This window comes from Schistocerca americana, chromosome 6 (genome assembly GCF_021461395.2).
Source record: "Schistocerca americana isolate TAMUIC-IGC-003095 chromosome 6, iqSchAmer2.1, whole genome shotgun sequence".
Taxonomy (NCBI): Eukaryota; Metazoa; Arthropoda; class Insecta; order Orthoptera; family Acrididae; genus Schistocerca; species Schistocerca americana.
Genome location: NC_060124.1, coordinates 195,669,605 through 195,957,962, shown reverse-complemented (window position 1 = coordinate 195,957,962; position 288,358 = coordinate 195,669,605). Strand labels below are relative to the sequence as shown.

Genomic DNA, 288,358 nt, shown 5'->3' with positions numbered 1-288,358 from the left:
ATATTACGTAGAGGAGCTGGCACAGATTCATGATGCGAAATACTTTATATGAAGATAAGTGTTGAAGGTAGATCAAAAATAGTAATCGGATGCTTTTACAGCCCTCCCTCCCCCCCCCCCCCTCCCTTCCGCCCCAGAACCAGGAGTGACAACATGGAGAAGACAATGCGTATTTTACTGAATTCATTATAGTATTCAGTGGAATCTTTTCCTAATCAGCTGTAGAATGGGAGACTCATGTGATTAGGGTTGGTAGTAGTGACAAAGATTCGTGTAATCTTTTGCTAAATGCATTACGATAAAATTACCTTAACTTTGCAGATTACACAAAGGCTCGAAATTTTAACTCAGTCAACGCACAGCAGAGAATCAGACTAGCTACGCGTGTAAATAGGAACGTAAAGGAAAATAGGAAGATATTTCTGCATAGTAAGTGCGACAAGAAACAGATCTCAGATGACTTGAATATTGAATATTACTCATCTCTGACACAGGATATGTTGAGTATAAACGGGCAAAGTTAAAGAGTATTATAAAATCGCCTCAGACAGGTACGTGCCGAGTAAAGTTATGAGAGATTCAAAAGATGGTCGTGGCTCAACGGCGACACTGGAAAGCTGTTCCGAAAGCAAAGAGGGCTTCAGCCGAACCCTTGTAGACAAACAAAAACTGAACGAAGCCAAATGTGAAGCGTTCAACATTTTTGTTGTAAAATTCTATCTACCCAAATGCAAAAAAAGTCTAAGAAATTTTGGTTTAATGTTTAGGTAGTAAACAGATCGAACACATCTGTACAGGCACTCGCAGTTAGTGTCCATACTGATACCGCAACGGAAGATGACAGAAGTCCTAAATACTAAATTCCATTTTACGAATCTGTTTCATTTAGATCGTACTACGGATCCTCCTTTCGGTCGTCGCACGAACGCCTAAATGGCAAATACTGAGATAAGTGACCGCAAGATAGAAAGTAAATTATAATCTCTCAACAGAGGAAAGATGACTGGACCTGATGGCAGGTGTGACCGAGCGGTTCTAGGCGCTTCAGTCTGGAACCGCGCGACCGCTACGGTCGCAGGTTCGAATCCTGCCTCGGGCATGGATGTGTGTGATATCCTTAGGTTAGTTAGGTTTAAGTAGTTCTAAGTTCTAGGGGACTGATGACCTCAGATGTTAAGTCCCATAGTCCTTAGAGCCATTTGAGCCATTTGAACCTGATGGCACCTATATGATTCTACATAAAATAAGGAAAAAAAACTGCTCCCTTACTAGTTGCAGCGTGTGGCAGATTGACAGAAGAACGTTGTGTTCCAAGTGGCCAGGAGAAGTCACAGGTCATTCCCATTTCCTAGAAGGGTCGTCGAACAGATTCACGCTAACTACAGGCCTATAAGGCCGACGACAATCTTCTGCAGAAATATTGAATACATTTTACGCTCACTTATTACATTTCTAGAGACCGAAAATAACCTCTTAGGAGTTAAATTGGATTCCGTGAACAATTGACGTGTGAAACCATGCTCCCTCTGGTCGTCCATGAACCCCAGAAGGCATCAGATACTTGCGTCCACGTTGACGCCGTGTTCCTTGACTTCTGAAAGCTGCTCTATACAGTTCTGAATTTTCGTCTAATGAACAAAATGCGAGAATATGAATATCAGCCTAGCTTTGTGTCCCTAGATATCAAATTCCGCATTTCCTTCTTAACGGAGATAAATCTTCACAACTAAAAGTAATTTCTGGTGTCCTCAGTTGATTGTTACAGGTAAGATCTAGTGGATAGCGCCGAACGATCCATGAGACACTTTTTGGATGATGCTGTTGTTCAAAAGGAAATCGAAAAGCTCTAAAACTGCAATGAAATGAAGGAAAATCTGCAAGGGATTGACACCTGGTGCAGCGATTGGCGGTTGACCATCAAGGCACACAAATGTAACGCACTGCGTATAAATAGGCGGAAAATAGCTTCGACTGTCGAATTGCAGTACGCATTGATAAATGCTGGTGGCAGGCTCCGAGCACATAATAAATTACGTGATCCCAATTTCCACAGTTCATGCAGGTGCTGGAGGTATTCTCATATGTGGGATCCAAAGGGAGTACGAATATTTCGTCCATTCGGATCTCCGGGAGAGGACTGTCAAGCGGTAGATGACCATGAGAAAAAGACGGAATAACCAACGAAGGATAACGTTCTCTAAGGACGTGGAATGGCAGAAGTTTGAACGTGGTAAGGAAGCTAGAAAGATTGAAAAGGGAAATGCTAAAGCTCAATCTAGATGTAGTGGAGGCCAGTGAAATGAAATGGAAAGAAGACAAGGATTTCTGGTCAGATGAGTATAGGGTAATATCAACAGCAGCAGAAAGTAGTACAACGGGAGAAGGATTCGTTATAAATGGAAAGCTAGGGCAGAGAGTGAGTTACTGTGAACAGTTCAGTAATATGGTCGTTACCAGAGCTGACAGCAAGTCAACAACGATAACCATAGTTCAGGTATACATGCCGAAGCCGCAAGCCGAGATGAAGAGACAGAGAAAATATCTGAGGATACTGAACGGGTAATTAAACAAGTAAATGGAGATGAACATCTAATAGTCATGGGGGATTGGAATGTGGCTGTAGGGGAAGGAGTAGAAGAAAGGATTACCGAAGAATATGGGCTTAATAGTGGGAATGAGAGACGTGGAAGACTAATCGAGTTCTGCAATAAATTTCGGCTCGTAATAGCGAATACTCTGTTCAAGAATCTTAAGAGGAGAGGTATTTCTGGAAAAGGCTGAGAGATACGGCAAGATTTCAGTTAGATTACATCACGGTCAGCCAGAGATTCCGAAACCAGATACTGGGTTGTAAGGAGTATTTAGGAGCAGATACGGATCGCAATTTAGTAGTGATGAAGAGTAGGCTGAAGTTTAAGAGATCGATCAGGAAGAAGCAATATTCAAAGAAATGGAATACGTAAATACTAACGGGTGAAGAGATACGCTTGAGGATCTCTGAGGCTATAGGTAATGCGACAGTGAATCCCAGTAGGCAATTCAGTTCAAGAGGAATGGACATGTCTAAAAAGGGCAGTCACAGAAGTTGGAAAGAAAAACCTTGGTACAAGGAAGATAACTGCGAAGAAACCATGGATAACAGAAGAAATACACTATGTGATCAAAAGTATCCGGACACCCCCAAGATGCAAGAAAGATATACCGAAGGTTAAATAATGAACTGCGAAGAGAAACAGAGCAGGCTAGGAAAAAAAGGCTAAAAGAGGAATGTGATGCAATTGAAGAACTGGACAGGAAGGGAAGATACGACTTACTGTACAACAGAGTAAAGACTATGACATGGGAACAAAACAGAGCAGGAAGTGCTACTATGTAAAGAGGAAGAGGTAGTGTACAAAGATGGTGACGATGTCCACCAGAGATGGCAGAAGTATCTAAAGGAGCTTTATGACATAAATCGCAAACCAGAAACTCTGTAACTTAAATCACACAACAGTGTAAGTGATGACGAGAAAGGTCCAACCATCATAATGGAAGAAGTAAAGTCTGCCATAGCTGCAATGAAAAATGGCAAAGCAGTAGGTACAGATACAATACTGGGAGAAATATTAAAATGCTTGAACCAAGATGGAATAAGAGAAATATTGAGGTTATGTAATAAAATATATGACAGTGGTGAATGGCCTGAGGATTTTCTGACAACAGTAATGATTCCATTACCGAAAAAACAAGCAACCAAGAAGTGCAGTGAGCACAGGACAATCAGCCTCATTTCACATGCAGTCAAAGTGATGTTAAGAATACTTAATAAAAGACTTGAAAATGTGATGGAGGAGAATCTTGGCGTGGAGCAGTTTGGCTTTAGACAGAATACGGGCACCAGAGATGCAATAGGGCTCCAACGAATGTTGGGAGAAAGGTTTATTGAAAAAGGAAGAGACCTATATACGTGCTTCATCGATCTAGAAAAGGCATTTGACAATGTGATTTGGGACAAGCTGGTGACTATAATGAGGGGAAAAGAGAGTGGACAGGAAAATCAGAAGACTTGTAAACTCATTATATCTTAATCAAAAAGCCTCAGTTAAAATGAGAGGAGAAAGTACAAACTGGATCGGAGTAGGAAAAGGAGTAAGACAAGGATGCTGTCTATCACCTACTCTTTTCAACCTCTACTTGGAAAATATGATCGACCAATGCTCATTAGATGACAAAGTAGTAGAAATTGGAGGAAGAAGAGTAGGGCGTTTGAGGTGTGCTGATGACATAGTCCTTCTAGCCACAGGGGAAAAAGAATTACAGGATTTGGTGGACACCATTGAAGCTAACGGAAAAAATTATGGAATGAAAATTAATACAAAGAAAACAAAAGTCACTAGGAGGAAATAAAGAAATAAAAATTATGCTGAATGAAGAAATACTAGAACAGGTACAAAATTTTAATTATCTTGGAAGCAGGATAGACACCGACTGGAAGTGCACCACAGAAATTAAAACAAGGATAACAATGGCAAAAGAGGCATTTTATAAGAAAAATTTTCTGCAGCGGTCTGAACAGAGAACTCAGGAAGAGACTCATAAAATGTCTTGTATGGAGTGTTCTTCTATGTGGCGCTGAAACATGGACTTTGAGCAAGAAATACAGAGAAAGGCTGGAAGCTTTAAAAATGAAGAGGTACTGAGAAGAGTGGGAGAGAGAAGGAAGTTACTAGACGTAATAAAAAGAAGAAAAAGAAATTGGTTTGGACATATATTAAGAAAGAATGATGGACTGATAAAACAGTTTTAGAAGATTATGTAGAAGGGAAAAGGAAACGAGGAAGGAAGAGATGTCAGATACTGGATGACGTGATGGACGGTACAACATGTTGTTGTTGTTGTGGTCTTCAGTCCTGAGACTGGTTTGATGCAGCGCTCCATGCTACTCTATCCTGTGCAAGCTTCTTCATCTCCCAGTACCTATTGCAACCTACATCCTTCTGAATCTGTTTAGTTTATTTATCTCTTGTTCTCCCTCTACGATTTTTACCCTCCATGCTGCCCTCCAGTACTAAATTGGTTATCCCTTGATGCCTCAGAACATGTCCTATCAACCGATCCCTTCTTCTAGTACAACATACAGCAGCCTTAAGAAGGAAGCAATGAATCGCAGAAAATGGAGAGGCAAAGGACCTACAAATATAGCAGAAAACTGATGATGATGACCCCTAAAAACGTACGTTTTTCATATTAGGTGCATTGTGCTGACACTTACTGCAGGGTACTTCACATCAGCGAACTCAGTACTCATTAGACATCGCGAAAGTACAGAATGGGGTGCTCCGCAGAACTCACGGACTTCGAACGTGAACAGGTGATTGGGTGTCACTTGTGTCATACATCTGTACGCGAGATTTATACACTCCTAAACATCCCTAGGTCCACTGTTTCCGATGTGAAAGTGAAGTGGAAACGTGAAGGGACACGTACAGCACAAAAGTGTACAGGCTGACCTCGTCTGGTGACTGACAGAGACCGCCGACAGCTGAAGAGGGTCGTAACGTGTAATAGGCAGCCATCTATCCAGACCAGCACACAGGATCTCCAAACTGCATCAGGATCCATTGCAAGTACCATGAGAGTTCGGCGGTAGGTGAGAAAACTTGGATTTCATGGTCGAGTGGCTGCTCGTAAGCCACACATCACGCCAGTAAATGCCAAACGACGCCTTGCTTGGTGTAAAGAGCGTAAACATCGGGCGCTTGAACGTTGTGTGGACTGACGAATGACGGCACACAATGTGGCGATTCGATGGCAGAATGTGAGTATGGCGATTGCCCGGTGAACGTCATCTGTTAGCGTGCGTAGTGCCAGCAATAAAATTCGGAGGCGGTGGTGTTATGGTATGGTCGTTTTTTCATGGAGGGGGCTTGCACCCTTTGTTGTTTTGCGTGGCACTATCACAGCACAGGAATACATTGATGTTTTAAGCAACTTCTTGCTTCCCACTGTTTAGCAATTCGAGGATGGCGATTGCATCTTTCAACACGGTCAAGCACCTGTTCACAATGCACGGACTGTGGCGGAATGGTTACACGACAATAACATCCCTGTAATGGATTGGCCTGGACAGACTCCTGGCCTGAATCCTATAGAACACCTTTGGGAATTTTTGGAACGCCGACTTCATGGCAGGCCTCATCGACCGACATCGATACCTCTCCTCAGTGCAGCACCCCGTGAAGAATGGGCTGCCATTCCCCAAGAAACCTTCCAGCACCTGATTGAACATATGCCTGCGAGAGTGGAGGCTGTCATCAAGGCTAAAGGTGGGCCAACACCATACTAAATTCCAACGTTACCCATGGAGGGCGCCACGAACTTGTAAGTCATTTTCAGCCAGGTGTGCGGATACTTTTTATCGCATAGTGTACTTCAGCTGATCGATGAAATAAGGAAGTACAAAAATGTTCAGGGAAATTCAGGAATACAGAAACACAAGTCACTTAGGAATGAAATAAACAGAAAGTGCAGGGAAGCTAAGGCGAAATGGCTGCATGAAGAATGTGCTGAAATCGGAAAAAATTGACTGTCGGAAGGACTGACTCAGTATACAGAAAAGTCATAACAGCCTTCGGCATAGTTAAAAGCAAGGCTGATAATGTTAAGAGTGCAGTTAAACACAGAGGGGAGCACAGTTAGATGGAAAGAGTACAGTGAAGGCCTCTATGAGGGGAAAGACTTGTGTGATCACGTTGTAGAAGAAGAAACAGGAGTCGATATAGAAGAGGTAGAGGATTAGTAGTAGAATCAGAATTACACTCCTGGAAATTGAAATAAGAACACCGTGAATTCATTGTCCCAGGAAGGGGAAACTTTACTGACACATTCCTGGGGTCAGATACATCACATGATCACACTGACAGACCCACAGGCACATAGACACAGGCAACAGAGCGTGCACAATGTCGGCACTAGTACAGTGTATATCCACCTTTCGCAGCAATGCAGGCTGCTATTCTCCCATGGAGACGATCGTAGAGGTGCTGGACGTAGTCCTGTGGAACGGCTTGCCATGCCATTTCCACCTGGCGCCTCAGTTGGACCAGCGTTCGTGCTGGACGTGCAGACCGCGTGCGACGACGCTTCATCCAGTTCCAAACATGCTCAATGGGGGACAGATCCGGAGATCTTGCTGGCCAGGGTAGTTGACTTACACCTTCTAGAGCACGTTGGGTGGCACGGGATACATGCGGACGTGCATTGTCCTGTTGGAACAGCAAGTTCCCTTGCCGGTCTAGGAATGGTAGAACGATGGGTTCGATGACGGTCTGGATGTACCGTGCACTATTCAGTGTCCCCTCGACGATCACCAGTGGTGTACGGCCAGTGTAGGAGATCGCTCCCCACACCATGATGCCGGGTGTTGGCCCTGTGTGCCTCGGTCGTATGCAGTCCTGATTGTGGCGCTCACCTGCACGGCGCCAAACACGCATACGACCATCATTGGCACCAAGGCAGAAGCGACTCTCATCGCTGAAGACGACACGTCTCCATTCGTCCCTCCATTCACGCCTGTCGCGACACCACTGGAGGCGGGCTGCACGATGTTGGGGCGTGAGCGGAAGACGGCCTAACGGTGAGCGGGACCGTAGCCCAGCTTCATGGAGACGGTTGCGAATGGTCCTCGCCGATACCCCAGGAGCAACAGTGTCCCTAATTTGCTGGGAAGTGGCGGTGCGGTCCCCTACGGCACTGCGTAGGATCCTACGGTCTTGGCGTGCATCCGTGCGTCGCTGCGGTCCGGTCCCAGGTCGAAGGGCACGTGCACCTTCCGCCGACCACTGGCGACAACATCGATGTACTGTGGAGACCTCACGCCCCACGTGTTGAGCAATTCGGCGGTACGTCCACCCGGCCTCCCGCATGCCCACTATACGCCCTCGCTCAAAGTCCGTCAACTGCACATACGGTTCACGTCCACGCTGTCGCGGCATGCTACCAGTGTTAAAGACTGCGATGGAGCTCCGTATGCCACGGCAAACTGGCTGACACTGACGGCGGCTGTGCACAAATGCTGCGCAGCTAGCGCCATTCGACGGCCAACACCGCGGTTCCTGGTGTGTCCGCTGTGCCGTGCGTGTGATCATTGCTTGTACAGCCCTCTCGCAGTGTCCGGAGCAAGTATGATGGGTCTGACTCACCGGTGGCAATGTGTTCTTTTTTCCATTTCCAGGAGTGTATAAAGAGCTTTGGAACACTCAAAATCGAATAAGACAGAAAGAATAAATAACATTCCATTAGGATTTCTAAAATCAGCGGGGGATGTGGCAAGAGTACGACTATTTACTTTAGTGTGTTGAATGTATCAGCCTAGCGATACGTCATCAGACATACGGAAAACATCATCTACACAATTCCCAAGATTGCAAGAGCCGACAAGTGCAAGAGCTATCGCATAGTCTGCATCCAAGCTGCTGACAAGAATAATATACATAAGAATGGAAAAGAAAAGTGAGACTATGTTAGATGACGATCGGTTTGGCTTTAGGATAGGTAAGGGCACCAGAGAGGCAGTTCTGTCGTTGCGGTTCATAATGGAAGCAAGGCTGAAGAAAAATCTTCCACTCGCGAATAGAACGAGGGAGAAACGACTATCTATATGACTCCGTATGAGCCCTAATTTCTCGGTCTTTACTTCGTGGGCGTTACGCGGAATGAATGTTGGCGGCAGTACAATCGTTCTGCAGTCAGCTTCAAATGCCGGTTCTCTAAATTTCCTCAATAGTGTTCCTCGAAAGGAACTTCGCCTTCCTTTCAGGTATTCCCATTTGAGGTCCCAAAGCATCTTCGTAACACTTAAAGGTGTTGTTCGAATCTACCGGTAACAAATATAGTAGCCCGCCTCTGAATCGTTTCGATATCTTCCTTTAATCCGACCTGGCACGGATCTCAAACACCCGAGCAGTACTCGAGAGCAGATCGCACTAGCGCCCTCTATGTGGTCTCCTTTACAGATGAACCAAGCTTTTTCAAAATTCTGCCAATAAAGCGAAGTCGACCATTCGCCTTCCCTACCACAATCCTCACATGCTCGTTCGATTTCATATCGCTTCCAACGTCACGCCCAGATATTTAAACGACGTGAGTGTGTCAAGACACTACTAATTCTGTATCCAAACATTACGGGTTTGTTTCTCCTGTTCATCCACATTAACTTATATTTTTCTACATTTAGAACTAGCTGCCATTCATCACACCATCTACAAATTTTGTTTAGATCATCTTGTATCCTCCTACGGTCACTCAACTTAGATACCTTACCGGTACACCACAGCGTCAGCAAACAACCGCAGATTGCTGCCCACCCTGTCCGTCAGACCATTTATGTATATAAAGAATAATAGCGGTCCTGTCACACTTCGCCGGAAGTACGCCTGACGATATTTTTATCTTTATGAACATTCGCCGTCGACGACAACGTAATGGGTTCTGTTACTTAACATGTCTTCGAGCCACTTACATATCTGGGAACCTATTCCATACGCTCGCGCTTTCGTTGACAGTCTGCAATGGGGCACCGTGTCAAATGCTTTCCACAAATCTAGAAATACGGAATCTGTCTGTTGCACTTCATCCATAATTCGCAATATGTCATGTGAGAAAAGGGCAAGCTGAGTCTCGCACGAGCGTTGCTCTCTAAAATCACTCTGATTCGTGGCCATAAGCTTCGTGGTGTCAAGAAAATTTATTGTATTCGAATTGAGGATATGTTCAAGGATTCTGCAACAAATCGATGTTGGGGATATCGGTCTGTAATTCTGCTGGTCCGTTCGTTTGCACTTCGTATACACAGAAGTCACCTACACTTTTTTCCAATCGCAAGGGACTTTGCGGTGGGCTAGAGATCCACGATAAAAGCAAGCTAGATACGAGGCGTCCGTCCGATGACTGAAAGGAGCAACCGTGTCACAATCTTCGGTAATGAAACAATCTCGGAAGAACGAATTAAGTATATCGACATTCCCTGTCATCGTTCATTTCGGTGCCAGAGTAGTCACTGTGTGACTGTATAGATGGTTTTCTTCTACTTACTGTCCAACGAAGTGCGTCCTTTTTTTTCCGGCTACAGGACCCAGCAGGTGACCCGTACTCTCAATTTCACAATCCACTACCCCACCACCCAAACTATTTCGGAATAGTTTCAGGAACACTCGGAGATCATGGGGTGCCTGTGTGGCCATCAACTAGTGAGCATACATGGGACACCATCGAGCGAAATGTTCAAGCCTTGGACCACGTTTGCTGCCTAAGGTGTGTCGGCGCTTGAACCATTATAGAGCAGGATTAGAGGGCTCATCAAACATAGGATTTCTCGTGGGATCCACGACTCCACACTTCGCCATTATTATCAGGAGAAATTGGCTCAAGATAGTATTACAAAGGAATCTGTCTGAAAAGAAAATTCAAACCCTTTACCAAATTTTGCAATCAGGGAAGAAACACATACAAGGGTTGTCCCGAAAGTAAGTTCCAATCGGTCGCGAAATGGACACCAGAGTGAAAACCCAATGAAGCTTTGCACAGATGTGATAGGTAGTGTCTTCAGTGTGACCGTCGATGGCATCAATACGCTCTTTGAGTTGTGAGCGCACTGTGAGGGAGTAAAGCTGCCTAGAACAACGATGTCTCCCGCCAAGTAGGAGGGCCCGCTGAGAGGCTTCGCCTTAATGAATGCAGCCCACCTAACACAACTGCCACGCACTTCCTTCTTCATGGCAATTCTCAGCCGCACTCTGCAGGGGCAGTGAAGACGCTCCTGCAGCCTTTTAGATGGGAAGTGTTCGATCACCCACAACAAAGCCCCAATTGGCTCGTGCTGAGAATCATCTCTTTTCACATGAAACGGTGGATACGAAGACAACACTTGGGCGCAGGCTACTTGCTATAGACCAGCGCAGAGAATTATCAGAAAGCACAGGCAGCTTCCTTCTATGACGATGGTTTTGGAAATTTGGTATGACGCTCCAACAAATGTCTAAGTTGGAGCGGAGACTATGCAGAGAATTATCTGGAAAGTGTAGCTAACTCTTGTAGATAAAATTTTTCTGATTTTCACTGTGGTTTCCATTTAGCGACCGATCGGAACTTACTTTCTGGGCAACCCTCGTATTAGATATTGGCGGTTTTTAAATCAACACATTTTTAGAACAATCCTAAACCTTTCTCTGAATTTTTAACCTCTTAACATAGAGTATGCAAGTTTCTTTGTTATGACACAATTCATACGCAATCATTTTGGAAGGAGTGGACGCAATCTCATTATCTGCAGCCGGAAAATCAACGCCTGTCATTTCGGTAGATTTGTGAGGAAAATGTGAAGGAGGCTGACCCTGGCACTGATTAGCTCACAACAAGACATGTGTGGAGTTTAACAACTTGTAAATAGTTAATAATGGGCCACTGGTTTAAATAAAGGAAAGTAATGTGGCATTGTTAGTGTGAAGACGCCAAAACGTCATTCGGCTGCCTAAATAAAGTTCTCTTCTCCGCTATAATGACCCTTTTGCACTGTTGTATGAGAGTTGTGTCTTCAGTGTTTCTGTCGAGTATGGGTGACTGTAATAGATGTGTCTAAAGAGTGGTGTCATGTCGGCGTTGCATGATGTCGCTGAAAACAATGGTGAACCGAAATATACACCTGGAGCTGTTCTGTACGCAAATTATTAATAACAGTTACGAATAACTGATGTCTACTATGAAAAAAGTAACAGAAAGAAGTAATAGGAAATTTTAATGACGCATACATGTGGCAGTTGGTGAAGAGGATTTGCACAAATATGAATAACGACTAAACAAAACGTAATGAAATTAAAGAATCTCATGCGACACAAACAGTGACTTAAACGAGGTTTTAATTCAGCCAATATATCTCTAAACCGATGGACATGGTCAGCAGTAACTACTTTGATTTTTGAATCAGTAAATGTTGAGTCCTATCAGAGTAATCTTCTGGGGCACGACATGTTTCGCATCGATTCCTAATGACGAGAGGAGACGTACCTGCAGGCATCGTAGAATCGTTCCATTTTGCTGTCTGAATACCTGACGTTACCCGTTTACATGTTCATTCCATTCGGCAGGCGAAGGAAACAAATGCCTTCCTTTTATAAGCTCTACAGAGTTATACCGGTTTCCAAAGAATTCCAGAAGTTTATGCAAAGTTCTGCTACAAGGTGGCGACTATTTTCATCAATAAAACGAATTTTAATTTGAAACGAAACGTTCCATTCCGATCATTTTTATTGAAAGTTATTGCACTGAGTCAAGTCATCTTTACGGAAAGCGAGCGTCTCACTTAAAATTCACACACTACCGCTGCCAGTGTGTATCGCGAATAAAATAACTTTGACAGATTGCAGTGACAGGGGTAGAGGGGGGGGGGGCGGTGGCAGCGTTGCTGACGTGTAGCCAACCATGCTAGACAGGGCCCTGCGTGTGCCATGAACCTACAAGACAGGCAACACAGGGGGCACGTGACGCTCGAGACAGAACTGTGATCGGCTGGTGGCTGGCCCCTGTCACTGAACTCTCTGAAATGCTGTCACAAAGTTATTTTAATAGAAGAATAGCGACAGGCAGCAGTGGCAGGGTTAACAGCTACCCACGCGGGAATGGGTGTTGAGAGTACCAAGTGCCGATCGCAATGTACGCAGCAGCTTCAGCCTCATTAACGGCATGAATATAAATATATTTATAAACTTTCCCAATGTATAAACTCTAAACTCTGTGAAAGTCTGTCACAGTCATATAGAAATTGATAATAAGCGCAATTTAGTAATGAAAGTGGGCATCATATTGTGGAACCGGTCACCCACGGGAGATTACGAAACAAACAAAGTTCAGTTCAAATTTATAATGATATCGATCTTACTTATTAATGCAGTGGAACAGTGGCCTCCATAAGTATCGGAGGTAGGACATAATGTACTCGAGTTGGGGCTTCCACAGTTGCAAACACATTCGACAGGTCGCCACTCGTACAGTGGCAAACCCAGTGCCCGTGCGAGACTTGGGCGCTATCTCAAAAGATTAACATTATGATAAAACGAATCATTCATAAGAACAGAATCACCTTCGCCGTTATTGTCGGACTCCCCTGAAAATACTTACCTTCCTTTGCACGTTAAATGCTGTCAATGTCACTGGAATTGTCCTCGGAACCATTAACTCATTCATTCACACAGTCATACGCATCTTGATGCTCACTACAAACATCTCACCTCAGAAAGTATTTCAGATTCGTTCATTTCCTTCCTTAAAAGCAGGACGAACCTCAAAACGAAATTGGAAATATCGAAATACAATCGAAATGCTAAATAAACAAAAAGTTCATGAAGGCAATCAAGTTTTATACAGTGAGTAATGGTGTGAACTCTTAAATAGACGAAGTAGTTAAAATATATCATAGCTGATGGCATCTAAAGAGAGAGTGTAGAGAAGACGAGTTATCTCGACACTTGCCAGTAACGGATGGTACCAGAAACACGAGTAACCTCAGGATACGTCTGCATTATGTAAACTGAAATATTCAAATTTAGATACAGTGGAGTTACAGACATTGGCTGCGAACAGGCGCTGGTTGAAATCAATGGAGAAATTTGACAATTTGTGTCAGACAGGGATTCGAACCCGGGTCTCCTGCTTACTAGGCAGATGCTTTGGCCACGAAGTCATCCAGACACAGTAGTCATTGCCACTGCGCGGAGTTCCCCTCGCACGCCTTCCTCCAGACCTCAAATTCTCAACTTATCCACGCACTACTAATGTAGTGTCCCACGCCCATGATTCAAATGAACAGACACGACACAACACACACAAAGGAGAGACGGCCAATGCTCTTTTCAGTGCAGATGCACACTAGACTCGAATTCACAGAAATCGGTAAAATGCCGCGAATAATGAGGATAATGGGAATGGGCACTCTGTTAGTGGTGTGTGGATAAGTTGAGAATTTGCGTCTGGCGGGTGGCGTGCTAGGGTAGTCAATGTAGTGGCGATGACCGCTGTGTCCAGGTGGCTCAGTGGCCAAAGCATCAGCCTAGTTAATAGGAGTCCCGGATTCGAGTCCCAATCCAGCGCAAATTTTAACTTTCCCCATTGATTTAAATCAATGCCCGTTCGCAGCCAATGTCCGTGATTATTTTGTGTCTTAATTCACAATGGTATATGTTCTTCTGGACATGGCCGAAAGAACAGACACAACGTATATAAGGCCAGCGATCTCTTCAATGCAGACGTAGAACAGGCCCGAACTCTTACGGGAATCTGTAAAATGCCGCGAGTAATGATAATGGGTAACGGGCACTACATTAGCAGTGTGTGGATAAGTTGAGGATTTGGATCTGACGGGAAGCGTTCTAGTTGCAATTGCAGCGTGCAGTTGCAATTACCACTGTGTCCATATACCTCAGTGGTAGCCGGTACGGTAGCTCAGCGTGTTCGGTCAGAGGATTGTCTGCCCTCTGTAATAAGAAAGAACTGAGTGAACGGATCAACGATGAACTTGAACGGGCGTCATAGGACGTACGCCTCGAACAAATGTAACGAACAAAAGAAAAGTGGCCAAAGCACCTGCATAGCGAGCAGGAGACCTGGTTCGAATCCCGGTCGGGCACAAATTTTGAACTTTTGCCATTGATTTCAATCAATGCCCGTTTGCAGCCAATGTCTGTAATTCCTTCTTGTCGTAATTCATAATGGCTGCTGGATCAATATGATGTCTGTTCTTTCTGACATGTCCAAAAGAACAGACACCACATATATATGTTAAAATTTAGACCGATCTGTCTTAAATAAATGTGCCAGTAAAGCAAGGCGATGAATTTTGCCTGACATTTTAGTGAATGTAGTAATGTCGATTCCGTGTATCTTGTGATTGAGCATGAATACTGGACTACCTTTGTGGTGTCACCGCCAGACACCACACTTGCTAGGTGGTAGCGTTTAAATCGGCCGCGGTCCATTAGTATACGTCGGACCCGCGTGTCGCCACTGTCAGTGATTGCAGACCGAGCGCCACCACACGGCAGGTCTAGAGAGACTTCCGAGCACTCGCCCCAGTTGTACAGCCGACTTTGCTAGCGATGGTACACTGACAAATACGCTCTCATTTGCCGAGACGATAGTTAGCATAGCCTTCAGCTACGTCATTTGCTACGACCTAGCAAGGCGCCATTACCAATTTATATTGAAATGGAAATTATGTACCGTCAAGAGCGATGTACACCGATTATGGATTAAAGTTAAGTATTCCACCAGTTACCTCCTGTTTTGCTAGTCTTATTTCTCTGAACTGTTCCATACCTCACGCCAGTCTGCGTGTAATTAAACGCGTGCATTTCGGCCTCCTCTAGCAACACGGTGTTGGCTCTTCTGCCAACACTTCAGCCTTCACCAACTGCAAGGCAGAATAAAGGCGTGCTGTATACAAAAGTGTTCTTTACTGCGGCAGAATACCCTCTTACTCGACCAAAGTCATTTTCATGCACAGTTTGAAAGTCGCAACAGGTCGCAGAACCACGAATTAGACACCTCATAGTAGGTGAAAAAAACAGTCGAATGCTGCAGCCCTCAGCGAATAGTGCCGACAGGAACGTGAAATAATATTAGACTTCCCATCGTTCCGTACGCCGTTCGGTGAGGTATCGGTGACATCGATTCGCGGTGTGATAATGAATCTTGTCAACAGGGTATATGACGAGCGTATTCAGTCTATAGATTTAAATAAACGTTCCCTTCACCGATGAAAAACAACGCTAGAGAATGTAAAGATTACTTCTGTATGCCACACTCTAAAGGCCATGCATAAGCTCGTAGTAACGAGGGAAATGTGTGTCATCGAACATTCAGAACTGCCCGAAAATGTTCTTAGAATATAAATTGCTCATCCCAGAAACAGCGTTATCAGCCATAAGCGTGCAAAACTGCTTGTTTTAGCAAGAGAGATATTTGAATGATCACCTATTCAAGGTCTAAGACAGGAACTACGGTAACTCGAAGAAACAAAAAATCGATATAACAGAACCAAAAACACTCCTACTTCGAAGTCTTGACTTGTAGTTATACTTTGCTCTGCTTACATTAATTACGCCACAGAACAGAAAGCTTTTTCTGCAGACCTGATAGTGTTGTGCAGCTATTCAGTGTTCAAAGTGCAGGTTGGTATTTCAATGAAGTCGTCAATGCAAAGTTGAACAGAACCATATGCACATCTATGTAAAGCCTCATTTTCACACTCAGCACGACTTCTCCATTCAAGTAGTCCAGTACCAAACGCCACACTAATTACATTTTCAGATGATGACATTAGTATGTGAATGTTATACCAGCTTTTAGCGAAGCTTATTATAACACAGACTAGTAGTTAGATGCGTATATTGTTATGTGCCACTTTCCTTTGCCACTACATTGAAATCCCACACTTGCACCTTTAAGACTGAACAGTTGCCCGACATTATCAGGTAAGTAGAAAAGTTTGTTATTTAGATACCGTATTTGTGTTAAGCAGAGGGAATTACATCAACAAGTCATGGCACTAAAGTATGCTTGGTTTTTGGTCCTGTTACCAAAGTTCTCTCTTACACCTTGAAAGTAATGGGACTTTGGGAATTCTAGAACAGCCTGCGTTGTTACCAGATCTTATTGTTCCGGCGTAACAGCAAGCGCCGGCACCACGGCCTGGAACCTCACAGTAGAGAAGGCTGTGAGACGACGTCAGCCAATAGTACGCTGACTAGGACCGCACCAAGACAGGAGCGGCGCCTATACGAGGAGAATATAAGCGCTGCTCCAGCTAGCCTCGGGCGCACTAGAAGACTCAATAGAAGAGCCGCACTAGAAGATGGGCACTAGAAGACGAGCTTTGATATAAACACTATGGACATGACTTGTGGACTTGAATTATTTTCTTGCTTGGAAATCGTATATATCGAAGGACATTGATTATTTGCATGACGCCAACTGATTGCGACACCGCTTTGTAAAAAGGCAAAGTTTAGTATTGTCAATTCAATTTACTGTAATAAACTCTATTAATATGATTTGCTTGAATTGTTGTCTAGCTATCCGAGAAAACAGCTTCCTAGGCACCCTGTATTAGACAAGTGGGCAGGACCCACACTTATCCCCTCCCCCTCCTCCCTCCCCCTCCCCCATCCCTCTATGCCAGTTGCCTTACATATAAAGTAGTCTGTTGTCCTATTGGTTGAACCATATTATGGCAGCCGCCATGGTTGCCAGATTTGAAAGATCCTACTGAGTAATTTATTATCTTGATCGTTATAATTTATTACCCAAAATGGCAGTCAGATGTTTTTCCAAGATAGCCTTATCTTCATTAGTATAATTCATGGCCCAGTATAAGCACTCCGTCGTCAGTCCACAAGTGGCCCATCGGGACTATCCGACCGCCGTGTCATCCTCAATTGAGGATGCAGATAGGAGGGGCGTGTGGTCAGCACACCGCTCTCCCGGTCGTTACGATGGTTTTCTTTGGCCGGAGCCGGTACTATTCGGTCGAGTAGCTCCTCAGTTGGCATCACGAGGCTGAGAGCACCACCGAAAAATGGCAATAGGTCATGGCGGCCCGGATGGTCACCCATCCTAGTGCCAGCCACGCCGGACAGCGCTTAACTTCGGTGATCTGACGGGAACCGGTGTATCCACAGCCCAGTGTGGTTGCTACAATCCAAACGTGGCTGCCAAAGATAAGCCTGGCACTATGGTATTACAGCAGATATAACCCAGTCTATAAATAAAGAGAATTTTTTAAATGAAATCAAGTAAGATATCATACATATTGTTTGTTCTACTTATTTAACATATTTAGGAACGTTTATCTGAGTCTCTCCTGCCATGTGCGTAGAGCATAGCACTGATAGGTCCTCTGGTTCTAAGTTTAACAATTACCTTCCATGCTTCTGGACATTCGTATAAAACTAAACTCCTCCAGAACAGGCCATGAAGACCCAATAGTACCGACCGGCCACCGTGTCATCCTCAGCCCAGAGGTGTCACTGGATGCGGATATGGAGGGGCACGTGGTCAGCACACTGCTCTCCTGGCCGTATCTCAGTTTCCGAGACTGGAGCCGCTACTTCTCAACCAAGTAGCTCCACAGTTTGGCTCACAAGGGCTGAGTACATCCTGCTTGCCAACAGCGCTCTGCAGACTGGATGGTCTCCCATCCAAGTGCTAGCCCAGCCCGACAGCGCTAACTTCGGTGAACTGATGGGAACCGGTGTTACCACTGCGGCAAGGCCGTTGGTTGGACATTCATATAGTGATCTTTAATTATCACTAACCACTCAAGGGACGCTAGACTAGATGCGTATCATGTGTTGAGAGAACACTGGAGAGTCACGTGTCCCTATTTCACTGCATGACGTGGGGAATTGGCGGACGCAGTCTGAATAAACACATTAAGAGCCCCACCCTACTCAGCAGATCACACCAGGAACAGTAACTTTTTAAGCAACTGTGTTGCCAACCTGAGGCAGCGTTTGGCTCAGCTACTGCAGGAAGGGAGTGGCTGCTGACATTCACACTGCAGTGTTGCGTTGTCTTGCTATAATGTACGAGCATGCAAGCTGCTTTCTTACATATTATGATGAAACAATGAGCGAGTAATGCTGGAAATGGTAGCTCTGCCAATCACATCGCAGCTGTGCAGTGCATGCAGTCAGATTCTGGCTTTGATCACTGTCATGGGGTATTCTCTTTAAATGCATCTTTTTTTCAACACATCTAATTTGCGACGTTGTTGTTGTTGTTGTGGTCTTCAGTCCTGAGACTGGTTTGATGCAGCTCTCCATGCTACTCTATCCTGTGCAAGCTTCTTCATCTCCCAGTACCTACTGCAATCTACATCCTTCTGAATCTGCTTAGTGTATTCATCTCTTGGTCTCCCTCTACGATTTTTACCCTCCACGCTGCCCTCCAATGCTAAATTTGTGATCCCTTGATGCCTCAAAACATGTCCTACCAAACGATCCCTTCTTCTAGTCAAGTTGTGCCACAAACTTCTCTTCTCCCCAATCCTATTCAATACCTCCTCATTAGTTACGTGATCTACCCACCTTATCTTCAGCATTCTTCTGTAGCACCACATTTCGAAAGCTTCTATTCTCTTCTTGTCCAAACTGGTTATCGTCCATGTTTCACTTCCATACATGGCTACACTCCATACAAATACTTTCAGAAACGACTTCCTGACACTTAAATCTATACTCGATGTTAACAAATTTCTCTTCTTCAGAAACGCCTTGCCATTGCCAGTCTACATTTTATATCCTCTCTACTTCGACCATCATCAGTTATTTTACTCCCTAAATAGCAAAACTCCTTTACTACTTTAAGTGTCTCATTTCCTAATCTAATCCCCTCAGCATCACCCGATTTAATTTGACTACATTCCATTATCCTCGTTTTGCTTTTGTTGATGTTCATATTATATCCTCCTTTCAAGACACTGTCCATTCCGTTCAACTGCTCTTCCAAGTCCTTTGCTGTCTCTGACAGAATTACAATGTCATCGGCGAACCTCAAAGTTTTTACTTCTTCTCCATGAATTTTAATACCTACTCCGAATTTTTCTTTTGTTTCCTTTACTGCTTGCTCAATATACAGATTGAATAACATCGGGGAGAGGCTACAACCCTGTCTCACTCCTTTCCCAACCACTGGTTCCCTTTCATGCCCCTCGACTCTTATAACTGCCATCTGGTTTCTGTACAAATTGTAAATAGCCTTTCGCTCCCTGTATTTTACCCCTGCCACCTTCAGAATTTGAAAGAGAGTATTCCAGTTAACGTTGTCAAAAGCTTTCTCTAAGTCTACAAATGCTAGAAACGTAGGTTTGCCTTTTCTTAATCTTTCTTCTAAGATAAGTCGTAAGGTTAGTATTGCCTCACGTGTTTCAACATTTCTACGGAATCCAAACTGATCTTCCCCGAGGTCTGCTTCTACCAGTTTTTCCATTCGTCTGTAAAGAATTCGCGTTAGTATTTTGCAGCTGTGACTTATTAAACTGATAGTTCGGTAATTTTCACATCTGTCAACACCTGCTTTCTTTGGGATTGGAATTATTATATTCTTCTTGAAGTCTGTGGGTATTTCGCCTGTCTCATACATCTTGCTCACCAGATGGTAGAGTTCTGTCATGACTGGCTCTCCCAAGGCCATCAGTAGTTCTAATGGAATGTTGTCTACTCCCGGGGCCTTATTTCGACTCAGGTCTTTCAGTGCTCTGTCAAACTCTTCACGCAGTATCTTATCTCCCATTTCGTCTTCATCTACATCCTCTTCCATTTCCATAATATTGTCCTCAAGTACATCGCCCTTGTATAAACTCTCTATATACTCGTTCCACCTTTCTGCCTTCCCTTCTTTGCTTAGAACTGGGTTGCCATCTGAGCTCTTGATATTCATACAAGTGGTTCTCTTCTCTCCAAAGGTCTCTTTAATTTTCCTGTAGGCAGTATCTATCTTACCCCTAGTGAGACAAGCCTCTACATCCTTACATTTGTCCTCTAGCCATCCCTGCTTAGCCATTTTGCACTTCCTGTCGATCTCATTTTTGAGACGTTTGTATTCCTTTTTGCCTGCTTCATTTACTGCATTTTTATATTTTCTCCTTTCATCAATTAAATTCAATATTTCTTCTGTTACCCAAGGATTTCTATTAGCCCTTGTCTTTTTACCTACTAGATCCTCTGCTGCCTTCACTACTTCATCCCTCAGAGCTAGCCATTCTTCTTCTACTGTATTTCTTTCCCCCATTCCTGTCAATTGTTCCCTTATGCTCTCCCTGAAACTCTCTACAACCTCTGGTTCTTTCAATTTATCCAGGTCCCATCTCCTTAAATTCGCGCCTTTTTGCAGTTTCTTCAGTTTCAATCTGCAGTTCATAACCAATAGATTGTGGTCAGAATCCACATCTGCCCCTGGAAATGTCTTACAATTTAAAACCTGGTTCCTAAATCTCTGTCTTACCATTATGTAATCTATCTGATACCTTTTAGTATCTCCAGGATTCTTCCAGGTATACAACCTTCTTTCATGATTCTTGAACCAAGTGTTACCTATGATTAAGTTATGCTCTGTGCAAAATTCTACAAGGCGGCTTCCTCTTTCATTTCTTCCCCCCAATCCATATTCACCTACTATGTTTCCTTCTCTCCCTTTTCCTACTGACGAATTCCAGTCACCCATGACTATTAAATTTTCGTCTCCCTTCACTACCTGAATAATTTCTTTTATCTCGTCATACATTTCATCAATTTTTTCATCATCTGCAGAGCTAGTTGGCATATAAACATGTACTACTGTAGTAGGCATGGACTTTGTGTCTATCTTGGCCACAATAATGCGTTCACTATACTGTTTGTAGTAGCTAACCCGCACTCCTATTTTTTTATTCATTATTAAACCTACTCCTGCATTACCCCTATTTGATTTTGTATTTATAACCCTGTAATCACCTGACCAAAAGTCTTGTTCCTCCTGCCACCGAACTTCACTAATTCCCAATATATCTAACTTTAACCTATCCATTTCCCTTTTTAAATTTTCTAACCTACCTGCCCAATTAAGGGATCTGACATTCCACGCTCCGATCCGTAGAATGCCAGGTTTCTTTCTCCTGATAACGACGTCCTCTTGAGTAGTCCTCGCCCGGAGATCCGAATGGGGGACTATTTTACCTCCGGAATATTTTACCCAAGAGGACGCCATCATCATTTAATCATACTGTAATGCTGCATGTCCTCGGGAAAAATTACGGCTGTAGTTTCCCCTTGCTTTCAGCCGTTCGCAGTACCAGCACAGCAAGGCCGTTTTGGTTAATGTTACAACGCCAGATCAGTCAATCATCCAGACTGTTGCCCCTGCAACTACTGAAAAGGCTGCTGCCCCTCTTCAGGAACCACATGTTTGTCTGGCCTCTCAACAGATACCCCTCCGTTGTGGTTGCACCTACGGTACGGCCATCTGTATCGCTGAGGCACGCAAGCCTCCCCACCAACGGCGAGGTCCATGGTTCATGGGGGGATTTGCGACGTGTGTTAAATAATTTTACAGAGTTCCATATAAGTAAGCACTTACGAGCAACAGAACAATTTTACTGCTTCATTTGAGTTCAGCACAGTCAATAGCAGCTTGCTAAAACGTAAACAGCAACCCTTTATTTAAACACAGCATGGTCTGTAGCACTTACCACACACAATTTTGAGCTGCATAGCAAAGCGCAGCACACTCGATAGCGGCTGGGTTCCCATACCACTGCCAGGATCAGAGAGCTCTGATAGAGGTGCTAGGCTTTCGCTCCTTTAAATCACATAATGCTACCACTATTCTGATGATCAGAGATTTATAATTACACATATGTGTAATGACAAACTACCTGTGCGTGTTTCGTTGGATTTTAGATGGGACTCCATGGAAGAAAGACAACATAGTTCTCACTAAACCCGGTTAGATAATGCAGAGCTCTGTATCAGTAAACAATCATTATCTGTAGAGCAATTCCAACACTTTCTAATAGAGCATCAGAGATGGCAGCACATAATGCAGACCCATTTTAAGAGTACGAAAATATATAGGTGTTTTATAAACGCATTGTTCGTTTTTCCCCACATGCTGTTCAGCAATGCCAACGTCGATACGGCTGACTTTGGTATCGGTTTCCAACTGTGGATAGCATATAGCTCATCCCACTTGGGTAGTGCATATGTGTGACCTTGTTCCCCTTTTAGCTGCTCATAGTGCACTGTGTGATTTACATCGCTGACCTTGTGCTGCTGACCAGACACTTCCTTCACAACTGAACTTATGGTTTTAATTTTATCCTGTGAAATAGCTATTCTACTTGCGTACCACATACTCTTTGTCTTCGTAATAGCATTTTAAGCACCTTACAATAGTGTTTGTAATGGACTACTGTAGTTTGATTCTGTCTTCTTCTAGCATTTTGATATAGTTACCACTTTGTTCTACATGATAGCCTTATCCCACTAGTCAGCCACCCAGGCTGCCTTTTATTGTTAGTACCTTGTTTAGAACATTCTAATGGAAAGCAACTTTCAAACTGCGTGAGAAATGTGTTAAGGAAAGCATTTATATTTGCCGTATATGTTATCGGAACTATAAACATCCTGCCACTATTGTTCTTTAACGAGATTTAAAAAACTGTCTATTACCGTTGGATTAGTTTTTCTACATAGTTAGTAGTGACACATAATATTCGTTTGAGTGGAAAAACCTTTTAGTGTAAAAATTTGTGCATCATTGTCTGGAAGGCCATTCACCCTTTTACTAAAAGAATGCTTATCTAGTATTGAAGAATGAATAAAAATACTGTCTATGCCTGTGCTGCTGTGCCCTGGTTGAAAAAATACAGTCTGACCCAGTTCAAATAAGTTTAGGAGATGTTCTAACATCGGTTTTCTTGCACAATCACATACAAAATTATTATTGAAGTCAACACATGTAACTTATTTCTGGTACTTCCTATGAGTGAACCAAGAACTCTCTCTAGCTCGAGCAGAAATGATCTGAAGTCAGAGTTAAGGGACCTATAAACAACAACAATTAGAAGTTTGGTTTCACTAAATTTAACTGCCCCTGTACAACATTCGGATACCTGTTCAGCGCAGTGCCGTGATAAGTCTACAGACTCAAATGGAGTACTGTTTTTTACGTACATGGTCACGCCCTCACTCCGCAAAGAACTCCTAGTAAAACAGGCAGTTAATCTGTATCCTGATAAAGGAAGCCTCTCAATTGTCAAATTATTGAAATGGTGCTCCAATAGACCAACAATCTCAGAGTCAACATCTATAAGCAGTTCACTTACTTTTTCTCTAATACCTCTAATGTTTTGACAAAATATGCTAATTCCTTCTCTACTTGGATACCTGACCTCCTCTGAAGGTGATTCATTTGTTAGAGGGACTTCCTTTAAGCAGGGATACCTATCAGCTGACTTCAATCTAAAATAAGTTGCAGCTCTAACACCAATTACTAAAGGAATTTTTTCATGAGTGATTCCACCACCACCCACTACACTGTCACCTATAAGCATTGCCAGCCTCGCCTTCCTGTACCTATTGAGGCGCATGAGCAGTCGTGTAGACGACTATTACGTTACGGACCCGGATATGACGTAAGACTTTGCTGGGATTTTTAACAAAATGGAGATGTGTGGCTACCGAACATCGAGCCATGACCTCTGTCTGCAAGGAGACTGCCAAGTAAACAGCAATGTTATTGTAAACAAAGATTACTCATTTGGAATAGCCTGCTTAGCGTAGACATCTCCAATTTTAGAGTAAAAATATGTGACAAATTAAGTTTCAAGTCACAAGCCCTGGAGTGAACAAAGTTATCGGTAACCATCCTAAAGATTTTATAAAGCGCCCTGATATGCATCTACGAGAAAATTTTCTCATCTGCCTTGGCTAAAGAACATAGTACTACCAGCCTAGACGCTATGATTTATAATTGTGGAATGGATGATGTGTTTGACCTTGTGGAACAATAAGTGTATTAAACGTCAACAAATCGTATTTACAATACGCTCAGCTATACGCTGTCTCAATCAATTGCATGTGGTGCAAATTATGAGATAGCTTACAAACCATCTGCTGTGTTGTATTTAACAGTGGTCTGCAATTCGCTTACTGGGGCAATAAACACACTCAGAAGTGACTGGTGTACAAGTAAAACTTCTGGACAGTCAATAACGAGAAAAGATTATCCAGCTGCTTACAATCTAAATGATTTGTCTACAAGCTATATATGCCTTGTTAACACTGACTCCAGCAAAGACGATGTAAGTACTAAACACAAGCTTTATATTAAAGCTAGAGAAACATATTTTTCTCAATCCATGACATTATTCTCCACAATACCATCAAATACAGATATTATCAAATTAGGATTGGGTCCCTCAAACAATGCTATTCCACAGGTCCTAAGGAAAAGAAACAATGTGTCAAATAGATTTAAACCATTTCCTGTTAAAGAAATTACTTCTATAAGTACGGTTAATGTGTTTTGTCTACAAAAACGGTAACTGGGAATGGAAGACGTCGAAGTCAAAAAACAAAAGTTGGGATATATGGTGAAAACAACTGCCACGAAGGAAGGATATAAACTGCTACTGAAAAAAGAGCAGATCGTTCCAGACGTGCAAATAAGGCTTATAAATTACTCTAAACACAGTTTATGGAAAAATATGGATACAATAAGGGATTAAAAGATTTCTGAGAGGAAAGTGGGTTTAAGTTGAAGTGCTTGCAGAAAAGCATGGATTAGAGGATGTTTGTTATACTAAATGAGACATGAAAAATTTGTTTACAAATTTTTATTCCTGTTTGGAGCTGCGTAAAAAGGACAATTACAATTTATATATATATGAAGACAGTAACTTGTTCTCGAAAGAACAGTTACTGTTGATGACCGTGCAGCCCTTCCCTGGAATAAATGATGACTAACTGACAACCTCAGCTGCCGACAGGTGTTGTTGATATACCTTGGTGTGGACAGCTGAAAATGTGTGCCCCGACCGGGACTCGAACCCGGGATCTCCTGCTTACATGGCAGACGCTCTATCCATTTGAGTCACCGAGGACACTGTCTATATATATATAGGGTAGCCTCTAACTATATATATATATATATATATATAGTTAAAGGCTACCCAGCCATTGACCTTCGTCTGTGCGAATGCGCATAGGTTGCCCAAACTCTTACGGGAATCGCCAAAGCGTGCGCGAGTAATGAGTGGGTGGGCAAATGTCTATAAGGTACAGTACATATGTAGAATTGTGGACAGTTGGGAATGTAAGTCTCACGGGGAGCGTGCAAGGGATAAGTCCCTGCAGTCGCGCTATTCATCTGTGTCCTCGGTGGCTCAAATGGATAGAGCGTCTGCCATGTAAGCAGGAGATCCCGGGTTCGAGTCCCGGTCGGGGCACACATTTTCAGCTGTCCACACCGAGGTATATCAACAACACCTGTCGGCAGCTGAGGTTGTCAGTTAGTCATCATTTAATTACAATTTATCGAAATTTGATGCACTGAATATTGTGCATCTAGCAACAGACAAGTAGTCTGTAAAGTTTAAAACTGAAATAATAACTACATTTAATGATAGTTCGTTTTCAAAAGTTGTAAATTAAAAGTCTCTATAGAAATTCCACGAGAATGTGCGGGTGGTGAGGCGGGAGGTTGGTGGGGGGGGGGGAGGGGGCTGAGAGGAGGAAGAGTTGCCAACATGCATCCAAAAAGATGTGGAAAGCAGGAGATAAGAAGTAAAACTGAAAACTCCGAATGCTCTCGACTAGATGAATTACAACGAGGACAGAGCTAGGAGGATAAAGTAGATAGTTTACAGGAAAAAATGAGATACATATTAAAATTCAAGAACGTACCTTCTATCCCGTTACTAGCTGCAAAAATAATTAGATGCTTGTGATGTAGATTTAAATTATACGTTTAAAGCTAAGCTGGGTACTATCGAAAAGACACCAAACAAACATAAAGAAAGGACTGTTTTCTGCGTGTGAATGTTTATGAATACAGTTAATAAAGATTCTGTACAAGAATTTTTTTCTTATTCGTTACCCTACCAGGTGTGGGTTGGTTTCTTTAGCTTTCACCTGTGATTCACATTCCCCAATCTAGTCAATCTACAAAGTGTTTGCAGGAACACTTCTTCTTTCTCTTCCAAATGGCTACCGAGAAAAAATTCCGATAGAACAATGACAGCTGTCAAGACCGCCTCTTATATACATTAGTAGTGTATTACGAAGACTTTTAGCGCATCATAGTTGAATGGACTGATTTTAGCTATCTTAAATACATCTTTATATTTACAGATTCTTACAAAAATTTCTCTCCACCAAGAAAGCAATGAGCGCTTCATGCTGAAAGCAGTAGATAAGCACTTTCAGGATCCTACTTAGTTCAAATATGGTGGGTGTAGAGGAATTGTACGCGTAGTTTAAACTGATTGAAAATCTCTGGAGAAGTATCTGCCGAGGAAGTGTGTTAAGGATGGAAAGGATTTGCCTTGATTTACTAAGAAAATTCGGGAAATTCTGAGGAAGCAGAGACTGTTTCACGCTCTGTTCAAAACAGGACGCGAAATGTCTACAATCAAAAGTTTGTTGAAATTCGAGCGTCCGCAAAAAGAGCGATGCGCGAAGCATGTAAGAACTTCCACCATCATACGTCAGCGAAAGATATTGCCGAGAACGTGAGGAAATCCTGGTCCTACGTAAAATCACTAAGTGGGCTGAGGACTTCTATCCAGTCACTCGTCGACCAGTCTGGTGTGGTAACACAGTACAGCAAAAGTAAACCGCAAGTTTCCAATTTTGTGTTTAAAAGGTCATTCACGCAGGAGGATCGAAAACACATAACTTCGTTTGACCATAGCACAGACTGCCGTATGGAGGACATAGACACAGGTGTCCCTAGCGTTGAGAAGCAGCTGAAACAATTGAAAACAAATATGTCGCCACGTCCAGATGGAATGCCAATTCGCTTTTTCATAGAGTACTCTCCAGCATTGCTCGTTACTTAATTTGCATTTATCGCGAATCTCTCGCCCAGCAGCAAAGTCCCAAGTGTCTAAGAAAGAGGAAGTGACTCCTGTTTATAAGTAGGATGAAAGAACGGACCCTTAAAACTGCAGACAATATCCGTAACATCGGCTTACGGAAGAATTCTTGAGCATATTCCAAGTTCGAATATACACTACTGGCCATTAAAATTGCTACACCACGAAGATGACGTGCTACAGACGTGAAATTTAACTGACAGGAAGAAAGTGCTGTGATATGCAAATGATTAGCTTTTCAGAGCATTCACACAAGGTTGGCGCCGGTGGCGACACCTACAACGTGCTGACATGAGGAAAGTTTCCAACCCATTTCTCATACACAAACAGCAGTTGATAGGCGTTGCCTGGTGAAACGTATTTGTGATGCCTCGTGTATGGAGGAGAAATGCATACCATCACGTTTCCGATTTTGATAAAGGTCGGATTGTAGCCTACCGCGATTGCGGTTAATCGTATCACGACATTGCTGCTCGCGTTGGTCGAGGTCCAATGACTGTTAGCAGAATATGGAATCGTTGGGTTCAGGACGGTAATACGGAACGACGTGCTAGATCCCAACGGTCTCGTATCACTAGCAGTCGAGATGACAGGCATCTTATCCGCATGGCTGTAATGGATCGAGCAGCCATGTCTCGATTCGTGAGTCAAGAGATGGAGACGTTTGCAAGACAACCATCTGCATGAACAGTTCGACGACATTTGTAGTAGCATGGACTATCAGCTCGGAAACCATGGCTGCGGTTACCCTTGACGCTGCATCACACACAGGAGCGCCTGCGATGGTGTACTCAACGACGAACCTGGGTGCACGAATGGCAAAACGTCATTTTTTCGGATGAATCCAGGTTCTGTTTACAGCATCATGATTGTCGCATCCGTGTTTGTCGACATCGCGGTGAACGCACATTGGAAGCGTGTATTCGTCATCGCCATACTGGCGTATCACCCGGCATGATGGTATGGGGTGCCATTGGTTACACGTCTCGGTCACCTCTTGTTCGCATTGACGGCACTTTGAACAGTGGACGTTAAATTTCAGATGTGTTACGACCCATGGCTCTACCCTTCATTCGATCCCTGCGAAACCCTACATTTCAGCAGGATAATGCACGACCGCATGTTGCAGGTCCTGTACGGGCCTTTCTGGATACAGAAAATGTTCGACTGCTCCCCTGGCCAGCACATTCTCCAGATCTCTCACCAATTGAAAACGTCTGGTCAATGGTGGCCGAGCAACTGGCTCATCACAATACGCCAGTCACTACTCTTGATGAACTGTGGTATCGTGTTGAAGCTGCATGGGCAGCTGTACCTGTACACGCCATCCAAGCTCTGTTTGACTCAATGCCCAGGCAAATCAAGGCCGTTATTTCGGCCAGAGGTGGTTGTTCTTGGTACTGATTTCTCAGGATTTATGCACCCAAATTGCTTGAAAATGTAATCACAAGTCAGTTCTACTATAATGAATACCCGTTTATCATCTGCATTTCTTCTTGGTGTAGCAATTTTAATGGCCAGTAGTGTAATAAATTTACTTGAAGCAGAAAAGCTATCAAAATCTCCCCTTATATACACTAGTAGTGCGTTGCAATGTTTATTAGCACATCGTAGGTGACTGTGCTGATTTTAGCTATCTTAAATATATCTTTATGCTTACTGATTCTTACAAAAACTCGCTCCGTCAAGAAGGATAGGAGAGTCTTATGGTCGAAGGAGTAGATAAGCAGTTATTAGCATCCTACTTATAAAAAAAAAGATAAATAAAAAATAAAAAAAAAAGAATGGGCCTCATTTAGTTCAAATATGATGGACATAAAGGAACTTCCAGATGGAAGACTGTTTGTGATTAGGCTGCAGTGTACTGGACAGTGTAATTGTTGTGTGACTATAGGGGCATCTGGGACGACTTAGACAGAATTTCTGTTGAGCGTGATGAATGGCAGCTTGCTCTAAAAGCAGAAAAAAAATCAACTAATGCAAATTAGCATGAAAAACACCCATGTGATGTTCGAATTCGGAATTGGTGGCGTGTTGCTTGACACAGCGACGAAGGTTAAATATCTAGACTTAACATTGCAAAGCAATATGAAGTGGAACGAGTGCGCAAGGTCGGTAGTAAGGAAGGCAATGGTAGACTGATTTATTGGGAGAATCATAGGAAAGTGTAGCTCATCTCCAAAGGAGACCGCGTATAGAACACTAATGCGATCCATTCTTGAATATTTCTCGGGAGTCGGATTAAAGGAAGACATGAAAGCTGTTCAGAGGTGTGACGTTAGATTTGTTACCGGTAAGTTCCATCACCTTCTGAGTATCACGGAGATGCTTCGTGAACTCAAATGGGAATCCTTGAAGAGATGGATACTCTTTGCGCGTAACACTACTGCGGCTGATTGCAGAACGATCCTACTGCCGCCAAAATAAATTTCGCCTAAGGACCGTGAACACGTGATGAGAGAAGTTAGGGCTCGTACAGAGGCATAATAAACAGTCGTTTTTCCTTCACTCCACTTGCAAGTGAAACAGGAAAGGGAATACTAGTAGTGGTACAAGTTATCCTCCGCCATGTACGGTACGGCGGCTTGCAGAGTGTCTATGCAGAAGTAGACCCATGCTGATGAATTGTCTCATCATTCGATACCATCGCAAAATTACGGTAGCGTCGCCAGAGTGTAGAATCAACGTTCAGATAAACTATTTCAATTGAGGACTGTTTTCACGAAACTCAACACCTATAAAAAACAAAATTTCCAGGAAACACATTTTACTGAATTACTTGAACACTACACGTTGCTGACATCTAAAAAAGTTATATTTCGCAAGCAAACTCTAGATACATAATACGAGGGTTGTCCAGAAAGTAACTTCCGATCGGTCGCGAAGTGGAAACCACAGTGAAAACCAGAAACGTTTTATTTGCAACAGTTACATAGACCTTCTATCTACTTCTCTTCATAGTCGCCGCTCCAACTTCGAGTTTTGTCGTAGTTTTGTAGCAACTTTCCAATACCCTCGTCATAAAAAGCAGCCGCCTGTGCTTTCGGCCAGTTATATTCACTGGTCTGCAGCTCGTTGTCTGTGGAAAAATTGTGTCTTCATAGCCAGCGCTTCCTGTGAGCTGAGATGAGACTCAGGGGGAGCCAATTACCAACTGTATTGTAGGTGATCAAATACTTATCGGAAACGCTGCAGGAGCGTCTTCAATGCCCCTACAGTGAGCGGCTGAGAATTGGCATGAAGAGTGAACTGCTCGACAGTTGTGTCATGTGGACTGCATGACACAGGCGAAATCTCCAACCAGGCCCTCATACTTGGCGGGAGACGATATTCCCTACGCATCTTTACGTGCTCACTGTTCACTCAAAACTGAAAAGAGCGACGCGACACGATCGACGGGCATACTAGAGACACTGCCCAACACATCTGTGCAAAGCTTTACCGGATTTTCCCAGTGGTTTCCATTTCGCGACCGATCAGAATTTACTTTCTGGACAACCCTCGTACAACAGCGGAGAAACGTCTATATGAACGTTCAGCTGCAATAATCTAGCTTAATTATTTTGTAGCAGTAGCGTTTTAGTTTATTTTAATCTGAACAAATAATAATTTAATACATTGGTTCATTAATGTACTGCGTTATTTTGATTGCCATACTGAAAGTCTCTAGGGCCTTCCCATAGAACTCTGGGGCATCTTCTCATGACGTATCAAAAAATCTCTTTAGTTTCTTTACATCGCCACCTTTATTGAAATTCAAGTGGTTTCTGGGTTTCATTACAACTGATTGATAAATGTCCTTGACACTATGATAGTTTTATTCAATTCATCAACGATTGGAGAGAGAAACAATGTTTTTTTACTTTGAAGATGATACGACCTTGGTGGTTTTTTATACAGATAAGAACTCTAGTTTCAGACATTTCGAAAGGTAGCTTATCTTCTATTAAACTGTTGGCAGTGGTGTTGAAGTCGTACGCACGCCACTCCTTGCTCACAACCATACAGGTACCATTGTTGCTCAGAACCTCACGATAATGTGATGGTAAGGCTACTGCTTCACGTTTCTGCAATTCCTCTTTAATAGCATCAAGTACACTATCAGGAGACACGTAGCTGTAACCACTCATTAGGAAGTTCAGTAGTGAGCTGCTTCGTCGAAAGCTAACAATAAATGTCTAGCACAAGCAGCAGAAGCTCACATTTGGAAAACTTGTTTTGTAGATGTCGAGTTTAGAATAATGTCAGAGGTTTTTGTGAAAGATTAAACAGGCAAATAGTATGTTTTCATAACATCCGTGTACTGCAATGGCTTTGTCTCATTTAGAAGTACACGAATACATACATAACTCATTTTTGCAAATTTTGTAGTCGTTGAGTTTTGTGAAAAAGGTCCTGAAACAAAAATCCCACTGATCTTGTGCTCACGTTGTTTAACAGAGTCATGCGATCAAAGCCGCCGGCAGAGACAGATCTTTCTGAATCTCTTTTCTGAAAATTACTTCGAGCAGATAGGGAACTGTCTTGTGAGGGTAGCGTCTTAGACCACATAGTAACAGAGAAACCAAATTTTTCTACTCATTTCACCTACCAGAGTGTATCAGAGAGCAAAACACTGTGATAGCGGCAATGACTAGTGGTGTTACAAGGAATATTAATAAAAGTATGATAGTATTTTTGCTTAGCAGGAGTGAGAGGATACAAACTGTAGAGTATCTGAGTAGTCAACACCAAACATTCACCTCTGAGCACGAAGACGTGGAGTGTAAATAGATAAAATTCAATAGCATTGTTCAATACATTATAGTTCAGCATGTGCCCAGCAAGGGTTTAATGGAACTTGCGAATGCCGGCCGCGGTGGTCCAGCGGTTCTAGGCGCTCAGTCCGGAACCGCGCGATTGCTACGGTCGCAGGTTCGAATCCTGCCTCGGGCATGGATGTGTGTGATGTCCTTAGATTAGTTAGGTTTAAGTAGTTCTAAGTTCTAGGGGACTGATGACCTCAGATGTTAAGTCCCATAGTGCTCAGAGCCATTTGAACTTGCGAATGGAACGGGGAAGGAGGGAAAATATTGTTACTAGGCTTACATCCGCCACATTTAGGGTGAATTACGAATATGTTTTTCTTTCAAGTAATCATACATTTTCTGTAGGGGAGTATGGTACCGGCAAAAGACGTTACGGCCTGGGAATGGTTTCCGTTGTCGAATTTCCCTTGTGAATGACCGAGAATCGTTAATTTGACAGAAAATATGAAGAAATAATGTCATAATAGTCGTAAATCATTTAATCCAAAGTGAATTTAATTTGAGCCTGGATTTAAATTCCATTTAAACAAAAACCATTAAAGATAAATTCTAAAGCAAATACCTGACACTTTATTTTTAATATATAAGCATACTTTGCTTTTGTACTTCGCTGTTTCCCGCTTGGTGTGAAGTAGTTCAGCGTCGATTCATCATTTTGTGTTGATAATTGTTTTCATTTAATAATCTCAAAAGAGAATTAAAAGTGCTGGTAGGATTTGGAAAGATTGGAAATGTGAAGTTTCAGTGTTTGTTTGTTGCCCTGTCAGTCTTTTATCGTATGCAAGTTTATTACAAAAGTTTAGTAATTATGGAAACTGCCTTAATATTGACTGGTTGTTATTTCGGAAATCACGGTGAAGATCACTCCGGATGAGCGGACAGGGATTTGTACCATATCTCTCTATAACGCGAGCCCTCTGACTCATCCCTTACTGCTAGTCTGGACATGTTTAGCAAAAACTCCGTTGCTTCTTTAACTGCATTGTGTTTGTTTACGTTTTTACACGTCTCACAGTGGCTGAACACACACACACACACACACACGTTATAAGCACATTCTGCAAGGTGTTGCCATCTGCCGCCTGGAACAGAGATCAGAACCTCCGCGCTCCCCTTGTCGGTGCTGCCTCTAGCGGCCCATCGCGAAACTAACAGCTGACGTCAGGCGCCGCGACGCCGAACTGCTCACGTCAGCAGCGTGGTCTAAGTGGGTGCTCTCCCGCGTCAGCAACGCGCTGACAAAAGACGCTCGACACCGTGCGCCCGGCCCCGCCACACTTGGCTCCTTTGCCATAAGCATGTGAGCCTGCAGCTCGATTTTCGGCTGCCAGAGGCTGTGGCTGAAATCGCTTGCTTGTAGTCACGGAAGATGTCACGGCGTTAGATCTATTAGCTGTCTTTCGTTTTCAAGATATGTCCCTCAATGCCGCATAACGTATGTCGTACAGGGGCTGCTGCAAACAAAATTTCCGAGTCATCGATTTTTATTATATTTGATCAGCTGAGAGCTCAGAGGACAGTTTTGCAAAATTTCTTTATCATACTGCAGGTATGGTAACAGGTTTTGCAGTCGCAACACCTGTCATCAAGTTTTTTTTTTTTTTTTTTTTTTTTACATCCTCCATTTGTACCACCATTTGCTTTTAATTTCAGATTCATGCGTCAGTGACGTCTTCTGTGACATATTTTAACTGTAATACAGAGCGTTACAGTTTTCTCGTTTCATTTTCTGTCCAGATGCCCATCCTTCGTCACCGTAAACAACCGAATCTCGCACATCTTTATAACATCTCGTTCGCTTTACGCCTTCAATCGTTTGTAGGATTTATGTGTAAAGTTTTTAAAAAAATTTCAAGTAATAATATAGCGATTAACATCGGCCTGAGATGATGTTAGTCACTGTTAAAATAATGGAGGTATAATAAGGGGAGTTGTCATGGCGTTACAAACTTGAAGACGACGTCCGCCATTCAGCTGTCCCAAACACTAGCTTCTGGTGGAACTGTTTTGATAAAAAATGCCAGCTTGCGTCATTTACGAGTGTACGAATCCTTCTGATTATAGTTTAAAGTAAAAAGGGATCACATTCCATTCATAAGTGGATTTTTTCAACCGTTTGCGCTGTTTAATCTTGCTATAGTGGTTTTATTTCTGTCGTTTGACTTTAGATTTCCTGTCAGTCCATCTCGAAAAGCCCTCTGGATCAACGCAGTTTCATCAGCCCGTATTAAGAAAAACGCTGGATTACGAAAGCACCCTTTTCACACCACATGCTTCTCTTCTAGGCTATTCGAATCGTAGAACAAAAAAGAGATTCTTTAACGATGCCAAAGGCGTCGTATTATTGGATCAAATGTGCATGTAAGTCCAGAAGAACGTCTGTTAATGCGTTCCTGGCTATTGAAAGCATTGTACCATTTACTATTTAAAATAAGTATTGGGTGGACATCGCAGAAATTAAGAACAAGAAGAAATTGTAAACAGCAGTCTGCTAATATTTTGGGGCATCGGCTTCGCAGAACGTAGCGCCACCACTCTTATTATACCTTCGTGGATAAAATAGACTGAACATCGCTGCACATCTTATGTTTCTCCTTTACATAGAGGAAGACGATTATCAATGATTACTTTTGAGTTATCTGTCTTGGTTAACAGAGAGCGAGTGTGTACGGAGAGTGTGTGTAAGGGGGGGGGGGGCAACAGGCGGCGTGGACAGGGGGGGGGGGGGGGAGTACTAGCTAACGTCTAATTGCACTCAGCACTCAGAGATAAGGATCTAAGAAACCTTGGGACCCACTGAAAACGGATACGTGGTGCATTGCTACCCGCCCGAAAGCAGATGTAAATGACCAGAAGACAAAACTATAATAATATATGTAAGGAGCTGTTCCAATAGTTGTTATTAATTTTAAGTGAAAAGTCATGCAGAGTATGTACTCGGGCGTATTTTGTGAGAGTCCACAAATGGAAAATAAAAGTTAAAGTACATTTAATAGTCGCGCGGAGTGGTCGCGCATTTTGAGGCACCATGTCACGGTTTACGCGGCCTCTTCCGCCAGAGGTTCGAGTCCTCTCTCGGACATGGGTGTGTGTGTTGTTCTCAGCGTAAGTTAGTTTAAGTAGCGTGTAAGTCTAGGGACCGGTGACCTCAACAGTTTGGTCCCTTAGGAATCCACACACATTTGAATATTTTACATATAATATTTTATTCTTGTTTAATGAACAATACTAATCATATGTGATCTAGAGCCCATTTCGCAGCCAAATAGTTTCCTTGTAAGACCTTCTCCACATTTAAAGCCTTGTCCATTCAATGGTACAAGCATCCTATTTAAACATAGTTAAATACTAATTGAGGAGGAGGAAGATCTGATATCCTTCAACGTAACTACAGGAATGTTCCATGGCTTCGTAATCCCTCCACTGTCATGTTCCGTAACCCAGTGGTTCCCAAGGTTTCTTAGTTCCTTACCTCTAAGTGCAATTAGACATTAGCTAGTACTCCCCCCCCCTCCTGCCACCGCCGTCTGTTGCCCTCCCCCTCCCCCACACTGTCACCAACTTTAGCACCTAACTAAACCATAAAACGAAAGAATTTTCCTGGAATACTTTTATTTTTAAAATGATAAAAGATGAATGATATTTAGTTTGTGTGTGTGTGTGTTAGAATGAATGATGAAGGAATTCGTGGTGCATCACTACCTACAACTCCCTTCTCAGATAAGAAAGCTAAGTGTCCAAGGCGAGGGTGGCCACTTGTTACAGAACTTACTTTCCCCTGCATTACACCTCTCCACTGCGGCACTTGCTTGACCTGCACACTATCTCCATTTAAAATCAACCAAGTTAAAATGTGTGCACTAACTTACTGTTCGTAAATCACTTGATTGCTGCACTCCTTAATTCTAAACTGGCAGATATTGGAAGACTTCTGTTAATGCTTTGTGTCTGACCACAGCCACTAATAGTGATAATAATAATAATAATAATACCGTACTGTAGTAGCCCTTATGTAGTTACTGCTCTGTAGTACTGCTGAGGTCATCGGTTCCAAGGCTTACACACTACTTAATCTAACTTTAACTTACGCTAAGGACAACACACACACATTCACGCCGGAGGGAGGACTCGAACCTGCGACGGGGGCAGCCACGCGAACCATGGCAAGGCACCTGAGACCATGCGGCTACTTCACTGTCGTGCTGTCCATTAATTCATTTATCTAAGTGAGTAATGAAGCGATTGCTGGACTACTACAGGTACCATCTACAACTTGAAGAAGATATTTTCTTGAGATATTTAGCATTTGTTACGGTCACTTTTATCATGAGGGATGTACGGGACAAAGCGCAATATATGTGTGCAGTGGGTGGAATACGTGAGAAACCTGTAAGTTCCACGGCATTAATGCTACTAATTGAGAAAAAGTAATCATCGATAACTTGTATAATCAATATTATAGTCTTACAAAATTGTGGTAATAGTAATGATCTTCTGAAAATAATTTAGTTTCGTGACTGAAACAGAATCGAATCGTTTAGTTTTTGCCCCTCAGAAAATTTCGATTCCCCCCCCCCCCCCTCCAGGAGGTAATTACCCCCAGGTTGGAAACCACAGCGTCACACTGCTCTGAGCCAACAGCTTCTGTCTGTTTATTGATGACAAACGTCAACAGCGAATGGTAAAATTAAATAGAATCAGTTTGAAATTAGGCTTGAAAATCAGTTACAATGTGACGAAAGTAGCGAAACCAGTGCTGTTTTTTTGGGGGGGGGGGGGGGGGAATGCTAGAAGCTGCGTACCCCTAACTTTTTTGTCTGCAAAGTAACTCTTTTACGGTGTCAGAGAACTTGAAAGTTTGCGAAACTCTTATTTCAGTGTGTGGTGCGAAAACAGATACATTTAACTGTTTCGAACGTATGAAAGCAGCAGGCAACTGTTCTCGACAGTTGACTCGCTGGCAGCCAGCCAGTAAGTCTGCTTTCTTGTTCTGTGAGTGAACCGACGCTCGGGACTGGCATACTTGGTTATTCACATACTGTTCCCCCCTTGTTGGTTTCAGGTGTGATGGTATGGTGTTACACTGCCTTTCGTTGCAAGCTAGCGCAAAAGATAAGGTAAAATGAGCAGCAAAAAACAAACTATTTTATTTGTTCTTCTGGATCTAAAAAGCTAAACCTTGCCAATAATTGTTTTGCGAAGGAAAAGGCAGGAATTTCTACGTTTTCTGCAGATGATAAAAGTTCAAATGTAAACCTGAACGCTGAACCCACGTGAGAAAAAACCGTTAACAGTGTGATGTTCGTTAAACTGGTTGGGCCTCCACTGTAGTTGTTTCAACCTATGGGTTACGTACGCTATTCGTTTATGAAAGGCAGAGGTCTTGCTACTGATACCAAGAGTAAAATGTAAGGAGCAGTCAAATGTAAAAGTGACAGATGGGAAAAAGTAAGTGAAGTGTTCATTATTTCAGAAGTGATCGCCATTGCTGTTGTTACATTTATCCCACTGTGAGTCAAGACAGTCAGTGCCTTCATGAAAAAATGTTTGCTGTTGCCTACGGAATCTTTTTAAGTTAAAGATGTGTTAATGTCTAATGTGTGTATTTTTAGAAAATAATAATTTAATACTTATTACATTTAAGAAATTTGTTTTAAACTCATTACAACTGTGCAAACTGAAGCTGGGGACACTCCACGGACATGGTACATCACATTCCATAGCCAATTTTTAAAATTAAATTATAATAATTCACGTATTTCTTGTCAAAATAGTACCTTACACCATACATTTTAACAACTTTTGTATAGATTTAAGAACCTGTAAAGATTTTTGTACCACATATTGTGCCGGAACAAGACAGATCCGTTTTCGTAAGAGTGACGCAAAGGTAACTTTTATTGCTAGAGCTAACTTTTATTGCTGTAGCCGCACTTAATCCTCCGTTGCTCGCACGAACACTCGTCATCCACATTATTTTCCGCTCTATTTTGTCTGAGTGTGCTGGATTAAGTTTGCGCCATTTCCAGCACCTATCCGTTAACTCTCCATCCGTTAGTTTCAGCCATCATTGGCTTTAAGTTACCCGACTTGCATTGTTTATGAAACGTTAGTGTAGCCTGGAGGACGCTGGTCATCCATGCGAGAGCAAATGCTACAATTTGAAACAAAGTTTTGTATGCTACTTTACTGCTTTCGTAGAGTTAATGCAACTTTCAGTGCGTGATTTTAGTTGTTAAACTAATTAAAAATATTTTGCGTTTTACCTGGAATACTTACCTATGAAAAGTAAATATTGAAACTTCCTGTCAGATTAAAACTGTGTGCCGGACCGAGACTCGAACTCGGGACCTTTGCCTTTCGCGGGCTGTGGCTAAGCCTTGTCTCTGCGATATCCTTTCTTTCAGGAGTGCTAGATCTGCAAGGTTCGCAGGAGAGCTTCTGTAAAGTTTGAAAGGAAGGAGACGAGGTACTGGCAGAAGTATAGCTGTGAGGACGGGACGTGAGTCGTGCTTGGGTAGCTCAGTTGGTAGAGCACTTGCCCGCGAAAGGCAAAGGTCCCGAGTTCGAGTCTCGGTACGGCACACAGTTTTAATCTGCCAAGAAGTTTCATATCAGCGCCTACTCCGCTGCAGAGTGAAAATCTCATTCTGAAAAGTAAATATTGTCTAACTTTTAGTTTGTGGAATAAATGCCAAAGGTAAATAAACCTTGGACAGAGTTTAGCAGAGATCCTCCTGATGTATGAATGGAGTTGTTGCAAGAGCTAAGAGATGAAGATCCTTACAGTGATACTGCTGACTTAGAGAACGACGATGTGTTCATAAAAGCGGTCGTGATTCAGGAACAGGACAAGAACTGTCAGAAAATGATGGTTGGTTGATTTTGGTTACAAAGGGATCAAACTACAACGTCATCGGTCCCTTTTTCCTCAAGCAAACAAGTCTCAAGGTGTTGTTGTTGTGGTCTTGAGTCCTGAGACTGGTTTGATGCAGCTCTCCATGCTATCCTATCCTGTGCAAGTTTCTTCATCTCCCAGTACCTACTGCAACCTACATCGTTCTGAATCTGCTTAGTGTATTCATCTCTTGGTCTCCCTCTACGATTTTTACCCTCCACGCTGCCCTCCAATGCTAAATTTGTGATCCCTTGATGCCTCACAACATGTCCTACCAACCGGTCCCTTCTTCTCGTCAAGTTGTGCCACAAACTCCTCTTCTCCCCAATTCTATTCAATACCTCCTCATTAGTTATGTGATCTACCCATCTAATCTTCAGCATTCTTCTGTAGCACCACATTTCGTAAGCTTCTATTCTCCTCCTGTCCGAACTACTTATCGTCCATGTTTCACTTCCATACATTGCTACACTCCGTACAAATACTTTCAGAAACGACTTCCTGACACTTAAATTTATACTCGATGTTAACAAATTTCTCTTCTTCAGAAACGTTTTCCTTGCCATTGCCAGTCTACATTTTATATCTTCTCTACTTTTACCATCATCAGTTATTTTGCTCCCCAAGTAGCAAAACTCCTTTACTACTTTAAGTGTCTCATTTCCTAATCTAATTCCCTCAGCGTCACCCGACTTAATGCGACTACATTCCATTATCCTCGTTTTGCTTTTGTTGATGTTCATCATATACCCTCCTTTCAAGACACTGTCCATTCCGTTCAACTGCTCTTCCAAGTCCTTTGCTGTCTCTGACAGAATTACAATGTCATCGGCGAACCTCAAAGTTTTTATTTCTTTTCCATGGATTTTAATACCTACTCCGAATTTTTCTTTTGTTTCCTTTACTGCTTGCTCAATATACAGATTGAATAACATCGGGAAGAGGCTACAACCCTGTCTCACTCCCTTCCCAACCACTGCTCCCATTTCATGCCCCTCGACTCTCAAGGTAAAACGATTAAAAACAAAGGAGTTGGGGGAAGTAAAAGGGCGTATAACTAACGGGGAACTCCACCGAAACAGAAAACGAAAGAAGCGAATCAAAAGGGGAAACTTACACTAAAAGGAAAGGTACAGGAAGGAATTAAAATCGTATAGCAGATAGCTTGGGCTGGCTGAGCACAAAAATAAAAAAGGATGAGCCAGCCACTCTGGAACATACTATAATCACGAGTCTGAAAAAGAAGGCGAGAATAACACATATAGGAAAAAGGCAAACAACAAGGCAAACAAAATGCAAAGTAAGAGCGACGAAGACGGAAAAGGGAGAGAGGATGGAGGCCTGGGAGGGAAGGAAAAGCTTATCAACCGGAATCACTGGAAGAAGTAGTTCAGGAGGACGTATTTCTTTTACGAAAATATGGAATACCTAAATGAAGGAAAAGCAAATATCCTACCAATACTACAATAAGAGTTTGTAATGTTATTACGCTTTTATCTGGACCGAAAAATGAAGCTCGTATTACAAAGTTAGAAATAGATATTACAAAGTTATTCTTGAATGAAAATATAATACCCGCTATTGCAGCATAGACTGATATTTACATCATCGAAGTTCATGGCAACTTTTCAAGGGAATTGGATGTTAAGTAAACTGATATTATAGAGATCAGAGCTTTATCGGTTTGTAATCTCTATGTGGATCTCTGAGACGTTCTAGAAAGTGTTTATCAAAGTTGAGGGATAACTCAAAGGACTACTACTTGAATCATGCTACTTGTGCATGAGTAAAAACCAATACATTTTGCACTTGAGGTACCTCAGATTTGATAGTATCCTTGATAGAGCTGTTTGCAGAAAGAATAACAAGTTGGCTGCTATCCAGAGGCACTGGAGCTATTTACGAACAAGTGCCAACAATATTTATCACCTAGTGTATACCTTGCTTTTTTGTGAATTAAATGTATTATATTTAGATTGAAATAAAACGCTTCTAAACTCATTCATATCGACCGTTAGAAGTGTCAAAATACGCCGTTCATGTTGTGAAAGACACCTGCCATATCAGGAATTATCGCGCGAGTAACGGAGGTTTAACATTCTACAGTGCTACTACCTTCATCCAACGGTTGTAAACAAGGATCGCCAGTCTCGCTTTGACCCCTGAGACAGAGTTAAAGTAGTAACTAATCGTATATAACTAATCAGTGCCTTGTAGCAGTCCAACTACTCTAAAACATCTCTCAGATCAGACCACTAAATTGGAAAGCCAGCATCGCAGTCACTATAATGTCTCCAACTGTTTATACAACTCCTCCAACAACAGTCTGAAGTCAGACGAAGGAGCACATACACAAAAAAAAAACACAAGTTTCCATTGGAACAAACGAATTTCATTGTGTTTTAGGAGAAGACTTCAAAAACTGAAGACAGCTTTTACCTTAAACGATGGGCCTCTGTCGGTCATGTCGAGGTTCCCAGTGACTAAGCTGTATCACACCTATTGTAAGCACGTGGTTGCTAGCTCGCACTCATGTGAACTCACAACCTAGCAGCCTTCCAGCCTTCAGGACGCCGAGCAGAGGCATTCAAGTAGGGAGTCATCACTCCAGTACAGGGGAAGTTACAAACAGCAGCCCCGGCCCATCCAAACCCCGCAGTGGTGACAGCTGTTAATGCTATTTTTCATCATGAAAGGCGACTAACCTTCCCCCGTGGGTACACACGAAGGAAGACGAGCACACTTCAGATAGTTTCGTGATACTCTTGGAAATCCATCATAAGGGATCGTCCGCCGGTCCTTATGTCAGAGGAGGAAACCCTACGTTTTTTGTGCAGACATTATATCGTCGGCGTCAGTCGTAGATGTGCCGAACCTGTGACGGCCATTTTCCGACTAGTCTAACCCCTCCGTAGTTAGAACTGGCAGTAGTATTCCACTTGTAGAACATGAATTTTTTGCGCAGTCCCTCTGCACACTCTATGTGCTTCCTGTATAGTTGTTTACGTTCATAGCCTGAAAATGCATATCTACTGAGTTTTAGTGTTCGTTCCTTGATATTCGGTTTCTCCCAAACATTTCCTCAATTAGCCGAGTCCATTGCAGGACTCTCTACAGCAGGAAACATTTTCACCCCAGTTTGCGAAGTTAACCTTACAGCAGGTAGATGCTGACGTACATATCTTCCGGTCACAACATTCTGCCCAATTTTGATTAAATATTTTCAACATAGAGCAGGTTCGCTCTTAAGTTCAGCAGTTCCTTATCCTCTTCAGCTTGTGTCTGGGTAGGTATTCTCCTCACTATACTTGTGAAAATGCGACGAGAGGAAGATTTGCTTTCTTTGAATACTGCTTGTAAGTGTTCTAACTGCTTTGCGACGCTGTCCTTAGTAGACGTAAAATGGACCCGGTGCACCAGCGTTCGAAGGTTCGCCCGCATCTCGTGGTCGTGCGGTAGCGTTCTCGCTTCCCACGCCCGGGTTCCCGGGTTCGATTCCCGGCGGGGTCAGGGATTTTCTCTGCCTCGTGATGGCTGGGTGTTGTGTGCTGTCCTTAGGTTAGTTAGGTTTAAGTAGTTCTAAGTTCTAGGGGACTTATGACCACAGCAGTTGAGTCCCATAGTGCTCAGAGCCATTTGAACCATTTTTTTCGTTCGAAGGTTGCCCTTTGTTTGTGAAGGATGGTGCCGGCTACATTCCTGTGTGCACTGATCTGTAAACTTGGTTTTACGTTAAAATAAATATTCTGAGGACTCGGGCACTTTCCGATTTGCTAGATGGCTAGAAATAGTAAATAGCAACATCTTCCCATTTTCTATGCAAATTAGATACTCACGCACACCGTAAAAGTATCAACTGGAAATTTAGGTTTCCAAGCAAATGCTGAGCTACTTGCGAAATATGCTCGTCAGACTGCGGTCCTCCACGCTGACACGTATGCCAATATCTCGTAAGATGCGCCCGAAGAATGCATCAGGAGAGGAAATAATTATTTTGTTGTAGCTGATCAGCCTTGAAATAAAGACTATTTTTCACAAGTTTGTGGAAGATTATAACAGACGAAGAAATGAAATCCTTGAAGGCCCATAACGAACAAAGAGAGGGCCCGACAAAAGGTCGCCTTTCATCGCAGTTGGGCAGTTCTCACAAAGAAGCGCCGACGTAATCGGAAGTCTTTTGCATCCGCTAACTCAGGTTTCTCTGAAATTACTTCTGCAGGAAGCTTCATAAGAGGCGGAGGTGGATGAAAAGAGAAAGTTTGTGAGTAGTTTTAATGGGTAAGAAAGCACGGGATAGTCTTCTTCATTACTTTTCTGAGAGGGGTGATATCTCCGCTAGAATGATCGTAACGTCCCACCGTGAAACTGTAACTTTTGCTAAACGGAAACTGTCAAAGGAAACGGTAATTAACTCCTGTGACAGAGCTGAAGAAACACGCATTATGGACGAAAATTAGTACCGTGGGCATCTGAACATTATAGTGTTGTGGATATAAGGTATTATCGTGAGAATTTTTAGTTTTGTACGCAATGAAGACAAGTTTAGCTGGTGCACTCGTAGACATTCAATAAAGGTCCGTCGCCACCAGATTGACAAATTGTTCCTCGCTGCACATGTCAGAATTTGCGTTCCTCTCCTCCATGCGCGTCCGTGGACTGCTCAGTCTGTAACGATTATGACTAATTATCCCAATACGTCAAGCTGTTTCGTCGGCACGAGAAATTCGATAAATACTACCCCAATAAGTGATCTGGGATACTATTGTAGAAGCAAAACACCAGTGTGCGCGTTCCATCTGAGGAACCGACGGGCTATCAGGACACGTCGAACGACTTGGAGAGGACTGTAGCTGGAACACAGTTTCTGGACCAAATATTTTGGGGTCACTCTTGACCGTACATTAACTTTCAAGCGACACGTAAAACGCAAAGTAACAACACACTGCACAAAATTACGGAAACTGTGGTGCACCAGTATAAACTACTAAAACTCTAACTTTATCTTTGTGGTACGCAGCAGATGAATATTGTTAGCCTCATTTTGCACAATTCTGTCAGTGCTAAACAAGTGGATATCACTCTTAACGAGTCGACTAGACACATTACTGGATGTCTGAAACCTACAGCGCGCAATACACTCCACCACACCTCCGGACATCAGGCGTAAAGTAGCCTCCTGTAGTGTGAAGTGACCAGGCGATCTCGATGCCAAAAGTACTCGTGTCCCGTCGGCATGGCGCGTGGCTTCTGAGGCAGAATAAAAGCATGTAGAACACAAGCTCTGAGAAATTTCAGAAGAAAAACAGGCTCGGTTGCGAATTGTTTAACGTCAATGATTCATTTCACCCTTTTGGGGCATCATCCGATTTTCTACAAAAAATAAGAAAACCAAACGATTAGATACAAGTGGAGGAAAGGGGCATAGTCCTATCGTGCACGGCTACGCAGGAAATGTGAACTAAAAGTGATGAAAACTTACGTAAAAGTAGCTGGATACGTGACCCATCAGTCATAAAACCACAGGTAATGTAAAATAGACACCAAGATATAACCCATCGGTCACGATACATCGAAACCATGAAATGGACCTAGTGAAAGGAGAGAAACAGGCAGAATAACACCGAAAAAGTATAAATATGTGTCGGAAAAATTTTCCACGGTTATCGTACACTATGTGATCAAAAGTATCCGGACACCCCCAAAAACATACATTTTTCATATTAGGTGCATTGTGCTGCTACCTACTGCCAGGTTCTCCATATCAGCGACCTCAGTAGTCAATAGATATGCTGAGAGAGCAGAATGGGGCGCTCCGCGGAACTCAAGGACTTCGAATGTGGTCATGTGACTGGGTGTCACTTGTGTCATACGTCTGTACGCGAGATTTCTACACTCCCAAACATCCCTAGGTCCATTGTTTACGATGTGATAGTGAAGTGGAAACGGGAAGGGACACGTACAGCACATGAGCGTACAGGCTGGCCTCGTCTGTTGACCGACAGAGACCGCTGACAGTTGAAGAGGGTCGTAATGTGTAACAGACAAACATCTATCCAGACCATCACACAGGGATTCCAAACTGCATCAGGATCCACTGCAAGTACTATGACAGTTTAGGTGGGAGAGAGAAAACTTGGATTTCATGGTCAACCAGGTGCTCATAAGCCATACATCACGCCGGTAAATGCCAAACGACGCCTCGCATGGTATAAGGAGCGTAAACATTGGACGATTGAACAGTGTAAAAACGTTGTGAGGAGTGACGATCACAGTACACAATGTGGCGATCCGATGGAAGGGTGTGGGTATGGCGAATGCCCGGTGAATGTCATCTGCCAGCATGTGCAGCGCCAACAGTAAAATTGGGAGGCGGTGGTGTTACCGAGTGATCGTGTTTTTCATGGAGGGTAATTGCGCCCCTTGTTCTTCTGCGTGGCTCTATCACAGCACAGGCCTACAATGATGTTTTAAGCACCTTCTTCCTTCTCACTGTTGAAGAGCAATTCGGGGATGGCGATTGCACCTTTCAACATGATCGAGCACGGCCTGTGGCGGAGTGGTTACACTACAGTAACATCCCTGTAATACTGGACGGCACAGGGTCCTGAATTGAATCGTATAGAACACCTTTGGGATGTTTTGGAAACCGACTTCGTGCCAGGCTTTACCAACCGACATCGATACCCCTTCTCAGTGCAGCACTCCGTGAATTATGGGCTGCCATTCCCCAAGAAACCTTTCAGCACCTGACTGAACGTATGCCTGAGAGAGTGGAAGCTGTCATCAAGGCTAAGGGTGGGCCAACACCATTGAATTCCAGCATTACCGATGGATGGCGCCACGAACTTTTAAGTCATATTTTCAGCCAGGTGTCCGGATATTTTTGATCACATAGTGTATCTTACCTTGAGCACACCAGCCGGATCGGCAGTGGGAGTACAAGATAGGGCCACGTTTACAAAACTGCGGTAAGAGCCGCCCACGGTACAATGTTTGTATAGGTGCACACACAAACATTACTATGACAAATTGAGATAAACGTGCCGCGTATAGTGCGGCTAGAAGTACGCAGGTGGCGCGCATGACCGGCTTAAGGCACATTTTCAAAAACGAAAGTAATTCAAATGGATACAAGCAAAGCAATGCAGACACATAAAACCCGAAAATTAAATAAAAGTAACCCCATATAAAGAACACGTAGAATGATTACATGAAAAGCAACGAATCAAAATATGTTAATAAAGTTCCGACTTTTTTTAGTCACAGATAACTTTACCTCTTTATAGTTTATATAACGTGTTATTTATTTTAACTACTAAGTATTTTTGTCTCTTTTTTGCAATGGTTAACACTGCCCCGATCCTGGCATCTTGAAGTTTTATCGATTCAGAATGCATGTGCTACGAATGTAGTCCAAAATTTAGGTGTTTTACTCCGTGTGACAGAATTTTAATCACATATTTTGATTCATTGGATGGTACCACCGGAGAACCTAGCTAGTGTTGAGGATCAGTGGACACAGTTCAAAACCATCGTACAATATGCATTAGATGAGTATGTGCCAAGCAAGATCGTAAGAGATGGAAAAGAGCCACCGTGATACAACAACCGAGTTAGAAAACTGCTGCGGAAGCAACGGGAACTTCACAGTAACATAAATATAGCCGAAGCCTTGCAGACAAACAAAAATTACGCGAAGAGAAATGTAGTGTGAGGAGGTCTAAGCGAGAGGCGTTCAATGAATTCGAAAGTAAAGTTCTATGTACTGACTTGGCAGAAAATCCTAAGGAATTTTGGTCAAAGCGGTAGGAGGATCAAAACAAAATGTCCAGACACTCTGTGACCAAAATGGTACTGAAACAAATGATGACAGACTAAAGACCGAAATACTAAATGTCTTTTTCCAAAGTTGTTTCACAGAGGAAGACTGCACTGTAGTAATCGCTCAAAAGAGGAAAGGCCGCTGGACCTGATGGGATACCAATTCGATTTTACACAGAGTACGCAAAGGAACGTGCCCCCCTTCTTGCAGCGGTGTACCGTAGGTCTCTAGAAGAGCGTAGGGTTCCGAAGGATTGAAAAATGGCACAGGTCATCCCCGTTTTCAAGAAGGGACGTAGAACAGATGTGCAGAACTGTAGACCTATATGTCTAACGTCGATCAGTTTTAGAATTTTGGAATCGTATTATGTTCGAGTATAATGACTTTCCTGGAGACTACAAATCTACTCTGTAGGAATCAGCATGGGTTTCGAAAAAGACGGTCGTGTGAAATCCAGCTCGCGCTATTCGCCCACGAGACTCAGAGGGCCATAGACACGGGTTCCCAGGTAGATGCCGTGTTTCTTGACTTCCGCAAGGCGTTCAATACAGTTTCCCACAGTCGTTTAATGAACAAAGTAAGAGCATATGGACTATCAGACCAATTGTGTGATTGGATTGAAGAGTTCCTAGATAATACAACGCAGCATGTCATTCTCAATGGAGAGCAGTCTTCCGAAGTAAGAGTGATTTCAGGTGCGCCGCAGGGGAGTGTCGTAGGACAGTTGCTATTCACAATATACATAAATGACCTTGTGGATAACATCGGAAGTTCACTGAGGGTTTTTGCGGATGATGCTGTGGTATACCGAGAGGTTGTAACAATGGAAAATTGTACTGAAATGCAGGAGGATCTGCAGCGAATTGACGCATGGTGCAGGGAATGGCAATTGAATCTCAATGTAGATAAGTGTAATGTGCTGCGAATACATAGAAAGAAAGATCCCTTATCATTTAGCTACAATATAGCAGGTCAGCAACTGGAAGCTGTTAATTCCATAAATTATCTGGGAGTACGCATTAGGAGTGATTTAAAATGGAATGATCGTATAGAGTTGATCGTCGGTAAAGCAGATGCCAGACTGAGATTCATTGGAAGAATCCTAAGGAAATGCAATCCGAAAACAAAGGAAGTAAGTTACAGTACACATGTTCGCCCACTGCTTGAATACTGGTCACCGGTGTGGGATCCGTACCAGATAGGGGTGATAGAAGAGATAGAGAAGATCCAACGGAGAGCAGCGCGCTTCGTTACAGGATCCTTTAGTAATCGCAAAAGCGTTACGGAGATGATAGATAAACTCCAGTGGAAGACTCTGCAGGAGAGACGCTCAGTAGCTCGGTACGGGCCTTTGTTGAAGTTTCGAGAACATACTTTCACCGAGGAGTCAAGCAGTATATTGCTCCCTCCTATGTATATCTCGCGAAGAGACCATGAGGATAAAATCAGAGAGATTAGATCCCACACAGAGGCATACCGACAATTCTCCTTTCCATGAACAATACGAGACTGGAATAGAAGGGAGAACCGATAGAGGTACTCAAGGTACCCTCCGCCATACATCGTCAGGTGGCTTGCGAAGTATGGATGTAGATGTAGATGTAGATGTAAATGTATTGGTTTCACTGAAGAATGGTCCGTGTGGAAAACTCTGGACAAGTTCAAACAGGAACTGCAACGTCAAGAGACAACTTCAGAAATGAGGTTATTCCGCATGTTCAACGCTTTGTGGCAGTTGGGTTCAGCAAACTACGGAATACTTATATCGTAGACTATCTTTGCAAGATGCACCACTGATAACCTGATGACTGTAAGTTCTGAAGGGGTAGTGATTGCCAAATGCTGCACTAAAGTTTCTTAGAATGCCATCTTTGTTCCTATTTCTTTTGTTTCCACATTCCTTTAATGCATTCTTCAAATTCCAAATAAGCATTAGTTAATAAGTGCCTGTAATGATGAAGTTCAAACCAGTCCAGATAGCCGTGCGTGTTAAGACGCCACTTCTGGGACGGGGAGTTGCACCCGCCGCGGTCGACTCGGCCCGAGGATTAACGACGGGGGTTGGTGTGCCGTTCAGCATGGATATGGTTCGTAGCCGGTTTACCAAACCACACTAGGTCAATATTGGGCTGGTATCCACCTCTTGCCCCAGATGCACGATTCGTAAGCATTTAGAAAACTTTCGCCCACTTACACATGAATCACACTACACGCAAACAGTTGGGGTACACATATTCCGTCCCGGGCGGTAATGTGGTGGCAACAGGAAGGCCATCCGGCCATTCTTTAATTAGGCATGTCAGATCCATTAGTAACACTGCCCAACCTGCGCAGAAAAGGGACAAAGGATCCGTAAAAAGAATAAAGACTGTGGAGTTCAAAAACTATACCACTGTAGATTATGTCCTGCAGCATGTACTATTGTCTTAAAAAAAAAAAGATTACTCACAATTACATGCATTGAGGATGTGAAACTCCCTGGCAGATTAAAACTGTGTACCGGATCGGGACACGAACCCGAAACGTTCCCCATTCGCGGGCAAGTTACCCGAGCACGACTCACGACCCGTCCTCACAGCTTTAGGTGCTGTTGCCTTATAAAGTAACCAGTTCCTTGCCCCCGCCCCCGCCCCCGCCCCCCCCCCCCGCCCCCCCCCCCCCAACCTTCCGATGAACAAAGATGACTTGAGTCCACAGCAATACAAAAATCGCATTACCTTATAAGGAAACGAGGACTTTTTCTGACTGACTAAGTAGGAAACAACAGACACCCCTGCTCCTGCTAACCTGGTGGAACACAAAGCACACAACAGGTTTGCCTGTCATTGGATACAGAGGTGTTCGGCGTGGACCCGCATTTGCGTGCAATATAGATCAGTGTAGAAAGGAGAGGTACTGAGTGGAGTTGGCGGTATAGAAATGTATGTGACAACTTAACTGAAAAAAAAGGGTCGCTTGATAGCACACATAATGAGGCATCGACGAATCGTCAATTTGCTCAAGTAGGAAAATGTGGGGACTAATAATTGTAGAGGGATATTAAGGCTTGACTACAAAACGATAAAGGTTGCAGTAAGCTTGCAGAGATGAGGCTTCCACAGGATAGACTACTGCGAAGAGCTGCATCAAACCATATTTTCTGTAACAATACTGTTGTGTCTAGACAAGACAGCCTAGACACAATGAGAGGAAGCCGAAAGGCACGCGCTAAGCCAAAGCAGGATGGCGTGAGGTCCGAAACAGGATACGTAATGAATGCTATAAAGAAAAGTACGTAGCTTCTGGAATACTTAACTTTAATCCATCCTTTTGGTACATCTGGAGATTGTGGCGATACAAGTGAGACTCTTTAGATACATGCAATGTTACTAATGGCGCCTTGCTAGGTCGTAGCCTTTGACTTAGCTGAAGGCTATTCTAACTATCTGCTCGGCAAAGGAGCGAGGCTTCGTCAGTGTAGTCGCTAGCTACGTCGTCCGTACAACTGGGGCGAGTGCTAGTCCGTATCTCGAGACCTGCCTTGTGGTGGCGCTCGGTCTGCGATCACACAGTGGCGACACGCGGGTCAGACATGTACTAATGGACCGCGGCCGATTTAAAGCTACCACCTAGCAAGTGTGGTGTCTGGCGGTGACACCACAAATACTGTATAACTTTCGGCGAATTTCTCAATTACTCATTTCACATAATACGTACGTCTCGATAACTAGGAACGGATTTATTCATTTCACCAGATGTCTGAGCTGTTGTACATTCAGTATAAAAGAACGCCTTGGCATCCTACATCGTTAGTTAAAAACTGATTGTGAACTGCCATTAACGTACGTCTTCTTAAACGTAATGTAGTGTCATAGGTGGGGTCAACGAACCGGTGACCACGTGCTGCCTGGTGTGAAAAGGGACATCGTATGAAGATTCGAGGTGAGTGCAAATTAGAATTATACAGTGTGTAGCTAACTTGCGCCGCCTCACGTGAACTGTCCAACTCCTACGAACAGTCGCACTCTCACGTCCTTGGCAGTAATGTCACAAGGCGTTATTTTAGAGGAAGTCTTGCAATTACATCAGAACACGAAATAACCTCCTTTAAGTAAATGTACCAAAATACCGCAAAGACGTGAATGAAATACAAGAAAAACTGAACAGCTGTGAAGATTGAAGAATTCTGATAATCCTACTCTCTAATTGTTCACTATACAAAAATTAACCAGAAGGATTGGATATCAGATAGAAAGCGTACATCTGTACCTGTATTTTGCAAATTATTTCAAGATTCTTCGCATGTCTGCCTTTTACTGCGTCCGATGTTTCCACCGTCGTCTCTTTCTGTTTCTGGAAAGAACAGCAAGGTATGATCGTCTGCTAGCGCTCTATGTGAATTGTTACCCAGTTTCATTTACGCAGTTCCAGTCGGGCCAGTATCTACAACGAAAATTATATTCCTTCATTTCATCCTGGAAATTGGTTCTTGATATTTTTAGCAAGGTTTTTACGAGATAATGGCCTCTTGTATAGTTTGTATTAATTCTATTTCTGCGTCAGAAACGTGATACATCTCTGCAACTCAGGATTCAGTTTGAGCGGATAGTACAATCTGATAGATGTCCCCCCCCCCCCCTTGACCTTTATACCAGGGATAAAATAGGTCGTGCATTTTATAAAGAATTTCCATCTAAACCACAGTTCCCTAGTACTTCTTCTACTCTCTCTCCTTTGGTTTCATATTCTCATTCGTTATTTGCCCATTTAACTGTATGACGTGACTAACTCTTGTTGTAACTGACTAAATCTGCAGGTAAAACCAGTAGGAGAGAGTGTTGTACCTAGAGGATAGTGTACCTGGTAACACATGATGTTTCTTGGTCGGTGCTCCCGTCCTGCTGACTGATTTTAGAATCACATGAAGGAATGCGCACTAGAAACCGCCATAATCAGTTACCGCAACTTTCCACGGTTTTTCTTGTTGTTCGACGTGAGGTTGTGTATTGCGCAGCATTTATACATATTTCGATTTCTACACATTTAAGTTCTGTATAATATATAGTAAATCTATTTGGAATACATTATTAATCTTTCAAGTACAGAATTTTATGGTAATTAAAATGCTATATATTTTTAGAACTATTTATACAACATGAAGGCAGTTAAGCCATATTTCGTTGGTCGTGTACCAGCTTTTACCTCGAAACAGGAGGTCTTTTACCATGGAACATGTAATACTTGCATATGATTTGAGTTCCTTTAATGTCTTAATAATTTCGCTGGCCTTAAAAATGGGAATAGATTTTAGTTTCGAATAGCTTCTGTTTCGAAATGTATTTAACTTGTAACTGGTTTCTGATAATACTTCAGCTTGATTTAATTTCACTTACTGGTTGTTGGTGCGTAGTAGAGTAATACTGTAACAGATAGACTATTAAACACAATATTGACAATATTTTCTCGATTGAACCACTGTTAAATTTCTATGGAATATTTGTTCCTGGGAACCTGCCATGTTCTACCTTGCAACATGTTTTCACATTTGAAAAAAACATAATTTTACGCAAGAATTTTTGTAATTCAGAAAAAGACTGCAACCCATAAAAAGTGGAATAAGAAAATTTATTAAACTTATATTACCGGGGCGTCTAGATGAGAAAGTGTGAAAATGTACCAAAATACAACACTCTCTCCTATTATTTCGTATCAGAGTGTCCATTGTGGGAAGGATATCCATATGGGCGTTCTTGTGGCTATTGTTTATTTTGTTCCACTAAAAATTTCAGTTTCTCCATACTACAGGATCACGCAATTTACTCTGACGTTCAATTCATGCATAATTGGTTTTAGGACTATGTAATCTCATGATCAAGTGTCTACAGAACACAAAGCTGACACGTATGGACCCCCGTTGTAGTCCTTGCATTGTAAAATACAATGAACAAGCAAAAATACTGGGTGTAAAGGGTATATAAGTGCAGATATTTATACTAGTGACGGTGTACTGAACAACATTACATCAGCATTTACTTCTTTTGTAGTCTAATAATTATAGCTATTACAAGTCGTCGTATACAGGTCCAAAAATTTTCCTTAGTACTTTTCTTTCGAATATTAACAGTTTTTCTTCATCTTTCTTTCTAAATTTTAATGTATCACATCCATATAACATCACACGTATAATGGTCGATTGATATAAGCGGATTTTGAAGTTACTGATAAGTGATATTTTTCTTAGAATTTTGATGAAACTAAAGTGTCTTGTTTGCTGTTGATAAACGGGCGTCTATTTCTATATCTGTTCTGTTGTTATTACTAAAAAGACTTCCTAGGTACTTAAAGTGGTCAACAGTCTTGAGATTGAATCCATCTACAGTCAGAGGTGCATCTTTTTTGGTTTTCTGACTTATGGGCAGGTATTCGGTCTTTTCTTCATTAACATGTAATCCTGTTTTCTCGGCAATTTTGTAGTAATTTTGCATCATTCTGATTAATCTTCTGTATAGGACGAAAATAACATGGATTGGAGAATAAGAAGAAATGAAGAATCAAGAGGGCTGTACAAACACCGTAACATCGCCGAAGTGCTCAAGAGGAGAAGGTTGAATTGGGCAGGCTATATAGCAAGAATGACAGAGAATAGACTACCTAGAATGGCATTCAGCAGAACAATAGATGGAACGAGAGGAAGAGGGAAACGCAGAATCAGATGGCGGGATAACATTCGGGAGGCCACAACTAGGATGAACAGCAACAGCAACTGGACAAGCAGCGCATTGGACAAGCAGAAGTGGAAGAGGCTCATAGAGTAGGCGTATGGTCGATAAGGCCTTTGCCGCATGTAAAGTAAAGTAAAGAATTACAAGTCGTATTTTTGCAGGTTGGGTAGTGCCTCCGAGTACTGGTGGCAAGACCAAGCCATTAATGTTTATCTTCCCCTGGGCAGTAGGTCAGGTATTGCATGCTACGGTCGCAGGTTCGAATCCTGCCTCGGGCATGGGTGTGTGTGATGTCCTTAGGTTAGTTAGGTTTAAGTAGTTCTAAGTTCTAGGGGACTGATGACCACAGCAGTTGAGTCCCATAGTGCTCAGAGCCACTTGAACCATTTTTTTCAGGTATTACAATATGGATGCGTGGACGCAAAACAGTCTATACTAAGCATAGTCCACAGTGGTGTAGTCACAACCATACGGAAAATATCAGGTCGTGAAGTTTGTGATGTGTTTGTGAGAAGACTGTTGGAGCAAAGAGAAGAACCAGTCAACACACTGATGTGTGTACATATTAAGGTACCACATGTAAAAAATGGTTCAAATGGCTCTGAGCACTATGGGACTTAACTGCTGAGGTCATCAGTCCCCTAGAACTTAGAACTACTTAAACGTAACTAACCTAAGGACATCACACACATCCATGCCCGAGCCAGGATTCGAACCTGCGACCGTAGCGGTCACGCGGTTCCAAACTGAAGCGCTTAGAACCGCACGGCCACACCGGCCGGCTGCCACATGTAAAAATATCTGCTCTTATACCTGCTACACTCTGTATAAATAACATACAATATAAAACGAACTAGTTGTGTGTTCTGCATCTTGATACGTACCTGGTATACTACCGTTGATAAAGCTGTGTGCAGAGATAAAAGTTAGCGACAAGAGATCAAAGCGAGAGTTTTTAGCCACATTTAAAGAAAGCTGTCATTCGTGACACTGAATGTAAATTATGCTCTCGTTATCTTCCCTCCAGCATTGATTTCAGCCTGTTTGCTGTATTCATGCTAGGATTTCCTCTGCAACTTTGACCCCGCCCCCTCCTCATACTTCTCTCCATTACCAAATTGATTATTCACTGATGCATCAAGATGTGTCTCATCAACCAATTCCTTCTTTTAGTAAAGTTGAGCCAGACATTTCTTTTTCTCCAATTGTGGTCAGTTCCTTCTCATTTGTTCGATCTACCAACCCAGTCTTCAGCGTTTTTCTTTTGGCACCACATTTCAGTTCAAAAGTCTCTATTCTGTACTTGTCTGAACTGCTTACCGTCCACGTTTCACGTCCATACAAGGCTTCAGTCCAGACAATTACCCTCAGAAAATATGAGCGCTATTCGGAAAGTAAGGAACGATAGGTCGCGAAATGGAAAACACGGTGAAAATCAAAACTTTTTAATTTGCAATAGTTAGCTACAACTTCCAGCTACTTATCTCCATAGTCGCCGATCCGATTTAGACGTTTGTCGTAGCGTTGTACCAACTTTCCAATACCCTCGTTACAGAAGGCAGCCTTCAGTGCTTTACGCCAATTCTCTACAATGGCCTACAGCCCGTTGTCTGTGCCAAAATGTTGTCTTCATAGCCATCGGTTCATGTGAGCAGAGATGAAACTCAGAGGGAGACAATTACGGGCTAAATTGTGGGTAATCAAACATTACCAATCGAAAACGATACAGGAGCATCTTTATTGGCCCTGCAGAATGTGGCTGAGAATTGCCTTGTAGAAGAAAGCGCACGACAGTTATGTAATGTTGGCTGCATAGCTTCAGGCGAAATTTCTCACCAGGCCCTCTTACTTTGCGGGAGACACTATTATTCTAGATATCTTTATGTGCTCCCTGTGTGCTCAGAACTAAAAAGAACGACTTAATGCGATCGACGGGCATACTAGAGACACTGCCCAACACACCTATGCAAAACTTCGTGGGATTTTCACTGTGATTTCCATTTCGCGACCGATCGTTCCTTACTTTCCGAATAGCCCTCGTACTTCCCAATAATTCCTGTCCGGTCCGAGAATTTTCTCAGCCTGGGACTGGGGATATGTGTTGTCCTTATCATCATCATCAACAACAACACGCATATGTCTACATGGCGTCAAAAAAAAAGGACCCTCACTAGGCGGCTGAACTTTCCCGAAGGAGGCGCCTGACCAAATATGCCATACTAACATTTCATTTTTTGTAATCTAATTCCCTCGGCATCGCCTGATTTAATGTGACTACATTCTATTACTCTCGTTTTTCTGTTCAGCTGTTCTTGCAAGTCCTCTGCCGTCTCTAAGGGAGTGTCATCTGCAAAATCCCAGAGTTTTCATTTCTTCTCCGTGAACTTTAATTTTTTTTTTGGTCATCAGTCTACTAACTGGTTTGATGCGGCCCGCCACGAATTCCTTTCCTGTGCTAACCTCTTCATCTCAGAGTAGCACTTGCAACCTACGTCCTCAGTTATTTGCTTGACGTATTCCAATCTCTGTCTTCCTCTACAGTTTCTGCCCTCTACAGCTCCCTCTAGTACCATGGAAGTCATTCCCTCATGTCTTAGCAGATGTCCTATCATCCTGTCCCTTCTCCTTATCAGTGTTTTCCACATATTCCTTTCCTCTCCGATTCTGCGTAGAACCTCCTCATTCCTTACCTTATCAGTCCACCTAATTTTCAACATTCGTCTATAGCACCACATCTCAAATGCTTCAATTCTCTTCTGTTCCGGTTTTTCCACAGGCCATGTTTCACTACCATACAATGCTGTACTCCAGACGTACATCCTCAGAAATTTCTTCCTCAAATTAAGGCCAGTATTTGATATTAGTAGACTTCTCTTGGCCAGAAATGCCTTTTTTGCCATAGCGAGTCTGCTTTTGATGTCCTCCTTGCTCCGTCCGTCATTGGTTATTTTACTCCCTAGGTAGCAAAATTCCTTAACTTCATTGACTTCGTGACCATCAATCCTGATGTTTTAAGTTTCTCGCTGTTCTCATTTCTACTACTTCTCATTACCTTCGTCTTTCTCCGATTTACTCTCAAACCATACTGTGTACTCATTAGACTGTTCATTCCGTTCAGCAGATCATTTAATTCTCCTTCACTTCCACTCAGGATAGCAATGTCATCAGCGAATCGTATCATTGATATCCTTTCACCTTGTATTTTAATTCCACTCCTGAACCTTTCTTTTATTTCCATCATTGCTTCCTCGATGTACAGATTGAAGAGTAGGGGCGAAAGGCTACAGCCTTGTCTTACACCCTTCTTAATACGAGCACTTCGTTCTTGATCGTCCACTCTTATGATTCCCTCTTGGTTGTTGTACATATTGTATATGACCCGTCTCTCCCTATAGCTTACCCCTACTTTTTTCAGAATCTCGAACAGCTTGCACCATTTTATATCGTCGAACGCTTTTTCCAGGTCGACAAATCCTATGAAAGTGTCTTGATTTTTCTTTAGCCTTGCTTCCATTATTAGCCGTAACGTAAGAATTGCCTCTCTCGTCCCTTTACTTTTCCTAAAACCAAACTGATCTTCACCTAGCGCATTCTCAATTTTCTTTTCCATTCTTCTGTATATTATTCTTGTAAGCAGCTTCGATACATGAGCTGTTAAGCTGATTGTGCGATAATTCTCGGACTTGTCAGCTCTTCCCGTCTTCGGAATTGTGTGGATGATGCTTTTCCGAAAGTCAGATGGTATATCGCCAGACTCACATATTCTACACACCAACGTGAATAGTCGTTTTGTTGCCACTTCCCCCAATGATTTTAGAAATTCTGATGGAATGCTATCTATCCCTTCTGCCTTATTTGACCGTAAGTCCTCCAAAGCTCTTTTAAATTCCGATTCTAATAGTGGATCCCCTATCTCTTCTAAATCGACTCCTGTTTCTTCTTCTATCACATCAGACAAATCTTCACCCTCATAGAGGCTTTCAATGTATTCTTTCCACCTGTCTGCTCTCTCCTCTGCATTTAACAGTGGAATTCCCGTTGCACTCTTAAATTTACCACCGTTGCTTTTAATGTCACCAGAGGTTGTTTTGACTTTCCTGTATGCTGAGTCTGTCCTTCCGACAATCATATCTTTTTCGATGTCTTCACATTTTTCCTGCAGCCATTTCGTCTTAGCTTCCCTGCACTTCCTATTTATTTCATTCCTCAGCGACTTGCATTTCTGTATTCCTGATTTTCCCGGAACATGTTTGTACTTCCTCCTTTCATCAATCAACTGAAGTATTTCTTCTGTTACCCATGGTTTCTTCGCAGCTACCTTCTTTGTACCTATGTTTTCCTTCCCAACTTCTGTGATGGCCCTTTTTAGAGATGTCCATTCCTCTTCAACTGTACTGCCTACTGCGCTATTCCTTATTGCTGTATCTATAGCGTTAGAGAACTTCAAACGTATCTCGTCATTCCTTAGTACTTCCGTATCCCACTTCTTTGTGTATTGATTCTTCCTGACTAATGTCTTGAACTTCAGCCTACTCTTCATCACTACTATATTGTGATCTGAGTCTATATCTGCTCCTGGGTACGCCTTACAATCCAGTATCTGATTTCGGAATCTCTGTCTGACCATGATGTAATCTAATTGAAATCTTCCCGTATCTCCCGACCTTTTACAAGTATACCTCTCCTCCTCTTGTGATTCTTGAACAGGGTCTTCGCTATTACTAGCTGAAACTTGTTACAGAACTCAATTAGTCTTTCTCCTCTTTCATTCCTTGTCCCAAGCCCATATTCTCCTGTAACCTTTTTCTTCTACTCCTTCCCCTACAACTGCATTCCAGTCGCCCATGACTATTAGATTTTCGTCCCCCTTTACATACTGCATTACCCTTTCAATATCCTCATACACTTTCTCTATCTGTTCATCTTCAGCTTGCGAAGTCGGCATGTATACCTGAACTATCGTTGTCGGTGCTGGTCTGCTGTCGATTCTGATTAGAACAACCCGGTCACTGAACTGTTCACAGTAACACATCCTCTGCCCTACCTTCCTATTCATAACGAATCCTACACCTGTTACACCATTTTCTGCTGCTGTTGATATTACCCGATACTCATTTGACCAGAAATCCTTGTCTTCCTTCCACTTCACTTCACTGACCCCTACTATATCTAGATTGAGCCTTTGCATTTCCCTTTTCAGATTTTCTAGTTTCCCTACCACGTTATTCAATCTTTTTCTCATGGTAACCTCCCCCTTGGCAGTCCCCTCCCGGAGAAATGGAAAGATGATCAGTGAAGTAGTGTCTTTCCTGCTATTTCACTGTGTCTTTCCGTGGTTGCGGCAAGTTGCACGCCCCCCGTAAAAACCCTGACAGAATGTTCCTAGTTACGTTGTACGTCTCGCTCCCTGTCCCGTGCGCATCTTGGAAACGTTAATGGCTTCCTTTGAGGCGAGCCGCACGGGCCTGTGTGTGTAATGAGATGAAGCCCGGTGAGGTTTCTTGCTGGAGCGGTGTCAGCTGCTTGATGGAGTGTTCTTAGCGTTCTGAAGCATCGCCACACTGAGGCAACAGCTAACGGCTTCGGCCTCTAGGCTGTATAATTTAATTAAATACACCAAAATTAATTGAATGAATGTGAAATGGTGTGAATGAAATCAGTGAAAACGCAGTTACACGAAAAGATGTCAGTGCTGACCGTTCTCAAGTAGTGAACCTGGAATGTTATGAATGTGTCGCAACAATTTATAATTTGTACCGGATCGAGATTCGAACATCGTATTTCCTGATTTGGTTGAGCAGTTGTTTTAAACATTATGTTATCTGAACAAGTCTCCAGGCCTGATTCAACCTTTTATTGGCACTGATGTTTCCTCCTACCACGTCCGAACCCTACTGCCAGATATCCTCCCAAGAGGCTTCCGGTAATCGGGGCACAGGTTACGCAGAGACCCGGGATTTTCCTGGCATAACGAGTGTGTAAAAAATTGCAACACCAACACTTGACCCTCGCGATACCAACGCGTTTCTCATAACGCGCATTACCAAACCCCAAAAGAAATAAAAAATAAACTAAATTAACTGTTATCGACTGATATTAAGAACATAGTTTTTAAATAGGCACTGATGTGTTAGTAGGGTCCAGAACATGAAAATATCTTTTAGCACACTATTAGCAACCTCAATATATTTTCACTAACATGTACTGCCAAAAAGGGAACACTTTATGCCACCCTTAAAAAAATTTAAAAATGCGAAGTTCATTGTTGTCGACTTTTATTTGCAACACACGTTTTAAAGAGATCCTGGTGTGTAAGTAAGGTCCTGAACCTGACAATGTTGGATACGACGTTCACTGGGGAAAGCGACATTAACTACTGAGATTTACATTTTTGGGTTAAGTTCGACTTCAGATTTTTTTAAAAAGTTATGGAATCCGATAGAAGGATTCACTATAAACATTAAATATTATTTCAAAATTTAAAATATAAAGTAATTCACTAGATTACAATTTTTCAAAAGCTGGGTACAAAGTACCCTTCTCTTTCCTCCTTGGCATTGCGAGCATTAATGCCACTCGTAATATTCAATTGTTTATAAATACTCAAATGGTTTAAATGGATCCAAGCACTACGGGACTTACCATCTGAGGTCGTGAGTTCCCTAGTTGTAGAACTACTTAAACCTAACTAACCGACGGACATCACACACATCTGTGGCCGAGGCAGGATTCGAACCTGCGATCGTAGCAGCAGCGCGGTTCCGGACTGACGCCCCTAGAACCGCTCGGCTTATAAATACTGTTTTACCTGTATTCTGCGCAAACTCTGTTAAAATTTGTGTTAACTTGCAATTCCATATTGAATATGGAGATTTTCAGCAGGTGTAGGTCCACGCTTATGATCTATACATTTGTAACGATAGAATAAGAAAAGCTGGAGGGAAGTGCCTCTGTGTTACGGAGGGTAAAAAAGGCGCCAAAGGGAAATGTGGATGGAGCGAAGAGACCACGTCAAACTACTAGTCGGTCGTTAGCCATCGTACATAACTTGAGGGCGAAAGTAACTTTCTCATTAACTGTCACTGCCAAGTAATATGAAATTTGGACCATCCGTAGAACAACTGTTACTGTATTTTATAGAAAGTAATGAAAGAAATACGAAATGAGACGAAGAAAAAAAAATACTTTTATTCAAAGACAAAAATTATACTGTAGTCACCGAAATTTATGATGGTCCCCTAGACACTATAAAAGGCAGGACATATTTCTCAGAAGGATGTGTGATCACCACGGATGGCAGGACATGCTCTGCACCTATTCTGGCCACGAGGTTGATAAGGAGGTCTTGTGGTAGAACGTTCCATTCCTCAACCAGCGCGGTTTAGAGTTACTACATGACAGTTGAAGCATGTAGACGTGCTCCAATACTCTCCCCAACGCATCTCAGACGCTCTCAACAGGATTTAAGTCAGAGGAACGGGCTGACCAATCCATTCACCAAATATCCTCTCGCTCCAAGAGCTCATCCACCTATTCAGTTAGATGTGGTCGCGCATTGCCGTCCATAAAAATTAAGTCAGGGCCGAACGCACCGCTGAAAAGACGCCTGAGCCGTTTATTACTTGACATCTTGTCCTTGCGGTGCCGCCGTCCCGTTTCTTATTCGATTTACTGGCATCACTAAGTTGCTGGCCTGCCTGCCCGTGAGTGGCAGCAGCAGCACTATCGACAAGAGCACTGTCGTACTATCTTTGGAGCGACCGCAAGTATTTTCCGGGTCGTAATGTGCGGTGATTTCAGTCGGGATGGTCCAGTGAGGTCTGCACAGCCAGAACTTGCCCGACCGCTGGGGACAGACATCCACTGTCCGACGGAAGGAGACTTGAGCGGGGACGACCGTTGGTTGGTCGTTCGGTCGGGCGACGTGTATTTGGTCTTCCGATCGCTTCTGGGCCCCTACAATTGATCATCTTGCGGGACTTTGGTCGGTTCCTGCCTTGTGCAGAGATGTCGGGTGGTCAATGGGCCGGTGTTTCCTCTGCATGGTTGGGTCTGAGCCAGTGTCTGCGGGACGTCGTCCGTCCGAAAGGAGTCAGGAAGGAGTAGCTGTGAGGTCCGGACAGCCATGACTCGCCTGACCGTTGCCGACACACATGAACTGAGTGGGGACGACCTCGGTTGGTCGTTCGGTCGGTCGGTCGGTCGGTCGTCTCAGCGGGCGACGTGTATCTGGTCGCCGACCGCTTCTGGGTTCTCTGTGTGTGTCAATTTGTGATTCTTCCTAGTTGTTCCACCGTGACTGCTTTTAGTATTGTTCGTGTTGTCTGTGGAAATGTTTTCGTGGAACCGTGTGCAGTTTGGGTGGTTTTGACTAAAAAAAAGAAAAAGAAAAAACCGCACACCACGACCCGGAAAATACCAGTGGTCGCTCCAAACATAGTACGACAGTGCTCTTATCGATAGCGCTGCTGCTGCCACTCACAGGCAGGCAGGCCAGAAACCTGGTGACGCCAGTAAATCGCATAAGAAACGGGACGGCGGTATCGCAAGGCCAAGATGTCAAGTAATAAACGGCACGAACACGAGTCGCGCATGGCTCAACGCCCATAGTAATATTGACCGGAGGGTGTACTGTGTACAAAGCTTTGGAGGTCAGTACGCCTTGCAAAGTTATGCCTCCCCACACCATAACGCATGGACCACCACAACGATCATGTTCAACAATATTCCTGGGTGCATTACTTGTTCCCACCTCTCGCCGTGACAATACGTCCAGCATCGTTAAGTAATTATAGTCAAAAATGTGTCATTTTTTTCTAGGCTAACCAGTTTTCACTGCGTAGTAGTTTACGTGGCAGACAATTCATCAGGTATATCAGGGATTGTAGGAAAGAGCAACTAATATTGATACAACTAAGGTGATGTAATATTTAATGCATCACATGCGTGTTTTTGATGGCGGTCTCTAAATTCGAGAAGCTGTTGTAACTATTTAAGCTTGTAGTACTTGAAATAAAGTAAAAAGGTTTGTTAATTACCAGCATTAAGATCGAAACATGATCCAGGCTGTCAGTCGGTTACGCCTGCAGCACACCGAGTGACGCGGGCTGCCTAACTGCAAGGCAACCACTTATCCGCTTCTCACCAAATATCGTGATTTCAGCATTACGGGTCGAGGATTAGCACTTTTCTGCATATATTTAGGATCTTTATATCCCCTACATTGCACGTTAGGGATTCTTTTTTACTCCCGAGTGTGTTGGCTATCCATGGAATGCAACGGTCGGTATTCTTTTGTTTCTGCTGTTTGTAAACAACACGCTTTCAAACACGCTGTTAGTTTTGTTCAAGTGTGATGCCGAGTAGTTGTTATAGAAAACTTGCAGGTATACTACGGGCAGGCAATTAGGAGAAATAAAGAAAATCTTGAGGCAATGAAGAGGGATGTTTGGGCCATATTCTTCCATAAGTCCTCTACTGATGATAAGCCATGTCATGGATTGTGTCCATCAGGAGAAAATTCGTGGTGCAAATACAATAGGGCTCAGGCAACTGGAGAATCTTATTCTCACCAGCATTCTCTTCCGCCTGCTCTTATTACAGCAATTAGACCTATTTTCAGAGACTTGGCTCATCCTGACCTTCTAAGGAAATGTCTGCATGGGCAGACACAGAACCCAAATGAATGTTTCAACAGCATAATTTGGAACCGCCTTCCTAAAACTGTATTCGTAGGCATGCACACAATGAAACTAGATGTTCATGATGCTGTTATTACATTCAATTGTGGTAATATTGGAAAGTGTTGAGTACTGAAAAAGCTGGGAATTAATCCAGGTGAAAATAGGATCACTGGGCTGCAACATTGCGAGAAAATGAGGATAGCCGATGAAGACAGGTTTGCATCTAATATGGCCAAGAAAGCAAGAAAAACATCCAGGAAGGTGAAAAAGAAGCTGGAAGACCTGCTAGAGGCCAAAGAAGAGCTATCATATGCAACAGGACGGTTTTGATTAACTGCAAGTAACAAATTTCAAAAGTATTTTCTTTAAAGTCAATTTCCCGCAAACTAAAATTTTCAGTACGTATGCCCCATTGTATCAGAAACTATCATAGATAAATGAAGGAAATTTTCAGACTCTGCATAACCTAAAAAGCCACCTCTGGTACTACATTCATTAATATTTCCCCATCAGTCAGTTCACAAAAAATATTTTCTGCAAAAAAAAAAATTAATATTTTTTTTTAATAAATTTAAAAAAGTATTTCTTAAAAATTATAAAATGGATAAAGTAGAGTGTAGTACAGTTGACACTATTAGCATCATGTAACATACAGTAAAAATTTTAAGGTCTTGCATCAAATAGTTTTCTCAGAAATGGGTCAAATCCTTGCCTAAATTAACAAGGGTTAGATATGCAGGGTGTGGTCCCCTTAATATGAAGGTTATTTTATATTGCTTTTTACATGAAGGGTCCTAACACATCATCAGTGTCTGAAATAGGCCAGGTTATGCAGTTTTATGCAATTTCAGTGTTTGAAACCCTGTTTAATGCATGGAGGAATACAGTCCCTGTAACGCCGTATTCTGTGGTAAAATGACTTGTGTATATTCGCCTTTATGCCAATTTTCGTTGCTTCACATAAGACATTTTCAAGTTACGTCTCACACATTTCGAATCCGCACTGTTTAGTGTGTATCACTTCCCAAATCGTTCTATAGTCACTACGCTGTAAGCCTCTCTTCCTATTTATTTGTCCCAAGGAATCTGCTCCTAGCGGTTTTGCTTAGAATAATGAAATATCTCGTACACAAAGTGTCGCAGAGGGAATGGTCAATATTCAGGAGTGTGACAGGAACGATCATTAGAAGCTAAAAAGGCAAGCGAATATGGGCTCTGTAACGCATACCTCAAGAGCTACGAGAACATCACCTTATTAATGTGAAACAAACCTCTTCTACCACAGGCTCTTTGCCTTCCATATTTTGAGAAACCAAATGCACCAACATTAGAAAAAAATGCCAAGTAAACATAGGCTCTAAAGCGCACACTTTAGGAGCTATGAACACTTGTTCATCCTCGCTACTGTGCAAGACATCTCATCTACCGCGCAAGTGCCTACAGCCCCTGAGACATATGCACTGTACAACCAATGTTAAATGGACAATTTTTTTCTTGTTTTGATGCATATTACCTCCTCCCAAAATATGGAAAGCAAAGAGCATGCAGTAGAAGAGATATGTTTCACACTATCGAAGACGAAGAAGTGCTCATAGTTATACACTTTTCTGCTTCAAATGATCGTTTCTGTCACATCCCTTAATACTGACCATACCTACTGGGGCACACTGTATACGGGGCGCTTCGGCTGTTATCGTCAATTATTTCCTGAACTGTTTAAGTTTTAGTAATTCTGTTTTCACCCAGAGGAACTGTCAGAAAGTCCTCACTAAAAGACTTGTAGTTTCTTTCCATAGCTGCATTTCTCACAGCAACTTCTATTGCTAGTCTCGGAGTTGTAAAAGAGACGAATTCAAAGGCATTTCACTCTTCAAAATACGGTTAGTAGTTTCAGAAAAATTACAGTATTTAGAACTTCGGAGCTATTTGTTTGAACTGGAAACCAGATGCCGGTTTATGCGGAAGCTCGTGTGACGTCAAGCTGACGTAGTGCTCCATTTTGACGCAGCAAATGGCTCTAAGCACTATGGGACTTAACCTCTAAGGTCATCAGTCCCCTATAACTTAGACATACTTAAACCTAACTAACCTAAGGACATCACACACATCCATGCCCGAGGCAGGATTCGAACCTGCGACCGGACCGGTCGCGCGGTTCCGGACTGTAGCGCCTAGAACCACTCGGCCACCGCGGCCGGCTTGATGCAGCTAACTGAGTCTACTTAAAACAGAAGAACAGTGGAGAAAGTTTAATTTAAAACTGTTACAAATCACACTTCGACCGATATACTAACTGCAAGACAAAGGACGTGACACCTAAGGATGAGTCACCAGTTAACTACAATAATAGTTTGAAAGGCGTTGCTTTGTAGCGATCTTCTTTCATACATCCCTCAACCGCACTCTGTCGAAGACACTCGTTGACTCCCAGACAATCAGTCACACTTCGTCTCTGTCCACGGGAGCGTCTCATCTCTGCTGAAACAGGGAAGCACAGGGATCTGTTACGGCAAGGGTCAAACTTGAACCAGTGCTGCCCTATCACAGCGCTAGGCACTCCTTGTTCGGTTGGTCCCATCATGCTGTTTGAAGCACAAAGGCTTCCTCGACTCGGCACGCCGTAACAGTTTTCACCCATTGAACGACAACTCCAGCTTCATTGGCAAACAGCATTAACCGTCTCTGTCTTAACAATCAAGCGTAACAGGCTTGGAACTCCAACACACAAACTGACGTACATAATGCATGCTGTACAACGCAATGCAAGCACGTTTCCATTCTTGCATTCAACATTCTGGCGGTTACACCGGTTATTAATGTACTGGCATTACACACTTGCTATGGCTTATTTCGCTTACATTAATGCGTGAAACGCTGAAGGTGGCAGGGGTAAAATACAGGGAGCGAAAGGCTATTTACAATTTGTACAGAAACCAGATGGCAGTTATAAGAGTCGAGGGGCATGAAAGGGAAGCAGTGGTTGGGAAGGGACTGAGACAGGGTTGCAGCCTCTCCCCGATGCTATTCAATCTGTATATCGAGCAAGTAGTAAAGGAAACAAAAGAAAAGTTCGGAGTAGGCATTAAAATCCACGGAAAAGAAATAAAAACTTTGAGGTTCGCCGATGACATTGTAATTCTGTCAGAGACAGCAAAGGACCTGGAAGAGCAGTTTAACGGAATGGACAGTGTCTTGAAAGGAGGGTATAAGATGAACATCAACAAAAGCAAAACGAGGATAATGGAATGTCGAATTAAGTCAGGTGATGCTGAGAGAGTTAGATTAGGAAATGAGACACTTAAAATAGTAAAGGAGTTTTGTTATTTGGGGAGCAAAATAACTGATGAAGTAGAGAGGATATAGTCCGCAGCTCGTGGTCGTGCGGTAGCGTTCTCGCTTCCCACGCCCGGGTTCCCGGGTTCGATTCCCGGCGGGGTCAGGGATTTTCTCTGCCTCGTGATGACTGGGTGTTGTGTGCTGTCCTTAGGTTTGTTAGGTTTAAGTAGTTCTAAGTTCTAGGGGACTGATGACCATAGATGTTGAGACCCATAGTGCTCAGAGCCCTTTGAAACATTTTTAGAGAGGATATAAAATGTAGACTGACAATGGCAAGGAAGCGTTTCTGAAGAAAAAGAAGAAGAGTATATACTTAAGCGTCAGGAAGTCATTTCTGAAAGTATTTTTATGGAGTGTAGCCATGTATGGAAGTGAAACATGGACGATAAACAGTTTAGACAAGAAGAGAATAGAAGCTTTCGAAATGTGGTGCTACAGAAGAATGCTGAAGATTAGATGGGTAGATCACATAACCAATGAGGAGGTATTGAATAGAATTGGGGAGAAGAGGAGTTTGTGGCACAACTTGACTAGAAGAAGGGATCGGTTGATAGGACATGTTCTGAGGCATCAAGGGATCACCAATTTAGTACTGGAGGGCAGCGTGCAGGATAAAAATCGTAGAGGGAGACCAAGAGATGAAAACACTAAGCAGATTCAGAAGGATGTAGGGTGTAGTAGGTACTGGGAGATGAAGAAGCTTGCACAGGATAGAGTAGCATGGAGAGCTGCATCGAACCAGTCTCAAGACTGAAGACCACAACAACAAAAATGTGTGATCCTGCAAGTTGATCGCTTAAATATCCTACCTAGACAAACATATTTCTGAAATTTCATTACTCTACGTTAATTATGTTTTGGTATTGTGATTTTTTTTCGTCGTTGTATGATGCCGAGTCCAGCTTTTCTATTTTTGGACTTGGCAACCCTAGTTATGAGGCCTTTGCTAGCGATTCCTTGGAACGCAGAAGAGGGTCCGCTCGTAGCTGCGGAGACGCGGCGGCCGCAACCGGTCCTGACCGGCGCCGACTTCGTGACGCCCGGCGCGGCTCACTCGGCACCGGGCAGCCCGCGAGACGAGAGCCAGCCGCCAGCCGGCAGCCGGCAGCCGGCAGCCGGCAGCTCAAGCCCAACACTCACGGCCCGCCTACAGCGCCGCGGTCATGCTACTGTTACTGGCGACGCTGCCACCCAAGTACCTCCTCCTTTGTTCCCGAGTGGTCTTGCCAGATCCAATACTCAGAAACCTGGGACTTCCAGGGGGAGGGGGGGAGGGGAGGGGGCAGCCCAGTGGGTTACAAAATCGATGGCACAAGGACCTCAAAGTCGGGACACAAAAAGGACCTAAATTTTCGAACATCTGGACTTTACAACTTTAGAATTATTTAAAAATTTATTGATATAGCCTATACATTCGGTAGATATGACATTTTGTAGAAAACAACCTCAAGTTCCACATAAAATTGTCGCCATTTTGGCTCTATGTGTCTACCATTTGTGATGCTGCAAACCTCCCACTTGTAACCAGTTTCTTCCTACAATCGTTGCAGCACATCGGTTGTAAATTGTGCAACGGCAGCATGGATTCGATTTTTCATGTCAGCTACACAGTTTGGTAGGTAAGGGACATACATACGGTTTTTAATGAAACCTCAGAGAAAGATATCGAGAGGTGTCAAGTCCGGGGCTCGAAGTGGCCATGCTATTGGTCCTTCAACGACCAGTTCACCTACCTGGGAAGCGATTATCGAGAAAATGTCGAACCTTCGTGACAAAATGAGGCGGTGCACCGTCTCGCTGATGACAAACCAGCCCATCTTAGTCAACTTCATCGATCTGTGGAATTAAAAAGTTTTCAAGCATATTCAGAAACACAGTACCAGTGACAGAAGAAAGAGGCTGCACACTTTCAGTTTGCTAAGGGTACAAATTTACTCCGAACAGCTATTACAGAGCTCGTTTCATGAGACCAAAACAAAGAGCGAGCACGCTCCGCACCAGTGAAAGTAGCCATTTTAACTCTGCACTACGCTGGTGCTCCTGGTGGCGGAATGGGGTATTGATACACTATATGAATCAAACTTGAGGTTGTTTGCTACGAAATGACACAGCTACCGATTCTTTAAGTTATCTCAATAAGTTCTTATTTCATTCCAAAGTTGCAAAGTCATTTTTGACTCACGCTGTTGTACATTTTCGTTTGTTCAATATCTTAAATCTCCGAAAGTTCTTCGCCGACTGCTTTGAAATTTTGACACAACGTTGCATTCAAATATGCGCGCTTTTATATATCTACCAGGTACATATTTTTAATTCTCCTTTGGGAGGACGTGTGAACATAAGTCAGTCACAGTTTCACTAGCTTTTCTTCTTTTCTTTTCTTCCCAAAACCTCTTCATTAATTCACTGTTTTCTAATCCTTTCGTCTGTCTGTTTTTTCCTATCGTTTCTTTGGTTGAACCTCATTCAAGTTTCTCTTTTTTGATTTCACTGCTGAACTGTTCTCTATTCTCAATTTCTTCTTCTGAAATTTTCAATTGTTACAGCTCTTCTTGTGTTTGTATTATCCAATTTTCCTTTGTTTCGCTGGCATTAATAACGATTTTCTTAGTGAGTCTGTTTTCATACATCCCACATAGGTATCCATAGAATTGCAGGCGTCTTCTCCTAAATTTATCTATGATGATATGTGTGTTCGCAGAGTTTTTGTTGGTCGTATGACCCAAGTTCCGTCTTAAAGTAAAGTACTGTTCATTATTCTAAGAATTTTTCGTTCTTGAATTTTCGTCATCCCTCTAATAACTGTCGTTTACACCGCATAGAAGGCTTCTGGTGAAACAATTATGTAGTAGTGTTGTAGTTTTGCATTATGAGATAATGCTGTTTTGTTATAGTGACTCCATGTCAGTTTGTACGCCTTTTGCAGTCTGAATATTCTTTGTGCGTTGGAGATTGTGTTCAGTCCTGTGGGTTGGCTCGTTTCTACTAAGTAATTGAAGTGATATTTTTCCATACTGTGTTTTCAGTGGAAGTGTTACAGTTGATTTGGTGTCCGTACACTGAGTTTTTTCATAGGAAATTCAGTTTTACAGGAGATTTCGTGTAGTAAAGCGCTAGTATCGCTTCATCTCGGTTGTTTGTTAATATAGCTAGGTCATCAGCAAAGGCCAGGCTTTTCGCGGTGACACTTTTTCTTTTCCAATTTGGATAGTTCTGACATGCTTTTCCCGTTCTCTGGTTACTTTTTTCAATACGATATTGAATAAGAGAGGCGATCGATAAGCCGTCTCCTTGTCGGACTCCTGTGGGAATTTCGAATGGGTTTGGGATTTCTTCCATGAATTTCACTTTCGATGTGGTTTCTGATAAAGTTCCTGGATGATGGCTCTGGTCTTTCCATCGACTCCTAATTCCTCTAGGCTATTAAACAGAATTTGTCTGACAACAGAAACATAAGCTCTTTTGAAATCCTCAGATATGACTGTAGTGTTCCGGCATCGTGTGACGTGTAGTGCAGTTCGAGATTCCAGATCTTCCTTTCCTGAAGCGAGCCTGATAATAGCCAATCAGTGTGTCCGCTTGCGGCTCACGCCAATTCAGCAAAGCTTTAGAGAGGACATTACAAGCTACTGGAAGAAGTGAAATTCCTCTGTAATTGTCTCCTTTCTTATGGAGTGCGTGTATCAAGGCGCTCTTCTGTTCTCTTGGGATTTTCTCTGTTTCCCAAATTTCTGGTACTATTTTGTGAATTTTTATACGTAGGAAACGTAGTTTCCAATAATCACACAAAGTTCTTGACCGATTTAATTCAAATTCTTAAACGTTACTCCAATAAACATTTAGACAGACCGTACAAAGAATTTCAACAATGTAAAGCGCACAGTTCATTGTCGATAGCCGTCTGAATCGGTCAGTATACAGATCATCCGCAAAATTTTCACATAGTTCATAGCTGTCATAATGGCTTCGATTATTACTGTAGGTCCCATGGAATTACAGGTGAATGTCCCACATAGCATAATATTGTCTCGACCCCCACCAACCTGCATCACGGGCGCGACACATGTTTTAACAGTAGTTTGCCTGAATGGCAGTGCATCCAGCCATGTCCATCGACTTGATGTAACATGAAACTTGATTCAACTGACCAGACGACACATTCTTGTCTCTGTGGTCCCAGGTATGATCAGGTCATGTGGCAACACTACTCCCCAGCGAGCCCACTCTGCACTATCACCACCTCACGAAGTCAGTGTCAGTTTCAGGCTCAGTCCATGGGGAGAGATGGGAGGAGCAGATGGACAGAGAGAGGCGTAGGAGGAGATAGAGAGAGAGGTAGGAAGAGTTGGAAACAGAGTGGGGGTACAGGAGGAGGACTGAGACAAGAGGTGGAGGAGGTGAACAGAGAAAGGGGGTGAAATTGTTTTTAACGCTGAAGGTTAGCCGTACCTCTTTCTATCATCATCATCATCATCATCATCATCATTTAAGACTGATTATGCCTTTCAGCGTTCAGTCTGGAGCATAGCCCCCCTTATACAGTTCCTCCATGATCCCCTATTCAGTACTAACATTGGTGCCTCTTCTGATGTTAAACCTATTACTTCAAAATCATTCTTAACCGAATCCAGGTACCTTCTCCTCGGTCTGCCCCGACTCCTCCTACCCTCTACTGCTGAATCCATGAGTCTCTTGGGTAACCTTGCTTCTCCCATGCGTGTAACATGACCCCACCATCTAAGCCTGTTCGCCCTGACTGCTACATCTATAGAGTTCATTCCCAGTTTTTCTTTGATTTCCTCATTGTGGACACCCTCCTGCCATTGTTCCCATCTACTAGTACCTGCAATCATCCTAGCTACTTTCATATCCGTAACCTCAACCTTGTTGATAAGGTAACCTGAATCCACCCAGCTTTCGTTCCCATACAACGAAGTTGGTCGAAAGATTGAACGGTGCACAGATAACTTAGTATTGGTACTGACTTCCTTCTTGCAGAAGAGAGTTGATCGTAGCTGAGCGCTCACTGCATTAGCTTTGCTACACCTCGCTTCCAGTTCTTTCACTATGTTGCCATCCCGTGAGAATATGCATCCTAAGTACTTGAAACCGTCCACCTGTTCTAACTTTGTTCCTCCTATTTGGCACTCAATCCGTTTATATTTCTTTCCCACTGACATTACTTTCGTTTTGGAAATGCTAATCTTCATACCATAGTCCTTACATTTCTGATCTAGCTCTGAAATATTACTTTGCAAACTTTCAATCGAATCTGCCATCACAACTAAGTCATCCGCATATGCAAGACTGCTTATTTTGTGTTCACATATCTTAATTTCACCCAGCCAGTCTATTGTTTTCAACATATGATCCATAAATAATATGAACAACAGTGGAGACAGGTTGCAGCCTTGTCATACCCCTGAAACTACTCTGAACCATGAACTCAATTTACCGTCAACTCTAACTGCTGCCTGACTATCCATGTAAAGACCTTTAATTGCTTGCAAAAGTTTGCCTCCTATTCCATAATCTTGTAGAACAGACAATAACTTCCTCCTAGGAACCCGGTCATATGCCTTTTCTAGATCTATAAACCATAGATACAATTCCCTGTTCCACTCATAACACTTCTCCATTATTTGCCGTAAGCTAAAGATCTGGTCCTGACAACCTCTAGAAGGCCTAAACCCACACTAATTTTCATCCAATTGGTCCTCAACTAATACTCGCACTTTCCTTTCACCAATACCTGAGAAGATTTTACCCACAACGCTGATTAAAGAGATACCTCTGTAGTTGTTACAATCTTTTCACCTCTTTCTAGTCTCGAGTAAATACGTCATATTTGGAAGTTGGCCATAATGAAACTGGCAGCGATGCGTCATACCTGAGGTTGTGTTTTGGTTCTTGTTTTATCACTCCTGTGGGAATTCGAGTATCATATGGATAAGCATTGCGTGGCACGACCTGAAGCGATACAATAAGCAATACGATATGTGATACATTACGTGATGCGACTCGTGATACAATGCAGCAGCAACCCACATTGGTTGAGTGCGTAGATACATAGTGGAAACGACTTAACTGGTTCACACTGGGACGAAAATGACACAACACCAAAACGATTCTCTGTCATATCGCCCAGAGCGACATGGACAGCTGACTGCCCTATGCAACTGTGTCATGTGATACGCCAGGCTCATCTGTTCGTTTGCCAGACATGGGAATATGTAGAGGGCGTCTGCTGCAGAACTCCATGTGCTGAATGATGTGCTCTGAAACACTTGGGTCACTACTAGCATTGTATCCTGTCCTCAGACCTGTCAAACTCACCATCTACCATGCTTTACAGAGTGGGCAAGCCTCTGACTTCCACTTTGTGTGATGAAACAGAGAAGCCCAACATTGTATCCCGGTTGGTGATGTGTCATTGTGGACATACATTTATATTTGACATTTGTATACATGTCAGGTTAATCCATCATGAATATTTGACTTGTGTAGTAGCACAGAGTAGGCCAATGGTCTGTCCACAGTGATAACACTAGTTCCCATCAGATCACCAAAGTTAAGCACTGTCAGGCTTGGCTAGCGCTTGGACCATTCGTGTCTGCCGGGCGCTGTTGCCAACTGGGGTGCCACCAGCCGTTGTGAGGTGAATTGAGGAGCTACTTGACGGAAGTAGAGGCTATGGCCACAAAAACTGACAACAGCCAGGAGAGTGGTGTACTGACCACATGACCGTCCATACAGGGGCATCATTCAGTGATGCCAACGCCAGCGGCTGAGGATGGCACAATGGTCAGTCAGTACCTCTGGGCTTTTCGAGGCCTGATTGGATGGAGTTAGTTAGTAGCAAAGAGTTACGTGAGATGTGTTGCCAATAACCATGGTAAAATATTCGTTTCACGAATAGTTAGGTGTGCTTTTTTTAAGTATGGCCATCATATGGAAAATGATGGGGAGCTGCATGAATGTATCAAAATGCTTTTTCAAACAGAAGCCACTAAACATTTGTTGTAGTTTCTTGCCTCATTCCTGATATAGTATCTGTAGCAGCACAGATGGCAGTGAAGGCAGAACTTTGTAGTTTACTCGTGCACTTGACTAAAAAGAACGCATACTGCAATCTTTCGAAGAAGATTCCGACATAAACTCACGGTACGTCAGTTTGGCATGTAATGCAGCTCAAAGTGCCATATAAAGGGAATTCACAGACAGTTCCTGTATCCATTTTGCCTACAACAGGGTGGAGCCTTGGGCCTCCACATTTTGTGGTGAGGTGTAGACATCCAAGAAACTTTCACCGACTCGTGGTTTCACCATCCTTCAATCACTTTCCACAAATGCTCACACAATAGTATGCAAACAACCCGACCAGTTTCACTGTTTCTGAGAAGCTCATTCCCAAGCGCCAAGCCATAACAGTCTGCCCTTTGTCAAAGTCGCTTTTGTCAGAGGATTCCCCCATTTGCGGCAGATATCATCACTAGAATAATTCCCTAACCGTCTCTGCTGCTACAATACAAGGTGATTCAAGTGCCCCTACCGATGGGATTTAAGCAAACCACAACGTCTTCAGTAACTATGTGAGTGATTTTCATATTCTTTGACTTTCTACATGCGAACTGCCAGTCCTACAGAAAATAAAATGGACAAGATCTTTGCGAAGGTAATTTAAACCGGTTAAATATTGCACTGAGATACATTTCGCTGGAGGCCACAGTTTTCAAGTTAGTCAAGAAAAACACATTTAAAGGTCACTTTTGTACGTTTTTCTTGAGTAATTCGAAAATTATGGCCTCTAGCAAAAATGTAGCCCAGTACAAACTTAAACTAAATTAAATTTTCTACAAAAAGCTCCTGTTCATTTTTTCTATAGGACTAATAGTTTGTGTGTGGTGAGTGAGAGAATATAAAAATCGTTGTGTGGTTTTTGAAGGTGTTGTGGGCTGCATAAAACCAATATTCAGGGGCAGCTGAATCATCCTACATGCTTTCTCAACTGTGTCCTGTGCCCACAATGCCACCAGGCGTATTTCAATCTCACAGTGGGCAAAAGTCATAATGTCTTGGCTCATTAGTGTATTTAACAAGCTTCTCATGTTTTAAAAGAGAAGCCCATACATGACTGTAACCATTTTTGTTTTCTGAGCTACCTTCTTTGTTTTTCAACTTATTGTTTCTTCTGTATCTCTAACTTTTCAGTAGTTTTGTCTTCTGGAAATATTTACCCTGAAAAACGATTGGTGACTATACTGAAAATCACAAGAATTAGACACAACTCTCTCTAAGGCGATTTCACATGCAGTACAATGTGTGATACAATACGCGACGCAACTCACGGTACGATGCAGAAGCAACTCACATTGGTGGAGTGCAGAAAAACGTAATTGAAACGACGTAATTGGCTCATACTGTGACGAAAACGATACAACACCAATATGATTCTCTGTCATATTGCTCCGAGCAACACAGAGTAATGGTTGCTCCACGTAACTGTATTATATGATACGAAGGGATCATCTGACATACCACAAACAAATTGTTTTATTTCGGTAAAACAAACTGTCCCTATAGTTAGCCGCTCAGTAAAACTTTTGCTTTTCATGTAGTCAATCAAAAACCACTGTTTTGGGTTTCGTGTGTGTTCACTTTGCAGTCTTTCACATTCGATTTTGAGAAAAGGAATCACCAAAAAGATAATATTTTTACGTCTTGTAGTCTTATATCATAGCTTGATAATAAACTGGCTGGTTTTGTTTTCGCTGTTGCCCATAATCGTGGAGATACTTAAAAATTCATCAGCATATTTTGGAAAATTTGCAGTAAAAAAAAATGTAGTCGCTCACCAGTTTACGTTTGGTGCACCTTAGATTATGCAATGCTGCATATCAGATATAACCAACATATCGAAGTTGTTTTTAACATTGGAACGTGAGCCACACCTCTTTGCAGCCTCGAGTAAATATGCAACATTTGGAAGCATCCCATGATGAGGCTAGCAGCGACACGTCACACGCGAGGCTATTGCCACCTGTTGTTTCTTGTTGTTTGTTGTGTAGCTTCTGTGGAAACAAGAGTGACACATGGATAACCATCGCATAGCGCGACTTTTATTGCAACATGTCGAATTGCCTACTGCAGTGCTTTTCAACCTTTGTGAAGACGCGACCCCTTTCCTAGTAAAAATATTCTGGCGACCTCCAGAACCATAATATGTCAGCGATTTCAAAGGCAACGTATTTAATTTTCTTTCTATTGAGACTATACTGATCGAGAAATCAAGTGCAATGTGAGAAGAGGTCGCAGTGCTCTGTGGGCAGATATATAATGATATTCTTTGCCGCAGTAGAGGTGTGGGGGTGAGAAGGAGTCAGCGGGGGCATAGTCGCGCGTTTTCGGTCACTACAATCTGTTGTCCCAGTAGCAAGCGCGGACTTGATTATCGTCTTCGCTCTGATACAGCATAAAATGGACATGTTTCTTTGCTTTCTCCTGCGACCGCGACCGCGACCCCTTGAGCAAGGCTTTGCGTTACGGAGATGATAGATAAACCCCAGAGGAAGACTCTGCAGGAGAGACGCTCAGTAGCTCGGTACGGGCTTTTGTTGAAGTTTCGAGAACATACCTTCACCGAGGAGTCAAGCAGTATATTGCTCTCTCCTACGTATATCTCGCGAAGAGACCATGAGGATAAAATCAGAGAGATTAGAGCCTACACAGAGGCATACCGACAATCTTTCTCCCCACGAACAATACGAGACTGGAATAGAAGGGAGAACCGATAGAGGTTCTCAAGGTACCCTCCGCCACACACCGTCAGGTGGCTTGCAGAGTATAGATGTAGATGTAGATGTAGAAAGCTACAAAGCGCAGCTATACTACTGGCCATTAATATTGCTACACCTCGAAGATGACGTACCACAGACGCGAAATTTAACCGACAGGAAGAAGATGCTGTGTTGTAACGTCTCTTAGCAAAAAAACATATTATATGTGGTAAAAAAGAAGAGGAGAAAAGAATAATTGAACTGGATGATTGTAATTGCGTGGACAACGATTGTGTGAACTTTAGGTAATAAAGAGAAAGCATTGTGTGTCATTTTTTGTTCTTGTATGGAATTATGTACTGATTTTTTTTAAGATAATATCTGTGTCGGCGAGTACTCAAACCGCCACAGACGATACTTATTAAATATCAAACAAACATGAGAATATGTGACAAGTATAAATAGTAATACCGAACATTAATTTCTCTGTCGTCTTCTTGTAGTTACGTGAGTAGGAAGAGCCTGTGACGTTATATTGTACGCTTGCGTAGCATTCTTTTGTCAAGATTGAGAGAGGGACGCCATTAGACATTGATTTGGAAAGGTGTGTAATAACGTAATCTGTTTAAATGTTTTGAATAGAGTTACTTAGTGAAAACTTGCATTATGATTTGTAGTAAGCTTGCCTGGCATTTTATCCCATCCCTTTAAGACATTTTCAGCTATTTAAATATTATTCGTGGTGCAGAACTGCGCTACGAACGAACGAGCCGCTGCCGCGGCGCATTCAAACTGCATTAAATGAAACCAATCATACCGCAAAGAAGCGGACGGGTAACAGTGAACTAAAATTATTTCTTTCAGCTTCCGGAATTGCAGAGCAGAGCAGCAGATTTTATGATGTGTTTTACAGGTTGACGCGGGCTGCTGATGATATATTACTAACAGTGCAAAAAGATAATTTACCTTCATAACATAAAAGAAATCTTGCTGTGCGTAGTTCTGGTCTGGCAAACCTTATAGTAAAAACATCTTTCTCTCTGACAATAGTCTCATGTTCTCGTGTTAGTCGTGGTACTTATTGGTGTTTTACTGTTAACAAAAATCCACTGCAAAATTTTGATGTTGAACAAACATTGCGTACTGTGAAATCAGTATTGATAACTAAATAATTTTCAGTAACCTTCTCAATAACTGTAAAGTAAGGAAGATATGTTGAACTTTATGGCAAGTTACAGTAACGAAAAAATGTTCCTTTAATAGAAAGCCAGATCCAGAATAATAAGAACATAATATATTTTGTTTTGTTGAAAATTAATGACCCAAAGAAAGTCACAGCACAGCATCACTAAAAGGTATTTCGGGGCTCTTATCGTAGCAACATATTTTATCTCATATATTAGTTGTTACGCGAGTAATAATAAATCAATGAAAATAGTAGAGCAAGCGAAATGTGATATGCAAATGATTAGCTTTTCAGAGCATTCGCACAAGGCTGGCGCCGGTGGCGACACGTACAACTTGCTGGCATGAGGAAAATTTACAACCGATTTCTAATACACAAACAGCAGTTGACCGGCGTTGCCTGGTGAAACGTTGTTGTGATGCCTCGTGTAACGAGGACAAATGCGTACCATCACGTTTCCGACTTTGATAAAGGTCGGATTGTAGCCTATCGCGATTGCGATTTATCGTAGCGCGACATTGCTGCTCGCGTTGATCGAGATCCAATGACTGTTAGCAGAATATGGAATTGGTGAGTTCAGGGAAGTAATACGGAACACCGTGCTGGATCCCAACGGCCTCGTATCACTAGCAGTCGAGATGACAGGCATCTTATCCGCATGGCTGTAACGGATCGTGCAGCCACGTCTCGATCCCTGAGTCAACAGATGGGGACGTTTGCAAGACAACAACCATCTGCACTAACAGTTCGACGACGTTTGCAGCAGCATGGACTATCAGCTCGGAGACCATGGCTGCGGTTACCCTTGACGCTACATCACAGACAGGAGCGCCTGCGATGGTGTACTCAACGGCGAACCTGGGTGATCGAATGGCAAAACGTAATTTTTTCGGATGAATCCAGGTTCTGTTTACAGCATCATGGTGGTCGCATCCGTGTTTGGCGACATCGCGGTGAACGCACACTGGAAGCGTGTATTCGTCATCGCCATACTTACGTATCTACCGGCGTGATGGTGTGGGGTGCCATTGGTTACACGGTTCAGTCACCTCTTGTTCGCATTGACGGCACTTTGAACAGTGGACGTTACATTTCAGATGTGTTACGACCCGTTGCCCTACCCATCATTCGATCCCTGCGAAACCCTGCATTTCAGCAGGATAATGCACGACCACATGTTGCAGGTCCCGTACGGGCCTTTCTGGATACAGAAAATGTTCGGCTGCTGCCCTGGCCAGCACATTCTCCAGGCAACTGGCTCGTCACAATACGCCAGTCACTACTCTTGATGAACCGTGGTATCGTGTTGAAGCTGCATGGGCAGCTGTACCTGTACACGCCATCCAAACTCTGACTCAATGCCCAGGCGTATCAAGGCCGTTATTATGGCCAGAGGTGGTTGTTCTGGGTACTGATTTCTCAGGATCTATGCACCCAAATTGCGTGAAAATGTAATCACAAGTCAGTTCTAGTATAATATATTTGTCCAATGAATACCCGTTTATCATCTGCATATCTTCTTGATGTAGCAATTTTAATAGCTAGTAGTGTATATCTCTTCCCTGTGAGGTTGCTACACAGAATCCTACATGAAAAAAAAAAGACTAGGCAGTCTTCTTACTGTCGACCAGTTCTCAATACTTTGAGACAGTGTTAAGATTTTACTTTGTGACAATATCTATTTTGCTTGGAGAGATTATTTTTCCATGACAAATCAGAAATTTGAGACTGTGTTTTAAAACAGTTATCTTATGATCTTGTTGTATGAGAGAAACACATGTGCATGATTTATGAATATTACTCATTTAACTAAATATGAAGTAGAACCTACATTTCAATGAAAAACGCTCACTGTATGTGATTAGTAACTGGTACTTTGGCAGAGAATGTCGCTACAGAAATATAAAGGGAACACTACCGTCAAAGTAATAAAGTTCTGTACGTAGTATCATACAGAGTGATTCAGCAGACTGAGTTTTATGCAGCCCGCAACGTCTTCAAATACCACACACAAAGTTTTCATATTCTCTCGCTCACTATGCGCAAACTATTAGTCCTACAGAAAAAATGAACCGGAACTTCCGTAGGATTTAATGTAGTCAAATTTTGTTCTAGGATATGTTTTTGCTGGACGCCACAGTTTTCGAGTTATTCAACTAAAATGCGTTTGAAGGTCACTTTCGAATGTTTTCACTGAATAATTCAAGAACTACGGCCTCTAGCAAAAAATGCATCTCGGTATAAAAATTTACTACAGTAATGGGGGTAGGACGTCAAACGGGCCGACTTGGAGCAGAAGAGGCACCACAGGACATTTTAATTTCCACTGTCTATACTTTTACAAATAAATTCATAAAACTTTGTCAGCATGACCAGGAAGGATTCACAATTCACACGCATAGCAGTAGAAGTTCGAAAACATAACGAAATAATTTTTTTTACATGTGAAATTTCATCATTTTTTTCACTTACTAATGGCTGCATTTGTTACTATAGGTACACTTTTCTTCATAAGTAAGAGAGATTCTTCGATGAATTTTGCACAGCATACAAACCATACTTAAAGGTGTATGAAACTCTAGGATTTTCAAAATCTATTACAAACTGTGGTAAAAATTGAGGTAATTAACTATAAAATTTGTATGTTTTCTAAACATGAAGTTTAAAATATAACAGCTCATTCGTTTTTCATAAATTAAATAAATTCTAGAGTTTTATACACCTGTAAGTATGGTATGAATGCTGTGCAAAATTCATCGAAGAATCTCTCTAACTTATGAAGAAAAGTGTACCTATAGCAACAAATGCTGCCATTAGCAAGTGAAAAAGATGATGAAATTTGACACGTAAACATTTTTATTTCGTTATGTTTTCGAACTTCCATTGCAATGAGTATGAATCCTGAATCCTTCCTGGTAACGCTGACAAAGTTTTATGAATTTATTTGTAAAAGTATAGACACTGGTTATTAAAATGTCCTGTGATGCCTCTCCTGCTCCAACTCGGCCCGTTTGACGTCCTACCCCCCTTAAATTTCCTACAAAAAGGTCCTGTTCATTCTTTTGTAGATATAATAGTTTGCACGTAGCGAGAGGGAGAATGTGAATATTTTGACGTGGTATTTGAAGGTGTTGTCCGCAGCATAAACGCCAGCTGTAGGGGCAGCTGACTCATGCTGTATACGATGGCTGTTCGTAAAGTTAAGTTGCGGTCGGTCGCGAATTTCAAACCACTCTGAAAATCTGATGGATTATTGCACAGATGTGTTGGGCAGTGTCTCTAGCACGCCCGTCGATCGCGTCACGGTGCTCTTTTCAGTTCTGAGCGCACAGTTAACATGTAAAGATGTCTAGAAAATAGTGTCCTCCGCCAAGTTTGAAGGCCCAGTGAGAAATTTCGCCTGCAGCTATGCAGCCCACAGCCTTTCCTTCTTCAAGACAATTCTCAGCCACATTCTATAGGGAGAATGAAGTTGTACCTGCAGTATTTTCCATGGGAAGTGTTTGATCACCCACAATACAGTCCGTAAACGGCTCACTCTAGGTTTCATCCACGCTCACATGAACCGCTGACTATGGAGACGACATTCTGGCACAGACAATGAGCTGCAAATCAGCATGGAGAATTTGCGAAAAGCTCTGGTGGCTGTCTTCTAAGTCGAGGGTATTGGAAAGTTGGTAAAACGCTATGACAAACGTCTAAGTCGGATCGGTGACTACGCAGGTAAGTAGCTGGAAGCTATAGCTAACTGTTGAAAATAAAACATTTTTCATTTTCAAAGTGGTCTCCATTTCGCGGCCGCTCGGGACTTACTTTCCGAATAGCTATCGTATTATCTAGACTGATGAAAAATTTAATAACTGTTTTATGACCTTTTCATTAAATCATCTTGTGAGTACGTTACTCAGCTGTGTGGTCCTAGCAAACGATGTGTATTTATCGCTAACTAACAGTTATTTTTATGCTAACTATTCGGAAGTCACAGAAAAGCTAAACTCTTGACCATCTAATATTTCTGCAACAAATTTTTATCACTAAAATAATAAAATACAGTGGCATTTCGAAATCCTAACGAACTTAACAGCGTCTGTGCTTGTACAAGAAAAATACGCCCACGTTTAAATTAATTCACCACTTTGTACCTGCTGAAAATAGAGGATCACCAATCGTAGTATAAAATCTTCACCAGCTCTAGTTGAATCCTTTCTCACGACACTGTGTTTTAGTTCTGTACGTTTGAAAGGAACATAACATAACCTGATTACGTTAACATCTCATATAAACTAAACTGTTCCACCTATTACAAAGGTCTGGTGCAACACATACGGAAACAGCATTTCATTATAAGCAATGCTGTCACTGTTCACAATGGAGACATTTTTTCTCCTTGCCCTAAAACGACCATGGCAATGAAGGAATGCCGAGACGTACTGAATCGAGTCATCTGCGAGACCACATGAATGCTGATACCAGTAAAATAATATTTTATCGCAAGTCCCTTGTTCACCATAGATAACCCAATTGAAAATTAGAATCTGTTTAATTATATCACATGGCAAGAAATAACAGGATGTAAGTTGTGCTGGTACCTATTTAGTGCTCGAATCCAGGACATCAGAAAAAAGTATACCCTGTTAGGGGCCAAAGAAAATACTAACGACGAAATAGTACATTCTGCAATTGAGAGGGGAAAGAGTATTTTTATCCGAGGCTACCACTCTACCGAACTAAGACCACCTTTCCTCTTCTTTCATTAACTTAATTTACTTCTTTCACTGTCTTATGTAAATCCATATTCAATTTTTCATCCTTGTTAATACGTGTGTGGCAACGGCCTTGCCGCAGTGGATACACCGGTTCCCGTGAGATCACCTAAGTTAAGCGCTGTCGGGCGTGGCCGGCACTTGGATGGGTGACCATCCAGCCGCCATGAGCTGTTGCCATTTTTCGGGGTGCACTCAGCCTCGTGATGCCAATTGAGGAGCTACTCGACCGAATAGTAGCGGCTCCGGTCAAAGAAAACCATCATAACGACCGGGAGAGCGGTGTGCTGACCACACGCCCCTCCTATCCGCATCCTCCATGAGGATGACACGGCGGTCGGATGGTCCCGATGGGCCACTTGTGGCCTGAAGACGGAGTGCTTTTTAATACGTGTGGATATGTCTGAGTGAAATACGTTGTAATTTGCTTCTACATAGATCCAAACCCATCTACATCACACGGAGATTCAACAATTCTAAATACTGTTAACTCAATTTGTAAAACTTGATACATTTTAGAACACTATAATACAAATCTAAAGAAATGTGGCTATGAATAAAAGTAGCCTTGCAGGAGCACAAACTTGACAATTGCTTTCTTTATTTACGTTATACAAATGAGCACAAACAGACGGCTCAGGCGGATTTTTATCTATTTCTTGGAGCAAAACATCAAAGAGGCTCTTGTTTACTGAGATTGAACAAGATCTGCAGTGAAGATATTCAGGATCGTAGCCTTTTCTAGAAAAAACGAGGAACACGCCAGACATTAACTGAAGAAAAAGGAGGAAGCAAGCTCACGGAAAACAAAGCTAAATACTGGGTACAAATTAACTCTCTAGGAAAGACTCGGTAGAAATACTGCGGCACACAGCTGGCCGAAATGATTGAAAAAGAAGAAAAAAAGTAACTTCCTAGTCTCTTGCAACTTCGGCAATATCTCTGTTGCTTCTGTGCATGTAGTCTACATTGTTTTGTTGCTCTGAGAGCAGAGAGTTGGAAAATGTTTGTGTTTTCTACAGTTGTGTACCTTCATTCACTGCCATGGCGAACTATCTGCGGATAAAATTACACACAGCTGGGAAAAGGAGGGTAGCAGCGATGCTGTTCTGGAATACACTACGAACGAAAGTGTAGTCACAATCACGGGATGAGCACATCAGCGTTACAAAGGGGCGGTATCGATGAAGAAAGGGATAGGTCAGGGAAAAGGGCATAGAGAAGGAAGCAGGAAGTGAGAGAGAGTCAGGCTTCTCGAGCGAGTACGACTGTTTTGTTTTATCAAGCGTGTCTGCTGTTCCGCGCGAACCTGGTGTGCCGGCCGAAGTGGCCGTGCGGTTAAAGGCGCTGCAGTCTGGAACCGCAAGACCGCTACGGTCGCAGGTTCGAATCCTGCCTCGGGCATGGATGTTTGTGATGTCCTTAGGTTAGTTAGGTTTAACTAGTTCTAAGTTCTAGGGGACTAATGACCTCAGCAGTTGAGTCCCATAGTGCTCAGAGCCATTTGAACCATTTTTTTGAACCTGGTGTGTTTTTCACAAACATACAAGGATGAGTCGGTACTCGGCCGTGACATTCTCGAAGAAAAAACCAAATCAGGATAGCGGGACAGATTTTTATCCCATTCCATTGTAGCACTTTTCATTCAGTATATTTCCCTTTGAAACGATGATTGTAAAAAATGTATGATGTGCGATAAAGATCTTATAAACAGATATACAGGAATCTCAATGATGCCACTTCATTCCTTTCAATTATTTGCGAACCACTTGCGGAAATACGAGGTGTGATAAAAAAGTAATGGGAATTTTTGTTTTTCTTAAAGAATCTTTATCTCTTCATCAACTTTGCACTCTTCAAAGTAATCCCCCGCAGATATAATGCACTTGTGCCAACTCTTTTCTCAACCTTGGAAGCACTTCTGGCACCCACTTTTCGTTATGGTGTTCAGCTCCTTCAGCGATTCTGTTTTCATCTCATCAACGGTGCCAAAACGGCGTCCTTTCATGGTTCTCTTCACGCTCGGAAATACAAATAAGTCGCAAAGGGACAACGGATATGGTGGCTGAGGCAAGAAGAAAGAAGTCACAGGGGAACAAGTCCGGCGAATTTAGTGGCTGAGGCAACGTACTGGTTTTGTTTTTCGCCAAAAAAAAAATCACAAACAAGCATTGAAGTTTGAGTGGGACCATTATCGTGAAGCAATTTCTACCAGTGATTTTGCCACAATTCTAGTCGTTTTCTTCGGACTTCTTCCTGCAAACACGGTGTAACTTCCAGGTAGTATTCTTCATTGACCGGACGACCATAAGACAGGATCTCATGATGCACTATCCCATTGCAATCGAAGAAAACAATGAGAAGAACCTTCACATGTGATCGACCTTGTCGAATTTTTTTCGGTCTTGGCTTATTCACGCAGTTTCAATTGGAACGATTGGGCCTTGGTTTCGACGTCATACCCATATACCCATGTTTCGTCACCTATCATAGCCTAGGTTAGAAGTTCTGGATCGTTGTCGATTTCATTCAGCAATTCCTGAGCAATGTCTACGCGATGTTGTTTTTGGTTGAAATTCAACATTTTCAGAACAAACTTTGCTGCAATACGTTTCAGGCCAGAAACATCCGAAAAAATTGGTTGGTATGAGCCAAAGGATACGCAGACATCCTCAGCAACGTCCCTGAAGGTGATTCGGCGATTTTCCAGAACCATTTTCTTCACTTCTTCCACATTGTCATCAATTTCCGATGTGCCAGGGCGGTCGTCGTCTTCAACGTCTTCTCCACCCTCTTTGAAGCGTTTATACCACTCGTAAACTCTTGTTTTACTCCTAGCAGACATGGAAAAAGCAACAGTCAACGTTTAGATTGCGGTGCCGCACTTTATTCCATGGTTCAACCAAAATTTAAAGCAAATTCTATGATCCATCTTTTTCGAAAGTAAAACTTCGCTGAGAACTTGAAAACACGTATAAATACAAACATACATCAGGAACATGTGTACCAACAAAATAAAAACAATTTCAAAATCGGATGTATAAGGGCCGAGAAATTAAAAATTTCCCATTACTTTGTGATCACATCTCGTACGTTTCAATTGCTCACGTTGCTGTAAAGTTTTCATTAACGAAAGGGGTCTCTCTCTCTCTCTCTCTCTCTCTCTCTCTCTCTCTCTCTCTCTGTGTGTGTGTGTGTGTGTGTGTGTGTGTGTGTGTGTGTGTGTGATACACTTGGATACTTTTTGTAGCAGGTATAATAAGCGGCACGATCTCAAATTTTATTCCAATATTTTTTTTCTGTGACCTGATATTGTTTGAAAAAGATTCTTTAAAACAAAATTTACGCACAGAACACCTTCTGTATCAGAATTCATCGTTAGTCTTCTGTTGAGGATGAGTATAATACACTTTACTGAAGAGCACGATTTCTGTATTTCTCGGGATAGCTTGGTAGCGAAATTTGCACTAATAGAAGAAGTACATTTATGGTATGACCCTAGTTGTATGTCGTTTTAAGCAGGAATTGATCCAAGTGACAACATGAAATTAACCACATTTATAAAACAGTACTCAGTCCAAAATTAGTATGAACTTGAAAGTCGTAATGCTATAATCCATAACGCTGTTTACAATATATACGAGGGACATTCAATAATTAAAGAAACAAACTAGTCTGGGGAAAAAATTGTTAGTAGGGCAAGTTTGATACTTTTATGGCTTTAAGTTGGCATCACTGGGATGAGCCCTGATCAGCTGATGTATTAACATTGTTTTGTTTATAACCTCAAAAATACGTTCCAAGAAGACGAGTCCGCTTGAAACGTCCACGTTTGTTGAACAACGTTCTGTTATTCGTTTTTTACTTGCTGAAGGCGAGAATCCAGTGAATATGTACTGTAGAATGCCTTTAAGTTTATGGTGAAGGTTTTATGAATTGTGCAAATTTTTACAAGTGGGTAGAGCAGTTCAAAAATGGTCGCGACTCAGTGACTGACGAACACCGTTCTGGCCAACCAGTTGCAGTTTCAACTCCCTCACTTGAAAGTCGAATTGATGACATTATTCGTGCCGCCCGCAGTGTGACTGTGGAAATGATAGTTGATAAGGTTCAGGTTAGTACTAGTACAGTTCATAACATTATCTGCAACAAGCTGAAGTACCGCAAAACATGTGCAAGATGGATCCCAAAGGAGTTGACGCGGCTACACAAGTAAACAAGGTTGAGAGTGTGCACAGAGCTAAAGGAATGTTATGAAAGAGAAGGTGAGCACTTCCTCAACAAAATTTTAACTTGTGATGAAACTTTGGTTCACCATTATGAGCCAGAATCAAAAACACAAAGCATGCAGTGGACGCACACCAACTCACCTGTCAAGAAAAAATTCAAAACCGAAACATCTGCTGGAAAAGTCATGATGACGATGTTTTGGTATGTTGAAGCTCCAGTTTTTTTTTTTTTTAATTATCTCGAAGAGCAGCGAACAATGAACGGCCAGCACTACACGGATTTTGTTTTAAACAAGGTGAAGATAGCCATGAGAGAGAGACGTCGTGGATCTCAGAGGAGAGGTGTGATTCTCCAGCAAGACAACGCACGTCCTCATATTGCTCAACTAACCCGTGAAACCATCGACAAAATGGTCTGGGAAGTACTGCCTCATCCCCCTTACAGTCCCGATTCAGCACCTAGTGATTTCCTTTTGTTTGGTGCACTGAGGGAGGCATTGCGTGGGAAGAGGGTCCAGGACAACGAGGACGTGAAAACGTTGTGGGAAATTGGTTGAAACATCAAGATAAAGAGTTCTTTGCAGCCAGAATAAAAAAGTTTGTAGCCCGTTGGAACAAGCGCATAAATGTTCAAGGGGAGTAGAAAAAGTATTGGTTGGTTGGTTTGGGGGATTAAAGGGACCAGACTAGAGAAAGTATTGTTTTGTAAAAATAAACGCATTTTTTTCCAGACAATTTGTCTCTTCAATTTTATATAATCCTTTTTCCCGAATAGAATGCTTTATTATAACTTCATCTAAGTACGTTTCTACATTTCTGCACTATGCCTGCAACGTGTTATTGGCGTGTGCAGATGGTTTAGTGAGAATGCCTACTAACAACAGTGAACAAAAATTTGATAGATTAGTATTGCTTCCGTAAAATCATAATGTTAAGTTTGTTTTGTTGTAATGGGAAACCAGTTCATGATAATGTGACAACAATAACAATTTTTCCTAAGTACAACCAGTGCAATCCGCAAAGATTGGTCTGACAGTTGATGACTGGGGATTAGTGACATCCAATTGATACTGATTATGAATTGACAGTTATGCTAAATATCATCACCATTTTCATTTGCCGGCCGGTGTGGCCGAGTGGTTCTCGGTGCTTCAGTCTAGAACCGCGCGACCGCTACGGTCGCAGGTTCGAGTCCTGCCTCAGGCATGGCTGTGTGTGATGTCCTTAGGTTAGTTAGGTTTAAGTATTTCTAAGTTCTAGGGGACTGATGACCTCAGATTTTAAGTCCCATAGTGCTCAGAGCCATTTGAACCATTTTTTCATCTTCATTTGCATCTTCATTTCCAGATACTGGGCAAACTGCCTGCTCTATTGTCAACGATTATTATTGAGGGCATTTTATTTTGGGCCTACCAGGATTCCTCCTTCCTCTCGGTCTGTGTCTCAACAGTTGTTTCGTCATTCTTCCTTCTGGCATTCTGCTCGCATGGTCGTCCAGTAAGTCTCTATATTTCTCTGCTGCGTTGTTTATCGCTTCAACATTCAGTTCCCTAATTTGTTCATTCCTAATCCGGTAGTGGCGTGTACAAGCTTTCGCTGTTGTTGGAGATCTCATTTCAGCTGCACGTCCTTTACTGTTATTCCTCCTTGAGAGGACCCAGATTTCACTCCCCTACTTTATTTTTGTTTTCCAGCTCTACTTCTAAGGTTCTATTAATAGTGCCACATACACACTGGTGTGCAAAACTTAAGAACGAAAGCAACTTTAGCATGACGTGTCGCTGTGAACTACATGGCTGGATGAAGCTTCCACCACACACAGAAAGAAATGCTGCAGTACCGTACCGGTTTGCGACAGAAGGTAACTGAAAAAATAGACAATGAGACGAACAGAAATTGCGCTTTTACTCAGAGACAAAAATTATTTGAAGTCACCACGATTCGTGATGATCCCCTAGACATTGTAAAGGCGGGGCGTGGTTCTTAATACAGTCTGTGATCACCTTGAACGGCAATGCGTGCGTGCTCTGCAACGTGCTGCCATAACTTTGGTAAGAAGTTGTTGTAATAGGGTGTTCCATTCTTGCACCAGCGTTATGGAAAGCTGGTGGACGGTCGTTGGTGCATTTGGGCATTCTGCATTACATCTCCCACTGCAACCCACACGTGCTAGATGGGATTTATGTCGGGGGAACGGGGAAGCAGTCCATTCACCGAATATCCTCTCGTTTCAAACAGTCTGCACTATCCGATGCGGGCGCGATTGTCGTTCATGAAAATGAATTCAGGACCGAATGCACCTCTGAAGAAACGCATATGCGTAAGGAGTCAGGTGTCACAATGGCGTTGACCAGAGAGTGTGCCGTGTTCATAGATTTGGTCAGTACACCCAAGTAACATTATGCCTGGACCCCCAAAAAGAGATTACTGGAATCTGTGTGTGCACATTTCTTATTCATTATAGAATTATCATAAGCTTCTAGAAAAAGACTGCCTAAATTGCAGATTTGGCATTTCCAAATGCAACGGGTAAAACACTGTTGCTTTCGCTTGTTGGCTGTCACGCTACAGGCGGTGATCTTGCCCTATTTCCTGGGCCCCACTGTGATCGGCAGAAGTCGACGTAACAGTATCGTGCGCCGTAGCCATTGTAAATCTACTGTTGATTGGTGTGCGGTGTTGTTCGTTGCGATTAACACTGTTATTTACGAATGTGAGTGACGAGGCTATACCTGGTCGGTCAACTCCACGTGCTCCGACGCAAAAAAAAAAGGACTGTGATTCAAAGTGCTACTAGAGCAGCAATGCTGAATGTCATTCAGTGCTGTGGCAGGAAAGAAAGGCAACCTGTAATTCCCACTTAATAAGTCTCTTAAAAGAGCAGCGGCATAAATAGGAAAAAGCGAGTGAAACCTGAAAAGGCTGAGGCATTTTATAAGAATTGATCCAGGCGAATCACATGCTACCCATAGCAAGAAGAGGTAAGTAGGCCTAAATGTACGTGTTTGCTGCTTAATGTCTTTAAAGTACAAAAATAAATCCCTGAGATAACCATATTTCTATCTTCGGATGAACACAGTAAATGGAAATATCAAACCAATATAATCCATTAATAAAATTAATACTTCCATTTATCCATTACAGTTTTACATAGTACCATGTTGTTCACTTGAGTTTTATTCCAGTTTTTTTCAGTCTTCTGACTCGTCTGATGTGGCCCGCCACGAATTCACGAATTCCTCTCCTGTGCCAACCACTTCATCTCAGAGAAGCACTTGCAACCTACGTCCTCAATTATTTGCTGGATGTATTCCAATCTCTGTCTTCCTCTACAGTTTTTGCGCTCTAAAGCTCCCTCTAGTACCATGAAAGTCTTTCCCTGATGTTTTAACACGTATCCTATCATCCTGTTCCTTCTACTTGTCAGTGTTTCCCACATATTCGGTCGGTGTTTCTCACATATTCCTTTCCTCTCTGATTCTGTCCAGGGCCTCCTCATTCCTTACCTTATCAATCCACGTAATTTTCAACATTCGCTTGTAGCACCACATCTCAGATGCTTCGATTCTCTTCTGTTCCGATTATCCCACAGTCCACGTTTAACTGCCATACAATGCTGCAATCCAGATGTACATTCTCAGAAATTTCTTTCTCAAACTAAGGCCTATGTTTTATACTAGTATCCTTCTCTTGGCCGGAACTTCCTTGCTCCATCCGCAATTTGTTATTTTGTACCTAGGTAGCAGAGTTCCTTAACTTTATCTACTACGTGACTGTCAATCCTGATGTTAAGTTTCTCGCTGTTCTCATTTCTGATACTTCTCATTACTTTCGCTCTCTTCGATTTATTCTAAATCCATATTCAGGCTCATTAGATTGTTCATTCCTTTCAGCAGATCATGTAATTCTTCTTCACTTTCACTCAGGATAGCAATGTCATCAGCGAATCGTATCATTGATATTCTTTCACCTTGAATTTTAATTCCGCTCCTGACCCTTTCTTTTATTTCTATCATTGATGCTTCGATGTACAGATTTAACAGTAGGGGGAATGATACATCCCTGTCCTAGATCCTTTTTAATCAGAGCGCTTCGTTCTTGGTCGTTCACTCTAATTATTCCCTCTTGGCTCTTGTACATATTGTATATTAGCCCTCTCTCCCTACAGCTCACCCCTATTTTTCTCAGAATTTCGAACATCTTATGCCATTTTACATTGCCGAGCACTTTTTCCAGGTCGACAAACTCTTTAAACGAGTCTTGATTTTTTTTTTAGTCTTGCTTCCATTATCAGCCGCAACGTTAGAACTGCCTCTCTGGCGCCTTTACCTTTTCTAAAGCCAAACTGATCGTCATCCAACACATTCTCAATTTTCTTTTCCATTTTTCCGTATATTATTCTTGTCAGCAACTCGGATGCGTGAGCTGTTAAGCTGATAGCGCGATAATTCTCACATTTTTCAGAAAGTCAGACGGTATGTAGCCAGACTCATACATTGTACACACCAACGTGAATAGTCGTTTTGTTGTCATTTCCCCCACGATTTTAGAAATTCTGATGAAATGTTATCTATGCCTTCTGCCTTATTTAATCATAAGTCCTCCAAAGCTCTCATAAATTCTGATTCTAGTACTGGATCCCCTATCTCTTCTAAATCGACACCTGTTTCTTCTTCTATCCCTCCAGACAAGTCTCCCCCCCCCCTCCCACCCCCATAGAGGCCTTCAATATACTCTTTCCATCTATCTACTTTCTCCTCCTCTGCATTTAACAGTGGAATTCCTGTTGCACTCTTAATGTTACCATCCTTGCTTTTAATGTCACCAAAGGTTGTTTTGACTTTCCTGTATACTGAGTCAGTCCTTCCGACAATCATTTCTTTTTCGATTTCTTCACTTTTTCATGCAGTCATTTCGTCTTAGCTTCCCTGAATTTCCTATTTATTTCATTCCTCAGCGAACTGTATTTCCGTATTCCTGAATTTCCCTGAACATTTTTGTACTTCCTTCTTTAATCGATCAACTGAAGTATTTCTTCTGTTACCCATGGTTTCTTTGCAGTTACCTTCTTTGTACTTATGTTTTCCTTTCCAGCTTCTGTGACTGCCCTTTATAGAAATGTCCATTCCTCTTCAACTGTACTGCCTACTGAGCTATTCCTTATTGCTGTATCTATAGCCTTAGAGAACTTCAAGCGTATCTCGTCATTCCTTAGTACTTCCGTATTCCGCTTCTCTACGTATTGATTCTTCCCAACTAATGTCTTGAACTTCAGCCTACTCTTCATCACTACTATATTGTAATCTGAGTCTACATCTTCTCCTGGGTACACCTAAGGCCCAGTATCTGATTGAGGAATCTCAGTCTGACCATGATGTAATCTAACTGAAATCTTTCCTTATCACCCGATCTTTTCTAAGTATACCTTCTCCTCTTGTGATTCTTGAAAGAGTATTTGCTATTACTAACTGAAATTTATTAGTCTTTCTCCTCTCTCATTCCTTGTCCCAAGCCCATATTCACCTGTAACCTTTTCTTCTGCTCCTTCCCCTTCAACTCCATTCCAGTCCCCCGTGACTATTAGATTTTCATCTCCTCTTATGTACTGTATTACCCTTTCAATATGCTCATATATTTTCTCTATCTCTTCATCTTCAGCTTGCGACGTCGGTATGTGTACCTGAACTATCGCAATCGGTATTAGTTTGCTATCAATTCTGACAAGAATAACCCTCTCACTGAAATGTTCACTGGAACATATTCTTTGCCGCACCTTTCTATTCATAACGAATCCTACTCACGTTGTACCATTTTCTGATGCTGTTGATATTACCCTATACTCATCTGACCAGAAAAGCTTGTCACCTTTGCATTTCACTTCACTGACCCCTTCTATATCTAGATTGAGCCTTTGAATTTTTCTTTTCAGATTTTCTAGCTTTCCTACCACATTCAAGCTCCTGACATTCCACCCCCCACTCGTAGAACGTTATCCTTTCGTTGATTATTCACTCTTTTCTCATGGTCACCCACCCCTTGTCAGTCCACTCCCAGAGATAGGGAAGGGGGCCTATTGTTGAATCTTTTGCCAATGGAGAGATCATCATGACACTTTTTCAATTTAATGCAGTGGTTTCCATTGCCTTCTGCATCCTCATGCCGTTGATCATACCCGGTTCTTCCTCCTTTAGGGGCAGTTTCCCACCCCAAGGACAAGAGAACCTCTGTCCGCTCTTCCGCCCTCTTTGACAAGGTCGATGGCAGAATGAGGGTGACTTCTTATGCCAGAAGTCTTTGGTTTCCAACCCGGGACCGAGGACGTTTCGATTACTAATCAAAGACGCTACCCCTATACCACGGCAGTATTTTCGTTATTACTGCCAAACCATTAATAACGAAAATAATTCCATGGTCTAACGGTATTTTCAATATTACTGCCAACTAATTTTTTATAGAAGCACTATTGCAAATTGCTTGTAACGACAAATGCAATTTCACTTCATTTCGATGTATTCAGTGCAGAGTGCAGTCCAACTTTCCAAGAATTATTGTTCTTTTACTCCTCTTAGGAAAAGAAGTGGCGAAATTCAGACTTCAGTTGATGATTTTAATAAATTGGGAATTAGAGAAACTATCGAAGAATTTTGTACCCAAAAGAAGATTGTACCCACTTTAAGTAATTTGCTGTATGTACTAAAAAATATAATCGCCTGAAAAAGGAGTGCTACCTCTTTGAGGATGTTAATAAAGTCCATGGGCTTCAAGTGAAAAGAGGTCCAAAATAAGAGGCATTTATTAATTGAACGCGGAGACATAGTGTTTTGGCAGTCTCGCTTCGTAGTTGAAATGAGAAATGTCAGAGAAGCTGGGACTAAAATTTTCTACCTTGACGAGACCTGGATATACAAGTATGAGCTTTGGGAAACGCTGCTAGAGTCAAGGATTGGCGGGAGCCACAGCGTGGGGAAGTGTTCAAATGGTTCAAATGGCTCTGAGCACTATGGGACTTAACATCTGAGATCATCAGTCTCCTAGAACTTAGAACTACTTAAACCTAACTAACCTAAGGACATCATACACATGCATGCCGAGGCAGGATCCGAACCTGCAACCGGAGCGGTCGCGCGGTTCCAGACTGTAGCACCTAGAACCGCTCGGCCATACCGGCCGGCTGGGGAAGTGTCTCCAGCAGCCTCTTTATGGGAAGCGTCGGTTCCAGAAAGGGACTTCTGAGGAAGCAAAGCTCCAGCTTTAGACCAGTTCCTCGCCTGGGGATTACCATGGGCACATGAATTCTGCGAATTTCGTAAAACGGTTTGAGGCGAAGGTTCTTCCAACTCTACCGCCACGATCTATCAATTGTGCTCGATAATGCACCCTATCGTTGCAAGAAGGTCGATAAACAACAGATGAGATATGACACGGAGGCGACGATAGTCGAGTGGCTGCAAACTAGAGAGGTCCGATGTGACGAAAGCATGCGGAATGAGGACCTGAGTTAATTCTCCAAAACCGGCCCTCCGAAAAATCGTATGTAATTGACCAACTGGCCGCGAATAAAGCGCACAATTCGTCATATTCCCGCCCTACAACAGCGATCTGAATGCAGTTGAGTTTGCATGGGCTAAATTAAAACGACAAATCAGAGACGAAGTATAACAGGGGATATGTCTGCAGGAAACTTTTTAAAATTTGCCGACGCTGCCTATCAGTCTTTCACCACCGAAGACTGGGAATACTACTGCCGAAAGGCGCGAGAGCTGAGAGGTATGTCGGTGTGATGCAAATTACCGTTGACAATATTGTCATTAATGCAGGTCCAGGCAGCACCACCGAATCCGACGACTCAAGCACGAGCACAGTCATGAGCAACTGAATGGAATCGGCTCTTAGTTTCGTAAGATTTTACTTTTACCTATTCGCACCTTATAGTTTTCATAAAAAATACTTATTTCGTAAAGACTACAGCACTGACGCATCGACGGAAGATGAGAGTGGAAGTAACTCGTACTTTCGTAAGTTTGTACTTCTACCTACTCAGTCTTTATAGTTTTCATAAGTAATACTTATTTCGGAATAATAAGATTCTATTTTCGACTACTCACACATCAAGGTCATGCTTACTTTTGTGTCCCTTCTATCATCAGGCGCGGATCTAGGGGGGGGGGGGGGGGGAGCGAGGAGGGGAGGAGACGGGAGGGCAAACCGGGATATCTGTCCCGAGCGCCAATTTCAGAGGGCGCCAGTTTCAGGGGGCGCCAAATTCATATTCTTGAGGGGGGGGGGGGGGGGCGGAACTTGTTTCGCAAAGCGCCTTGCATCCAAGGCACATTGGCCTATCGATTGTTCATATTATTTTGAAGCGCATCCATGTTGGTTTTTGAACATTTTTGAATACATTCTAAGTTGATTTCTGAACGAATCATAAGTTAATTTTTGAATGCGTGCATAGTGTACTTGACGCCTTTGCCAGGGGGAATCCTCGTGGCACCTAGAAATGAAAAAAAACTTTCCTGCAGACAAAATGGGACGGGACTATACGAGCTGAGCCGAATAAACACGAACCTTTGAATGCCAAGCGCTGTTTGTCTATGAGGGTGTGCGAATGATAAGCTCTGCTATAATTATTAGCGAAATCCATAGGTTCAGACTACCAGAGTGGAAATAAAATTTGTATCCAACAAAGTGAAATTTGGACAGAAAATTTTTGCCAGATCGCTATACTACTAAGGTCCGTTGTACAATACCCGGTTAGCAACTACCTAAGTTCTATTCTCGGAATAGAGCAGAAAACACATTGTACGAACACGTAATAACGCCCAACGGGGGAGTAAACGCTGGATAACTAAACCGGCGATTCTGGCAAGATTACTAAAGTTGGCTGGAGAATACGATTTGACAATGGCAGGAATAGTTACAGAATTAGTGATACGGAAGAATATGGCGATTCCAAATTTATATAAAAATTTCGTACAACTACTACTTTTCGATCTCATGCTTGAGAAACTGGAGCGTATAAATGAAATGTGAAACTATTTCACAACATAAAACATTTTGCTTGTAGTAGGCCTAATAGGCATGATATTGCTGCAATATAAGAAAGGCTTATTTCGTTTCATCTAGCAGACAGGGACAAAACGGACGTAATCAAATCGAAAACCACACCAGTATTGTGTACTATTCATATTAACACCGTTATCAGTATTAGACAACGATATTTTGATTTTTCATGCAACAAAACTTTTTACGAACTTTGGTGAGGTAATAGATTCTTTCGCACAAAGGAAAGCGCGCCGTGCAAAGTTGTAGCAAGATCAGAGAGAAAAAACTTCTGGGATCTAAGGACTGAACAAATGTGTATTGCCTTGCTTATCTTTTGTCTTTACTGCTTTTATGTTTGCTATATTTAATTTTATGTCACATAAAAGATAAAGTTATTAGCTAATAGGCAATAAAGAGTGCAAATTTTCTGGGGAGTTATTCTCCCTGTCAGAAATAAACCCACCCAGCATTAATTGTGAGTTTTTTTAAGGGGGGGAGGGAGGGGGGGAGTAGGATGTGAAAGCGGCCGACTGGGAGCAGGAGAGGCACCACAGGACATTTTAATTTCCACTGGCCTGAACATAGGCTTGATGGCCTCCGTTACAAAATATACAATTTGAATTCCACAGAGCGAAATACAGTGACGCGCGGTAATATAGAAGAATGCTGTGTGAAGAGGCGTGGCGCTGCACTTTGTCAAACTTAAGACAAAATAACATGTCTTACATTTCCTCGATCATATATGTTTTGTACATCGAACTCTTCAGAAGGTGTGCGATACAAAATGAACACATTTTTGAATTTTTTTTAAGTTTCGGATGCCCTATCTCAAACGCTCGAGGGGGAAGGGGAAGGAGGGCGTCACCATCAAGTTTTTGCCCTGGTTCTGAAATATCGCACATCCGATGCTGTATGTGACGTATTAATCCATTAGACGTTCGTTTCTTTTATAAGCTGTAGCTGTAAGACGGCTGCCCTGGGAGCCAACAGCCAATGCGCTCTGAGCCGATCGGAAGCTTCCGCTCTCAGCATGCTCCGCTCAAGGGCCGAGTAAAAGTGTACGATCAGTACACAGATTCCTTGGTGCGGCGGCGATATCAGCGCAGTTCTGCATTCGTGGCGGATGTAAACATTGACAAAATAAGAGTACGCAAACTTTTCTCTGTCATTTCCTCGTACAACTTTTGTCTAACAGCAAATCCAGCAGCCAGCATAAAGTAAACGTGCCTGCATGGTGTCTGCTTGACAGCCTTCCCAAATTCTCACAAGGACAGCCCCTTCCCCAGCTACACAAGTTAATCAGAACCACAACAATATGTGAGCAGTAGTTATTGGACAAAGAAGTAACTTCAAGGTTTGCACAGCCTGCATTCGATTTTACTCGGCAGGGTGATTGTATAACACGATCATGTTATGCTGTAGATGTTTTCATCTGTACACCCAAACGCCTCAGACAAAAAGAAGAAATATAATTTTGTACGCTAGAAGAGAGAGGAAAAGTGTGAAATATCAGGGTTGAACAGATGTCCAGGAGCCTTCTCAAACTGTATTTGGTGGAACACCGAGCATGCATTCAAAATTACGAATTCTGCAGTCCAATTGGCACGTCTGTATCATACGTTTCAAACAGAGGAGAAAGTATCACCTCGGTTCAGTCCTAGGTTGTTACGAATCAGCCCTATCGGCCGATCCTGGGGGATGCTTTAGAGCAATGGTCGTCACATTGCGGCCTCAATCAGGTATACACGCGACTCACAATATTCTTAATATGCAGCTAGCAACTAACAGCCGAATCCAAAAACGTCAAGAGCTTCTTCAGAGAGTATTTTTCCTGCTTCGTAACAAACTATACTACTTACGCATAAAGTATTATTTTAATATGTACTAAATTTTAATTCACGTTGGTGAATTCAGCCGTCAACTAAGTTCGTGAATGAGAATTACTACAGTAGTCGTCGTCTTCAAATACGGTAAATCGTTGTGGCAAGGAATATGAAATTTAAATAAGGCTGTTATAATACAACGCTATGAGTGAAAGAGAAATGACATTCAAACACATAGTAAAAACTGTTGATAGTGTCTCGTATTGAATAATGCATTTAAATATAAGTACAGTTACTGTTATTAATACTTTGACTGCGAATCCCGGCAACTGACAGGAAGAGAAAAGTTTCGGTAGACTGTCGATCTCGACATGTAGCGGGATACAATTTCTCCCACTTTTAAATACGAAACCACATATTGACTGGTCTTCATTGTGTTCCGAGGGACATGCAATTTCTGAAACAGCCGTTTGTTGCATGAAGTCATGCTGCAGGAGGGCGGCAGCTGTTCGTTCAGTACGCAAAGAAACGTGGCTTCAATTGGTCTTATGGACGACGAAATATTGAGTAAATTGTGGCAAGATTTTGTCGATAGTGACACTGATGATGACGATATCGACTATGCAGACGATAATCCTGACTTTGAGCAAGAAGAATTGTTTCAGACGTCGACTGTATTTCGTAAAACTTTCTTCGAAATGTTGCACTCTTTTCTGGTGCTTCTTCATTTTTTGAACTATGAAACCATATTTTCTTATAGACAAATAGGAATGGCTGCAATAAATGACACTAAATGCAACTGCAGCGAGTACAAAATAGTCATTTGCAAGAAGTTATGTTTGAAAGTTGTTGTTGTGGTCTTCAGTCCTGAGACTGGTTTGATGCAGCTCTCCATGCTACTCTATCCGTACAAGCCTCTTCATCTCCCAGTACCTACCGCAACCTACATCCTTCTGAATCTGCTTAGTGTATTCATCTCTTGGTGTCCCTCTACGATTTTTACCCTCCACGCTGCCCTCCAATACTAAATTGGTGATCCCTTCATGCCTCAGAACATGTCCTACCAACCGATCCCTTCTTCTAGTCAAGTCGTGCTAAAAACGTCTCTTCTCCCCAATCCTATTCAATACTTCCTCATTAGTTATGTGATCTACCCATCTAATCTTCAGCATTCTTCTGTAGCACCACATTTCAAAAGCTTCTATTCTCTTCTTGTCCAAACTATTTATCGTGCATGTTTCACTTCCATACATGGCTACATTCCATACAAATACTTTCAGAAATGACTTCCTCACACTTAAATCTATACTCGATGTTAACAAATTTCTCTTCTTCAGAAACGCTTTCCTTGCCATTGCAAGTCTACATTTTGTATCCACTCTACTTCGACCATGATCAGTTATTTTGCTCCCCAAATAGCAAAACTCCTTTACTACTTTAAGTGTCTCATTCCTAATCTAAGTCCCTCAGCATCACCCGACTTAATTCGACTACATTCCATTAGCCTCGTTTTGCTTTTGTTGATGTTCCTCTTATATCCTCCTTTCAAGACACTATCCATTCCGTTCAACTGCTCTTCCAAGTCCTTTGCTGTCTCTGATACAATTACAATGTCATCGGCGAACCTCGAAGTTTTTATTTCTTCTCCATGGATTTTAATACCTACTCCGAATTTTTCTTTTGTTTCCTTCACTGCTTGCTCAATATACAGATTGAATAACATCGGGGATAGGCTACAGCCCTGTCGCACTCCCTTCCCAACCACTGCTTCCCTTTCGTGCCCCTCGACTCTTATAACTGCCATCTGGTTTCTGTACAAATTGTAAATAGCCTTTCGCTCCCTGTATTTTACCCCTGCCACCTTCAGAATTTGAAAGAGAGTATTCCAGTCAACATTGTGAAAAGCTTTCTCTAAGTCTACAAACGCTAGAAACGTAGGTTTGCCCTTCCTTAATCTAGCTTCTAAGATGAGTCGTAGGGTCGGTATTGCCTCACGTGTTCCAACATTTCTACGGAATCCAAACTGATCTTCCCCGAGGCCGGCTTCTACTAGTTTTTCCATTCTTCTGTAAAGAATTCGCGTTGGTATTTTGTAGCCCGCATCTCGTGGTCGTGCGGTAGCGTTCTCGCTTCCCACGCCCGGGTTCCCGGGTTCGATTCCCGGCGGGGTCAGGGATTTTCTCTGCCTCGTGATGGCTGGGTGTTGTGTGCTGTCTTTAGGTTAGATAGGTTTAAGTAGTTCTAAGTTCTAGGGGACTGATGACCATAGATGTTAAGTCCCATAGTGCTCAGAGCCATTTGAACCATTTTTAGTATTTTGTAGCTGTGACTTATTAAACTGATAGTTCGGCAATTTTCACATCTGTCAACACCTGCTTTCTTTGGGATTGGAATTATTATATTCTTCTTGAAGTCTGAAGGTATTTCGCCTGTTTCATACATCTTGCTCACCAGATGGTAGAGTTTTGTCAGAACTGGCTCTCCCAAGACCGTCAGTAGTTCCAATGGAATGTTGTCTACTCCGTGGGCCTTGTTTCGACTCAGGTCTTTCAGTGCTACCGATCGGGGTGGCGCAGTGGTTAGACACCGGACTCGCATTCGGGAGGACGACGGTTCAATCCCGCGTCCGGCCATCCTGATTTAGGTTTTCCGTGATTTCCCTAAATCACTCCAGGCAAATGCTGGGATGGTTCCTCTGAAAGGGCACGGCCGACTTCCTTCCCAATCCTTCCCTCATCCGATGAGACCTAAGACCACGCTGTCTGGTCTCCTTCCCCAAACCAACCAATCTTTCAGTGCTCTGTCAAACTCTTCACGCAGTATCACAAAAAAATTAAACTATGTGAAAGAAATGTGTGACAATTTATGCATGCAATCCATTCACATTAAACGGTAGAAGGAAATTACGGAAAATATGAACCAGGATGGCTAGAAGGGGCATAAACTGCCGTCCTCCATAATTAGAGTGCAACGTTTTACCATTGCCCATTACACACGGTAAACTCATTGGACAAACTGGATTTTACGAAAATGTAATTTCAGATCGTTAGATCAAAAATGTGGTATCAGTATTCATATTGATAATATAAAAGGAAGTGCTTTCCACAGATTAATGAAATGTGCTTATATTTTACGTATGGATAACTATCAAACGTTTGTGGTACAGTATAGTTTATATGTACGCACAGCTGGTATGAACCATACATAAGAAACAGAACGCAAAAGGTTGTTCTGAATAACGCAGAAGATGTCGGAAAGGTAAGAACAAAATTAGTGACTGGGCAGGAATCACAAATGGAGTCCCACAGAGTTCAATTTTGGATTCTCTCCTATTCCTTGCATATGTTAAAGACCTTCCACTTGACAATTAACAATTGAAACTGGTACTTTTTGCATACGATACTGGTGTTACAATAAATACCATTAAAAAGACAGCAACAGAAGAGTTGGTAACTGGTATTTTTCAAAAAATTATTAAGTAGTTCTGTGAAAAAGGACTCTCCCTAAATTTTGAAAAAAGACACTACATTCAGTTCTGTATAAAAGATAGAGTCTTACTGCAATTGATGTAGGACATGACCAGTAGTCAGTAAATTGTGTAGAATGCTTCAAATTTTCGGTTGTACATATTGACGAAAACTTGAAATGAAGAAACATATTACTGAGATCCTCAAACAATTAAGTTCAGCTACTTTTACTCTTCGTATAACTGTCAAATTTTGGATACAAATGCATCAGCCTCCTAGATTATTTCGCACATTCCCACTAAATAATGCCTTACGAAATAATTTTCTCGGGTAATTCACCACTTAGAAAGAAAGCACTGATTTCACAAAATAGAGCGGTAAGAATAATATGTGATGCTTAGCCACGGGCGTCTTGTAGATACCTCTTCAAGCAACTAATCATTTTATCCGCGCCGTCACAGTACATAGCTAATGAAACTCGTCACAAAAAATCCATCACAATTTGAGATGAACAGCGATGTCCATACTTACATCACTAGAGGGATAAATGACCTTCAATATCCACTTTTAAAGCTGTCGGTGGCGCAGGAAGCAGTTCAATCAATATGCAGCAACAAAAATTATTGATCATTTACCAATAAGAAAAGTCTGACAAGTAGCAAAGAAAGCTTTAAATATAAGTTAAAATGATTGCTCCTGGACAACTCCTTCTTTTCCACTGACGATTTTTTTTCTTAAAATCTGATAATTCCTTTCAAATATACTTCTTGGAGTACGACACTTTCTGAAACTCATCGATTCAAAAATCATAATTTTAGAATCTTGGCCCCATTTAGATAAATTTCTGCGCATTCCCATTTGCCTTTCCTCCGTTCGTTCATCGATCTTTTCATTCTCCTCTGAACTCATTGAGAATACAAAAACACTGGCAACATGTTTATACTGACCAACAGTGCCAAGTCTACGAAGTATAAAATATCTCAAGCGTTGCGAAAAAAGAAGCTGATTGTACAGTCTCATAACAGGAAACACTGATACACTGTAAGCAACAATATTGCGCTGCCCTTTGTCGCCCGCTGGATGACCTACGTGCTTCTTTACGCCTTCCGCTTTACTCTCACCGTTTCTTCACAGTAGAATAGGGTGTCCATTCGTCCCGTTTTTCCCGGGACAGTCCCGTTTTTTACCAAAATGTCCCGCTGTCCCGAAAGTTTTTTTGGGGACGCTCAAATGTCCCGTTTTTTATGATTCCGCTTGGCTAGAGTATTTTACGCTACTGGTTGTTTGACTTGCTATTAACTGTGCAAGTATTTACGCTAGGAAGCGTGTGATGAGTTTCAGCATACCCCAAACATGTACCGAACTGTCAAAAATCGCAAGTAATTTTAAACGCACTAAAGGTTACGAATAACAACGAAGATTCTTCTCTTCTAAATCGATCCACTGAATCCGTCACTTCGGTCCAGAGATACTCTACACCACTGATACTTGCTCTCCGGCTTTCGTCACCACACTGTTAATGTTTTGCACTGTGCAATCACTGTGTCATTATCCCAAAACGAAAGTGTAATTTTAACCGCAATATAAAAAGCGAGTTTCCTTTTATCACTGGTAGTGGAGAAACTGTAGAATGTACGTTGTGCAGATCAAAATTTGCTATTGGTCATGGTGGAAGGTCTGACCTCGCGAATCACATTAAGACGAAGAAACATCGCATAAGTGATCAAACGAAAAGAGCAAATAAATGCGTGAGTGACTACTATGTAAACTTAAAATCAGTAACAGAAATGGATAGGTAGTTGGCAGCACAAGAAGCTACGTTTGCACACCACAGTGCAATGCATAACCATAGCTTTATAAGTCAATGGACTGTACTACAGCAGTTCCTAAAAAAACTTTTCAATCCTAAATTCACATGTGGACACACAAAATGTAATGCAATCATTTCAAATGTTAAATCACCGTATGCAGCGCAGTAGATTTTAAATGAACTGAAAAGTGCTCGATTCATTTCTGTAATGATTGATACATCGAATCATCTGGATTTGAAGTTGGTTCCTCTCCTTATCAGGTATTTTCACCTTGAAAATGGCATCACGGTGAAAGTGCTCGAACTGGTTAATTTAGCTGGAGAAACTTCAGATTTACTTTAGAATCATGTGCTGGAGGTTTTAAAGAAATATGATCTTGAGGGAAAGGTGATTGCAGTTTCTGCAGACAACACTAACACCATTTTTGGTGGTAATCAGAGGAAAGGAAAAAACAATTTGTTCTATAAACTGCAACAGAACACAGTGAATAATATAGTAGGTGTTGGCTGTCCGGCATATGTGGTGCACAATTCCTTACAAACTGGCTCAGATTGCCTACCCATCGACTGCCAATTAATTGTAAACAAAATCTACCAGCATTTCCACATATATACAGTAAGGGTTGAATCTCTGAAGTCATTCTGTAAGTTTACTGAAACTGAATACAAAACTGTACTTGGGCACAGCAAGACGAGGTGGCTATCTCTGCTACCAGAATTGGAAAGAATTGTAGAGATATTTCCTGCGTTGAAATCATGTTTCATTTCCCTTGATAAGTGTCCTGTTATCGTTAAACAATTCTTTGATAATCCTGTGTCTATTGTTCTTCTACATTTTCTTGTTAGCCAGCTAAAACCTTTCTCCACAGCAATTAAATGTATTGAGAAACAAGAACTTACAATAGTGGAAGTTTATCAAGAAACAAACAACTTATTGGGCAAATCTCCAAAGCAATTAAATGTATTGAGAAACAAGAACTTACAATAGTGGAAGTTTATCAAGAAACAAACAAATAATTGGGCAAATTACAATGTAGAAAATCTGAAAGATTTCTCACATCCTTTGTACATGAGACTCTAAGAGAGCTAGAACAAGAGGGTGAAATTACTGTAGAACAATTTCATATTTATGCTGACATCTTCTATGATTCTTGCATTGAGTATATTAAAGAACGGTGTTTACCATTTCTCACACATTTTAAAGCATTTGACTGGGTTAATACTGAAAAGGGGCAGCTACAGTGGAAGGATATTCAGGACTGTTGTGTTTTTTTAAATTTTTTTTTAAGTATTGTACCAAATTTTCCTGTTGATGAAGACAAACTGTTCGATGAATTTCCATGTGCACAGAACTTCATAAAAAGTGAAGAAGGAGACAAAGAAACTGTTAATGCATCGTGGTGTAAAATATTTGCTTATTTCAAAAGTAAAAACATTAACATGAAAAACATGATTCATTTGGTGGAGTTTTGTCTGGCAATTCCTGGGTCAAATGCTGCTAACAGTGAGGGCCTTGCTCATTGTCAAAACACACTTTAATGGTGTATAGTGTACCGACTTTTATGATACAATTTCAAACGAAAATGCACTTCTTGATAAAGTACATAAAAGTGAAAAGTACGGTGATAGTGTAGCAGAATAATTGTAAAAAGTGATTTGGGTCATCTGAGTGCACGTTGTAAAGGTAAACTTGTATGTGTGTTAAATTTAGTCAATACATTATTTATGTCCCGTTTTTTTCTTCATTGTCACAGGTTTTTCTCTAATTTATTTTTAATGACCCCTTTTTCAATGAAAATGAAATGGACACCCTACAGTCGAACAAAACTTCTACCATGCCCACCTCCTGAACTAACACATTATTTACCCCTTTCGACCTATCAGTAAAAACTATTCATCACTGAACATCGAATGACGCCAGTAACCCAACTCCAACCACAAACTGACTTACCTGCACTTTTCTCGTTACCCTTAACATGTAGTGTACACAATGAATGACGAAAAATTATAGAGCTGTTGTTTAGAGAGTCGCACTCACCGCCATCCTGCCGAGCAGCAGCGCATCCATCTCGCAGTGGGGCGCGGGTTCGACGCCCGTCGCCTGCCCCGGCGCGACCGCCTCTGGCACCTCCACCTCGTCCACGCTCGCCTCCGCAATACTCATCGCTCCAATTCTTCAGCTCTGCGAGTATATTGAGCCCCAACCTCCCCAACTACACTCTCAAGGTACAAATCCAATGCTCTCAAGGTACAAATCCAGTTCTCCAAACACGGAGACACTTGTCACGATGTAGTCTTTCTACGATTGTTAAAATATTACTCTCAGTTATGAGATTTTTACTTACGGAAACTAACTTTATGACAGCGTCGAACATACATGAATACTACTACGGCTTCCAGCAACACTAGTACTGACACCAAGTGTGCCTGCTTCAATCGATGTGTTTGAGTCTTTTCGTTTTCGCAGTTTTATTTCCCTTAGAGTTCCGTGGCTGTCCACTGAAATGAAAACAACATATATCATCACAGTATCAGAACTTCTACCACTTAAAGTAGACTGGTGAACTTCTCAGAATGGGCGCTAACCATTTTGAAAACAAAATTTAGATTCCTTTGCGATCCTGTTCGCTAATATTTTACTATTGCTTTCATCAGTTGTAATTAATACACCGAAAAATAGTCTTTATTTCCTTCTCTCGTGGGCTAAACGCACGTCGGTCACCATTCACCATAGCAGTGAATGTCGGTAAGTTGCTCCGCTCAAACACCACAATGTCGCAATCACGAGGCGTATTGCTAACTGGTCCAACTCCACACTTCGAATGAGAAGATATTCAGCACCTTCCAAACCACAGAAACATTTCTTGCAAAGCCTAAAATAACCTTGATATTATATTATGGTAAGATACCGTGTGTCCACAGTCACGAATGAAGATGTCTAAACATTAAAGTAGTTCTGATGAGCTAATAGAATACCGTTTCTCGTTTCTACGCCCTAGCGTTGCTACAGCAGCCGTATAACACTAGTATATCTTTTTGGGACTGATGAACGTCAGCACTGGGAAAAAATAGTATTCCGTTTCTCACAGCGAAAGCTGTAAAAAATGTACAGCGCTGATTGACGACTGTGCATGTTGATTGTCCAAAGCATTAAGGTCTTATGCACTCGTGTGTCACGCCACTCTGCTGCAAAGCTTATTTTGGTGTACTCGGTATACTTTCCTACAAGCATTCAGCTTTTAATTTCGGAGAGCTACATTAATTTGTATGAATTTATTAGTGAGGTCTTGAAAACTCTGATGGGCTCGTTAGTGCCATGTACCAAGGCTGGTAGCGTACAAACGAAGAATAAGAAACGAAGGACAGCGGGTAATCGTGTGGTGATGCTAATAGCGTCGGTCCCAGAAGCACACTGTCAGCTCCGCTTGGTTGGAACCGCCACAGTCGCAGCACCTGTTGCTCAGATGCGCGCGCATTCGCTCCGAAGAACCTGTGTCAATGGGCACAACGACCAGCTAGCTAACTTGGCGTTTGTCGTTCAGAACAAATTCCATGTCGAGCGTTGGCACGAGATGAGCTGCCTTCAGCTCGAATCTGCACACCGTGAAATTAGCGCATCTGTATTTTTACCAAAATCGCAACACCATTATTACCACAATCACAATACCACAGTCACATCTGGGCCGGTAATCTTAGTGCAACGTAAAGACTCGAATTTATATGCTAAATCCTGAAGTTATGATACTAGGACTAGTAAGCTCCTAGTTTAAGTAAAATAATCCAAAATTTAAATACTGACATTGCATGATCATTTATCATATTTCAATTACCAAACAAAATACTTTCGTACTGGAATACGCTGTAGCTATAAAAGTTTTTCTTTGCTACTAATGGAAGGAGGAAACGAATAATACTGTCCATAATCAACTGCGAATATAAATTAACAGAAGTCTTCCCAGTCACGCTGCAACGCTTCGCGTGGACCGACATAAATAATGCCGCAAAACGTGATTCTGGCTGCACATAGGGCAAAACTGTCACGACATCTAAACAACGTATGCAGCACCGTGGTCACCAGCAGCCCAAAATGGCATTACAAGCTACACTTCTAAACTTTCGTAATAATGGAGCTTGCATTTTCTCTTACTCTTTCATAGTAACAGATTCAAGATTTTGTGGTAGCAAAGAACACAAAAATGTAACTCCCTGATGCACAAACATGAAAGAAGTCTTTTCGCACTTTTAACGTTAAAGGGACGACGCCGAATGTGGCGAAGAAGACCATTGCTGTTCATATTATACGTAAATTACTTGGCAGACAGCATTAGACGCAATCTTACACTTCTCACGTATGACACGATTAACTGTGTGTAAAACTGTCCGTTACAAGTTGACGTAACATTTAGTTCGTTGTCGACAAAACATTCGACCGGTGCAAAAACTTGCAACTGATTCTTAGTATAAACAAAGGTAAAGTAGTTGTACATTTCTGGAAACATAAAAGTGTAGCAGCCTATGAGCACATGGCTAATGGAATCGCAACTATTTGCGTGTCTTACAAATATGTGAGAGTAACAATGAAATGGAATGATCATATACACTGAGCTTTAGGTAAAGCAATGGGATGCTAAGATTCATTTGGAACATACAGGGAACCCAGTGTCTAGAAAAAGAGGTTCCATGAAAAATATTTATATTGGCCCATTCTTGAATATTGGTAAGGTGTATGGGATATACATCAGTTTGGGCTAATTGAGATCATCAAGTGTAAACAAAGGAAGATGATGTGAACTATCACAAACTTCTGGATTGAATCTTTCACTCTGCAGCAAAGTGTACAACATTGTCATGATACATCAGGTAGATTAAGACAGTGTGCCACACAGGGATTCAAATCTGGAATTGAAGCCTTTCTCTGGCAATGCTTTTACTGCCTGAGCTTTCCAGGCACAGCTCACAAGCCATACTTACAATCAGGTATGACAATATCTTCTTTCAAACTTCAAGGATGCTCTCCTGCTTACCATGCTGGACTTGCACAGCTGGATATACCAGAGACGTGGCAGTACTGAAGCTGTGAGAAGAAGTAATGTCTACAGTCAATCCCAATGACATGAAGAATGTTATTTAATATGTATACCTTCAGCACTAAGTATCAAGTGCAATTATATTTTAAAGTGACATATCAATTCAGGGGCACCAACTTATAAAATAAAAAATATTGGGGGGGGGGGGGGGGGGGGAATCATATGGGGGTCTTGCCCCGGGAAATTTTCTAAATTTTAGATGAAAAATAGTGAGTTTTAAAGTATTTTTAAGCATTTTAGAGTCATATGATCAATATTAGAACCCCAAAAACTGGACTCTCGATAACTCGACACTCCGGGGAAAAAAGAAACAAAACATAATCATGCACAGTATTTTCGTAAAAAGCTAATTTAATTTACAGTAATAATCGTGCTTATAGACTATTACAGAGCAGTGAATACATACTCTGAAAAGACTGAAATTGTATTTAAATAAATCCTACTGTCATTAAAACAGTAACACATAAAATATTGCTGTCATGCAGTAATAGCACTTTGACTAATAAGTGAAATAGCTAACTTAAGCTTACTTTGAATAAGGGTTCATTAAATAAAAACAATATATCAAAGTTAATGCTTTAATACAGTATGCCCAATACTTTCAGTCAAAAAGTATGTAAATAGCAGGTTTTAATTGCATCTTACACCCTAAAAATATTTAAATATTTGAAAAGAACTAATATGGTACTATAGTAATACAGGACTAAACTAGTATTAACATTCTGAGATTTAAAATTTAACATTATGTATGTATTTAATTCTCTATTTTATTAAGATTTTTAATATTGCTCTAAATACCATTGTTAGGGCTAGAGTGTCTTTAGAAAGGTGCATATGTTGACCATCTGACTGAATTACTGAATATGAAGTCGTTGATGACTAGTCGGGTATCCAATTCATCCAAAACATCTCGGTGGGCATGAAGAACAGCCAAGCTGTTCAATCGCTTCTGTCCCACTGTTGATCAGAGATATTACTTCGGATGTCTAAGGGCACTAAATGACCGTTCTGCTGTTGATGTTGTGATTGGAACTACTTGGAGAAGCTTAATGCACTTCACTACTTCACATAACATTTCTCCAACTGCAGGCTCTTGTGTAATGTACTTTCTTACATCACACGTTTCTCAAGACCAGTTGTTTTTTATTAGTAATATCAGCTAACATATTCAAGTGTAAGCACAGTCTCTCAATGTCTAGGTCATTTCTGAAAACTCGGTTGATTTTTCCAAATTTGTTTCACATCTGTTTACTAAAAGCAAGCACTCTTGTTCAACTGCAATGAACTGTGTGAGTCTGCTTGAAGCAAAATGCTGAGTAATGCAAGATTGCACCGTGTCACAAACTTCAACGTAAATAGCTTTGTAGTACTCCTTTGGGGTACAGTGAGCTGGCTTCGTTGTTTTCATACTTCTTTGGTATACTTCGTTTCCGAGGAAGTGAAGGACCATCAGCCTGTGAAGGACCATCAACCTGTGAAGGTTTTTCTTTTGAACACAATTCCCAAAAGTGTTCAGAACTATGATACCTTCCATTCAATATACAAATCAAGCTCTCATATATTTTTTCCAGATCAGCAATACTTAGATGAGGGCACTGAAGTTTTTCATTGACATCCTCTACCACGTTAATTGTATGGCAATAAAGATGTAAAAAGAAATAAGTCTTGAATTGTAACAATGACTCAAGGTAGCCTGCACATTTGTAACCTGCCTCCGTTTTGTCCTCAGCAGAAAATGTTTCAAAAAAACTCTAGAAGTTCTTCAAAGTTTTTCAATATTCTCAAGATACTAGAAGCTCACATAGTCCATTGAGTCAGGCAAAGGGGTCGTAGAACAGCTTGGTCATTGGCGCTCTCACAGCGTATGCTTCTGAAGAGTCCCATCCTTTTGTTGAATTCCCTTACGGTGTTTATTAAGTCCCTGGCTAAAGCCGTATCATCCCTCATAGACATAAGATGGCGGAGACTGTCTACAACTGCTAAGTCTAAACTGTGAGCACTGCAGTGCACATAACATGCTTTTGGTTGTACGAGGTGCATTCAAGTTCTAAGGCCTCCGATTTTTTTTCTCCGGACTGGAAAGAGATAGAAACATGCGCATTGTTTTAAAATGAGGCCGCGTTCATGGTCAATACGTCCCAGAGATGGCAGCACCGTACGGCAGATGGAATTTTACTGCCAGCGGCGAGAATGAGAACTGTTTTAAATACTTAAAATGGCGATGTTTTCCTTACTTGAACAGCGTGCAATCATTCGTTTTCTGAATTTGCATGGTGTGAAACCAATTGAAATTCATCGACAGTTGAAGGAGACATGTGGTGATGGAGTTATGGATGTGTCGAAAGTGCGTTCGTGGGTGCGACAGTTTAATGAAGGCAGAACATCATGTGACAACAAACCGAAACAACCTCGGGCTCGCACAAGCCGGTCTGACGACATGATCGAGAATCGCTGAATGACTGTAGAACAGATCGCCTCCAGAGTTGGCATTTCTGTGGGTTCTGTGCACATAATCCTGCATGATGACCTGAAAATGCGAAAAGTGTCATCCAGGTGGGTGCCACAAATGCTGACGGACGACCACATGGCTGCCTGTGTGGCATGTTGCCAAGCAATGTTGACGCGCAACGACAGCATGAATGGGACTTTCTTTTCGTCGGTTGTGACAATGGATGAGACGTGGATGCCATTTTTCAATCCAGAAACAAAGCGCCAGTCAGCTCAATGGAAGCACACAGATTCACCGCCACCAAAAAAATTTTGGGTAACCGCCAGTGCTGAAAAAATGATGGTGTCCATGTTCTGGGACAGCGAGGGCGTAATCCTTACCCATTGCGTTCCAAAGGACACTACGGTAACAGGTGCATCCTACGAAAATGTTTTGAAGAACAAATTCCTTCCTGCACTGCAAAAAAAAACGTCCGGGAAGGGCTGTGCGTGTGCTATTTCACCAAGACAAAGCACCCGCACATCGAGCTAACGTTACGCAACGGTTTCTTCGTGATAACAACTTTGAAGTGATACCTCATGCTCCCTACTCACCTGACCTGGCTCCTAGTGACTTTTGGCTTTTCCCAACAATGAAAGACACTCTCCGTGGCCACACATTCACCAGCCGTGCTGCTATTGCCTCAGCGATTTTCCAGTGATCAAAACAGACCCCTAAAGAAGCCTTTGCCGCTGCCATGGAATCATGGCGTCAGCGTTGTGAAAAATGTGTATGTCTGCAGGGCGATTACGTCCAGAAGTAACGCCAGTTTCATCGATTTCGGGTGAGTAGTTAATTAGAAAAAAAATTGGAGGCCTTAGAACTTGAATGCACCTCATATATCCAAAACTAAATTTTTTTGTCCTTTGAACTTCTCTCTCATATTCGAGGCACCATCATAGCACTGTCCTCTTAAGTTATCCATTGACAAATCACGACAAGCAAAAAGTTTTAAAATACTAAACAGAGTTTGTGATTCAGTGTTGGGGTCTCGTATAAGCCAATAAAGTCTTCGTTGATGATTAAGGAGTCATCGACAGTAAGAATAAAAAACGAGATTTGTTCGTGAATCGAAGAACCACTTGTTTCATCAACCATAATTGAAAAATGTTCAGTCTTCTTCATTGAAGCCAATACCTTTCTCAACTCAGACTTTCCTAGTAGATCAATGATCTCGTTTTGAATATTGTGGGACATCCACTTTCCTTGTCGGCATAGAAATTGCACGGTACTAAAAATTGTCTCAAGAGCTAAATGGCCTTTCTTCATATCACTATCTAACTGTTCATTCAGTTGGGACACCACACTTCGGTTAGTGATGGAATTTAGTTTCAGAACACCTTCTTTATGCGTAAACATATTTTCATGAAGACTGCATTTTTCCAAAGCCTTTTTCCAGTTAGAAAACCCTAAGGAAGTAAATGCATCTTCTTTTTTTTTAAGAAAATTGTAACAGATTTTTAGCATCTGCCTCTTTGCAGGTTTTGCAAAAAACTTTTTCGGTAGATGCTTCATATTCTAGCCATGTATATTTGATCAACCAAGACTTCTGAAGTGATCTTCCCTTACCGGATTGTCCAGGTTTCGGCTGTGAATGGTTCTCACCTGAAGAAGACGAAGCAATTGATGACACAATAATAGCTGGAGGTTGACCTGCAGTATCATCAACTTCCAAGCGTGCCTTTTTGGTAACAAATTTATCCATTGCAAACTTAATCCACAATACACTAAGAGACTAAAGTAAACAAATAAAATATAGTCACATAAAATAGTCCACTAGACACTAAAGTCAGAGCACTGAAAACGTCTGCAGCATGCACTGAACGAAACTATCCACACTGAGTGACTGCGACAGCAGGGTGGGCTTTGTATAGCTGCAGCATCGTAACGTCTCAAAGTGTCAAGGTGACGCGAGGCGGAGGGTTCCAGGCGCTTCTGTTCCAGGCCTTTTGATGTCGCCACGGCCGCAGCACTGGCCCGCCAGCACCAGACTTTACCCGAAGGTTCATGCACCTGGGCAAATTCTAAGTGTGGCCGCAGCACTGTAACACCCATGATTCACACCACTCGTTTTCGGTTAACCTGCTTACTACCGTAATAATTATTTGTTTTAACTCATTAATGAATGTATTTTAAAAGATGACTATCGTCAAACAAGGAAAATAAAAAATTTCAACATAATTTTGTGATTTTACAAAGCATAACATAACTAATAATTTTCTTAAACTCCCCCCCCCCTCCCCCCAAATGAATTTTTGAGGGGGCTCGGACTCCCTCAGGCTCCATGGAGTTGGTGCCTGTGTATCAATTAGAAATACAATGTTCAACTAAAAAGCAAACTGCAGGTCTACTTGTTAATTCACAGAGCTCATGGTGCTTCCATTTAACAAGTCAAGCATTCTCACACCATCATCAAAGCACAAGCACTTGTTTCATAAGATTTATGGTTGCATTAAGTTACACTAAAGGAACACCTGCAGCTATTCAAGGAGCACAGTACCAAGAGCCAATTTTTATGTTGTGAGCACTCTATTCGTGCAATACAGTGCAATATACATTTCCAGTATGTTTCTACAAGAGTTGAAGGTTGTTAGTGAGGAACTGCATGTTTACAAAATAGAACTGAAGGTCATTTCTTGGCTGTTCCCGACAGAATACTTTAAATGCAGTTAATTGTGAGAGAGAGGTGGAGTTCACTGCAATAAGTCGAAAAGCAACACTGTTCCGTGTGAGTACTGCTAATACTCTTTGCAGTGTTCTGGCAGTTGTAATTCACCATATTGAATTAAAAAGCAAGTTTCTGTATTTTGGGTTCCATAGAGGAAAAAAAAAAATTAAATGGTATGTTTATCCTCCACCTTGGCTGTATTTATCAACAAAAATCTACATTCATTTGACCAAGAGCTACCAATTTTGGCTGCAAGTCGCAAGTCGTTTTCAAGTTGGCAGAAAAACATACATCAAGAAACACACTGATGGGCATTCTTTCATGGTCCGTAAGCACTGCCTGATTTTTCATAAGTCCCACCAAAATTTGTAGGTCCGCACTCACAGTGGCCAAGACAGCATTATTGTGGCCAAGATAGACACGAATCCCACGCCTACTACAGTAGTACATTGGGTTGTTTGGGGGAAGAGACCAAACAGTAAGGTCATCAGTCTCATCGGATTAGAGAAGGACAAGGAAGGAAGTCGGCCGTGCCCTTTCAAAGGAACCATCCCAGCAATTACCTGGAGCGATTTAGGGAAATCGCGGAAAACCTACATCAGGATTGCCGGACGCGGGATTGAAACGTCGTCCTCCCGAATGCGAGTCCAGTGTGCACTCACAATGAGTTCAATTCAGGCAGAAGACTTATGTTCCCTCAGCAAGGTGCAAATGCAGCCACCAGAGCTCTGAGATGCATGATTACCTGCTACTTCCAGCAACCAGGTCCTGCAGTGAATCAACTGTGGATCCTGGTGTGAGGTTATAACCAAAGTTGAAATTTCTTTTCTGGGCAATGCAAAACGTACCCGTGGCTGAGGGAAAAGATTAATCACACATGTGGTACATAGTTTTACAGTACCACAAAAGTAAGCAACTGAGCCCACTCCATACGTACTGCTAAGTGGTGAAATCATCGAAATTTAAGCAGGGTGTCGCTACTGTGAATTTGAAACCCTGCTACGTATCATAGCAGCCCACAGTTTCCAAGAGGAGGAGAACATAATGAAACTTTTTGGGTAGACTTACAACTGAATCATGTATGACAACTAGAAGTTTTCCACACCACGTTTCAATAAGCAACTTTACAGCAGCGAGTGGCTGTCAAGATCCCATAATATTAAAAATCTGAATAAATGCAATTTTGTTTATCTCCTCGGTCTTCTCAGTGAATGTGATAAAAAGCTGAAACATCATTTAATACATTCTTCTGTGTTAACAGGAATGTCAAATGTGACAGAGTCATTTGACTGCTTCTGTTTAAGACACACTCGTGAACTAAATAAGAGAAAACTAAATAAAAAATTTTGGCTTGGTTATTCTGGATGGAGCAACTAATATGTAAAATTACTCCCAGGTAATTTCAGTACCTTGCTATGTCACTGCTGTTGCTTAAGTCCATGAAAGGTTTCTAAAAATCCGTGAACATACTTAAGAGTTACAGTGCACTTGCAGCTGGCTGGTCATTTGAATGGACTGCAATCAGTAGTGATAAACACACTTTCTACTGCAACATTTGTTAACCGTTTCACTCATCAACTGAATTCAGTGATATCATAAGCCGTCTCGAAGGTCAAAGAATGGACGTTTTCCCCCCTCACTTCAAATGATCTTGCTACTTTTTCTTTAATCAAGTCAACAAAAAGAACATGGTGTCTGAGTGATGGAGTAAAGGAACTACTATCTAAAGTATCCAATATACAGTGGACTTCTGCACCCTATTTTCAAGAAGATATTAAATCCAGACAAGTGGAACAAAACCCTATCTGTGCTCATAGATTTCAAATCACAATTCAAGATGTCATTTTAAATTTCATTCTACGTGCTTTCACAGACATTTTCCCCTGCACTAATGCCTTATTGGATATATTTCAAACCAGAGCTTACAATATTGGCTGGTTTGCAACAAAATTAATGAATATGAAGAAACCGAAGGTGATGGATTTGAAAGAATATGGTGAAGTCACTTCACTTCTTGGCCAAAATATGGAAGAACCAATAACCAAACTTCCCAGGTGTAATACTGCAGTCAATTTGGAAACTAGCTTCAGAAGAATTTACTGTAAAATATTGTACACAGTCATGTGACAGTGACAAGATAGACTGAGCAATGTGGACACACTATTTCTTGGAACTTTTAAATGTGTGTAATTTCGTTCAGTGTGAGAAGTGCTACTCTGAACCTGTATTACACAACTAAAATACTGTAAGTGATCAGAATGCGTTTTTTAACAATGTAAGGAAAAGATAGACTGCTACTTGTTGTAAGGATGACACATTAAGTTGCAGACAGGCACAATTAAAAGACACTTACATACAGCTTTCAGCCACAGCATTCATCAGCAAAAGAGAGAAACACACAATTCACACACACGAAATTACACATCATGCACACGACTGCCAATTCCAGCATCTCTGGCTGGAAACTACTTTGGTGAAGTCGTGTGCTCCAGATTATAAAACTCACTCAATCTATCTTTTCCTTCTGTTGTTGACGTTCCAACCTGGAGTATCGATTGTGCAACACCTGTTGGTTGCATATATTTTCATAGAAATGCATCATAAAAATGCTAGTGATTTGTTGAAATTTATTGACAACTGGGCTCCAGTCTGTACAATGTGAAATTATAAAACTCTTTGAACTTATTTTGATTATTCCTGTATCCTGTGCCTCAGCTGATAGAAGCTTTTTTGTCATAAAAAAGATAAAAGAAAGCTACACATTTCAAACCCTTAAAAACAGCTTACAAACTTAGCTCTAATATTAACTGAAAAGGATCCCTTGCAGCAGTTGAGGTCCGAGTTTTATGACTCATGATCAATAAATTCGCCAAAAATGTGATTTCAAATTTAAAAATAAAATTTATTGTTACTGCATAACTTAATGAAACATTCAGTACATGCCACTGGCTCCTACCATCTGAAAAAACCGGACATGACTTATGACCTGAAGATGTGCAAAGCACATTAACCCTGCAAAAGTCCTTTATCTCTGCATTCATCAAAACACTTCCCAGTACATTTACTTCCTAATACTATTTATTGATAGTAATAAAAAGTCACTTTCACATGACCTGATTTCTGCACAATCAAATTACAACAAACAAAAAATATTCTTGTAACACATCCTTCACTCCTTTAATCATCTTGGTTTCAATCTCTGGTAACCCATAGTCCCAACGCCCTTCATCTACTCTGTTTCCCCTTCCTCCCAATTCACATACCCTATAGCATGTATGACTGCCCACTGGCGCCAACAACCATGCTTCACATGACTAGCCCATGTATCTGCCACACCTCTCATACCCATTCCTAGCCAGCGAACTGGCTGCCTCCCTCTGAGCCTTTAGCCACCCATCCCCAATCCCTCTCCCTGCCTCACACTTCTCTCTCCTTCTCCCACAGAATCAACTAACAGTAAGGATCAAGTGATTAACACCCAGATCATTGGTCATCACTTAGGTCTGAACTACCTTGTCACTGTTCTAAGGTTGGCCATTATGATAGAGCATTCAGCAAGCCAATTGAGACTTATGTGCTTATGATGGTAATGTTCGGATAATGTCTGTTACAATCAACTGGAGGGAAGTGTGGTCAATCAGCATATCCTTGGTTTTCTGCTACTTAACACATTATGTGCAGTCATGGTAACACATGGACTCCTAGTTCAGAGGCTGTTTAACTTGTTTTAGTCAAGAGATTTAAAATTAAGCAGTGTCTTTTAAACCGATTTTGTTATAAGGTGTATGCAGGACAAACCTTCAATATACAGTCATACGGCAAAAGCAGAGTGCTGGTTTAGGATAATGCAATGGATTGATTTCTTCTACCTTACCATTAAGGTGGCTATGGCAGATGTGACGGAAGTACTAAAGACTAATCAATACTTGCATAATTTATCTTCTTAAATTTTCTGCATGTAATATTTATTATTGCATTGAGTCAATTTTCATTAGGTCTGATTTATTTTTGCATTTAACCATATCAAACGCAGCTTTGACACCCTCAAACAACATTGTGTGTGGATACATAGGTTTCAGCTTATCTATGTTACACTTGCTATGCAAAACATCCCAGTGCACATTTCAATTTCACATGGCTAAGTCAGCAGCACTGTTTTATCTTGAATTTTGTTACCTTGTGCTGCTGGGCAGCACACCTTGCTGTCAGTGAACTGTTGCTGCAATGCAAGTGCCACCTGGGAATGGTTACACAGTGCTGGACCTGGATCAACCAGAGCAGTCAGTCAGTGTGAGGTCATGAACAAGTACCGACTCAAAACCATGGCTACTGTCGCCTGTGGTTGGCTAGTTTGTCCAAAGGATATGTGCAGTAGTGGACTTGAAACAGTGTGCATCTGAATTCTTACAAGAATAGTTTTCAGTTACTAATTTGAGTTACCTGTTTAACTTGTTTTGACAAGAGATTTTAAATTAAGCAGTGTCTTTTAAACTGATTTTGTTATTACGTGTATGCAGCATTTGTACAGAGTACCTTGTGTAATGAGGTTACGATTTTATTAAGTTTACTACAGAATTTACAAAGATGTTGACATGAGTGTCCTGCTTTGGCCAGCCACACAGTAAGGAAGTGAAGGTCACTTAAGCGAATTAGTTCAAGGTCACGTAATTTGTTGTAGTGCCAAATACTAATATTGTTCTCTTTTCAGATGAGTTGGATCTATAACTTGTATCCCATGGCTAATCTGAAACTAATGGGATATGCTGTGGTCACAATGGCCTAGATCCAAACAATTCTCATATGCACTGAATGGCCTAGAGGAACTTGGCTGTAGCGTCTTGTCAGCTGTCCTGCCACTCACCTAATGGAAAGAATGTATGGCTGTCTAATTTAAGTTATTAATTGATTGCTTGCATAAAAGTATAATATCGCTGTTTTACCTTTTTATCTGTTGTAATAAGTTAATTATCAAACGTGTGAAAAGTGTCACTATACATTCATTTCACCCAAGATTTGCTCCAAATTATCCTACAATACAAAAGTTGTAGAAGAAAAGAAAGATCTGGGGAGTACTGCAGAGAGATCTATATAAATGCTAAGTACTGATCTCATTATCGTATTTGACAATGGATACTGGCATCCTGAAAGATATTGCTTACTTAAGGAAATACTAGCCGCACTACAAAATTCTCTGTAGGGGTATGGAACCACAAGGAAATGTTGAGGAGTTAATTTAAAAATTACGTCAAAATATGGACAAACCAATTACCACAAAGTTTCTTGGAGAAAAAAGAGTTAAGTCTGACTGTCGCCAATATTCACATTGTGCTTCATGAGATGTTAGACAATAGAGAGTTGTTCTGAGAAACTAATTCCACTTCTAAGTAGTCAGGTTAGAAGGTTACAAGCTCGTGTGGACGATTATGGTGGCAAGCTAAATGACTTAGCAGGCTAGGCTGGCAGTGACCTGTGAGTTGCCATTATGCGTATTAGAAGTCTGTCAGTGGATGAATGAGTTTTCTTCATTAAGATCATAGGTGATGCATTACATTTCTTTGTAAAGATTCATATGTTAGCAGTTAACAAAAAAGATGTGAGGTACCTGGTGGTTGTAATTGACAGTATTCCAAGAGCAGTAGTGCAGATTGTATATGACACAGGTGGTTATAACTAAATTGGCAGTATTCCAAGAGCAGTAGTGCAGATTGTATATGACACAGGTGGTTATAATTAAACTGGCAGTATTCCAAGAGCAGTAGTGCAGATTGTATATGACACAGGATGCTGAAACATTGGTAAATATGTTCACTAATTGGTGTGCTCGCAGAGTATGCTGAAAACAATTAAGTAGCACTGTAGGCAGTCAGAATGTGAAAGATTTCCTCTTTGCTGTTGATATGCTATTTGTCACTTGGCAAAACATATTTACTTCTTTTGTGAAATGACTGTTCGTGTAAAGAGTTTACAAGGTTGAGTCATTCACACGAAATGCCATGGCTACTGAGGGGAAAAAAATCGCTGTACAGCTGGTGAAGTAGTTTTACAAGAATGGCAGCAATAGGAGCACTGCATTGTGGGAGTATCACTGACAGAAGCAGCTACAAAGAGGCCTCATATCAATAAATGGGTCAAAGAGTATGATAAAGAAATTTGGAAAACAAAGCAGGTGAATTAGGTGGTGCAGCAGGGAGAATGAGGCTGCCCATTCTCATGCCAGTTGTTGAAGTTGCTGTAGCTACAACTGACCATGCAGCACATGCCTCAAATTCTGCAGCCAGTGCTCAATTTGTGTCATGAGTACTCACTCTTCCCAGGTCAACAGTTTGAAAGATTTTGCGGCACACCCTACACTGGTATTCCTACAAGATTCAGAATGTGTACCAAATGAAGCCTCAAGAAAGGGTACAACAACATGATTTTGCTCTGCAAAACTGACTTGTTGACAAACTGCCAATTTGCTTCTGTCTGAGATTCTCTCAAACTACAAGTAACTCTGGCCAAAGAACCAGAGACACAACCCAACAGTTAGCTGTCACTTTGCCCTTCATTTTTTGGCACGTGTAGAAATGGATGACATGGCCGGGGAACATTGTTTGGACAGGCGAGGCACATTTTACTCTCCATGGCGCTGTGAATGCACAGAAGTGTTACATATGGGGTTCTACCAGCGTCAGCTGCAGGTTCTACTTTGCCATATATTTTGCAGGAACATTAACTGCACTCAGCTTGCGTGACTGTGTGGTTTGGTTTCACATGCTCGTTCGCACTCTGTAAATTTTTATTCGAGGGACGATACCTAGTAGGCCTGTTAGATGTATTGACATCTGTATGTTATAAGGATCTCCTTGTGTAACACGATTCCAGCTTTGGACAAATGCATCTGTGTCCACACCACTATTTTCATGCCAAGATGGGATGATCCCACAGTTCTCTTGTCATGTGAAAGATTGGCTTTAAGAAACCTTCAGTCATAACAGTGTCATCTCTAGGCAATTTCCAGATCCCCTAACCTAAACCCATGTGACTTCTGATTGCGAATATGTCTGAGAGACCTTGTCTATCACGGATATATCATACCTCTTCCTGAACTGATGGATAAAATACAACATATCACTCCGATTACACTGGGTATGCTACAAGCAACCAACGACCATGCCAAGATGCAGCACGTTGCCGGGTTGGGAGACCATATTGAACAGGTTTAACTTGTGACCATATCCCTAATAAAAATACCAGAATCACCATTTTGTGTGTGTGTGTGTGTGTGTGTGTGTGTGTGTACAATCCAACTGCTTACAGTGTAATACTTTCACCTGGTGACAAAAAGTGGATCTATTTTTTTTCGCCAGCATATTCCGTGAAAGCACCCATTCATGAACACACCTATGATGTTTCAGTCTCTTGCAATGTAAACAGCCCACACTGCAGCACTCTGAACACTGCCAGTTTAATTATAACCACCCAATATATACTTTGTCTTGACATATTCAATCCAACATGTTTACACACTGTTCGGCTCTGAGCACTATGGAACTTAACTGCTGTGGTTATCAGTCCCCTAGAACTTAGAACTACCTAAACCTAATTAACCTAAGGACATCACACACATCCATGCCCGAGGCAGGATTCGAACCTGCGACCATAGCGGTCGCGCGGTTCCAGACTGTAGAGCCTAGAACCGCTCGGCCACTCCGGCCGGCTACACGCTGTTTTTTAAGCGCCCTAAACTAGTACTTAATATTGGCACCTCTTCCATCCTTAACTATGATGTACCAATAATTTCAAAAGGGACATTACAATAAGGCCATTCTGAAATTTCATCAGACTTACCTACTTGTTTCACACAAGAAGTTGACATGATCTCCTTGTGCAAGGGACTTCAGGACCACAAACATATAGTGACTCACTCACTATTCTTTGGCCTTACATGCCATGGAAACAGTGAATACAGGCAACAGAAACTTTGTAGAAACACATTTACAGTTCCTTCTCAAAGTTTAATAATTGGTAGTGAGAGAGTAGCCTGTAACAACCTTCTTATACGTACACAAATTTGAACAGTTGCAACAATTCTTTGAAGAAAGAAAAAATTCTACTTTCAGACCAAGGATAAAATACCATACATTCGCTTAAAAAGATTTTCAAGAAAAGTGTTCCGTTTAAATGTTCATCAGCCTGGAAACAACTATTTGTACTTTGTTGTGCAACAAATTTTTATGAGATTCAAAAATGGAGCCACATCCCAATCTACACGAATGAATGGACTTATTAAATGACTTTTTACCTAAAGTTATCAAGAAGAAAAAGGAAGGAAGATTAGACTTTAGTGTCTAATTGATAACAGCATCAATCGAGACTGAGCATAAGCTTGGTTGTGGATGGATGGAAAGGAAATCAGCCAGGTTCCTTTCAAAGGAAACACCCCACCACTTGCCTCAAAGATTTGCCTTAAAGGGATTTAGGCAAACCATGGGGAACCTAATTTTCATGACACGACAGGAATATGAACTGTTATCCTCCAGAATGAAGTTAGATTTAATTTTATAGTGCAATTGCCCGAGATCTCTAAAGAATGAAGCATAACTAGGTTCTAAAGGGATAGGAAAGGAAATTAGATGCAGCTTCAAGGAAACCAAACAGAAACTGACCTTTAATAACGCGAGGGAATCATGGATAATCTGAATACTGAAACTTCCTGGTAGATTAAAACTGTGTGCTGGACTGGGACTCAAATCTCTAATCTTGCCTTCCATGGACAGCTACCAAGGCACAACTGAAAACCCACTCTCAAGAGTTTAATTCTGCTAGGACCTCCCTCCTCTCAAAGTTTGAGTCTCTGCTTGGTACGCCATCATATGTACAGAATTTGTTGCGTAGAAGAGACATCTCCATTTCATAAAGACATTAAAAAAAACTGAGGATTGATACACTACAGTGTATGCAAACATAAGAGGAAGAAAATGTTGTAGCAGCAACAATTATTACTTTTTAATAAATTTCTATCTGTTTCATCAGGCTCTGAGATGGAGAGGATTCTAACTATTGAAACATACTGAAATAAAAAGTTTTCAGTCTGGATTTTAAGCTTTCTTTGTAGCTGTTTACATCTTTTAAATGAAATTTACAAACACACAAAAAAATTTGTGGAGTGGATATTGTAAAATTGGATCCTCGAATTACGAAACTTTAGCAAGAATACTGGAATGAGAGTCTTGCCTTTTGAAGCACATAGTTGTGATCAACACAAACACCCCATACATTGCACTCGAGATATAGAAGAGCAGCAGAGACTCCTCTTGCTTAATGGTGCCATGCCAAGAAAGTTGAGAAGACTGTCCCACTCCAAAACATAATCCACAGACTGATAGAGGAAACTTAAAATCAACTCTTGTAACTGCACAAAAGCTATGCATTAAACCCACTGCTGTTCCACAGGAAAATTTTGGCAAATGCCTTTTCAGAAAATGTTAGAAGGCTTCTGGTCCGACACTAATCAAATTTTGTGTTTAAAACACATTCACCCACAAAGACCCTGCAACCATATGACAGTATTGCAAACAGCAATTCCAAGTATTGAAAAACAATTAAAACTAAAGTCAAATATGCCCCAGCCACTTGGCCGAATGCTTGTTAAATACCACATTGAGTACACTGCAGAACTGGTCCTTTTCCTAACTCATTTAAAAAGAATCTCTTGCATAACTAACAGCCTCGTTGAATGGGAAAAAAACACACACACAAGAGGGGCTAAAGAATGGATGCCTAGAACTATAGACCTGCATTCCTTGAAAACAATCTTTTACGCTTTTCAAGGAACTTAAAAAGGTTCAATTGCATAAAAATTAAAAAGGTAGTAAATTATATTGTAAGCACATATTTCATAGAATATCAGTGCGTTACTTCAGTAACTGTGTTGTCTTTTTTCCATGAAGGATTGACATGTCAAGTGGGGATAAAACCTCAATTTGAAACACTTCGTTTTCTGTAAATTTGATATTTCATGAATACATTGATATTTTTTACTTTTCTACTAAAAATTCTGGATTTTAGTTTGTTTAAACTTTATCTAGTGATTTTTTCCTCTTTTGCTTTCTATTTCATAAACAGATTTGAAAGTTTTGATGTTTATAGCTACAGCAGAAATATATTTATTATATTCAGTGTTTTATTTTGTAGAGCTTTGGCAGACATCCAAAACTGATTGCAAGGTGTGTGTGTGTGTGTGTGTGTGTGTGTGTGTGTGTGTGTGTGTGTGTGTGTGTGTGTGTGTTCGTGAGAGAGAGAGAGAGAGAGAGAGAGAGAGAGAGAGAGAGAGAGAATTTTTTAAGAAAAATATGTGACATTTAGCAGTTGGCAACCGGTGGCGGTGATTACTAAGATAGCAGAACCAACCAGGGAACTGTGTTTGATGAATGTCATCATGATGATGTGTGTACACGATACATGGTGGCATATTGAAATATAATTCTGTAGGACATGATAGAATTGGAACGTGCAGTTAAATTTTAGCTACGCCATTAGCTCCCAAACTACCCATCTCCTTTGAAATCTACGCATGCTGGGATACACAAATCTCTAATGTCCCCATATGAGTCATAGCTATTTAATTTTTTATAACAATTTCCCAACAAATTATGTTTGTTCATATACCTTCCACAAGATACTACACATCTGCAATGGTTTGAACTAGTTCATATATTATCTGGAAGAGGCAATAACATAGCTCTTTTCTAGTTCTGTGAAGTATCCTTCCATTTGAACTACAATCTACTGTATTTACTCGAATCTAAGCCGCACTTTTTTTCCGGATTTTGTAATCCAAAAAACCGTCTGCGGCTTAGAATCGAGTGCAAAGTAAGCAGAAGTTCTGAAAAATGTTGGCAGGTGCCGCCACAACTAACTTCTGCCATCGAATATATGTAGCGCTACACAGGCATGCTTTGCAGGCACAAAGCTAAATACTGGCGCCAAAACCTCTGAGTCAGTAAATAAATTTAAAAAAAAGGTGGAAGACGAGCTATTTTCTCCGCCCTGATTATCGACCACTGCATTTTCATACATTATCCAACGAAGTAAATACAAATTCCGTATTGTTCATCTTCGAATGTAGCAGCATTTCAATGTACTATGAAAATCCGACTGGCAAGACTGTTTGGGATGTTTGACAATATGGCCGACTCTACGTTCTGAATTTTTTCCTACCTGTGAGAAGAGATGGTTGCTAATAGGAACTTTTATGAATTTTGAATCACATGTAGTACTCTCTTCACCGTAAGAATAATACGAATATAAACATTTTGCCACGTATTCTTTCGTGTTTGCTGCTATCTCTTTTAAATCCTGTCTGCCTAATAAACTACGAAACTAGTATGAGACAACAGCAAACGCGGAAGAATATACATATCATATCATGTTTATATTCGTATTATTCTTATGCCTAATAGCGATACAGTCAGAAATGAAGCACAGCAATTGACTTGACTATTAAATCTAAAAATGGCTCTAATTTCTGTGCAGAATGTAATGTACAAAAGAGGTGTCTGCAAAAATTTTCAAATGGCAGAAATTTTTAGCTAAACTCCCGTTCAGAACATCGTCTATCATACGCAGTCTATTATTTGGTTCTTGTTGATTATTATCAAAGAAAGCAGCGGTGTAAGTAACAACAAATAGTAGTCTCTTGCCATTGTTACGCTAATGAGACAATACCTCTTTTTTTTTTTTTATCGTAAGAAGCGGTAGCGTGCACAAAAGCAAGCCATGCCGCGAGCGGCGATAGGTCGTAAACACACATTATCAGAATGCGACGAACAATGCATGACACAGTACAATGATGCATTTTCAGCTTAGAGCGACGTAAAAACCTATAACAAAGAGAACGGCACTTATCATGTCAAAGAAAAATAAGCAATCGATTCAAACCAGACGAAGCACGTGAAAAAAGAAGGGTACCCATATAAATACGGACGGAGCGCCTGACGCAAAGCAATGGCTACCTGGTAAAGCTTAACCGCTAAGCTTACGACTCGAACCAAACTACTGTAGCTGTATCATCATTCATTCGACCTAAATTGTGTCTCATATTACAGTGGCCCAACTTTGTTTCGATTTGGAGGTGCGGCCTAAAACTTTTCTCTCCCTTGAATTTCGAGTCTCAAATTTCAGGTGCAACTTAGATTCGGGAAATTTTTTTTCCTTGATTTCTAGTCTCATTTTTCAGGTGCGGCTTAGATTCGTGTGCGGCTTAGATTCGAGTAAATACAGTAAATCCAACATGACACTGTTCACTGACATGACCTTGAGTTAATGGCAAAGAATAATGTTACATAAAGTATAGTTATTGCTAGATTGACAGTGTTGGGACACAAAGGATTAACAGCACAAACTGTAATGATTTTACTAGTTCAGAACTAGGAAGCCCAGAGTCCAAGAAAGTTAGTTGTATATGTCCACAAACATTCCACAGCTAAGGCCAACACTATGCCAGTATCAGTTTATGCCAATTACACAATTGCTTTTACCCATTAAGTGTAAATGGTGGGAAATGTATAATCAAGACAATGAAAAGTGGGTGTGAATTAACATAATGAAATAGCAAATTTGAATGGACCAATTAGAAAGGGTGTAGACAGCACGAAACAGGGTTATACTGTAGAAACATACCAAGGAACTGTTGTACGCCTGTTAGAAGAAACTGTACGCAAGACACTTTAGTCTATTCTAAGTACTGCTTCAGTGTTTAGGGACCTATCAACAGCAGATGTACGACACATTCAGAATTGCACGGCTAGAATCTTAGTAGGTCAACAGATCCCTCATGAAAGATGAACAAAGACGCTTAGCGAACTTAAAATGGGACACGTTAGAAGAAAGGGGACTTCTTTTTTGCAGAAGATTGTTCGAAAATCAATATAATTTGTATTTGGATTGTGCAACAATTCTAATATCCTAATAACATTTTGTGTATGGAAAAATGAGAATAAAATAAGGCATTAGAGATGGAGCGCAAATGGACATGTACAAGGTGATATTTTTTCTTTACAGGAATGAAATAGAAAAAGGAGTGGCTAATTATTGTGAGAAGTAGTTCCACCATGCACTGAAGAATAACTTGCAGAGAGTATATGTAGATGTAGCTGAATAAACAGATTCCAATCTAAATAAAACAAGAATTCACAATGCTTTATTGTAAAAGAACTGTATAAATTACAACATTGAGTATTATCACACAAACATTACAATATCACAATTGTGAACAAAAACTACACAAAGGGAATGACATTGAAATCTTGTAAATATTTAATGTTCTAACATTTAACAACAAGAAAAATACTGATTTGATGTAGTCCATTTCTGAACCAAGGAAGAAAACCAGCTTCCAATTTCTTTGCGAGAAGCCATGTGCAGACTAGTATTTGCTTTACTCCCAGGACTGTAATCATTTGTTGTTCTCCATTTGTGAGAGGAGGTCACTCCTGTCCAGCAGAACTAACAGCTCCTCCTCTGTCAAAACTGGAAGAAAATGTGCAGAAAATTAATGCCATATAGGAATAACAAGTCTTCATGTCATTTCAGGTTGCCCGATTTTAATTATTTAATATACATTTTCAGTACACAGTATGCATATTAGGCACATATTAGAATGTGAATATAATGAGAGAAAACTGCAAGCATTAAATAAACATTACAGCAGATCCTCTATACTACATGTGCTCCACCTGTCTACTGCAGTCTATCAGTTGATTGTCATGGCTTAATGAATTGGTCTTTAAAAATGTTTGTCTGAAATCTGTTAAAATGAGCTATTTTTGTAAAATATCAGTTTGTTGACTAAGTGGTTCACACAGTATTTGTGGCCAGTAAATCTGACAACAACCTCTCAGCCTCTCATCTCCATCTCCATTTCACCACCTTTAATGTGATCAAAGCAGCTCAACAATACACACAGCAGTGACACTACAGCTCAGCGACAATGCAGTCAATACTGGCAGACAGTATGTTGTACAGTTAGCAACAAACATCTCCTAACCATTGCAGCACGAAGTCTCCCAACTGCTGCCAAGTGCTACTGATCAATTAGGGAGCCCATGTGACATATTACAGTTCTCCATTACTAATGTGTTTGAGAGAAACGAGTGCAGCTAAACGCAAAAACATACTGTTTCCATGGTGAGTGGGACAAACAGGTTTTTGTTACAAAGCACAAAGATAGGTGTACATAGACGTTTGACATGTAATGCTACATTACCCATTCTCAAAAAGGAAATATTGTACAATATTTTAGAACAGTTCACTAAGACATCGAATCAGAAGCAGCTGTTGGTTGTGAGCTGTGGGGGAAGCAACTTAGTAACCATGAAAGTAAATTACAATCGCAGCAGTTAGCTTTTGTAAAGCCTGCGCAAAACAAGCTTTCATCGAACACGATATCATTTTGTTTGTCAGAAGTACTGCTGAAACATGCAAAACTGCCGTCTGTGTCACGTCTACTGTGCACGAGCTATGTTAATTTAAGTATTAACTGTATTTTTCTTACTTGTCACTTTTTCTTCCGTGTGTTTTTGCTTTTAGGAAGCTTAAATTGTCGAGTGCTAGTAATAGTATTCCATAGATTTCGTGTTTGTTTTGAATACGGTCAGAGAGAGTCCCTTTAGTCAGCCATAGTGCCAGTAGTGCTGGTGTTTGTTTTGAATACAGTCCAGAGACACGTAGCACTATTTTCTACAAGAAGTGTCTAGTAACCACAGTTTAGTCAACTATCAGCCGCCTTTAGTGAATTAGCAGTCTAGTTAAAAGATGATTAACTCTACAGTAAATTTATTTCTTAGGATGGATAGGATGTGTGACTGCTGTGTATGGACACAGAAGGAGCTGGCCACTGTTCGCGAACAGCTGAACGTGTTGATGGCCGCGGTCAGTGGTCTTCAGGCTGCTGCCTCGGTTTGTAGCGGCAGTGGGGAGACTGGTGTGTCGCATCGTACACCCCAGGTGTTACATGCTTCACCCACTGTCCCTGCTGTCGAGACATGTGGCCGCTCCTTCAGCAAGGTCCGAACAGGCACGGGGAGGGGGAGGGGGAGGGGGGGGGGGGGGGTATTAGTGATTGGGAGCTCCAATATTAGGTGGGTGATGGAGCCCCTTAGGGAAATAGCAGAAAGGTCGGGGAAGAAGGCCGGTGTTCACTCTGTCTGCTTGCCAGTGGGTCTCATCCGAGATGTGGAGGAGGCCCTGCCGGCGGCGATGGAGAGTACTGGGTGCACCCGACTGCAAATTATTGCTCATGTCAGCACCAATGACTCCTGCCGTCTGGGTTCAGAGGTCATCCTCAGTTCATACAGGCGGTTGGTGGAGTTGGTGAAGGCGGAAAGCCTTGCTCGCGGGGCGGAATCTGAGCTAACTCTGGTTTGGAGCCGAGTGGAAGGCTTAAACCAGAGGCTCAGATGATTCTGCGGAGATCTGGGGTGCAAATTTCTTGACCTCCGCTATCGGGTGGAGAATGTAGGGTCCCCCTGAATAGGTCAGGCGTGCACTACACACAGGAAGCGGCTACTAGGGTAGCGGAGTATGTGTGGAGTGCACATGTGGGTCTTTTAGGTTAGAGAATTCCCCCCCTAGGCCCAACAAGACGCCTCCTGAGACACAGCAAGGTAGGAGTATGCAAAAGGCAACAGGGAATAACAATATTAATCTGCTAAATAGTAAACTGCAGGAGCGTCTATAGAAAGGTCCCAGAACTGCTCTCTTTAATAAACAGTCACAATGCCCACATAGTACTAGGGACAGAAAGTTGGCTGAAACCAGATGTAAACAGTAATGAGATCCTAAACTCAGATTGGAATGTATACCGCAGAGACAGGCTGGACAGTGAAGGGGAAGGCGTGTTTATAGCAATAAGAAGTGCAATAGTATCGAAGGAAATTGACGGAGATCCGAAATGTGAAATAATTTGGGTGAAGGTCACAGTTAAAGCAGGCTCAGACACAGTAATTGGATGTCTCTATAGGCCCCCTGGCTCAGTAGCTGTTGTGGCTGAGCACCTGAAGGATAATTTGGAAAATATTTCGAGTAGATTTCCCCACCACGTTATAGTTCTGGGTGGAGATTTTAATTTGCCGGATATAGGCTGGGAAACTGAAACGTTCATAACGAGTGGCAGGGACAAAGAATCTAGTGAAATTTTTTTAAGTGCTTTATCTGAAAACTACCTTGAGCAGTTAAACAGAGAACCGACTCGTGGCGATAACACATTAGACCTTCTGGTGACAAACAGACTCGAACTATTTTAAACAGTTAACGCAGAACAGGGAATCAGCAATCATAAAGCGGTTACTGCTGCGATGATTTCAGTCATAAATAGAAATATTAAAAAAGGTAGGAAGATTTTTCTGTTTAGCAAAAGTAACAAAAAGCAGATTTCAAGGTACTTGATGGCTCAACACAAAAGTTTTGTCAGATAGTGTTGAGGATCAGTGGACAAAGTTCAAAAACATCGTACAAGATGCGTCAGATGAGTATGTGTCACGCTAGATCGTAAGAGATGGAAAAGAGCCACCGTGGTACAACAACCGAGTTAGAAAACTGCTGTGGAAGCAAAGGGAACTTCACAGCAAACATAAACATAGCCATAGCCTTGAAGACAAACAAAAATTACACAAAGCGAAATGTAGTGTGAGGAGGGCTATGCGAGAGGCGTTCAATGAAATCAAAAGCAAAGTTCTATGTACTGACTTGGCAGAAAATCTTAAGACATTTTGGTCTTATGTCAAAGCGGTAGGTGGATCAAAACAAAATGTCCAGACACTCTGTGACCAAAATGGTACTGAAACAGAGGATGACAGACTAAAGGCCGAAATACTAAATGTCTTTGTCCAAAGCTGTTTCACAGAGGAAGACTGCACTGTAGTTCCTTCTCTAGATTGTTGCACAGATGTCAAAATGGTAGATATCGAAATAGATCACAGAGGGATAGAGAAACAATTAAAATCGCCCAAAAGAGGAAAGGCCACTGGACCTGATGGGATACCAGTTCGATTTTACACAGAGTACACAAAGGAACTTGCCCCCCTTCTTGCAGCGGTGTACCGTAGGTCTCTAGAAGAGCGTAGCATTCCAAAGGATTGGAAAAGGGCACAGGTCATTCCCGTTTTCAAGAAGGGACGTCGAACAGATGTGCAGAACTATAGACCTATATCTCTAACGTCTATCAGTTGTAGAATTTTGGAACACGTATTACGTTCGAGTATAATGACTTTTCTGGAGACTAGAAATCTACTCTGTAGAATCAGCATGGGTTTAAAAAAAGACGATCGTGTGAAACCCAGCTCGTGCTATTCGTCCACGAGACTCAGAGGGCCATAGACACGGGTTCCCAGGTAGATGCCGTGTTTCTTGACTTCCGCAAGGCGTTCGATACAGTTCCCCACAGTCGTTTAATGAACAAAGTAAGAGCATCTGGACTATCACACCAATTGTGTGATTGGATTGAAGAGTTCCTAGGTAACAGAACGCAGCATGTCATTCTCAATGGAGAGAAGTCTTCCGAAGTAAGAGTGATTTCAGGTGTGCCGCATAGGAGTGTCGTATGACCGTTGCCATTCACAATAGACATAAATGACCTTGTGGATGACATCGGAAGTTCACTGAGGCTTTTTGCGGATGATGATGTGGTATACCAAGAGGTTGTAACAATGGAAAATTGTACTGAAATGCAGGAGGATCTGCAGCGAATTGACGCATGGTGCAGGGAATGGCAATTGAGTCTCAGTGTAGACAAGTGTAATGTGCTGCGAATACATATTAAGAAATATCCCTCGTCATTTAGCTACAATATAGCAGGTCAGCAACTGGAAGCAGTTAATTCCACAAATTATCTGGGAGTACGTGTTAGCAGCGATTTAAAATGGAATGATCATATAAAGTTGATCGTCGGTAAAGCAGATGCCAGACTGAGATTCATTGGAAGAATGCTAAGGAAATGCAATCCGAAAACAAAGGAAGTAGGTTACAGTACACTTGTTCGCCCAATGCTTGAATACTGCTCAGCAGTGTGGGATCTGGACCAGATAGGGTTGATAGAAGAGATAGAGAAGATCCAACGGAGAGCAGCGCGCTTCGTTACAGTATCATTTAGTAATCGCTAAAGCGTTACGTAGATGACAGATAAACTCCAGTGGAAGACTCTGCAGGAGAGACACTCAGTAGCTCGGTACGGGCTTTTGTTGAAGTTTCGAGAACATACCTTCACCGAGGAGTCAAGCAGTATATTGCTCCCTCCTACGTATATCTCGACAAGAGACCATGAGGATAAAATCAGAGAGATTACAGCCCACACAGAGGCATACCAACAATCCTTCTTTCCACGAACAATACGAGACTGGAATAGAAGGGAGAACCGATAGAGGTACTCAAGGTACCCTCCGCCACACACTGTCAGGAGGCTTGCGGAGTATGGATGTAGATGTAGAATAATTTGATGATGGCACAGTTGTCAAAGAGTGCTGCCAGGGCACAGCTGTCAAGGAGCATTTCCTGGCAACTAGTGAGTCCTTTAGAAACAAGTCATAGATAATATCAGCAATCAGAGACACGTCTCTTAAGACCTACTGCAACAAGAAAATTAGAATTAATGGTGAAAAAATATATAAAAGGTAAACTGTAAACAGATTTGCAATCCTGCTTGTGTTTCTCATTGCAGTTAGAAGAGTCAGTGGACGTAGTCAATTCATCTCAAGTTGTTATTTTTGTAAGACCGATATTTTAATAATGCAGTGTAAAAGAAGACTTCCTTACAATTTTGACCCTGAAAGATGCTACACAAGGAGAAGTTTTTTACAATGCATTCAAATCATTTCTGAAACTGATTTGCCAGTTAAGAAACTTGGGTCTATTACTACTAATGGAGCACCTCGCATGGTAGGCAAATGCACAAGATTTGTTATCGTGAGTGGGTTGCTTTCCTGCGTTTCTTTAAGTATCACTGTACTGTGCATCAATCAGCAATTGCTGTGCAGGCATATTTTGAAAATAGCATGTTATCAGTATTGTCTCAAAAATTGTGAATTCAATTTACTCACAAACACTTCAGCGAAGAAAGTTTATTGAGTTATCTGAAGAATTCAATAGCCACTATGAAGACCTGATATTGCACACCGAAGTTTGATGGATGAGTAGAGGTAGGGTTGTAAACAGATTTACAGAACTTTTACCACTGATAAAATCTTTTGTGCCTAAAAAGGAGGATGATTACTCAGAACTATATGATTTGAGCTGGTTGTTGGATCTGTTATTTGTAACTTATAGGGTTAAACAAGGAACTACAAGGAAAAAACTAAACTGTCATAACTCATATCTTCTATGAAGTGTTCTTTGGATAGGACGGTCACAGAAATTAAACGTGAACCTCTTTCCTCAAATGACGTCAGAACAGTTGGATCAACCAGCTGCAAAGTAGTACACAGTCAACCTGACTGCACTGAAAACAGAGTTTGAAAACCAATTTTCAGATTTCAAGGCAACAGAACCTTTTCTAGCTTTCATAGTTCGATCTTTATAAAAAGTGGATATGGAAGGTATTTGTGGCTAAATTTGTACTCTTTCTCTTGTAGTGAGACTAGACATAAAGAGGAAACAATTCAATTTCAAAATGACTCTTCCTCAAAGTCTGAATACAATAAAGATAACTTTCGGTAATTAGCGGGTGTAAAAACTTACACTTACATTTAAAAGTGGCACTTTATTTTTGGATTTTTTTATCAACTTACCTATGTAGACATCATTTTCCACAATCAAGATAGTGAAACCTATGCGCAGAAATAAACTGATTGATCCTCACCTTTCAGACAATGTAAAGTTGGCTCTGACAAGTTATTTACCACATTACAATAGAGTTGCCGACCACACACAAAGCAAAGTATCTCATTAAATTATTTTCAACATTTATGATAGTGTATATTTTAATTTTTTTCACATGTAATATCCTGAAAACTGATTAGTAGGTCTACAACATTGGACCAAAAAAAAAAATTAAATTTTACTTTATTATGTAATTTTTAAGTTAATTTTGTCTATGTTGTTGTTTTGTGCTCAAATCTTTATGCTATACTACAGCAGCTAAGAGAGGTAGGTAACTTCTCCCAACCCTCATCTTGCTTCTGTTTCTGCTTAGAAACAGAGGTAATTATAAGCCTTTGGCCTAATCCAGATTGATCCACAAAAAAGTGCACACAGTTGCAGTAGGGTTCATTTCCGCCATCCAGGCCACACTGTAGTAAGCAATGTCTGCCAAATGAACACCTATCCTTAGAAGGTTTCATGTAGCAATGCTGCCAGCATCGTTTTGGAACTTTATTACTACACAGCATTTGCTTACGTGTCTGCTGTATGGAAATGATGTGTGTGTGTGGAGAGAACAGAGGTTCTCATTGATAGTATTGTTATTTTGGTTTTTGTGTGTTAAGATGACAGTTTCAAGACACACAAAGCCAAACAAAAGGAATCACATGTAAGGTATTCAAATTTCCTTATGACCTTGAGGACAATGTTAGAAGAGAGCAAATCTTATTATCACCGCAGAATGTTGCAGTGAGGCATGTAGTGTTTCTTCTACAAACAGCATAGAAAATATCTGCAGGAGCACAGGGAATCCCCAAGGAAAGATATTAGTGGAAAACATGTCACTTATTTGGACTACGTCTTGAGAGATGTTTATCATACTGTATTGGAACTTTACAACTGGGCCAAAGGTGGCAGAGACTTTACATGATAAAATTGCTTTCAAAGGGGGCAACCAACTGAGGGTACGAAATTCTGATACCTTTGGGATTCAGATACAGAAAAGGCAACAGTGGAAGTCGCCTCTCTTCACTCCCTTACCTATCATTTCCTCTTTCCCTCCAAAATTTCATCAATATGAGGTAAGACTGCTGTCAGATGTACACAGCCTATGCTGGCTTGTTTATTGGTCTTACTCATGGGGAGTACAATACCCATCGCTTCTACTTTGTACCAAGGTTTAAAGTAATGCAAAAAGCTAAGGAACAATTAAATGTTCACATAACCTAGACTGAAATAGCTTTATAATAACGTATGAATAGTACTAATGTTCAGTATTTGGCTGTAATATACCTTCCAAATCACATGAGAATACATGAAAGTGGAGAGGCTACTGTATCACCAAGCATTCTCTCAGCATGGTTTCATAACCATAACAAATTGATTAGAGTAGGTCTTCATCTGTTTCTGGCTATAAAATGTTTACTTTAATGTTGTATACACCAATTTTTGTCATTATATAATTTTCAGGATGAACGTTCAGCTCACCACCCATGAGCCAAAGGCTCCCAACTTGTTATAACTAAGGTGGACAACAAAGTCACCAGTGAAAGAAGGGGGCAGAAGAGGTGGAGTAGCAACTTTCTAGACTTGTCTCTACAGTCACCATTTTTGCTGCTTCATAGTTTAATAGAAGAGGACTCCTCCCTCTCCCCTTCCCCTTTCTTTAGGTTTGACCAATCATGAAATGGAAACCAAAGTGAAAATTAAAAAATCTTATTTGCAACATTTAGTTACAACTTCCAGCTACTTTTCTACAGCTGCCACTCAAAGGACATTTGTCATAGTGTGGGCCAATTTTCTGATATCCTTGTCATAGAAGGCAGCCACCTGTGCTTTCAGCCAATTCTCTACACTGGTCTGCAGCTCGTTGTCTGTGGAAAAAATGCTTTCATGTGAGCAATGACATGAAAAGCAGAGGGAGCCAAGTCTGGGCATGGGGTGTCTTTGTTGCAACTGTGGTGTGTGATTGAGCACTGACATAAAGAAGGACAATGCCTGATGACAACATTCCTTTTTGCTTGTTCTGAATTGTCCTTCACAGACATTGAAGAGTCATGCTGTGTGAGGCTGCAGTGATGGTTGTGTCACGTTCCATGAATTACACCAAAAAAACTTCCTGTTCGTTTCCAGAACACAGTAACCACAAACCTTCTGATGGGAAAGATTGACTTGCTCTTCTTTGGTTTACTCTCGCAATAAAAATACATCCACTGTTTGCATTGCTCGTTTCTTCATTTTCGAAATGGACCCATTTCTTATCCACTGTGAACATTCTGTTCAAAAAATTCTCTCCGTCGTCTTAGCATTAGAGAAATGTTAAGGCAGTACCCATTCACTTTATTTTGTGACAGTCGGACACTGTCTTGGGTAACCATCTCACACCGAGTTTGAAGTACTTTAAGTCTCTCACTCAAGATGGCATAGAGAGTTGAACTTGAAATATTGGAAAACAAATTACTGAACACAAAAATTATGAAACCAACTATTTCCTTGAATCACCTCTTCCACTCAGTCAATAAGAGCAGTTGACACTCGCTTCCTTCTCTGATCACCTACATCACGAACATCTGTATGTCTCGAAGTTCCTGAACACTGCAACATTTTGCTGTCCCTCATGAAAGTTTCACCATAAACATTACTCATTCACTGATAAACTTCAAGTGCATTGCACCCCTCAGCATGAAGCAACTGAGTGACTGTGCACGCTTCACACTTGGTGGGAGACTTGTTCTAGGTATGTCTACATGCTTACTGAGCACTCAAGACTGACAAGTGCGACATGATGCAATCAACAGGCATACTTGAGGCACTGCACAGTGTACCTACAAAAATCTTCATTTCAATATTTTAATTCTGTAACTGAGTGGACTTAAAACATAAAATAAAATAAAAAAAGGAAGGAGAAGGAGAGCCTGGATTAGAAACAATTGGTACATATATCACTTACTGTGTGGAAAGAATAACTGTGGAGGTAAGAACAAGCCACCCATGAAAGGGGTATGGGTGGGTGTGGGGTTGAAAAAGCATTTTAGTCCACGACATGTGAATACCCATAGTTTAGTCATCCCTTATTTGAGAATGGGAGCACTTAAGAGACTTTCTACAATCTTGACACAAAATTTAACCTTTGTGAAACTTTCTCTCATTGACAACCACAAAATGTTGTTGTTGTTGTTGTGGTCTTCAGTCCTGAGACTGGTTTGATGCAGCTCTCCATGCTACTCTATCCTGTGCAAGCTTCTTCATCTCCCAGTACCTACTGCAACCTACATCCTTCTGTATCTGCTTAGTGTATTCATCTCTTGGTCTCCCTCTACGATTTTTACCCTCCACGCTGCCCTCCAATGCTAAATTTGTGATCCCTTGATGCCTCAAAACATGTCCTACCAACCGATCCCTTCTTCTAGTCAAGTTGTGCCACAAACTTCTCTTCTCCCCAATCCTATTCAATACCTCCTCATTAGTTACGTGATCTACCCACCTTATCTTCAGCATTCTTCAGTAGCACCACATTTCAAAAGCTTCTATTCTCTTCTTGTCCAAACTGGTTATCGTCCACGTTTCACTTCCATACATGGCTACACTCCATACAAATACCACAAAATGATGAAAGGCAAAAAGTTTATCACGTACTACATTTCCACAGTTCACAGAGTAAAACTGCTGCATGAAGCATGACATTTCAATTTACCACTGCTTTACTACTCACTCTATTTGCAACATATTTTGCAGCCAGTAGCCACATATAACATTGAATGTACCTGTAAAATTATATCCTTGTAGAGCACATAGTCCACGACATCCGACATTGTAAACAATGAGCTGCATGAAAATGAAACTGCAGGGCAAAATTAACTAGATACACAGATGAAATGTGTGTACAAATACATGTTAAATACATGTGAACTCACTATATAGTGGAGATGCTGAGATGTGGCTAGGCCCAACAAAAAAGACTGTCACACAATGAGCTTTTGGCCAACAAGGTCTTTGTCGAAAAAAAGACCCCACCCACCCACACACACACACACACACACACACACACACACTATCTCTGAATGCTGAAGCTGGACTAGAGTAGCAGCACATGATGGGAGAGGCGATTGGGTGGGGGTAACTAGGAGGCTGGGTCGGGGAGGCAGAGGGTTAGCAGGGTAAGGGTGGGTGACGGTGAAGTGCTGCTAATGGGAGCATGCAGGGGGGGAGAGTAGGGCAGCTGGTGCAGTTGGGAGGTTAGACAGAGGGTGGGCAGAGAGAGGAGGTACTGGAAAAGGAGAGAAGTGAAAAGACTGGGTGCGTTGATGGAATAGAGAGCTGTGTAGTGCTGTAATTGAAACAGGGAAGAGGCTAGATGGGTAGGGTCAATGACTAATGAAGGTTGAGGCCAAGAGGGTTAACAGGAATGGAGGTTATATTGCAGGGAGAGTTCCCATCTGCACAATTCAGAAAAGCTGGCGTTGGTGGGTAGGATCCAGGTAGCATAGGCTGTGATGCAGTCACTGAAATAAAGAACGTCGTGTATGGCAGTGTGCTTAGCAACAGGGTGGTCCAGTTGTTTCTTGGCCACAGGTTGTAAGTGGCCAATCAAGTGGACAGACAGCTTGTTGACTGTCATCCCCATGTAGAATGCAGCACAGTGGTTGCAGCTCAGCTTGTAGATCACATGGCTAGTTTCACAGGTAGCCCTGGCTTGGATGGTATTGTTGATGCTTGTCACTGGACTGGATGGAGGATGTATGGGATAGGTCTTGCAACTAGGTCTATTACAGGGATATGAGCCATGAGGCAAGGGAATGGGCGCAGGGGTTGAGTAGGGATGGACAAGGATATTGTGTAGGTTCAGTGGGCGGCAGAATAGCATTGTGAGAGGGGTGAAAAGGACATTTAATTTCAGGTCACAGCAAAGGGTTCGTCAACACCCTGAAGGAGAATACAATTCAGTTGCTACAGTCTGCTCCTTTACCACATGGCCTTGTCACTATTGAACATTATCTTTCACAACTTATTGGACCTACGACCTCTTTCCTCGTCCTCTGACCAACTATATCCTCTCTCACATTTACTTCTCCTTTGAAGGCATCACCTACAAACAGATCCGGGTACAGCAATGGGTAGCCTCATGGCACCATCTTATGCCAAACTATTCATGGGCCATTTAGAGGAGAATCATCCTAACCACCAAGAATACCCAACCAATCACCTGGTACATATTCACTGATGATGTCTTCATGATCTGGATCGAGGTTGAGGGCTCTCTATCCATATTCTTCCAGACCCTCGATACCCTCTCCCCCGTTTGCTTCACCTGCTCCTCTTCAACCCACCTGCACCTGAAAGATGGCTATATAAGTACCTCCGTCCAAATCAAACCTACCAACCACTTCGAAAGCTGTCATTCCTTTCATATTAAGAAGTCTCTTCCATACAGTCTAGCCCCCATGGCCATTGCATCTGTAGTGACAAGCAGTCCTCTCGAAATATACCAAAGGTCTCAATGAGGCCTTCACAAACCATAATTACCCTCCCAACCTTGTACAGAAACAAATCTTCCATGCCTTATCTCTCCAGTGACCCACCACCAAGTCCCCCTGTCCAGCCATAGAGGAGCATTCCACTTGTGACTTACCACCAGAACTAGATCAATCATATTCTCTGCAGGATTTTAAATTATCTCTATTCGTGCCCTGAAATGATGAATGTCTTATCCATTATCCTTCCCACCCCTTTAAGTGGTATTCCACCACCCATCAAAATTACATAATATCCTCTTCCGTCTGTACACAACCCCTGCTCCCTACCCTTGCCTCACAGCTCATTTTCCTGCAATAGACCTAGATGCAAGACCTGTCCCATACATTCTCCCATCAACACCTACTCTAATCTGGTCACAAGCATCATCTATCCCATCAAAGGCACAGCTACCTGTGAAATCACTCGTGATCCACAAACTAAGCTGCAACCACTGTCTGCAGTTCTATGAGGGCACGACAATCAACAAGCTGTGTGAATGAATGGTCTCCAACAAGCTATGGCCAAGAAACAGCTGGATCACTTAGTTGCTGAACATGCTGCCCAACACAACATTCTTCATTTCAATTACTGCTTCACAGCATGTGCCTCCTGGACACTGCCCACCAATATCAGCTTTTCTAAACTGAGCAAGTAGTAACTCTCCCTGCAATATATCCTACGTTCCTCTAACCCTCAACCTTCGTTAGTCACTGTCCTCCCTCACCTATCCCCTTCTCTGTTCCCACTCCAGCACTACACGGCCTTCTATTTCATCTACGCACCTACGTCTCTTATTTCTCTCCTTTCCCATCCCCCCGCCCTTCGTCTAACCTCCAGACTGCACCTAGCTGACCTATCCCCTCCTCACCTCATCCCTGTGTGATCCCGCTAGCAGCAATCAGCCGTCCCCCACCCCTACCCTGCTATCACTCTTCTCCCTCCCCCCTCTCCCTGCCCCAGACGCCTCTTTATCCCACCACCAAGACTGCTTCTCCCATCAAGCGCTGTTGCTCACAGTCTGGTCTCAACAACCAGAGAGAGTTCTCACATGTGTGTGAATTGTGTTTGCATGAGTGTGTGTGTGTGTGTGTGTGTGTGTGTGTGTGTAATTCAGAAGGAGGCCTTTTTACTGAAAGCTTACTTGCTTAGCAATATTTCTGCTGTGTCTGTCAGCAACTCAACATCTACATCTACATACATACTCTGCAATCCACCATATGGTGCATGGCGGAGGGTACCCCATACCACAACTAGCATCTTCTCCCCTTTTCCACTCCCCAAACAGAACGAGGGAAAAATGACTGCCTATATGGCTCTGTACGAGCCCTAATCTCTCTTATCTTTGCGGTCTTTCCGCGAAATATAAGTTGGCGGCAGTAAAATTGTACTGCAGTCAGCCTCAAATGCTGGTTCTCTAAATTTCCTCAGTAGCGATTCACGAAAAGAACGCCTCCTTTCCTCTAGAGACTCCCACCCGAGTTCCTGAAGCATTTCCGTAACACTCGCGTGATGATCAAACCTACCCGTAAAATCTCCACTAGATGGTGAGTAGCAATCCATCATTTTCATAACTAAGTACAATGTTTATTATTTCAGGAGCAATTGCTATAATTGTTAATAAATTTACCCCATTGTGAGACAAGAGGTCAATGCCTTCATGGGAAAATGTTTGCAGTTTCCTACAGAACCATTATTGTACTCAGGCGTGAACCTCTTTGTCCAAAGGAAATAGATGACCATGAATGTCTTTCTTCACGACTCCAAGTATAAGGAAATCACATGAGGAGAAATCGGGACTCTATGGGGGCTGTGTAAGGGTTTCTCAGCCAAACTTATGTGTTTGTAAAGTACAACCTTGCTAATCTGCCCTCGGATGGTCCGACTCACTTTGTCCAACCCTCCCACTTCCAATGTTTGTTTATGTAGGCAGGCAACTGCTCAGTCAGATCTAGGCTTGTCAGTGACTTACCATCTGAGATATGCATCAGTATGCAGTTGACTATTGCTAGGTGCGACAGTTGAGTCAGTTTTAGTATGAAATAACTTGTTTCTAACTCGATCAATAAGTGTTGTGCACCCAATTTGTTTAACAAATTAGTGACAATGTTTGTCTTGCATACTGAGGAGTGTAAAACTTAAGTAAGGCAGCAAATAAATGTTCACATGTGGCACTCTCTTTACAGCCGGACGTTGAGCCCAGTGACCTAAATGAGTGGCTCAGTAAAGCTGACATTGACTGGATGGTGGAAGTAGAATTAACTGATGACTAACTCACTGACACACTAACAATTGACGAGAACAAAAAGAGTAATGACAACAAGAAGACAGTGACCCTAAGCTTGAGTGCAACAGACAGATGCTTAAAATGGGTCTGATATAGCCCTTTAATACAGTAAACATAGTTCTACATCTACACCAACAAACATTTTGTCAATTAGGAAATGGTGGACTAACATGGCAAAATGAAGGTTGTCATCTGCTAAGAAAAAGAACACTTGATAGACTTTTTTTCAATCTGCTTAAGAACAGAACATTTTTTACTGCGTGATTACTCATGTTTAACACAGCTAAGAACAAATCAGTTGCATGTCAGTGCAATACTGTAAGAATGTATTTACAGATGTTAAAAATTCCCCAACAGTAACAATTTCTTACCATACAATGGCTTTTGAGTGTGTTTCTTTTTTTATTATTTTAAAATAAAACAGTATTTTAGACAGTACTTCTAGTTGAAAATTAAAGTTGGATTTTACTGTATTGTGATGTTAGAGGTCAAAGAGTTTCTCTGATTACATAAGGACAGTAGTATGGAAGGCAAATGGTCGACTTTGGTCTATTGGGAGAACTTTAGGAAAGTTTGGTTGACATATGGGTTTATTGGGAGAATTTTAGGAAAAGTGTGGTTGACATATAAAGGAGGCCACATATAGAACACTAGTTCGAGTCATTCAAAAATCCTGTAGAGTTTTTGGGAGCCCCACCAGATTGGATTACAGAAGACATTAAAAAAATTTGGAGGTAGGCCACTAGATTTGTTACCACAAGGTTCAATCAGCATGAAGATAAGAGAAATTAGGGCTCATAGGGAAGCATATAGACAATCATTTTTCCCTCTTTCTAACTGATAATAGTACACAAAAGGATATGAGTAGTAGGGATACAAGGTTCCTGCAACAATGCACTGTATGGTAGTTTGTGGAGTATGTATGCTGATACAGATGTAGACTGATGCCCCCATACAGTGGCTCTAGAAATATATATGAAGACATAGATGCAGACTGGTCGGAGACTGGCAGAAGCTAGACTATGGAATTACTGTCCCATGTGTAGGCTTTAACACCACGAGAAACGACTGCATTTGGAGTGATGCTGTGATCGGGAAACAAGGACTGCTGATGTATCATGTCGCATGGCATTCAGTGATTAATCGCAGTTCTGTACTACCAGATAACCAGTGTCAAGAAGTATGGCAGCGACTTGGAGAGAGGTCCCGTTCTTCTACTGCTCTGATGAGACAGAATGGTGTTGCTCCTGGCACCATGGCGTGGCAAATCACTGGGTACAGCTTCAATCACCTGGTACTGATTGAGTGTGGGTTAGGGACACTAAACAGTAAGCTTATCAGCGTCAGTGATTGAGGGAACTCTGACAGCACAACAGTTCATCACAGACATCCTACATCTTCAAGTGTTCTCTCTCATGTGACAGTTTCATGGTGCCATTTTCAGAAGGACAATGCTCATTCATTCACAGTATGAGTCTCTACGAACTGTCTACATGATGTTGAGGCACTCCCATGCTCATCAACAGCCAAAGATCTGTCCCTGATAGAATATGGGTGGTACCTTCCCAACCAAATCGGTGCATATCTCCAGGTTAGAGGCAGAGTAAAGTCATACTGATAAATGGACTCTTACTTCGAAGTTCTTTGTAAATTTGACTCACTGAAATATCACATATTCTCTCAACCCATGAAATTTCAGTGTGTTTCTCCTTCCCTTCAACGTGCTTCACTCTTTTGTCAGGCATTGTAATTACAGACATACACACAAGAGAAAGCAGGCCCAAGTTTATGATTAGTTGTGTTACAACCGGCTGTGGTAACATATAAGTACATAGATGAAAAAGTCACTTGAAAGACAGAAACATGGACCTCTCCTATGAATAAATAAATATGGTAATCTAATAACTCACCAGATCCTTCTGAATGAACCACTTTTCTCTCGTCAGACGAATTCAACAAGTTTTTCAGTTCCTCCAGATCCACAACCTCTGCTTTCTGCTCTACATTTCCTTTGAATTTCCCTAGAAATTTAAATAATGTCGTAGTTAACAGCTCTGCTTGAAAGCAGAAATAAACAATTCAACATCAAAAAGAAAAAATATTAGTGTATGTTGCATCATGATTTCACAAATTTGAACACTTACTGAGAAAAACCTTCATATCCCCCCCCCCCCCCAAATGATTTGTTGGCTTACTTAATACAAATTATGACTGACTGCATATTATTCTAAATGTGTTAAAAATACAGCTGGGATAATAGTGAAGACTAACCAGTATTGTGTAGGTTTACCAACATTAAATGAAAAGTTGTCCAAGTCACTTATGCCAACTTTTAATGCATATAAATATGGAATGTGTACCAGTTTTGGTTACTCGTGAATTAGAAATAAGTTCCATATAAAATGGATAATTTATTTATTTTAGCTGCTTACCTTTATGAATGACCATCCTTTCCAGTTTTCTCTTTGCCTCAGCTAATGAGACAATTTTTTCATCAATAGACGCTGTTGTTACTAGCCTATAAACAACAACTGGCTTTGTTTGTCCTATGCGGTGGCATCTGTCTTGGGCCTGTAGGTCAGCTTGTGGGTTCTATAAACAACATTATTCAATAAACAACTGTGCTCATCATCGTTTAAGCTGGTAACTATTACACTAACATTATTAAATGACTGATTTGTAATATCGTAAACTAAATAAACATCAAGTGAATAAATGAAGGATTCTGAGCTTAACAGTAGAAGTATAAAGAAACATACTGAACTTAACTTTACATGTGCAGGTAACATTACACTACTCCATACAGACCATAAGAATAGCAGCATCACGGGATGCAACCTGAGCCACCCTATTACACATGGTACCTAGAAATTTGCAGCCATGCTTTTCAATGTACAATATGAAGCCTGTTCAAAAAATTCTGGAACTTTATCTACAAATTTTTTTTGTGCTTATCTTTTACTAACTGCGCATGGTCTCCTTTGAAAACTCTCTTCCACAGTTGATACACTGCTCCAAACGCCATTTCCACTTCCAGAAGCAGTCTTGGTATGTCTCTTCTTGGGTCATGTGATATGCCTTCTGTGAATTTTCTTTTATCTCATCTATTGTTGCTAATCTTTGTCCTTTCAATGTGGTTTTCAACTTCGGATATAAAAGAAAAGTCCGCAGGGTCCAGGTCTCGAGAGTACGAAGGATGCGGCAGCACAGTCATTTTGTTTTTTGTGCAATAGTACGCGCCAATGGGGATGAATGTGGAGATGCGTTATCGTGATGGGAGAGCCATGAACTGTCCCACCACATTTCAGGCCGTTTCTCTCACAGGATATCATGCCACGATCCAACTGAAATGCTACATTCTTCTGCAATATCTTGGATAGTCAGTCTTTGATTGGCACGCACAATTTCGTTGATGTTCCTTCCATTTTTTAAACATGTGAACCATTCATAACACCAGGTATAACTTACACACTCATCACCATAGGCATCCTGCATATTTTCATGTGTCTCTAAAGGTTTTCTTGACGTTCACGCAAAATTTAATGCAGACACATTGCTCCTCTAACCCCGCCATCTCGATATTCGCAAACTATGCAACACAACGTTCTACTCAATACAGCACTGAACAATAACTAACAGACATACAACAATGAAACTTCCAGTAGCTACACTTTAAACACAGGTATGTGCAGGAATGCCAATCGCATTTCGCTCTAACACACCAATGGCGCAAAATTACGAATGTTACAGAATTTTTTGAACAGACATCATATGGCAATGCATTTTGAGACAATACTTTTTATCAAAATGTAACATAGTCAATCCTTTGCAAGGAAACACCAGTTAAATGAGCTGTGCAAAAAATGCAGGATGAAGAAAAACTTTATTTTTATCTCATGTCTTTCACACTTTTCATTTAAGTTACCATCATTACTGAAATATAAATTTGTTGTTACTCCCACAAAAGATTTCAATTTAAGAACCCTTTATTTTCAGAAGGTGTTTTGTTGAACACTTTTAGTGTTAACTTAGAGCTCCAAATGAATGTATTTTTGCATTGATTCTTACCTCTCAATCCAGGATACATGCAAAACTCTACAATACATACTTAGATGAAATCACAACTACAACAATAAACTGAGATCACAGCCATGAAACATTATAAAACCTACTACACTACACTGTGTTAAGAAAAGTTACGAAGTAGTCCAGAAGTATGCGCATTATGTCTGAGATTAGCACCTCTGACAATAAAATTAAAACAATTTGGAATATCGTTAAAAGGGAAACACTATTTCTATCAAACTCAATGAAAAATTTGTTAACAAAAGTTCAGAAGTAGAACCCTTAATAATCTTTTTTAAGTGTTACAAAGAAAACAGGATCCAGCTATTCAATGGAAAACACAAGGCTGTGTACAGAAGAGGCAATACCTTTGCAGTTTGCTAGAACTGAAATTCAACTCACCTCTCCAACTGAAATTAGGAAAATAATAAATCACTCAAAAGTAAATGGAATTGATTGCATTTCCAACAGAGGACTAAAAGCTTGTTCCCAACAGATAAGTAGGATTCTCAGTCACGTATGTAGTAGCTCAGTGAAACAGGGCATTTTTCAAGACAAACTGAAATATGCTATTGTCAAACCACTAAGGGGGGAAAGAGGGGGGGGGGGGGGGGGGAGGGAGAGATAGGTCTGATGGTAACAACTACCACCCTACCTCACTTCTGACAGCTTTATCCAAAATTCTTCAAAAAGTAATGTATTCAAGAGTTGCTTCACACATTTGTAAAAATGATGTACTAACAAAATGCCAATTTGGTTTTCAGAAAGGCTTCTCAACAGAAAAAGCTGTATATGCTTTCCTAGATAGAATATGAAATGCTCCGAATAACCGAACGTCACCCATTGCGACATTTTGAGATTTCTCAATGGCTTGTGACTGTGTGAATCATGAAATTCTTCTACATAAGCTTAAATATTGTGGCTTGAGTGGGGCAGTGCACAAACGGTTTAGTTCATACTTAACTGGAAAAATGCAGAAGGTTGAAATTAACAGTACATATAGTCTGTAAAAATCAGTAGAGTCCTCTAACTGGGGAGGTATCATGAATGGAGTCCCACAGTGCTCAGTCTTAGGTCCCTTATTGTTCTTAATATATCTGAACGACTTGCCACTCTATATTCATGAAGGTGCAAAGCTAGCTCTTTTGGCTGATGATGCAAGGGTAGTTTTTTATTTATTTAGCGTATGGCTAATACAGACATATCATGAAATTACATATACATATGTACATATTGACACACAAGAAACTTAAGTTTGTCTTTACAACTGAATATCCAGTCCTTCAATCCAGCGCACTGCATCTGGAGTTGCTAGCAGGAAGTCCTCTTTGGCGCCGTGATAGGCTCGAATCCTGCATTCACTGACAATGTGGTGAACAGTCTGGTATGGAGACCCGCAGTCACAAGCTGGATCAGGCAGCTTGTTCCACTTAAAAGAGAGCATCCCTGCATCGCCCATGGCTGGTACGGATTCTGTTGAGAGTAGACCACGTCTCGCGTGGTAAGTCGAATCCACTTGGAAGTTTAGCACCTGAGAAGATGTTATGCAGGTGCACATCTGTCACTGCTTCCCACCGACCTTTCCATTCTTCAAGAGGTTTGAAATTCTTAGCAACCACGTCAGCAGCATCGCACAGAGTTGGATGACGTGATTTCAGTCTCTTGCGATTTAAAAGTGGCAGGTCGCTATGCACGGGTAGGTTAGAATTCCTGGAGATCTTGTGGAATTCTCTCATAAGGGCAGTACATCTGCGTACATCAGGAGGCATTATACCGGTTAACAGTGGAAGCCAATAAACTGGAGTAGATCTGATTGTGCCAGATATTATGCGCATTGTCGTATTCAGCTGGGTATCAACAAGCCTTGTATGATGACTATTCATCCAAACAGGTGCACAATACTCAGCACTTGAGTATACCAAGCCCAGAGCTGAAGTTCGCAGGGTGGTTGCTGAAGATCCCCAGGTAGTTCCGCATAGCTTACGGACGATGTTGTTTCGAGTCCTCAGCTTTTGAGCTAAGTTAAGAAGGTGTTGTTTGAAGCATAGTGTATGATCCAGGATGACACCAAGATATTTTGGGTTCCAGTTGTGATGAAGAATTCTGCCTCTGAAACTTACCTCCAGTTTTACGTTCGCCAACTGGTTATTTAGATGGAAGCAACACACTTCTGTTTTACTCACACTGGGTTGGAGTCTCCAGATTTTGAAGTAATTGTCTAATGCAGACAGGTCATTGGCTAAAATCTCTCCTGTTGTCTTCATTTCCTGGTGTTTGACGGCTAGAGCCAGGTCATCGGCATAGCAGTATTTTCTGGACGAAATGTCAGGTAGATCAGATAGATATAGGTTGAACAGTAAGGGTGAGAGAACTGATCCTTGAGGCAATCCGTTGTTCAGCTTCCTCTCCTTACTTATGTTGCTTCCAGTGATTACCTGGAATTTCCGATCACTTAGCATGCTGTTAATCAGTCGAGCCATTGATCTGCATGGTATGATGCGGAGAAATTTGTAGATAAGGCCTTCCCTCCACACAGTGTCGAAGGCGGCAGTTAGATCAACAAATGCCACAGATGTTTTCTGCTTCATTTGGTATCCTGACTATGAAGGATGTGAGAGACAATACTTGGTCGCAGCAGCTACGCCCTGGTCTGAAGCCTGCCTGATCAACTGGAACGTTCTCTAAGATAGCGCTACTTATTCTGTTACATGTCAGCCTTTCAAAAAGCTTGTAGCAGCAGCTGAGTAGGGAAATGGGGCGATAGTTTTCTACCCTGTTGCTGGGTTTGCCAGGTTTCAGAACAGATATTATCTTCACCTTTTTAAACTCAGATGGAAGTTGACCAGTCAGCAGGATGTCAGTGAAGAATTCTGCTAGCCATTTCTTAGCTTAGTAATCACACCCAATGAACCAGAATCAGCAAAGGAAATTTTAAATAATGTCTTTCTGAAAATTATTAAGTGGTTCTCCGGAAATGGACTCTCACTAAATTTTGAGAAAACAGTACATACCATTCCGTACAATAAATGGCATAACATTGATAAACATATACTATGAACAGAAGTCTGTTGCTAAGGCAGGATTTTCAAAATTTCTGGGTGTGCGCATTGATAAGAAAATGAATTGGAAGAAACACACTGATGATCTGCTGAATCAGTTAGGTTCAGCTACCTATGCTATTAGGGTTATTGCAAATTTTGGTGATAAACATATCAGTGAATTGGCCTACTATGCCCATTGTCATTTACTGCTTTCATATGGCATCATATTTTGGGGTAATTCATCATTAAGAGAAAAATAATTCACTGCACAAAAGACAGCAATCAAAATAATAGCTAGAGCCCACCAAAGGTCACCTTGCAGACATTTATTAAAGAAACTCCGGATACTCACAGTACTTTCACAATACATCTATTTACTTATGAAATTTTTTATTTAATAACGCATCCCAATGCAAAAATAATAGCTAAGTGCTTAGCTACAACACTAGAAGAAAGGACAATCTTCACTATGCTGGGTTAAATCTGACTTTGGCACAGAAAGGAGTAAATTATGCTGCCACAAAAATCTCTGGTCGCTTGCCAAATAGCATTAAAAGTCTGACAGATAGTCAACCAACATTTAAAAACAAATTAAAAGAATTTCTGAATGACAACTCCTCCCAGTTAATAGATGAATTTTTAGATATGAGGTAGTAACTGTAAAAAAATTATACTGTGTGAAGAAAACTTATGTTAAACTGACACATTCCACATCATTACAAAATGTCGTATTCATAATCTATGGAACAAGAATTAATGTAATGTAATGAAAATAAAGAATTTCATTAGTTGACAAGCGTTCAGAATGGTATCCATTTGCAGTAATACATGCAGCTGATGGTGCTGTTGTTGTGGTCTTCAGTCCTGAGACTGGTTTGATGCAGCTCTCCATGCTACTCTATCCTGTGAAGCTTCTTCATCTCCCAGTACCTACCACAACCTACATCATTCTGAATCTGCTTAGTGCATTCATCTCATGGTCTCCCACAACGATTTTTGCCCTCCAATACTAAATTGATGATCCCTTGATGCTCCAGTACATGTCCTACCAACCGATCCCTTCTTCTAGTCAAGTTATGCCACAAACTCCTCTTCTTCCCAATTCTATTCAATACCTGCTCATTAGTTATCTGATCTACCCATCTGATCTTCAGCATTCTTCTGTAGCACCACATTTCAAAAGCTTCTATTCTCTTCTTATCCAAACTATTTATCGTCCATTTTTCACTTCCATACATGGCTACATTCCATACAAACACTTTCAGAAATGACTCCCTCACACTTAAATCTATACTCGATGGTAACAGACTTCTCTTCCGAAACGCTTTTCTTCCCATTGCCAGTCTACATTTTATATCCTCTCTACTTCGAACAACACCAGTTATTTTGCTCCCCAAATAGCAAAACTCATTTACTACTTTAAGTGTCTCATTTCCTAATCTAATTCCCTCAGAATCAGCCAATTTAATTCAATTACATTCCATTATTCTCATTTTGCTTTTGTTGATTTTCATCTTATATCCTCCTTTCAAGGCACTGCCCATTCTGTTCAACTGCTCTTCCAAGTCCTTTGCTGTCTCTGACAGAATTGCATTGTCATCGGCGAACCTCAAAGTTTTTATTTATTCTCCATGGATTTTAATAGCTACTCTGAATTTTTCTTTTGTTTTCTTTACTGCTTGCTCAATATACAGATTGAATAACATGGGAGAGGCTACAACCCTGTCTCACTCCCTTCCCAACCACTGCTTCCATTTCATGCCCCCTCGACTCTTATCTAGCCTTTCGCTCCCTATATTTTACCCCTGCTACCTTAAGAATTTGAATGAGAGTATTCCAGTCAACAATGTCGAAAGCTTTCTCTAAGTCTACAAATCCTAGAAACGTAGGTTTGCCTTTCCTTAAACTAGCTTCTAAGATAAGTCATAGAGTCAAGTATTGTCTCATGTGTTCCAATATTTCTACGGAATCCGAACTGATCTTCCCCGATGTTGGCTTCTACCAGTTTTTCCATTCGTCTGTAAAGAATTTGCATTAGTATTTTGCAGCTGCGACTTATTAAACTGATAGTTCGGTAATTTTCAGATCTGTCAACATCTGCTTTCTTTGGGATTGGAATTATTACATTCTTCTTGAAGTCCGAGGGTATTTCGCCTGTCTCATACATCTTGCTCACCAGATGGTAGAGTTTTGTCTGGACTGGCTCTCCCAAGGCTGTCAGTAATTCTAATGGAATGTTGTACACTCCCGGGGCCTTGTTTTGACTCAGGTCTTTCAGTGCTCTGTCAACTCTCACGCAGTATCATATCCCCCATTTCATCTTCATCTACATTCTCTTCCATTTCCATAATATTGTCCTCAAGTACATCGCCCTTGTATAGACCCTCTATAATCTATATACTCCTTCCACCTTTCTGCTTTCCCTTCTTTGCTTAGAACTGGGTTTCCATCTGAGCTCTTGATATTCATACGAGTGGTTCTCTTTCTCCAATGGTCTCTTTAACTTTCCTCTAGGCAGTATCTATCTTACGCCTAGTGAGATAAGCCTCTACACCCTTACATTTGTCATCTAGCCATCCCTACTTAGCCATTTTGCACTTCCTGTCGATCTCATTTCTGAGGCGTTTGTATTCCTTTTTACCTGCTTCATTTACTGCATTTTTGTATTTTCTCCTTTCATCAATTAAATTCAAAATTTCTTCCTTTACCCATGGATTTCTACAAGCCCTCGTCTTTTTATCTACATGATCCTCTGCAGCCTTCACTACTTCGTTCCTCAAAGCTACACATTCTTCTTCTACTGTATTTTCTTCCCCCATTCCTGTCAATTGTTCCCTTATGCTCCCTGTAACACTGTACAACCTCTGGTTTAGTCGGTTTATCCAGGTCCTCTCTCCCTAAATTCCCACCTCTGAAAGCTGAAGTTGGGACACCTAACAATTGTGGCAGTGTACCTGGAAGAGGTGACTGGTGATGAAAACCAGGACAAATGAAGTCATCATTACCAAACAGTTACAACTTGGTACTCCAAGCCTGTTGAACTTTCCCGGCTGAAGTGTTGGCACAGGCGAAAACCCTAGGCAGCCTGGCTCACACACATCCCACCTAATTTAGACCCTCACTCTCATACATTCACTATGTGCAGCAGTATTCTGGTGTGTGAGATAAGCCGTGTGACAGTCTATGCCAGGTGATAACTAGAGACAGACACTTGCAGTACAGGATGAAGCAGCCACCTCCCATCCACAGACTATACCGCTAGTACCTGCAGGCTTCTGCCTGTGCTAAATTCCTGAACTAAATTCGTTATGCAATCAACTTGGTACTGTCAAACAGGTAGGTCAGGCACTGGGTGACTTCCTTCTGCTGGTAAAAGTCTTCCTGGTGAGTAACAGCCTGGGGCAGCTAGTTGCCCAGCTACACTGTTGCTATTCTCTGTCCTGTGTGGGCCTACACTTTTGCTGAACATCACATGGGGGAGCAGTAAAGGATGGGCAGCACACGCCATTATCTTCAATATTCATCTTTGGACACCAGGGTTTAAAGACCTTATCTCACAGTACATTGTACCCTGAGGCCAAAATAGCTGAGCAATGAGGAGCTGCCACCTGCCTCTGTCTTCACTCACCAGAAGCACATCGCCTTGTGACAGGTCTTGGCATCGCACTGATGCCAGCAACTGCCAGCACCAGCTTGTGCTGCTTTCCTTGTGGACAATTGCTAAAATTTGCATGCCACACAACCATGGCAGACAACATCACATAGGACAACAACCTTTTCTCCAGCTACCACCCCATCAGTGCAGTGTGGAGAAAAATTGTCACGTGAAATTTTAAGCTTGGATAGCTGATGCCAGGAGGAACCAAAATTATTAATGTTGTGTAGGTTGACAACGCATAATTTTTAAATTACGGACACTTGGTGCCACACACTCCGATTGACCGTGGGATTGTGCTGTTGCCAGATGCTCTGGACAACACATGACCACGAATGCTTTGCTTGCCGGAGATCACAGTGAATCCAAGTCAGCCCGCATGCTCGGTGGTAGCGTGCTAGCCTTCCACTCTGAGGGCGAATCCGCCGGGATCTCCACACATCCACTGTAATTTCATTATAAGATGTACCAAGAACTAACTTGTCAACAGCTGTTAGTTAGCGTACAGAATGTCTTTTACAAATTGTGTCGGCCCTAAAAAGGGCCATTTTTATAGCTAGGACATTGTTTACTTAAGGGGAATTAAAATGGGAAATTTTTTTTCACATTTTCAGGTTTTTACCTGATTAAAATTTGCAATTTTCTGAATAAAATGATAAATATATATCACTTATAAACTCACATGGGAAATATTTTATTTTATTTGTTCTAAATACAATCTACATTGGTTGAAAATGTTAAAGTTTTTACATGCATTACTTGAAGATCTAACAAAATCGTTCATTTTTTATACAGAAGGCTGTGGATTGCTGTGTTGTAAAGGTTCAATTACATGTTTGTATTGGTAGCACTGTCAAAAACAGTATCACATTGTTTCATAGTATAAACACGCGTTGTACGTCTAAGTACTAACCTTTTTTTCCAAGGAAAAGTGATGAATAGACTGGTAAATCTCTCAAAAAGTATGACGGCAAAATGAAGTGTTTTTAAGAAACGTGGGTTTCATGGTAATAGATTTTCAAATAAAGGGAAACACTGTTCAACAAGTGGCGTGTGAAGTTGCAGACAATGAAATACATGCAAACTTATCAGTATCTAGAGAAACACCCATTAGTGCTTCGAAGATTAAAATAAAATGTTGTGATACACAGTTTTCTCAAAACAAAAGTGATGTAAATGGTAAGTTATGTTATATTCTCATAGATTTACAGATCCTAATAAGGGTGTTCCGCAGCTCGTGGTCTCGTGGTAGCGTTCTCGCTTCCCGAACACGGGGTGCCGGGTTCGATTCCCAGCGGGATCAGGGATTTTCACCTGCCTCGAGATGACTGGGTGGTGTTGTGTCGTCTTCATCATCATCATTCATCCCCATTATGGCCGGAGGAAGGCAAGGGCAAACCACCTCCACTAGTACCTTGCGTAGTACGGCGATGCGGGTCTCCCGTATTGTCCCCTACGGTCTGTTATGGAGTATTGGACTTCATCGTCATCATCAACAAGGGTATTAGGTGAATGTGTATATTTTAAAATATGTGGAGGGCCAGTTAATTTACATGAAGACATTGAGGTATCAAATGGACTAGCCAGAAAACTGATCATTAATTGTGCCAGTTGTAATTATACTCATTCATTTTGGAATTCTGATAAGTGTAAAGATAATTATTTTGAAGTAAATGTTAGGTGGTTTTATGGGTTGAGAGCTATTGGAAAAGGACACACTGCAGCAGAAACAATGTGTGCTGTGATGAATATGCCACGTCCACCTTGCAAAATTGGTAAGTGTACAGGATTTATTGGGGCTGCTGTGGAATCTGTTGCATGTGAGCCAATGAAGGGTGCTGCAAATGAAGCTGTTGAAATAAATGATGGGATGACTGACATAACAGTAGCTTTTGATGGCACTTAAGCACGGCTACGGTTCTAAGAATTGTGTTGCTATGGTGACCCGTGTGGATACTGAAAAGGTAATAGATTTCCAAATTTTAACCAAACATTGTTATAAGTGTAGATCAGGGAATGAAGAAGGGCATATCTGTGACAGAAATTGTGAAGGAACAGGAGTTGGCATGGAGGCCTTTGCAGGTATTGAAATTTGTAGTCGATCTGTGAATGAAAGGGGAGTGTGTTACACTAAGTTCTTAGATGATGGAGACTCACAAGCATATAACAGTGTAGTAGCCTCTCAGCCTTATCGTGATAAGATGATCAAAAAACTGGAAGGTGTTGGTCATGTCCAGAAGAGGATGGGCACCAGGTTGAGGAAGTTGAAACAAAGTTTTAGAGACAAGAAACTTTCTGATGGTAAAACCATAAGAGGCAGGCTGACAGACAAAATGACTGATGAGCTACAGCAGTATTATGGGATGGCCATTAGAAATAATAGTGAGCATCTGTTGAAAATGAAGCAGGCGGTATGGGCTACCTTCTTCCACAGACTGTCAACTGATGAAAAAGCAGTACACCACATTTGCCCTCCTGGACCCGATTCATGGTGCAATTACCACAATGCCCAGTACTAAAAAAATTCATACAGTTCATACAGCCATAACCATTCCATCCCAGCAGCTGTCATCAATATCATAAAACCTATTTATAGAGACTTGGCAAATCCTGAATTACTGAAGAAGTGTCTACATGGTCAGACACAAAATCCCAATGAATCGTTCAATAATCTTATAGGGACTTGCTTACCAAAAAATGTTTTTGTTGGAATGAAGACACTAAAGTGGGGGGGGGGTGTCAGTGATGTTGTCATTGCTTTTTATGATGGCAACATTGGTAGGGTGAAAGTGCTACAGCATAAGGGAATTAATCCTGCAACAAACTGCATCAGAGAACTTGAACGGATGGGCAAGGTTCACATTGACAAAGCAGAGTATGCAGCACAGTTGGCCACTGACGAGTCCAGAAAGAAAAGAAGAAAAAACTTGATAAGATCAAGATGATGATACACAGTATGGTGCAGGGTGCTTCTGAGTGACTAAAAATAAAAAATTAAGCATATATTAAGTGAGTTACAGTATTTTGAAACTTTAGAAGCCATTCCTGAAAATTTACATTTTCTGTTGCATTTTTCCCTAAATCTCAGAAAACATTTCGAGTACGGTATTCAAATTTTCAGGGAGTAATAACATACATATCCCGAGTCTACTGAACTAAAAGAAGAACATAATGTTATGTATAATTAAAATTATTTAGAATAACATACAAAAAGTACACAAAATTTTAACCGTGTAATTAAAAAAATTTTATTTCCAGAAGCAGTGGCTGAAACGCAATTATTGTAGTTCAGTAGACTCAGAACATATAGTTTAATGTCCTGTGGATATTTTATGGCAATGGCCACAGTGGTTTCTGAAATACAGGGAAGCAAAGTCACTACATTTAAAATTTTCGGGATAGGGCATTCCAACTCCCCTTAAAGCAGAAGGTCAAACTGGCAACCCCCTGACATAACACAAGTTTGGTAACATCAAACGGTGTTTTGCTGAACTCTTTCAAAGATTCTTGGCATTGTCCTGATGTGATTGGCGGCATATTTAATGTGATTCATTCACTGGAAGAATCCTAAGGAAATGCAATCTGAAAACAAAGGAAGTAGGTTACAGTATGCTTGCTCGCCCACTGCCTGAATACTGCTCAGCAGTGTGGGATCCGTACCAGATAGGGTTGATAGAAGAGAGAGGAAGAAGATCCAACTGAGAGCAGCGTGCTTCGTTACAGGATCATTTAGTAATCAGGAAAGCATTACGGAGATGATAGATAAACTCCAGTGGAAGACTCTGCAGGAGAGACACTCAGTAGCTCGGTACGGGCTTTTGTTGAAGTTTCGAGAACATACCTTCACCGAGGAGTCAAGCAGTATATTGCTCCCTCCAACGTATATCTCGCGAAGAGACCATGAGGATAAGATCAGAGAGATTAGAGCCCACACAGAGGCATACCGACAATCCTTCTTTCCACAAACAATATAAGACTGGAATTGAAGGGAGAACCGATAGAGGTACTCAAGGTACCCTCCGCCACACACAGTCAGGTGGCTTGCGGGGTATGGATGTAGATGTAGATTTCACTTCGTTTCTAGGTGGTTTGCGTAAGGTTGGGTGAACTAGAACCTTGAAGAATCCCACAGGAAAAAGTCTGGTGGCATGAATGTGTGTGCCCCACCATGCAGCAACCACATGCGTAGCCTTAGCACCTTCCAGCAGGACGGGTAGATTTTCTTGCAAAAAGTGAAGGTAATTTGCCCTGGTAAGTCGAGGAGGTAGACAGACTGGCCCAATGAGATGGTCACCCACAATGCCCGCCCAAATATTGAGCGAAAATTGTTCCTGGTGTCCGTGGACTTACGTGACCTGAGGGTTTCCCCTTGCCCAGTAATGAATGTTTCAAGTGTTGTAAAGGTCATCCCAATGGTAGGTGTACTCACCGATAAACAACACAATGGTGGGGAAGTTGAGATATCTTGCAAACCACCGGCAAAACCCTAGCCTGTGTTCATACTCCGCCACAAGATTTAGGTCTTTAACAGGAAGGCAACTAAATGGATGCTGGCCATCATCCCTCAAGACCTCCCAAACTAACCGATGAGTGACCCCCATGTCGTGTCCACCCAATCGAGTACTTGTCGTAGGTGCTTCCTCGAAGCACTCTAGAACAGTCTCTTCAAATGAAGCATCCCGTCGTGTTTGAGGTCTTCCAGAATCACCATGATATTCCGCTAACAAGCCTGTTTTGCCAAGTCACTGGTGAATTGCTGTAAACGTTTGCAGGTGTGGGCGGCATCTTGCTGGGTACCATTCCTCATACAACCGTCTAGCTTCATGCGCATTACTGTCAGATAGTCCATAAATAAAAACAATACCTCATTGTTCTTCAAACGAATACTGTGTCGCCATGCTTACTGTATGACTAAATCGCAGGTGACGTGTGTCCTCCGAAGCAAAGCTTACATGTGAATGCCTCTGACACGAGATGAGACAAACAGCAACACCTATTCGACACTTGTGTGTATCAAGTTGGGGCAGCGACAGCGCGAGGGACCTTTGTACATGTGAATCGACAACCATAGCGCTGCTCGTCAATCGAAGAATGACAACAGGACAATCCCACGGCCTATTGGAGCGCGTGGCACCGAGTTTCCATATTTTAAAAATGGTGCGTTGTCGACCTACACATCGTCAGTAATTTCAGTTCCTACTACCACCAGTTATCCAGGGTTAAAATTTTTGTGACAATTTTTCTCCATCCTGTACACACACACACACACACACACACACACACACACACACACACACCACAAGACACTATCTGGTGCCTGAGCGGGCACTGCCTGAGATCAATGGGGAAAGTTGAAAATTCCTATCAGACTGGGATTTGAAGGGTGCCAGTGTAGTCCATGCAGCTGCGATGACCACTGTGTCCAAATGGCTTCCTGGTCGGAACATCTGCCTAGTATGCGGGAGACCCATGTTCAAATCGCGATCTGTTACAAATTTTCAACTTTAACCCTTAATTTCAATCCAAGACCACTCACAGCTAATGTATGTAATTCCTTTGTGCCCGAATTCAATAAATTTTCTCAATAGTGTTTCCCGAAAAGAACATCCTCTTCCCTCCACCGAATCCCATTTGAGTTCATGAAACATTCCTGTTACTAGACATGTTTTGACTGGACCTACAAACAACAAATCTAGCAGCACTCCTCTGAATAGCTTCGGTGTCTTGCTTTAATTTGACGTGGTGAGTATTCCAAATACCCTAGCAGTACTCAAGAATGGATCACCGAAGTGTTCTGTATGCAGTTTCCTTTACAGATGACCTACACTTTCCTAAAACTCTCCCAATAAAGCCAAGTCCATCATTTGCATTCTCTACTACTGTGCTTACATGATTGTTCCATTTCATACTGCTCTGCAACATTACACTTAGATATTTAATCTATGTGGCAGTGTCAAGCAGCACACTACTAATGCTGTATTCAAACAATATGAATTTTTTTTGGTACTCAAATACATTAATGAACATTTTTCTACTTTTCAGTCAAGCTGCTATTCATCACACTAACCAGAAATGTTGTCCAAGTCATCTTGCATCCTCCTGCAGTCACTCAACAACAATACCTTCCCATATACCACAGCACCAGCAAACAGCTGCACATTGCTCCTCATTCTGTCAGAGCATTTACATATATGGACTACAAGAGTGGTCCCATCATGCTTCCCTGGGGCACATCTGACGTAAACCTTGTCTCTGATGAACACCTGCCGCCCAGGACATTTTACTGGGTTTTATAAAAGAAGTCTTGAGCCACTCTCATGTCTGCATTGGGGCACTGTGTAAAATGCTTTCTGGAAATCTATAATGTGGAACTGCCTGTTACCCTTCATCCGCGGTTCGCAGGATATTGTGAGGAAAGCACAAGCTGGGTTTCAGAGAGTATTTTCAAGAATTCTGCAGTGAAGCTATGTTAAGGACCTTTTTTCAGCCATTTGCGACTTTGCGCTGGGCAAGAGATTTGCGATAAATGCATGTTAAATAAAAGATCAAAGCCATAGAATACTCTCTGTAAAACCTAACTGGGGTTCGACCCACACCAGGCAACTTATTTGTTTTCAACTCTTTCAGTTGCTTCTCTACACCAAGAATGTCTATTACAATGTTATCCGTACAGGACTTTGTGTGATGGTCCAACGACAGTAAGTTCATGTGATCCTCCTGCATGACTTATTTCTTAAATGTGAAATTTAAAACTTCAGCTTTCCTATACCTGTCTCCTATTGCCAAACCAAATGGGGCAATTAGTGACTGGATAGAAGCCTTTGACCAGCTCTAGTTTTCATAGCATCAGAATCTTCTCAGATTTTTGGTAAGGTCTTTTGCTAAGGTAGGACAGTGGATGTTGAATGCTACGCGTATCTATCAGTTTACAGACACACAAATTTCCACTAATTTTTGCAGCGTCATTTGCGTTCTTTTTTGAACTGAGTGCAAGAGGTCTCTGCTTCCTCAATAATTTTCAAATTTTGTTATTAAACCACAAAGGGTATTTGCCATCCTTAATAAACTTACTCAGCACATACTTCTCTACAGCGATATAAAATCAGTTTACACTTGTCAACTGTCCTCTACATCCATCATATTGGAGCTAAATTATGTACATTCATTGCCCAAGTTGGATGATAACAGCTGCTTATGTGTTCTTTCTAGCAAAAATACTCCCCTAGCCTTCTTGATGGGTCTATTGACTTTAGTAACCATCGTCTCTATGATGACATCATAATCACTAACCCCTGTCTATACCGACACTGTCAATAATGTCAGACCCGTTTGCAGCTGCAAGGTCTAAAATATTTCCATTGTGTGTGGGCTGTCTAGCTAGCAGCTCATGAAAGTTTTTACAAAAAGTGTTCAACGAACTTCAGAAGACTGCCAATTCATAACAACTGAAATGAATCCATAGACATTCCAGTCTCTAACTTCTACTGCATGATCTGCATATTTCTGAGCTACAGAATGCAGATACTTCTTATTATTCTAGAACTGACATGGCAGAATTAGGTGGCTGGTAAAAATGGCCAATGATTACCTTGTGTTCACCTAGGTCTAATACTTGTGTACAGGTAACTTCACAGCCTCAATTTTGACCTTTATAAAGATAGTATTTTTGTTGACTGCAATGAACCCCCCACCCCCTGCCCGCCTTTTATGTGTGTCTAATTTGTCTTTTTTATATTCATTCTAAGCCTCTCTAAGTATTTCCAAAGTTTCTACTTTGGGTTTCAGCCAGCATTTGGTTCCAAAAATAATTTGAATGTGACAACTTTCTTTGGTGGGGGTGGGGGGGTGTATCTTTACTTTGTACATGGACAGTTTTCACTCTGTGTATCAATTGAGAAGTTTTCATCAGATGACAAAATACTGCCTAGCCCAGGAAACTCAAGTAAACTCTACAAGCACTCTGCTACCCAATTAGCTCCCTCCTTAGGATAATGCACCCCTGGCCTAACAAGGGGCATCCTACAATTCTCCATTCTGTAATGCAAGTTAAGAAATCTGCAGCCAAGACTGTCACACAACTGATGCAGCCTTTGGTTGAGACCCTTCACCTGGGTCAAAACCAAAGGACAACTTTTGGAATCATGATAATGCAAACTGTGAGCTCTGCTTGCACCCCAAGATTGATTCCAGTAAGCACAAGCTCTGCCATCCGCATCCAGGCAGGGAAATTGCCCTCCATCCTGACTTGTCAGCAGCCAATTCATCCGCCACAGTAGGGGTCATGTCCCAAACTTTACAATATTTTACTCAGTCCTCTTATGTAGAACCTGTTACATGTCCTAACAACATGGCTTGACTCAGGTTTCAAATTCAGGAAAATCATATCTTACATTAATTCCATTGACATGCTATTTCAGAACACAGTTGGCAGTTGTGATTAAAGCTTTGTATTGATAATGAACATGGCAACATTGAAATGTTGTTCAACTACTTATCAACCTTACTGAAGTACAAATGTGAAATGGAATGAAGGAAAGAGTGCTCAAAGTGTGGTTACTGCTCTTTATTGCCCAAGACCATGAACATATACTTAAAAAACTTTGTACACAGTGACATTAGTTTCAACAAGAAAATTGTACTAGCAGTTACAATTTGAGCATCGTATCTCAGAAAATGAACTATGAAATGCAGTAAATTAATCAAAGTACCTTCAAACAATTCTTTTAGGCTAAAGTGCAAAGCACCATCCCTTCCCTGCTGATACATCTAAAACTAAATTAACTGTAGATCAACTTTATTGAAATTCTGAACTCTGCTTACCCAGTCACTGTCATATATAATGACAGTATCAGCTGTTGTGAGATTCAGTCCCAGACCACCTGCACGTGTTGAGATGAGAAAAATGAAAGTATCCTCACTGTGGCTAAAGTGCTGAATGTTATCCACTCTCTCAGAGTATTGCATGGAACCATCTAATCTGCTGTACTGATAATCTCTCATTTGCATATATTCTTCCAAAACATCCAACATAATTGTAAAAGTTGAAAACAGTAACACCTACAATAGACCACAAAAAAACACATTACACTGTGGATCTTCTCACACTTCAAATGAACAAATGGCAAAAAGAAGAAAGTATAAAGCATATAAAATCCACTGTAAAGACTGGCCATTCACACATGGAACTTAGCATTACCCAGTCTAGTTGTTATGTCATAGTCTTCCAGATGCACATTTAATATAACAGATGTGGGACAGCACAACTGTTGCATGCATTCCATCACATTTAGGTCACTGTCACAACTCATCATCATGAATAATGATCCCACAAATTCCATTCAGGAATGTTTGTAATCAGCTTACAAATAACTTACAGCTGCACAACTTAAGAAAGTTCTACACTTGACTGTAAGAAAAACAGCAAATATTACACAAAACTTGTTGAGGATTTCTTTAAAATAGCAGCACTTACTTGTGATTCGCAGTTGGTAGCAAGTTACATATTGAACCTAAAAGGAATTGTTACTCCACTAAGGCTCTAACCCTTACAGAGGCTAATTTATAAAAAGCTTAAATTTTTTAAGATAAATTATGCAGTTCTTCAATTAAAGTGCTGAGATTTTGAATTGAATGTTCAGGTAACAGTATCACGAAAGTCGAAGAAACTTTTAATTAAAAAGTTATATCATGAAGTAAGGAACTAATATTTAATATTAAGCAAAATATGACAAATTAATGTTCTTAATCTATGAATGTTGTTCTACTACATTTAGGTGTGACCAATCACTTTTGAGAAGCACAACCTTTCCAAATATCTGAACTGGTTTCGTAAACAGCTACATTTGGTTAAAAAAAATCATCATCCCAACCTTTTTTGTGAATTAGGTGTCTTAACTCTAGTTGGACAGGTATAGATTCAAATGGTTTTGTTTCTCACTTGTTTCTCCGTAACAGTAGCTAGCATACCACTACATTCCTTGTGTTAAGTGTTTCCTTGAAAGACAATTAGTATTTAATGTCTTATTCAGAAAGTGAACATGGAGAACAACTGCTGTGCTACCAATCTGAACTAATCTTATATTGCTTGGATATTAGCTACAATTCGAAAATCATTCCTGTTAAAATACGTGAATAAACTAAATGAGCACAAACAGAATATACAAGCAAGGTGGACAGGAAACTTAAGTCGACTCCCTCTTTCCTTTTGAAGAATAGTGCAAATGTGATTTAGCAGACAGAACTGATGGGTGAGCTCCCTGTGGTACATACTTCTAAGAGCACACAAACAGTATGAATAGAACATATTTGGCATACATTACCCACGTCGCCCAGTGTCTGTGGAAGGGCAAATATGTGCGAGTCATTCAATAATTAAGGCCCAGAATTTGCTTTTCTTGGAACGTATTTATTCTTAAGAATTAGAATTAGGTTATAATGTCACTCAACATTTCTTTTATATTTATTAGTTTTGTACATAGTCTTCATCATGTTCTATGGCCTTATTCTATCTGTATGTAAGAGCATGTATTCCCTATCAATAAAAGCTTATCTTATGCTCATAGCCATATTTTCACTTATGAATTACAATCATCATCATCATCATCATCATCATCATCATCATCATCATCTACGAAGTGTGTCCCACGTAGAGAACCACAAAGCAGTCAAAACGAAGATTACCAGGTCTGGCCTATAGCCTGGAGGGGCAATGATATCGAACCCAATTTGGTGATGTGTTCTCAGGTTGTGAGACTTGTGTGTAGGCATGAATTATGCTGGAGCACGATTTATTTTGGATTCTTGTCATACTGAACACAACAGAAACTATTCCCAAGTATGTTCAGTCTTCATATGTGCCTCTGAATTGGCAACTTCTCTGCAAGAATAACACATACACTATCACAAACGACTGTCACTATGACTTAACCAGCAGAGGGCACTGCCTGTAATTTCTTCTTTTTTTGGTGACTGAGTGTTGGACCACTCCAGTAACTGCTTTTATGTTTCTGGCTCCAAGTGATCTACCCAAGCTTCATCATATGTAACAGTCCGTGACAGAAGGCTTCTCCACTGTCCTCAAACTGCTCCAACAGTTCAGATGAAAGAAATGGCTTTTTAATCTGTTAGTCTGCTGTGAACATTTGTGAAATCCATCTTGAATATATTTTGGAATAGCGCACACACACTTCCAGTGCTCACTGATAGCTGTTTAGTCAATTGTTTAGTTGTGATGTGCTGGTCTACATGAATAATGGAATCCGTGCAATTCATCATACTGGGAGCAGTGGCTGTGACAGAATGTACCAAATATGGCCAACCATGGTGCTCACTCTCTGCATTTCCTGATGCTTTAACTCTCCTTACCATCACCCAATAATACTCCTACCCACTGATCACTACTATACATTTCACACAAATGTTTATCAGAGTTTACCGAGGCTTCATTTCAACATCCAAGAAATGAATTTTAACACATTGCATGCCATGAGATAAGCTGACAGCAAGATACGAGAACATACAGTATGACTGGTAAGTTGAGATTCCAACATACAGTAGTGTGTTGATTACCTGAATGTCAATCAACCAAATGACCATTTAATTGAACTGTTACTCGCTCACGGGTGCCGCTCTCCCCTGGCTACTGTCTTGACTATCCAGCACCAATGCTCAGTTACTGACAATAATAACTGATTGTGCTGTGTTACATTCACTTGTGTCATCTTTGCCGAGTACAGTAAACTTGTGACTTAAAATGCCTAAATCACAGATCTAGGTGACACTGTTTACAAGTGGTTTACATAAAAAAGGGAAACCTACCTATGGTTCCATTCTATGTGAAAAGGAAATTCAATTTAATGGAAATTCTGCACGGCCATCAAACCTGTAAAGCAAACACAGGCTGCTGGATTGTTTCAGAATCAAACTATGGGATGTATCAAGGGAAGAAGATCATGGTTTCAAAAACATTTACAATGCTGACAAAACTGGGCTCAGCTAGAGAGATATGGCAAGAAAATCTCTTACACGTTCATGGTAAACATATCCGCCACAGTTGTAAAATACTTTATTGACTAAAGTCTTTCACGACAGAACAAACTTATACACTACAACAGTTTCAGGGGGTCTGAGCCCACGCATTTGCCTATTAGTTGTTGGGTTACGGACATGATGTAGTAGCAGTAGTAGTAGTAGTAGTAGTACTACTACTACTACTACTACTACTACTACTACTACTACTAGTAATAGTAGAATTCAGATACAACTAATGAAGGTTCTAAGATCTCAAAACCGAGGTACTGTATAGCAACTTCCATCCTGAACATGTTACAGAACAGGTGTGTGTGTGTCCCACAAAAACTATTCTGTTAGTTGTTTTCAATTACACTTTGAGAACTTTCCTCCATTTCCAAAATTCTATTCCTAGCTTTTTTCAAATTTTGTTCCTTTACACCATTCCATGCTGCTACGAACATGTAGGACGGATCTTTCAAATCAATATTTTTATGATTTCTGAACAGACTTTCTGCTCCCTCCTTTTTCTGTCTGAAAGTCTCAATAACACACTGATCCATGGGCTGTAATAAGGAGGTAACGTGAGGTGGAAGAAACACCACTTTTATCCACTAGCTTCCTTTTCTTTTATCACATGATGCAAGAGTTGGTACGATGTCAAGGAACAGTAATGTTTTCTACCTCTTGCCACAGTTTAATCAGTATCAATCACCATCAGTTTAACATGATTTACTTCATTTGTTAGACACTTCATTCTGAATTAATTTTCTTCTTGTTTCAGCTGAATGTTACCATCGTGTTGAGAGGCTGATAAAAAGCTGGTACCATTTTTATGTGATATTAGATGCGAACAGCAACCAAATTTCTCATTAGGCAACTCACTTATTACAGTCTCTCATAATCACATAAAATAATGAACTGGGTTCAGAATCAAGTAATGCTTTTGTAGTCATTTTCACCTTTGAATGTTACTTTTACTTAAAAAGGTACATTAATGTTTGTATTTGGTACCCAAAAATGCATGAGATTTTTATTGAAAACTTGCTCAAATACAACAAGAGTGTGTAAGATGATAGAATTTAATGCTATTTCCTCCTGTCTTTCACAAAACTGTCAAATTTTAAACAGAGGAATAGACTGTTACTGTGGCTACTTCATAGTTGCTCGCATATCTCTTGCACAAGTGCCGTGCAAGTCAAATATCAAGTGATTGTATGAGCAACATCAATACTGTAGGGAACACTTGAGTATTGCAAAATCTTGAGCCTATCTGAAAACGAGATAATTGTTTACTTGGCCTTGCCCTTCCAAATTCTTCGAAATCAAACTGCATGTGACCTAAATAGCCAAAACTTCATCTGTAATGTAAGACAACTATAAACTCTATTGAAAAATTTACAAATGTTGCCTCCACAACAACAGTTTAATCTGCGATTGTAACATGACCTCATGTTTTTAAAATGATGAATTTGCGGAAAAACCTCAGTTTATAATTGGATAAATAAGTATATTGATGTTTCAGCTCCTAGCACAATATGATTTACTCTGTTGATGTGTTCTAGCAAATTAAAATTACCTTGTGCCCTTGAGCTTTCAAACGTGGCAACAGTGCATCAAGGACAAGCATTTTTCCAGATTTATCCACCATAGTTTCATCTATCCTTACTGCTCCATCAGGCAGTAGTGGCTGCTGCACAAGATATGGATGATTCACAATTTTGCGCAGTTGCATCATTGGATTCTGCATCTTAATGCTTATACGGTACTTCTGGTCCTTTTTGTCCACTACAGTTATCATATTTTTCTCATGTCTGAAATCAGAGCACAGAAATATAACATTGTTCATATTCCCAAAAATTTGCAAAAAAGAAGGAAGTATGTGAACACATGGTACTAAATAACAGATTCAAAAATCACATAGGCAAATTATTTACAAATATGGACTCAACAGTAGTGTTCTTCTTATTAAAAAAAAAAGGAGAATGCTGTAGAAAGTAAACTTCATTGTTGAGCTGGGCCGTTCCATGCCGAGTGGTCTAATTTAAGAATAAGTTTCCACATGACCGTCACAGATCTTGCTGAAATTTTGTGTGAACATTCACATGTTCCCAATGAACACAGAAGGTATCGTCGTCGTGCAAGACAGACAATATATAAAACAATAGAAGACGTTGAAATGACAACATCTGCTGCTGACAAGAAAAAAAATACTATAAAATCTGTCGCTGCACATTCACTACTAGATGGACCCGCTGTCTTCTGTGGATGTAGACTGAACTTCAGTATTGATCTGAATGATACGTTTTCGCATGGTAATGGCTGGCTAACTGTTGCTGTTGTACGAGGTGGTACAGGCATACCCAATGTATCAGGACTGGAAAGTTTCGTAGACAGAGACATTATAGCGTACCGCACATACCATGTTTGTGAAAATGCAAATAAAGACTTTGGCAAATCATCATATATGTCACCCTCACCCTTCTCCTTGTATACACGTAATAGACGTAAAATATCTGTAAATGAAACTGTATTTATTTGGATTAAAGGTAAAGGTACATGTGAATATGTAAAATTTGTTGACGAAAATTTAGAGAAAAAGATAACATAGAAAGTAATGCAAAATCATCAGTTTTTTGAAATTGGTGATTGAGTAAATTTCAAGAGTTACAAACTTTGATGTGACAACAAAAACAGCACCAAATTTGGCAAAGAAACCATCACCAATTTTAAAAAGGCATCGGATTTGGCAAAAAACATCATAATTAGGAAAAATAACACTAAATTTGGCAAAAATAACACTAATGATGGCAAAAAATAACACCAACTTTGGCCATAACATAAAAGATTTTTTTCTGTCCCTAAACATTGGCGAAGTTTTACTTCCACCGATTTAATACTTCAGAGATAAGCTATGGTGACAAAAGTCATGGTATATCTCCTAATATCATGACAGGCCTCCTTTTGCCCGGTGTAGTGCAGCACCTCGACATGGCATGGACTCAACAAGTCGTTGGAAGACCCCTGCAGAAATACTAAGCGATGCTGCCTCTATAGCTGTCCATAACTGTGGAAGCGTTGCTGGTGCATATTTTGTGCTCAAACTCACCTCTTGAAGTATGTCCAATAAACTTTTGAAGGGATTTATTTGTTGTTTACTGTAAATGGTCTTCATGTAGCCAAACATAGCTGTCTCCAGTCAATGATTGGTTTAGCTGGATCAGAAGACCCAGTTCATTCCGTGTAAACACAGCCAACACCATTACGGAGGCACCAGCAGCTTTCACAATACCTTATTCAGGCCACAGTTTTCCAGTCAGCCAGAGTACAAATAATATGCTCACAAGCCCACGAGAGGCACTGCAGACTATGTCGTGTTGTTAGCAAAGGCACTCTTGTCAGCTATCTGTTGCCATAGCCCATTAATGCCAAATATCGCTGCACTGTCCTAATGGATATATTCGTTGTGCTTCCTATGTCAATTTCTGTGGTTAAGTCATACACTGCTGATTGTCTTTTAGCAATGACAACTACTCCAAAACCACTGCTCTCGGTCGTTAAGTGAAGGTCGTCTGCCACTGCATTATTGGTAGTGAGAGGTAATGCCTGAAATTTGGTATTCTTGGCACACTCTTGATGCAGTGAATCTCTGAATATTGAATTCCCTAATCATTTCCAAAACAGAATGTCCGATGTGTCTAGCTCCACCTACCATTCAACATTCACATTCTGTTAATTCCCATCATGCGATCATAATCGCATCAGAAGCCTTTTCGTATGAATCACATGGGTACAAATGACAGCTCTGCCAATGTACTACTCTTTTATACATTATGTACGCGATACTACCCCCATCTGTGCATGTGCAATTTTTAACCCGTAACTTCAGTTGCCTCAGTGTGCAGTCATCCATTTGACACCAGAGTGTAGCTACCAACAGTGCACCCGTGAGTTTTCGGCAACTTTGAAACATAATGTCTCCGGCAAAATTTTCTTGAAAGAAAATAAACTAGGCTATCTTGTACAGCTTTTCACACTTTCTTAAGCAAAACAACAACAAAAAAGAATTCCTAGGCAATTTTCATACGGATAATTTGACGCAAAGTCCACCAAAACAATAGATACTCAGAAAACAATGGGAAGTGCAGATTTTTATATCTCCAGAGCTAACTGCAGGATCGACTTTGTACGAAATAACATACTGAACATACTTAGAGTATAAAATTTCATTCACCTACTGCTTTCCAATAATTTACATATTAAAGGCAAAGTTGACAATTTTTCTAAAAATTGCTGAAAATGGCTATCTTTGGCAGGATAAAAAAAAGCTTCTTCAAATTCTCTTACACCATTTCCATTAGAAAGACCATGTTCTATACCACCTAAAAACTGGATGTTCTACAATTGTGTAAGACAACGAGGTCCCGATATGCAGTTTCGCAAATAAGTAGATTTTTTTAAAAGACATTCCTACAGCGTTTAGCCCTACAGAATTTTTGTAATAAGTGAAATGGAATAAGGAATCCAATAAAAAGAACGTTTTCTCTTTTTTGTGGGTCCAATAACTTGAGACAGTCATATTCGAAATGTGTAATATTTTGGTTTTGTCTTAACAACTCTACTCAAACCTTCCCATTAGTGACATCTAGCTCGCAGTACAGTTTTCCTCAAGAATTTCTACAGCAAATTAATTAAACCCCTAAGAGATTCAAGCAGCTTGAAGTAAACATAAGCTTAGGATTCAAAGAGAGATTACTTCTAGTATTGGCCACTGACAGAAATGTATCACCAGGCTTGGTATCCTGGTTGAAGAAACCCTTATTAGGCTTGGGAACTTGTGGTAAAGAAACCCACCCATGACTGCTGATGGAGAGGGTTGGGGTTGGGTTGTTTGGGGAAGGAGACGAGACAGTGAGGTCATCGGGCTCATCGGATTAGGGAAGGATGGGGAAGGAAGTCGGCCGTGCCCTTTCAAAGGAACCATCCCGGCATTTGCCTGGAGCGATTTAGGGAAATCACGGAAAACCTAAATCAGGATGGCCGGACGCGGGATTGAACCGTCGTCCTCCCGAATGCTGGTGGAGAGCTATCAGGCATAGCCCATATGGTGATGGAATGCTGGTTTTCTCACCTTAAAAGGAACCAGAAGTGTTTAAGCCACCATTGACCATAGCACCACATTTATACAATTTTTTATCAATACACTAATATTCCACATAAACCACAAACTATGCTAACACAAAGCAAGTTATGCTTTAAACTGATATCAAATTAGCACTTCATGAAACTTACACATAAAAATATATATTAATAATTCTCTATAGCATGAATCCGCTCCAGAAAATGTCAGGAAGACTGCTATGAACTTCACCAAAATTGCAAAGCCGGTATCACACAACGATCCACCATGAACGGTACTGGTCTAGCACGACAGCCATCTAGCGGTAGAACAGATGAAACTACAAAAATTAGAGCACACATTATCTGTGCGCCGGAATAGGGAGCAGTTCTAAACTGCCTTCAATCGGCGCATGTGCAGAAGAGGCTGCCATAGTGTTTTCTGCTTGTTATTTGCATACTGCTTGGTGGCTAGTAGCTCATTTCAGATTTTCATGTTGGGGATTTTCCAAGTTTTTTTAAGTAAGTAGGTTTTCATAAAAGCATAGGAAAAATTTTCTTTTTTTTTTTGCCCGTAGCCTTTCTTTTGAACTAGCTGTTTCTGAAAGCATTATTTCTATTGATTACTTCGTATTCTAGAAACGAAATGGAGCAAAGAGGCATTAAGCATCTTAATTCAGGCATACACCGAGGAAAGGTGTACATGTGACTCAGTGCATCACAATAAGATATGTCAGCAATCGTTTCTTTCTGAGTAATATGCATGTAACACCACACTGTTATTTTCCATTTGTATTGTAATGCCTTAGCTTACGAGAGTTCACGTTTGTTTTGATTGCATCTCTTATTTCAGCATGCCAGAACAGAGAAACTGACAGTGATTGACAACAAAGTCCGTGCAGTTTCGCCCAGTGCGATAGACGAGGACTGAAAAACTGAGCAGCACTTATATAGCGTATATTCAACACTTGGAAAAATAACTAAGTACACCTTTAAGTATTGGTCCTTTCAAGTGCTGCAAATTGCAGCGCATACATCCACGACAACTTTTGAAATGGTGGACTGCGCTATTCTGTGGCTAAAAGCCAGACTTAAAAAGATTCCCCATTCGCCAGGAAACTTAATATTACAACCAGCCTGCAATGTAACAGGGCGTTTACCGGTATTTTATCAGTGATCTTGGCTGGTATGATCACAAAACATATAATTCTTATCTTCGAGAATGTGAAATAGCCTCCCTCATGACTGTCACACTTCTCGATTCCGTCTTCTATCACAGACAGCAGCTTCTCAAAACAGGCCATGTCCATCCTAATGAAGTTCCAAAATTCTTGTGATCTTCAGGCCTCAGTTCTTTCATTAACAATGAATATATTCCCCTGCCTTCATCCCTTCTTTTCAGCCAGCGACGAACCCAACAACGTCTGACTTTTTGTTTTCGTCACCATTCTGCCCTAATTCAAAGATTTACTGTCACTGACAGGGCAATAGCTCCAAAAACAAGTGGATCCTCCATGTGCAATATGCTGTATAAATGTAAATTTCGATATACATGTAACTGTGTAACCAAGTGTTGCAATATAGAACTGTTGAGTCTGTAATTCAGAACAGTACTAACCCACATAAGAGAAAAACAATTACTTAATAAATAATGGCAAAAAACAATTTCTTATGAAATAGGAACCTTGAGGTCATAGAAATAATTTGAACATTTGATGTTCCAGTATATCATACAGTCGCCCTAGAGTAGCGCATGGTAGAAAGGACGACTTTACAAGACATCAGACAGTTCTATTTTCTTTTTGCCCGTATCATCTGCTGCTGCACATGCGCGCTAGGTGTATCCCGTGTGGATGGTGTAATAGGTCAGAAGCGAACCAGTCTGTAGTTGCAGGTATGCACTTTTGGGGCACTGGTGCATAGATGTACAGTTTAGGTGCATCATGTAATATGGGCTTAACAATGATGTAAAACCTGAAGGCTATTTATACGATGTTTGCTGTAGCTGTTATGCAACAATTTTACTACCATGGTCTCCACTGTCATAGTAATGCACATTTAAACTGTGAATTTTATGACCAATCTGCTTCTGTAGTTATAGCAGAGAAACAGACTGAAATATGTCACAATGACCCATGATACGAGACCTCTTTTTTGAAGTATTTTGAGTTATTCGGACTTCATCTCAATTCGTAGTCATCAGGACTTTTGATATTATCTTCCATAGAGATTACTCAACAATTGTAGAACATAATTAAATATGTCACGAGCGACATAGGATCTAATTTTGAATGCACCTCCACAGAGTCCTTTTCTTAGGGCCTTATTTGCTGGCACTACAAAACCAAATACACGTTTTTGGTGGTTTAGAGCATGGTCTTTTGCACAAAAACTATTTAAAAGAGTTTGGGGAGACTGTTTTGTGGAAGTAGGCCAAAGGTAGCCATTTTGTGTTTTTAGAAAAATCATCAACTTTTCTCTAAATTAGTAAGCTATTGAAAAGCAGTAGGAGATGAAATTTTACATTCTAAGTCCTTGTATTGGTAAGTTATTAGGTGCAAAGTTTCAGGTTTATCCCACAATTACTTCTGGAGATATAAAAAACTATCTTCACATTTTCTCGGAGCGTCTATTTTTCGGTCAACTCTGCTTCAAATTATCTATGTGAAAATTGCTCAGGAACTCTTTCTTATTAGTTTGCTTAAACGTTGTACCAGATGGCCTAGTTTTGTTTCTTTCAAGAAATTATTCTGAAGATATTATATCTGAAAGTTACCGAAAATTCACAGGTGCACCGTTGGTAGGTGCACTACTGGGTCAACCGAATGACTATATCTCTGTTAGTATTGAATTAGTGATCATGATTCTTTACCAGCGTTTATTGGGAACGTGCAAATGTTTTACAAAATTTCATTAAAATCCGTGATAGTTGTCTGGGAACCTCTAGACCACTTGGCATGGAGCTACATTATTGGTTTAAAAAGATGGCTAAAACAATACAGTGCAATAAACCAAATAACTAGGAACCCCCATTTGTCAAAAATTGTGATGCAGTGAAGTTAATCCTAGCACATAACTTATGTTCTATACTGTACATGCAACCAGTAACTGCTGTTTCCAAGTTAGTATCTAAGGGATACTTTTGACACTGACTGTGATGGCACACTTGGGTTACCCACCCCTGAGACCATTTCAATTTTTTTCTGCTTTTATGTATCAAATTATTTATGTATAAATAAGTTGGAAATATAGTTTAGTTGGTACCTTATATTTCAGGTTTTTTGGGAGAGTTATTTGTAACTTACATGGTGCCAAAGTGTGCCGGGGGAATCATTTACTATGTGGCTAATAATTTTGGATTGGTACTCATCGGTGGGGTGCAGAAGCTTTTAGATGAAGTTGTGGACATGACTTACTGAAGATACTGCATTATTACTTAGTGTTTACTCGTTTACTAGTTTAGTCTCCAAGAGAAACAAAGTTTGGAAGATGATATTCTACCACCGACAACAGTAGGAAGGAAAGTTTTATACCCACATTCAGTCAATGAGCCAAGCTACAACAATAAACTTTTACAGTATTGACAACTGAAGCAACTGTTTCAGATTCTAATGAAGTAAGTGCAATATCAGGAAGACCTCGAGATGAAAATTTCTAATCAGACTGTCAGTTATGTTCAAAAATGGAAAAAATGTTTTGTTTATACCAATTCTAGTGTAAATGCTTCTGTTGCATTAAATCTTAAAAACGAAACACCACTGAATAGTCTCAAATATTTCGTAACTTAACAATATTTTAGAATGTGACGCACGAAGCAAAATTATATGCAAAAGAAGTCTTACAAAATCATTCAGTCACTCAATTCTCAACTGAACAAATGGAACGATGATACTAAGATTAAACTAAAAGATTTTTTGGAAACACACATAAAGACTGCTGTGATTGGCAAGCTTTCAGAGCCAGTGGCTCCTTCTGGCAGAAGGGTTGAAAGGAAAGGAGGAAGGGTGAAGGAAAAGAAATGCTGAGGTCTAAGAAAAGGGGTAGATTTCAGGAAAGTCACCCAGAACCGCAGGTCACGTGAATCTTACCATACGGGTTGCGAAGGGGGAAGTACAGTAAGTCTCCCCTGGCCCATAGTCCTGGATCCACCCCTTTTCCTTTACCCTTCTTCCTTCCCCTTCAACCCTTCTGCCTCAAGAAGGAGCCACTGGCTCTGAAAGCTTGCCAATCAAACAGTCTTATGTGTGTGTTCTGCCACTGCTTGACAAGTAGATTTTCTTTATGCATCCTATTAAATAATTTTACACAATTATTGGCCGAAAAATTCTCTCTACGGAAACAATATAAAATACTGTGTCACCAAATCATTTAGAGCTGCTGTTACATATATGGCATTTTTCCAGTTATAATCACTGCCCTGCAGATCATTTGTTCAAAATTCAACCATTCATTGAGAAATTACTTCAGAGATCTCAAAGTGTCACAGTGGCAGATAAAGAAATTTGCAGTGGTGAAACACTTATGCCATCTCGAGGATGACTAAGCTTTTTTCAGTATATAAAGAATATGCGCCATAAATCTGGAATAAAATTACTTTAACTTTGAATAAAAGGTGACTACACCTGGAATCAATGCGTACTGTGGAAAGGACGCCAAGCCCAGTGTTTTCTAATTTCTGTTGTTATAAGCCAGATGAGGGTTTTACTGAATGAGGAAAGCATTTTATACACAAAGTTTTTACACAAGTGTCCATCTAGCTCACCAGCTTCTTGAAAATCAACATATTTAGATAAAATAGAAAACTCAATCCTCAGGACAGGCAAAGCTGAAGAAAAAGAAACACACACCAAGACAAGTACGACAGTAGTCGTAACACTAACATGGAAAGGTAAGTGGGACGTGTTTGACGCTAAAAAGGGGACAATAAGAACTTCCCCTCACCGATTTGATTCCTTTAACTGGGTGTGTAGAATACAACTAGGAAAATTTTAGGCATGTTTATATATTTTGTATGGTTGCAACTATTGAAGGATTTTACAGCCAAGCGAGAAAATGTGAGGTCTTTGGAACGTACCTCTCTGCTGTTATTTTCCATTCCCATGTAGTTATAATAGATAAACGTGAATGCCACGAAATTGTGTTATGATCAAGAAACAAACAATAGAATAATATTGTTATGATTGAGAAACGTTAATGAATGAATTGTTTTGCAAAACACACATTGAAAAAAACCACGTACATCCAAAAATTCGGCTTTCATTACAAGTGCTGTGTGTTGTAATAATTAGTCTCTTGCTTGTTTCTGTGATCAGTACGATTGTGATTCGTGCAGTGCTCCCTAATTGTCACAAAGGTAGATCACAGTTGCCACAAGTTTCCCCAATCTCAAGGGTAAGTTAATATGTAAGTTGACAATCTGTCTTTGCAGCTATGGTACAAGAAACAATAGTGCAGACAAGAAAATATCTATATTTAAAAAAAAAATAAAAAAAACTGTAAGCAGATGGTATTTCCTGATGTGAGGAAAAATCTTAAGTACTAACATCAATATCTTTTGTAATGAACTACTTTTAGATCGAGAAAGCAAACCAAATGGTATGTGTGTTTCAGTAAGACCACTGATATTTAATTTCAATAAAATAAAACACATTTGGTGACAAAAATATGCATTTCCTTGGAGTCGCAAGACAGATTTAAAATACCTTCTGTGATTTCAGAAATAACCATAGAACAAAGTGGGCCTCTTGAAAGATGTGTACAAGGTGGGGAAGAACTGTGTAAACCAACACTGTAGGTGATTGCCAATAAAATGTTGGTTCTACCATGACCATGTTCATTATTGTCAGTTATTACCCATTATGTTATATTTATTATTTTACAAGTATTGTGTGATTTTTCTTTTGAGAAGTATACAAGTACATAGAGTGCGAACCACCAGCGACACAATTTTCTTCTTCTTATCATGCATACTTTCTAGCATATAAACTACTTTTGAAGTGCCAAAATGTACTAGAACACATGAAAGTCTATAAAACGCCACTGTGCAATGTACTTGTGGTGTGAGGGTCGCAATTCCTGAAATCCATCGGTCATGGCCTCTGGCCTGCTGAAGAGCACCAAGTCCTGGGTCCTTGGATAAACCATGAAAATCTGCTGCATTACACCACACACAAACAGACACAGCCTGCAGGCAGAAATCGGTGACACTAGATCCAATCGGCAGGCCCGATATATTACAGATACCCACAGAAACACCCTGCGGTTTTGGCCTGCCGCGGAAATCCACTCGTGTGGCCAGCTATTCAAGAGCCACAGACAGCATGTTGATGAAATGAGACCACAGTGATCAATCCATGCAACAGATAACTTGTTCAAATACTCTCCGAATCAATAATAATGAGGACAGGTAGCAACTCACATAAAGATGATTGCTGAGCCACTGACAGGCATGTAGAAAAAGACAATCACACTCTCACAACTAAATTTTCAGCCATAGATTTTGTCAGAAAATGAGAGCACACACATCCACACAATCACTCAGACACACAACTGCCATCTTCAGCAGCTGCGTCTACAGTCTCTGAGCTCAGTCCCTGATAGTCCAGAATTCCCCCGATTTCCAGAACCTATGGCAACCCTGTAGATACACTAATATAAATGAAATGAGGGAACTGATTTCTCTCTCTCTCTCTCTCTCTCTCTCTCTCACACACACACACACACACACACACACACACACACACACACACACACCAGAAATTTGTTGATCTTTAACTGTATCACACGAAAAAATATTTCTTTTGACATCTGTTAACCAAATTCACACTCCAAGTCAAAATATTCTCTGAAGTCTTGCAGTACCCAAGACTGAAATCTTGCTTGTCTCAATGTCAATTACAGGCAAAAATCATCGAGATTCTCAATTACTGGAATGGATGAACTGTCTATGAACATAATTAATTTGGCATGGAACCCACAGACTGCAAATGCTACCTGCCAGTGGCCTATCTCATTCTCCTCGTTTCACAATAAGGATTATCAAAATAAATATGAAACCTGAAATATTGACTATCTGCACAGTCATAATTAATCTTAAATAAGAATTGTGGGAACCAAATAAATAAGAAAATAAATAAATGCCTGCAAGGGGCTCAACCTAAAGACATCACCCTTTTAAAACAAAGCCCTTATTCGCTCAGCTGTGAGCTCCATGAATACAAGTGATTATACAAAGTATACAAGAACGTGTAAAATTTCCAACTATTTTCTTGGAAATAGGTGAGATTCATATCTTCCTTTTTACAAACGCTGAAGTCCTAGTCACGCCCCTCCTGTTAACAAGACTCAAATTGGTAAGCAGAGGTTTGTACGGTTTCCTAGTAAGCACTGTTCATGTTGGTGAAGAAGAGGGACACAAAGAAAGCAAACCCACAAAGATAACCGATTATAATCAAAATCATTTATAGATCTCTCTGACCAGATGAAGTCGTTCTCCCATCATCTAAGGCAGAGTCTGAAATTATACAGGAAGCTAGTAAGTGAACTGATGATAGGGTCAGTGCTGGTAACATGTGGTTTAGGGATACATCAACAAAAAGAAAATTTCAGTCACTAAATTTGAAGAAGTAAGTAAGTTTAGAATTGCCCTATACAGAAGATGCAGATAAACATGACACATCTTACCAAAGCCATCACATTGCTTGGATATCACACACCTGTGAACATTGGAGCACCCAGACACACGTGTAAAGTGTGTTACAAACAAATTAAGTGTGGATGTGGATGAGAGCAAGCTATCAAGAAATGAAAATAAACTGCTTGGAAATGTATGAATTGTGGAGCATGTTTTTGTGTAGAATTTTTTTTCCCCCACAAAGCTCTACACATACAGGTGTTGCCGAAGTTATGTTCAGTCCTTGAAAACTGTAAACCATGAAAATGATTTATTACTGGGGACATCATCCGCTGTTAACACAGCGTGCTGCTGCGAGTTGCCATGGCACAACAGAGCTTGAAAAGAAAATATGTATTATTTCATGTGATCCAGAGAGAGAATTTTCCAAGAGTTATTTCTAACTTGTGTGGCAGTCAATGTTTTAAAGAGCCATCAGCATCCTGGATCACATTAGATGTAGGTAACCAAATACAGTATATTTTAATCTTGTGCATTGTGTCAGTAGAATCCACGTGACACCCACTGTTTTCACCAGCACCACAAACCCAGTAATTGGCTGCACAAGGAACACAATAGGAAGTTCCTGTAAACTAACGAGTTACAGTGGCTTGAAAACTGGCTAATGGAACGAGAAAGAGTTTGAAAACATTATAAACTAACTGGTCACAATTTTCACAGAATTCGTTTGTTACTCTACATCCAGTACCCAAAATGGTTAGGAGCCATTCCTCTACATCATTCACAAAGCAAACAAGAAAGAAAGAAAGAAAGAAAGAAAGAAAGTTAACAGTGGTGCAAGATTTATTCCTCACCATTCACTACTAAGCATGTTTAAGAGGATATGTCAAGAATAAAATAAACAAATTTAGCATTCAAGATCATACACTGACCCCACATGAAAATGACTTGTTACAAGTTTATAATAGTTGCAGTATAAATTTTGTTTTTTATTCAGACATGCAACAAACTAATACACACTTCCAATAGATATACATACACAATTTCCTCCCATTCTTCTGGATCATCATCATCATCTGTGAAACCATAAACAGGTTTCTTCGCAAGCACACACCGACGTTTCTTACGTGTACCATCCTTGTTGTCTGGTAAAACATTCTGGGAACAGAGAAATAAAATATTTTATTATTTTGCTAAATCAAGGACACATTGTTTCAAAGTGGAGACAAAAAAAATTAGTGTTTTTACATAGAGGCCTTTGCTGTAACTGTGCTTCACAACTGTGACACTCTCCAGTCTCTTACCATACTTCCTGGTTAAGTAAATAATACACAATACAGTAACAAATTAATGTATGTGAAGGCACGAAATCTTGTCACATATTAACCAAACTATTCTCCACACTTACTGGGTGAAGACACACAATCACACTGTTCTCATGAAGCAGACAGCTATCCTTGCTAGCATGTGGCTGATGTAATGCTACAGCGATTGTGGCAAATGGGAAAGCGGTGTGTGTAATATTACATCACACAACTTAAGGAGTTTTTCTGTGAAATAAAAATTAATTATTAATAAAGCATTTTTTTAACTATTACATCACAGACATTACCCCTTACATGAGTGTTCTCTTGTCCCCAACATTTTGTGTGCTTTTGGGATGATTTTGATTTCAAAATGTACAGTGGAGAGAAGAAACATTTGAAGAAAAATTAAAATCCCTTGGCAAGTATTTGGACACTGATAACTATGTCATGTTACAAATCATATGAAAAGTTTGATAATTCTAAATTTGTTTGATGTGTGATTGCTGCACATGCTTAACATATTTTCACAGGTTATGTTGTTGTGAATGTTTCTCCAGCTGGTACATCATGAAATGGATCAGAATGTGCTTTATATTTTATATGTCCACTTATCTAAAGTAGGGAAAAACGTAAGATAAGAGTGGCTGTGATTTAGATGGTGACCGAATAGATGTTGATGAAATTCCTGAGAACTGTCTACACAAATCCTAATGAATTAAAACAGAACGGAGGACTCTACATATCAAGTGAATATTTACATTTTTTTTAAAATTTCTTTCACATTCCACTAATAACAGCCATGAAGGATGTAATGGTACTTGAATTACGTAACCATTATGGCACCTCACCTCAACCTCTTGATACCAGCAATATTCTACTGTGTTTCTGTAAAATAGTTAACATATTTCTGTGACAACATTCAGATTTGATTTCATTAATGTAGAGGTACTTTGATACATCGATATGTTTATATTGCAATGATATTATTCTCACGTGTATTCTTTCTTTTGTCAATATGATCTTTGAAGTACTTGTAACCCTGATTTTTGGGCGCGTAAGCGGTTATTAGAGAGTCAAGTCTTGGTCGTCATGTTGATAAGACGCAAATTGTAGTCAGTTTATGAAATGTGAACTTTAACAGTGAGGAAGATATTTTCAAGTATGCTTTATATTTTGATGTGATGGTGCAACAAAAGTAATAAAAAAGAAGTGTAACTTAAATTCAGAGTGCTGATTATTTTTTTTTCATCACTATTGTCTTAACTTGCGAAAGTTTAATCTTCAAGAATGGTTTATGAAACACATCTATAAAACTTTTGAATATCGCAGAATAACACCTAGGCCTCTTTGCATCCGAGCTTGGAATCATCACTACCTAGATTTTCGACAACTGAGCCATGAGTTCACAACGAGACCAGCATGGGAAACACGAAAAGATGAGTGCCTAGTTTATCCATTATTTCATGAAATGACTTTATTAACTGTGCTGTAATGACTCCTGCCACATAATATAACTTTGTTGTTGCCCAAAAATGCAATATTTAGCAGCGTGAGCAACACAACAATCATAATTAATTTTTGACCTTTGTTGTGGTAGGGTTGTTAGAACGAACAGAGGAATTGTTATGCAAGGCAGAAATTTGCTAACCTGAGTTCTGAGACTAATCTTCTGCCTAGTTCTAGGGTTAAAAAAGATACAGCAGGAAACAAAAGAAAGAAACATCCTTACTACAGAGCTGTATATGGTAATACATAACAGACCGGATGTGAAGAGTCATTGGAATACTGAGCCTGGTGTCAGTTGCAACTTTTACTCCAGTACTTCGCCAAGGGAGAAGTTTATACCTGTATTATCCATGTCTGACCTGAATGACAACACAGAGGCAAAACAGAGTTGCCAGCAAGTGTCTGAATACTTTATAAAGTTAAATTTCTCCCAAGTTTGTGGTCAATAAATGAAAAAAATACAGTATGAAGTTTTGTATCTTAACTGACACCAGGACAGAATAAATATGAATTTTTGAAGTGCATTGTGGAAAAGATGAGGCTAAAGATCACAATGGCACACATGACTTGTCTCCACTCTGTAGCAGCCACAGATAAGCAGTCATGTGCATGAGGTGTGCTTGCTTCTGTGCGTATGTGTTTTTAACTTTCCAAAGAAGGCTTTGGAACAAAGCTGAATGTGTAACAGTCTCTTCGTAGTGCCTGCCTGCAAGTCTGTGTGTCATATTTACAATAAGTAAACCTCTCTATTTTGTAATAAAGTGTACACTTACCAGAAGGAATAGCTGAAGCTAATACTGGTCTGATTGAGACAGAAGTAAAGAACATGAAAGGACTGTCTACAGCACTAAAAGCTCATAGGAGCAGATTTCTCTCATACTGAAGCCCAAGTGACATGCCTTGCTTTTGAACCTCCCCAACACACAAATCTTTCCTCCCCAAGGAAGTTCTGAAAGGCTAGGATTGTGCCACTCATTTTAATACGTGTCTATTGGCAGAACTAAAAATTTTGTCTCTTCAAGGCAAGTATTGGGCAGATAATTTACAGTCAATCCACTGTAACGAAGTTTATGCATGTAACGTATATATAAAGGTTTGCTGTTCTCTTCTACGGAGTCAACAGTGTTTTTCACTGAAATAAAAATTTTCACAGAGAAGGCTGGCTGAAATGACACCTCATACGAATGCAGTGTTAGGCTGTGTGTCTCCCTTTGCTCCAACTGATATCTAACAGTAGCACACAATAAATGCCACATTTCACTTTGATCTTCTGTTTTGTGTCACATAAATTTGCTACGAAAAAAATGTAAACAAGAACATCATTGTTTACTTGTCTAGTTTAATATAATATTCTTCTTTCTTTTTTTTAAAAAAAAAGGAAAGAAAGAAACTGTACAGAAATATACCTGTCCATGGAACTATTGATATAATTAAGTGTAACTTAATAAAAAACAAACAGCTTTGTAAGGCGGAGATATACAAACTCATACAGACGTTGCAATTAGTTCTAGCATGTAAGTACTTCTCATTCAGGAAAATCTAGTCTATATGCAGCCAAATGGCCTACCAATGGGAATTGGGTCTTGCAGGACTTTTAGCTGACAAATTAACCATTTGGGGAAAAAAATATTCTTCAGGGCCAATGCCCATTTAAATCACCTTGTTCAATGGTACAGTAGATGAAACCGAATCCTTTGCAAATGGCATGAGTAACACGCACACAACATGAAATTCACTGTTGAGCATCAGACGGAAAAGGGTATCAATTTCCTTGATCTTAGAATAAAAAGACTGAATCAAAAGTATACCTTTGAAATTCATATACAACCAACCACCACAGACATAATTATAAATAATTCTTCGTGTCACCCTGCCCAGTAAAAAATGGGCTATTTCAGATCCATGTTAAACTGCATAAATAAAATTCCCCTCAGTTCATTTGCCATGGAGAAATGATATCAATATTATCAAAACTGTAGCTAAAAATGATGGCTATAAGCCACCAAATAATTGACCACCCAACAATAAAATTAAAGATAGTAAATCACTTGCAGATAATTCACAACCAATAGCAGAAAAGGAATGATTTGCGCGCATTCCCTTCCTGGGCGCAAACTCATCAAACCGCCAATCTTTTCTGAATGACAGGAGTTCAAGTACGTTTCCGTACTAACAACATTGGGCAACATAACATTATCAATGGCACCAAAACCACCAGCCTACGTCTAGAAAAATCAGGAGTTTACATGATTATTTGTGACAACTGCCCCAGCTTTTATCTTGGACAGGCCAGCAGAAGCTTCAGTATAAGATATCGAGTACACATGGGCACCTTTAGAACAAAAACTTTAAATACATCCAAAATAGCCACCCACACGAGCCAATATGGACAGTTTCTGACATTAATGACAACTTACAGTTATTACACACCAGTCACAAAGGTAAGAAAATGGACCTCTTAGAGGAGCCAGAAATGTATATTCACACCCTCACCTCAACTCAACACAATCCAAATGAACAGATGGAGCTGGACAATAAACATTTTTTAAATAAGTTCCTTGGGCTGTTCACAGAAATCAAACACAAATTGCACCCCGAACTGTCACACCACCGCAGTTTGAGATACCAGTATATAACTGCATGAATGTAAACTACCATGATGAACAAATTCATCACTCTCATCCCACCCTCCAACTTTTGAATTTTGTACACCTGAAATTAACTTACGAACTGTATTGATATCCAAATATCTGTATATATAAATTCAAAAACAATCAATTATTGATACTATAATGTAAAGAACAGAAAAAAATTTACTCACCAAGTGGCGGAAGGGGAACACACACATGAAAGGATTCATCTTTCACAAGTTTTCAGGGCCAATAGCTGCACCTCCTCCCGGAAGAACAGTTGAAGGGGAAGGAAGAGGGGTGAAGGAAAAGGACTGGATAGGTTTAAGAAAGAGATACAGTTTAGAAGTAACCCCGAACCTCACGTCAGGGGAGACTTACACGACAGGATGAGAAGGAAAGACACTGTTGGGGACTGCACCAGACGAGATTTGAAAACCTGAGAGCTTAAAGGTGGAAGACAGGGTAATATGCAAGACAGATTATTACTAAAACATCGTGCACGTGTTAATAAAGAGTGAAAAGCTAAGTGCACTGTATGTAATGGAGGTGGAAGGGGGGACAGTGAAAAATAGACAATGAAAATGAAGGATGTAGAAAACTGAAATGGAGTGAAGAAAGGAGTAGTTTCTGTGAATAAATGCTGAGATAGAAGGAAGTAACATCAATTACGGCCAGATAGGTGGCAAGAACCAAGGACATGTTTTAGTGCTAATTCCCACAAGCAGAGTTCTGAGAAACTGGAGTCTGGGGAAAGAATCCAGATGGCACCGAGGTCATGACTGTCATGTTGTACAGCATGCTCTGCAACACGATATTGTGTGTTGCCTGTATCACTGTGTAACCCAATCCCAAAACCTTTCCAACAGCAAACCTGAAATCGAACCCTGCCTTTAACCTTTCAGTGACCACAATCCCAGCTTGATCCACCACCACTAACTAAGAATCATCCCTTACAAGCCTTCAGAGAATTCATCACATCCAGCATTGCTTCACAACCTTTTCTCAGGTCCCTGAAACATGACCCTAACCTGTCCTCTGCAGAACACAGGCTCTACATTCCTACAAACTGATGACTCCATCATTATCCTCCCAGCAAAGGATCTACCACTGTGGTACATGTTTGACAGGAGTAACATCCACAAATCCAACCATCCTGGTCATCCTATAGTTGCTGGCTTCAGAGCACCCACAATACATGTATCTGCCTTAGTTGATCAACACCTGCAACCCATAGTACAAATACTTTCTTCCTATATTAACGATACCAACCATTTCCTAGACTGTCTGAAATCTGCGCCCGTCCCACTCCCACCAGACACCTTACTTGTCATCATTGGTGCCGTCTCCCTCTATACCAACATCCCCCACATACGTGGTCGGTCTGCTGATGAACATTTCCTCAGTTAACTCCCACCTGATTCCAAGCCTATGGCATCCTTCTTGCTCACCTTAATCAACTTTATACCTACCAACAATTACTTCACCCTTGAAGGGGATACACACATACAGATCAGGGGTACGACCATGGGAACCAGGATGGCTTCTTCCTAAGCCAACCTTCTCATGGGTTGCTTGGAGGGGGCTTTCCTGGGATCCATAATTCTTCAACTCCTAGTTTGGTTTAGATACATTGATGACATCTTTGCCGTATGGATTCATGGTGAGGCTGAACTGTTAAAATTCCTGGAATCTCTAAATGCCTTCTCCCGATTAAATGCCACATGGTCCTTTTCCGAATCTCATGCCACTTTTGTTGGTGTTTATCTCATCCTCAACAAAGGCCAGCTACACACTTCTGTCCATATCATACCTACTAAAAAAACAACAGTACTTACATTTTGATAGTTTCCATTCTTCCCATGTCAAACATTCCATCCCAAATAACCTTGGCATTTGGGGCAAACGTATTTGTTCAGAATCAGACTCTTTACAGCAATCTCATTTCGGCTTTCAATGGACGTAATAATCCCAATATCCTAGTTCAAAAACAGATTTCCCTGGCCATCACACCCAATGTTGGTACAGCTGATCCCTACAAAAAACAACTTCTGAGCACACCACTTGTCACCCAGTATTATCCTGGTCTTGAATGTATCAATCAGCTACTTCGACAAGGCCACGACTTCCTAAAATGATGCCTTGAAATGAGATCTATTCTGCCTCAGAGTTTGCCCATCACATGTAAAATAGCTTTTTGTCACCCTCCCAAACCCCACATATCCTTGTCAGACACTATGGTCCTTCTGCACCCATCTCCCTATCCTATGGCTCCTACCCATGTGACAATCCCCAGTGCAAGACTTGCCCTATGCAACCTCCTACCACCAGCTGTTCCAGTCCTGTAACTGGCAAAACATATACTATCATGGGGCGAGCCACCTGTGAAACGATACGTCATATACCAGAGGTTACGTCAACACTGTTCAGCCTTTTATATTAGCATGACTACCATCCAGTTATCAGACAGGATGAATGGCCATAGGCAGAGTTACAGACAACACACAATATCCTGTTGCATAGCATACTGTACAACATGACAGTCATGATCTCAGGGCCTGTTTCACCACATGGGCCATATGGGTCCTTCCCCCAGACACCAGTTTCTCAGAACTCCGCAGGTGAGAACTAGCGCTATAACATGTCCTTGGTTCTCGCAACCCACCTGGTGTTCATTTAAGTTAATTGCTTCTGTCTCACCGTTTATCAACAGTAACCACTCCTTTCTTCACTCCATTTCAGTTTTCTACATCTTTCATTTTCTGACCTGTCTATTTTTCACTGACCCACCTACTACCTATGTTATCAGGGTGTATACGTGGACAAAGAAAAAAAATTCCTGGATTTTTTCCGGATTTCCCAGTTAAAAACACACTTTCTCTCGGGTGAAAATAAACTTTTTCCGTGTTATGTAACAGTATACTCTTCCTCAGCACCGTAAAGCTCATCAATCCTTTGAATGTTTATGGTTTTATATACTAACGTAGAATTTCGCAGCACTTTAGAAAACGAAACTCGGTGGAAAAACATGTTTTGAAAGACCTTTGATGTGTACCAACATGTACGCTGCATATTTTCGTATTACGAAGGTATAAATTTGAATTCCACCAAACACTGCGTGTCACTTTCCAAAGCATTCAAATCGAGATTGCAAAGCGCTTTTGTAAGCCAGTCATAGCTCATGTCACGTGATCTCGCCAGCTGATGACAGCATAAGGCATGTGATGTAGTCAATCAATAGCAAGAACACTCTTAAGTAGTGCGAACATACAAATTAGAAAAGTTAATGGTTTAAATTAATATACATAGCATTCACATATAATATTGGTCTCTAAGATTAATAAGCTGGAAGAGAAGTAAAGCTTCCACATATAACGTTAGATCTTTTTTGCGCTTGTTACACTATGAGATACATCACACAAATGTGCCAGCAAAATTTTTAATAACAGTGTTATCTTCTGGGCTTGAAATTCTTCTAAATGGTCGTCCTCAAAGAGTTGATTGTTGATTTTGAAAGAGTCAAACGCTTTGTGATTTAAGAAATTCATCGTACATTCTCGCACATAGTACATCTTGCGTAAAACGAAATTTGCCTTGAATGTAACGCTTTTCAAACCACCATTCCCAATATTTTCCTGCGACCTTTTAGAAATAGGTTCGTTTCAGCAGCGAGATAACAGGCGTCACTGCGCTTGCGCAGCTACGATGACGCAGGAAGCCCATATGTTCGTACATATAAAACATTAAAAGATCTTACATTATGTCATAAAAGAAACAAGACATCAGAGGATACATCAAGAGCGTCGGAATTTCGTGAACCATAATAGAATGCATAATTCGGTTTAAAATGCACATTTGTATTTAAATTTTCTTGGAGTACCAGTACTGTATTATCTCATGTTTGGTTCTTTATTATGGCATAATGCCATACGTGCACTTGAAATGCAGCGAACAGTTGAAACTAGCCAATAGTGTGAAATTAAACACTTCGTTTCAAATAAATTGACTGCCTCAGCAGAAAAGATTAATAAAAGCTAAATCTCTTTAGCAAACTGGCAAAAATAACTTCATTGTTCTGCAAGGCGATTAATGCTTGTCTGTCAGAAAGGTGGAAATAATATCTGAAACTAACGCATTTTAGCCTTCCGTAATTATGTAAACATATTTAAATTCATTTGATAGCTCCCGGCCAAAAAAATCCATTTTGTCATCATTTAACATGAGAGCAATAAATGAAGAGGAAACAACAAAATCACTGAACGTGAACACGGGTCACGTGGAGAAGACCCACCTCCCCACTACAACTCAGACTGCTCTGTGCACCAGCCCCAGATTTACTATATTTCCGAACCGGGGTAATATTAAGTAGTGGTGTCACCCACACTTCTGTAACCAGCGGGAGAAGATACTACTCACAGAAGACTCAACTGCGCATGCGCAAGGGCCCCGCCCGCAACTGCTCAAAAGAATCTAATTTAAACAGTTGTCATGTCACGCTAATCGGAGGCAATTTGTTGTTATGAAGCATTGCATAGTCTTCCTAAAGCCTTTGAAACACTTTGCTATTGGCAGACACTGGTATGAGCACTGTTTTGTTGTTGTACACGGCGCATTTCCTTTGCAACTTAAGTTTTGTTTTCGTTTGGTTTTTTTTTCCTCTCTCGTTCATGTTTTGTTGCTGCAGTATTATTCTGCAGTAGCGGGATACGGTAATATCCTTTGTCAGAGTATTGGCTCATACCAGTCAAAAATCACAAAAATTTAACTGAAACAATGAAAAATTCCCGGAATTCTAAACAATTCCTGGGTTTTTCCCGGTTTTCTCCTGGATGAAAAAATTCCCGAGTTTTTCCCGGATTTCATACACCCTGGTTATACATATGTACTTAGCTTTTCATTCTTATTAACTCGTGCATGATGTTTTAGTAATAATCAGTCTTGCGTATTACCCTGTCTTCCATCCTTAAGCTCTCAGTTTTTCCAAGTCTCGTCTGGTGCAGTCCCCAACAATCAGTCTTTCCTCCTCATCCTGTCCAGTAAATCTTGCCTGACCCGGGGTTCTGGGCGACTTCTAAACTGTACCCCTTTCCCTAAACCTCTATAGTCCTTTTCTTCACCCTTCTTCCTTCCCCTTCAACTCTTCCACCAGAAGGAGTCACTTGCTCCAAAATCTTGTGAAAGTTAAATCCGCGTGTGTGTGTGTGTGTGTGTGTGTGTGTGTGTGTGTGTGTGTGTGTGTGTTTTCCGCCGCCAGTGCTTGGCGAGTAGATTTTCTTATCTGTCTTTTACATTATATTACCAATAATTGATTATTTTCGTTGTTACATTAGCTGTTGTGGCCATCGTTCCTTGTTTTGTAACCCTCTTGTCAGTATTTGTTGTCATCTGTCTTGTTCAAACTATCGTCTGTTTTCTACTTTTTGTGCTACTATTCCGATTGTTTGTTTATCTGTACCACCCAGATTAATCAACACCTTGCCACTACATCTTTTCTAGTTCCAGGTTTCGTGCACGTAGACAGACCCATTGTTATTTGTGAATTTGCATATAATAACTCCACTGTTATTTACGAATTTGCCTACAGTTCACTACATTACTGGGCATTCTCCCAATTGTCTAGCGCCGATTTATTTTCAAATTTGACAGCTATTTCCTTTCCTGCCCTCACCCTCCACTTAACCTGTTTCTTTCTTGTTTTTGTGTGTGTTTTTCACCAAACCACTCTGATCAACTTTGGCTTTGAAGTATTTCATCAATAATTACCACTGGCAATATATATATATATATATATATATATATATATATATATATATATATATATATATATAATGGAAGGAAACATTCCACGTGGGAAAAATTATATATAAAAACAAAGATGAGGTGACTTACCGAACAAAAGCGCTGGCAGGTCGATAGACACACAAACAAACACAAACACACACACAAAATTCAAGCTTTCGCAACAAACTGTTGCCTCATCAGGAAAGAGGGAAGGAGAGGGGAAGACGAAAGGAAGTGGGTTTTAAGGGAGAGGGTAAGGAGTCATTCCAATCCCGGGGGCGGAAAGACTTACCTTAGGGGGAAAAAAGGACAGGTATACACTCGCACACACGCACATATCCATCCACACATACAGACACAAGCAGACATATTTAAAGACAAAGAGTTTGGGCAGAGATGTCAGTCGAGGCAGAAGTGTAGAGGCAAAGAAGTTGTTGAAAGACAGGTGAGGTATGAGTGGCGGCAACTTGAAATTAGCGGAGATTGAGGCCTGGCGGATGACGAGAAGAGAGGATATACTGAAGGGCAAGTTCCCATCTCCGGAGTTCGGATAGGTTGGTGTTGGTGGGAAGTATCCAGATAACCCCGACGGTGTAACACTGTGCCAAGATGTGCTGGCTGTGCACCAAGGCATGTTTAGCCACAGGGTGATCCTCATTACCAACAAACACTGTCTGCCTGTGTCCATTCATGCGAATGGACAGTTTGTTGCTGGTCATTCCCACATAGAATGCATCACAGTGTAGGCAGGTCAGTTGGTAAATCACGTGGGTGCTTTCACACGTGGCTCTGCCTCTGATCGTGTACACCTTCCGGGTTACAGGACTGGAGTAGGTGGTGGTGGGAGGGTGCATGGGACAGGTTTTGCATCGGGGGCGGTTACAAGGATAGGAGCCAGAGGGTAGGGAAGGTGGTTTGGGAATTTCATAGGGATGAACTAACAGGTTACGAAGGTTAGGTGGACGGCGGAAAGACACTCTTGGCGGAGTGGGGAGGATTTCATGAAGGATGGATCTCATTTCAGGGCAGGATTTGAGGAAGTCGTATCCCTGCTGGAGAGCCACATTCAGAGTCTGGTCCAGTCCCGGAAAGTATCCTGTCACAAGTGGGGCACTTTTGTGGTTCTTCTGTGGGGGATTCTGGGTTTGAGGGGACGAGGAAGTGGCTCTGGTTATTTGCTTCTGTACCAGGTCGGGAGGGTAGTTGCGGGATGCGAAAGCTGTTTTCAGGTTGTTGGTGTAATGATTCAGGGATTCCGGACTGGAGCAGATTCAGTTATCCGGGTTATCTGGATACTTCCCACCAACACCAACCTATCCGAACTCCGGAGATGGGAACTTGCCCTTCAGTATATCCTCTCTTCTCGTCATCCGCCAGGCCTCAATCTCCGCTAATTTCAAGTTGCCGCCACTCATACCTCACCTGTCTTTCAACAACTTCTTTGCCTCTACACTTCTGCCTCGACTGACATCTCTGCCCAAACTCTTTGTCTTTAAATATGTCTGCTTGTGTCTGTATGTGTGGATGGATATGTGCGTGTGTGCGAGTGTATACCTGTCCTTTTTTCCCCCTAAGGTAAGTCTTTCCGCCCCCGGGATTGGAATGACTCCTTACCCTCTCCCTTAAAACCCACTTCCTTTCGTCTTCCCCTCTCCTTCCCTCTTTCCTGATGAGGCAACAGTTTGTTGCGAAAGCTTGAATTTTGTGTGTGTGTTTGTGTTTGTTTGTGTGTCTATCGACCTGCCAGCGCTTTTGTTCGGTAAGTCACCTCATCTTTGTTTTTATATATAATTTTTCCCACGTGGAATGTTTCCTTCCATTATATTGATATCATTAATTTGAATCCAACAATTACGTTTGTTATTGTCACTGTTCCATTTCGAAATCTTTTCTGTCGTCTTATTTTCCTCTTTCTGTTTTTGCCAGTAGTTTCACTTTGTATTCACCTTCTCCTTTTTACCGTAATCTGCTATACTATTTTATCCCGCCTATATATATACTCAACAATACGTAACCCACTTCCAAACCATAACCAAAAAATTTTTTTGCCGCTTTCAGCACTACCGCCGCTATAATATCCACCGTTTCTAGTTCACAAACAGCTCCTTTCACCTTTTAAACAACCATTTCGGCCAGTTCTAATAACTTTCGCTTTATTTCCATTTCCGTTTTTCCCACATCACCGATCATTTTTAGCCGCTGCCCACAGGTTTTAACGCCATTATTTCTTCGTCAGACAATTGTTAGCCTCATTTTCATAATCTGCCACCACAATACCACTCCTTTTAATATACTACACGCAGTTTTTTCGAAATTTTCCCGAATTTCTCCGTCCTTTAACGTGTTTTGGCGGCAACACAACCACCTAACCTTTATGCACATCGTTGTCTACCAACCCAAGTCCAACATAGCCCAGCTGTAACCAACACCTTTTCGCCTTTTTTCATTCCAGATCTCCAGTTTCTTTCCGGTTCACCTTTATCTCTCCCCATATATTTTTATTTTCATTTTCATTTCACCTCAGGTTACACTTTCCACCTTCTAACACCATGTCACCCTCACAACACCCCCACAATGACCCCATTAAGTTTCATTTACATTCCCTCCGCAAACATGCCTTCGCCCTAGCCAGATTACGCTCGCATATTTTATTTTCTCAGGCTTGTCTGACATTTGGCATTACCCCCAAAGGCCTCACACTCAAAGTTCCCATCTCTGGCTGCAACCCTTCCTTCCATCAGTCCCTATACCAGTTCCAAACTGAACAATCCATTGCCCTCACCCACCTAATCCTTTACCTACACATCAACTCAGCCAATGAACACACCCGTCAACTCCTATCCTTAATAAAAGTCCTTAATCTTTCCTCCCCCACATCCACACCGGCTGTTCAGAGCATCCTCCTACAGGCCAACCGTAAATTAGAACAGCATGCCACCCTCCACCTCAAAAAACTATCCAATCTCCTGGTTTCCCACCTCCGGAAAGGCAACTCACTCACCCTTCACAACCTTTCCGGCAAACCTCAACCTCCTCTCATTGCACACAAACCCAGTCTCTCCCATCTACTCAATCTCCCACTTCCAGCTCCACTCCCTCCAAAACCTCAAAATTCCGATCAACACAATCTGGAACCACAACACCCTAATTCAGTAGTTAACCTTTCCTCCAAACCTCTCTCCCAATCCGAAACCTCTGTCCTATCCAAAGGCCTCACCTTCAGCCCCACTCCCAGATTCAACCAAACAGCCCTCGTCAAAGATTTACTGTCCTACACCCGTACTCTCTGCTGGAAGTATCACTTTGCCACGAAGAAAAATGATCCTAATCCTACTCCTAATGATCCGACTCCTCAAGACACCATCCAAATTGAACCCTGCCTGGAACAGTTCCGTCCTCCGTCACAGCGGGACCCACCTCCTCTTCCTCAAAATCACCCTCTCCAAACCTTCCAGGAATTTCTGACTTCCAGCCTTGCATCTCAATCCTTCTTAAAAAACCTTAATCCTACACCCAACATCACCACTGCTGAAGCCCAGGCTATCCGTGATCTGAAGGCTGACCGATCCATCGTCATTCTTCCGGCGGACAAGGGTTCCACGACCGTGGTACTTGATCGTCGGGAGTATGTGGCTGAGGGACTGCGTCAGCTTTCAGACAACACCACATACAAAGTTTGCCAAGGTAACCCCATTCCCGATGTCCAGGCGGAGCTTCAAGGAATCCTCAGAACCTTAGGCCCCCTGCAAAACCTTTCACCTGACTCCATCAACCTCCTGACCCCACCGACACCCCGCACCCCTACCTTCTACCTTCTTCCTAAAATCCACAAACCCAATCATCCCGGCCGCCCCATTGTAGCTGGTTACCAAGCCCCCACAGAACGCATCTCTGCCTACGTAGATCAACACCTTCAACCCATTACATGCAGTCTCCCATCCTTCATCAAGGACACCAACCACTTCCTTGAACGCCTGGAATCCTTACCCAATCTGTTACCCCCGGAAACCATCCTTGTAACCATTGATGCCACGTCCTTATACACAAATATTCCGCACGTCCAGGGCCTCGCTGCGATGGAGCATTTCCTTTCACGCCGATCACCTGCCACCCTACCTAAAACCTCTTTCCTCATCACCTTAGCCAGCTTCATCCTGACCCACAACTTCTTCACTTTTGAGGGCCAGACATACCAACAATTAAAGGGAACAGCCATGGGCACCAGGATGGCCCCCTCGTACGCCAACCTATTCATGGGTCGCTTAGAGGAAGCCTTCTTGGTTACCCAGGCCTGCCAACCCAAAGTTTGGTACAGATTTATTGATGACATCTTCATGATCTGGACTCACAGTGAAGAAGAACTCCAGAACTTCCTCTCCAACCTCAACTCCTTTGGTTCCATCAGTTTCACCTGGTCCTACTCCAAATCCCATGCCACTTTCCTTGACGTTGACCTCCACCTGTCCAATGGCCAACTTCACACGTCCGTCCACATCAAACCCACCAACAAGCAACAGTACCTCCATTATGACAGCTGCCACCCATTCCACATCAAACGGTCCCTTCCCTACAGCCTAGGTCTTCGTGGCAAACGAATCTGCTCCAGTCCGGAATCCCTGAATCATTACACCAACAACCTGAAAACAGCTTTCGCATCCCGCAACTACCCTCCCGACCTGGTACAGAAGCAAATAACCAGAGCCACTTCCTCGTCCCCTCAAACCCAGAATCCCCCACAGAAGAACCACAAAAGTGCCCCACTTGTGACAGGATACTTTCCGGGACTGGACCAGACTCTGAATGTGGCTCTCCAGCAGGGATACGACTTCCTCAAATCCTGCCCTGAAATGAGATCCATCCTTCATGAAATCCTCCCCACTCCGCCAAGAGTGTCTTTCCGCCGTCCACCTAACCTTCGTAACCTGTTAGTTCATCCCTATGAAATCCCCAAACCACCTTCTCTACCCTCTGGCTCCTATCCTTGTAACCGCCCCCGATGCAAAACCTGTCCCATGCACCCTCCCACCACCACCTACTCCAGTCCTGTAACCCGGAAGGTGTACACGATCAGAGGCAGAGCCACGTGTGAAAGCACCCACGTGATTTACCAACTGACCTGCCTACACTGTGATGCATTCTATGTGGGAATGACCAGCAACAAACTGTCCATTCGCATGAATGGACACAGGCAGACAGTGTTTGTTGGTAATGAGGATCACCCTGTGGCTAAACATGCCTTGGTGCACAGCCAGCACATCTTGGCACAGTGTTACACCGTCCGGGTTATCTGGATACTTCCCACCAACACCAACCTATCCGAACTCCGGAGATGGGAACTTGCCCTTCAGTATATCCTCTCTTCTCGTCATCCGCCAGGCCTCAATCTCCGCTAATTTCAAGTTGCCGCCACTCATACCTCACCTGTCTTTCAACAACTTCTTTGCCTCTACACTTCTGCCTCGACTGACATCTCTGCCCAAACTCTTTGTCTTTAAATATGTCTGCTTGTGTCTGTATGTGTGGATGGATATGTGCGTGTGTGCGAGTGTATACCTGTCCTTTTTTCCCCCTAAGGTAAGTCTTTCCGCCCCCGGGATTGGAATGACTCCTTACCCTCTCCCTTAAAACCCACTTCCTTTCGTCTTCCCCTCTCCTTCCCTCTTTCCTGATGAGGCAACAGTTTGTTGCGAAAGCTTGAATTTTGTGTGTGTGTTTGTGTAAAAATTTATCCTACTGTCTTAATATTAAGTTTATGCTTAGGGTGCAAATATTTTTCTGTTATTAACATGTTACATTTTGCACATCCACCCTACCTCTGATTACATCTTTGGTCAATATTTAATGATTGATATCTTTATCTTTGCTCAATGATAATCTTTGCATTGTAAAGAAAAACATCAACTGTATAACACGTGTGTGATGCTCAACACATATTTTAATAACATTATGAAGTGTGGCCAATTAACTTTTGTACAATGTGTGTGTTGTAGTAGAATTCAAGAACATATACAGCGAGCTAGAAAACCACATGGACCATAACAAACCGAACAGCAATCAACTGGAAATGTAAAAGGCAAGAGGTTTAGTGTATTTTTATTATTGGAACAACCGATAAAGTGGCACTAAATACTCAAAACACGTGTGCAGTGTGGAGCAGATGACATGCTGTTAACCAAAATATCTGTGTGACAAAAAAAGTTAGCCATCAGAAGACGGGCATGGTAGTTCGGAACCGGTTATCACAGTAAAATAAAAAATTCAAATAGTATTTTTGGCTGGTTGCCGCCTTTACCAACTATCATTAATGGTTGCGCAGTTCACAAGATCCAACCTGGATAAAATAACATTAAAATCTAAAATGTTTAAAACTTCCAAATATTGATTTCTAAAAGTCTGCAGATAACAGCAGTCACCTTTCATACAGCACTCTTGGTGTTAATCATGTAAAATTGTCACATTTGTGGGACTTATACATAACTGCATAGATTGTGCTACAATCAATAAATATATTTATACATTAGTACATATTTATTCAAGTAATATAGCCACGTTCCCTGTGCTATAACTACTACAGCGACAAGCTCTGTAACAACATCCTGCACTTGCCATTACCAAATAATGGTAAGACTATGAAATGACCCCAATAATGCCATTAAACAGAGAAATGCTGTGTCATTATATTGTCAATATGATTATGATCACTAACACACATGCTGGTGCAGTTGCTCTTTGAAGTTGACACTTCCAAAAAATACCCAAAAAGACACTCAAATATTTCCAAATACATCACTCCCTTTTGAACTAACATATAGTACAGTAGAGCCTCACATTTATGTTCCTGCAAATAATGATTTCCCACCATTTGCCGGATTTTTAATCAGTCCTGTCAAATTTTCTATGTTCAGAGTGTTTATTTGCACCTGATTTGCATTAATATTTTTGTTATTTTCCTGTTATGTATGCTTTATGAAAGAATGTTTGTGGAGAAAAATCTGACAGTTTATGTAAAACGTGGCTGGCATGGTGGCCTTTCCGTAGCATTTACAAATGTTATTTGGTTAAGTTTCCCAACACCAGGGCACTCTACTCGGTAACCTGAATTGGTAGAAGTCTGAACAATTCATGCTATATCTCTCGCTGCTGCCATGCTCCACTCCGCACAGTGGCTGAAGGGAGTAACTTAGGTTCCTTTGAATACAGGTATCATGACCAATGAACCACTTTCAAACTGTCCCTATTGAACATGTGCAGCTTTGTGATTGTTGTGACATGACACCTCTACGTTACTCTACCAAACATTTCACATGGTTTTTTGTTTGGCCACTTGTAGTGCTAGCTGGCACCTTTGTGTTGCTCAAGTGTTTTTAATTTAAACATGCTTAGCAAGACACTTTTCGAGAATTTCTTCTTGTTTCAAGTGCAAGTATTTACATAAGTACTTTACGTTTATGTTTCACATACATACAAAGTGAGTGAGTCTGTGCGTGTGTGTTTCACATACAAACAAAGTGAGTGCGTCGGCGAGTGTGTGTTTCACATACAAACAAAGTGAGTGAGTCTGTGCGTGCGTTTTCCACATATGTACAAAGTGAATGAGTCTGCGCGTGCGTGGTTTTCTGCATAATGGAAGAGGCACTGTAACTTATAACCTCAAAAAGACAACTACTGAGCAAGAGATGCAGACCATCACATATTCAAACACCACACAAAATACTTAAGTTAATATTTGTGCTTGACAATGAGAATAATTTTCGAAACACATCACACTAAGCGAGAAAAAATATGTAAGTAATGCAGTGTTTGCTTATATAAATACTGTATGACGGCTGCATACTTTCCAAAAACAATTATTATGTACGGACTTAAAATGTTTCTGCTTCATATTATAAAATTCAGATAACCTCTTTTAGATAATAAACAAGACCCTGGTGAATATTTTGGAGCCTATTATGTACATATTTCATATATGAAGTGCAAAAATGCAAGGGGGGGGGGGTCCTATACAACACATTTACTGCTTAAAAAGTTATTTCCCACATTTTACATTTTCCCTAATTTTACACTATTTTTTCACATCCCTTGAAAAATATAGAAGTAAGGCTTCACTGCATTCAAATATGCAGTGAAAGGAGACAGTTACTTCCATACAAAGGTGGCAAGATGCTGCACACCAATGCTAAACATGCAGGGTCAATCACTATGAAATCGTTAATACACTTGTTCAAATAGAACAATAAAAAAGAAATTAATAAGATTTTAGATATTACTAAACTAATGGAATGGTCTCTTATAAAACAACAAGATTAGGAAAGCATAGATTGCTACTCAGTAGAAGTGACATTTTGAGATGCAGACAGGCATAAGAAAAGACTTACTTACAAGCTCTTCAGCAAAACTTACATGTAACAATCTTTTCTTCATGTCAGTCTGCAACTCAACAAGTCATCTTTATGGTCAGTAGCAATCTATTATTTTCTAGTATTGATGATATTCCAACCTGGACTTTCCAGTGTGATTTCTCTTGCAAAACACAGGATGGATTAATGCATCAAAACTTGTAAGGAGAACAGCAATAGCTCTGAGTTCTATGAAAAAATAATAAGTATTTCATGTAATCCAATTAGTCACTTCAGTTGTTACCTATGACTTTAGTTAAGCAACTACTATGCACAACAATTTCCGGCCACAGAATATCAAATGTAGGAAACATTCTCAAAGTCTGACAACAATCGAGATTACTTCAATGTTACATTTTCTCACAACATACAATACTATCTCTCTCTCTCTCTCTCTCTCTCTCTCTCTCTCTCTCTCTCTCATGCCCACGCACACAGGCCCACAAAAAACTCTGTATGGCTACAATGCCCCGGCTGAGTTGGGGTGTTTCTGTATTGTAGCTCTGAAGATAATTTCCTCTGAGAACTGACAAATTACTCAGTCTTGTTTATGTGCCCAAGGACAACTCAGAACCTCAACTATTCGGTGAATTGTTACCTTTACTCCTCAAATTATTGACATTCCACTGAATACATTTCATTGTCGCATTTACAACTTCAGGATAAGTGCTGTACATTACCTTTACAAACATACAAAAATGAAAGCAGACAAAACCCCAAATATCATTTTCACAACACGAATTGGTAAAAATACGTGCACACTAGTTATGCTGAATTCACTTGGCTACTGTACAATGACCATGGGGAGGTTGTAATAGTCAGCTACTACCTGACGGCTCCAATAGTCTTGGTAAATGCTATCTGCAACCAATAAATCAGCCAAGGCAACAGAAGTAAGAGCTTGAAACCTCTGAATCTATGAAGTAATTTTAAGAATAATTATGTGTATCTGTACCACACACAATGGGAAAGAATGAAGAATAGGATTTAATATTCAGTCAAAAACAAAGTCATTACAGATAAAACACTAAGTGATAGTGGGAGGAAACAGGAGCAATTGCCTTAACCTGTTTAGAGAAACCACAGAATACCTAAATCAGGATGAGCAGACACGATATTGAACCATCATCTTCCAAATGAGAGTCCAGTGTCTTATTACTACACACCTCGATCTGTGAGTACTAATTGATAAGTGATGAAAGAGATCACCTCATTTGATTCTGAATACACTACAGTTGCAGTACCAATGATTTTGTTAACATATTCAGGGTGTATATGTGAACGAGGAAAAAAATTCCCGGATTTCCTGGTTAAAAATACACTTTTCCCAAGTTAAGTAACAGTATACTTTTCCTTGGAACTGTAAAACTTATAAAGCCTTTCAATGGTTGTGGTCTTATACACCAGCGTAAAATTTCCCGTCACTTTAGAAAACAAAACTCGGGTGGGGGGGAGGGGGGGGGAACGTTTTGGAAAGATGCCTGATGTGCAGCAACATGTACACTGCATATTTCGTACTACGAAAGTATAAATTCGAATTCCACCAAACACCGCATGTTACTTTCCGAAGGATTGGGATCAAGATTGCGATGCACTTTTGTAGGCCAGTCATAGCTCATGTCAAGCGATCTCGCCAACTGATGACAGCGGATATTCAGAGCATTGGACATGTGATGTAGTCAGCCAATAGCAACATCACTGTTAAGTAACACAAACACAAATAGTGAAAGGTAATGGTTTAAATTAATATATATAGTGCTGCTACAAGAAAAGAAAAGCTTTCACGTATAATATTGGTCTCTAACATTAATAAGCTGCAAGAGAAGCTAAGCTTTCACACATAAGGTTTATCTTTTTTGCACATGTTACACTTTATGATATATCACACAAATGTGCCAGTAAAATTTTTAACAACGACATAAGTGTCTGATCTTCTGGGCTCGAAAATATTCTAACTGGTCGTTCTCAAAGATTTGAATCTTGAATGAGAGTCAAATGCTCTGTGATTTAAGAAATTCATCGGATACTGGGGGACAGAGTTCATCTTGTGTAAAAGGAAATTTACTTTACATGAAAGTAACGCTTTTCAAACAACCATTCGGAATTTTTTCCCGCGACCTGTTAGAAATAGATTCGTTTCAGCAGTTGCACCAGATGACAGGTGTCGCCGCGCTTGCACAGCTACGATGACGCAGGAAGCCCGTATGTTCGTATATGTATATGTAAAACATTAAAAGATCTTACATTATGTCATAAAAGAAACAAGACGTTAGAGGATACTCCAAGAGCATGGGAATTTTGTGAACCCTACTAAAAAGCATAATTCAACTTAGAGTGCACATTCATACATCCAGATTCAGATGTAAATTTTCTTTGAGTACCAGTACCGCATTATCTCATGTTTGGTTCTTTATTATGGCATAATGCCATACGTGCTAGATGACGAAAACGTGAACTTGAAATGTAGTGAACAGTTGAAACTAGGCAGTAGTGTGGAATTAAAAACTTCGTTTCAAATAAATTGACTGCCTCAGCAGAAAAGATTAATGAAAGTCAAATTTCTTTAATAAGCCGCAAAGATAACTTCATTGTTCTGCAAGACGATTAACGCTTGACTGTCAGAAAGGTAGAAACAAAATAAAATCTGAAACTAAAAACGTATTTTAGCCTTCCGTAATTATGTGATTGTATTTTAATTCACTTGATAGCTACCAACCACAGAAACCCGTTTTGTTTTCATTTGATGTGAGAGCAATAAACAAAGTGGAAACAGCAAAATCACTTAATGTAAACACGGGTCACGTGGAGACTACCACCACCCCACTACAACTCAGACTACTCTGTGCATCAGGTCCGGATCTACGAGATTTCCGAGCTGAGCCAATATTAGGTCCCCCAACAGGTATGGGTTCAAAATCATATGAGTAATCTATAGACCAACGTGTGCTGGATGATAGGCGCTTTATGAAACAACGTCTTCTTCCTCAATAATATGAATTTGATGCCCCCCCCTCCTAGTTCCGGGCCTGTCGCGCATACGTGAATCTGCCAGCTTAAGTGCACCAGTAAAATTTTTCCAGATAGCATCTGGCTGCTTGCTGCTATTGCTTGTACAGCTAACTGCCACACTTCTGTAGATGCCGGAGAAGGTACTACCGTACTTTACTCGAATCTAAGCTGCACTTTGTTCCCGGTTTTTGTAATCCAAAAAACTGCCTGCGGCTTAGAATCGAGTGCAAAGCATGCGGAAGTTCTGAAAAGTGTTGGCAGGGGCCGCCACAACTAACTTCTGCCGTCAAATATATGTAGCGCTACACAGGCACGCTTTGTAGACACAAAGATAAATACTGACGCCAAAACCTCTGCGTCAGTAAATAAATTTTTTTTTTTTTTAAAAAAAAGGTGGAAGACGAGCTTTTTTTTCTCTGTCCCGATTTTCGACAACTGCAGTTTCATACATTATCCAACGAAGTAAATACAAATTCCGTATTGTTCATCTTCGACTGGCAAGATTGTTCCATTATGGCCAACTCTACGTTCTTAATTTTTTCCTACCTGTGAGAAGAGATGGTTGCTAATAGGAACCTGATGAAATGTGAATCACATGGAGTATTCTCTTCACCATACGAATAATACGAATATAAACATATTGCCATGTATTCTTTCGTGTTTGCTGCTATCTCATTTAAATCCTGTCTGCCTAATAAACTACGAAAGTAGAGTGAGACAACAGCAAACGCGGAAGAATATAAGTATCGTGTCATGTTTATATTCGTATTATTCTTATGCCTAAAAGTGATAGTCAGAAATGAAGCACGGCAACTGACTAGATTTTAAAATTAAGATGACTCTAATTTCTGTGCAGAATTTGATGTACTAAAGAAGCAGCCGCAAAGATTTTTAAACGTAGAAAAATTTTCGCCTGACTCTCGTTCAGAACATGTATCATACGCAGTCTATTATTTGGTTCTTGTTGATTATTATCAAATAAAGCAGCAGTGTAAGTAACAACAAATAGCAGTCTCTTGCCATTGTTCCGCTAATGAGACGATTCCTCTCTCTTTTTTTTAATTGCACGCGGTGGTAGCGCACACAAAAGCAAGCCATGGCGCGAGCGGCGACAGGCCGTAAACACGCACTATCAGAATGCGACAAACAATGCATGACACAGTACAGTAATGCATTTTCAGATTAGAGTGACGTAAACACCTATAACAAAGAAAACGGCACTTATCAGATCAAAGCAAAATAAGCAATCGATTCAAACCAGACGAAGCACGTGAAAAATGAAGGGTACCCGTATAAATACGGACGGAGCGCCTGACGCATAGCAATGGCTACGTGGTAAAGCTTACCTGCTTAGCTTACGACTCGAACCAAACTACTGTAGCTGTATCGTCATTCATTCGACCTAAATTGTCTCATACTACAATGGACCAACTTTGTTTCGATTTGGAGGTGCAGCCTAAAACTTTTCTCTCCCCTTGAATTTCAAGACTCAAATTTCAGGTGCAGCTTAGATTCGGGAATTTTTTTTTCCCTTTATTTCGAGTTTAATTTTTCAGGTGCGGCTTAGATTCGAGTAAATATGGGACTCCTACGCTACTCAACTGCACATGTGCATAAGCTCACTCGCAACCGCTCAAACAAATCTACTGTAAACAGTTGTGGCGTCACGCTCATCGAAGGTAATTTGTTGTCATGAAACATTGCGTAGTCTTCCTAAATGCCTTTGACACATTTTGCTGTTGTGTGTTTTGTTCCTGCATATGGCGCATTTGCTTTGCAACTTAGGTTTTATTTTCGTTTATTTCTCTCTTCATGTTTTACTGCTGCATTATTATTCGGCAGTAGCGAGATACAGTTATATTCTTTGTTAGAGTATTGGTTCTTACAAGTCAAAGTTACAAAAAACTAAAATAATGAAAAATTCCCGGGTTTTTCCTGGTTTTCTCCCAGATGAAAAAATTCCCTGGTTTTTCCCGGATCTCCCGGGTCGTATACACACTGATATTGTAAGATTAAAATGGTGCACCAAAAGTTCCAAGATATAAAGCACACATCCTGTGAAGACAACAGCCAACTGTTTTTTTCCGTTGGTATATCCACTAACATAGAAGAGCAATAATGTTGAGTTGAATGAGAGTAATGACCCATTTTATTCACATGATAGGCTCGTTTCTCTGATCTCCAAAAACTACTATGGCAGACAAGGCACTCATACCACCACAGAATAGGCAACAGTTGATGGAGCACCCTGGTTACCAAAGAGTGCAAAAGCAGCAGCATTAAAGGCAACAAATTTCTGCATACTATAGAAAAATACTGAACTGGGGGGGGGGGGGGATGAAGAAATGCAGTCAACTTGATAGCTCCTTCATAGATGCTCACACAAAATGGTCCTGGACTGATAACATTAATCACAATAAATGATATTAGCACACTATTGAATTATATTTTAACTACAATTTTCAGTACGTTATTTTGTTACTGCTACAGCAGAAGACGGCAATGAACAGAAACCAGAAGATTCACAACAAAATAATCAAAAATAATAAATTGTCTTTGTTACTGATTTATAAGATCAGATCACAACAGGGAGGATGCATGACCTACTTTACAGAGCCGTAAGTCACTTGACTTTTTTTTCCAAGAGCTGTACATAAAAAGTAACAGTAGTTTCCCGAACAAAAGGAACAGTAGTTTCGCAAAGATAAGTAAACTTGTTTAACCCATTTGTCTGACTTTGCTACTAATTTATTGGAATGTTGTAGAAGCTCCTTTCTCCTATCCAGTTACCTGACCCTGGGGCATAGCTGTGTAATAGTGGCAGTGAGGAATTGTCGTAGTGGTGAACTGCACAAGAAACCGTTTCATAAACTCACGAACTTTGCCTACTGTAACAACAACGGCAACTTGGCCTCCCCAGCAGTAGTGATGACGCCTTTACAAAACTGGCAACGAGGTTTACAAAAGTAGCATAGCTTGCAAATTACAAAGTACATGGTTGATAGCAGTAGTGTTTTCACTTTGCTCAGCACACAGCTGACTGTAATGGGGACTTTAACTCACCAGAAACTGTTGGTACACTGATTCTTTTTCTTTTAAATTTCTTGAGACAATGTTCTTTTGGAGTGCGGCCAGCTGGTTGAAGCTGAGTGAATGTTTACATTTGTTAGGCTGTGAGAAGCTGTGCAAGTAGTTCCATAGTTTGAACTATCAAACACAACAAAATAAATTTCAGAATTAAACCTCCCATACACATTAAAAATGTGTGGAGGCCAGGACTTCCCTTTCACAAGTATTGCTATCACTGACTGAGCTATCCAAGCATCGCTCATGACCTGTCCTCAAACCTTCAAACTTCCATACCTGTCCTACTTTCCAAACTTCACAGAAGCTGACCAATGTATCTTGTAGTACTAAGTTCAATTACCCAAGTAAAGTAATTAAATGGCTTTCGATTGATTATGGTCTCAAGTTGACAGGCAGATAATTAAATACAAATAGTGTGTGGCAATATGGAGGATCTAGTTGTATGTTGTTGGAGTGGCAGAAACCTAAGCAGGAACGGTGTGGTAGTAGTGGACACTAGGGTTTGAACACTGAGAAGATGTGGTACATGGAGGGTCACATGGCCGGCACTTGGCACAGATTGGCAATGACCACGTTGGCCAATGCTTTGTTCACAGTCTCAACTCGTGCTGAATACTGTGCAGTGGTGGTAATGGAGTTTGTATATCATGTGGCTGCTGTCACAGTTGGTCCTGCACTTGACTGGCAAGTAAATCCCAGTGATCACTGAAATAAGGGGGCGTGAACAGATTTATCGAAGAGGTCTTCCAATAGGGTCTTCCACGGATACATGGTAAGTTGTTGGAAACATGAAGAGGCAACAGTGGACAAGGGCATTATGCAACTTTACACAGAAACAGAATGTTTGGGGTTTTTTAAGATCTAACAGCGGTACCTAACTGGTAAAGTAATTCCATGCCCCATGCATAAGTTCTACAAAAATCAACCTCACTTAACAAACAACTGATAAAAAAGTATTTTACTTTGTATTGTTAAACTGACTCTTTGAAACAAATCATCGTAGCTTTCAAGAGAAAGGTTCAGAACAATTTCTAAAAAATTTAAGCAATTTCAAATTTTACTCACTTCCTCCTTATGCCTCAACATTTCTATGTTGCGATCAACTGTTGCTTTGTACAATGCCATTTGTAATTCTGTCATTGGACAGTACACAAGCACTTCTTTCTTTGGTGGTAGCTTCAATTCTACATCAGTCTTCAGACGACGCAACACGAATGGTGTAAGAATCTGTAATATGAGATAGTTTTATTAAATTATGGGAAAGAGAAAACATTTGTTTTAATCTGCATAATACAAGTGACCTACGAACCTTATTTTTGTAATGATTTTAATTCATCTTCATTACAGTTAAATATTTCAGTGAAAGATCACACCACCATTATTAAGATACAGTAAATGATTAAGAAAATTTCTGTTTATTAATTTATAAAATATTAATGTCATAACTTTATTGAATTAGTAATTGGTTTGAAGTGGCTCTTCATCCTGGCCTATCCTGTACAGCAAACACTGTCTATGCTCTTTTTGTTCATGCTATTTATCATTCACATTATAACTTCTGAACAAGGCTACACTCTGGACAAGCACTTGAAAAACGAACTTTCCTAATGCTTGAATTTATATTCACTTTTAACATGTTTCTCATTTTCAAGAATGTTGTTCTTTGTCAAAGCCAGTATATGTTTTATAACCATTCTTCTGACTGTCATCAGCTATTCTGTTACCCAAATAGCAAAATTTGCTAATCCTCCCTTTTCAATGTTGATGGAATTTTATAACCCCTTTTTGAGAAACTCCGCATTCCGTTCAACTGATCACCCATGCCTCTTGCCATCTTACAATCACTATGCTATTGGCAAACATTACAATTTTTATTTCTTCCACCTAAAATTCAATAATTTTCACAAGTTTCTCATAGGTTTCCTTTACTGCTCACTCTATGTACAGATTAAATAACATAGGAGAGAGGACTACCACACAACTCTGTCTCACCCCTTTTTCTATTACAGCCTCCTTTCACATCCTTATAAGTGCAAATTAGTTTCTCCAGAAGTTGTAAATAGCCTTTCCCTCGCGTTATTTAACTCTTGCTATCTTCATAATTTCAAAGAGTGTGTTCCAGTCAACAATATCAAAAGCTCTTCTTAAATTTACAAATGCTATAAACATTGGTTATCCTTTCTTCAATTTGTATTCTAAGTTAAGTCACAAGGTCACTATTGCTTTACTGTCTTATTTACGGGTCAAAATTTTAAGGTCCTAATATGTTTACCCAAAATTTGAAATACACTAATAGTTAAAAGCTGTAAAACAAAGATACAGGTGGATGTGATCGGTTGGTTACTGACTAAAGAGGAATTAACTATCCACTTTCATACACAATTTAATTTGATATATAGAAAATCTACTCATCAAGCGGTGGCATACGGAACACACTGGTAAAATGTATTAACGTTTGCAGGCTTACACAGCTAGTGGCTGCTCCTTCCGGCAAAAGGGTTGAAGGGGAAGGAAGAGGGGTTATGGAAAAAGACTGGTGAGATTTAGGTAAACGGGCAGTGTTCAGTAAAGTTGCCCAGAATCCCAGGTCATGGAAGAGTTACCTGATGGGATGAGAAAGTAGGACTGATTGTTAGACACTGTACCGGACGAGATTTGTAAGCCTGAGAGCTTAAAAGTGGGAGACGGACTAATGTGTGACACAGAGATGACTGCCAAAATATTGTGCACAAGTTAATAAGAGCGAAAAGCTAAGTGCATTGTATGTAACATAAGTGGGGGGGGGGGGGGGGGGGGGGGGAATAGACAGGTCAGAAAATAAAAGATGTAGAAGAGTTTACATAACAATGTTTTGCCCTTTACATCAGCATGACCACCACTACGTTATCACTTAGGATGAATGGGCATAGCCAGAGGATGTGCACTGGAAACATACAATATCCTGTTGCAGAGCATACTCTGCAACATGACAGTTGTGACCTCGGTGCCTGTTTCACCACATGTGAAATGTGGGTTCTTCCTTGAGATACCAGTTTCTCAAAATTCTGCAGGTGGGAACTGGTGCTACAACATGTCCTTGGCTCTGGCCACCCACCTGGTCTTAATTTATGTTAATTTCCTCAGTCTCAGCATTTCTTCGCAGTAACTATTCCTTTCTTCCCTTCTTTTCTGTTTTCTACATGTTTCATTTTCTGAGTTGCCTATTTTTCACTCCTCTCTTCCACTTCTGTCACATACAATGCACTTCCCTTTCCGCTCCTATTAACTCATGCATCACATTTTGGCAGTAATCTCTGTCTCACTTATTATAGTCTCCTACCTTTAAGCTCTCAGGTTTCAAATCTTGCCTGGTGCAGTCCCCAACAGTAAGTCCTTCCTTCTCATCCCATCTCTTAAGTCCCCCGGACCCGACGTTCTGGGCGACTTTTCCGGACTCTACCCCTTTATCTAAACCTTGTCAATCCTTTTGTCACTCCTCTTCTTTTCCATTCAACCCTTCTGCCAGGAGGAGGAGCCACTGACTTCGAAAGTTTGCAAACTTCAATACTTTTTAATATGCATGTTCTCCTGATGCAGATTGGTGAGTAGATATTTTTATCTATCCAATTACATCATATTTTCAAAAATTGATTATTCCCTTTGATATACAGTAAGATAATCTATTTTATCATATGGATAAATGCGCTGAAAACACACTACATCTAGCAAGTACTTCTCTTCTTCTAATTCACTGAAAGAAAAAAAACTATTTATGGAGGTGATAAAGGACAGTAAGTGATTTATTATTCAGAACATAACATAAAAGTTTATTTAATTTGGCAAAATAAGCACATGTATTATTGATTTAAGATGAGAAAGAATAATAATTAGCATCAAACTTGTTCAATTGTTACAATATTCTACACAGATTTGCCAATGCTAAACTGGGATGTGCTTAGCCCCGTTAAAACAGTGGCAACTCTAGATTAGTCACAGTTGGAAAGTAATAGCTTTGATGTGCTCGTGTGCACAACTCAGTTAACTACATTGTCTGGAAAAAGGCCAGATGTGTTACAAATGCGCTCAACACATGTGAGCAGAGACCCAAGACAGGCAGTACTTCACTCTAAAAGGGTGTTTCCTCTGTAGTCATCACAAACTCTTATCACCTCTCACACACTGTCTTATCACTATCCTAGTTTCTAGAAAGCACCCTTTAGGAAGTACAATTGTCTGATCATAATGTTTCTTTGCTATTTCTCAAAGTGTTTACATCCAACTCAAATATACCATTCTTGTGCATAAATTTGGAGTCACACTATTTGCTATCCATGAAAAATGAAGATCTCAGTGGTTGTTCTCAGTGTAGGTTCTCCAGCATCCAACAACTGTTGGGCAGGTGTCAAGAGTTCGGCAGCATGCAAGAAATGAGCTAAGAGGGATCTACTCAAACCTGTTAAATACCTCACAAATTCCAATCAATCGGAAGAACAAAAAATTTAATTTTTTTTAAAAAAGGTACAGCAATACAACAAAATTTGTGATCAAAGCTACAACATTTTTGAAAAATTTTTGAATTTACATCCACAGTCTCTTCACAAAATAGTTAATTCTACTACAAACTTTCTCAGCTCTTCGCATAGTTAGCTAAAAAAGGTAAGCAAGTCATTATCACAACAATCTAATGACAATTTATCATAATGTAAAATAATATTAATTCAAATCCAGCACATCTTCAATGCTATCTTCACCTTAATGGCTTACTCCCTTTGTCAGCCACCTTCTATCGACTGAGAGAGAAGTTTTGCTTAGCTACCTGCAGGCACTTTATTCTAATGCTGACAACTTTGTGTGAAAATAAAATCAGTGTAATTTAATTCCTGTGGAACAGGACAGATAATACGTGGCCAAGTTATCTGTTGTGTGTAGTAATGTTGTATCCCTTACATTTGAATTATAATTCACCACATATAAAGTCACTCTTTGGACCACTTTAATGAATGTCTTGCAGAGCTTTCGTTTCACAACGTAAACAGCACTTGGCTGTATAACAACCTAGTGAGTGAACACTAGAATAGGTGGTACATGCATGCTGTGGCCAGGCAATAGGAACAAGTGGCTGGGACCACATCCAACTGGGCATCATACAGGGCACCACCAATAGAAGCACAGACTATAGGAGCTGGCACTGAAAGTAGAAGATTGTTGAAAACCGAATAACCCACGCAGTCTGACATTTTATTGTGTGACAAGGTTGACTTTGTTCATTATTATCATCCTGTAAAACTGTATGCGTTTTGTGCAGAAGACATAGTCCAGGCGGCCACAGTCTGGATACATCATTTGAAAGGAAAGACTGCTTCAGCTGTAAGTACTGTACTTATATGCATGACTAGTTTTCCCAACATTTTAGCTGCATCACCAGGTCACCAGGTGCAACCTTTACAAATTATAGACAAAACTCATGTCAGGCAAGAAAAGATATATGGGATGAATGTATTCAATGCCCAATGACTGAACCATGCATGATAATGCACATTTGAGGGTGCCACTTTTTTGCAATATTGCTGTGCTGTACAGGGAACACTTTGAAACAGTTCCAACCTGTTAAGGACTTATTAAGGTGTATGGTTCCACACACACACACACACACACACACACACACACACACACTCTCTCTCTCTCTCTCTCTCTCTCTCTCTCCCCCCCCCCCCCCCCCCCCCCCCCCATAAGTATCTTTCCTTTTATTGGTTTACTTTTATCTGTTGAGATAGGAATCAGTAGTTCAAAGCTTAAGTTCATCCCTAGGATATTAATGACTTTCAATTATTGCTTGGTATAATAATTTTTGTTCTTCAAGGTGTATACAAAAACTGCATACTTACATTTTATGGCCTTCATTGGCCCATTTTAATCAATTTCATAAAAAGGATTTTAGTTTCCTATTGGGCCAGTATAACTTCGTTACACAGGATATTACAGAAAATCCACATACCGCTGTTTTGTTCACAAATGTTTCACTGGTCTTCTGTGTTTGCACACACTATGACAAAATTTGATTGCAGCTTCAGTAAATAATGTTGTTTTGCACCCAAATTCCAATTGCTAAAGTTTACATTCAGTGGTGTCTCCTCAAAGAGTAAAGTGGCATAGAAAGAAGCCTAAGCTTGGGAAGGAGGGTCAGACCCCTAGGCCAAGACGGACCTATCTGTTGTGAGGTGGGCTCATTTTCTGGTGCTTATCCTGGCAACTTGTTCCACGAAAGATTGCAAAAGAAATTGAATGGAAGTATTTGGCAATGAAAAATAAAAAATATGCTGTGTTCCACTACATTATCTGGTGTCGTAGGTTTCAAAGCATCATCTTAAACCTACACAGATGGCGGATGGTATATGTAGTTTCAGAACACATGTACATAGTTCCAATGCAAAATAACAAACTGATTTTTTTAAAATTTATGTCTGCGCAGTTTTGCCAGGTGAGCAAGCATTTAAATCCAACTCCAACGACTTAAAACATGCAATTACTCTGGATTTTCCATGCGCTTTTCTTCTGTTTTGGCTCATTTTCATTTAAAAGTTTAAGAATAGACTACTACACATATACTCAACCTGATGCATAGTTGACAATACATTCATCTTCTTCTCTTGTTCAATTATCTTTACGTCACTACTCATTTGAGTTAATTCAGATGCCATAAACCAAGACTCAAAAACACTGAGGTCATTAAAAATTTCTGGCAATAAGAAGTTGAGCAGTGACCAAAGTTCTGTCAAATCATTGTGAAGTGGAGTGCCTGTTAGTAACAGTCTATTAGCAGCATTGTACTTCCGAAGAGCCCTGTTACAAAGAAAAAAAAACTGTTTTACTGGTAGAACAATAACAATAAAAATGATTATGAGTCAACATAAGAAGAAAGTTTCTCAGCAGAACGATTCACACTTCAAGGCTGCCATAACATATGAAGTGTTTACCTTGAGAGCATACTTTTATGGTTTTTTAATCTGTGACCCTCGTCGACAATGATGTAACGCCATTTAATATTTTGCAGCTCTCTGGCACTGTCAGACAATGGTATCTGGTAAGACGTAACAACAACAGGATATGTTCGATGAAATCCTGGTACTTCATGCTTAGTGCGGATTAAAGGCAGTAGTGCAGCACGTTTCTCTTTGTTCCCATGGAAAAGAATTACAGGAACCTGTATAAAAATGAAACAGTTTAGTATTGACACAGATTAAACAGTGTAATTCACTATAGACGGTAGTGAAGCTGAGGAAAGTGATGGCCAACTAAAGCTATTCACAATCCGCCAAAGGCAGCGGCACTTTAAGACGACAGTGATCAGGATCAATATCTGATGGTTAGGAAATCATTGCTCCTAGTAAATGGTTAAGTTTTTGTACCTTGCAAAAAGTAACCATGGACTACCATCACTGTGAAATTGTTTTCTGCAAACTGATGTAAACAATTACAATGATGCGGTAGTAAAGGGGATCAGGGATCATAATTAAAAATGGATCCATTAAAACTCAAGAAATCATTTCACTTAATGGAAGAATACAAAGGAAGAACAAGAAAATATTTCCACACATGTCCAGTTTGTGTTGGGATAAACAAATGTCAACAAATTTTCATTAGAACGGCTACTAACAGAAAGCTGTGACAAGCCAACTAGCCACCAAACATGAAAATGAGCGCTATCAGCAGCGAACCAACAAGTATACTCCATCTGCCCACTGCCAATAATTTTTATTTTAACTTACAGGAGAAAAAAAAGTCGCAAAGTGTACAGTTATTTTATTAACAAATCATTAAGGCAATTTCTTTAAAAAAATAGTAACTACTGTATCCTAAGGAAAATTCACTTCAGAAAATTTTAAAATTACATGGGGACAGAACGGCTAGTCAGTACCTATCTTTAAATAGTGAAATTTGAAGTAGTACCAATACCCATAAGTAAGAAGTAAATCAAAAATCCTAGCTGCCAAACAGTAGAAACTCCGTGTTGGAATATCAACACTATAAGGAAAAGGGAAGACCGCTACTCACCATGAAGATGATGTATTGAGTTACAGACAGCAAGAATGAAAAGATCTTTACACATTTAGCTTTCGGCCAAGGCCTTCTTCAGAATACGCACAAGCACCCCTACAAACACACATTCACTCTCACACACAAGCACGACTGCTATCTACGGCAACTGGAACCGAACTGGGAATTCCAATCTGAGCTGCAGGAGATGGGCTCTCTTTTCTGTAGAAGGCTTTGGCAAAAAGCTAAATGTGTAACAGTCTTTTCATTGTGCCTGTCTGCAACTCAAATGTACTCCTAGCTGTAATTTCTTCCCTGGGGGTTAAAGAGATTAATGTTGGAGAAGGTTGAAAAATAGGGACATGTCACTCAGATTACAGGCTGACATGGACAAGGGATGACAAGACAAAGGGGGAGGCATCAGAACAGAGCTGATGATGGATTACCAGGAAGAGAACTGGAAAGTGGATGAAAAAAATTAACAATCATCCCCAATGTAAAACCTGCCCCATACACCAACTCATTGTGATAAATTATACAATAGCAGAGGCAAAGCAATGTATGAAAAAACCATGTTTGCCAACTGACATAATACAACTAACAGACAACCCTCTCAGTAAAAAAGCAAAATTAGTAAATAAATTGGAGCCTACTTAAATTTTTATGAAATTTGAACTGGAAACTGTATCACAGAACTTCTCATGTAATAACTTTGATGACTACGATGTTCTAGCATTACACAATGAGTGTTCAAAAATTAACTTCTTTATTCATTTCTTTCTCATGACTTTGGATCTATTGCAGGCAGCTCTTTAGACAGATGGATTTTGTTTACATCTGGCAGAGCTTACACCAGATCTCAGATTAGAAGTTTAATCATGGCCTGCCCAATGTGAGATTCAATTTTTATTTAATAAAGAGTGAACAAGTAGTGTGAGACTTGTTTTGTGCAGCAAGAATTTACATAGTGCTTGAATTCCAGTGGAGAACAATCCTTTCTCCCAAAGTCTGGGGAGTTAGTTGGATGCAGGAGTCACACTTTTGTGTTTATGAATGGAACAACTGAATGAAAAGTTTGTGGGTGAACTGCTGGACTGTAAGTACAAATACAGGGTGTTTATAAATGAATATCGGGTTTTAACGCTTTATAATATTTTTTTATATTAAACTTACAGTTATAAATGATATGTCAAATGAAAGAGCAACTCAAATAGTTTTAACAAGAACCTTATAAATGTTCAATGTAAGCACCACTTGTCAAATGGCACACATCAAGTCTATAGCCGAGTTCTTCCCAAATGTTGATAAGTGTGTCATCAGTGATTGTAGCAACAGCTGCTTCAATCCGGTTTCTTAATTCAGGGTGGTCTGCTGGTGGCGGAGCACGTACACACAATCCTTGATGAAGCCCCAAAGGAAAAAATCGCATGGCGTTAGGTCAGGTGAACATGGAGGCCATGCAAAGCAAGCCCTGTCATTGGGCCCTTGTGACCCATCCAGCACTTGGGAACATGGGTAAATAGACTTTATGTGTGTCACGTGACAAATTGTGCTCACATTGAACATTTATAAGGTTCTTGGTAAAGCCGTTTGAGTTGCTCTTTCATTTGACATATCATTTATAACTAAGTTTAAGGTAATAAGTATTATAAAGCATTAAAACCCTGATATTCATTTATAAACACCCTGTTTGTACAATATACCAACAACAGGAGTTACCATTAGACGCTCTGATGAACTGATGGCAGTCTCCCTTTATAGTTGTGGGTGTCTCCCATTCATTCTGCACACAGGCAACACACCAAGCATTCTGACCCAGATTCATACTCTGGCAAATCTCTTGGCTGTCAGTCTTTTCAACACCCTCCCCTCCCCCCCCCCCCCCTTTCAAGCTTCAAAGAAATTTAACATTCCTTTTCAAAATCATCACTATGCATGATACTGCACCTACCTTTGGTGCAAAACGCTTGAATTCCATCACCCAGTTGGGTAGGGTTGATAAAGGGCCAATTATAAGGAATGGTCCAGAAACTTTCATTTCAATGAGGTGACAGATTAGGGCAATTGATTGGAGAGTTTTTCCCAGGCCCATCTCATCAGCAAGAATTCCATTGACTGCATTTTCATACAATGCCTGGAACAGCAAGAAAAGAAGACAGAGTGTAATTTTGCAGCACAAACAATTAGTAACACAAACACTTATTTAGTAACTGCTTCTTGTAACTAGCACAGTTGACAGGATATTATAAATACCAATCTTTCTATTGGTGATAATTAATGTTACTAATGGCAGTAAAGAAAAGCAAGGCCAACTGTGGACATTTTATGTACTCTGGATTTCTATGCATAAACAAAAGACATTGTATCATAGAAAATCTGAAGATTCAGTATTCTTAAATCACAGGATCAACAAACCGTAATTAGCAGACAATCACAAAGATCCTGTAAGGACTTAAAATTAACAATGTTGGTTTCCCTACTGTTTCATAATTAAAGAAGAAAGTCAGAATCATATTAACCTCTGTTTCAACATATTTTTTCTCATATGATGGTTAACACAGTTAACATGAAATAAGAAGGAACAAAAGCAATTTAAAATTCATTGTAACTAACAGTAAGAAATCAAACATAGAAAGGTATTTTAACACTAACTTATCTCTGAGGCACATACACAGCCATTAGATCAATATTGCAATACATTCATAAACAACATCTTTTTATCGGAAGAGCAAGGAAATGTTTGCTATAAAAATGTGTGCAACATGTCAGAGGAATTACGAAGAAAATACTCTTTTGATGCACAAACTAAAATCAACCATTTTCTCCAACAAAACAACAACCAAACTGTAAGCTGCCATTATAAACTGCATACAGCTTGACTGACATCCTTAAATTACCAGTTCAGAAACATCCCTAAGATCTAATTTGGTTTCATTAATGGATTCAAAGGTTGCATTTATGCTGCAGTCATGCTGCGGGCACATTGCTGCTTGCTGGAAGCATTTATCCTGCAACTATTCATGTAGCTAGTTGAATTAAGTTACTTGCAGATGTGTTCAAATGGCTCCAAGCACTATGGGACTTAACATCTGAGGTCACCAGTCCCCTAGACTTAGAACTACGTAAACCTAACTAACCTAAGGACACCACACACATCCATGCGCGAGGCAGGATTCGAACCTGCGACCGTGGCAGCAGCGCAGTTCTGGACTGAAGCGCCTAGAACCGCTCTGTCACAACGGCCGGCTGCAGACATGTGAAGTGGAACCAATGTTCTCTGCATTATATGACAACAGTAATTTGAAGAATGAGATTTTCACTCTGCGGAGAGTCCGCTGCAGAGTGAAAATCTCATTCTGGAAACATCCCCCAGGCTGTGGCTAAGCCACGTCTCCGCAATATCCTTTCTTTCAGGAGTGCTAGTTCTGCAAGGTTCGCAGGAGAGCTTCTGTAAAGCTTGGAAGGTAGGAGACAAGGTACTGGCAGAAGTAAAGCTGTGAGTACCGGGCGTGAGTCGTGCTTCGGTAGCTCAGTTGGTAGAGCACTTGCCCGCGAAAGGCAAAGGTCCCGAGTTCGAGTCTCGGTCGGGCACACAGTTTTAATCTGCCAGGAAGTTTCAACAGTAATTTGTTTTGACAAAAATGTCACTATTGCAAAGGAAGAGGAAGACTTTGTGTGGAGTGCACTTTTGAATGCAAAACATCCACACTACAGATGCTTTCACCAATTCTATCAATAGATGTTAAATTATTGGGACCACTTTTTGGGCAGTAACAAGTGTCACAACAAACATCCCATACTTTAATTATTATTGAAGCAGAAGTAGTTTCATACTTGAAATTCAGTCCAATAAAAGTGTAACTGTTGCTCACTATTTGGTAATACAGTATTTCAACAGTTTTTATCTACCGTGTATTTCATGTGCTGCACTTTTCATACGTAGATTTTTTGCCCTGATATTTTACCGAACAAAAATGGTAAGTCAGGTGAAACAATGGCACTAATTTCAAATAAATTACTACAAGTAATTTTATTCGATATGAAGTGATGGTATAACACACAAGGCCTCTGGTCCTAGATAGCTTTGCAGTTAAAAACAATCTAAATGAGTGTGTGCTTCATATCATCACTAACAGTTGGTTGTTAAGTCTTCGAATTACCTCATAAAGGTCAGAGGAGAGACTGTCTGCATTCCAGAAAGAAAAAAGTATCATTAAGGAGGTGTAGTCCACTCAACAATGGCACAGACTGAGTTACCTTTAAGCAGCTAATCACAGCACGTTTCTGACCGGCTGGCAATGAGCACTTCTCACAAGATGAAACAATTTGATACTCCAATGCTCCCAGTTTTCTTCTGGTCTTCACAGATTTCAGAGCTAGCCTAAACTTGCGAAATTCTAGGCCTAAGATTCCTCTTATTAGTCAATCTCTCACATTCACTCAATGTTCATGTATCACAGTTACCACTACTATTTTGTTCACTGCTGCACACCAAAAGGCCCTGCAGTCAGAATGGAATGCCAAGGACTGTCTCGTCATGGAACAGTGAGGCGTAATTTCTGCTTCGAACCTGCCCTCTACTCTATGGGACCCACTCCACTCTAAAATAGTCAGATCACATGCTGCGTGTAACTCTTGTCTTCGAACACAGCCACCAGCATACACCTCACCTCTAGCTGACATATCGGCCCAAGCCAACATAAAAGTACATGCAGACTTTATGAAAATATTCTGTGCAAAATTTGAACTCTTATTCTATATTGTGTTAATATTGCTGACTGCTCCAGGCACCAAGTTGGTTGGTTGACTGGGGGGGGGGGGGGGGGGGGGGGAGGCTAAACAGCGAGGTCTTCGGGCTCATGATCTAGGATGGAATAAATCAAGGGAGGAACGACATAAAAAGCACAGTCCAGTCAGAGAGAAGGAGTAACATGCAAACAAAGAGGGAAAAGGGATGTTCAGAACAGCTGGAAGGGGAAAGAACACAACGGGATGGGTGGAAATGGGGAGAGTAGGGGGTGCCCAGAAAAGCTACACACAGTGAGACACCAGCACCACTATCACAATACAACTGGAACACCACCAGGAGAAGGGGAAACAAAACACCACAACAGATCAGACAAAATGTAAGGAAAAGGCGGGGAGAGCCTGGCCAGTGTGGAGACAAGGTCAAGGCCTCCATAACCAGTAACACCAACGATAACTAAGGCACTCAATACCAGAGACACCAGCAATGACTTACACCCAAGAACACAAAGCATTTTCGTAAAGAAAATCGAGGACAGATGTAACCATGTGGGGGTCGTCCAATAACACCCAATACAAGGAAGGTGAGAAGGCATATTTAGTGTGAAGGGCCAAAAGTTGGGCGCAGTCCAGCAAAATATTGATCATTGTAACCGAAACCCTGCCAACTACAAGGGGGCTAGGGGTCCTCATTGCAGAGCAAAAAACCGTGGGTCAACCTAGTACAGCCCAAGACAAAGACGGCAAGAGATGGTAGAGTCCTGCCAGGAGAGGCAGAAAAAAGAACACCACATGATGAAAGTCTCCTTGACGGTGCGCAGTTCATTAGACAGGGAGCGGTAGCGTCCCAAGAGTCAGCCCACAACTGAACAAAAAGAGATTCAAGAATGAGATTTTCACTCTGTAGTGGAGTGTGCACCGATATGAAACTTCCTGGCAGATTAAAACTGTGTGCCGGACCGAGACTCCAACTCGGGACCTTTGCCTTTCGCGGGCAAGCTTTGGAGGGTAGGAGACAAGGTGCTGGCAGAAGTAAAGCTGTGAGGACGGGCCGAGAGTTGTGCTTGGATAGCTCAACTGGTAGAGCACTTGCCCACGAAAGGCCAAGGTCCCGAGTTCGAGTCTCGGTCTGGCACATAGTTTTTATCTGCCAGGAAGTTTCAAAAAGAAATTCAAAGTAAAGCTGCAAATCTGCCCCTGGAGAATGGGATGGTAGATGGTCACTCTCCAGCCAGATCAGCAAGTTCATTACCTGTGTTACCTACATGGCCAGGAACACAAAGGAAATCAACCAAACAAGCATGATCACCAACCAAGATCAGTGAGAAGATTGTGGATGGCAAAGACCAAGGGGTGGTGGGAAAGATACCGAGCAGTGGCCTGAAGACCACTCGAGTCCGTACATAACTAAACTCAGGCAAGGGAGAACTGTTTAATACAAGGGGCCTGAAAGAAGGTCATCAATTCCACAGTAAACTCCTAACATGTGGCAGGCAAGAGATGGTGTTCCGTGCCAACAGAAGTCGTGGAAACATACCCCACATTATCAGCACATTTAAAGCCATCAGTGTAAAAAACAATGCCACCCTGAAACTCCCATAACAGCATTTGGAACAAACAATGGAACACCACTGGAGCACTGCCCACAGAAGAGATTCATCTAAATCCGTGTGGCTGAGTAACTAACCAAGGAAGCATGGTTGGGAGAGAATGTATGGAAGAGGATAGGGAGACAGGATGGATGTCACAGTGGGGAGAAGTGAGGCTGAGCCCAACTGGTAAAGCCACCCAAGGGCAGGCATCGGTGGGCAACGGCCCAAAGTCGCGAAAAAAATAGAATAGGAATGGTTAGCAGGGGAAGAGTGAATAGTGATGGTATAGGAAACCCAAAGCTGAGACCACCAAATTTAAAGGGTAGGGGTCCCAGTTTCAACCGAAAGATCAACAACAGGGCTAGTGCGAAAGGTACCAGTGGCTAAATGGATACCACAATGGTGAACTGGGTCCAAGAGAAACAGCGTGGAAGGGGCAGCTGAGCCATAAACTTGACAACCGTAGTCCAGAAGGGACAGAACTATGTTTGGTAAAGATGAAGAAGGGTTGAATGGTCCGCACAACAAGAAGTGTGGGCAAGGAAGTGAAGAACACTGTGTTCAGATGATAGATATGGGGCAAACAAGTAAGCTTGTTGCCACAAAGAAGGCCCAAGAAATGGAACTGAGAGACCATGGTTAGGTGTTGGGCGCCGAGTTAGAACTCTGGAACAGAAATGCACCACCCTCGACTTCAGGGTAGAGTATTGAAAACCACGTGAGAGTATCCACTTGGAAGCGTGTTAGATGACACACTGGAGCTGTCATTCCACATTGGCCACCGAGTGGGAACTAACCCTCATACAGAAGTCATCCACATACAGAGCAGGTGTCACCAACAGTCTGGCGGAAGCCATATGTCCAGTAGAAAAAAGGGGACACTTAATACGGAGCCCTATGGAACGCCATTCTCCTGGGTCCAAGGAGCACTGGAACAGTAACAACCTCGACTCTGAATAGCTGCTGGAACAGAAACTGACACACAAAAATCGGGAGGCTGCCCTGAAGAACCCACTCATGGAGCGTAAGGAGGATGTAATGGTGCCAAGCTGTTGCAGGCCTTACAAAGATGGAAGAAAACTGTGACAAGATGGCAGCACTGATAAAAGGCCTGCTGAACTGCAGTTTCCAATCGAAGCAGATAATCGATCGGAGACCATTCCTCCTCAAAGCCATACTGTTAAGTAGATAAAAGGTCCTGAGATTCAAGGTCCTGAGATTCAAGGTCCTGAGATTCAAGGTCCTGAGATTCAAGGTCCTGAGATTCAAGGTCCTGAGATTCAAGGACCCGACTGAGCCAACGAGCCACGAACTCTAGAACTTGCAGGGGTCATTTGTCAGGCTTATGGATCGGTAACTATCAAGGAAACAATGGATTCTTGCGAGACAATCTCTCCATTGAGAGTGGAAAATGCCTTGGAGCCAAATCTAGTTAAACATCTGGAGGGGATACTGGCATTGTGGAGGACAGAAGTGTTGAAACAATTGGTTACAGTAGAAACAGGGCCACAAGAAGCTACCATTCAATAAAGTGCCACTGTAGGATTCCACCTGACAAGAGGTGAAACATACGCAGGAAGCTTCAACCTGCTGTTTCTGGAGAAGGAAGGCAGCTAGATAGGGTCCGACATTGATGCAGTCGCAAAATGGATTGCAAAGTGTTCCACGAGAACCGACGGATCTGTACAAAGGCCACCTGGAAGAGCAAAGCCCAGAATGGAAGACTGCCGCTGACAACAGAGGAGGCTGCAGAATGTATTCCAGACCCGTGATGACAGGACAGAAGAACCTAGAGACAAAGCATTCCCAACACGCTTGTTTTCTCCATTTGATTAAGTAACGGGCTTTGGTGCAAAGACATTTAAATACAATAAGACTGGCAGAGGACGGGTGTTGCTTAAGATGTTGCAAGGCACAATGATAATCATTGATAGCACTGGCAAGAGCCGTGCTGCACCATGGAACTGGTTGATGGTGAACGGGGCCAGTCAAGCGGGGAATGGCAATGCCAGCAGTGCAGATTATCTTATCAGACAGTTCATGGACTACTTCATCAACAAAACCAGACATAGGAGGTGTGAACACAACCTGAGAGGTACACAGAGGGCAATCATTACGATGAAAAGCCCAGCATGGAAACCTGGTCATCGGGAGGTGGGAAGGGAATGAGAGAATCAATGCGCACGGTCATCATGTGTGGCGATCAGTGTAACGAAGGAAGAAGGGAAGGGGAAGAGAGCAAAAGATCAATGGCAGAGAAATTGCCATAAGCAGCACTAAAATGAGTAGGGAACCATCATTAATAAGATACAGGTTGTGGTCTGCAAGAAACTGGTCAATGGGGAGTTCAAGTTAGAGATTGCAAACTGTAATGGCAGATTCCAAGTGGACTCAGATGGCAACCACTTGCAAAGTGGTAAGAAGTGGGATCCACGTATTAACAATATCACACAGACCGACGTGCAGACACTACCGGAAGCCCTCAAAGGATCAACCTGGTTCCGACAGAGGGGAGAGACAGCACCTCCGGGGGCACCAGGGGGCCTTGTCCTGGGAGTTATGTTTCTTCTTCTTCTGCTCCTCCTCCTCCTCTTTCACAGGTTGAGGACAGCAGGGTACAGTGGGAAACAAGGCTGTTGCAAAATCAAGAACTGAAAAAGCGCAGGCAATCTCGGGGGCACACAGATTGTGTCTCATGGCGGAATTATGGTAGCAGGTCTCTGGCCTGAGAGGCACTGGGGGAAGGGTCATGGCAGGGAGCCCTATCACAGATGGGTAACAAAGGACAGGGGGCACTTCTTTGGCCAGGGAGGGGTAGCAACACCTGTAGGGGAAGGTACGGGAACCTCAGGGGAGGGGGAGAGGAGAGGGTGACAAGACTGCGGTAAGGAAGATGGAGGATGGGGAAAGGATTTAAGAGAGGAAAAAGTAGACGTCGCCAACACAGGGTGGAGTCTAGGGCTTACACTCTTGTATGTTCTTTTCTTTCTTATAAGCTGGGCAACACGGTGAGAGTGGAGAGTGACTGTTGCGACAATTTACACACATGGGTGGCAGAACACAGGGGCTCGCCTCATGGAGTGAGTGTCCACAGTTACCACAGAGGGTCCGTTGTACGTCTGGAAGACGTGCAAGAAACGCCAGTACTGAAAGTACCTCATGGGTGGCAGGACATATGGCTTCACAACACACCAATAACCTTGACATCTTGACCTTCTCTGGGAGGATACCTCCCCCGAAAGTCTGAATAAAGGTGCTGGTAGGGGTTTGCTTGTTTTATGACCTTCCTGCACACACTGAACAAAATGAACACCCCATCATTCCAGATTAGCCAAGAGTTCCTCATCAGTTTGAAGGATGAGGTCCCAATGAAAAATGACTCCATGGACCTTATTCAGAGACTGATACTGAGGTGTAATAGATACTGGGATGTCACCAAGATGATCACAAGCACAATGAGCTGCAGACTGGGTGGCAGAAAGAGCTTTGAACAACAGGGAATCGAAGTGCATTTTACTGAGAGACTCCACTTCTCCCAATTTGTCGTCGATCTATTTTTCACAAAAAATAGTGGCTTTGTGGTGGTGAATGTGCCCCTGTCCATCCTAGTGAAGATCATGTAGTGGTGAAAGTATTTCACTCAAAGTTGGCAAGCCTGGTCCTCCTCCCAAGGTGTCCTGGTCCTCCTCCCAAGGTGTAGCCTGGGAAAGGATAGACTGCAGATTCGTTAGAAATAGCATTCAACAATCCATTACCACTTGAAGAGATGTCTGTACAAGAACGACCAGATTTTTGGAGCTTGATACGCTTCATATGCAAAGTATCTGCCCTGATACCATCCACTCCAATCAGGGGCTCTCCCCATGGGCACCACCCAGCCACACCATGGGCTGTCTGGCACAGTGGCCATTGCTGGGAGTTCCGATGCTCTAGAACGACAAGCAACCACTCCTAGGCATATTTTGAGAGGCAACAGATCAGGTATCAGATGTACAGTTCGTGTGCTGTCAAGCGTGCTCAGCCAGATGAGTATGTAGGAGCCCCACCACACGGACTGGCTACACATGCTAGTGACGTAGCAGGACGGATGGGGGCTAAGACAGGGAGGAAGAGAGGAAGGAAGGGAGGAGAGGGATCCACATCATAGACACTAGGGTGGGTGTTCTTCCCCAAATGGCTCATACTACAGACAGAAAATTTATAAGTGGAGGTCAACCCCCACAAAGAGAGACCACAAATGATGAAAGAGAAAAGCCAACAGAAACAAAACTGCAAGGAATAAGGGAAACCAGGTACATAGCCAGGAGCAGGGCCAGTGAGGAAGGAGTGAGGATGGGGATGAAGCGGCACAGGGAAGAAAATGCATCCCAGGAAGGAAGAATGGGCTGCAATATCCCTGTGCCCTGTGGGTGCCACGCACAAACTCATGGAAGAATCATGAGCCCTCTGGGGATATAGACACCACATTGACAACCCTTGTACACTCAAGGTGGGTTAAGATGCAGTGCCACTTGGGAAACTGTGTGCTTTGGACACGATGTCCACAGAGCCCTATTTCTGCTACGCATTTTAGCTTTTCAACAAACGACCTGCTTACACGTAGCTCCTGTGTTTGCTGCTGGTCTTTTGTCACTGTTTCAGTCTTCATTTTCTGTTACTGGCTATTGACTAAGATTCTATTTTGCTTAGAAAGTGACAAGTCATCTTGGTTCTACAGAGGAAGCAACAGTGAGAGTGAACTCTTTCACTGGGATGATAACGACTCTTCAACAAAATCTGCAACTATCCTACGCTGATATACACAGCTGCTACATCACATTCATCTTTTTCTAGAAGAGATGAAAATTCCCCAGAATCTGAAGTGTCAAAAAGTGAGCTGAAATACTTGGGAAAAAAGAGGACACTTTAGCAACACATTTCGCAGTAGCACTAGTGATTTTGAATTTGACGATTCAGCTTCAGGGCACAATTTTTAGCAGGAAAAGTGTCCAATATTGTCATTTTTTTTCTGACATCTGTAACAGATCTCAAATTCCACAGCAGATGAAATCAAAAAATTTGGTTTACACATTGTCGCAAAAGCATCATAATCGCAGCAATCTAGATTGTCCAGATGGAAAGATATGTGGCATGATCAACTGTATTCCTTCCTCCCCTACTATTTATATCGCAATGGCTTGTTATAAAGCTGAAAATTAGTGACTATTGGTCCAGAAAGACCACTGGAACACTAGTTTCCAGTGAAATTATGTCCAGAGTCAGTTTTCTGTTATTTTCATAATGTTTCACTTTAGCAACAACTCTGCCAATAACCAAGGAGAATGTTATCTAAAATTAAAAATGTACTTGATAAAGTGTGTAGAACATTCCACAGAGCATTTAATCTACAACAGATATTCTGTATTGAAGTGCCATACATGGTCCTTTGACAGCCATTTGGGCCCCATAGCAGTGTCCTTTGAGGGAGGATTTCAATTTTGGTAATAGGAAATAGGATGCTAGTGCCAAGTCATGAATGTAACAGGTTTTGGGAATCGCTCAGATGCCATCAATTGTCAGGCAGGCAATGACCTCTGAGAAGGTGTGGCTGGGTGCAATGTGATGCAATTTCCAATATCAGGCAATGGCTGGCCTCACCTGGTTGACCCTTCTCTTCAGTCTTCTCAGTACTTGTAGGTACAAAGAACCATTCACTGTCTGCCCTCAGCTGCAGATTCCCAGTCGACCACCCCCTTAGCACGGAAGAAACCAAGAAGCATGGCTTTCACTCTGGATTTGCTCATTTGAGCCATATGTGGAGGAGATGATGATGATTGCGGACCATTCACATTGCCAAATCTACAGTAATCTGGTGTCCATTGTCATCTTAACAATGCCAGCTGCCTCTGCGACCACACTCACTTCTAACCCACAGTCCGAATTCACCATTTGCTGCATGTATTGCACATTGTCATCAGCCAGCATGGGGCTCATCCTCTACGTACTCTCTGCCACCTTTGAAGAAGCTCGGGCCGCTTAGGAACTGCAGTTTGTAACATATATTCAACTTCGAACACTTGGCGATCATGGCCAATGTCTCAGTACCTTATTTACCCAGGCCAACACAAAATTCGATGGCGCAACACTATTCAATCATTTGCTACATTTTGTGCTTGCACAGTCACTCAGCAGGATTCCACTAAAACCATAATCTCGCCCGAACAAAAGCTCACAAGTGACTGGCACTAGATGCATGTTTATGGTTCGGCCCCCACCACCACACACAACGCATGGTGCAAGCTCACTGTGACGTACTGTCACATAAGGGAAAAAAAAATTGTTCCCCACACTTTTCATACATACTCTGTAGTGACAACACACATGAACTCAAATGTGCAACAGGAGCACACTATCATCAATTTTTATTTGAGCCCTGAGTAGTTCCACTGTCTACATGGGAAAAATCTTCTGGTTAAAAGTAATACCAGTATTTGACAATATTTGGTTTCTCTTATTTTCTAATAACCAAATTAATTAATTAAAACACACACACACACACACACACACACACACACACACACACACACACACAACAACAACAACAACATTTCAAGTAGCCATAGCAGCACCACTACCAAAGTTTTTCAATTTTAAATAAACTTTTTAGAAGGCAGAAGTAATTTTTATTAGTAAAATTTGCATTGGTTTGAAATATTGCATTATTATAAAAATGGGAAAAGTAATTAGTGCTATTTTAATGACAATAGTGAAAGAAAAGAGTAACACATGGCACAAGAATTGGTACAGCATTGCCAAGACAATAACGTCCCAGTTGGTTTGTGTCAAGGCTTAAGGTACACGTGTACATCCAGTGAACAAGACCTGGTCTACACTGTAGTTTCTCATGTCACTGCCCGACATCCATTGTACTCCACAATGGCACCAACATTAGTCTGGAAACATTTTTACGAAGTGACATAGTAATGAATTATAAAGCTTCACTTCTATGAAATAATAAAAACAAAGTAATTTATTGTAACAGTAATAAATTAAAAACTTACCAACAACTTGTCTGCTGCCTGTATCTACATAATATGCCATTATCTGCTTGTACCCCATGAACGCTGATAAATTAACATGAAAGATAGAGCTCTTCATCCTCAGTTTTCACCCAGTAACACTGACTACGAGTAATGCTCAAATAGTAGTATGTTCTCCAATTACAATACAATTTCTGGACAAAGCTTTGAAAAATTAATGTCATTAGGAGGATACTGGTGATATTTTGCAGTGCTAAACCACTTACTGCTTTTCGACAAAAGCAGCCAACGATGGACAGACTGTTTTTTTTTATTTACCTATCTCATTTAATATTTTGATTCAACGTATCTTGAAACTGAGGGAGTTAAAATTTTTCAATCTTTGTTCCATTTCTACATTTATTACAGGAAATAGGTATAAAAACCAAAAACTGGTTGTTTCAGAATCCTATAACAACCGATTTTTACAATCAGGCTAAACTGGTGTGGTTGGGAAAAAAGAAAAAACTGATATAACCAAAAACTGGTTGTTTCAGAAAATACCACCATCCCTAGTTCATAATCATGGAACAACTGAAGTTGTACTCTTCTCAATGAGAGGCTATATGTGCCAAAACTAAAGAACAAACAAACATATTGGGTCCAGTTTATGTCCATTTATACAATGCTTACCCTAAAATAGTTCAATAAAAGAAGTGCAAATGTTTAACGTCTGTAATATGACAAACATCAGACACGAAGGAGAGTGACAAAGTCTAGGGAAAGAATACAAAACCACCAGGAGTTGCAAATTATTATTCTAGTATGGTGGAGAGTTTCATCTGTATCTAGCAATAGAGCTTTATGACACCTGCACCACAGAAAAGAGGAACGCTGGAAGAGGAAGGTTCTCTGATGAGAACCTTGGTAAGTTTTACTGGTAAGCACTTTTCCAAAATTATTGACTATGTGTACTTATACCAATACTCCAATGAGCACATGCGCAATTTGCAAGTACGTATACAGAACACACTAAATACCACCAATGTTGTGCTATGTTTCAAGGCTTATCATACAAAGAAAAATAATTGTCTGTAGAGGATGGCACATGAACAATGAAATACATTAATATTTTTCTAAAAATATATGCAACACTAAAAAATAAGTTTTTAACTTTACCAGAGCTGGTCCAAAGCTGCCTGTAGTTAGTTTATGACTACAATTAAAAGCACAACTTATGTTCACCAATGGTACAAAATTATACATAATCTAGTTCCGATGCATGCCCATTATTTAGATGAAAACAAAATGTGTTTTGTCATCCTTTGTTATTTGGTTTTAGAGGTTGCCTAAGGAAACTGTTTGGATTTGTCTACTATTACAGTGAATTTCATAAATTACAATAAAAACTAAAAATTTAAGTTCCACTGCACAAAGAAATCTAGAATGGAGAGCAGCTATGAAGGCAGGCAGGTAGGTATGTTGCGCGTTCTTCCCCCCCCCCCCTCCCGCCCACACACACACACACACACACACACACACACACACACACACACAGAGAGAGAGAGAGAGAGAGAGAGAGAGAGAGAGAGAGAGAGAGAGAGAGAGAGAGGGGGGGGGGGGGGGCAAATACATTGCCACACTGCCGATTTCCTAATTTCCTTGTGTCAGTTCGTGCACTGAGACAGCTGACGGCGCACTAGCATAAACATCGTTCCACAGTGAACTTTATGAATTGCATCCTTAGTAATGCGAATCTTTACACACACACACACACACACACACACACACACACACACACACACACACACAACCTTCCACATAGAATTAATTAATGTTCAACTCAATCTCAACATTCCCAATCGTATAAAATATCGAGATACATAATTTCTCTACATTAAATTCTATATGGTTGAAAAAGACAGAATCTGAAAGTAAAACAGCTGTAAAGAAAAACATAAAAAACCAGAAAATCACTTCATGTGGCAACAAGGTATATATGCAAAACTTTATGCTGTTTTCGTATTTGTAAAAGCTTTCTTAAAAGCTCTAATTTATATATACATGTAAGTAATAACTAATATTTTTCCTATTATGTAACAGAAAGCAAATGAAAGCGCAGCAATGATGCTGAAACGTCAACAAAATGTCTCCGGGTGATACCACAGAAAGAAACAATTGTCTTTTGCTCAAGGCGGATACCTTCCTGGAACCGCTCGGCCACTGCGGCCGGCAGCGTTATAGTATGTGTATTTAATTGAACGATATATGTTCTTGAAGAAAACAGCATTGTTATGAAGTCAAAGGTGAAACTTGAGCTACTAATAATTTTTTATGCTGCTGCAGGCACAGTCACACAAATAAAGTCATAAGTAGCAGTAATTGGTACTTACATATTTCACAGCAAGAAATCTGAGCCATCGTCTTTGCTGTCCACTGTAGATGAATCAGACACTGTCCAATGTAGATGAATCAGACTCAGCAAGATTTATGAAAAATGTATCCATAACCATGTCCCTGCCAATTTCCCTGTTGTATTCTTTATGTTGCAGTTTTTCTGCATGTCTTACACAAGCTGCCCATGCAGATGTTGAGATGCTGTCTATTGCCACACGTGTAAGTCTATCAACATCTGCAATTTTGAATATATTGTTCTTTTCCGCAATATATGCTTTCACCCGAGCCCATACCAGCTCGATTGGGTTGCAATGGCAATGGTAAGGGGATAATCTTAACAATACCGTGTCCATACTGCTTTGCAATTTCGCCTGTCTCATAAACTCTGTATGCAGGCTTGTGTTGATTGGCAAGAACCAGCAATTCTGCTCTGGTATGCGACGAGTTATGAGGTATTCCATTAGATGACAGCCATGCAATAATGTCTGCCTTTTTGGAGTTCGTATTTGGAGCTTTGTTCACTTGCACTGAGTGGATGCTTGCATTGTCCACAACTATAACTGAAGATGCAGGAATATGTGGCAATAATTATTGTGTAAACCACCTTTTGAAGATGCTGTATATCATTTTAGAGTGGTAAACTCCAGAATTCTTATCTTTTGACGCCTTAAAAAAAAATCAGCTTACCCTGGGGAATAAAGCCAGTATCTGCTGATCTGACACGAAGCACTACAATTCTGTTACCCTTACCAACAAGAACATTTATCCATCGTACCCGCTGCTCATTTTCCAGCACATAGCCCTAGCGTGGTTCTGATTAACAAAAGTTTCATCTAAGTAATAAATTCGAGATGTACCAGCTTCTCTGATCTCCTGCATTGTTCTCAAATACAGTCCTTGCAGCTACAATATTGCTTTGGTCCATTAATAATTTCCTACCATCGTTTGTTTTCTGATACCTGAACCCCATGTCTTTCAGTATCCTCAACATGGTGTAGTGTAACGACGTAAGTTTCTTATAAACGATTTTCTTTTGACATATGACCATGTGTAGACTTCGTCACCTACGTCAGTTACAACCCACTTCAAAATTATTTATATTCTTTTTAAATTGTCTCAGAATGGTTCTTGAACGAAACACTAAATCATCATTTGAGTCGTATGCGCAGAATTACGTCTCAGTCCAACTGGTTTGCGTAAACTTTTTCAATTTTTAAATGTCGTTTGTTTCTCCTCAGAAATTATATTGATACACATTATCTGATTTAATCGATATTAGGACCACACTGAATAAACTTTTTGAGATTCGAAGTCACGATGAATGCTGTCAAAATTCAATCATCTTGTCAAATATATTATTAATTCATTCACATAATTCTTCATAAATAAATCCTCGGAACACTTATTTCAACTTTAATAGCATCCACTAGTTTATTATCTTCCTACATACAGATGTGAATCTGAGCCTTGACAAGACAAAACTAACAGTATCAATAAGATTAAACTCTCTACGACGTCATTGTTGTACAAAACATTACAAATTATTCATTTTCAATTTTTAGAAGCACGACGCAACAACTCGGTTTCAGGGTCTTCTGTTGCTCTTAGGCTGTCGACCCGCGACGTATAGTGGCCAGCAATTTTCTCTCCGGTCCCAGCAACGAAGATGCTGTCTCCGTTCGTTGCGCCGCCCTCTCCGTACATGAAACATAAAAAAAAATACAAAAACTTTAGACACTTCACAACCATTACAAATATTACAAAAATATATAAACAAAACTAAATTAAACTTATATTCACCTGCAAACTGGGCTGACACTGGGGGATGGGTGACGCTTCAATTTCGTCCCACTACAATGGTCCATTTGCTTCCGTTAAAATTTTCAGCTTCTTTCATACGCAAAACTTGTTTCTCTGCTGTTGGATACTCGCCTTCAGCATATATGCTGAACACTATGCGTCGCTGAACGTTTTTCGCTAAATTGTCTAGTTCACTCACTTCTTTTTTGCGGTTTGTTGCTTCCTGGTGATTTGAAAACAGCTAAGCTGCAGGCTTGCACAGACGTCTTACCTTCGCTGGATATTCTCTGAATGGTCCTCAGACCATCACTACAGGCTTCAGCTCTCTGCTCCTGGCATTTGGAAATAGCGCGACTCCTGGTGTTTGGCAATGGCGCGACCCGCACTTTGTGCTGGCGTGGATTCAGCGGAAGATTGTCTCAAAGTATTGGTACACATGGAACACTATTGCTCTTGCCTGTTTGTGTAGCACTTGGCGTGATTGCTTACCATCACTCATAATGAACACTATGAAGGCAGTCAGTACTCAGCAAGGAACGCTATGACTGAAATAAACAGTTAGAACTTCCGAACACAGCACGGCCCGCACAGAACAAAGACAAGAATGTCACTGGCACACAACTGGCCGTGAGTCACATGGTACACTTCCACATGCTTCTGCATCTTCGTAGCTGCTCTCCACTCTAACTTACAAGAAGTCAACCATTTCCGGCTTGCAAGAAGTGATTTGAAAGTAAAGCAACCCTTCAATTTACTACTACACAGAACAGAACATCCATGTCTTACTAACACTTTACAGGGACTACTCAATACACTCACTAAATCTCTTTGTTATTCTCAAGAATTTCATCTGCGCTGCTTTATACTAGTGAGTAGAGAGATAAGTACAAAGAACCTGGGAATATAATGAGAAATTAAAAACTACGAGAAAATCCTTTACGATTGTACATCACTTATTTTTACTTGTTAATCATTATTCTGAACACTTCTAGTAACGGGAGCATGTCACTTAATAAACAATGAGGATGATGTCACAAACGAGCTGCCAGACAATGTTGGTTTGAATATTAGGTTTTTCCCCCCATATCCTCCTACCAGCTCATGAAAAGTCAATGCAAAATACATAAACCCATGCTGACACCCTCCTAGTTTTTGTACTGTAAAATGATAATATTACACAGAATGACAACAGTACTTGAATGAATTTTTACTCTGCAGTGGATGCTGCACTAATTTGAAATTTCCTGCCGGACATACTGTGTGCCGGACTAGGACTGAACCTGCGACGAGATTTGAGGGTGAAGCGATGCTGCAGGTTAAATGTGCTAGTAAAGTTTATTGGGCTTTTTTCATTGTTGCTGAGCCATATCAGCAAGATGCGACCAGTGAGATTGCAGTATAAACATATCGTAAGGCTTTAATGAAGTCACAGCCACTTTCTAACCTTGTGCATACTTAAAATGTTCAAGACGGGGCCCAAATCTCAACAGTGTTAACATCATGACAAAACATAATTCACAAGAACACACCCACCTTCATCGTTATTGTCAGGACGACTTGAAAACACTGTCAACTTACATTTCTTTACAGGTCTAATGATGTCACTGTCAACAGAAACAACCTCACAACAATAAGAAAACTCATTCACAGTCATCTGGGTCTTCATTCTCACTAGGAACATCTGAATAATCATGGTTAAAAACCTCCATAAGCATTTCAGACCCGTTCATTTTCTTCCGTTTTCTTGGTGGCCACTTGAAAACCAGTAGGAACTTCCAGATGGAAATAGTAACTATTTGAAAGATAAAAATACGATCGAAACTCTAAATTAGCAAAATGTACAAGAAGCAATCAAGTTTGATACATTGGCTACTGGTGTAAACATCTAAATAGATCCAGTAGTTAAAATACATCAAAGAAAATGGCACCTACAGACAGCATGTAGAAAACGCAACTTATCTCAAGATCTGTCCTTAACAGATGGCGAGCAAAACACAAGTGAACTTGAGATCTGTCCACAATGTGTTAATTTAAAAGGAATGCATCATTCTCACTGAACACTGGAGTAACTTATGTGCTCTTTACTAGTACTTCCTACTCTTTGTATGGGAAAGTATGTTCCACTCTGGACATTCCATTCTCAGTATTCTTTCATAAGAACTAAAAAGTGTGTGAGATAAGCCCTGGAAATAACTTGGGGCACAAAGCTTTTATAGTGTACTGATCCATGTCTCTGTCTAGCGAGTTGTGCACCTATCTCATGCTACCTTACCGCCAAACAATGGTTCATGTGGAGCCGTCACAGATTTAGTAAAGTCATTCTATATTTATAAAACAAATAAACTTATTTTGACCACACATATATTTTCTTTCTTACCCTTCATAAAGAGGACGTAACGAAAATGCGTGGACATAGGTTACCAGGTCAGGTCAAAGTTCCATCAACTTTGGGAGCAACTGAGACATAGAAAGGCTGAAGTGACTACACTTGCAACAATAAATTCCACACCTTAAATACATACATTTTTCTCTCTCGTCTGTTCTGTATGTAATACAAACACCTAATTTCTTATTCAAACTACTGTTCACAAAACATTATTCACAGAGTAATTTCATGATTTCTAACAACAAAGGAATAATTAGTTCCAACTTACAGAACATGTAGAGTTGAAATTTTCAAAGAGCAAATAGCTAGTAGTTTATAAAATAATCTACCTCAGTCAAATGCCCTTATGCTCTTTGTACCAGTAAACATCTTAATTTTCACTAAAATTCCCTGTTTCAAAAATATGTGGGAACCTAAATAAAGACAGTATTAAAGAAAAACACTTGGGTAATAACCCACGAAAGATGAGGAGTCCTCATATGGTTTACCCAATACACATTCCACCACACAAATGATCTAAGCCTGAAGTGACACATGAAAGCAAGAAAATCGAGGTTTCTTGTGTAACTTAAAATTTCATAGTCCAACATAAAACTTCCCTTCACATGCCACTGAACATCATATAATCACTGCTTGACTATCCAGCTTTTTCATACCACTGGTAAAGGAGGTACTGTCAAACGTCGCAAAATTTTTGTTGACTGCAACACATTTGATGAAAATTTCTTTCCAGGAAGAGAGCCGGAAGAAATCACTTGGGAGTAAGTCTGGTTAACAGGATGGATATGGAACCAATTAAAAGCCCAATTCATGCACTTTTTGCCATTGTTGTCACTGGTGTGAGGGATGATGCATTGTCCTGGCGAAAAAGCACTTTTTTGAGTGCCAACCTGGGTCTTTTTTCAGGCACTGCAAGTTTCAAATGATCCAACAACGAAGCATAGTAGTATCCAGTTATGGTTCTGCGTTTTTTTAAGTATCCTATGAGGATTATTGTTTGGGAATTCCAAAAAGAGTGGTCACCAACTTACCAGCTGACAAAATGTCTTTTACCTTATTCAGTGCACTTTTACCAGCCTTTGTCTACTGACTGCCTTGATGACTCTGGTGTGAGGATCCAGGTTTCATCCAAGTTGCAAATTGATGCAAAATGTCTCGCACTTTGCGATTAAACATCACCACACACACCATTCTGAAACGTTGTACTGGGCACACATTCGGTTAACTGTGAGGAATCTCAGCACATAGCATCTTCGTAGCCAATTCTCTGTGCAGGATATTATACACATGCTCAGCTGAGATGCATAGTCTCAGAAATATCACAAATTTTTGACAGTCTTGCGTTATTATATCAGGCATTTGTTAACTGGACAGCAAGAAACCACTTCATCTTTGGCACTTGTCCACCACATTTAAATTCATTAACTCAAAACTAAATGGTTTTCAACGATGGTGCGGAGTCCACACGAACTTCATCCAGTTCTGTTTTGATTCATGCAGAAATCCAAAACATCAAATGAAAATGTTTAATAATGGCAAGAAACACGACTTTCTACATTTTCAATTGCAGTTAACGCACTGACCAATTCAGACTGTTGTCAACAATGAACTGTAAGCTGTACATTGTTGAAATTCTTTATATGATTCCTGCAATAATCAGGCTTACCACCAGGAAGGCACAACAAACACTCCATTCTTTCATTGAATTTACCAGACAGATGGAACCACCCTTGCTTAAGACACAAAGCGACAAAACCATGCAATTTGATACCCAATGTTCTTAGGGGCCACTGCAGCTTTTTTAAAAAAAACAACAACAGAATGATGATGAGAATACACAAAATATCACAAACTCACAGGGGGAATGATTTGTATTTATGGAATTTTTTCACAATCTCAAAGGCATTCAGAAAGCCATGTTTCTCCTATGACCAAAATATTGGCAACAGTAACACTAGCCAAGATTTGGGATTCTGCAACTCTCTCACTGTGAGCCCAGCTGAGTCTGCTCAGTGGTCCAGCTTCTCCCAACACTGTGCTGATCTGAGAAGATCTTTGAGTGAGATGCTACATGCCAAAGGCTGTACAGGCAGGAAACTTCAGATGATGTGTCTGCAACCGAATGCAACTACTCCTAAGGGGAAATATTGCAGCATACTTCTATAAGCAGGATTCTATCACTAGTGTTTATTTTCAACTTTTTATTTTTCTTCTAAATCAATTACTTTACTACTTAATGAAATAAGTACATTACACAGCCCTAATACAGTGGAATAAAGCTGAATTTTAGATAAATGTGTTTAACATAAGTTGTTATGTTTATAAATGCATACACATTTCAATTTTAGAGTATGTAATATACATGGAACTTTGGTTCATGATACAGTCAAACATACGGAGTTACGCACACTAAAATCGGTTAAACTCTAATGTTGGCAGCAGTTGGCCAATTTTTATGCACACACATCTTTCATCAAACACTGAATTAACTTTAGTGGCTTGTCTGTGCAGTCAACAATATTGGTTGTGGGATAGCATTTTATAAAGTGTCTTGTGAATACTTCGCCTGAATAAACAGGTCATTGTGCCAGGTGCTACAGTGCTACACCGTGCATCCATCAGCTCAAGATGCAAGTAAGAATGGTATGATAAATAAATCGAATCAGTCTTCAGTCATGTTAAGTCTTGGAATCTCTTTGAGAACTACACTGAAACCCCGCATTTACACTTTTAAAAGGAATTAAAACAATGGTGTAAAACGCGGGAAAATGTAAAATGTGTGAAATAACTTTTTAAGTGGTAATAATACAGGGTGATTCAAGAAGAATACCACAACTTTAGGAATTTAAAACTCTGCAACGACAAAAGGCAGAGCTAAGCACTATCTGTCGGCGAATTAAGGGAGCTATAAAGTTTCATTTAGTTGTACATTTGTTCGCTTGAGGCGCTGTTGACTAGGCGTCAGCGTCAGTTGATGCTAAGATGGCGACCGCTCAACAGAAAGCTTTTTGTGTTACTGAGTACGGCAGAAGTGAATCGACGACACTTGTTCAGCGTGCATTTCGAACGAAGTATGGTGTTAAACCTCCTGATAGGTGGTGTATTAAACATTGGTATAAACAGTTTACAGAGAATGGGTGTTTGTGCAAAGGGAAAAGTTCTGGACGGCCGAGAATGAGTGATGAAAATGTAGCACGCATCCAGCAAGCATTTGTTCGCAGCCCAGGAAAATCGACTCGCAGAGCTAGCAGGGAGCTGCAAATTCCACAATCAACTGTATGGAGAGTCCTACGAAAAAGGTTAGTTACGAAACCTTATCGTCTGAAATTGGTTCAAGCACTGTCTGCAGCTGATAAGATTAAAAGAATCGATTTCTGTGATTTTATCCTTGCTCAAATGGAAACAGATGAATCTTTCGTTTCAAAGATTGTGTTTAGTGATGAAGCAACTTTCCACACTAACGGGAAAGTCAACCGTCACAATGTCTGTATATGGGGCAATGAGAATCTGCGGGAAACAACTCAGTATGAACGTGACTCGCCTAAGGTGAGCGTTTTCTGTGCCATTTCAGCCAATAAAGTTTTTGGTCCCTTTTTCTTCGAAGGTGCTACTGTAACTGGACTACAGTATCTGGAGATGTTAGAGAATTGGCTGTTCCCTCAGCTCGAACAAGAAGCACAACAATTCATATTTCAGCAGGATGGAGCGCCACCACATTGGCACTTATCTGTCCGTAACTACCTGAACGTCAACTACCCGAGGCGATGGATCGGCCGCCAGGCAGCCCGTGACTGATCTTACCCCCTGCGATTATTTTCTTATGGGGGTATGTTAAGGATATAGTGTTTCGGCCACCTCTCCCAGCCACCATTGATGATTTGAAACGAGAAATAACAGCAGCTATCCAAACTGTTACGCCTGATATGCTACAGAGAGAGTGGAACGAGTTGGAGTATCGGGTTGATATTGCTCGAGTGTCTGGAGGGGGCCATATTGAACATCTCTGAACTTGCTTTTGAGTGAAAAAAAACCTTTTTAAATACTCTTTGCAATGATGTATAACAGAAGGTTATATTATGTTTCTTTCATTAAATACATATTTTTAAAGTTGTGATATTCTTTTTGAACCACCCTGTATTATGAGAAGGAAAGTTGCTACTCACCATATAGTGGAGACGCTGAGTCGCAGATAGGCACAGCAAAGAGACTCTCACAAAGCTTTCGGCCATTAAGGCCTTCCTCAACACTACACACACACACACACACACACACACACACACACACACACAACTGCAGTCTCAGGCAACTGAAACCACACTGCGAGCAGCAGCACCAGTGCATGATGGGATTGGCGTCTGGGTGGGGGTAAGGAGGAGGCTGGGGTGGGGAGGGGGAGGGATAGTATGGTGGGGGTGGCAGGCAGTGAAGTGCTGCAGGTTAGACAGAGGGCAGGGGAGAGGTGGGGAGGGAAGTAGTGGGAAAGAAGAGAAGTAAAAAGACGTGAGTGTGATGGTGGAATGATGGCTGTGTGGTGCTGGAATGGGAACGGGGAAGGGGCTGGATGGGTGAGGACATGACTAATGAAGGTTGAGGCCAGGAGGGTTACGGGAAAGTAGGATGTATTGCAGGGAAAGTTCCGCCTGTGCATTTCAGAAAAGCTGGTGTTGGTGGGAAGGATTGGTATGGTGCAGGCTGTGAAACAGTCATTGAAATGAAGGCTATCATGTTTGGTAGCGTGTTCAGCAACAGGGTGGTCCACTTTTTTCTTGGCCCAGTTTGTCAGTGGCCATTCATTCAGACGTGAATGCAGCATGACCATTGACAAACTGTGACCAAGAAACAAGCAGACAACCTTGTTGCTGAACACACTGCCAAACATGATATGCTTCATTTCAATGACTGCTTCACAGCCTGTGCCATCTGGATCCTTCCCACCAACAACAGATTTTCTGAATTGTGCAGGTGGGAACTTTCCCTGCAATACATCCTACTTTCCCATAACCCGCCTGGCCTCAACCTTCATTACTCATTGTCCTCACCCATCCAGCCCATTCCCTGTTCCTATTCCAGCACAACACAGCCGTCATTGCACCACCACACCCAGTCTTTTTATTTCTCTCCTTTTCCACTACTTCCTCCCCCTCCCTCCATCTGACTTGTGTTATTTCTCTGTTGATGTAGGCCTTATTAGGTGAAAGCTTTGTGTGAGTCTTTTTGTTGTGCCTATCTGCAACTCAGCATCTCTGCTATATTGTGAGTAGCAACTTTTGCTTCTCATAATATCGTCATTCCATCCTGGATTTTCCATTCTTTTATTTTTAAACGGTAAAAATTATATATAGGAACCCCATTACATTTTCGTAGTTTATCTATGATACGTACATATAGGAATCAAAATACTCATTACAGACTCGCTCATATCCAATAAAGGTTATCTTAATTTTGTAGTATGTTTACCTGCTGATTTAATTGGAATTGGTAACTGTCTGGCAAGTAGAAACATTTGACTTAGTTTTATTCATAATAATTGATGTTTTTCAAAATTCTGCAGTTGTCTCATTCATTATTTAAGTAAAGAAACACTACACCAGCAATTAGCAAAATCCTTTCCGAGAATTTATTCTTATTGTCTAGCGCAAACACTGACACACACACACACACACACACACACACACTGTTTACATGTGAAACATCTCCAGAAGTACTCCATGTGAAGTAGAAGTTGGCTGGGACAGGAGATAAACCATGGACAGCACTAACTTTTACTACTCCAAATCTATTGAACAGAGCACCCTGTTGTCAAGAAACTTAGCCACAATTAACACTACAAAGGACAAAGCCACACCAGCGTCATTTTATGTCAATTACATCAGTTTTTTCTCCACGAACATAGTTTCCTAAAGGGTAAACTGCGGAAAATTGTGATTACATTAATGCAAAACGAGGTGTGAATTAACATTGTGAACACAAGAAATTTGATAGGAGTGCCAGAAAATGCTGTAAACAGCAGGAAAATATTAACTCCGGGAGTGTGAAAGCAGGATGATACTATAATGATGAAGTATCCCAATTACTGAAACCAATAAGCCACTGTTAAGCATTTTCTTTATATATATTCTTGCTGTCATAAAAAAATTGAGTAGTACGAATAATACCTTCAACCATTCCAGTCCATCAATCTGATAACTGCGCAGCACACCACCTTCAAAGAGCACTGGTTGTTTTTGAGAAACAGTTTTCACATTATTTTCCTCATTTTTACAGGCATCTTCTGGAGATTTGTTAGGCTCTTTGTTAACTTCACAATTTCTTTTTTTGCTTGCATTCTGTATTGCCTGTTAAACAAATACTTCCAATTAATGTTTTCATATATAATGGTGATAACATTAATCTTTTTCCTCTATTTCTCAGCAGAAATTCTATTAGTAGAAAGTATTATAGCTGGACTTCAGATATATAACACAAGTATTTGTAAACATCAAAGAACATTCTGTTTAGTGACATTGTTGCAACTGTGAGAATTAAGACTTATCAAGTACAAACCATTGCCAGGGCTGGCAGACAAGTACATACAGCACAGTAACTATCTTTTTCAGCCTATTCTGTCTGAAGATTACTTTAAATCAAATAATGCTTCGCGGAAACACTCACAGAACATTCATCTTTGAGAGTTATCATTGGCCAAGAATTAAGCTCTCCCCATAGCACAGAAACATTCTAAGGAAGACATACTGCCAGTCAAGAAACCAGTCTTACTTTAGGGAATTGGATATACTGAGGACTTAAAAGTAGATTTTCTTGAGAATTTTTGAGAGTTGTATCAAGTGCTTTAATATACTGATATCATTACTGTTGTTCTTTGGGGCCCACAATGCAAAATATGTCTTTTAATGACATGATTATTTATGAATAATAGCCAAACATTGCTTCCAAATTTACATAAAGCCTACCACAACAGACTGTATTATCAATGCACACTTATGTCATCCAAAAGCCCACAAACTCGCATTCTTCTACACAATGCTGAACAGATTAATAAACTTCCCACTAGATGATGAAGCAATCCAGAGAGAAATAAAAATCTTGGAATACATAGCCCAGCAAAATGATTATGACCCCAAAATTGTAACACAATTATACCACAATAAAACACAACATGAAGGGTACAAATATATATAACACTAAGCATACAAACAACGAAAAAGAAGAAAACAAAATACATAACCATGACCTGTCTAGGAAGCATCTCGAACAAAATTAACAAACTGTTCAACAAAATTGACATCGCATTTGTATTTGAAAACACACACAGCCTCAAACACAAACTTCAGAAAGGCAGCTCAAAAAATTCCCATACTCAACAATCTCAGCATTTACAAAATTTCGTGCAACACATGTCACAAATTCTACATATGGAAAACTGGTAGAAACTTCAAAATTAGATATAAAGAGCATACCAGAGAAATTGAAAACAATCCATCTACATTTTTTCAACATTTACGAGCAGAGAAAAACTATGTAAAACCCATAAACGAAGCACTAGAAATACTCCATATTACACAAAAGGGAATACTGATGAACATCCTTGAGGAAAGAGAGATACATTCACATACATACAACAACCCAACAAATTTACTGAACGAACAAACCAAAAGTAAATATAAAAATGTAAATATAAAACTTTATTGACATTATAAATCGGGGAAATGGGTAAAATAATAATATCTGTGATAATATCCATAGTAACAGCGATAACATGAGCAGTGTAAAACAGATACAGAACACCAACATAAATCATAGACAATAAAAATCATTACAAAAAATTAAAAAAGTAAAATAAAACTGAAACTAACCTTAGGCAAAAACATAATTAGAAACAAACCTGTTTGAAAAAGTAAAACTGAGGGTTGTGGAAGTCACAATTTATTCATTTCCAAGTCCAATAATGAAAATTCGTATTTTCATCACAAAATTATATGTGGCTGACTGTGGCCATTTTACTATGTTTTGGTAAATATTTAAAAACAAATTTGCAGCATATAATTCAGTTTCTTTTTCTGATACAGATTTAAATAATACTGAAAGTCACAGTTACTTAACAAAAGTACACACAAAATTGGTATTTGATTGTGTTACCGACATTTCTTAGACATGTACAAGGTTTCTGACACTGCTGGCCATAAATCCCTATTGAGCAAACTAGCAGCACTAGGTATAAGAGGAACAACAATGAGGGGTTTCACATATCATTTATTTATAACGGTAACTATGTAAACGTTTAACATTGCTGACCCACCATCATCAAACTGTCAGAAAAGTAGCACATATGGAAAACAAGTAACATCCAATATACATCTCCACTCTACACCTGTGAGAAAGTAGTAATTCCAAAACAGACAGGACATGACAGCAGCGACAGTACATGTAAGGTAAAACACCTAATGATATATTATAAATTTTCAGATCATAGTTACAAAACCAGGGGAGGCGGTGGCAGTCTTGCACTGATACTTTTGTAAATCCATATCTTTGCCATTTTTTGTTCAATCTCATTGAAATTTTGCACACTTATGTATAGAGATTTAATATGATTTTTTTAAAAATTCAGAATTTTTAATAATCTAATGCAGTGAGATAATTTTGAATTTTTTATTGCATTATTATTTAAAGTTACACTTTTTCATAATTTCGAGGCAAATCTGGCAAATTTTTTTAATGGTAAAATAATTTACACTAATAGCTGTACAATTAAGTGCAGTAACTTTTTGGTAAATTAATGTTATTATTTTCTGTGATATTTTGGATTTGAACATTTTTTACAAGCAAACTTTTCAATATATTATCAACCACAAAACTGTGTATAATATCTCGATTAAAATTTTGTTCCACTTAAATATTGCTTCAAAGTAAAAGAATAGGTGTGCCAAATTTCATTGCAATCCTTCCAGTAGTTTCTGATATATGTGTTCCTGAAAGCAGAAAAGTTTGGATGAAATGTAAAAATATCTATCATACCTTAGCTAAAACTGCCCATATCCATTTCTTCCTCATCATCCTCTACAGCTTTTTAGCTTCTCTGTTCCTTTGCCTAGCAATTTTTTTGTATGTTATGGACTGAAGTCTCCGCCTTCACGATTGTTTGCTTATCGATGATCTACACTATCTGTTCAGTAAAGACTCCAGGTGTAAAGCCCAACTTGCTGAGAATGTGAAGTCTTGCCACATTCCCATCATTAAACACTGCTGCAGCTTCCAAAGCAGAAATCCTCACCACCAAATAGGAAACAAACAGTTTTTGGACATATTTTCCTAATAAGAGCATTGAAACTTTCATTTGCGTTCTGTGTTTTCCCATGCAGACATTTTTCTAGCAGTTCTGGTGAAGCTAGTGCTCTAAAAGTTGGTTTAATGGCCATTGAAACTTCATAAGGAAGGTTATTTTTATGAGTATAAGCTTCCCCACTTTCCTTACTTTTCAAAAATTTGCACTATTCATTAGAACAGAGGCCATACTGAGGTGTAGTGTGTCAACAAGTAATGAAACCAAATGGCCCATACTGCTTTCCTCTTACTGTCCAAGCTTGTGAGGTTACTTCTAATTGCAGCATCATAATAGACTTGTAGGCTGTCAATCCTCTTCTTTGTTAGTCTGTTTTTACCTCCCAGTGGCTTCCCATCCTCTAGTAGCTTGCCTTTGTTGTCTGCAACAAGTCTTCGGAGTCGTCCACCCATCCTCTTCTGAACATGGCCTAAGTACTCCAGTTTCCCAATAGTGCAATCTTTTCCATAGGGCTGACTTTCAACTACATTCTTGAAAGCACTAGAGTCTCCACTCCTCAATACTGTACGTATCTTACTCCATACTTTTGCAAAGATCTATGGAAAATGAATTTCATACCTGCAGCTTCCATCCCACCACTGGAGCCTGCATAATTTCTGCTACTAACAGCTTTATGGGATTCTTGCCATTCTGTTTCTTTACCTGCATCAATATATTTCTTGTGCAAGGAACATGCAGAACAATATTTAGACATCACCTCTAAGTCTAATACTTTTCCAGTGTCGACACTAATGATTGTTGAAACTCCATGCAGTGAAGTATGCCCCCTCTTCATCCAGGAACTGTCACAGGAAACTGCTATATTGTTGCTATTAGTTGCTTCACAATTGTCATGAATTGCCCCCAGGACTGTCATTTTCAAGCTCTCTTCACTCACTTCTGCAACTGCATTTAGGAGAGCAGTATTCATTGCAGAAAATTTTAGGGGAGGACCAGGCATGTTCATAATACCACATAAAAGGTTTCCACCATCTCTTCCAATCCCTATACATCTTAGTCCATAAGCAAATCTCATATTGGCTTCATAGATTCTATTACTGACCTTTGGTGTCTTGAATGGTCTGTCAGCATCACAGTTTTGACACAAAATGTGCAATGTGCAAACCAAACCGCCTTTCTTTCCATCATCAACCAAATCCACATTTCCTCCACAAACAGAGCACTTGCAGGCTTTTCTAAGTGCTTCTGCCACTATTCCCAGATCCACAATTCTGAAACCTGTATTTCTGTCACGATTTGTTTCTTCTGACACAATCCCTGTCCCAAGTTTTATTTTAGATGCACTTGGAGACAAGCTAATGTTTGCATCTGCAGGCCCGACCCTAACCTCAATGTCAGTTTTTCGCTTTATATTGGAAATATGGGACATATTTTTTAAATACTTTACCAGGCCTAGGCATTGTAAAAAGGGATCAAAAGATTCAACCTTGCACAAAGAATGGCACAATAAATCAAGCGTCACTCGAATTCCACTGAATAGCGCAGAACTTGTTTACAACACTCCACAGCCTTCTATACCACACTGATTGAACCAGAAAATGGCTCCACAGCCTTCTTTACAACACTGCTGTTATGTATACAAAAAATTACAGCCTTCTAAAGCTATATTTTCTAGGTTCACAGGCCAAATTCTGCAATAAAATTTTTCCTCCATTTGGTACATTGAAAAGCGGGCTTGGCGCATTACACTTATTAGGGTTTTAATTTATTTTTTTTAGTTCGAATTTCAAGGAACAAATTTGGGATAATAATCTCGATTATATTTACTATCGTATCAAATAAGCAAATAAAAATAATTTGTAAATTTTTCATTATTTCTGCCACCGTCTCCCCTTAAGACCATCTCTTATCTATGTATTTACAGAACACCTGACAATGGCAATTTGCCGAAATGGGCTCATTGTGAATGAGATAAAATATAAACAACTTACATAGCACTGTATCTGGCTATTATTCATAAATAATACTGATATCAGTTCTGAACTTCATGTACCATAAATATAAAAAATTACAAAAATTCATCTACCATGTGGTATCCTTGTAAGTCAAAAGTGCTCTCTCCTGATACTGTGTCATTACACTGAACTGAAAGGGATTGAAATTAATTAAGAAAAATGGTTAATACTTACATCTTTATCAATTACTGTAGAAATATCGTAATTGTCATTATATGGATATTTTCTCTTATTTGAAACTGGCTTTTTGATGTTTTGCACAGCAGGAGTCTCACCCTTTGGAAGCACATTACATTCATTTCTGTCGCGTAAAGCTCTATTAGAAAGCGGTGCTAGTTTTGAACTCTGAGTTGATTGTGGACCAGCTGTGTCAATTTTCTTTTTTCTTTCCTTTCTGAAATAATTAGACATACAAACACATAAGAAAACCAAGTTTGAATATTTCTTAGGGAATGCAGACTACTTCAACAATCTCTTAAGTTAATTTTATATAAGATAACTCACATAACTGTGCCCTCTAGCAACCATTCCACCTCCACAGCAGTCCACCCCACTGGCATGTAACACACTAAGTTTGATATTTTTTGTACAATTTTTGCAGTCAAGGTGGCTGTGACATGCAAAAATTCCACTGCCATAGTACATAATGGCCACCAAAAGCACAAAAAGTGATTATGGTTACATGACTGGTGGCACTCATCACTCCTGAACTCAGGAATCCCCGGTTCATCGAATGTGCGCCAATCAAAATGCATAGCTTGCCTGAGGTGACTGCCATTTGGCACAATTCAAAGAGCAAATCTAAGAGCTGATTTCACATACATCACTGACTGGAGATCAATTTTGAACTTAGTTCAGAAATTTAACCCTGTTCAAAATCCATTATATTGTGTAACACACTTGGAAACATCATTAAAATCAACTACAGACAATTACTGCACTTTGACCATGCATAGGTGATACACAGAATTTATCATTGAAGATATCATTTTCCAAAGATGGAGGAACGTAAGAAGAAAAAGGTGCAATTTTCAAACTTTTCTTCACCTGAAAAATTTCTGGAATTCATATTGGGTCATCAAAACAACAATATGATGCAAAAAAAAAAAGAAAGTATGAGCAACAGAGAAAATGCATGAAAGGAAGTTGCTGTTTACGTAATGCAAAGAACAGAGACAAATCGTGACTGGGAAAGTCAGAAAATGACAATATTAGGAAAAGGACCATAAAGGCATCCGTTCATGACAAGGTATAATTTTAAGATGCACTTTACAATTTTTTTAATTTCATCTTTATATGTAATCACACATGCTGCGTGAAGTTGGGCAAAACCAGAGAAAAGTTACCAACATTGAAACATGTAAGACTGAGGGTTGTGGAAGTCACAATTTATTCATTTCCAAGTCCAATAATGAAAATTCGTATTTTCATCACAAAATTATGTGGCTGACTGCGGTCATTTTACTATGTTTTGGTAAATATTTAAAAACAAATTTGCAGCATATAATTCAGTTTCTTTTTCTGATACAGATTTAAATAATACTGAAAGTCACAGTTACTTAACAAAAGTACACACAAAATTGGTATTTGATTGTGTTACCGACATTTCTTAGACATGTACAAGGTTTCTGACACTGCTGGCCATAAATCCCTATTGAGCAAACTAGCAGCACTAGGTATAAGAGGAACAACAATGAGGGGTTTCAGTTTTACTTGGGAAACAGGCGGCAAAAGATAGACATTCTTCATGTCTGCCGACAATCAGTTTTAGTAAAACAACTATCAGACAAGAAACACAAACATAGGTACATTCCTCAGGACAGTGTATTGGGTCCAATTCTGTTCTTATATATATATATATATATATATATATATATATATATATATATATATATAATGGAAGGAAACATTCCACGTGGGAAAAATTATATATAAAAACAAAGATGAGGTGACTTACCGAACAAAAGCGCTGGCAGGTCGATAGACCTGCCAGCGCTATATATATATATATATATATATATATATATATATATATATATATATATGACTTCCCAGACACCGTAAGACATAGATGAAGTTTTCTTTGCCAATAATGGCAACATGATAGTCACTGATATAACATCAGAACTATTACAGAAAGCAAATGAAACCCTCAAGGACGTTTACAGTTGGGCAGCATGTAATAAATAAACACTGACCATAAAACATGGAGTGAACATTCTGAAATACTGGCAAAAACAGTGTCATCAGCATACTATACTATTATGGTGTTATAAGACAAGTGTCTCGTGCAGTTGTTAGATTGGTTACTGCTGCTAACGACAACCGATGAAAATCGTTCAACATGACAGAAGTGCAATCATTCCGCAAATTGCTGCAGATTTCAATGATAGGCCATCAACAAGTGTCAGCATGCGAACCATTCAACGGAACATCATCGACAAGGGCTGCTGGAGCCGAAGGCCCACTCAAGTATCCTTTATGACTGCATGATACAAAGGTTTACAAGTCATCTGGGTCCATCAACACCAACTTTGGACGGTTGATTACTGGAAACATGTTGCCTGGTCTGATTAGTCTCGTTTCAAATTGTATCGAGCGGATGTACATGTATGGGTATGGAGACAACCTCAAGAATCCATGGACCCTGCATGTCAGGCAGCAGGGGACTGTTCAAGCTGGTGGAGGCTCTGTAATGGTGTGGGGTATGTGCAGCTGTTGTGATACCTGGGACCCCTGATATGTCTAGATACGACTGACAGATGACACGTATGTAAGCATCCTGTCTGATCACCTCCATCCATTCATGTCCTTTGTGCATGCCGAAGGACTTGGGCAATTCCAGCAAGACAATGTGACACCCCCAAATGTTCAGAATTTCTACAGGAAGCTACAGGAACACTCTTCTGAGTTTAAACACTACTGATGGCCACAAAACTCCCCAGACATGAGTGTTATTGAGCATATCTGGGATGCCTTGCAACATGCTGTTCAGAAGAGATCTCCAGCCCCTCATATTCTTACAGATTTATGCACAGCCCTGCAGGATTCATGGTGCCAACTCCCTCCAGCCCTACTTCAGACATTAGTCAAATCCATGTCATGTCGTGCTGCAGCACTTCTGCGTGATCACAGGGGGCCTACACAATATTAGGCAGTGTACCAGTTTCTTTGGCTCTTCAGTGTATTAGCCTACATACATTCAGTTCTTAGCTATGGGATTCTTTTCTGGGGATCAAATGCACGAAACGGCATAATTTTTTTACTCCAGGGGGGCGTCATAAGAAAAATAATGAAGTACTAGTCAGCCTCACTGTAAAGTGCTACTAAAAAACTGGACATCCTTACTCCATCATATGAGTACATAAATCAATCTGTGGTGCCTATCAGGGAAGTATTACTAAATACTGCACTAATAGTTCTATACAGAATCATGGAACAAGAGCCAGTTTGAAGTTATATTTGCTAAGGAAACACAAACAAAAAAACTCAAAACAACATTTTAATTGGGGGATAAAATTGTATAATTAATCATCAAAGGATGTGAAGAAGATTACTAAAAACACATTTGTTTCAAAAGGCATCTAAAACATTCTTCACAAACAGTACATATTACACAATTAGAGATTAATATATCAAAAAACAAAGATGATGTAACTTACCAAACGAAAGCGTTGGTATGTTGATAGACACACAAACAAACACAAACACACACACAGAATTCAAGCTTTCGCAACCCACGGTTGCTTCATCAGGAAAGAGGGAAGGAGAGGGAAAGACGAAAGGATGTGGGTTTTAAGGGAGAGATTATGTAGATGACTAAGATTTGTGGATAGTAATGAAAGGGAATAACCACAGCACCTGATCACATTTCAGTACACGATTACAATTTAGTGCTTTCGCAAGGACCATGTGTCAAGATGTAAAGTATATGGTAGTAATGTCAATTGGCTTAGTTTCCCAGCAGACATAGTTGAATATGGAATCAGGGACTGGAGCAAGGGACACAGCAGCATCATCATCTCAGTCCAAGAGTCATTGGTGGTGGTGGTTTTTGTGTGTGTGTGTGTGTGTGTGTGTGTGTGTGTGTGTGTGTGTGTGTGTGTGTGTGTGTGTGCTCTCTTCCTGATGTAACCAAAAACCTGAGAGAAAACCTCAGTTCACTTGTACTTAGAGTCCACAGTGATACTGTAATCATTGGAGGAGACTAACCACCGAACAATCAATTGGGATAAATGTAGTTTTGTTAGTGGTGGGTGTGACGACATTGTGCAAAACTTGCCTTTTCTGAAAACTAAATAAAACAGATAGTTCAGAATCCCACTCATGATAGGAATATATTAGATCTAATGGCAACAAACAGACCTGACCTCTTTGAGGAAGTCCACAATGAAACTAGTAGCAGTGACCATAATGCAATTACAGCAGCAATAAATACTAAAACAAAGGGGACAACTACAACAAGAAGAAAGATTCATATGTTAACAAACTATACAATGAAATACCAAATGAAAGTGCTGGCAGGTCGACAGACACACAAACAAACACAAACATACACACAAAATTCAAGCTTTCGCAACAAACTGTTGCCTCATCAGGAAATAAGTCACATCATCTTTGTTTTTAGATATATATTTCCTACGTGGAATGTTTCCCTCTATTATAACTATACAATGAAATAGTGTCATACCTCAATGATGAACTTGAAACCATCAGCTACACACAGGATCATGTAGGGGAACTATAGCTTAAGCCTAAAAGAATACTTGACCATGCACTGTATTGACATGTACCCAGCAGGATAGTGAACATTAGGAGGAACATCAATGGTATATAGTCACTGTAAAGACATTAGTAAAGAAACAAGGGACTACTGCATAATAGGCATAAAACAAAGCTCATGGCTATAGGAAGACAGATGAGTGAAATGCGTTTGGCAGTCAAGAGAGCACTGTGTGAAGCCTTCGATTACCACCGTAGAAGAATATTATGAAATAATCTTTCACAGATCCAAAGATAATCTCGTCATATGAAAAGCTTTCTAGTGACACCAAGCTGGAGGTGCCCTGTCACTATGGAAGAGACAAACAAACTGAGAATAGCAAAGCAAAAGCAGAAATTCTTAACTCTGTTTTCAATTTTTTTGTTTTTATTTATTATTATTTCTTTCCTTTCTCAGATGTTATGTCTGGTTAAAAATGGAAAGTGACCAGACCTTGATCAAGCGTGACTTCCTTATAACTGTACGGTATATGTTACATTGCATTTAGGAACTTTTTGAGAAATTGAACATGTATGAATAATTACAGATTTCTGTAGTTGTATATATATGTTTGGATGTAGCTGCATTGCGTTGTTGTACTGGTAGATATTGTGTGGTATGACTCCTGTAGTTGATAGTACAATTGGTACAATGTCAGCTTTATCCTGATGCCACATGTCCTTGACTTCCTCAGTCAGTTGGATGTATTTTTCAATTTTTTCCTGTTTTCTTCTGTATATTTGTTGTATTGGGTATGGATATTTCATTTAGTTGTGTTAATTTCTTCTTTTTATTGGTGAGTATGATGTCAGGTTTGTTATGTGGTGGTGTTTTATGGTTCTGTTCCAGTATAATTTGTATTCATAATTCTCCAGTACATTTTGTGGTGCATACTTGTATGTGGGAATGTGTTGTTTTATTAGTTTATGTTGTATGGCAAGTTGCTGATGTATTATTTTTGCTACACTGTCATGTCTTCTGGGGTATTCTGTATTTGCTAGTATTGTACATCCACTTGTGATCTACTGTTTCTATCTGTTGTTTGCAAAGTCTGCATTTATCTGTTGTGGTATTGGGATCTTTAATAATATGCTTGCTGTAATATCTGGTGTTTATTGTTTGATCCTGTATTGCAATCATGAATCCTTCTGTCTCACTGTATATATTGCCTTTTCTTAGCCATGTGTTGGATGCGTCTTGATCGACGTGTGGCTGTGTTAGATGATACGGGTGCTTGCCATGTAGTGTTTTCTTTTTCCAATTTACTTTATTTGTATCTGTTGATGTTATGTGATCTAAAGGGTTGTAGAAGTGGTTATGAAATTGCAATGGTGTAGCCGATGTATTTATATCAGTGATTGCTTTGTGTATTTTGCTAGTTTCTGCTCGTTCTATGAAGAATTCTCTTAAATTGTCTACCTGTCCACAACGTAGGTTTTTTATGTCAATAAATCCCCTTCCTCCTTCCTTTCTGCTTAACGTGAATCTTTCTGTTGCTGAATGTATATGATGTATTCTATATTTGTGGCATTGTGATCGTGTAAGTGTATTGAGTGCTTCTAGTTCTGTGTTGCTCCACTTCACTACGCCAAATGAATAGGTCAATATTGGTATAGCATAAGTATTTATAGCTTTTGTCTTGTTTCTTGCTGTCAATTCTGTTTTCAGTATTTTTGTTAGTCTTTGTCTATATTTTTCTTTTAGTTGTTCTTTAATATTTGTATTATCTATTCCTATTTTCTGCCTGTATCCTAGATATTTATAGGCATCTGTTTTTTCCATCGCTTCTATGCAGTCGCTGTGATTATCCAATATGTAAGCTTCTTGTTTAGTGTGTTTTCCCTTGACTATGCTATTTTTCCTACATTTGTCTGTTCCAAAAGCCATATTTATGTCACTGCTGAATACTTCTGTTATCTTTAGTAATTGGTTGAGTTGTTGATTTGTTGCTGCCAGTAGTTTTAGATCATCCATGTATAGCTAATGTGTGATTTTGTGTTGGTATGTTCCAGTAATATTATATCCATAATTTGTATTATTTAGCATGTTGGATAGTGGGTTCAGAGCAAGGCAGAACCAGAAAGGACTTAATGCGTCTCATTGGTATATTCCACTCTTAAATCTGTATTGGCTGTGATGTGATATTATTTGAATTTGTTTGGATATTAAATGTGGTTTCCCAATTTTTCATTACTATATTTAGAAACTGTATCAATTTGGGATCTTCTTTGTACATTTCCAATATCTATAGTAACCATGAGTGGGGTACACTATCAAAAGCTTTTTGGTAATCAATGTATGTGTAGTGTAGCGACCTTTGTTTAGTTTTAGCTTGATATGTCACCTCTGCATGTATTATCAGTTGCTCTTTACATCCTCGTGCTCCTTTGCAGCAGCCTCTTCGTTCTTCATTTATAATTTTGTTCTGTGTTGTATGTATCATTAATTTCTGTGTAATGACTGAAGTTAATATTTTTATATTGTTGGTAGGCATGTTACGGGGTGATATTTTGCTGGGTTTGTTGTGTGTGCTTGATCTTTAGGTTTCAGATAAGTTATTCCTTGTGTATCAGGGACTGCGTATGGGTCTGCAATGTAACTGTTAAATAATTTAGTTAGATGTGAATGTGTTGAGGTGAACTTCTTTAGCCAGAAATTTGCTATTTTATCTTTTTGAGGGGCTTTCCAATTGTGCGTACAATTAATTGCTTGGGTGACTTCATGTTGCAAAATTATCACTTCAGGCATTTGTGGTATCGTCTTGTATGTGTCTGTTTCTGCTTGTATCCACCGTGCATGTCTGTTATGGTTCAAATGGCTCTGAGCACTATGGGACTCAACTGCTGAGGTCATTAGTCCCCTAGAACTTAGAACTAGTTAAACCTAACTAACCTAAGGACATCACACACATCCATGCCCGAGGCAGGATTCGAACCTGCGACTGTAGCGGTCTCGCGGTTCCAGACTGCAGCGCCAGAACCGCGCGGCCACTTCGGCCAGCCGCATGTCTGTTATGTTGTACCGGGTTTGACCATACGTTGCTCCAGAAGTGTTCCATGTCTGTTATGTTTGGTGGATTGTCTATTTCAATGTGTGTGTTATCCATTGTCTGATAACATTTCTTTTGGTTTGTGTTGAATGTTTGGTTTTGTTTTCTTCTATTTTCACTTTTTTTGTATCTTCTAAGTCGTTTGGCCAATGCTTGTAATTTCTGCTTCTTTTCATCTAATTGCTCTATCGCTTCTTGTTATGAGATTTTACCTAACCTTTTTTGTTTTTTGTCTGACATTTCATTTCTTATAAATTGTGTTAGCTGTCCGATGTTTTTCCTCAGTTTTTCTATTCTGATCTGTAGCGTGTGTTGCCATGCTGGTTTTCTGGGTTTCTTCTGTGTGTTGGCTGGTTCTGATCTCTGCCTAGTGTGTATATTTAGTGAAGCGAGTGCTCCTATATAAACCAGTAATTGTAACACTTCCATAGTTGTATTTTCATTTATTTTGTTGTGTATGAGTGTGTTGATGGTTGTTATTGTTCTTTCGACTTGTGGGTTATTTGGGGGTCTATGCAAGAATGGTCTAATGTCTGTATTTGGGTCTTTGTATTCTATATATGTCAGCTGAAATTTTTCTATTATATCTAACATGTGTGTCACTTCTTGTTCTATTTGTGCTTGTTCTAGTGGCTGTCTTAAGATTTCGTTTTCCTCTGATTGTTTAACTGATGCGTGTTGTTCTTTCTTTGTTTGCTCTGGGATGTTTGAGTCCATTACTGTATTTTCTTCTTCTTCTGATTGCACATTATTCTGTTCCAGTATTTGCTGTACTTGTTGTTTGATGTTTTCTAATTCTGACTGGGGTATCCTGTTATTTTTGATTATTACACGGATCTGATCAGCTAGTCGTTGTTCTGTTAAAAATTTTAATTCTGGGTGTCTGGTAATTATTATTATTATTTTTATTTTTACATAGGAAAAACCCAGGAGTACTGCCCTAAAATTAATTCTCACACCACTTAAAAGGATGAGTCATACAGATATTAATGTCAGTGGTGTGGATAAACAACTGAAATCTTTAGAACTGAGCAAAGTCCCAGGGCCTGATGGAATCCCTATCAGATTCTATACCCAATTCGCAATTGAGTTAGCCCTTCTGTTAACTGTTGTTTGTCTTAGTTACCTCAAACAGAGAACTGTTCTCAGTAGTTGCTTTCTTTCACACCTGTCTACAAGAAGGGTAACAGAAGTAATCCACGAAAGTAATGTCCAATATCCTTGACGTCAGTTTGCTGCACAATCATATAACATATTCTGAGCTCCAACAATGAGGTATCGAGAACAGACTGGCCTCCTCAATGCCAACCAGCATGGATTTTGAAAACTTACATAATATGAAACCCAATTCATTCTTTTCTCACATGACATCCTGAAAGCCATGGATCAATGCAGGCAGGTAGATGCAGTACTTCTCGATTTCTGAAAAGCGTTTGACTCATTACCACACATATGCTTATTATCAAAAGTACAATCACATGGTGCACCAGACAAAATGTCAGACTGGATTGAAAATTTCTTGGTAGGGAGGATGCAGCATGTTATCTCGGGTGGAGAGTCATTGACAGATATACAAGTAACTTCAGGTGTTCTCCAGGGAAGTGTGTTGGGTTCCTTGCTGTTCATGTTTTATTTTTATGACCTTGTGAACAATATCAATAGTAACCTCAGACTTTTGCAGATGATACAGTTACCTACACGAAAGTACAGTATGAACGAAGCTCTAGAAATACTCAGTCAGACCTTGATAAGATTTCAAAGTGGTGCAATGATTAGCAGCTTGCTTGAAATGCTCAAAAATGTAAAATTGTGCACTTCACAAAATGAAAAAGAAACGTAGTATCTTATTAATATTATATTAGTGAATTACAGCTGGAATCACTAAACTCACACAAATACTTGGGTATAACAATAGGTACAAGAAATGGAACACTCACATAAGCTCAGTTGTGGGTAAAGCAGGTAGCAAACTTAAGTTTATTAGGGAAATTCAATCAGTCAACACAAGAGATTACTTACAAATCACTTGTGTAATGGTCTAAAGTTTGTTTCACCCATTGGACAGTGTCACTGAGATGTTGAAAGAACTGGCAGACTCTAAGATACATGGAAACCATCCCTAGGGGAAACCATCCCTAGGAAGTCTGGTGACAATGTTTCAAGAAGCAGCTTTAAATCATGACTAGGAATATTCGTAGATTGGAACTTAAATAGTGGCAACACTGCTGTGGAGACACAATGCAGTGGAATCTACTGCTGTCGCATTGTCACTGATAGCACACGTTGTTGACATACCTACCGTACCTCCAAGCAAATGGACTTCCCCGTCCCACGTCATGGCATGCGCACAATCGAGGGAAACACAGTCACTTGTGAACGAGCGGTCTAATGTAATGGTGTCACCATTTTCGAAACAAGAACAACGGAGTTGGATCAAGATTGGATGACTATCAATGCGGAGTATTACTGTTCATTTTTGGAGCATCAACGGCGAACAGCTTTGCGAAAGAAGTGGTGACACTTTCTGCGCAAACCACCCATCATTTTGCACAACAATACGTGGGCGCATACAGCACAAGCTGGGACTGCTCTGTTTGGTCGATGGTACTGTGAAGTACTGTACCAGCCATCATACTCTCCGGACTTAGGTCCTTGTGACTTTGATTTGATTCTGAAGATGAATGAACCACTTCAAGGCATTCGCTTCAGAACTGTTGAGAGAGATTCGACAGGCAGTAGACCACTCCATTCGCACCATCAACAGAACAGGTTCTCTTAACGGTATACTACGCCTTCCACATCTCTGGCAATGGGTTCTACACAACACTGGTGACTACTTTGAAGGACAGTAACAGGTGCAAATATGTAACTTTTTGTATTGGTTGTGAATAAATAGTTGCCACTATTAGAGTTTCAACCCTTGTACTATAATCCCCAACATCATTCCCATATGGATCGTGAAGATAATTTGGCACTGTATTACCTCGACAAATTCTGTATCATTGTGAAATGATCCTTGGATGAATAATGATAAATATATAAATGCAAAAATAAATGAGCTGTTATAACTTCAAACAGGGACCAAGGACAGCGTTTACGTTGAGCTGATTAACTCAAAATAAATTCCAGTTACAGGCAAATATCCAACACACCAGCCACGATTCTGTTATAGAACTTTGTCTGAAGCATGTCTTAAAAACCTACATACAGAGAATGTTCAAGACACCAATTTTACCAAAGATTATAGTGCCTTGAGCATGAACGTAAAATAAAAGTACAGTGCATGTTTGTGAAATATGAAATAAGGATGGTAACACTGAAAACAAATTAAAAGACCTGAAAGTAATAGAAATAAAAATGTGGCTGTCAAACTGACACTTTGTAAATTTAATTCAATTTTGTAACCATTGCAATGTAAATACATTTTTAATGAATGTCCTGCTCATTGCACTGTGAGTACTGTTAGCATCACTTTGTTGGTACTGGAATTTTTTCATATACCCTTCTAGCAAATACAGTATCACCCATTTCAAGTTCCTCATCTGATGTAATGACACCTCTACTGTATTGTGCAAGACAAATGTTGCAACTATAAGAACTATCACAAAATTTACTTTTACTCTGAGTCCTACACTTTAATAACTCAGTATACTGCACATTAACAGATACTACCAGATTGAAAAAAGTGGCACAAAAAATCCAAGAGCTGACAGAATTTAACCTGAGATCTTCTGGACCACATTCCAGGACACCACCACCACCACCACCACCACCACCACCACCACCACCAGATTTTTAAATCAAATGTCGAATAAATAATGCACTATTAAATTCAAACTGTTAAGAAAAATTATCAGGCAATACAGATTTCCTTTAAAAGCACAAATAAGAGTAGGTATTTACATTTTATTTTCCAGCTGAGTCTCTTCAAGTTTCTTCTTTAGAAAACAGGCATAAAATTCACTTTTAGTCAGCAAATGTAATAACCTCTTCATACGTTGTTCTTTAAGTTCTTGTGCTTGTTGTTCCTGCAGTTAAGACATCAACGGTAAACAACCAGCATGTCATGATAACCATTAGATTAAAACAAAACAAAAGAAGCAGTATATGGTAAATCAAACCTCTAATTGCTTCTGCAGTTCTCTTTCTGCTTGTTCTGCCTTCTCTGCAAGACGTTTTTCTTCTTCCAAGACATCACTAGTTATCACACTTCCTGCGGGAAGAGACAATTGGTTTCAGCCCTTTTTTTTTTACTACAACGAACAAAAAGAAATCAAATGACTAACACCTGCTTTTTTCTGTTACTATAGCAAATGATATGATATTTTATGCAAAGAGAAACCATATAAAATATTTGAAAAACCACCTCACAATGCAACAAACATTTTCAGAAAGATGAAGGAACTAACCACTATGACATTTAATATTCAGAACTATAAGAAAAAAAGCTCTCCACTAATGAGTCAAATGATGGATCAAGATAATATCCTATGCCCCTTTAATATGGGATTAACATTCCAACAAAACAGGTACTAACTAACAGTGCCATCTCCATACAAAGGGGCTACATCAACTGTCTTGTACAATGGCGGATTGACCTGCTGAAGTAAATACATCTGTATTATAAATTATTTTTATTCTTAACTGCATCTATGCAAATTATCTGATTTGAGAGATCAGAAAAGCCGTTGGCCATTGCCATACAGCTGACATCCATAACCGTGTTTTCTTACCACAGTAACTAACTCATTCCCCTCCGTATGAAGGCAAAGCAAACTGAAAATTTAGTCACAGTGGCAGCATTGCTATGTTCATGACTAAGAAACAGAGAGGAATGATGGCAAAAGTGAACTCCCCAGTTCCTTAAAAATGGAGTGCTGTCATATGATACACATCAGTGTCCTGCAAAGGATCTACTGCCCATGTATCCTACTCACTCATGTGCTCCCTGCGAAAAGAAGAGCAAGAGGACGTACAGCATATTTACGTTGCCTTACCGGTTCGCAACCCTTCACTGGCAGTTATTATACAAATATCTTCCACACTGATGTCACCTCCTTCCTTAGTTGTGTGTTGACTCACAAACTGCCATTTGAGTCGTGGAAAGTAATGATGACTTATCACTTCCATGCTGACTTGACAATGTATTTACAACTTTTTCATCCATCAACAACCCAACCCCCTGCCCCCCATGTTCATCACATAGCGTTTTAATGCAATACACCACTTTTCTCCAGTCTTCAATGTAACAGCAATGAATGCATCAGTCATTTTTACAGCTCAACGAAAGAGGTGGCTGACATTACAAATGTGGATTTTATTATTTGCAAAGTTTCAGATCGGTCCTCAGAAATTCAGTTGGATGATATGGTGTAATCAGAGGGAAACAATACAATTTTCTTGAAAAACTTTGTCAAATGAATGAACTGGAGAAGGCTCGTATTTCACAACTGTGTTTAACTTTCCTCAGTTCTGTCTCAAAATTTGTGTTTACTGGCCAATAGAACTGTATTTCACATTTTAGTGAACTGTAAGAATGTGGTTTATCCTACTGCTTGTCGTAACATGCAGTATTATAAAAAATGACTATACTTTTAGGAGGTAATCTTTTAACAAGTTGTGTCTGTAAGTACTTTTTTAAATTTTTTATGTCCATTACTGAATGCAATATAACAGTTAAAGAATGGTTTGTTAGACAGTACTACCTCTCCACTGTCATGGCCAACATTTATTTAACATGTAATTTCTATCAATGCACGTTTCACCTAAATAAACCATTGGCCACTTTGATCCTTTTTGTTGTTGTTGTTGTAAAAACTTGATGCAGTATGTCATTTTTGCAAGTGTCTACTTCTGTTCACACAAGACAACTCAATTTATTCTAGCAACTGTTAAAACCGAAGTGAAGTTTCCACAAGGTTGGCACTTCCTTGTGTTCTTCATACAACAATAGCAATTTCTGCCTAGTAACAAATCTGTCCTGATTGACAAGCACTCTTCTTCTTCTTCTTCTTCTTCTTCTTCTGAGTACAGAGTACATAATTGAATCCTACCTTCCACAATTTGCACGTGACCTACAAACCCAAAATTTGCATGTGACCTACAAACCCAATGTCGACATTTCGCTTTCAAGTTCCATCATCTTATCTACCAGTAGTAGTTGGGTCATTCCACTTAGGACTGTCAGTTAAGTGGCAATGAATCATTTCACTGTCTTGACCATTCAGATTTATTTGGTTTTATAGTGCCATTATTTAGTTTTTGACAAATTCAGCCATTTTCCACACACTGCACAAATGGTGCCATTGTGACTCCAGCTTTTACAGGTCACTACCCCACAACCAATGCCTGTGAAATTCGAGCAAGCAGTCTATTGCTGGCCACCACCATCCTCAATGTCATGTCTGTCCTACATGAATACGACAGTTGAATCTGTCACACCCCCAATGCTAACATCCACAGACAGCTGTGCAGTTGGCATTCTATTACAAGCTGCAATAGTCCATGCCATACTTCTGCAGCTCATCTATTTACACACGTAACACAACACAATGTAAGAACTTGACTTACTTGCACCTGAATGTGGTCTCACAGACTGGCTTTTACCCTCACGTCACAATCAGAATGAATTAATTTTGGCACAGGTTAAACACTACATGCTCATAAACAACAAAACATTCAAGATAGCAAAACACTGAATCACTTGTGCACAAAGCAACGGACGCCATCTCCCTACCAATGTGGGCATACTGTGTGGTACACTGGAAAGCTTCAAGAAGAAGACTGATAGGGAGGTGTAGATGGATATAAGCCTTAAACCTATCATTGTAAATTTACAACTAGATGGTTCAGACACAAACTCAGTGATGACTGTATTACGAAGTAGACTTTGGAACACAGTAAGGTAATGACAGTTCTTGGTTTTAAAGACTCATGGTTTAAAAAAAAATGCATAAATATTGCATGAGAACTTCCTAGCCTTTATTGATTGAGAATTTGTATACTAAGGAGCATGCAGATATTCACCTGCCACGAGTGACTTAACTATAATCTTCAACTTACTGCCTGAGAAAAGCAGCTAGATAGGTGGGAAATTTAAGCTTTTCCCAGTGTTTACTATGCTCTAAAAAGTGCAAGTATGCATCAGGATAAAGTCGCCAAAAACAACTGATATTTTGACAGGTCATCCTCAAGACACGAACTGGAAAATGTCTTAAAATGACACAGAGGTTTATCTGTTGAGATATCTGTGATTTTTGATGTCACTGGATAGCATTTCCTAGTGTTATCTGAAGAAGGTGGTTAGTTCTTTGCTTGTTCCATGGAGGATAAATGTGGTCTCTCACGGTAATATCAAACAACTAAGTTTACACTCCTAGTACTCTGTGACAGCAAATCCTAATGCTCTTTGACAGCAAAAAATATGAGAACATACCGAAAAATTCTACATCAAGGAAGTATAACTAGTTCAGCCATATTTTGAAGTTAATTTTGTTAAGTATTACATTTTTACTTATAATACTGTCCAAAATTGCAATAATATGGCAAATATTGCAATCAGTTACAATGATCTTCTGGCAGAGATAATCGTCTTTGAGAAAAATTTTACTTAACATCTTCACAAAGCTGCGTCAACTGTTCTCGTCTTCTGACATGATGCTGAGGCTGCAGACACAATGTCATGAACACTGACATAAGATTTCTTACTCATAGATGACAGATCAAAACTAGTTTTGAAATTTATTATTTTCCTCATAGATCTGAACGTATAATACGATGCAGCGTAGGCAAATGAACCTGATTGTTGTCTGCAGCAAAAGGGTTGGCAATACAAACTATTTTCCCGCTCTCTGCTGCTACACTTACACAAACATCATGCGCTCCACACTTCAATATCACTTATCTCTCTGCACGGAAGTGCCTTCCGATATGACACAGATTTCAGGATCTCTCCATTTGGAATTAAAAATTACTCATTTACACACCTTATTTGAGGTCTTTTGCTTCGATTTGTATTTGTGTTAGGAGTGACATCACGGCAAGTTGATCTGCTACAAATTGCACATTTCAGGCGGAACTTCTTATTGTTGTGGCTTCAATCCGAAGACTGGTCTGAGGGACCTTTCCATGCTACTTTACCCTGTGGAAGTCTCTTCATCTCCAAGTAACTATTGCTACCTACATACTTCTGAATCTGTTTACTGTTTTCATCTCTTGGCCTCCCCTCTACAATTCTAATCTCCCCCCCCCCCCCCTTCAGCACTAAATTGATGACCCCTTGAAGTCCGAGAATGTTTACTATCGACCGATCCCTTCTTTTAGTCAAGTTATGACAAAAAAATTCTTTGCTTCCCAATTCTATTTGGTATCTCTTCATTAGCTATGTGATCTACTTGTTTAACCTTCAGCATTCTCCTGTAGTACCACATTTCAGAGGCTTCTATTCTCTTCTTGTCTAGACTGTTTATCACTCAATTTCACTTCCACTTGTAACTACACTCCTCAAAAATATTTTCAAAAAGACTTCCTATATTCAATGTTAACAAAACGCTTCTTCAGAAACGCTTTTCTTGCCATTGCCACTCAACATTTTATATCATCTCTACTTCAGCCATCAAAAGTTATGTCCCTTCTCAAATAGCAAAATACATCTACTACTTTTAGTGTCTTGTTTCCTAATCTAACTCCTTCAGAATCATCTGATTTAATCTGGCTACATTCATTATCCTTTTTTTTCTTTTGTTGCTATTCATCTCATATCCACCTTTCAAGACACTGTCCATTCTGTTCCGCTGCCCTTCCAACTCTTCTGCTGCCTCTGACAGAATTACGTTGTCACTGCAAACAACGAAGTTTTTACTTCTTTTCTCTGGACTCTAATTCCTACTCCAAATTTTGCTTTGCTCTCCTTTGCTGCTTGCTCATTGTACACACTGTATAACATTGGGTATAGACTACAACCCTGTCTCATGCCCTTCTGAACCACTGCTTCCCTTTTACGCCCCTTGACTCTTGAAATTGCCACCTGGTTTCAATATAAGTTGTAAATAACATTTCATTCTCTGTGTCATACCCCTATTACCTTCAGAATTTCGAAGAGCATTCCAGTCAACATTTTCAAAAGTTTTCTCTACATCTATAAATAGTGTAATCCTTGGTTTGCCTTCTCTTAACGTACCTTCTAAGAGAAGTCATAATTTCAGTACTGCTTCGTTTGTTCCTACATTTCTCTCTAATCCAAACTGATCTTCCCCAAGGTAAGCTTCTACCCGTTTTTTTTTTTTTTTTTTTTATTATTCTGTACATAATTCGGGTTAGTATTTTGCAACAATGACTTATTAAACTGTTAGTTCATAAATGTTCACATTTGTTAGCAACTAATTTCTTTGAAATTAGAATTTGCCAGATATAGACTGGGAGAGACAAACATTCATAACGGGTGGCAGGGACAAAGAATCCAGTGAAAATTTTTTAAGTGCTTTATCTGAAAACTACCTTGAGCAGTTAAACAGAGAACCAACTCGTGGCGATAACATATTAGATCTTCTGGTGGCAAACAGACCCGAACTATTTGAAACAGTTAACGCAGAAAAGGGAATCAGCAATCATAAAGCAGTTACTGCATCAATGATTTCAGCCATAAGTAGAAATATTAAAAAAGGTAGGAAGATTTTTCTGTTTAGCAAAAGTGACGAAAAGCAGATTTCAGAGTACCTGATGGCTCAACACAAAAGTTTTGTCTCAAGTACAGATAGTGTTGAGGATCAGTGGACAAAGTTCAAAACCATCGTACAATATGTGTTAGATGAGTATGTGCCAAGCAAGATCGTGAGAGATGGAAAAGAGCCACCGTGGTACAACAACCGAGTTAGAAAACTACTGCGGAAGCCAAGGGAACTTCACAGCCAACATAAACATAGCCAAAGCCTTGCAGACAAACAAAAATTACACAAAGCGAAATGTAGTGTGAGGAGTGCTATGCGAGAGGCGTTCAATGAAATCGAAAGTAAAGTTCTATGTAGTGACTAGGCAGAAAATTCTAAGAAATTTTGGTCTTACGTCAAAGTGGTAGGTGGATTAAAACAAAATGTCCAGACCAGGCGCGGCTCGTGGTTTCTATACGGGGGAAGGCTGTGGCATTTATTGATCAGAGCCAACATAGACCTCGGGTTACGCTACAGATTAGTCTGACGTAAACAACTAAGAATTCAGGGGGAGGGGGTGGGCAGATCACGCTCTACCCATAATTTTACGTGCTGTATCTTCTATAATCAGGTATTAAATATCATTAGAAGCTAACTTCGTGTTAAAATCTTTGGTTAGTGTTTTTATACGTCATTATTGCATTTTCTGACACTTTGCAGCAAATCATATGAAAAGACGCGTTTCGGAGAGATCTTTAATGCGGGTCTGGAAGCACCAAGTTCTTTCACTTTCATCCTATGGCCGTGTTCCAAGTTTTTACCTATTAATTTGCACACTGAATTCATATTGCGCTTGTTTCACACTCGCGGTATGTTGCAGGTATTCACCAGCAAGTAAAACTCACTAAAATCCTGCAAAGTATACTCCGAAAAAGAAACTTGCTAATATCACACGGTATCAACAAAAGCAGTCAGCATCAGCAAGCAAGGAAGGTAAAGTAACGGGACAAATTTCGCGCGTTTTGTCCTCTAACCACTTATGAAACTCTCGCTAGATGGCAGTACTGGTACGTTACTGTAGTGTAGTGCACTCTGGCGGGATATTTGCAAACTTATTCTAAATGTGGATAAAATAGCCAATAGCAGAAACAAAACAACTATGTAAAACATTATCAAAACAATAATACTAAATGTCGATTAATGACGCATCGAAGCGTAGTAGAGATATGCAGAGAAAGAGATTGGATAGCGAAGTTTCGGCCACTCTACATTCCTTTATTACATAGATAGTGGAACCTGAAAAATATGTGATGGTTGGTACGACACCCTTAGGCTGCAAGCTCTGAGCATTCGGGTCGCCCATAAAGAGCAGTACTTTGTAGAAGCCACGCCCCCAAACCGCTACTACATGCAGCTTACGGACGTTTCAAGGCGCAGCCTAAACACTACTAACCATTCGGAAAACATCTATCGATACAAACAGTTCCAAAAATGTTGACCGTCGTTATTTTAATCGGAACGGGAAATATGCGAAATTCGTCCTGATAATTTAAATTATGTAATACGTTCTTGCGAAATTTACTTTAACATATATTTTGGGGCGGCTCCGCCTCAGAGCCTTTAATTACGAGCCGCGCCTGGTCCAGACACGCTGTGACCAAAATGGTACTGAAACAGAGGATGACAGACTAAAGGCTGAAATACTAAATGTCTTTTTCCAAAGCTGTTTCACAGAGGAAGACTGCACTGTAGTTCCTTCTCTAGATTGTCGCACAGATGACAAAATGGTAGATATCAAAATATACGACAGAGGGATAGAGAAACAATTAAAATCGCTCAAAAGAGGGATGGCCGCTGGACCTGATGGGATACCAGTTCGATTTTACACAGAGTACGCGAAGGAACTTGCCCCCCCTTCTTGCAGCAGTGTACCGTAGGCCTCTAGAAGAGCATAGCGTTCCAAAGGATTGGAAAAGGGCACAGGTCATCCCCGTTTTCAAGAAGGGACGTCGAACAGATGTGCAGAACTATAGACCTATATCTCTAACGTCTATCAGTTGTAGAGTTGTGGAACATGTATTATGTTCGAGAATTATGATTTTTCTCGAGACTAGAAATCTACTCTGTAGCAATCAGCATGGGTTTCGAAGAAGACGATTGTGTGAAACCCAGCTCGCACTATTCGTCCACGAGACTCAGAGGGCCATAGACATCCGTAAGGCGTTCAATACAGTTCCCCACAGTCGTTTAATGAACAAAGTAAGAGCATATGGACAATCAGACCAATTGTGTGATTGGATTGAAGAGTTCCTAGATAACAGAACACAGCATGTCATTCTCAATGTAGAGAAGTCTTCCGAAGTAAGAGTGATTTCAGGTTTGCCGCAGGGGAGTGTCGTAGGACCATTACTATTCACATTATACATAAATGACCTTGTGGATGACATCGGAAGTTCACTGAGGCTTTTTGCGGATGATGCCGTGCTATATCGCGAGGTTGTAACAATGGAAAATTGTACTGAAATGCAGGAGGATCTACAGCGAATTGATGCATTGTGCAGGGAATGGTAATTGAATCTCAATGTAGATAAGTGTAATGTGCTGCGAATACATAGAAAGAAATATCCCTTATCATTTAGCTACAATATAGCAGGTCAGCAACTGGAAGCAGTTAATTCCATAAATTATCTGGGAGTAGGCATTAGGAGTGATTTAAAATGGAATGATCATATAAAGTTGATTGTCAGTAAAGCAGATGCCAGACAGATTCATTGGAAGAATCCTAAGGAAATGCAATCCGAAAACCCGAAAACAAAGGAAGTAGGTTACAGTACGCTTGTTCGCCCACTGCTTGAATATTGCTCAGCAGTGTGGGATCCGTACCAGATAGGGTTGATAGAAGAGAGAGAGAAGATCCAACAGAGAGCAGCGCGCTTCGTTACAGGATCATTTAGTAATTGCGAAAGTGTTACGGAGATGATAGATAAACTCCAGTGGAAGACTCTGCAGGAGAGACACTCAGTAGCTCCGTACGGGCTTTTGTTGAAGTTTTGAGAACATACCTTCACCGAGGAGTCAAGCAGTATATTGCTCCCTCCTACGTATATCTCGACAAGAGACCATGAGGATAAAATCAGAGAGATTAGAGCCCACACAGAGGCATACCGACAATCCTTCTTTCCACGAACAATACGAGACTGGAATAGAAGGGAGAACCGATAGAGGTACTCAAAGTACCCTCCGCCACACACAGTCAGGTGGCTTGCGGAGTATGGATGTAGATGTAGATTGTTATATTCTTGAAGTAAGAGGGTATTTTCACCTGTCTCATATCTTGCACACCTGATGGAAGAGTTTTATAAAGGCTGGTTCTCCCAAGGCTGTCAATAGTTCTGATGTGATGTTATCTCTTCCCGGGGTCCTTGTTTTGGCATAGGTCTTTCAGTGCTCTGTTAAATTCTTCTGGCATCATCACATCTCCCACCTATCTTCGTCTATGTCCTCTTCCATTTCTATAATATTTCCATTAAGTACATCTCCCTCATATAGATCCTCTATATACGCCTTTCGTCTTTCCCTTCTTTGCTTAGGAACAGTTTTCTACCTGAGCTCTTGCTATTCATACAGCTGCTTCTCTTTTCTCTGAAGGTCTGTAGTTGTCCTGTAGCCTGTGTATCTTTCTACTAGTGAAATATACTTCTTGTGGTATCACATACCTGTACCACATCACGGGCATCAAAGCTGGCAAGTTTCCATCAGACACCAATAGCGACCGTGCAGGATCCAGCGGACCCAATGGAGCATTCCCACTGAGCCATGCCTCCAGTGGCTCTTAGACTACGAGCTCCCCCTGCCGCTGCAAATAGGATGGCTGGCGGCAGACACGCAGCCTACTCACACTCAGAGTCACTTCGCTACGTGGCGCTATGCAGATGCCGCCTAGTCACGGCTCCGACACCATAGTTCGTGCTTTAGTTCAGAGAGCCTCATCTTTGTTGATATAGTGATAGCTGAACTATTTCTTGCTGCATTATTTGTAATAAGTCTTCATATGCTAGGAGAAATATAAGTTAAGTAAATATTTTGTTTACTGTGTTATCTTGTTTGCTAATCATTTCTGCTCCTGCCTGGCTTTCCTATGATGCCCGCTGCCGAACAACTTGCCTGCCCACCTCTCCTTACCATTCCGTATGACATCTTACACAACACTTCTAAATCCTTACATATGTTCTCTAGCCATTCCTGCTTATCCATTTCACTTTTCCTGTCAGTCTCATACTTGAGATGTTTGTACTGCCTGAAGCCTGCTTCATTTACTGCATTTTTATATTCTCTCCTTTCATCAATTAAGTATCTCCTAAGTTACCCAAGTATTTATGGGTAATGTTTCTGAATAATGAGATATCAGTCCCCTCCCGTCTCTTCACTGGTGATGTGCTCCTGAAATATGGAAGGGAAAAGAGAAGGCGGTAAGTAGACCGAGATCATTCCACACAGTCATCACACTGCACAGTATATTCTTCACTATCGTTTAAAATTAAAGGCACTAATCAGACGTTTCTGATCAACATCTAATTACACTTCAAATAAAGCAAGGGAAAAGCTATATTAGGAGTTGGAAACAATGTGGTAGCCCACAAGGTTCAGTATTGCGTCGACTTTACTTACTACAGATTTACCATAAACTGTAATGTTCCCGCTCACACAAGGATACTGCTACAGGAATTAAACACAACCACTCCTCAGACACTCAAGACAGCAGTGGCACAGGGTTACAACATTAAATTGATTAACTCAATCTTATAAAAACTTGTATGACACAATCCCAAACAAATTATTACTTATTACAGAGACCACACAGAGAGAAATGAGCATACACTGCGAAAATTTTCATTAGGAAATTCCTAAGAACCAAAGTGGCTAAGAAACTGAGATGACACCAGCAAATGGACAAATAAAAAAAAATGTGACTTTGCATTCAGAAGTCTCTTACTATGACTTGAAGTTAGGAGTATTTGTGTCTTTCAAGATAGTACTGCTTTACAGCATAACCGTCACAAGATATGCAGCTAATGCAAATGTAATATTTATTCTACAGAGGTGTGCAGAAATAATATTAATGCAAGCCCATAACACTGCTACCTCTTCAGAGACCTTGTGATTCTCAGTCATGTGCTAGCATTTTGTTAGTTAATGTACTTGTGTTAACATGAGCCTGCAATGGGTTCTTCTAACACTTAACGTATAATTTGGCTCATTCCAAATCCCTGGAAGCTGGGTCTCCTTCATGAAGGGATGTAGAGAAAGTAGAGGGAGTAATTGCAGCTCACAGAAGACCAAAGTTCCTGACACAAGAGACAGAAGTATCGTGCAGTGGCTTGACTCTTCCCGCATCCTTTAAGGCTCTCCACAATGAGATTTACAGTACTTGTTGTAGAATTATCAAATAAATGAATCTCCAACAAGGTAGGTGGCAGACACTATTAGAGAGGCACTGTGCATCATAGAGGTTTGTTGTAGAAATTCTGAGAGCTTAATTCCAAGAAGAGTAACAGTATTTTTGCTTCCTCCCACACATTTCGCATGAAATGACCACATCACATTAACTCAGAAAAATCTAAACTTACATGGAAGCCTATTAATGCATTCTTTATGCGCACTATTCAAAAATCGAACAAGAAATGAGAAAAATTGAGAATGTTATAAGAAGCATCTTTCAGCACATACAGTCATAGATTGTGGAGTAGATACGTAGAAACCGCACAGAGCACTAATGTAGTTGTGTGGCATCAAGGCAGTCTCTTATGTAAAGCGTATTAGGCTACAAACAAATTTTGTCAAAGACAAACCCAGACTGCGTGCTTATGCTATGTATCAGTGGGCAGTAATAAGACAACTATACTGTGTTTAAAATGAGTAGCGACTCTTGACATTTGGCTCACCAGAGGGCACATGACAGCGTCACCCAGGTAACACCAATGGCGAGCCAGTTTTCCCAAACACGCCACCAGCAGTTCGGTTGGTAAAGCACCCTGGTTGCCACACTAACAGGTCGCGCCGTGCATAGCTGCACCTACGTACATTAGCTCTCATTGTAAGGTGATATTTTCTGGTGCTAATAAGTGTTCTGCAGTAATCATGTATTGAATCAGCGTTTTATGTTGGTGTCACATTAACAAGGACAGTGGAGCATGTCTGAACATGAGATTCGCAATAAAAGTGGTCGTCCAAGAACATGTTCACTGGGTGTGAAGATAATTTTGTGCTAAATAATGTTCCTCCGAATTCGACGATGGGTCATTCCATGTCAGTTCAACCAGGGTCTCCAGCTCATAGTCTCAGATTTGACTGAAATTCAGTACACTAATTCTAACACGTGTGGAACACTCGTGTACAAAGTATTAGTTCCAGAATTGTTATGAGTTGTGAAAGAAGGTGGCGTGACCCGGAAATTGCAACCTGCATCTGGCAATCTATCTTCAGACCCAACTTCAGGTCTTAATAACTTTGGTACTATTCCGCAGAGTCCAGTGAAATTTTTACAACCCAGTAACATCTATTTAGAGAACACACTCCATGAATCAAAACACCAACAACATATTTCCGAGGGAAAATAAAAAAATTCCAAAATGTGATTTAAAAAATGTAATACGTTGAAAGGTACTTATTGTAGGTGCCCTCTGTGCCAAATATAATTCACTCAAAAAGGGTATAAATTTTTTTTTTTTGTAAGCTTAATGTGGCCTAAACACACACCGAACTCATCATACCCATACCAGTCACAAAACTGAGATACATGCACACGAAAATACAAAAATTTGAGAAATTACCTGAAAAACATGGATTTCCGAAGTGTGGTAGCACAAAAGGGACAAGTGGTATCCAAGCCAAATTTCACACATTGCATAAGTAGACCATAATGATGTTGTTGTTGTTGTGGTTCTCAGTCCTGAGACTGGTTTGATGCAGCTCTCCAACCATAATGGTATATATCTCAAAATTTCCGCATGTTATTGCAAGATATTTGTGTACAATGGAAGTTGACAGATGTACTTGGTGATGTGGCCATTGTTCCACAACACAATTTTGTAAAAACATATTGTAAACTGTTCTGCCTCTTCTTATCCTCTCCCACAACTGTTTAATCACCAAGCAACAAAAACATATTGACAGATTCACACAACCTATCATTAATGTTTACCGCACCTTAACTGCTAAAAACCAGTCGATTGTGCTTCGAACAAAAGTTCTAACACACTTTAGCTACTGTACTCTGTACACTGAGTGGCAAATTGTACTGACTTCCTGACACTGTGGTAGGAACTGGAACTGTCATAAGAATACATTCAAAAGGAATCCAACACCTGTCTGCCAAACGTGACCAATGAAATGATCTTGTTGGTCCTGCTGGTGTCATGAAGTTCACAAATACATCACCTTCTGCTTCACAGCGCTCTGCAACACATCCTAAGTACCATTTGTCATCATAAACAGCAATAACATAGCAACCTGGTTGTATGTTGCTGCTTTTGCTTCTGAATCCTGAGCCAGACATACTGTGAAGACACATGTTGTGCATGAACCTATAGTTATAACCGGACAGTCTGCTCAACTGCACATTGTCAGAGTCTGCTGGAGAGAAGTGATGATGGCTCCTTGTGCCTGCAACAGTTTTAACGTATTCTAGTCTGCTTTTAGCAACTCTTCAGCTGATTTCACCTCATCTTTCAAAACATAGACTGATTGTATGCCAGAGATATTTTTCTGTACCCAGGTAAATAATTGAAGAGGTAGGGTGCTGCAGACTAGCTCGTGATGCCATGCATGGTAGCACCAATACCACCACATACATTTTTACCATGACTTGTTGTGAAAAAATTCCATTCTGCGTGAATCTGAAAATCACGGTAATGCATGCATAAATTTTGAGATTTTTACAGTTTTTGTACTGACTAGTTGCCCCATCACTGAAGTATTTCACAAAATGTATGAAAGGCAGCTTGTTTTTCACATATGGCATGACAGTGTGAATGTAGGCATGAACTGCAATGGCATCATGAATTAAACAGTCACTAAAAACGCACAGGTTCATGACGTCACCTGATTAACCACTATAGTAAATCGCAAATGGCTGGAGAGTTGCTTGACTGTTGTCCCAATGATATCCTTGGATGGCACCTTGAACTATAAATGCATAATTTTCAGAAGAGTCTAGTATTACTATAATTTCATCTTGTTTCAAATTATCCTTACAAAACTGGAGATAAGCCGATTGTGCTGTTGCTGTGTGTGGTCAGTTTGTCCATTTTTTGACAACACATTTCAACAAAATCTGCCACTGTACTTTGCTTCGTTTCAAGACTTGTGCGATCCATGTGTGTCCATTGTTTATAAGAAACAAGTTCATCCGTCATCCATAAGGAGTTCACCATACAGTTTGTTATTCATGTGTTCTGCAAGATTTGCCTTACCAGGACACTTTTCACACCTGTGTATCACGCACTGGTATGTCACACACTAGCAGCTTAATTGCACCTTTGTAATCCAGGTCAGAATCCTCTATAGCAGCAAACCTCAGCTTTGCATTTTGATGGGTCTCTCATACACAAACATTGTGTGTGCCCCTTGCACTTACAAGCACAACCCATTTTGGCCGAAGATTGAAAAAAGATGATAAACCTACTTTGGTATTGGGATACTTTTCCTTGAATTCTACATATAGTTCTGATATGTTGCACAGCAACAGTCTTTTTTTGCATATGTACACATACATTTCCCATTTTCACCGTTACACAGTCTTTTTTTCCAGTCATTATTTTCATAAAACTCCGACACTAGCACCTTTATTTCTGAACTCAACTGCTTACCCTGAGCCTACTGAAATTGTGGAAGCATTCCTTGGATTGCTTTTATTTTCCTAGCTTGCTTTACCATATATGTAGAAACATTGAATTCCTTTGCAGTGTAGTCAATAGACCAGCTGGAACGTACAAGGGTAAGAATAGCTACTTTTTTCTGGCGTGTGCATATGGCACATTTTTGTTTCAAATCATGCACAATTTTGTCCAAATCAGAGGACTTCTGGAATGATTTCTGTTCCTTTTGAGCAGATAGTTCTTCCTCTTCCACCATTAGTGTGTCAGCTATTTTGTGTTTTAATTCCATTTGAGCTTCTTGTAGTTTTCTTCTACCATAGCTGGGCCTGTCTCTTTCCCCAACTTTGTGTGTCTTCATGGGAGACGAACCAAGAGCAGTCACGGAAGTGTTTAATTGCTCATCTGCTGTGGTTGTAGGTGGCTGATACTCTTCGTCACTGTCATGTAAATTATCGGATTATTCTTCATTTTTTAGCATTGTTACACACCTTGAACATAACTTTTCTCCTGGTTTCATGTTAAGTCCCATGCACTGATTCACTTTCAATACTGATCTTATATCAATTTCTCGGAGGCTACACTTCACTGTCTTCTTATGAATCAAAAACGGATCAAAACAACTTCTTTGTAGGAGAGAATACTTATCCAGAAACACTTTCATATGATGATAAACACTGAAGTTTCCTGGAACTGTACTTCTTGTGCCCACAGGGTGTATCCCGGATCTCCATAGCAACAAATCTTGGTCCGATTCATCCAGATCATACAATACAAAGCGAATGCCACATTTTGTTCCATATGTTATTTTATGACATTCAGATGCTTGTGCTCTACCAATACTGCAACTTGTTTGAACAAAAGCACCACTAGTACACTCTTCCGCCTCCATACTGACTTTCCACAACAGTACTGACCAGTCTGAACTAGTATCTTAAAAACATGAGTAACCCGTAATTGTTGCTTGTTTCCTCTGTTGTTCCTGCCTAGCAATGACTTATTCTGTCCCTGAAAACTACCATTGTTTAACTTTTGTTGCCTAATGGTTCCCAACAATTGCTGCAGCTTTATCTGAAACAAGCTGTCTGCATCATCACTATTACTTGCTAAATCGTGTTAAAAGAAACGTAACCAAATACATATCTGTCAACTTTTATTGTACACAAATGCCTTGCAATAACAATTTGAAACTGTGCCACATATTATATTATGGTCTACTTATTGAGTGTTTGAAATTTGGCTTCGATATCACTTGTCCCTTTTGTGCTACCACACTTAGAAAAATCCATGTTTTTCAGGTAATTTTTCAAATTTTTGTATTTTCATCTGCATGTAACTGTCTGTGTGACATATGGGTATGATAAGTTCTGTGTGTGTTTAGGCCCCATTACGCTTACCACAAAAAAAAGTTTATACCCTTTTTGAGCGAATTATATTTGGCATAGAGGGCACCTACAATATGTACCTTTTAACGTATTACTTTTTTTTAATCACATTTTGGAATTTTTTATTTTCCCTCAGAAATATGTTGGTGTTTTGATTCATAGAGTGTGTTCTCTAAGTGGATGTTACTGGGTTGTAAAATATTCACTGGACTCTGTGGAATAGTTCCAAAGTTATTGAAGACCTGAAGTTGGGTCTGAAGATAGATTGCCAGATGCGGGTAGCAATTTCTGGGTCACGCCACCTTCTTTCACAAGCCATAATTCTGGAACTAATTGACAGGGAAACTTTAAAATTTTGTACATGAGTGTACCACACTTGGTAGCATTGGAGTGCTAAATTTCAGCCAAATCTGAGACTATCAGCTGGAACATTTTCTCAAACTGGTTGAATTGATATGGAATGACCCTAATAGTAATGGACAATGCACCGTTCCACTCTGATGTGATGCATAAAGCTTCAACAACGCATTAAGGAAAGTGAATATTTTGCTTTGGGTACAAAGAAATGTTCAGAACTGGTTCAAATGTCTCCCCTATAACTTAGAACTACTTAAACTTAACTAACCCAAGTACATCACACACATCCATGCCCGGGGCAAACCCGCGACCGTAGCGGTCATGCGGTTTCAGACTGTAGCGCCTAGAACCGCTCAGCAACTCCGGACGGCAAAGAAATGTTCCGTTTGATAAAGGTGAACACAACTTGTGTAAGGCAGAGTTAATGGAACTTCTGCACAAGCCAAAAACTCCACTCTGCCAGGTAAATGAACTGGCCAGTGCTAAAGGGCATAGTTAAATCAGGTTTCCTCCATATCATACTCATTTAAATCTTACTGAGAATATATGAGCCTAGGTTAAGAGTAATGTGGCTAAGGAGACATGTATTCACAAAGGAGTATGATAAGTTTTGAGTAATAAGTATTCACTTGTGCCATGTCTGAACACAGCAGAGCTGTGCACTACCATTTAATGCAGCTGAAATTTTAACAGGATTCTAAAACAGTGTCATTAAACTAACAACTGAGAGCAGGATAGGTCAATAGTTATGAGAAAGCCCATTCTCAAGATTAAAACAAACTTTTAACTTCTTCACTTGTACTGTTGCAAAACCCACGGCAAATCTTGTTTCACCAACTACTAATGGTCCTAAAATGTTACATTATTTTATCTAAAAAACTGTTGAGTATCGCGGCAGATATGGAAGTTTCACATATGGGCAATTCCGTGTCAAGTGGTCTAATATCGAGAAATGTTCCCACATGACCATCATGGATATTGATGAAATTTTGTATGAACATTCGCACATGTTCTCAATGTACACTGGTAAAGTTTCAGTTTCAGAAATTCAATACTTTCGGAGATACAGTCACTTGTTTAAGACCATAGCACAGCTTTCTATAGTGCTTCCTTGAATTTTCAGAAACTTTGATATGAGATATCTCTGTAAGTATTTGCATGAAAGAAATAAAATTTGGCCATCTTATACAACTTTTAGAGCTCTTTAAAGTAAAATATTAAGAAAAGGATTTCTGAGCAATTTTCATATAGATAATTTGAAGCAAAGTTGGACGAAAAAATAGCTGTTTAAAAAAAATGCGAACTTTAGTTTTTTAAATCTCCAAAAGTAATTGTGGGATGTACATGAAACTTTGCACACCATAACTCACCAACACAAGGTCTTAGAATATAAAATTTCATTCTCCTATTGCTTTCCATTATTTCACAAATCTAGGATGAAGTTGCAGATTTTTCAAAAAGTGCTAAAAATGGGTATGTTTATTCAAATTTTTCAAAAAAGTGTTTTCTCCAAACTCTTCTGAACTATGGTCATTAGAAAGAGCATATGCTAAACTATCTAGAAAAGTGGATTTGGTTTTGCAATGCAAGCATATAAGGCCCTAAAAAGTAGCATCATCAATGAGGCGCACTGGAAGTTTGAACACATTTTTTCTGGCACTCAAATTATACCTGAAACCTTTTATTATGCCTAATAAATGTTTATTAGTGCCTTGAATAATTGAAATAAAAAGATCTGGTAAATAGACAATCGTAAGTGTTCATCTGCATAAAACTCTTCTCATTAGTAAAAAAGAGAGAGAGAGAGAGAGAGAGAGAGAGAGAGAGAGAGAGAGAGAGAGAGTATTCATTGAATAGTAGCTTCATATTTTTTGTACTCCTCAAAATTGTAAATATTTACAGGTGGAAAATGGAGACCTAATTTTTGGATTCAGTTGTATAAAACATTTTTCCAAAAAAGAATCGGTTTGCTTGAATCATGCATCAAGTGATGTAAATTTATCAATCAATATTGCAGAGATGTTAATACCTAGGTGTTGTAACCTGTGAATTTTTGTCTTAAAGTTATTAGGGAAACATGTGAAATTGGTCGGTTAAACATCTAAGAGTTTTAATTTTGTATTTAATCACACTTAAATGTAGCCTACTACCTTGGTAAATACGTAACCACTAGTTTCACAGAGAAAATTCACAACATTCACTGTTTATAGAAAATATAATGGCAACAATTACTTCAACAATCAGATTGTTTCATTATTGTGAGCCTTGTTTGAACAATCAGTATTTCAGTGGTGTGTCTGCAGCATAGTGAGTGGGTTCTCTTGACTGAGTGTGGCTTGTTAAGTGATTCATAAGACCATCAAATGTTTTGATTGTGTCTTTTATAGCATATATCTCTTATTAGATTTTTTCGTTGGTGTTATACATTGTGTATAATTTCATTCAGTAGCAATTTGTCTGAAATTTAAGCAGATTATAATGTGCACTTAGAGGCCAAATACATTATTTAGTTACTGATTAGAGATAGATGCAGAAGGGAACAGCATACCTTTCTGCTCAATTGGGCAAGGAGATAGTGGAACAAAATGCCATGTCACTTTCTTTGCCAAAAAAGTTGCTTTAAAATGGTTTGCAGATTTTAGTGATGAGGAAAAGAGTTGTTGGTCCGACGTTCTGATGCAAAGCTGGACAATACCCCTCAAGTTTGCCTACAGCCCTGTTATTGACACAATATGAGAGGTTACAAAAAAATGCTTCAATCCCTTTGGGAAGGTGAATCTAATGTTAAGGCAGGAATTCGCACTCTTGATACAGAAACAGCTAATAAGGCTTCTAATATGTTGAAGAAGCAGCTTGTTAATAACATAAAGCCAGGTCAGAAAATTTGTCCGGCTTGCAGGACTACCTTAAATAAACACTTAGACGAAGCTTTATCAGCCTCATCATCACATTCTGATGAGGACTTTACACCAAAAGAAGAATTAAATAGTAGCTTATTGTCTATCGGTATTTCACCCCTGAAGAGAACAGTAAGCTACAGAGATAAGCCCCAATATGTGAAGAAGAAAATTCAAAAGGCTCAAAATGTGATTAAAAACAGAATTGTAAATGCAGTGGGAGTAAACCGACGAATTGAAGATGCTAGTGATATTAAGGAATGTGGAAACTGCCGACTATGCACATTTGCTGACTGAACTGGAAGCCAAGATGCAGAATGCAATTCATAAAGAACAGATGCAAATTTTAACCTTGGCACCTGTAAGTTGGACAGTCAGACAAACAGCAGCTCAGTTCAGCGTGTCCGAAAGAACGGTGAAGAATGCTCGGAAGCTTAAGAAGGGCATTCTGGCTCTTCCCAAAAATAGGCAAAGAAGGAAATTACCAGCAGAAGTTGCTAGTAGAGTGCGAAATTTTTTTGAAGATGATGAGTAGTGGGGTGTGCCCTGGAAAAAAAGATAGTATTTCAGTTAGACTTTTAGATAGAAAGACATACATGCAGAAAAGATTGTTACTTTGCAATGTATGTTATCTATAAGAATATAAATGGTCCAGAAATAGGGTTTTCAAAGTTTTGTGAACTTAGACCCAAATGGTGTGTAACAATAGGATCAGTTGGAATGCATGCAGTTTGCATCTGTGCAATTCACCAAAATGTTAAGCTTATGTTTAGCGGAGTTGGTATACGTGAAAATTATAAGGAGATTCTCAGCAAGGCAGTTTGCAGTTTGAACTCTAAACAGTGCACGCTACATATCGCTGTGAAAGGTGTCCTGGGCCCGAAGCTATAACATCTGAAATTGCCAGCTATTTCCTAGATCATGAGCCACAGGAAGTTATTGTGTTTAAGCAATGGATACATACCGATCGGGCCACACTGGACACGAAGCAAATGGTTGGTTGGTTGGTTTGGGGGATTTAAAGGGACCAGACTGCTAGGGTCATCGGTCCCTTTTTCCAAAGACAAAAAACACCCACAGAGAATAAAAACGAGTGACAGAATAGAGCACAGACGACACGTAACAAGAGAAACTGAGACAAAGACCAGACAAAACGAACTAAAAGCACACAGAGTGTGACGGTGGTTGGCCGACCAGAGAAATAAAAAAGGAAAAGCCAACCACTAGAAACACATTAAAAAAAACAATTTAAAACCGGAAGCCAAAGGCCAGAATCAACACAAAACAATAAGAGAAAAACAGAAACACTCAGAGTAAAGAATAAAAACCCCCTGCCCGAATAAAACGTAAAACTAAGTCAGCCATAGTCGAGTCATCTGTTAAAAGGGCAGGGAGCGAGTCAGGCAGTGCGAACGACTGCCTGAGCGCGGCTAAAAACGGACACTCCAATAAAACATGAACTACGGATAAAACGGAGCCGCAGCGACATAGAGGCGCGTCCTCACGGCGCAATAAGTGGCCGTGCGTAAGCCGAGTGTGCCCAATGCGCAGCCGGCAGAGGACAACAGACTCCTTGCGAGAGACCCGCAAGGAGGAGCGCCACACACCGGTAGCCCCCTTGATGGCCCGAAGTTTGTTGCGTGAAGGCAGGGCGCGCCATTCAGTGTCCCAAAGGTCCAGAATTTTGCGGCGTAGGAACGCTCGCAAATCTGTCTCCGGGAGGCCAACGTCCAGAGATGGTGCACTAGTTGCCTCTTTCGCCAGCCGGTCAACATTCTCGTTGCCGGGGATCCCAACATGGCCTGGGGTCCACACGAAGACCGCAGAGCGGCCGGAACGCGCAAGAGTATGCAGGGACTCCTGGATAGCCATAACCAGACGGGAACGAGGAAAACACTGGTCAAGTGCTCGTAAACTGCTCAGGGAATCGCTACAGATGACGAAGGACTCACCTGAGCAGGAGCGGATATACTCTAGGGCTCGAAAGATGGCGACCAGCTCAGCAGTGTAAACGCTGCAGCCAGCCGGCAAGGAACGTTGTTCGAAATGTTCCCCTAGAGTGAGCGCATAACCGACTCGACCAGCAACCATCGAGCCGTCGGTGTAAACAATGCCAGAGCCCTGATACGTGGCCAGGATGGAATAAAAGCGGCGGCGGAAGGCCTCTGGAGGGACCGAGTCCTTCGAGCCCTGTGCCAAGTCGAGCCGAAGACAAGGGCGAGGAACACACCACGGGGGTGTACGCAGAGGCGCCTGGAAAGGAGGCGGAACAGGGAAAAACCCAAGCCCGCAGAGAAGCTCCTTGACGCGTATGGCGATCGGACAACCCGACCGGGGCCGACGTTCCGGCAGACGGACGACTGACGGCGGGAACAGGAGACGATAGTTAGGATGCCCAGGCGAGCTTAGAACATGGGCAGCATAAGCGGCTAGCAAACGTTGGCGGCGGAACCGCAGTGGAGGGACACCTGCCTCCACGAGTAAGCTGTCCACAGGGCTGGTGCGGAAAGCACCAGTGGCAAGGCGTATCCCGCTGTGGAGAATTGGGTCCAGCACCCGCAACGCAGACGGGGATGCTGAGCCATATGCCAGGCACCCATAATCCAGACGGGACTGGATTAACGCCTGGTAGAGCCGTAACAGGGTAGAGCGGTCGGCTCCCCAGCGGGTGTGGCTCAAACATCGCAGTGCATTGAGATGCCGCCAACACGTCTGTTTGAGCTGCCGGATATGAGGCAGCCAAGTCAACCGGGCATCGAAAACCACCCCCAAAAACCTGTGCGATTCCACCACCGAAAGAAGTTCGCCGTTAAGAGAAAGCTGCGGCTCCGGGTGGACAGTACGTCGCCGGCAGAAATGCATAACGCAGGTCTTGGCTGCCGAAAACTGAAACCCATGCGCTACAGCCCAAGACTGTGCCCTACGGATAGCGCCCTGTAGCTGACGTTCAACAGCTGCAATGCCGGGAGAGCTGTAATAAAGGCAGAAGTCGTCAGCATACAGGGAAGCGGAGACAGAGTTTCCCACGGCCGCAGCAAGACCGTTAATGGCTATTAAAAACAGACAGACACTTAAAACGGAACCCTGTGGCACACCGTTCTCCTGGACGTGGGAGGAACTATACGAGGCCGCGACTTGCACGCGGAAGGTACGACACGACAGAAAATTGCGGATAAAAATCGGCAGAGGACCCCGAAGACCCCATCCATGAAGCGTAGAAAGAATGTGATGACGCCACGTCGGATCGTACGCCTTCCGCATGTCGAAAAAGACAGCGACCAGGTGCTGACGGCGGGAAAAGGCAGTACGGATGGCCGACTCCAGGCTCACCAGATTGTCGGCGGCGGAGCGGCCTTTACGGAACCCACCCTGAGATGGAGCCAGAAGGCCCCGAGACTCCAGTACCCAATTCAAGCGCCGGCTCACCATCCGTTCAAGCAACTTGCAAAGAACGTTGGTGAGGCAAATGGGACGGTAGCTGTCCACCTCCAGAGGGTTCTTTCCAGGCTTCAAAACGGGGATGACAATGCCTTCCCGCCACTGCGACGGAAACTCCCCCTCGACCCAAAGACGGTTGTAAAGATCGAGAAGGCGCCGCTGGCAGTCCACTGAAAGGTGTTTCAGCATCTGACAGTGGATGCCATCTGGCCCAGGAGCGGTATCAGGGCAAGCAGCGAGGGCACTGCGAAATTCCCACTCACTAAATGGAGCATTGTAAGATTCCGGGTGGTTGGTGCGAAACGAAAGGCTCCGACGTTCCATCCGCTCTTTAATGGAGCGGAAGGCCTGGGGGTAATTCGCAGAAGCGGAACTCAGAGCAAAATGCTCTGCTAAGCGATTTGCAATGACGTCGGAGTCAGTACAAACTGCTCCATTCAGTGAGAGCGCAGGGACGCTGACAGGTGGCCGATAGCCGTAGACGCGTCGAATCCTGGCCCAGACCTGCGATGGAGTGACATGGAGGCCAATTGTGGACACATACCGCTCCCAGCACTCCTTCTTGCCTTGGCGGATAAGGAGGCGGGCCCGCGCACGCAGCCGTTTGAAGGCGATAAGGTGGTCGAGGGAGGGATGTCGCTTGTGACGCTGGAGCGCCCGCCGGCGATCTTTAATCGCTTCAGCGATCTCAGGCGACCACCAAGGCACAGCCTTCCGCCGAGGGGACCCACAGGAATGGGGAATGGCAGATTCGGCGGCAGTAACGATGCCGGTGGTGACCGATTGAACCACCGCATCAATGTCATCGGTAGAGAGAGGCTCAAAAGCGGCAGTGGAGGAGAACAAGTCCCAGTCAGCCTTATTCAGAGCCCATCTGCTAGGGCGCCCAGAAGAGTGGCGCTGTGGTAGTGACAAAAAGATCGGAAAGTGGTCACTACCACACAGGTCGTCATGCACACTCCATTGGACAGACGGTAAGAGGCTATGGCTACAGATTGAAAGGTCAATGGCGGAGTAGGTGCCATGCGCCACACTGAAGTGTGTGAAGGCACCATCATTTAACAGTGAGAGATCGAGCTGCGACAATAAATGCTCAACGATGGTGCCTCGACCTGTTGCCACTGACCCACCCCACAGAGGGTTATGAGCGTTGAAGTCGCCCAATAGCAAGAAAGGTGGCGGCAATTGGGCGACCAGTGCAGCCAGGACATGCTGCGAGACATCACCATCCGGTGGAATGTAAAGACTGCAGACGGTAACAGCCTGTGGCGTCCACACGCGTACAGCGACAGCCTCTAAAGGCGTCTGGAGAGGGACAGACTCGCTGTGCAGAGTGTGAAGGACATATATGCAGACGCCACCAGACACCCTTTCATAAGCTGCTCGGTTCTTATAATAACCCCGATAGCCACGGAGGGCGGGGGTTCGCATTGCTGGAAACCAAGTTTCCTGGAGAGCAATGCAAAAGAAAGGGTGAAGGCTGAGAAGTTGACGGAGCTCAGCTAGATGGTGGAAGAAACCGCTGCAGTTCCACTGGAGGATGGTGTTGTCCATGGCTGGGAAAGGCGTGACGGGACTGGGAAGGCAGATTACGCCACTGGGTCACCTGCTGCCTCCGATGGAGCATCCGTGCAAATGCCATCCATTGCGTCCGCGGGACCGGCAAGAGCGAGGTCCTCAGCGGACGCCAGAATCTCCACCTCGTCCTCAGAGGCAGAGCTTGTAGGAAGCGGCGGGATCGGTGCCACCGCATTACAGTTGGTCTTGGGGACTTTCTTCTTTTTGTGCTTGTCACGCTGTGCCTTCGGCGCTTCAGGCTGCATGGGCTTCACTGGGTCAGTCTCAGGGACAGACGACGACCGCGAGGCCCGACGACCAGGGACTGGCGGTTGTTTCAACCACTTGCGGGCGTCCGCTTTTCCGCTGGTCGGAACTTGCGAAGGGAGGTCCCCAAGGGATCCCTTCCTGGCGAGAGCAGCCGAAGAAGTCTTACGCTTCTCCGGCTGGGAAGGGGGAGCTGATGTCCCCGAAGGTTGGGAGGGAGTTGCTCCTGAAGAAGATGGAGCAGGAGCAACAGGGTGTGAAGTGCCCCCCACAAGCAAGGGGGCCGGTGGATGCTGACCGATCTTAGAGCCGATTCGTGACGACGGGAGAACCGTCGTTGCAGCAGCGGCGTAGGTGGACGGCATTGCCACAGGATGGAGCCTCTCATATTTCCGTCTAGCCTCAGGGTAGGTCAGCCGGTCCAAGGTCTTATATTCCATTATCTTCCGTTCTTTTTGCAATATCCTACAGTCCGGCGAGCAGGGGGAATGGTGTTCTCCGCAGTTAACACAGATAGGAGGCGGGGCACATGGAGTATCGGGATGCGAAGGACGTCCGCAATCCCGACACGTCATGCTGGAAGTACAGCGAGATGACATGTGCCCGAACTTCCAGCATTTAAAACACCGCATCGGAGGAGGGATATATGGTTTCACATCACAACGGTAAACCATCACCTTAACCTTTTCGGGTAAGACATCACCCTCAAAGGCCAAGATGAAGGCACCGGTGGCGACCTGATTATCCCTCGGACCCCGATGGACGCGCCGGACGAAGTGAACACCTCGTCGTTCGAGGTTGGCGCGTAATTCATCGTCGGACTGCAGAAGAAGATCCCGGTGGAATATAATACCCTGGACCATGTTCAGACTCTTATGCGGCGTGATGGTAACGGAAACATCCCCCAACTTGTCACAATTGAGCAACCTCCGTGACTGGGCAGAGGATGCCGTTTTTATCAACACCGATCCAGACCGCATCTTGGACAAGCCCTCCACCTCACCGAACTTGTCCTCTAAATGCTCTACAAAGAACTGAGGCTTCACGGATAGAAAAGATTCCCCATCAGCTCTGGTACAGACAAGATATCTGGGCGAATACGTCTCAGTGTCACGCAATGCCTGTCGTTCCTCCCATGGTGTGGCGAGGGAGGGGAACGATTTGGGGTCATAAACGTTACCTTTAAAATGGGCTCTCGAACGCTTAGAGACTGCTGACGGCTGGCCGCCAGCGACAGATGATGTACCATGCTTCATTGCGGGTCATCCGCCCTGATGCCACCTACTCCGACCAAGGGCCCTCCCCACGGGCGCCACCCAGCCACAGCAAAGGCCACCTGGCAGGATGGCCATTGCCGGGAGTCCTGATGCCCCAGGGAGATGGGCATCTACTCCTTGGCATACGTGGGGAGTGAACGGCGCAGGCATCAGTAGAGCGATCCCTGTGTTGTCAGGGGGCTACAACCAAGAGGGTACATGGCGACCCCACCACAACGGACTGGCTACCGTGCTGGATCTTAGGTGCAAAAATGGCCAAGGTCGTCGTCACAGTGAAAAGAAACACTGCAGAGTGCTGCGTGGTAATCGCCCAATAGATCGAAAACGAGCGGGACACCATTGCAACGACGAGAAAGACGGCGATAGGTCTAATTGCACGAAGGATACAGTGCACCATGTAAGGTGCCCTTCCCCAATTGGCTCGCTCTTCGGAATAATTTAAATAGATGGAGGTCAAACCCAAGAGGGGACCATCACATAAGGCCGAAACGTTTGAGACTCCTTTTAGTCGCCTCTTACGACAGGCAGGAATACCGCGGGCCTATTCTAACCCCCGACCCCGCAGGGGGGACGAAGCAAATGGTAGTGGATGAATTTATTGACAATGTAAAAAATAAAATATGGAGTCTGTCATGCCATCATTACATTGCCAAGCATCAAAGCTTGCATCTTAAAGGCCTTAAATGTCATCTGAAAGACGAAGAGCTTGTTGTCCTAATGGATTTTGCAGAAAATTATTCTTTTATCATTCAGGATGCTATGCAAGGCTTCCACTGGGACAATAGTCAAGCAACAATTCTTTCATTTATTATCTACTTTTGTCAAAATGAGAAAGTAGAATCTTTAAGTTTTTGCATTATCAGTGATTGTTTGCGGCATGACACTATTACAGTTCACGTTTTTATTAAGGAGCTCATCAAATATATAAAAGCACAGTTTGCACAGATATCCCACATTCATTAATTCAGTGATGGCTCCAGTGCTCAATATAAAAATTTCAAGAATTTCGTAAATTTGTGCTATAATAAGAGTGATTTTGGAATGACAGTCGAATGGAATTTTTTTGCTACTAGTCACGGGAAATCACCTTGTGATGGGATTGGAGGTACAACAAAGCGGTTAGCAGCAAGAGCAAGCTTGCAACAGCCACTTAATGGACAAATTCTTACTCCCCTAGATATCTTTCACTTCTGCTCTGAAAACATTAATGGAATTAAATTTGTTTTCGTCAGTAAAGATGAAATTGAAAAAAATATTGTGTCACAAGAAGAGAGGTTTAAACTTGGACAAACTGTAGCAGGCACTAGAGAAAATCATCGCTTTTTACCTATTGATGAAACAACAATTCAGGTCAGCAGAGTTTCAAATGATTGTTCATCTTTTCTAGCTAAAATGGGTCACAGTAATGAAGGAGGCATATTAATGTCTGCTCTCCAACCAGGACAATGTGTTGCATGCATCTATGAAAACATGTGGTGGATTGGGAATATCTGAGAGAGCTCCACAGAGCAAAGGGATGCATTAATAAACTTTATGCACCCACATGTTCCAGCAAATTCATTTTATTGGCCACCAAGAAGTGACAAGTGCTGGGTTCTGGAACACCACATTATTGCAGTTATTCCAGCTCCATCAGTAAATTCGTCTGGCCGGCAATACACCATTCCTCTTGATATTCATCAGAAAATTAATGTAGCATATCAAAAATTGAAATAGGTTAGAGGAAACAATCTTAAGGTACCCAAGAGTGCCTTCTAATTTTACACAGGGCACTTACATAATTTTACTCAGGCTTATCAACCTGTGTAAAAAAAACCTTATCAGGCTTGGGATCCTGTGGTAAAGAAACCCACCCGTGGCTGTTGTTGCTAAGCTATCGGGCGTGGCACCTACAGCAATGGGAATACTGGTTTTCTCTGGTGAAATGAAACTGGCAGTGGTTAAGCCACCATGGACCATAGCAACTCATTTATACACTTCTTTTCCATCAGTAAGCTGATGTTGTTCATTAAACAGGCCACTAATAATTAGATGATTATGCAAATCAATTTTACAATTTACATTCATTCTTAATAATAATTTTGTGTGTGTGTGTGTGTGTGTGTGTCAAAAAGTGTCGAACTCGAGAGAGAGAGAGAGAGAGAGAGAGAGAGAGAGAGAGAGAGAGAGAGAGAGAGTTGGGGTGGGGGGGGGGGGGGGGTGGGAGGGGGGTGACAATTAAGAAATAACATTGTTTCTATTTTTATTCTTTTGCTATTCGGACTTAAGCTAGGTCCTATTCATCAGGACTTCTTATTTCAGACATTAATAAACATGTATAAGGCAAAATAAAATATTTCAGGTATAATTTGAGTGCCAGAAAAATGTGTTCAAACTTCCAGTGCGCCTCTTTGATGATGCTACTTTTTAGGGCCTTATACGCTTGCATTGCAAAACCAAATCCACTTTTCTAGATAGTTTAGAATATGCTCTTTCTAATGACCATAGTTCAGAAGAGTTTGGAGAAAACACTTTTTTGAAAAATTTGAATAAACATACCCATTTTTAGCACTTTTTGAAAAATCTGCAACTTCATCCTAGATTTGTGAAATAATGGAAAGCAATAGGAGAATGAAATTTTATATTCTAAGACCTCGTGTTGGTGAGTTATGGTGTGCAAAGTTTCACGTACATCCCACAATTACTTTTGGAGATTCAAAAAACTAAAGTTCGCATTTTTTTTTTTTTAACAGCTATTTTTTCGCCCAACTTTGCTTCGAATTATCTATATGAAAATTGCTTAGAAATCCTTTTCTTAATATTTTACTTTAAAGAGCTCTAAAAGTTGTATAAGATGACCAAGTTTTATTTCTTTCATGCAAATACTTACAGAGATATCTCATCTCAAAGTTGTTGAAAATTCAAGGAAGCACTATAGAAAGCTGTGCTATGGTCTTAAACAAGTGACTGTATCTCCGAAAGTATTGAATTTCTGAAACTGAAACTTTACCAGTGTACATTGAGAACATGTGTGAATGTTCATACAAAATTTCATCAAAATCCATGAGGGTCATGTGGGAGCCTCTAGACCACTTGGCATGGAATGACCCATATCTCTTATTCGGCAAAATACTCTCCTCTTTGAGTGGTATCATCTGCCAAAATCTTGGTATCACAAACCATTTATGAGATACAAGGGATTTACTAATATTTTATACTGGCTTTTTCACTGGTGTGCTTGTTCATGATGGAGTGCTTTACCTACATTCCATTTTCTTGACATTGGAGACGGACAGCGATATCCTTCCAATTTTAAAGAACAGTTCAATATATCATCTAAATTTCATATGCAGCTACATATAATCTAACACACCAGATGCAAATTCGTGGCTACTCATATTTTTCACTAATAACCAAGAATTTGTTACTGTACTTTCCCTAACATTGAAATATCACATTAACTATGACCATCAACGAAATGATAGGCAGTTCATCATAAAGCTAACGAATAAAGGTATAACATGTGCAAGAATCAGAGCTTATTCGTGAATAATTTCTTTACGATCGTTTGATAAGATTGCAGTTAGGTCGGCTGTCTGTTCAGGCAGTCAAGCAAGCTTGACAGGTCAACGTTCAGCACCCACTGGCACCGACACTACCACCATTCACTGTATACTCAACTGCCAGAAGTCGCAACTAATCTTAAATGCACTATAATCACACCAAGCCAAAACGTTAGCTTCAGGCATGTTCATTCCACTCCACTTTCACACATTTCCTCATATATTGAATGGCAATGTTCTGAGCGGCAGAACACAACTTTGGTACTGAAAGATACCCATTACTAAGGATCATATTTTCAATATCCTGCCAGCAGCCATAACAAAAATTTTATTGGAGCATTCTTCAAACAAACCATGTTTCACAAACTGAAGCCAAAAAAATGGTTGAAAAATTGTTAGGACTGATTTTTTCATCCCAACTTTGCCAATAAGTAGTACAAAAAACATAAAAGACACTTCCTATATTAATAGAATGCCGAGAAAAATGTTTTACATAATCCAACTATTCCCCTCACATAACTATTAGACTCAACTTTGTAGTTAACACACAGACATTTCTAAAACTTTTGGTTTTCTGTATTTTGAACTCAAAATTCAAAGTTTTGAGTTGTATTTCACAGGAACATCTGTTCACCATTTCATTCAAACTGGGGATAGCACCTACTAAACTTATGAAGTCATACATAATATTAGAAGCAATAGATGTATGTATTATTCCTAACAAATTATGTTTAACATAAAATCTGACTCGGGAAAATCTTCAGTGCAGTAATATGATTTGCACAGACGTGCTCTTAACATCTATGTTTAATGATACATGGCTACAATAGTCTAAGAATTGTCATATGCATTTCAACACATGCAGATGTCTGTAATAAGTTTACTATTAATTGATTAGATTAGATTAGGTCCAGTTCTTGTACAATAGACCCAAAAGATGAGACAATTCTCGTGGGTGTAGAAAACGTCAGAAAGTATAATAAAACATCTAAAGTAATACTTACTACAATGATCATTTGTTAGGAGACCGTCAAACTAGGCGAATACAATACAGTAAACTGGAAAAGCTAATATTTACAGAATTAATACACTATCAGAATGAAACATTGTTATGCAGCCATAACAAAATACCTAATCTTGACTGCTGTGACAAAGTGCTGTCAAAACTGAAATCAGACAGGCATTTTTACTAAAGCTTGCTCAACAGTCTCTGTTAAGATATTCATCTATAGAGTAGAAGGAGTTGCCTATTATCTGAATCCAAGTTTTTAATGGTTGCTGGCAATTTATTGAAAATGTGTGTTCCTGAATATTGGACCCCTTTTTGGACCAAGGTAAGTGATTTTAGGTCTTTATGTAAATTCTTATTCGTAGTATTGATACTATATATCGAGCTACTGGCAGTAAATAGAGATATTACTCGCAACAAATTTCATAAAGGAATAAATATACCGAGAAGTTGTAGTTAAGAGTACAAAGTTCCTTGAACAGGTTTCCGCAGGATGTTCTCGAACGTACACCACAAATGATTCTCATTACACGCTTTTGCCACTAAAAACTTATGTTCGGTTTGATAAGTTGCCCCAAAATATGATCCTGTATGACATAACAGAATGAAAGTGAGCGATGTATACAAGTTTTTTATTATATTTATATCTCCTACATCTGACATCATTCTCACTGCAAATACAGAAATGTTTACGTGCTTAAGCAATTCTGTGGTATGCCCTTCCCAACTGAATTTATAATCGAGTTGTAATCGCAGAAATTTGACACTGTCAACCTCTTCAATCTGCTTGTCTTCATGTGTTACACACGCTGGAGGAAAATCTCTTACAGGTTCTGAACAGCATATAGTGGGTCTTTTCAAAGTTTAATGAGAGTGAATTAGCTTTAAACCATTTATTAATGTCAATGAAAATTTGATTAGCCCCTATTTCTAAATTTGTACTTGACTTGCAACTTACTGCAGTGTTTGCATCATCTCCAAACAAAACAAATTTAGCATCTGGCAATGTAACAGATGAGAGGTCATTAATGTACACAAGAAAAAGCAATGGACACAATATGGAACCTTGAGGACCACCACATGTAATTAATTCCCAATCAGATTAAGACTAACTGCTTACTGTACAAGTACATCGTAACTACACCCTTTGTTAAGACAAACAATTTTGCAGCACTGCTGGCGACTGTAACATTCTAATTTACGTAAGAGAATGGTGTGGGTCACACAGTGAAAAGCTTATGACAGGTCACCAGAAAATGCCAGTAGCCTCTAATCTATTGTCTAATGAATTAAGTAAGAAATTCAAACTGTGACTTGGACAATATATTACTTGCAGTCAGATGCTTAAGGACACACTTGAACCCAACCTTTTCCAACATTTTTGAGAAAGCCAGAAAAAGTGAAATTTGTTGATAGTATCTCTTTACCCGCCCCCCCCCCTTTTTATGTAAACAGTCTTAATATCAGCATATTTTAGGCAGTCTGGAAATGTTCCGCTGATGAGAGATTAATTACACAAAATAGCTGAACAAAGAACTCAACTCACATGAGCACTCTTTCATTAACTTCATTATATGTTATCATAATAATAATAATAATAATCTTACAGAAGCAATAGACAACATCAAATTACAAAATATAAACAAAATTATATGCAGGAGTTATACGCACAATATTACAATAGTTTTATAAATAGTAAATAGACAAGAGATACAATATATAAAGTGAGGTAGTATAACCAAATCAATCAGAATGTACCAGAACAAAATACAGGAAAAAGTCAGAATACAGAATACCAAGACAGGAAAACATATTATACTAGAATACGTAGATTTTAAGGATTTTATGATGGATGAGTGTAATTTCCATTTTACTGAGCTTATTTATAAAGACTGATCTCATACTCCACTGCACTGTTCAACGAACCTGAAAACCCTAAGCTGTCAGTAACAGAAATGAAATACTGTAAGAGGCTTGCAACTCTACGTGCACTTGTAACAAAAGTCTCATTTATTTTTAGTTATATTTGTTATTCTTCTTTTACCGGTGTGTTTGTTAGGATTGCAGTACATGCTTGTTTCCTTCCTCGTCTAGTTGTAGTGTGAGCTGCTGCCTTAGGGTGTGGTCTGATATCTTCAAACGTTCTGTATCCAATAGGGCTAGGTCTAATTCCTGAAGATGAAGGTGTTGATACTGAAACAAACTCTTTTGGAGAATCACAGACTTCCACAGCCATATGCCTGAAACCCGAAAACCACTAATCACGTAGCTGGGTGTAAAAGCTTTAGAAAAAGCTCTACCAAAAATATCGGAGATACCATAGATACAGATAGATTTCCCTGGATGCGCTGTCATCCATTCTCCTGCAGCAGAATTGTAATATGCCTTCAGTGGACCATACACTGACTTATCAAGGGGCTGCATTTTATGGGATGTATGGGGAGGAATTGTCAAAAGAGTAATTCCATTTTCTTTTTCAAAATGTAAGGATTCCAAACTACTATGACTATCAAGATTGTCCATGATAAGTGCTTTGTGTTGCGCACTGCATTTTACATATTTATGAAAATGTTTTAAAAATAAAACAAAATAATCAGCTGTCATCCAACCGCTGGAATGAGTCAAACCACTGGTTCCAGGAGGAGCTCCATGCAGCACCCTATCCTACCAGTTCACACGTGGAAAGATCACGAAAGGTGGGATGTGGCCTCCTATAGTATTTATTGCACAACATGCTGTCACAAGTTCACCTCTCTCGGCAGAAGTCACTCGGCAGAAGTCACTTTTCCTACCTGTTTCTCTCCTCTTACACCCACAATTTTTCCTGGTTTGTGAACTGTAGTAAGACCCGTTTCATCTATGTTCCAAATAGATTCTGGCCCAAGAACTTCCCTAGTGATAATCTGGCGAAGATTATCAAAAAACTGTCTAACATTGTGTTTATTAAAGCTGCGTCCTCTGCTTATACTGGTTCCTTCTGGTGTACGAAGAGAAAGTTCAGGGTGCCTTCTCATGAAATCTCGGAACCAGTCATTTCCAGCTTTGCCCTCTTTCTTCCAATTTTCAGGAATTTTCTTTTTATTTTCAGAAGAAGATTGATATAGAAATGCAAGCACACTTTTTGCACTCAGGCCATGGTGTAATTTGCTTGCCGTTTTCAAGTATTCACATAAAGAAATTTCCTCCTCAGTTGAAAACACCTGAGACTTGTTGTATGTAGAAGAATAAGAAATTTCAGTATCCTGACTTAACTGCTTCCTAACATAACGTTTTAAGGTCATTAGTGGGACTCTAAATTCCTTCGATGCTCCTCGGAAACTTTTTGCCCCCAAGACACGCCATTACTGCAAGTTCCATATTTCTAGAGTCAATTTTTTTTCCTATATTTGACTCCCTCTTTCCTTTTATATGTAAGACCCATAGTTATGCAATATAAAGCAAAATTATGATACTTTTTGTTTTAATTTATTAAACCTAAGTTTCATTTTCACCCATATTGTATATTTCAAAGCATTATATTACAATAAAATGTCTATATATCATCATTTGTTGGGGTTTGTATGTTTTACAATAATGTGATACCAGGAAAACAAATCTTTGGGAAACATTTGAACAGGGACACTTGATCCCTGGACAAGTCTCACCAAGTTCTTGAGGATCAAGTCTCCCCATAAGACACAAGTAAACAAAATTGCTTCTGAATGCTCCCTAATGTACAATTAGCATTTATTTTCAGTTATACTTTACGCCTTAAAGTATGAACTTATATAGGAAATAGTTACCAGCATTATTTCTTACAGAATTAATATGTAAAAATAATTGGATTCACTTACCAAAATAAAAGTTAATTCCGTGAAAAATCTTTCTTTCCCTCCTACTGGACAGCAACAACAGTTAAACTCACCACCCTCCCCTACAGATTTCGCAAACGTAGCAATTCATTAATGTGCCCATAAGGTCTCACAAATATACAGCCTCAGTAGAATATTACCATATGTTGATGCATCATTAAATAATTCAACACTCTCGAAACAGAAGAAACATCATTTGCAAACTGGTAAAGATATCTGTTCACCAACCATACTATACAGCTCACCACGTCCTGACAATTGCTGGATGGTCGCTAGTTAGAACTACTCGAAACAACCTTTCGCATTAAACAGCATTGTATAGTGTAAGATTTTATAAAGACAATACCTGTGCAGTTAATATCAAGGCAAAAATACAGGTGGTTATAAAATTTAAAATCATGTGAGTAATGGAGAAAACGACGGAGGAGATACAAAGAATGTGCTAGTACTACAGTACATTACCAACTGCAATAATAAATGGGAGATAATTACCAATATTACTTGCGTCAACAGCTGTTAAATCCATTGCTAATTGTATTGGCACCAACAAATCTGCGTCCTGCAATCATTCAGACAACATTACAAAACAATGGAATTTTGTAACTGTTAAGTCAATCCTATAAAAATTAGTTTCACCTTCTTATTGCTTACTTCTGTATCCTGCAAACTTCAAAGCTTCCCGAACTTCACTAAAGACAAAACTTTTGTGTTCTCCACAGTAAAATACTAATTATGGATACAACACTTAACACACAAAGCTTAAAACGTTAACACAATGTCAGCTGTCAATTTGCTTCAATGTTATGCCAAACTGCGTTCTTTGTTCTTCCAACTAAAATATAAACTACAAATGTACGACGCGCCAAACTTTCGCGCACATGTTTCCAAAGATTAGCTTTAAAAGCTAAAGTCACCATAAAGCTCTTCTTATCGATTCCTCCAAAATCGTTCGAACATCCTTGCAGTTCTCAAAAGTTTGCAACCACATGTTTGAGATTTGAAATGTTAATTCACTGAATATTTCCATTCCCACTAGAATGACAACCGATACTCGATGCACATTTAGAACGAACGGAACTTCAGCAAATTTCACAAAGCATTTCA

General features: G+C 40.8%; 1 protein-coding gene and 1 non-coding gene across 2 annotated transcripts; one reads left to right on the top strand and one right to left on the bottom strand.

Moving 5' to 3' along the window:
- The first annotated feature begins 25,943 nt into the window (after window positions 1-25,943).
- On the top strand, window positions 25,944-26,017 carry Trnat-ugu. The gene has a single exon. It is a non-coding gene; the product is annotated as a tRNA-Thr (tRNA).
- Window positions 26,018-126,411: 100,394 nt separating this feature from the next.
- LOC124619750 (lymphoid-specific helicase-like) lies at window positions 126,412-288,138 on the bottom strand. Its single transcript, XM_047146329.1, has 16 exons — window positions 287,906-288,138; window positions 287,747-287,813; window positions 253,279-253,370; window positions 253,061-253,185; window positions 241,521-241,740; window positions 236,207-236,386; window positions 212,084-212,266; window positions 209,073-209,299; window positions 208,710-208,938; window positions 203,185-203,346; window positions 177,443-177,561; window positions 165,232-165,466; window positions 160,464-160,700; window positions 143,315-143,474; window positions 142,793-142,903; window positions 126,412-126,766 (listed from the first exon to the last, which is right to left on the bottom strand). Exons 2-16 carry the CDS (start codon window positions 287,778-287,780, stop codon window positions 126,693-126,695), a joined length of 2,388 nt encoding a protein of 795 aa, XP_047002285.1. The 5' UTR covers window positions 287,781-287,813; window positions 287,906-288,138; the 3' UTR covers window positions 126,412-126,692.
- Between the last annotated feature and the right edge of the window lie 220 nt (window positions 288,139-288,358).

Bases quoted from the DNA above. Each gene is read 5' to 3' on its own strand.
- LOC124619750 (XM_047146329.1), bottom strand. From the start codon at position 287,780: ATGGATTTAACAGCTGTTGACGCAAGTAATATTG. The intron at 208,939-209,072 runs GTAAACACTTCA...TCTTTGTAACAG, and splicing joins CATAAAAGTATGCTCTCAAG to GGCTCTTCGGAAGTACAATG. The intron at 203,347-208,709 runs GTTGAGTATATG...CTCATATTACAG, and splicing joins TATTGTCAACTATGCATCAG to ATTCTTACACCATTCGTGTT.